Below are 275,735 nucleotides of genomic sequence, written 5' to 3' on the forward strand. Positions count from 1 at the left end.
TCAAGGGGCCAACTGATTGGACCAGATATGGGGAATTTTGGTTGGCAATGGCACCCAGTGTGGCATAAAGGAACATTGCTAGTGCCTTGGGGGTGCAGGCTCCTCCACAGTGGGAACAGTGGGAGCGGGACCTCGATTGGTGTCAGAGGGCGGAAGAGACCATCTATAAAAGTAGGGGATGCCCCAAAAAATGGAAGAAGATCTGGGGGTCTTGGAGACAATACAGGGGTATGGGGGGTGGCCTGGGATATGGGCCTAAATGTGAACGTCCTGTTAGTAGTTAATATTGACCATTCTTTACACTGTACACTGTCTGATTACCTGATGCAATGTAACCAATGGATTGTAATATTAACTGGTATGAGCAATGTTAATAAAAAAAAACTAAACAAAAAAAAGAATAAGGTATCACAGGTTCACAGGTTCTCTCATACCTGGGACCTGTTCTGTGTTGTCTGTTTTTCACTTACATACCGGTCCCGACGAAGCGCCAAAGGATCCTTTAAGGACCACCTGAGAGCGCAAAACATGTTGACCTTGTTTTATGTATGTTATGTATTATAGTATGGTTTATCTACTACAGCACTTATCCTGAGAGCAGCGGTTAGTCAAACCCCCGCCCTCTGTATTTGTTTTCAAGAGGAGCTCCAGGATCCACACCCTTTTAATTTACCACTCGGACCCCTGAATAAACACAGGTTCTGGGTACTGTTTGGTAATTTTAACTCACCCACTCACCTACCTTCCTAGGTCCACACACCCACATGCACAACTGCGGCGTCTCCTTAAAAGAACTCAGCTAAAGAGCCGTCTCGCGAGGCCCATGAGGGACTGCAGCGCCACCCCCAAGAGAAGCAACGCCGATGATGAAGCATGACACTCGCAAGGTTGTGTGAGGGCACTATATTCAAAAGGAGGGATTCCCCCCATCACTATTTTTAGATCCAACCTATCACTTGGCACTTTTTCCACTTACAAACCATAATTTGGTTACCACTTCTCTGAGACTTGAGGAACAGTTACCCATTAGTGTATACACATAACTAAAATGGATGCCACAAACAAAATGGCTTCAGCTTATGCTAACAGTAATTTCTGTGATTTCCACATATAGGGAATGATAAAATTGGCTGAACTCCTCCACTATTTGAGAGTGTAAATGTATTTCCTCACCCGAAGGCTGCCGTAGAGAGATAAAGCCGCAGCAACCGTTTTGGTGCTTAGCCGCTGAGCCAGCATCCTTCCAAATCTATCACTGCTTAAGTCATATTTGTGGCAAAGGCGAAGCAAAGCATGTTCTGCTCTATCAAGGTCCAAACGTTTGAGCAGCAATTGTTGCTTTTCCAGGGATCTCCAAACCCTCTGGGCACCTGTACGCTTGTGTATAGCTTCCAACTCCCCACCTCAAGTTCCAAGATCTGTCGGGCTACTTTACGTTTTTTATTATCAGCTGAGGAAAGTGTCATGAGCTCTCCTCGGATAACCAATTTGAGGGTTTCCCATATGGTTGCCAATGAGATATCCCCATTGTCAAAGTAGAGCAGATATTCAGTAATCTTTGCGCATATGCTCTCTATATTGCTAGGCCAGTGTAGTAGTCCCACTCTTAGCTACCATCTAGCAGGAGTGTACCCAACCTCTTCCGGCTGTACGTGAATGGAAATTAATGCTTGTGAGATAGGGAACGTGGTGCTATAGACGCATTAGTAACCCTGGGCAAAAGCGATTCGGAGACAAGGAACAAGTCTAAACGAGCATAAGTTTTATGGGCTGCGCAGTAATTAGTGAAGTCCCTGAGGGTCGGGTGCTTAAGTCGCCAAACGTCATGCAGACCGCTGTCAGCCAACCACTGTCTAGTGTCCGGTGAGAAGGCACCCCCTGTGTGTGTCGCTGGCTGGACCGATCTAGGTCGTGGTCCATAACCAAGTTCAGGTCACCACCCACGACTAAAGCAGCGTCAGGGGAGGCCAGGCCCTCTGCAATGTGCTTAAATAAAAAAGGCTCCTGGTGCATATTAGGTGCATTTATATATTCATTATAGTTAGCGTAGTGAACCTCCATTGAATCCTAAGTGCTAGAATCTTGCCCTTTGCTTCATAAAACGTGGACAGCACCTTTCCCTCAAACTTCACCCCTAGTAAAATAGCCTCCCCATTCTTCTTCGCTGAGCCGCAGGACCAGAATTGGCGAGGAAATTTACGTGAGTGCATGCGGGTAGCATCTTTAGACAGCAGGTGGGTTTCCTGTAACATGCAAATGTCTCCCTCAGAGTGCTCTAATAAAGACAAAATAGCAGAGCGCTTTACAGGGCGATTCAGGCATCGGACATTAAGACTTACAACTTTAAGATCTTTCCCCATCAGAAACAGAACTTAGTGCGTGTCACTCGGCCTCCAATGACCAGGAGCGCGTAGGGTGGACAGGAGCGAAGAAGGACTGATGAGGAGGGTACAGAGGCATATGTCCCAGCTCGCGGGGACCCACAGAAAACAAACAACCACAATAGGAATAAAAAACATAACCTTTTGTACCCCAGTCCAAAAAATAACAAGAGACACAAGTTCGTCCAGAGATGAAAACCCAATGGGGTCATGACTCTGGCAGCAAACCACGAACCAAAGTACCTGGTGATGCATCAGCTTCGAATGGACAAATCATCAGCAAGAGCCAAGGAGCAGACTCGGGCGTCCCTCCGGCCAGTAATCAGGACTCCCACCCCGGATGAACTGCAGCTGTGTCTCAGGGGGTGCATGGGCACTCCTGAGGTTGAGAAAGAGAGGAGAAGACCGCCTCAAGTTCCCTGGCCATGGTTTCTGTATCCGGCTTCAGATTGGATGCCGGTTTGCCCACTAATTGCCAGCGTGAGGCCCTGCAGACGATACGCTCTTTGGGCCCTTCTTGGTGATCTAGAGTCGAGGGTTTCTCAAGACCTAGTGCACTGAGTGTCTCAGAAAGAAAACAAATCTGTTTTAATTTACCCTGGTGTTTTAAGATGATGCGGAAAGTATGGGCCCAGGAGTATGGAATTGCATTGTCCCGAAGATGGGAGGTGACCACTCTCAATTCCCTCCGCTTGGCCAGAGTGGAGGCTGCAAGGTCGTGAAAAAGCACAGGAGAGTGACCCCGGAACGGAAGAGGGTGCAACTCCTGTACCTTGCGCAGAATTTGTTCCTTAAGCTGGAAATCATGTACACATACTAAGATGTCTGGCGGAGGGGCCTATTCACCTCTGGGCAGACCCAAACGGTGGACCCGGTCCATTTGAGTATCATGAGTGCCCTCCTCCCCTAGCACCTGCTGAAAAAGGGCCAGGACTTAAGATCTGAGGTTGTCTTGTTCTGCCTTCCAGGGCATAGCTCGAATCCTTATGTTATTCCTCTGAGTACGATTCTCAAGATCTTCGGTGTGGGCCTGCAGATCCAAATGTTGTTCCTGAAGCTGGATCATGTCTTGTTGCAGCTGGTGGAGCTCATCGTCACGTCCGAGCTCATGCCCTTCAAGGGTGGCCGCGCGTTCTCCTACTTCATCTAGATCACAGCAGACTTCCTTAAGATCAGCGGCAAGCTGGCCCTTCAAGTCCAGGATATCTTCTTTAATAGCCGCAAACAGTTCCATCATAAAGGCTTTCTTGGCTGGGCTATCTCCTCCCTCAACTGCCTCTAGTTGCTTCGCGTCCCCACTAGCGGAGCTTGCTGCATCAGTTTGTTTAAGAAGTAAGTCTTTAAGGGACTTTTCTTTCCTGACACGAGCAGAAGACATGGTGCTATGCCAGGCCAGTCTATGCTTCTGTTGAGAGACCACTGCAGTGGGGCCTAGTAGAGCCTATAGATCACTGTAATTAGCGTCACTACTGGGCACTCCAAATCGCAAACTCACTTGCTTTGAGGCAGGCGTATGCTAAGGCCACGATTTCCTGATATGTGGCAGTGCCGTAGGGCTGTCGCAGTCGTTGCCACGCTGGGCACGGCAAACATCATAATTCCTCACGATAGGGGCAGGAGTGTATCGAGGCCCTGCTCCGGTCTAGTGTATCACTTCACTGATTCCAAGCCACCCTTTCACCTGGTCAAGATGTGATCACTCCACAGGGGGGACTAGATGCCAGTCCGTGGTCTGGATCGGCCTCCTGCTGCTGATGGCCACAACTACGTCACTGGCTGCTCCACGAGTCATCAAAAGAGGAACCACGGGTCCGAGGCTCCCACAGCCCCCAGTACGCTATGATTGCCTTATCGCTCATGTGCCCCCAGGCGACGATCAACAGCGTGGCATCTCGGGACCCTGTACAAGAACTGGAAGCTCCGCTGGGAAGGCGCAGTCACGAAAAACAGGGTCCGCAAGATCGCCGCTCAAGGCAGCAGCTGCGTCATAGGCCGCTCACGGTTGCAAACCGGTCCTGGACGGTGCAGAGTGGCAGAGCTCTGCTGTTGTGTGCTCTAGTCAGGCCCGGGGGGACGGGATGCACAAGTCGCGCTGGAGTCTGCTGACGATCCGTCGTCCCCCGTGTGCGCACCTCCGGACTGGTCCTGCTTCAGTCAGCAGCAAACGGGGCCAGTTAGGGCAATCGGGGTGGCAAAGGGTCCCACTTTAGCTCTGCGGAGCTCCCTACCAATCTCCTCTTCCCTCGGAATAAATTTGCAGGCCGGGAATAGGCAGAAAACAAGGCAAATGAAAGGCGAGGACGGAGGGACAGAATACTACGTCCTACCGAGCCGCCATCTTGGTCACGCCCCACCATTACGAGCTTTAAGCCAGTGAAATTGTCAATAACCGTGGGAATTGATGTTTGTGCACAAACTACTGCAGGTTTCTCTAATTCCTGGCACAATTCTGAATACACTTTCACCGTTTTTTAACAGGTAAAATCTCTGTAGGGAAAACAACTCAGGATGTGTGTTTCTTGTGCAATCATCCTGGCATTTGGCTCTTGACTTTACTTAACAGTGTGAATCTGGATTTCTTACATTTTTGTAATGAGCACCCAGTCTAAATGAATATTGCCCAAGTGAACAGAAATGGTCTACAACCCTTCATGCAAGAGAAAATATGGATTTCCTAAAGTTTAAAAGCAGGTACATAAAAGCATCTGCTCCCTTTGCTAACACACTTAGATTTGAAGATGCGCAGGGGTCTGTGGTTTATTCAGATTAGAGCTGTGCTCTAATTACAGTCTCTCTGTATAACACCACTTCACTTTATACTGTCGCTCTGCAGAACTGTATCCATCCATGAAATATCCCAGAAGCATGATTGGAATCTGGAAACATGTTATTTGCCCAGGCGTCAGAACTTTGGGTCATACTTGGAGCTGCATCTAACGTTTCCAATGGCCACACAAATATACATTTGCCTGGCTATTTCCTGGTTTTGTAAATGTATTTTTATTTTGAGCATCATGAGCATAAGGCTATCCGGTTTCCAGAGCCGAAGTAAATGTGATGTCAAATACTTACACACATGACCATGGTATGTGGTGCCTGGGAATGTTAATAACAGCAAAAAGTAGGACAAGCCTGTCAATCTAGGCAAAGAAAAATATTATTGTGGGCATGTTTGCTTCCAAGCTGCAAAAAAAGCCCCTTCGAAAGCTGTGAGCGGATGTGCATCCTCTACTTGTGAGACCAGAGCCATATCAAAAATATTATGATGGACTGAAATTGAAAAATGCATAAGATAAAGAGGTTGATATCTCAGAGGAACAGAAGGTCTCCCTTTCTGACAGTGATTACCAGTCAGGACAAATTAGGTCTGTATTATGTTGGAAAACAGGTTTGGAGAAAAATTTAGAATCTGACCCCCAATGAGGGTAGGACATCAGCTACAGTGTCAACAGAGCCTTCAGTGGCTCAATATGCGTCTTTCAAGAGTGAAATCCTCACTGTGATTGTGAAAGTTGTGTTGTTGAAAAGGTTGTTGACAATGTGCATGGTCAGTTTGTGCATATGTGTAATACTTTGTACTGCCTGACCGTGTACACATTCAGAGGCAGGAAGGGCTGGCAGCATGCAGGGAGTATCACCTCAGCTTGGAAAGAGGCTTTATGTCTTTGATGGACACGTTCTATGAAAACCCACAAGTTCAGTCAAGGAAGCTACATATGTCATGAAGCAAGTTGTGCAGCCATCCATTTTGAAGTCACTGAGTATAAGTTCCTTGTGGTCCAGAGCATCCTTCTAGGCAATCCTGATGTATCGCTACTGCATCCGGGATCTTGTTGCCAGAATGTTGACATTTTGCAGATTGTTGTCCTTGAAAGCCGATGAAAGACTGAAGGGGAAAAAGAAAAGGATTCTAGAAAACTATTGTATTTAAGGATTTGCACGTATATGTGCAAACACTATTTCAGGAGTCGTCCTCTGTGAGTTATGGACTATGATATTGCGCATCTTGTTATTTCTATGTGGGGATCAAAAAAGATCCTCATCTTGTCACTGACTTTGATAACTTTTCTTTTGATATTTATATGGTCTTGCGATATAGACATTGGGGGCCTTATTTATGAAGGTCTTGCGCCGCCGGTGCGCCACTTTTTCCCATTTTAAAAGTGGCGCACCGGCGGCGCAAGGCCTTCATAAATAAGGCCCTGGGTGGGGAAGCTGTACACGTTATTATGTTTCAGATTATGAACCTGTTGCTTTGAGCATAATTGATTCATGGAAGTTTGTTATTAAAACATAGAAGGTAGTTTTGGTGAGAAAGGAATAAAATGTCTCTATACTCATCACATTAATGTAATAGATGAAAATGTGGTTTCAGATGTAGGAAGACATAGCCTTATCAACCCTTAGAGAGTTGGAGATGCAGAGATTGTTTAAAGGTATATCATATTAAAAACCAGATGCTGTAGCACCATGGCTTTTAACTTGGGGTCCTGCAACACCCATCCAGAGGTTCTACGGCTGTTCATAAAATTAAATGATAGCAGATTAATAAAGTATATATGTATACATAAAAAGCGTAACTGAAAGTTTTGCAGCGTGAATCCTTTTCTGGATTCACATGCTGTGCATTATTCCGCCATCTAGTGGTTGGGTCCGGAATTGTCTTTGTGTTTTTTTATCTTCTTGTTTTGGTCACTGTCAGCCCCCATTTGGTGCCAGGTACATCCCCTGTGTGACGTCAGATGGTATCCTGCAGGTCAACGTGCGTGGTGGCCATCTTCAGAGTCTTTTTTCTGCCATTGGGTCTGGAAGCAAGACGGGAAGCTCTGAGGAAAGTTTTCGATTCCCCCCAAAAACCTCAAAAAAGAACATTGCAGAGAAATATCATCGATCATCGATGTTGTAACCAGAGGCAGGAGCAGACCTTCGGATGAACACCAGAGGACCACTCCGGTCCACAAATGGTGAGATAAAGGTTATGGAGAACACCCCCTTCAGTTTCTGCCCCAAGGGCCACAAGTACGCTCAAGGTGACCCACACGACGTAAGCAACCTTTACCTGCCCGAAGAACATCAGGACAAGGACTGTGTGGCCTGCGCAGAATTCCTGCTGAAGACGCTGAGGACATGCCAAAATGAAAGACAAGCCCATTACGCCACAATGTCGCAGACAACAAAGAAAACTTCCATGAGAGACCTGGGTTTCTCTAGCGGCGAGGAAGAACATGGAGCACCAGCGGAGTGGACGCACGAGGGATCGGATGTCGAGGTCCTACAAGCGGACTCCGAAAAAATCCACGCAGAGAAGAAGGCGAGGGATCAGAAAGAGAAGACGGAGAAGGTAAGACACCATTAAGATCTCTCGGAAATGAAGGGCCATGAACATAAGGCGCACAAGGCAGCCCTGACGCCGAGCAAAAAGGCGATAGAGGGTCAGCCGCGATTAAGGCAACCCCACGGAGCCCAACTAAAGGTTACGGAGGAGGGAAATACTCTGAAAACGACGGAGCCAAGGGTCAACACCTAACCCACAAAAAAGGGCACAATACCGCCGAAGACTAATGTCGGATCGGATGTCGAGATCCTACAAGCGGACTCCGAAAAAATCCACGCAGAGAAGAAGGCGAGGGATCAGAAAGAGGAGACGGAGGAAGTAAGACACCATTAAGATCTGTCGGAAATGAAGGGCCATGAACATAAGGCGCACAAGGCAGCCCTGACGCCGAGCAAAAAGGCGATAGAGGGTCAGCCGCGATTAAGGCAACCCCACGGAGCCCAACTAAAGGTTACGGAGGAGGGAAATACTCTGAAAACGACGGTGCCAAGGGTCAACACCTAACCCACAAAAAAGGGCACAATACCGCCGAAGTCTAATGTCGATTATCGGGAAGAAACGAAAATCTCCAGCCTCCGACACCAAGAGGGCCCTCGAGGTAGAAAGGAAAAGGAAAAGACTTAAGGAGGAAATGGCAATGCTCAAACGAAAGAAGAGGTGTTTCGACGCCTCACCGAAGGACTTTCGAATCCCAAAGACAACTGCTGCCGAACCAGAGAACGTCGCCGCCAAAGAGGCAGAAGACGCCGAGGGAGAAGAGGAAGGTATCCTTGACTCACCTCCAACTCCTGAGCCTAGAGTCGAAGAACCTGAAGAATACGGAGACAGACCCGAAGAAGAGGAAAACTCCAAAACTTTCGAGGATATGAAGAATGGAAACTTGCAGCAGTAAAGCCACTGCAGAAAAAACAATTACCAGACCATACAACTCTGACAAATCTGCGACCCATCTCCCGGCTTCCTATTTTCTGCAAACTAACTGAAAAATCTGTGAATAAGCCGCTCACTGCATTCTTGGAAGCTAAAAACATCTGGCACCCTAACCAAGCGGGTTTTAGGGCTCAGCACTCGACGGAGTCAGCCCTAATCTTCACCTCCGAAACACTAAGAGCCGCAAAGGACCAGGGAAAGAAAGCAGTCCTGGTACTCCTGGACCTGTCCGCGGCGTTCGATACGGTCTCCCACACTATCTTGGTGGACCGTCTAGCCGCGGCAGGAATATGTGCTCGGCTGGCTGAAAAGTTTTCTAGCAAATAGGCGACAAGTGGTCACCCTAGGTCATTTCAGGTCAGAAGAAAAACGACTCAGCTCAGGAGTGCCCCAGGGCTCCTGCCTGAGCCCGACACTCTTCAATATATATATGGCCACTCAGATTGCTCTCATATCATCCTTCAATATAAATACCATCTCGTATGCGGATGATTCGCAGCTCATCCTGTTAATGGAGGATGATACCTGTGAGGCTGAAATGAAGCTTAAAAACTGCCTCAAAGCCACATTCCAATGGATGAACATGAACCACCTCAAATGCAACTCTGGGAAAACTGAGATCTTACCATTTGGAAAAGGGAATATGTTCAACCCCACGTTATGATGGCCGGAGGACGCCATCGTCCCTCCAAACACTGCTCTTTCAGTCCGAAACTTAGGGATCAGATTTGATTCCTCTCTGAACTTTAAACAACAAGCAGTGGCCGTAGCAGGAACCTTCTTTGGCATCATAAAGGGGCTCAGAAAATTCTTATACCATTCCCGGCACGAGAAATGGTTGCAGTAGCACTTATAACATCACGCCTTGACTACTGCAACAGCCTATATGCAGGGACAAATAGGACGGTCTGCCATAAACTGCAAATGGTGCAACATGCAGCGGCAAGACTGGTGCTGGGATGGAACAGGAGGACGTCAGCCACAACAGCAATGGACATCTTACATTGGCTGCCAATCCACAAACGAGTTCTTTTTAAAATCTTCCTAATCACCTTTAGGGCCTTCCATGGAAACGGACCTAGCTACATTCAGAGTATGTTCCTACACTACACTCCTTCGCGTTGTCTGAGATCCCAAAAAGCCAACCTCCTCACCATCCCCAAATTCAGACTGAAAACGAGAGGAGGAAAGGCCTTGGCAGTTTTGGGCTTCAAAGCTTGGAACATACTCCCGACACCCCTCCGTTAAGTTACTACAGAAACAGCCTTCAGTAAGACCCTTAAAACTTGGATATACTATCCGATACCCATTTCAAAAGCCTAATCTGAATATGCTGCCCTCTATTTTAACATCAACAAGGCCCGCTGCCCCCTGCCTTTTCCTCTCTAAAGCGCCAAGATGATCCCTGGAGTGAAGCCCGCGCTACAGAAGACCTGTGGAATGACCTCGACACCAAAAGCCCAGAAGAAGAAATTTGCTAATACCCTTCGAAAGCTTCATCTCCAGATGACATAGCACTCTATAATGACATTGTAAAAAGGGCAGCAAATCAATTTGGTGTACCTTTAGAGGAAGAAAAAGGGGACACATGTTTCTTGCTAGAAACCCTGACACCAGCTACAAAAGGAACACAATACCTTCCTATGCTGCCCGGTATTCTGGAACAAGGCAAAGAAGCCTTCAAGGAACCAGCCTCAAACAAGGGAGTAACCCCAAGAGTAGAGAAGAACTATAAACCCTCCTAAAAGGACCCTAAAGATATTCAGGGAAATACAGTACCTGACTCCATTATTGTCACCACAGCTAGTAGGAGAGCAAATGCAGTATCCAACTCCAGGCCTCCACCAGAAAAAGAAAGTAAGAGGATGGATATGGTGGGGAGAAGGATGGAAAAGGAGGCGGCAACATAATGGCGTATTGCTAACTCAAATGCTCTATTGAATAGATTTGAATAGAAATGCGTGACCCTTAATTGAGTAACGTCCCCTGGTCACAGCCTAAGCCCCATGGTGAGGGTTGTAGTTATTCACAAAAGGTTTCAAAAACGGATTCCAGATATATCAATATCTTTATTTTCATTTAATTTCTCAAAGTTCATTCTTCATGTTAAATCATCCGGACTTCTAAATACATTGATGTTTTGTCCAATGCATTTCGGCTAGGTCATAGCCTTCGTCAGGGACGTGTTCTACAAATTAAATAATCACAATTAGGAATCCATCAGAGGCTACATAAATCATACATTGTCTATGTCTCATTAGGCAACAACATTATGGGGCTCGCATTACCTCATGGTTAAACTAACACATCCAAAAACAAGTGTAAATGAACTCATTGTAAACATATGCAGATGTCCCTTCACCCTCATGTAAGCGATAAACTAAACGTTAGACATTGCAGAATAGTCACGTCATAATCACTTCAAAAAAAGGGGTTTTAGAGCACCACAACTAAACTGTTATGATAGCAAGTTGTCAAACAAATTTGTCATTAACGTTTATAGCAACCAGTGCGTCTAACCAAGAAGCTAAAAAGATTAAACCGCGTTCCAAACCCGGTAGTGCAGGGCTTGGCAACCGCTTACCGGTTCAAGGTAACTCATGTTTCCCAAACGCCATTCCCCAAGAAGATTCTGTCTCCCGACCGAGGTCGGGCGTGTGTGTTAAATCGCAGTGTGGTTCAGCGGGTATCGAAAACGGACTAAGTCTGGAAGGGTTTCATTAAGGCAGCCATGTTACGTTGGGAAGTGAAACATAAACATCGGTTTCTGGCAAAAGGTCGGGCGTGTGTGTTAAATCGCAGTGTGGTTCAGCGGGTATCGAAAACGGACTAAGTCCGGAAGGGTTTCATTAAGGCGGCCATATTACGTTGGGAAGTGAAACATAAACATCGGTTTCTGGCAAAAGATAACCAAATGTGCTGCAATGCGTGATGATTTTAGATGGTATTACTTGCATGGGAAAATGCCTCCATAAAATAAAGACATAAAGGTGAAATCGATATCCTGTCTGAAGTATCAGCCAAAACGTTTCTGATATTACACAGTGACATGAAAAAACGTATGCATTCATGAAAACCTAAAATTATTAATAATAATAATGAAACCATCACAGTGAGGTAACGGGTAAACATTAATGGCAATTAATCGAAATCATGCAAATACTGTTTAGAAAACGAACAGTCATCAAAGATAACAACTGAATTCAGTCCGATTATTCATACCAACTGGTTTCAAGGTTTCCAGTTTGAAAATCCAGAAGTTTTCTCTTTGTAAAAGAGTTTTGTGGTTGTCAACACCTTCTCGTTTTTTCACCACTTCCAGGATAGTGTATCTGAGTTGGCTGATGTTATGTGAAGCTTCGCAAAAATGATTGGCTACTGTCGATTGTGTGTGTCTATTGCGAATGTTTGATTTGTGCTCATTGAGCCTGATCTTTATCTTCCTCTCAGTTTTGCCCACATATCCTTGTCCGCATGGACATTTCAATAGATAGACAACATTCATTGAATCACATGTTGCAGATACCCGTAATTTTATTTTGTATCCTTTGCTGGAGTGAGTGATACTATTTCCTCTAATTATGCAGTTGCAATGACTGCAATTGTGGCAAGGCAATGTTCCATGATAAGTTTCACTGATGTTCTCAGTCTTTGGTTTGATCATGTTACCCAAGTTTATTCCTCTCTGATATGCAAATAAAGGTGGTTCCTTGAAAATATCATTGAATTCTGTCTCTTGAGACAATATTGGCCAATGTCTCATAATGATGCTCTTAAAAGGTTTACTTTTCGTTGTGTATTTTGATACAACCACAATTCTTGTGTTTTCCTTTTTAGTGGCTTGAATCAAAAGGTCTTTTCTGTCTTTCTGTGCACATCTGGATTTGGCATCATCCAATACTTTCTGCGGATACCCTCTCATTTTGAATCTCGTTTCCATCTCCATGATTCTAGTTTCTGCCATTGCCGGTGATGACACAATTCTTTTCACTCTTAACATTTGGGAGTATGGTAAATGTTTTTTCAAAGGATCATTGTGAAAGCTGTTATGATGCAATAAATTATTGCGATCCGTCATTTTGCGATAGATATCTGTTGCCAGAAACCGATGTTTATGTTTCACTTCCCAACGTAACATGGCCGCCTTAATGAAACCCTTCCGGACTTAGTCCATTTTCGATACCCGCTGAACCACACTGCGATTTAACACACATGCCCGACCTCGGTCGGGAGACAGAATCTTCTTGGGGAATGGCGTTTGGGAAACATGAGTTACCTTGAACTGGTAAGCGGTTGCCAAGCCCTGCACTACCGGGTTTGGAACGCGGTTTAATCTTTTTAGCTTCTTGGTTAGACGCACTGGTTGCTATAAACGTTAATGACAAATTTGTTTGACAACTTGCTATCATAACGGTTTAGTTGTGGTGCTCTAAAACCCCTTTTTTGAAGTGATTATGATGTGACTATTCTGCAATGTCTAACGTTTAGTTTATCGCTTACATGAGGGTGAAGGGACATCTGCATATGTTTACAATGAGTTCATTTACACTTGTTTTTGGATGTGTTAGTTTAACCATGAGGTAATGCGAGCCCCATAATGTTGTTGCCTAATGAGACATAGACAATGTATGATTTATGTAGCCTCTGATGGATTCCTAATTGTGATTATTTAATTTGTAGAACACGTCCCTGACGAAGGCTATGACCTAGCCGAAATGCATTGGACAAAACATCAATGTATTTAGAAGTCCGGATGATTTAACATGAAGAATGAACTTTGAGAAATTAAATGAAAATAAAGATATTGATATATCTGGAATCCGTTTTTGAAACCTTTTGTGAATAACTACAACCCTCACCATGGGGCTTAGGCTGTGACCAGGGGACGTTACTCAATTAAGGGTCACGCATTTCTATTGATTACCAGTACCCTGAGGGAGGGTACACCCTGGAGCACGCAACAACTTTTGTAAAAAAGAAAGAATTACAGAGTGCAGGCGTGAAACAATTCTATTGAATAGATTTGGCCACCAACAGTGGAATGAGATTGAGGAGTTTTTGAACAAACTCCCTGAGGCGGACAAGAAGAGGGCAAGAGCTATTGTCCAGGAGGGGAAGAATGTGGCAAACCCATGTCTGAAGTCTGCTTTAGATGCAGCAGATTCTGCTAGTAGGCAGATGTGTGCACCAACCATCCTGAGAAGACATGCCTGTCTCAGGTTTTAAGCAGGAAGAGTTCAAACCTCCATCATTAATAGGCCATTCAATGGAGAAGCACTGTTTGGCAAAGAAGTAGACAAATCCCTTCAACAGATAAAGAAGGGCAATGAAACAGCAAGGGCAATGGGTGCCCCGCAGCAAAGAGGTTCCTTTAAAAGAGGGGGATTCAATTACAGAAAACCCACAGGTAGGGGCACCTTTGGTCAAGGACAACATATGTCACAAGAAACTCAAGGAAGAACCCAACTCAACAAATGGATCAGCCGTGAAGCTATCAAGGTAGGCAACAACAACAGAAGCAGCCCTTTTGAGGAAGAGGCCCATCTTCTAGAGGAAGAGGAAATGGGTCCAATTGACTTAATCACAAGAAAAGACCCCCATAAAAAACCGGTGGGGGAAGAATATCCTTTTTCCACAAACAATGGGAAAGTATCACAGCAGACAATTGGATATTAAATTTGGTAAAGTATGGGTATTGTGTAGAGCTAACAAACATACCCCTGCAAACCCACCAAAAACAAGAACATTCATTTAATCAGAATGAACACTGCTAAAAGCAGAGATCAAGGATCTAAGACTAAAACAGGCAATAGAAAAGGTACCAAGACAAGAATGGTTCTTAGGAAACTACTCACCATATTTCCTAATACCCAAACAGGATCAAAGTCTAGAACCAATAATGGACTTAAGATTCATAAACAAGTTCATACTAACACAACTCTTCAAAATGTGTACCCTCCAAAAGATAATCCCACAAATTAAAAAAACGGATTACATGGCAACAATAGACCTCAAAGACGTCTACTTGCATATCCCAAGGAACAAAAGACACAGAAAGTACCTAAGATTCTTGCACAATGGAACACACTACCAGTTCAAGGTACTTCCTTTCCTTTCCGACACACCTGAGAAAAGAGAGAATCTACGTCTACCCCTATCTAGACGACTGGCTCATAAGGGGACATTCGAAAAAACATGTCATAATCATGTTCATAAGGCGATCCAAACACTACAGACACTGGGTTTCTCAATAAACTACAAAAAATCTTCAACAACACCAGAAAGAGAAAAAACCTTCCTGGGAGCAAGGTTAAATACAGCAAAAGCAAGGGCATACCCTACTTAGGCCAGGATACAAGTGATCCATCAAGAAGCAACCCTCTACCAGAGGGGTCAGTCTCTGACAGTGAGGAAGGTCATGAAACTAATGGGCATGATGGCATCATGCATCCCACTTATCCCTCATGCACGCCTACACATGCGCCCATTCCAAGAATGGCTTACCAACAGCTGGTCTCAAGCCACAGGAAGTTGAGAGGATCTAGTTTTTGTTACACAAAGGGTGCAATCAGGGATACAATGGTGGGCATTCCAACAACATAGCACAGGGGAGACCTTTCAGGAACCCAACTCCATCTGTGACAGTTACCACGGACGCATTCCTCAATGGTTGGGGAGCACAATTCAACCAGCTGAAAGTACATGGTCAATGGAACAGGCAGGAATCCACAAAGCACATCAACTTTTTGGAAATGAAATATGTTTTTCTGGCACTAAAAGCATTCCAAAAACACATTCAGGGGAAAGCCATTGTAATCCGAACAGACAATACAACAAAAATATTCTATCTGAACAAACAGGGAGGGACAAGGGGCCAGATGTAGGTCGGTCGGTAACGGCCGAAAATCGGTATTTTCGGCCGTTACCGACCGGTATTACAGAAATGGTATGTAGGGGCATTATTTTACAGAATTGGTAAATTTACCGATTCGGTAAATTTCCCGATTCTGTAAAATACTGAATCGGTATTTTTACCGATTCGGTAAATCTCAGATGTAGGTGGGACTCTTCTGAGTCCCAAAGGCCCTACAAATTCGGTATTTTAACACCCAATCCAATTGGGTGTTAAAATACCGAATTCAGGTGTGCATGCACTTGTGTGCATGCACACCTAGCCATGTGACAGACAGACATGCCCTTAGGGCATGTCTGTGTGCCACATGGCGCACATGCCTATTTTTGGGGCGCCAGAGGGTGTCAAAGTGACACCCCCTGCACCCTTGCAAAAGTCGGTATTTACCGATTCGGTAATTACCGAATCGGTATTACCCATTCATTCCTATGGCCTTCACAGCCCATAGGAATCAATAGGGAATACCGATTCGATAATTACCGAATCGGTAAATACCGAATTCAAACGATTCGGTATTTCCACATCTGGAAATACCTACATCTCCCCCCTTCATATTTACCGACTATGAAATACCGAATCGGTAAAATTCGGTATTTCAGAGTCGGTAAATATGGTTCACCTACATCTGGTCCAAGGTCCTTTCGCCTGAGCAAACTTGCACAGAAGATCTGGCAATGGGCAAAAACTCACAAAATCAACCTACAGACAGTACATCTACCAGGAGTAGACAACATTACAGCGGACCAGCTGAGCAGACAGAGCAACTGCTCCCACGAATGGGAGTTGAAGCTGAAAACAGTGCATTATCTGTTCACCATCTGGGGAGCACCAGTGATAGACCTGTTTGCAACATTGCAGAACAAAAAATGCCAGTCCTTTGCCTCAATGTTTCCACACCCCCTATCAAGGGGAAATGCACTTTCACTCAACTGATCAGAGACATTTGCTTACGCTTTTCCACCAATACCCCTGTTGCAAAGAGTGTTACAAAAAGCAAAAAACCCTGGAACAAATAGGATTCTCATTGCCCCACAATGGCCAAGACAAACATGGTACTCAACACTCCTAGAACTATCCAGGGGGAGATAATCAAGGCAGAAAAGGACCTGCTAACAATGCAAAAGGGTCAGATCTTTCACCCAGAGCCAGCAATGCTATATCTAGCAGCTTGGCGCCTGAATACATAGAATTTGGGCACCTCAATCTGCCTCTGCGAACCATGGGAATTCTAAAAGAGGTAAGGAAACAGTCAACAAGAAAATTCTATACAGCAAATAGAAACGATATACCACATGGTGCACAGCTAACAAGAAAAACAGTTCAATCAACACGCAAGAAATAGTTATTACGTACCTTACAACCTCGTAGACAGCAACATCAACCACTTAAGCATAAAGGTGCACCTTGCTGTCATAGTAGCATACACAAGAGGAAAATCATGTAAAACCTTTTTTACAAGACCAGTAATCAAAAGGTTTTTAGAAGGAGCAAAAAGAATTGCACCACCAAGAGCATTCCCAGTACCAACATGGAGCTTAAATACAGTACTTTCTCAACTAATGACGAAGCTCTTCAAGACCATGCATACAGCGGACCTCAAACACATTACTCTAAAGACAGCCTTTCTCATTGCTATAACATCACTACGAAGAGTAAGTGAGCTGCAAGCGTTAACAATACAAGAACCCTACTTACAAATCCACAAGGATAAAGTAATCTTAAAAACAATCCCACATTTCTTGCCAAAAGTGGTATCTAAGTATCACTTAAATCAAAACATTCTCCTGCCGGTTTTCTTTAAAAAACCAAAGACAAAAGGAGAGAGAAGCCTCCATTCCCTAAATGTAAGGAGGGCTTTATAGTATTATTTGCAAAAAACAGAACACATCAGGAAAACAAAACATTTTTTGTCACCTACGCACATACCAACACAGGTTCACCTGTCACAAAGGCAACTATTGCAAGATGCATAGTGCAAGCCATCCAATTATGTTATACCAATGCCAAGAAAGAACTAACAATTCAACCAACAGCTCACTCCACTAGAAAGAAAGGAGCAACGCTAGCCTTTATGACCAATGTACCCATTGACTCCATTGCGTTGCGCCAACATGGGCATCACCACACACTTTTACAATATTATTGTGTGGATATACAAAAGAATAAGGAAGCTCAATGAAGCTCAAATCGGACAAAGATGCTTAAACACCTTTTTGCAAGGCCTTCCTTTCGCCACAGCTTCCCAGACACAGGAGAAACCGCTACATAATCTAATGTACAGCATGTGAATCCAGAAAAGGATTCACTCTGCAAAACGAAATGCTTACTTACCAGTAGGAGTAATTTTGCAGCTTGAAGAAATTTCTGGATTCACATGCGACCCACCCGGCGTCCCCTATAAGGAAAACAAACAGGTTGGGAAGCAAATGACTACATCAGTTATTCAATAACCATCTCTAGGATTACACAAAAGAACAGGAACAGGAAAAAAGAAACCGAAGATGGCCACCACGCACATCGAACTTCAGAATACCGTCTGACGTCACACAGGGGACGTACTTGGCACCCAATGGTGGTTGACAGCGACCAAAACAAAAAAAAACAACAAAAAAACAAAGACAATTCCGGACCCAACCACTAAATGGCACACAGCATGTGAATCCAGAAAATTCTTCAAGCTGCAAAACTCCTCCTATTTGTAAGTGACCATTTTGTTTTAAAACGTTCTGTATATGTGAAGAAATTTGAAATTGGAAGCTAAAATTGGTATCATCCTGATTTGTGGGAGCAGTGCAAGTACAACTAATAGAAGATAGTATTGACTATTGGTGGCCTCAAGTAAAGCAGCAATGACACCCACTGACAACAACAGAGCATGCATTAGTAGCAAAAAAGACACTGATATGCTAGAATATAGCATTTCTGTTGGAAGGTGGATTATAACTACTAGCAATAAGGCCACAAATGCAATATAAGGTCCAGACAAGGTCTTAATACATTATTCTCTTGCTCAACCCTTGGTAGCTGGCAACGAGCAGGCAGGCTTAACTTAGGAGACGGGTGTGTGAAGCATATAAAAACACCAATACCTTAAATAAGTAAGACACAACACACAATAAAAGTACACAACCAATTTATAAAAATAAGAAATATTTTTATGATTAAAATGGCACCAAAACGACATAAATCCAATTTAGGGACCCATAGATATGAATTTTTAAAGACTAAACACTTTCTAGTTCTTAAAAACATATAGCATCAACTTGGGACATCTTGTCGTACTGGACCGGGACTAAGTCAAAGTTGCAGGCTAACCGTGATGGAGCCCAGGTCGGATACACTAACTGGAGGTCCCGGTCAAACTTTTCTGGAAATGTTTCTCTCGACATCGAGCTTGCCTCACCAGCACACCAGATGTGCAGCAGCTTCGTCAGCTTGGTTCAGGGGGAGCCCCAGATTAACTTCTGAGTCAGCTTGACTGTCAACATCGGGTTGGTCACCTTATGGAGCTTTTTACAAAAGTTACTCCAAACTTCTCGAACTTCTTCCTGAAGTTCCTCTTGAGGGTTCAAAGTGTCCAAATAACAAATCTGAGGGTCTAGAAGAGCTGAAATGGTCCTTGGAAGTTTGGGACTACAATTCCCACAATACACCTGACCAAATCCGTTAAGGTCCTCTGGATGCACTCCAGGCTGAAAACATCTTGGGGTAGATTGTGCAGGTGAGCTCTGTTAAACTGTATCTTTCAGGGAGTCCACTCCTTAATCATATTTGAAGCACAGGAAAGTCCTCAGGGCTGTAGTTCCCATTGTGCAGCAGGAGCAGTCCTTCAGAGTGCAATCCTCTAGGGTGAAATCCAGGGTTCCAGCAAGGCAGTCCTTCTCATTGTAGTTTTAGTCAGCAGATCTGAGTTGCTATGCAGCTCTCACATATTTATCCAATGTTCTGGGGCATCAAGTAGGGGGGCACCCCTGACCAATGGTGTACAAGGTGCCACCCAAAAGCATGACAGCTTCGTTCAAAGTATGGCATATTCTTGTCCCACAAAGCACTGAACTTTAAAATTCAAGATAGAGAATTTCTCGCCTTGGGAATTGGTTAAGCCAACCCACTGGTCTGCAGGCTGCCTGGAAAGGGAGTGTTAAGGGAAATGCCGTAACACTCCCTTTCTAGACATTCTGCAAATTCCATTCCTGGGGCTGCCATCTGGCTGGGGGTACAGGAAGAGGGGTAGGCCAGGCTGGCATTTCTTACTGCCCTGCTCTCTTTTGAAGCCCAGTTTGATTTACCCAGCCCCCTTCCTGGCCTGTTCTCAGTAGCTGCAGAGCTCCCCCACCAGATAACCTCTGGCTCTGTGCATGCCACTTATCACCACATCAAAGCAGTTTGGCTAAAACTGTAAGGGATGGCCAATCAGAAGAGGCTGATAGAAGGCTGGATTTTGGCTCACAAAAACGAAAGTTCTATAACTTATTTTCTGAATCAGTTATGATACATTGAACAGTGGCAAATTGTCGGATTTATCATTACCAATCTTTCAAGTCCTTGAAATATTATTTTAGCTCACTCAGTAAATAATTACACTTTATTACAGTATTCCAATGTTAGCCTATGGAGCTAAAAGTGCTACAATAGGGAAAACAGAATTGTTAGTTTTTCACTCACCAGGGCATATAAACCATCTTTTAAAATGTCCCTGCTTATTTTTGCACGTCACCCTACCCTGGGGGCGCCTAGGGTAGACCTTAGGGGGTGACTTGTATGTAAAAAAATAAGGTAGTTTAATAGTTTGGAAGTACGTTTAAATCCAACATCGAATTTGCATGGAATTTCAATTTAAAAGTAGCTTGCAAAGCAGGACTGACTTTTAAAATAACAGCAGGGAACATAGCAGTGCACACTTAAGTGTCACAAAGCTGGTGAGCCTCTAAACCTACATGCCCTACCATATACTAGAGACGTACAGGTAGGCTTTTGGTGTAAAATATAATTACACCTGGGAGGGGGCGTGGCTTGACCAGCTGCAAGATGGCCGCAATTTTAAGGGGGCTCTGCCAACAGAGCCGATAATCCTTAACAATCCTGTGGATATTTGTCACGCTGCCCTTGAGCAATACACCACATCTCTTTACCACACTCTGGGGGCGCTGACTGCTTTTGCTTTGGGCCCTCTGCAACACCGCATTCCTGAGATCCGCCGCCAGGCCTGAAGTGGACTTTGAGCCTACCTGTTGCCGCGAGGCTGGCGCCCCATCAGGGTCGAGACGGCGCTGCCTCACTGCCGTCCTGCCTGCACGTCCTCCCTGGTGCCGGAGTGCTGCTCGGATTGACTGGCTGCCTGTTTCCACTATATCCGGTGAGTGGCGATACTGCGGAGGAGGCTCGTGGCAGAGTCGGGTGCACGCTCGACGTACCGCCGTGCCCGGGCCCTTGCTAATCGGGGCGCCATCTTCCCACTCCAGGTGCCCGCTGTAATTGCTCGCCCTGCCTGGGCCCCGCGACATGGGCGGCGTGCCCCCGCATCTCCCTGCTGCTAGTCGTCCCGCTGGTGCGGACTCCTGGCGCTCACCGTCATTCCCGCGGGGACTTAGGGCTACACTGCTGCCTCCCACTCAAGCATCTCTGCTGCCCAGCACATCACCCCTTTGACGCAGCTGACACAATGCCGGCCTGGCCTGGAGACCTATTTCTGTCGCCACACCTCCATCCTGCCATCACTGTTCGGTCCTCTTGCCCTCCATCTTTCCCTCGAGAGGCGGCCTCCACACCGGACTGGAGCCCCTTGGCGGACCGCTCTCGGGGGCACATTGCTGCTCTTCACTGCCCATCACCTGGAAGCTACGCCCTGAATGATGAGCTGCGGTGAGTGGTTGGCCTGGTCCTGGTTCTCTCACTGACTGCCTACAATACAGCAACAAGCATTTGCAATGCAATAGGTCTCGCATTAGGAAAGTTTGAAGTATTGGTATTGTAAAAGACAAATTTGTTATTTATGTTTTGGTTTTGAAAATCGCGAAATTAATGGCTTTGTCATTTGCAATGCCAATACTTGTAACTTTCGCAAACGTGACACCTATAGCATTTGTAATGCAATATGTGTTGTATTTACATGACTTAGATGTATTAATATTACTAATAACAATGGCTTTTATTTTTTTTAATAATAAATACTTAAATAAAAGTTATTTTAATTTATAATGGCAATAGTTGTAAATAACTTTTGGGAAGATTATGTTCAGTGTATTTTATTGTGATGAAAATCCAAGAACAGAAGTGAAATATTAACATCGTTTGTGACGTTTGTAATAAAGCTTGAAACATTGAGAGAACATATTAGAACCAGTTGTTGTTGAATGGTTGCACAGAGTGATGCTGTGGTGTTGAGTGATGCTGTGGCCTTTAGTGGTGCTGAGTGATGCTGTGGCATTCAGTGGTGCTGAGTGATGCTGTGGCATTCAGTGGTGCTGAGTGATGCTGTGACATTCAGTGGTGCTGAGTGATGCTGTGGCATTCAGTGGTGCTGTGGCGTTGAGTGGTGCTGAGTGATGCTGTAGCGTTGAGTGATGCTGTGGGGTTGAGTGATGCTGTGGCATTGAGGGATGTGGTGCGCTGAGTGGTGCTGTGTCGTTGAGTGGTGTTGTGGCATTGAGTGGTGCTGTGGCGTTGAGGGGTGCTGAGTGATTATGTGGCGCTGAGTGATGCTGTGGCGCTGAGTGATGCAGTGGCATTGAGTGATGCTGTGGCATTGAGTGGTGCTGTGGCGTTGAGTGGTTCTGTGGTGTTGAGTGGTGCTGTGGTGTTGAGTGGTTCTGTGGCGTTGAGTGGTGCTGTGGCGTTGAGTGGTGCTGAGTGATGCTGTGGCGTTGAGTGATGCTGTGCCATTGAGTGATGCTGTGGCAGAGTAATGCTGTGGCATTGAGTAATGCTGTGGCGTTGAGGGATGCTGTGCGCTGAGTGGTGCTGTGGCATGGAGTGGTGCTGTGGCATTGAGTGGTGCTGTGGCATTCAGTGGTGCTGTGGCATTCAGTGGTGCTGAGTGATTCTGTGGCGCTGAGTGATGCTGTTGCATCGAGTGATGCTGTGGCGTTGAGCAATGCTGTGGAGTTGCGGGATGTTGTTGCGTTGAGGGATGCTGTGCGCTGAGTGGTGCTGTGGCATTGAATGGTGCTGTGGCATTGAGTGGTGCTGTGGCGTTGAGGGGTTGTGTTGGAGGGTGGAGTTGGAGGGTGGAGTTGGAAGGATGATTTGGAGGGTGGAGTTTGAGTTGGAGGGTGGAGTTGGATGGTGGAGGGTGGATTTGGAGGGTGGATTTTGAATTGGATGGTATAGTTTGATGGTGTAGTTTGATGGTGTAGTTGGATGGTGTAGTTGGATGGTGTAGTTGGAGGGTGGAGATGGAGGGTGGAGTTGGAGGGTGGAGTTGGAGTGTGTATTTGGAGGGTGGCGTTGGAGGGTGGTGTTGGAGGGTGGAGTTGGAGGGTGGATTTGGAAGGTGGAGTTGTATTTTGAGGGTGGAGTTGGAGTCCGTAGTTGTATTTTGCGGGTGGATTTGGAGGCTGGAGTTGTAGTTGGAGGGTGGATTTGTAGGGTGTATTTGGATATTGGAGTTGGAGGGTGGAGTTGGATGGTGTTTTTGGAGGGTGGATTTGTAGTTGGAGGAAGGAGTTGGAGTGTGGATTTAGAGTGTTGAGTTGGAGGGTGTAGTTGGATGGTGGAGTTAGAGAGTGTAATCGGAGGTTGTATTTGGAGGGTGTAGTAGTGCTTGGATGGTGGATTTTGAGGGTTGAGTTGGAGGGAAGAGTGGTGGGCGGGAAGAGTGATGGTGCTAAAGTATGGGCGCTAGAGTGTGGGCGCTAGAGTGTGGGTGCTAGAGTGGTGGATAGGGTGGTGGTGGCGCATAGAGTGGTGGTGCATAGAGTGGTAGAGTGTTGATGGAGAGAGTGGTAGAGTGGTGGCGGTAGAAGGCTGTACTATGTGCACTCTAACCAAAACAAATAGGTTAAGGAGGCTGTGTGGGGGGACTACTGTTGTGCTAGTTATTTACAGACCTCTGCCTGGTGAGGAGTGAGGACCCCCCTGTTTACTGTATTCAGCTTTGGGACGGAGGAGAAGGATAGACGTATGTGAAAGGAAGATGGGGAGATTGCATGAAGAGAGAGTTAGGTGGGGTAAAGGGGCATAGAGAGGGTTAGGGGGTGAAGAAATGGTGGGTGATGAGATGGTATAACGGAAAAGGGAGAAAGCGGAATGAGCAGCAAGGTGAGACACTGATACAACCATTGTGGTGAGAAAGAAAACAAGTATGTTCTATGACAAGACTCACACTTTCAGGAAATCCCTGTTGTGCTAGGGAATACGATGTAGATATGAGAAATGCAGATGAAACCCCAACGAGCCATGTGTGACAGCAAGGCATTGATACATGATGTTGAACACTGTCCTTTGCAAAGCCATAGGAAAGCTGTGAATGAGTTTGCTGGCAACATTCTCAGATCTACATGAACAAACAGGGTGGGCTGGGGAAACTAAACGCACAAAGTGCTTGAAGTAAATAAAATGAATCAGGTGCCGCTAAGCATACATTACAAGACCATTGTTTGAAACGTGGTTACCCCCAAAAATATAAACATGTGAAAAAATTGCAGCATCCGAAGTACTTGATTACACTGAAGCGAAAGCTAAATGAGACTGACCTGCAGCATGTAGGGGGCCAGCTCAGGCGTGTTTGGTGAAAAGTGCTTGTAATGAAATAAAATAAATACATCGCATAAATGTGTTTTGCAATGAAAGCACGTTCAGCCACAAAGAAACATCCAGCCGTGGGTGCGAGCAGCACTGCACTGCAGAGCTGCGGTCGGACTGAGCACCATGATTCTGGGCAACTCGCTTAATCTCCCGTGCCTATTGGCCTCAGCCCAGTTGTGTGTTTGTTTCAAGTGTCTGCTTTCCACCTCCTGTCAACGGCTGGCACAAAATGATGGGGGGGGGTGGGGAGTATTTGAAGGGGAAGACATGAGGGTGGAGCGAAATGAAGAAGTAAGAGGAGCGAGAAAAATACGGGAATTTTAAAATCAGCCATAGGAAAGCTGTGAATGAGTTTGCTGGCAACATTCTCAGATCGACATGAAGAAACAGGGTGGGGTGGGGTGGGGAAACTAAGCGCACAAAGTGCTTGAAGTAAATAAAATGAATCAGGTGCCGCTATTAATACATTAAAAGACCATTGTTTGAAACGTGGTTACCCCCAAAAACATAAACATGTGCATAAATTGCAGCATCCGAAGTACTTGATTATACTGAAGCGCAAGCTAAATGAGACTGACCGGCAGCATGTAGGGGGCCGGCTCAGGCGTGTTTGGTGAAAAGTGCTTGTAATGAAATAAAATAAATACATCGCATGAATGAGTTTTGCAATGAAAGCGTGTTCAGCCACAAAGAAACATCCAGCCGTGGGTGCGAGCATCACTGCACTGCAGAGCTGCGGTCGGATTGAGCACCATGATTCTGTGCAAATCGCTTAATCTCCTGTGGCTATTGGCCTCAGCCCAGTTGTGTGTTTGTTTCAAGTGTCTGCTTTCCACCTTCTGTCAACGGCTGGCACAGAATGATGGGGGGGGGGAGTATTTGAAGGGGAAGACATGAGGGGGGAGCGAAATGTAGCAGTAAGAGGAGCGAGAAAAATACGGGAATTTTAAAAGCAGCCATAGGAAAGCTGCGAATGAGTTTGCTGGCAACATTCTCAGATCATGAACAAACAGGTGGGGTGGGGAAACTAAACGCAAAAAGTGCTTGAAGTAAATAAAATGAGTCAGATGCCGCTAAGCATACATTAAAAGACCATTGTTTGAAATGTGGTTACAGCCTGTTGGGGGGGCGGGGGAGCCAGCGAGTGGGAGGGAGGGAAGGAGCATATGGGAATGGGGTGTGAGTGAGGGGGAGCAGAAGCCTTTTATGTGATGTGCGAGGCCAAGCGCGCCCTGGAGCAGCGTCACGCTTGAAAAGTTAACATGCATTAAGCCTTTGATGTGGTGTGCTAGGCCAAGCGCGCGCTAGAGAAGCGTCATGCTTGAAAAGTTAACATGCATTGTAGGAAATCCGGCTGGTTCAAGAGACTTTGGTTCAGATGTATAAGGTTTCGAGTAATTAAAATTACTCGACCTAAAAAGGGGTTTTCTCCTGAGAGAGGCGTGGAAATTGACGCCTGCTGGTTAAGAGCACAGCTGAGTCAACAACACATGGCTATTTCTGGTCCCAAGCCACACAACAAAACTGCTGGGTTAACTAGATTTTAAGTTAGTGCAAACCTGTTATAAAGGTGTGCATTAAAGACTGCTGATTTTAAAAGCTAGAAAAAACTGTTTCATTATTTTGGATAACCGAGAAAAGATTGAAAGTAGGGATTTTCTTTCTTTTTTTTGGTGAAAAACCTTTATTGTAGCATTCAATAAAAATACAAGCATGGGCCTACAACCGCAGGGGCGGGCCGCTAACAAAATTAAGACCGCCTATACCACAGTACAACACAGCTCATCAGCCAACAACCCGGAGGTCCGGCGGCGATTCAGGATAAAACTTGTATTAGAATGCACAACTGAGTCCCAGGATGAGACAGAGGTTCCATTTTATATTATTTAAGAAAGGATCAGGTGCCATACAATCAAATAGAAGAATACGGGGGACAGGGCAAGAGACAGGATATGCACGTAATAACCGTTATAATGGAACATTGGCGCCAAAGCATATGGATCGGTGCGAACAACAATACAATATACATTCAATGTTGAGCGCCAGTTCTCAGGGCCTGCCCACCCGGGAATCAGGATATCATAAAAAGCATGAGCACTAAATATAAGTACACAATAAGAATCCGAATGATTCGTCAGCCATACTGATCCTTTAAGGATGAGAAAGGGAAGGAAGAAAAACGCCATAGAAATAAAAAAAGGCAAAATAAAAAACCCCTTTCCAGCCCACCACCCTGCACCCCTTCAAATGGCTGCAGCCTAACCCCACTAGCAGCGTGCCTGTCGCCCCTAATAACTAAAACCCTAAAAGTAGGAAAAAGAATGGAGGAGGGCTTATCCGTTTGGGCTCCCAGCCCCTTTAGTCCCCCCGCCAGAATTAGACACCCCCTATCACTAAAATACCAACGTATGACAACACTTATAGAAGAAATTAGGGGGCACCGAGACACATCGCCCAGCCTCTTAGATCAAACAGTTGCAGGTCGAACACCCGTAAAAGCCACTCCAACCCATCCCGACCTAGTTGATCTTAACCTTGGCCCTTACGAACCAGCACACGACCCCCCCCAGCGAGACCCAAAGGCACACAAAGGAGTAGTGAAGGAGAAGGGAGTCATCAAGAATCAATCTCTGGCGACTCGTAGGCAGTGAGTCCACAAGAACTTCAGACGCAGGAGAACTCTCCCTCCTAGATGGACAGTCCCAATGTATCTTGCCCAGCAGTCGTAAAGTCACCAAGAAAGGAGAAGATGACCACAAAATGAATGGAAAGTCATAAACAAAAGTCTTAGGGAGGGGAACGCCTTTCGATACCTCCAAAGTCGATAGTGGTGGAAGGTTCAGCAATACACTGACAACCTCGGGAACACCGTCCTCCAGGGCACCATCCGATGGTTTCAATACTTGCTTCCTCACGGGGTTCTCGCACGGAGTCAAAATGGCCGCGGTTTGAATGGCTTGCAGATTGCTGTTCCAACAGTAAGGCTGGGTCCGGTTCCACCAGGAGCATCTCAGATAGGCGCGTGTCCAATTTGCTCAATAAGACATCCACATGTGAATGAAACGCCCAAATGTCTGCCAGTATTGACCTCAGCGATGGCTCAAGCACCGTTCAATCCATAGTCTCACGCCCGACACCAATCACAATCACCTACCCGGGTGAATCTGGCATCTTCGGGGGGGACAAACAGGATCACGAGCGTGCAGATGCGGAGGGTGACCAGTCTTTATTCGCAGCCATGGTCAACCCGGTTAAGACTGCAGGCCAGAGACCCCGACCCACCGAACCCCGGTGGGCCCAGTACCGGGTCCGCCAGACGGGGACCCCCACCCGCAGCCAACAGCAAGCAGAATCACTCCTCCATCGATGCTGAGCGATAGAAACGATCGCCGCCAAATTTGAGCGTATACAAAGCCTCCACTCCGATTGACCGGACCCAGCCTGAGACTCCCGGCCGATGTTGTTACACTGCAGCCCGGCTGTGAAAGTACTCGAGGCCCCGGCTTCGCCGCTGGAGTAGGCCGCAATCTTCAACTCGATGGAACTTCGTCAAACCAGCTGATAAAAGTTTCCGGATTTCACCATCAGAGTGCGGAACAGTTCATGCACACAGAGGTTAGGCGTAAAATCAGGATAATGTACAGGATATTGTGGCGGGATACAGAGGTCGTTGGAGCCGGGAGCCTAGGCAGCCATCTTGTTTGCTGACGTAGCTCCTCCTCCGTGATTTTCTTTCTTAATGCCTTTTTACATAAGTACATTTGTGGTTCTGATGTCAAATAATTACTGCCTTTTAAAAGTGACGGAGACTTTTCATATTATATCTATACTATCTGACGCTGCCATTACCTGCGAAGTTGGTGCTCCTGGTTCGTTCTTTTTTGGTGGACAGTGGAGGACTACTGAGCTCCATACATCCAGCTCCCTGCACTTGGGCCGGTCTCTCCCCGCCGCCACAAGCCTCCTGAAACCTGGCGCGGCCGCTGTGTGGGGGGGACTACAGGTCCCAGCAGCCTTAGCGGCAGGAAGCCGCCAACGCCCTGACCGCGCCCGGAGGCGCTCATAACCAGCGGGGGCCCTTGACAGAGCGGGGATACTATCTGACGCTGCCATTACCTGCGAAGTTGGTGCTCCTGGTTCGTTCTTTTTTAGTGGACAGTAGAGGACTACTGAGCTCCATACATCCAGCTCCCTGCACTCGGGCCGGTCTCCCCCCGCCGCAGCAAGCCTCCTGACATCTGGCATGGCCGCTGTGTGGGGGGAATACAGTTCCCAGCAGCCTTAGCGGCAGGAAGCGGCCGACGCCCTGACCGCCCCCGGAGGCGCTCTTAACCAGCGGGGGCCCTTGACAGAGTGGGGATACTATCTGACGCTGCCATTACCTGCGAAGTTGGTGCTCCTGGTTCGTTCTTTTTTGGTGGACAGTGGAGGACTACTGAGCTCCATACATCCAGCTCCCTGCACTCGGGCCGGTCTCCCCCCGCTGCCGCAAGCCTCCTGACACCTGGCGTGGCCGCTGTGTGGGGGGGACTACAGGTCCCAGCAGCCTTAGCGGCAGGAAGCCGCCGACACCCAGACCGCGCCCGGAGGCGCTCATTACCAGCGGGGGCCCTTGACAGAGCGGGGATACTATCTGACGCTGCCATTACCTGCGAAGTTGGTGCTCCTGGTTCGTGTTTTTTTGGTGGACAGTGGAGGACTACTGAGCTCCATACATCCAGCTCCCTGCACTCGGGCCGGTCTCCCCCGCCGCCGCAAGCCTCCTGACACCTGGCGTGGCCACTGTGTGGGGGGGACTACAGATCCCAGCAGCCTTAGCGGCAGGAAGCCGCCCACGCCCTGACCGCGCCCGGAGGCGCTAATAACCAGCGGGGGCCCTCGCATCACGCGAGGGCGGCGCCGGGAGAAGCCCGGGACAAGGGCGGGACCGTTTGTGGCCGTTAGTGGCCGGGCTGGGCCACCCCTCTTGGGTCTATTGTCCTGTGCCTAAGTTCCTATATAGGTAGCCTTATGTTCTTGTTATCTGCTACCTACATGTTTGTGAGCTACAACTGATTAAGGGCTGAAGGAGTATAAGAATATTTGTTGGAAGAACAATATTTCTACAGGGTTGTTTACCCTGTTATAATTAGGGCCTTGGCAAGTGCCACACCCACATTTAGTACTTAGCTCTTAATCTTTAACAAGATTGTTTAAGAATGGGAAGGCGTAACACCTCGAGATTTGTCCCTGCACCTAAGCAAAAAGCAGCCGCTAATCCTCAGCTTCCTAGCTTAATGGCGATAGATCGCATGCTGCAAAAGACAATTGGTGTAGTGGCTAATGCAATAGAAAGTACAGAACGTCGTTTGTCACTGCCTGTGGGTTTTCTTCCTCCCTTGCCCCCCTCTAATATATCAATTTTACCACCAATTCCCAAGATTCAATCTTGGCACCCTCCTTTGCTTCTCTTCCAGGTATCCGCCAGGTTAAGCCAGCGCAGGCTTTATCTCCCGAAACTAGTAATGTACCCTGCGTGACACCACCTTTATGCCCACATGATAGGTTGTCACAGACTCCGATTACCCCCTTATCCCAGCTAGAAGACTCTAAAAATAGCGAGAGGTCAATAACTTCGATCTCAATTTCTGAGGGAGACCAAAGCGTAAATAGCCCATGTGTAACTACCAGAGGCCAGCTAGCTAGGCTTAGGTCTGAACTCGCTTCTAGAGAAAACCCTCTTGCCCAAAAGACCAAGGGAAGTCCAGGTGACATCAGGAAAAAGAAACAGAAATGTGTTGAAAGGAATAAAGAACAACAGGATACGAATATTAGTAGCCATGTATCTGATTCTGTAACCACCTTAGCCAAAACCGGAGGCCCAATACCTGCTGAACTTTTCCTGCAAAGACTGGAGGCCCTACTGGAGAAACCCTCTGCTCAAACCAACAGCGGACTTCTAATACTAACATTGCTCCGCTGCCTGGTGAAAGTTTTAACCTAGAAAGCTCACCAAGTCCCCCCACAGATATTCCTCTCATTGCCCATATCGAGCAGATCATGAAGTCCCTTATATTGGCGGTCCTTGAGAGGGTAAAGGCTCTTTCCAAAAGGCTTCATAGCTTTGAACAAAGGACCCTTGATAACTTCTTTTCCGTAAAGGCACTAATTAAGCTGCATTCAATAAATAGCCTTGCCGAACAGAAGTTGCAAGATCCGCCGCAGGCATGTAATGCTGCTTCTCCAAAACAAAAAAGTCCCCTAGGGATAACGGGTAACAAAAATCCCCCAGTATCAACTACAAAAAAGGGGAGCAAAATAAGTAAACATCTGACAACAAAAAGGGATAAGGGACCCAGAGATAGGGAACCCTCCCAACCCCAAGCAGACAAAAATGTCCCCAGTAATGTAGCAGTTATAGAAGGTGAGAGTGGTAGTACCATTGTATCCACGCAGACTCATAAAGACAAAAATACTCCCAGTAAAGCAGCAAATGAGAGAATAAACTCGGCCCAGAAATCGGGTGAAACAGACAGCGAACGGTCTAGTATTCCCCATATTGACTTGCCTCCTGCAAGTATGCCCTATGCAGTTGTTTTAGCAGGAGTTCCTCGGCTACTGCCTGGTAAAGCAGAATCATATTCTGAACTCAAAAACAAGACTACATATTGGCTAAATAACAACAGGCCTTTGCCGAGACAAATAGATGGAAAGGTTCTGTTCGCCAGAAGAGTTAGCTGGGTGGGTACAAGAGCTAAGGATGTCCCAGGCGACTGTATCCTAAGTTAACTTTCGGGATACGCGTGCCATAAACTTCATTTGCAATCATTATCATGAGCCCGACAATAGTGGAATAAGAGCACTTGGTTTGGGGCATTTTTATCCACAACAAGTGCCCCAGACCCAATGGCAGAACCATGGACATCACTCCTGGGGAACGTTTCTGATGATTACTTTACCCATCCCATTTTAAAACCACCCCTTAGTTCGATGTGTCAGAACATAGGCCCTAGTTCTTATCGGCCATGGTGGGGCTGTTGACGCGATGGTTATAAACCTACTAGAAAACTGCCTGTTGTCTCTGTAGTTCCTATGAGCTGCAGTGCGAATAGTTATGAGGAAAAGGGGTCTCCCTGTCCTCATGAATCATCTACTGCTCCCTCCTCTGGTTCACTGCACATGATTGTACCTGGAGGTCTAAGTCCGACTGCCTCTAGCGCACTGGTAGGGGTGGAGGGCGTAGCAAAGGAGTCTGGTTCCGAGTCAAGTCCCGGTACGCAGCAACCCCCAGCCGAGCAAAATTGTCAGCTGGAATATAGCGGGAATTTCCCTAAACGTAGAAGTACCTGAGTGGAACACCTTCATCGAGTCTTTTGTAATATGCATCTTCCAGGAGACATGGTGTTTGGAACCACGATATAAGGTCGGTTATACGACCTATTTTGTTCCTGCTATTGCCTCCCCCTTAGGGAGGGGTCGTCCATCTGGCGGCCTGCTTGCTTGGGTTAATATTTCACTGGGTTGGCAGATCACACATATAGTAACCAAGTCTCCTGACCTACAGAGGCTTTCAGTGAAAGGGCCCCTTAGAGGGCAGTCCATGGAGATCTTTAATATTTATGTTAGAGGCCCCAATGGGGGCCTGTCTTCACCGACTCTAGGGGCCCTCGAGGATGAACTTAGAACATGTAGTCCCAATGTCTACTTTTTGCTTGCCGGTGACTTTAATTGCTTTTATGAGCCCCTGGCAGCAGATGATATCTTGGGTACCATAGACGAGGATACCAGGAGAGGTATTCCACCTTTAACTGTAGCACCCATTAAGCGGTGGTCCCAACGAGCGGTACAATTAAATGCCCTCACATTTGAGTATGGGCTAAGGGCAGCAAATGGGAGAACAGTCTCTGACCCCTGCGGTGCTCACACGTTCAACAGGGTTGGCCATTCGTCCAGAATTGATTACATTCTGCTGAACTTTAAGCTTTGGGCCTACCTGTTGGACATGGTAGTTTTACCATCTATGGACAGCGACCACAATCCACTCATTCTGTCCCTGTCTCCCATATGGAAAATAGATAAAGTTCCTCAGGCGCCTCATGTGTCGAGGCTGACAGGCGAAGTCTGTCCCTCGAATGGCGGGAGACGCCTGAAATGGGACAAGGTTGTCATCGATGAGGGGAAGGTATTAGAAATAGGGTCAATTTTGTCCAAAACTTTAATTAGGCTGAAGTCCACTAGTATGAATACCCAGGAGGCATCTTCTCTCTTTTGCCACACTATCAAAACCTTAGGAGATCTCTTTATTATAGCCAGTCGAGATGGCAAAGTAGGGGAACGGGGTCGTCCCAAGGGTAATCCAGGATGGTATTCTTAGACTTGTTGGAGAGCAAAAAGGGAATTAATCAATGCAGTCAAAACAAAGGAAATCGGGTTGATTAGTGTTGCAGGAAGAGGTATAGGGCTGCTATTAGTGAGGCCAAGAAGGGGTGGGAAAATCAGTTTTGGTGTGATCTGAAAGCGGCTAGTCTAGGGAGGGATTCTAGGGGCTTTTGGGACTTAGTGAGATCAAGGAACAGGACCTCTGACTTACTTATCACATGTAATATTCCTGAGGTATCATGGTTTGAGCACTTCTCCCGCCTTTATATTACCACTGTGAAAGATGGGTTGGGCCCCTTTTCTCTACCACCATTAGGCACCCCAGGGCTGAGGGAGGGTTTAGCATTTACTGTTAAAGAAGTGGAGAATGCCATCAAATCTCTTGTACCTAATAAAGCTGCAGTACCAGATGGTATACCTGGAGATCTGCTTCGCCTTAACTTGTCAGATTGGGGGATTCTTATTGCATTATTGCTTAGTGCAACCTATTATGGTGCCACACTCCCAGAATCCTGGATGGGTGCTGAGGTCGTCCCAATCTTTAAAAAAGGGGGACGGGACGACCCAGCAAACTACCGGCCCATAAGTTTAATTGATTCATTGCAAAAAGTCGCAAGGAAGGTAGTCCTTGGGAGGGTGCTCCAGTGGGCAGAAGAAAATAGGATTCTGTCTGACTTCCAAGCAGGCTTTAGGTCGGGCACCGGGACCATTGAGAAGTCGTTTCGACTGCTGATGTTATATTGGAAGGTGGTTGTACTGGGCAAAGGCAGTCTGTATCTCGCGTTCATCGATTTGCGGACTGCCTTTGACCTAGTGCCCCGGGGGCGTCTATGGGGGTATTGTTTGATTTGGGAATGCCTCCATATTTACTGTCCCTAATAATGAAGCTCCACACTGAAAATTTTGCACAGGTCAGGTGGGGCAACCAGGGCCAAAAGACCGCTCGAATAACAGTAAATAGAGGTGTCCGCCAGGGGTGCGTCCTTGCCCCCACTCTGTTCTCATTATATGTGAACGGAGTGGTGGAGCATCTTTTAAAAAATCCTGAGGAACTTTGCGCGTATCTGAGATGGCCGTGTGAGCACAGGGCTCCCGAGAACCTCGCCGCCTCCCGCATATATCCTGAATGGTATCCTGATTACGAAGACGGGTTATTGGATATGAAACTCAGCTGATAGATTAGCTGCTTTCAAAAATTGATTCGGACTTCGGGAACCGCTACTACGACAACCTGAACTTTTGAGGCCCACCCCATGGCGACGCCTGGGGCTCGAGTCGTTGAGACGCCCAGGCAGTAGTTGAACAACAACGGCCCGCGGGGCTCTGCTCATTGCCTTGGAGTTAACTTTCGGTTTCGCTTTTGGGTCTTTGGCCTTATCCTATCTCAAGATCGATCTGTCTGCCCGAGGTCTAGCCAAACTCTGTGAATCCACTGTGTGCCAACGGTCGCAAGTGTCTGTGTGCTGAGCTACAGCTGCTGGCGCCTGCTTTTGAAGACTCTGGTGGGTTGACCGCGAAGGGCCATTTTCACCAGGTCTCACAGGCCCCTCGGGGGCACATTGCCCAACATGGCGGGCAGGCCCAACAACAAGAAGCGAAAAACCAAGACGCCTCTTCGGGGGGGAACCCTTCAAACAAATGTTATGGATCGATATACCCATCCCAAGTGGTCCCCCGGTGGTACGAATAGGACCCTGGAAGAGGCAAAGGAAGACCCGGCTGCGTCGATCGAGTTGACTCTACAGGATGTCATGGGCGCCATTGCTGGTATTAAGACTTCCATTGGCCAGCAATATGAGGCTCTCGCCCTTAAGATCGACACCGTAGCCATTGACGTCAATTTGATTAGAGCGGACTTATCAAAGACTAATGAGAAGGTCAAATCCTTAGATCTGAAGACCTCCAGCCTCACGACCGACGTGTCCGACTTACAGACGGAGGTCGGAAATCTGCGATCCTCCAATGATCTCATGGCTCGTCGACTGGAGGATTTTGAAAATAGGGCCAGACGCAATAATGTACGTATTATTGGGGTCCCCGAAAAATCGAAAAATCCCGCTGCAGATCTCCATGTGGAGGATCTCATCCTAAATTACCTCGCCCCCAAAGGCCTAAGTAAATTCTTGGCTGTGGAGCGTGCGCACCGAGTGCCGGGTGAGAAGCCAAAGCCGGGTGCCCCTCCGAGGCAGATTATCAACAGAATTTTCAACTTTAGAGACAGAGACGCTATCCTGCAGGCATCGCGGGTGGGCAGCCCCGTGAACTTTGAAAACACAACGGTGAGCTTCTACCCGGACTTTACCCAGTTCGTTCAGAGGCAGAGGATGGGGTCTCAGGGGGTGAAGCGACTGTTGAGAGACATGGACTTGAAATATGCGAAGCTATTTCCAACCAGGCTCCGTGTCGAATATGAGGATCGGACGTTTTTCTTTGATCGTCCCGAGAGAGTGAGTGACTGGCTGGATACATTACCAATGCGGAGCGATCGAACAGAACACTCGGGTGGAGCAGAGGGTGGCGTGCCAGAGCAAGAATGACAATGTGGTTCCTGATTTCCGAACAATTAACATACCATACAGCTCGGTTTGATGTCTTTCATACTTATGTGATTTATGGTGGCACACCCGAGGGTGGCGGGGGGAGTGGGACTCTCCTCCTCTGGGTTTCTTTTTGTAGACTAGTTTAATGTTAGGGCGACAGGCACACTGCAAGTTGGGGTGGCTTTTGAGTCTAACGCAGGGGTGCAGGGTGGGGGGTATTGTAACGGGTCCATGTTGGGGGGTGGAGGGGGGAGTTTGGGTATGTTTCATTTTTTCTCAAGGCAACGTATTGTTTTATTCTTGGATCTGGGTACTGTGTTCGCCATGGGGTGGATTCTGCATCCATTTCCGGGATGGGGGGTAGTGGGTTGAAACTACTGTGTTGGAATGTCAATGGGTTGGGGGATAGGATAAAGTGGGAGTAGTGTTGCAACTGCTGAGACGCCTCTCCCCTGATGTTGTGTTGTTGCAGGAGATGCACCTGATTGGAAACACTTGTCACGCCATGAATCGGCGAGGATATCGTCTTGCAGTACACTCTGGGTTCACTACTGGTTCTAGGGGCGAGGGCATCCTAGTCAAGAACTCTCTCCCCTTGGAAATAGACAACATGATCCTTGATGACAGGGGGCGCTGGGCTGCTCTCACAGGGAGGTGGGAGGGGAGGACTGTCTCGCTGATTTCTGTATATGTCCCGCCTGGTCTACAGACCTTGACTTTTGCTGATCTTGGGCGTGTGGTACTGGCGCTTCCGGATGGTATCCTGGTGATGGGCGGAGATTTCAACTCGTTTGTCTCCTGTAGTATAGATCGCTACCCCCCTAGAGACCTCACTAGGTCACAGTCTTGGTTAAGTGGGTTTTTGGAGACACTGGGTTTGGTAGATTGTTGGAGGTTGATGCATCCGGGACAGGTACAATACACCTTCCACTCTGGGGCCCACGGCAGTCTCTCTAGACTTGACTATGTTTTGATGCCGGCGGTGCAGGCCTCCTCTGTCAGGGAGATTAGGCATCTGGCCCGGGGTATATCAGATCACTCCCCACTGTGGCTCCAGATCGGCACTAGTATGGGTGTCGAGGGACGGGTTGCCCCGATCAGTCCCTGGTATCTTCGCAACCCCAAAACTCGTGCTGAGTTGATTAAGTCCCTGGATCAGTACTTTGCTGAGAACGAGAGGTCCGTGTCCTCTTCTGTGTCACTGTGGGAGGCATTTAAGACGGTCAACCGAGGAAAGGCATTATTGTTAATCGCTGGTGCAAAGAAAAGTAAAAATGAGGAGGTGGTCCGTTTAGAGACTGAAATACCTGAGCTAGAAAGGGATTTGGAACCAGGTGTGACTCGTAACATGCTTCGTGCCCTCAGCCTCAAACAACTGGATTATAGGGCCCTGGTGATGGATGCCACTAAAGTCATGAGTAGAGAGCAGCAGGGCAGACTGTATGATGTGGGAGATAAGGCAGGGAAACTGATTGCTTGGCTGGATAAAAAGGAGAGGGTGAGTCGTGTGGTTCCTGTGATTGAGAAACTTGATGGAGTGCGTGTGACTGATCCGACTGAGATTGTAGAGTGTTTCGCGGAACATTCCCGAAATGTGTATTCCCCAGTCTCCGATAGCCCGGAGGAAGACTCCCACCTGTTGCTGCGTGACATTGCATTGCCTCGCCTGTCGGATTCAGATGGGGATCTAATGGACGCTGCATTCTCAGCTGACGAGGTGGCCCTCGCTATTCGCTATGTGCGCTCGGGGAAAGCTATGGGCCCTAATGGTCTTCCCATCGAACTCTACAAGTTGCGTCCTGACAAAATGGCGCCGTATCACCTTGATATGTTTCTAGAGTCGCGAGACATCGGCTCCCTTCCTCGTGATCAGCGTCTTGCTACCATTGTGGTGATTCATAAGGAGGGAAAACCGAGGGATCGCAGTGCGTCCTACAGGCCCATTTTGCTCTTAAACGCCGAACCAAAGATTCTCGCTAAGTTGCTGGCAAACCGCTTGATAAAAGTAATTAGTGACTTGATTCACCCGGATCAGTCCGGTTTCATCCCACACCGCAATACAGCACTTAACCTGAGGCGCTTGCACGGTGTTCTCGCAAGGGCGGCGTCGCTGCGTGAGCTGGCCATTTTGACTTCCTTGGACGCTACGATGGCCTTTGATACGGTGGAGTGGCTGTACCTCTGGGCCGCTCTTGTGAAATTTGGTTTCGGTCCTGGTTTCATTGGCTGGGTGAAACTTTTGTATGAGGACCCATTGGCGCAGGTGGTAGTGAATGGTCGGGTGTCTAAGCCTTTTGTGCTTGGGAGGGGTACGCGGCAGGGCTATCTGTTGTCCCCACTTCTTTTCGCCCTTGCCCTGGAGCCTCTGGCTGCCTGGCTGCGATGGGAGCCTTCGATGAAGGGTATTCAGTGGACCCCGGAATTCGAGGATTGCATATCGCTCTATGCAGATGACATTTTGTTGTACCTCACGTCCCTTCGTAAGTCGTTGAATGTATTGTTTGATGTGCTCACCTCGTTTGGAAGGAACTCCGGCCTTGTGATCAATTGGACCAAGTCCTGTGTGTATGTGCTTTCGGGTGATACCCCCCCTTTACCGCGCGGACGTCCCATCCAGGTGTCGCAGACGGGATTTAAGTACTTGGGGATTTTTATAACTTTAGATGCCGTGGCTCGTTACGATCGTAATCTGCTCCCTCCTCTTCAGAGGTTAAAATCTGACGTTGCGGGCTGGCTCAGGCTACCGCTTTCACCACTTGGGCGCGCAGCTCTTTTTAAAATGATGTCCTTAACGCGATTTCTATACGCGCTCCAGAATACGTTTGATGTTATTCCGGCGAGTTATTTTCGGGAGGTGGAGAGTCTGCAGAGACGATTGATCTGGGATGGACGCTCGTGTATTGCCCTCGCCAAGCTTGATCTTCCCTGGTATGACGGAGGTATAGCACTTCCAGATATCAGGCGATATTATTGGGCCTCTCAGTTGGGAGCGATTAACCATGGAATGTATGGACCAGCCTCTTACCCTGCATTTGAGATGGATAAGTACTTGTTACCGGGTGGGGGCTATAACAGGGCCCTTTATTCCAGCACAGCTCGAAGGGTACTCTCGGGACCCACCAAGATAGCGGTACGAGTGTGGCATGATGCGAATGCGGCAACGGGATGGAGGGATCGACTGACCCGTGCGACTCCGCTTTACGCGTCTGAAAGACTGGGTTGCCTGTGGAAGACGAAAGGATTTGAAAAGTGGGATATGATTGGTATTAGTAGGGTGAGTGATCTGTGGGTCAAGGGTAAAATCAAGACCTTCGAGGCACTGAAGGTAGAGTATGAGCTGAGTGATAGGGAATTCTTCCGTTATGCACAGATTACCTACGCATTGAGTTGATTTTCCTGAGGGTACCCACATCCCCGAATCCTCCCCACTAGAAGATCGGGTGCTTGACGGCTACGTGCCCGACAGCACTATTTCTTTGATATATAAGAAATTGATTAATAACCGAACTGATCTGTTGGTGCGGCTCAGGGAGGTATGGACCAGCGACGGTTTAGAGTTGGATGACGAGGACTGGCAGTCGGCGCTATCCTCGCCTAAGGAGGTCGCGATTCCGGCCGTCTCCGACTCGTTCAACTTAAAATCCTACATCGGATATATGTCACTGGCCCGCGCTTGATTCATATGGGTTACTCAGTGGATGGGTTATGTAAGCGTGGTTGTGGACTGGTTGGAACCTTCCTCCATATAATTTGGGAGTGTCCGGAGGTGGTGGTGTTCTGGAACCGTGTACATGCTGTGATGGAAAGAGTCACGGGTGGCATTATTGCCCGAAGCTAGGCATTGCCTGTTGAATGTCTGGGAACCGAATCACTATGAAGTGGCACAGATGCAGTGGGCGACCCTTGGGAATATGATTGCTAAGAGAGACATCGCGCAGTTGTGGGGTTCCCAGCGGCCGCCCACGGTTTTGGCATGGAAGGAGAACATGGACTGGTGTACGTTCAGGGAGAAGACTGTGTATATGGCACGGAGTAGACCCAGGAAATGGAATAAAATTTGGAGCCAGTGGAAGGCCTACCGTGGAAATGTATGCACGCCTCCATTCGTGGAGACCCCAGAGGTTCCCCCTTCCCCCTAATCTGGCATTCCAAGTCTTGTGTAGCTTTTATGATCACTGATTTTGTTTCCTCACTGCCCCCCCCCCTTGCAGCAATGATGTTTGTATTATACTGTACTGCAGTTGCCCTCCTCCTTGAACACATGTCCAAATGTATTGTCTTATTGCCTTATGTTTACTTTCTTTTTCTTTAATAAAATAAAAATTATAACAAAAAAAAAAAATCCTGCTGACGCACCTTCCTTGGCGGGGAGGAGAATACCCACTTTATTATTTGCAGATGACACCCTTTTGATTTCTAAATCCCTGGTTGGTCTGCAGAGCCTCCTAGACAGCTTCCAATCTTTTTGTGAGACTAGGGGCCTAAAGATCAATACTGAAAAAACAAAATATTTTGTTCTGACCCTCCAAAAAAACTTGGGCGGCCGCCAGTACTGAATATCATAACCATAGAAAGAGTTAAGGAGTTTGACTACTTAGGTATACGCCTCTCTGACACCATGAGATGGAACAGTCATATCCAAAAAATGCTATTAAGTCACAAAAGGGTGGTGGGGGCTCTACTTAAGGAACAGAGATTATCCACTTTTAAACCTATTGCCCCGTTGTTAGATATTTATATGGCAAGAGGCGTTAGTGCGGCACTATACTGGGCAGAGCTCTGTGGAGCACAGAATGTAGATCAGCTATCCTGTTCAAAAAATAAATTCTTGAAGGACTTGATGTGTCTCCCCAATAGTACCCCTACTCTCCCACTGCTCCTGGACATGGGCTGTCGTTCCATTAAAGACCAGGCCAGACTGAGACCCCTTCTTCTCTGGGCCCGCATTTGGAGGGTCCCTGAACTTGACAGCCATGCAGAGGGGCTGAAGGAAATACTATCTATGTCTGGCTGGTCAAAAATAAGGTGGTTAATGGGTGTAAAGCACTTGCTAGGTGAGTTGGGTCTTGGAAAGGCCTGGCAGTCCAGGTGCGCCCCTCCCAAGTCAGCTCTAAAAATAGTGTACTGGAATTGGGTAACGAGTAGGAGAAACATTGATCCCAATTTATGTAAATCCGTCAGAGAATTTTTAATAGTGAAGGATGTAGCCCTCCGGGAACCCTATCTTGACATTATTTTAATACCTAGAGATAGGGCTTTATATTTTAAATTCAGAATAGGCATTCTCCCCGTGGGAGAACTGACTGCACGCTGGAAGATCCCAGCACAAACGGTATCTTCCCGCCCTTTTTGTCCTTCTAGGATTGAGTCGGTGCCCACCTTTTCTTTGAATGCCCCGCCTATAAAGCTCCGTGCACTAGGTGGTTAAAACCCTTGTGCAAAATTTTGGGCACCAGACATTATAGTGTGGCTTTGAGAATTTTGAAGTCTGATACACGGCCCCTATTTGTCTGTGGTATAGCAAAGTTCTTAGCATGGGCATGGATGATTAGGTCAAAAAGGCTAATGTATATTGTTTAATCTAGGTCATTTTGTTAGACCATTTTATGTAATTTATTGCCGCCATTTGTATTGTATTTAGTATGATTGTATTTTATGGCTAGGCTTTTATCTTTTTATCCCTACTGTAATGTATATGTACTGCTTTTTAAGATATTTTTCTATCGAAATAAAGCCAATTTGACTGACTGACTGATATTTCAAGTAAAGCCTCTGTGCTTAGGGTTATAAATTAATGTGTTTAAAGGTGAAAGGGGAGGAATGAGGCTTGCTTTTCATATGTGGAACCATCAAAAGGGTTGGTGATCCTTATAAAAATAAAAAAGGGAATTTTGACTATATGGAAAAAATGTTTATTAAAGATAAATGCACTAAAAATCGTTTTTGATCTCTATAATGTCTAATAATCATACTGTGAACTCCTAGCATCAAAGTTGAATTTAACAGCGTTTTACCGCAATGGGGGAGGGGTAATAATAATGAAATGTCACTTTACCCAGGCGTACAAAACTCTTTTTTATAAGTGTGTACCGTATACATTTCTGATCCCCCATCCCAGGGATATCTAGAGGACACCCTGGGGGTCCCTAATACGCCAAAACATTGCAGGTTATTCATTTTTAAGTGCCCCTAGCATCAAAGTCGAATTTGGGAAAAATGTACTTTTTAAAAGCAGTTCTGCCACTCAGGGCAGTTTTCAAACTAATCTCAGGCTTCAGTAAATCACACATAAAAGAACAAAACATACAGCTGACCTCTATACTGCTAGACAGCACACCACACACTGCACACAAATGAAAATAAGTATGAAGAACATCAGCAGAAGTTATTATCCTACCTTTACATTATTGGCAAAAACAGAGTCACTTTGAATTGGAAAAACCGCATGGAAAAGCCTTGCACAAAATAGGACAGCTGGTAAGGGTTAGAGGTCGAATTCCGCATTTAGCAGCCTACCAGGGCTAAGAGCAAGGTTTGCTTTGACACTTCGACCTCTGAAAAATTCTGAAAGAAGAGATGACAGCGCAAGGAGAGAAAGAGAAGCTTTGCTTACTATTTTTATTTTGGCAAAAGCAAGTTTTTGAACAGAAGGAAAGATAGTAGTGTATGTGGGCCCTGTGTATAGCATAGCTCTGCCATGTATATATAAATATTGGTTTTAGCTTAAAGATTACTGTGCAAGGGCTGAGATAAGGAGGAAATGGGATTTAGTTTGCATTCATGTGCTCTCATGTTACACTAGTACAATTGCTAAAGGTATTGGTAGTTGGTTATTAATGTTTTCTAGCTAGCTCAATGTGCTATTTACCTCCTACAAGTTTGTTTGTGCCCAGTTGCCAAAAATAGGGGTAGATAGTGTCGACAGAAGGTAAACCTGTTTCAGGTTTCCTACTGTCGAAATGGGGGAAGAAGGTTAGCTCCTCTGCAAATTAAGGGTAGGCAAATGTATGTTTTCTCTCTCTTTTTCTCACTCTCTTTTGAGCCTGCCTAAGCTGTCTAGGAAACAGCCATGAGACATTTAATTGGCTATTCAGTAATACTGTTTTAAAATTGTTAGCATTAATAAAATTAATAAATAAATATGCCATGTTACTGCCCATCCTGTCTTTTGAAATTATGAAAGGACGAGTAGTCTAGGTTACTGTTCCCTTATTTGACCTTTAAGGGGAACTATATGTTATTCTCATTCTACATACAAATTTGCAAGAGCATTGTTAGTTTATTATTAATTAGTCTGTGTAAATAAGCTGACAGCCTTCATTAGAGCAGGTGAATAGGGCTTTCAAAATGATGTTGCATAGTCTGGATCGTGAAAAGTAGAAATGCAGGAAAGAGCCCATGTGATCCTCAGCAAACTTTTTTTTAAAGAAAATATTGTTTTATAGGAGTTTGTTTGTCACAACATGTTCTGCTGGAGAAATGTATGTACCCACTATGTTGAAGTGTTTTTTAAAGTTCTTTATGTAATAAGAATCCCTGTTAAATTAGCGGTTTTAGATTTTCCTTCTGCACCTATAACATGAAAGCATGGTCCTAAGCGTACAATGTAGGTGCTTTTATGAAAGAAAAATAATTTTAGAAGTGTCTGCAGTCCTGTACAAGTAATGCAAGGTTTATGAGTAAAATGTGGAACATTTCCTCTTTTCTTGAGGTTCTTCAGATGAATAATATATGAATACACAAATGTAAGGATTTAGAGTATGTCTGTATTGTTTTTCTCTTTTTCTCAGAATTTAGTAAATTAACACAGACTTCCTTAGCTGCTTCAAATAGTGTAATAAGTCTAGGTTTTTTTTACTCTCAGATAGATTAAGTGGTTCTTGGGTGCCTTGCTAATATCTGGGCGGCCCCAAGACTAGGAGGTATTCTGAGACTATCCTCTCTGTTGATAGATTACTTGTATGCCTTGTCTAAAGACTTTTTGTTCTGCCCACCAATAGATATTTTCTGCCTTACAACCATTGCCAGAGGGGCCGGACATCAGATCCAGCCTGGGGAGTAGCACCAGTCCAGCTTGAAGCCAATGTGAAGGGCACCAGCACAGGCATTGCTGGCAACTAGGACCTCAGTGAAGGCGGAAGCACTGGGAAGTGAAGTGTGTACCCCTGCCACTGTCTTGGGCAAAAGACGGGGTCACAAATCAGAAAGGAGAAGTTGTGGATCCAGTTTTTGATGCCCAGCTGAGAGTCACAGACCGACAAGGACGGCAAGGAGGCTTTGCTTGAGGTGACCCCTTTTGAAACGAGGGTTGCTTCAGAGATTCCAGCATCAGGACTCTGAGCCCTGGTCCCAAAGTGAATGCAAGTTTGCACCTTTGTTTGTTGATCAAGAGGTGCCTGAGCATACTGGGTACAATCTGTGGCCCCAACAAAAGAGCAGTGCGCCAGCGGAGCAATACAGGAGTTAGGGAAGGACTTGAGTTCAGGGTACAAGTGCTGTGCCCTTGGTGCTTGTTAGATCAAAGTGAAACTGGTGCACTGCCTGAGACACTGGACAGGATAGTTGAGGGTATTTGCCCCCGAAGGTGATTGCCCTATCCTGAAAGAAAGATCTTTTCTTCTCAAACTGAGCCGTGATTTTCTTTTCGTGAGTTGCGAGTAGTGCAGCTCCACCGTTGGAACAACAAGAGCCTGCCTGTGAAGCTCAAACGGACACAGGGAGAAGACTCCCCTCTGGCTGGTTGTACAGCGGCTTCAATTTCCCAAGGACTTATTTTTGTTAGTAATGTACCCTTTCAGTCGTCCCATTTTTGAGGAGGAGCAGCCCTTTGCGGCTCCTCGTCCTAATTCCTATGGCCCTGGGTGGTCCTCCTGGTCCCCTGGAGCCAAGATTGTTTTTGTAATAATATGTCTGACTGCTTTAATATTTGCATTTGGAATAATGTTTATTCCGCAAGAGAAACTTTCTTCTGAACAGTTAACAAATGTTACTTTGCCCTTTTCTTGAGTATATTAATTGATACTCAAGCCCTCATAAAAAGAACATTGGAAAGGTCTATTGAAGATGTTTTTTTTACATAGAATTGGACTAGATGGTTCTGGGATTTGCTTTCTGCTTGGGGTTAAAAAATATTGATAATTCTGTTTGTAATAATAGTCATTACTCTTTCCTGCTATCTGTATGACCCAATGCTCTGTTCCCTTTGTACTCCTGCTTATACCTTATATATACCCGCTTAATGAAATGTTTAGAATGAAAAATGGCCACCTAGCAATGGATAGGATATTGATGAATTTATGAGAATAAATGTGCAGAATATTTTTTATGTTCCTTCTAGATCATAGCGGATGTCTTCAGCTAAGGCTAAAAAGGCCGTCTGTGGAAACTAGATGCAATGGCTGTTAGCCTCAGCTGAAGCCATTTTGTTTTGTGGCAGCCATTTTAGTTAGAGAGAATGTGTGATATGGATATCACTAAGGACGCGTCATTTAACGTGAAACACAAGGGGTTTCTTCACTCGTTCAACGTTGCTTGTTTTAGGCCCCTGGCGAAGGGTTATTCTTTTAACCCGAAATGCATGAAGTAATGCAATTTATCTGCTTATGTTTGGAAATGAATTCCTACAAACATCTTTGACGAGCATAATGATTTAACAAAGAATAAAAATACATGATGAGTACAATAATGACAAGACTGGTTTAATTTTGACAATCAAGCAACGTTGAACGAGTGAAGAAACCCCTTGTGTTTCACGTTGAATGACGCGTCCTTAGTGATATCCATATCACACATTCTCTCTATGATTTAAGGCACTGCCAGGCACAGTGCGTCAAGGATTGCGCCTCACGAACTTTCTGAAATTTTGGATTCAACTTAAGGAGAGCACGGAGACATCAGCAAACTAGCCATTTTAGTTAGCCATGTGCTTTCTCCCTCTTCCAGAGCCTAGCACATGCTCAGAAAGACCTAGCTGATAGAATGCACTTGCTCCTAGTGTAGAACTGTCAGGCTATTCTTACTGATGTGTTCAGTTTAGTCCCTCCTCCCACTCTGTTGACTAAGCAATTCTTCTGCATCCATTTATATATCTGTGTGCACACTTGTACTGCCTGCGTTTGAGTCTTCATGCTAACTCAGCAATAAACTGGCCATAAAAGGCCCCTGTTCTCTGTACTCCTTTGACTGTCTCATACAGTGGCCTGAGGGTACAGTATGACGCAGTCTCCCTCATGTGAGGTTATTAAATACGTTTTTTTATATTGCAGCTTCCGTGCCAATCTCTTCTTTGTTGGTTTAAAGATCAGTGAACCCCTTAAAAAGGTTTTTATTTCTTCAATACCTAACGTAAGGAGGACAAATAAATTGAAGAGCAGGCCAAACTCTCAACAGACACTGCCAGACCATGTGCTGCTGCCTATTTGCATGCCATTATTAGTCTCTATGACCCATTCAACCAAGTGCCACATTTACCTTTCCCTGCCTCATTTGTCTGCTCCACTGCCCCCTTAGTGCTCTCAGATTATATAGCTTGAATCTCTATACGGTCTGTTTTCAATAGAAATATCCCAAGGGTCTTTATATCATGCCGCACGGAGCAGAGGGGAGGCACAAAAATCTTGGGGAGACCCACCTACAAAAATACCACCACATGCTCCTGGTTGTACCTTTAAATACCATAACCGCAGTAGGAGTGTATGGTACCTCCCTTGTGGTTGGTTATGGAACTGTCACATACCTGTTATCCCCAAAGCCCCCCCTGTTGCCCCTATCCTTTTGAGGTGCACCCCATAAAGGAGGAGGGGAGCAATAAAAACTCTATGGGAAGCCCCCCAGAAGTCATGTCATTCTATGCACCCCGTAGCACTTCATAATGTACATCCAAACCCCTTTAAATAGTACTCCCCCAAATTTTACTGCCCCCTCCCAATCAGAGAGTGTAGGGGTTGCATTAAAATACATTTTGGGGTTGTTCATCATAACGCCCATCGTATTTAATCACCCCATCTGTGGGTAAGGCAGCCACTTCATGACTGCCCACATTTGGCCCCACTCTGACCCCACCTTTCTCCCCTCAACCATCAACCCACAACTTCACCCACCCAGGCCCTCCTCCTACACTTCTTCTCTATGTCCTTAATCTGTGCCCCCCACCCACTACACCCCATCTACCCTCCACCTCACCTGTTCCCCTTCTTTTACCTGTCACTATACCCACCCTTGCACTCACACCACCCATGTTACTTACCAACCATTCTGCAATCCACCAGTTGCCAGGCATGTCTCCACTCTTACACAACACACAGGTTTTACTTGCCAAGTGGCCATGTAGGCCCATCTGGAGCTCACCTCTGCTGCACTACTATCAGTCACTTCGTGCCAATCCCGGTATTTGATCCTTGGTTACCTGGATAGAAGTCAGTAACTTTTCCACTAGACCACACTGGTTTCCATGTCAGTAGCCTATCAAATCATCCCTATAACATGGTCATCCATTTAATGTGCAATGGAAGCCACAAGCACTGACACCAGGGCCTGTATGTGGCTCATAATTACTACTGCAATAGTCTAGACCTGCAAGGAGTTATAGCTCAACCGTAAGTGTTATGCCTCTGGTGTCACAGGCTCTCACAAGGCAAGGGTTCGAATCCTGCCAATGATGTCAAATTATCCTGGGATTGTAAATGTTCATGCTGTGCTTTTATTTTTATTTGCTAAGTTAATTTTCACTTGGAAAAACAAAGGAGAAAAGTGGCCACTCTTTTTGGCACTCAAACCTAAAAATTACACATCTTTTCCCTAATGACCTTCCACCAACCTCCCTTTTTCTCAAGTAGGTGCAATAGGGACAATGCCTTATCTTCCCTTATAAATGTTTTCATTCTTTGTCCTTTAAATTCTGCGTACTGTAGAGCACAAATGTGGCCTCGGTGTATAAATGAGCACAAGAATGCAAGGAAGGTACTACACAGATAGTAAAATAGGTTGGATGGTGGTTATTTTTCGGTTTGGTTTGAGACGATCTCTCCAATCAGGTCTTTGATGCATGTGATGTTGGCTAGGATAAAGGTCAAGTAGGAGCTCTGGCTAATGAATTGAAGGGTAAAGTTTGAGCCTAATTAATCTCCCTTTATTAGGTGCAATAAGAAGTTAGAAAGGTTGTTTTCTAGAAGAGGCAGAGGAGTAGAGTCAGACCTTTGCTTCAGGAGGTCTGAATCATGCCTGCTGCAGCAGGTGAAGGGATGGAGCTTCACAGCACATCACAGCACAGCACAGCACAGCACAGCACAGCACAGAGCAGGGCTGGGCTGGGCTGGGCTGGGCTGGGCTGGGCTTTGGCTGGCTGGCACTGGGCTGGCTCTGAAGCTTTAAACACTGCCTTCCTTCCTTTGAAGGAAGCCCACGAGCCCTTGAACGCCCATGTTCTGTATAGAGGAGGACTGCAGGCAAATTGGGACCTTGCTACATTAGGGTGACGGCTCCATGTGCAACCTTCGAGTGGCAAAATCGAGAGCTTAAGATAGGCAGGCTGCTTTTGAATTAGGCTGAAGACCATTTATTGGAGGTGGTATCACAGCGCAAGCCGGTGACTGTCTCAGAAGAAAGTAAGCATGGGAGGACTTAATTTGCATAGGAAAGCCCTCTTCTCAGTCCCATCATTATGCTGCAGTTGCCGTGTAGCGTTACGAGAGGGCAGCAGTACGAACATAAGAGCACACCAAGGCTTCTCTTGAGCTTGCTCACATACCTCTTGTTCATGTTCGTCTTGTAGGGCCCGTGGAGTGGAGGACTGCGATGACTCAGTGATTACGTAATGAGGTATGGCTGGCATGTATTTGTGGTGTAGGGGGAATGTTTGGAAGGAAAACAGCCAGACGAAAGTGTCAAAGCATACGTGTTTGCTGAGTGATTGAGTGAGTTTGTCACCTGGCTCTTTGAAGGGACATGTGAGAGAGGAACATGCAGCTCCATAGTCCTCAGATGTGAGAGGAAGCACAGATAAATATTTCCCTCAAATAAAAACACTTACACCACCTAAAAGCTGACAAGACCGATATGATGCTGTGCAGGTGTAAGGATTTGCAATCTTTGGTGCATAAATATGCATGGTTAGCTGGGTTTTTCCCAGAATGTCAGTAGCGCACCTTTTAGGATTATTCCTAGGCCAGAAATATCAGGCACTCCTTTGGGGTATGAGGCCAAGAAAACGTTTGGGAAGCTTGCTCCAGTCATCTGCAGGATAGAAAAACACTGGGGACAAGTTACAGAGGGAGTCAGACTGTACAACATTTGGTCACGTTCAATAGAAATCCTCTGCAGGGACTTTTGACCACCCCTCACTGTGGGACCTGGATGCCCATACCTCTGTCTCTCTGACACCTTTTTTGACCTCTGGATACCACCGAATAATTATCCTCAAATGTTCCCTCTGGGTACCTCAGCTTTGGTATTGCACCAACACCGTTTCAATTCTTTGAGTGACCACACACACCCTTCCTTTGTGCCCTCCATTTACATTCCGTCAGTAACCCAGGTGCTTCTGTCACTATTCAGTCGCAAGTGACCGGTTGGATGCACATTGCGCTGGTGTACACTTACCACTCTGTACAGCCCCTCTCAGCACAGACAGACTACACTCCTTTAAATCATATATACATGTTCCACCTAACAGTAAATGCCTGGCCTTACCTCTGTGGATCATACCCAACGTAAGGAGGACAAATAAATTGAAGTCGTGCCAAATTCTCAACAGACACTGCCAGACCATGCGCTGCTGCCTATTTGCATGCCACGATTAGTCTCTATGACCCATTCAACCAATTGCCACATTTACCCCTTCCCTGCCTCATTCGTCTGCTCCACTGCCCCCTTGGTGCTCTCAGATTTCATAGCGGGAATCTCTATACCATCTGTTTTCAATAGAAATATCCCAAGGGTCCCTAGATCATGCTGCACGGAGCAGAGGGGAGGCAGATAAATCTTGGGGAGCCCCGCCTGCAAAAATACCAACACATGCTCCTTGTTGTACCTTTCAATACCATAACCGCAGTAGGATTGTATGGTGCCCCCCTTGTGGTTGATAATGGGACTGTCACATACTTGTTAGCCCCAAAGCCCCCCTGTTGCCCCTGTCCTTTTGGGGTGCACCCCATAACGGAGGAGGGGAGCAATAAAAACTATGGAAAGCACCCCAAACAAATTTCCCAGAAGTCATGTCATTCTATGCACCCCATCGCACTTCATAATGTACCCCCAAACCCCGTTTAATAGTACCCCCCCCCCCCCCCAAATTTGACTTCCCCCCGCAATCAGAGAGTGTAGGGGGTGCAGTAAAATACATATTGGGGTTGTTCACCATAATGCCCATCCTATGTTATCACCCCATCTGTGGGCAAGGCAACCACTGCATGACTGCCCACATTTGGCCCAACTCTGACACCTCCTCTCTCCCCCGATTTTCCTCAACCTCCTCATCCATTACCCCACGACACCACCCACCCTCCTACACCTCTTCTCTATGTCCTTAATCTGTGCCCCCACCCACTACACTCCATCTACCCCCACCACAAATGTTCCCCTTCTTTTACCTGTCACTGTTCCCGCCCCTTGCACTCAAAGCACCCATGTTAACTTACCGACCACTCTGCACTGCAATCCACCAGTTGCCAGGCATGTCTGCACTCTTACACAGCACACAGGTTTTACTTACTACTTGGCCATGTAGACCCATCTGGAACTTACCTCTGCTGCGCCACCATCAGTCACCTTGCGCCGATCCTGGGTTTTGAAACCTGGTTACCTGGAGGAAAGTCAGTAACTTACCCACTAGACCATACTGGTTCCCATGTCAGTAGCCTATCAAATCATCCCTATAACATGGTTATCCGTTTACTGTGCAATGGAAGCCACAAGCACTGACACCAGGGCCTGTATGTGGCTCATAGTTACTACTGCAATACTCTAGACCGGCAAGGAGCTATAGATCAATGGTAAGTGTTGTACCTCTGGTATCACAGGCTCTCACAAGGCAAGGGTTTGGGTCCTGTCAAAGTATCCTGAGATTGTAAATGTTCATGCTGTGCTTTTATTTTCATTTGCTAAGTTAATTTTCACTTGGAAAAACAAAGGAGAAAAGTATCCACTCTTTTTGGCATGCGAACACAAAAATTGCACATCTTTTCCCTAATGACCTTCCACCAACCTCCCTTTTTCTCAAGTAGGTGCAATAGGGACAATGCCTTATCTTCCCTTATAAATGTGTTCATTCTTTGTCCTTTAAATTCGGCGTACTGTAGAGCACAAATGTGGCCTCTGGTGTATAAATGAGCACAAGAATGCAAGAAAGGTGCTACACAGATAGTAAAATAGGTTGGATGGTGGTTATTTTTCATTTTGGTGTGGGATGATCTCTCCAATCAGGTCTGCATGTGATGTTACTACCATGGTCTCCCAAATAACACTTTCCTCCTCTAGCCCTTCTTTATCCTATTAAATCCAGCTAACAAATTCACATGTCCAACACTCGAATGAACTTATATTTCCCTATACAAGTCAATGTTGGGTCCTAGAGTAGCGTGCTTCTCAACGAAAATCACTTTAACGCCTCGTCAGGGGTAGTAAGTGCTTTCTAAGTACAATTACGTTCCTGTTCAAAGTGCGCTTTTCAGCAATGCTGAAAACTTACTGCTCAAGCCCCCTACTTTCAAAAAGGAAAGATTTATGCCAATACGGCTAGAATTTGGAACCCGCTTCCTTCAATCATCCAAACCACCGCCTCTAGCCGGACATTCAAAACAGATCTTAAATCGCTTCTCTTCTAAAGACACTTCCAGGAATAATTCAACCCTTTTTCATGACCCTCAAGCCATTTGGCATTCACTTAAGCTCAACGTTGTAAATATGTATTCTATACCTGTATTAACTTAATTTTGCCACCTTATCTTCTTTTTTACTTTTTTAATTATCCTGCTTGTATTTGTAACTTGCTACTGTATAAATGTCCTTATGTAACGTACTTGGTTCTATTGTAAAGCGCTCTGACACCTTTGGTTAAAGTCTGCGCTATATAAAACTGCATTAAATAAATAAATACCCTTGAATGTTGTTTTTTCACCTATGAAATACGATACACGAGTCAAAGTTCTTCCAAGGCAGACACAAAAAAGCCCATCTGGGCATAGATGATCTATTAATGTCACCGTCCACGGACACCGTTCATTGGTGAGGCAAAACGTCGGTTGTCGCACAACAAAGTCCCGAGCCTTCCTCCGCAGTTACAGCACCACTGAAATAAAATCCAGAACGGCGCTCTGTTCACTTTGGACGAGAGTAGCGTTTGGTTTCTCTCTGTTACACAGCGCGCCAGTGAGTGACCAGGACCCGCGATGTCATTTGACGCATTGTGACACGAGTTGACTTACACCCATCCTCAGAGAGACGCAATCAGACCGCAACATCACCAGGGCGCATGCGCATAGGGCGGAGAGGCTGTGCTGCACAGCCCCTTTAAAAGGCGGGGCTTTTGCAGGGGTTCCGCGGCTTCTGATGTACCTGTAGTAGCCGCGGCTGGGGAATCTGGGAGAGCGTCATGACATCAAAGTGACGTGCCGGTGTGCGGCCTTCGCTGCTCGGAGCGAAGAAGGGTGAGTTCGAACGGGGTGAGACTAGTGCCTAGACGCAAATATTCTGCTGCTTGGAGGCGCAGTGTAATTATTGCGAGGGCGGAGATTAAAACTGTGTATTTCGTTTGGCAAGGAAAAATATAGTTTTTCCAATAGCAGAGAAGAGGTGGTCAGTGCTAGAAATAGGGAAATAATTATTCCGGGGTCCTACAATTCGGAGGTGGAGGCGTGACATCAGCTAGTGGTCGGAATCATGAGAGAAATGTGACAGGCAACTCGTATGCGTATAATATATTTTTTAATATTGAGGCAAAGAATTTCGCAGCTGGGCAAGTGTTAATGTAATTGTGATCAGACTTACTTTTCTCTAACAGGCTGCGTTTTAAAGTAACGTGAGGTTTTGCAGAAAACTTTGATAGCTGTGATGGTCAGTGCACTTACTCGGGATCTTATGATGTCATCTTGTTCACAGTGTTAGCTCATAAAATAACATTGAGAGTTCATGTGCCCACCGTCAAACGCAACATGTATCAGCCAGATCACAGATTTATATTTTAAATAGTTAGGTCAAGAGGTTATTCCTTGCACTGCAAAATCCTGGTATGATCTGTAGGTCACGTGGTTCAATGCTTGTATTATAGCTTAGTGAGTTATAAACTGGCATCAAGGAACTGCATGCAAATTGTAAAGCATAAGTTTAGCATTATACTCCTTTTCCCTCCTTTTTTTAAATTATAATTTTGCTAAACAAGTTACTTTGGGTATAGATGTATACATGGTTATTACCTCAGTTGCACATATAGACAGATGCTTCTCACATGCTTAGAGTGCATGCATATCTCTGACATACAAATCTTAGAAAACTCAAAAGCCTGCCCTTAAATCAGAGCTTATCACTTGCGAAGTGATAAGCTTATTACCTTTGTTTCTTGGCATCAAGGTGTTAAGCTCCAGCTATAGCTCCCAGTCAGGAGGAGATTCCGAACAGGAGGCGTGCCCATGGCACTGTCAGGGGTGTATTTGTTTTGGGCCCAGCTGGCACAGACATTTAGAGACTTCTGTCACTCCCTGAATGTTGATCAGTTGATTTCAAAGCACACAAAGTGCCAGCGCTGCTGTGTGTGTCCCGTTGCACCAGGGAAAGTCAACACATTTCACTGTGGCTGGCCCGGGTCCCAGGTCTGGCTCAATAATAGCTGAAAGATCAAGGATCCAGATGGATCTCCATTATTTCCAGCACTAATAGCAGCTAGGGTTGGATCTTTTTTCTGTGCATGAGCAAAAAGAGAAGGGCTAATTGCACACATGGCAAAGGGGTTTAATGACTGTGTATGTGAAACAAAATTGCTACTAAATAGCTCATCATTTGGGGATGTATGACATTACAGCGCATGCCTTTACCACGCATGCTGTTACAACGCAAGTATTACAACGCAAACCTTTACAACGCATTACACTTGGGGGTGCTGGATAGTGAATAGTTTAATTTACTATTCCAACTCCAGTCCCCGTGGACACTAGGGAAGGTGTTGGATAGTAAATTAAAACTATTCCCTATCCTAGAGTGCCCCCCAGTGTAATGCGTTGTAAAGGTTTTCGTTGTAATACTTGCGTTGTAACAGCACTGCGTGGTAAAAGTTTCGTTGTAAAGGATGTTTCCCATCATTTGGTTTATGTAAATTGCATGTGTTCTCACTGTCACTGTTTGCTCACCACAATGCTTTTAAGCTTTAAGTTCCAAGACAAGCAAAGAACACAGTTCTCATCTATCACATGTGACACGAAAATGCTTCGTTTATGAAGCTCTTTGCAATACAACAACCTTCAGATGAAGCACTTCCTCATAGTATATCACGTTCTCTGTCCAATAGCATGCAGTTGCCTCTGTAAGAAGCGCTATACAAATACAATTACAATGACTCTAACTCTCAAAGTGAGGTAGATGGATGGAGCCTTATACATTTAAAGTATGGGAGCTAATTACCTACAAAAAGCTTTAATTGCCCATCCCGAGGTGGAGTACGACTAACTTCTGTAGAAGTAACATGTATTGCATGGAAGACGATGTACACTGTACCACAGGGCTGCGGCTAATTAGGGACATTTGCAGAAAGGGAGGCGCTCATTTTGGAGCAGATTTGTAATTAATTAGCTGGGATGCAGATGTTAAACAGAAGGTTTAGCACCTTGTCCTCACAAGTGGGGAAAAGGCAAGGGGACTTAGAATGAAGAGAGATTGCCGGCAAGTGCATGCATTTCCCTCACCCTCAAGGAATGGGGAGAATCGATTGTTTGAGGGTTTCTTGGTTCTGGGCTCACGACCTCCGAGGCAACAGGGTGAAACAGTGACTTGTATAGCACTTACAAAGGAGGAAGTGGGCGCAGGCCTGGCTATACACATTGCATGAATACAATACTTCTATAACCACTGTGCTGAGAGAAAGAAAGAAAGGGTAAGTAAGTGCGCAATTGATAACTGTGTACAGTGTTGCGGGGCTATTTCAATCATGGACATTTGTATAGCGCGCTACTCACCCGGAAGGGTCTCAAGGCGCTGGGGGGGAGGGGTCCGCTACTGCTCGAAGAGCCAGGTCTTGAGGAGCTTCCTGAAGGAGAGATGGTCCTGGGTCAGCCGGAGGTGGATCGGGAGGGAGTTCCATGTCTTGGCTGCCAGGTAGGAGAAGGATCTTCCCCCGGCGGTGGCTCTGCGGATGCGTGGTACGGCGGCAAGGGCGAGAGAGCTTGATCGTAGCTGGCGGGTGGGCGCGTAGAAGGTCAGGCGGTTGTTGAGGTACTTGGGGCCCCGGTCGTGGAGGGCCTTGTGTGCGTGGGTGAGGAGCCTGAACGTGATCCTCTTGCTGTCGCGAAGCCAGTGCAGGTCTCTCAGGTGGCCGAAGATGTGGCTGTGTCGGGGTATGTCCAGGACGAGTCGTGCGGAGGCGTTCTGAATGCGCTGGAGTCTTTTCTGAAGTTTGGCTGTGGTTCTAGCGCAGAGGGTGTTTCCGTAGTCCAGTCGGCTGGTGACGAGTGCCTGGGTGATCGTCTTCCTGGTTTCGGGTGGGATCCATCTGAAGATCTTACGGAGCATGCGCAGGGTGTTGAATCATGATGAAGAGACGGCGTTGACTTGTCTGGTCATTGAGAGGGAGGAGTCCAGGATGAAACCCAGGTTGCGTGCGTGGTCCGTTGGTTTGGGAGTGGTGCCCAGGGTAGGGGGCCACCAGGAGTCGTCCCAGGCGGAGGGTGATGATCCCAGGATGATGATTTCCGTCTTGTCTGAGTTCAGTTTCAGGCGGCTGTTCTTCATCCATTCGACGACGTCTTTCATCCCTTCGTGTAGGCTGGTTCTGGCGGTGGCGGGGTCATTGGTGAGGGAGAGGATTAGCTGGGTGTCGTCGGCGTAGGAGATGATGTTGAGGTTGTGTTTGCGTGCGATGGCTGCGAGAGGGCTCATGTAGACGTTGAACAGGGTTGGGCTGAGAGATGATCCTTGTGGTACGCCGCAGATGACTTCGGTGGCCTCGGATCTGAAAGGGGGAGGCGGACTCTTTGGGTTCTTCCAGCGAGGAACGAGCTGATCCACCCCAGTGCCTTCTCTTGGATTCCGATGTTGCGGAGGCGCTGTACTAGGGTGCGGTGGCTGACAGTGTTGAATGCTGTGGAGAGGTCCAGGAGGATGAGGGCCGCTGTTTCCCCATTGTCGAGCAGGGATCTGATGTCGCCTGGCTGCGATGAGGGCGGTCTTGGTGCTGTGGTTGGCTCGGAAACCGGACTGCGAGGGGTCGAGGGATCCGTTAGTCTCGAGAAAGGCGGCGAGCTGTCTGTTGACGGTCTTCTCGATGACTTTGGCAGGAAAAGGGAGGAGCGAGATGGGGTGGTAGTTCTTGAGGTCGGTGGGGTCCGCTGTTGGTTTCTTCAGGAGGGCGCTGAGTTTGGCGTGCTTCCAGATCTCCGGGAAGCTGGCGGTGTTGAAGGAGGTGTTGATGATGTCCCGGAGATGGGGTGCGATGATGGAGTCGGCCTTGTTGAAGACTTGGTGGGGCAGGGGTCGGTTGGCGATCCGGAGTGGATGGTGTTCATCGTGCGGGTGGTGTCTTCGGTGCTGACCGGGGTCCAGGCGCAGAGGGTGGTGGTGGGGGGTGTTGGGTCGGTGGTTGGGTGTGTGGTTGGTGCGCCAAAGCTGTTGTGTATATCGGCGATCTTGCAGTGGAAGAACGAGGCGAGTGAGTCGCAGAGGTCTTGCGAGTAAGTGATGTCGTTGTTTCCGGCGCTGGGGTTGGAGAACTCTTTGACGATGCTGAAGAGTTCCTTGCTGTTGTGGGCGTTGTTGTCCAGTCGTTCTTTGAATGCTGTCTTCTTGGTGGTGCGGATCAGCTGGTGGTGTTAGCGGGTGGCGTGCTTGAGAGGCGTCATGTTATCCGTGGTCTGGTCGGGGACTTTCTTGCTGCCGGGTCGCTGGGAGGGTTCTTCAGTTGTGCGAGGTCATCTGTGCAGTTGGTGAGCCACTGTGTGAGGTTGCTGGCTGCTTCGTTGGGGTCCGTTGTGCTGGCGGGAGGGTTCTGGCGGAGGGAGGTGGTGAGCTGTTCGGCGGTGATCTTGTTCCAGCTCCTGCGAGGAATCTGTTGCGGGTGGTGGTGGGTCGTGGTTCTTTTGAAGCTGAAGTGGATGCAGCTGTGGTCAGTCCAATGGAGTCCGGTGGAGTGACTGAAGGAGATATGCTTGCTGGAGGAGAAGACTGGGTCAAGCGTGTGGCCGGCGTAGTGGGTGGGGGTGTTTACCAGTTGCTTGAGTCCGAGGTTAGCGAGGTTGTCTAGCAGGGTGGTGGTGTTGCTGTCCTTGTTGTTCTCCAGGTGGAAGTTGAGGTCCCCTAGGAGGATGTAGTCCGCGGAGGGGAGGGTGTGCGGGCTGATGAAGTCGGCGATGTCCTCGCTGAATTGGGTGCGTGGTCCCGGGGGTCTGTAGATGAGGGTGCCTCTGAGGGTGGACTTGGGGTCGGTGTGTATCTGGAAGTGGAGGTGTTGGGCAGTGGTGAGGGTGTCGTCGGAGTTGGTCGTGATGCGGATGGTGTTCCTGTGGACGATGGCGATGCCTCCTCCAGTCTGGTTGACGCGGTCCTTCCGGGTGATCTTGTATCCGTCCGGGATGGCTATGGCGATGTCAGGTGCTGAGGAGGCGTTCATCCAGGTTTCTGTGAGGAAGGCGACGTCTGGTAATGTTGTGTCGAGGAGGTTCCAGAGTTCGACGGCGTGTCTGTGGACTGAGTGGGTGTTGAGCAGGATGCACTTGAGGTGGTTGCTGCTGGTGCTCGGCTTGTCGGGTGCGGTGCAGGTCCGGAGGCAGGTGTATTTGCAGGCTTGGCAGGCGAAGGGTCTGTGGGTGCGTTTCGGGGTGGCTCGGTAGCAGGCGGGGGATTGGCAGGCGTTGAGTGCATAGAGGGTGGCGGCGTCGTAGGTTCGTCGTGTAGTGTGGCGTCGTCGGGGGCCAGGGGTTCTGGCGCTGGGCGCGGTCCAGGCGCGGACGGGCGTAGACGGGCTTGTCTTCAGCGCGCAATCGGCGCGCCCGCTGCACGTGCTCGCTGCGCGTACGAGTGCACTCCGCCATAAATGGCGAAGTGGGAGGGAGGAGCAGCTGGGAGGCGGGAGCGGGGCGGCGAATGGGAAGGGAAACAGAAGCAAAAGGGGCCGGGCCGCAGGGGAGCAGCGGCGGGGAGCGGGGAGAAGGGCGGGAAACGGGGCAGGGGCAGGACACAGTAACAGCGCAAACAAGGAGAGAAACAGCACAGAAACAAACTAAAGAGGCAGGAAACAAAATACAGAGGCACAATACAGAAATACTGAGGCAGAATACAAAAATCTAAAGGACCAGGAACTCAGCTGCAGAGCAGCGGCGAAACTCGGCAGAAGCGGGGGCAGCCTGGACTCACTCACGGGGAGTGTGCGCGGTGCGTGGAGCAACCGTCCCAGAACAGGGTCAGGATTCAGTTCGCTCCTACGTTGGTGTGGGCTCTAATGCAATTTCCTGACATGCATTTTGGGCATTTGATGAAAATAGTGGCTTCTTATGAGGCTAGACAAAGTTGTTGGACTTGAGTGATCCTTGCCGTGGCAGATGAAATAAGGGGAAACTGCTGCACATGAGGTACTAATAATGGTGCATCAAGCTTGGCCGTACCCCCCAAAACGGCAGCCTGGGGGAATTGAATGACCAGAGACTGTAAGGTTGGCAACAGTAGAATATAGCTAATAAATACATCTTTGTCCTAAGAGCAGACAGTAATCCAGAAGTAATGTACAGATACAGAAGAACAATCTGAAAAGCAGTGACCCTCCAAATAATGCGGTGGGTAAGTACATCAGTCTATCACTTGGATAACCTGGCTCCCTAGCCCCACACCCTCCAAGGGTACTAAGGCAATATGTTCCCTCTGACCTCCTTGGCGAATCAGAACTAAACTGCAAAGTTCGTGCAGTCTTTGCATGCTAGGCAGATGGATGCAACGCAGATTTTCAAGGCCACGTGCACAGTGGTACACACTCAGTGAGGATGGGTGTGGGCTCCGAGCTTTCCAGCTGGAATGATGCAGTGGTTGTTATCGTGTTTGAGTCCCTGGGAGGGCTGTCTGCACCAGGCAGTCTTTAGACACGGTAGGGCTCAAAGCTTACAGAGGATCAGAACAAGAGCAGTTTAACCTCTGGTTGAATGACTGAAATTGCATGCAAAGCAGTCTACTGGGTTTTTAATGCTATCCTCCCTAAGGTGACAGCCACTAGGTAAAGCTTACTTTATTCAGGATCTAGTTATATGGGCATATGCAAGCTGTTGTATGTTGCAGGTAAGACTGTAGGGACTTGCTGTTTTAACTTGTTGAGGTTTTGCCCTATCCTCCTTTTCACCATGTCTTTCTCTCTTGCTAGGTGGCGCAGGGATTTGGCAGACTGGATTGCTGTACCTTTATTTCGCGCTGTCAGCATTTTCCCCATCGGGGACGATGGTGCTGGGTTCAGTGTCCCAGACACACAGAAAGACTCCAAGCATGCCGAGCTTGGCCTCTGGCTCTAGCCAAGAGGCGGTGGGGAAGAAAAGGCCAGAGCAGTGTGGACCTCGACTGCATAGCTCTCTTGCCCCCACACCCTCCTTGCGCTCCACCTCCTCTTCTGCACCTCCCAACAGAACAAAAACACCAGTTAAGGCCAACTGCACAAAATCACAATCGATGAAGTCCGAGGTCTGGAAGCCCCCAGGTTGTCCTGGGTACATGGGACACTGCACATGGATGCGCCGCAGTGAGAGCTCCTGCACTGTCAACACAAGCAGCAGTGGTGGAGGCGGCAGTGGGCGGATGTGTACTGCCACCTCTGTTCCACATATCTCTAAATCCAACAGTCGGGAGGTTTGCAATAGCGCGAAGAGCCCTTGCCTTTTGGTGGCCTTGAGACCAACGAATGTGGACCAGGAGAAGGACAAATTCTTCCAATCTAACTACACTTATAATCCTCAATTTCAGTATCAAGAACCAATCCCAACTGGAGTACTGGCAAAGTACAGCCATGCAACAGAGAAGTTCATAATTCAGGTAATGATGCTGGGTTCCTCCCAGCTGACTGTACACAAGGAATAGTTTAACCGTGTATTTTGAGGGGTTAGTCTGCAGAATAATGCACTTTAACTCCGCTATGAAGAAACTCACGGGTACTCCTTTGTCTGCTTCAAGTGAACAGTATTCACCTCCCTCCTCATTCAGTGTGTGATTACATCAGTTTACTTTCAGGTGGTAGGTCTTGGCCAAGCAGGACTTCTGATCATGACCAGAAATACCAGTTCTAGCTCTCATGTTTTGTAGTAGGGTGTGCTGGATGGGTTAAAAGGTATTTCTAAAAGAGAATGGCCTCCGTTTTTGGGTCTTCGGATGGCTAAGCCTTGTACAGGAGGCCTGCTCATAGATTTGGAATTCGGTTTGGAGACCTTGATTGTGTGGTGCCATATTTTTGGGAAGTGGGAGACCTTCTCCGGGTGGTTTTGAGAGCCTGTGTCTTATGGGTTTTACTTGCATTTGGCTGCTCTCCGAACCCTCCTTTCATTTAGCTGAAGTGGTCTTGTGCCACTAAAAAAGGAGCAGCTCTATGAGTGCAGTATCACACCAGTATTCAGTGTGTTGATGCAGGCATGTTGTTTTTGCTAGTCGATGCTGAGTCCATGGGGTTGAGCACTGTTGTGAGTGACTGATCTTTGTGGGGAAGGTGGTACTTGGGAAATAAAAATCGTAGTATCTCAGTGTATATATATATATATATATATATATATATTCAAAAGAAAGTTGCCCACATTTAGAGAAGCCACTCACAGGAAGGTTGAACTGCTTTTAATGGAGCAGGCTGCAGAATGTTGTACAAAAGGTATGACCCCAGAGTTCAAAGAGCCTGACGCGTTTCGTGCGGGAATCGCACTTCATCAGAGGCATCAATCATTTCCTGCTCCCGACTGTATCTTATTTATGTGGCTGGGACCACGTGCACAAAGGGCGTAGGCGCGCCCCAGGCATTGTGGTCAAAGTAGTCCTTGTTAGTTGTACTTCAGTGAGTTGCTCGCAGCAGGAGAAATGGATCCAAATGTAAAATCCCAAGTGGGCTGGGGAACACTTTAAGACGTGACATCGTGCTCCGTGTTACCTCTCCATTTGCCCTTCCTGTCCCTTAGTGCGCCTCCTCATCAGACGAGGCGCGGGTCCACATCAGAATGGCCGGGCTTCTCTCCGACCGAGGCTGGCCGCTTAATATTCAAAAGAAAGTTGCCCACATTTAGAGAAGCCACTCACAGGAAGGTTGAACTGCTTTTAATGGAGCAGGCTGCAGAATGTTGTACAAAAGGTATGACCCCAGAGTTCAAAGAGCCTGACGCGTTTCGTGCGGGAATCGCACTTCATCAGAGGCATCAATCATTTCCTGCTCCCGACTGTATCTTATTTATGTGGCTGGGACCACGTGCACAAAGGGCGTAGGCGCGCCCCAGGCATTGTGGTCAAAGTAGTCCTTGTTAGTTGTACTTCAGTGAGTTGCTCGCAGCAGGAGAAATGGATCCAAATGTAAAATCCCAAGTGGGCTGGGGAACACTTTAAGACGTGACATCGTGCTCCGTGTTACCTCTCCATTTGCCCTTCCTGTCCCTTAGTGCGCCTCCTCATCAGACGAGGCGCGGGTCCACATCAGAATGGCCGGGCTTCTCTCCGACCGAGGCTGGCCGCTTAATATTCAAAAGAAAGTTGCCCACATTTAGAGAAGCCACTCACAGGAAGGTTGAACTGCTTTTAATGGAGCAGGCTGCAGAATGTTGTACAAAAGGTATGACCCCAGAGTTCAAAGAGCCTGACGCGTTTCGTGCGGGAATCGCACTTCATCAGAGGCATCAATCATTTCCTGCTCCCGACTGTATCTTATTTATGTGGCTGGGACCACGTGCACAAAGGGCGTAGGCGCGCCCCAGGCATTGTGGTCAAAGTAGTCCTTGTTAGTTGTACTTCAGTGAGTTGCTCGCAGCAGGAGAAATGGATCCAAATGTAAAATCCCAAGTGGGCTGGGGAACACTTTAAGACGTGACATCGTGCTCCGTGTTACCTCTCCATTTGCCCTTCCTGTCCCTTAGTGCGCCTCCTCATCAGACGAGGCGCGGGTCCACATCAGAATGGCCGGGCTTCTCTCCGACCGAGGCTGGCCGCTTAATATTCAAAAGAAAGTTGCCCACATTTAGAGAAGCCACTCACAGGAAGGTTGAACTGCTTTTAATGGAGCAGGCTGCAGAATGTTGTACAAAAGGTATGACCCCAGAGTTCAAAGAGCCTGACGCGTTTCGTGCGGGAATCGCACTTCATCAGAGGCATCAATCATTTCCTGCTCCCGACTGTATCTTATTTATGTGGCTGGGACCACGTGCACAAAGGGCGTAGGCGCGCCCCAGGCATTGTGGTCAAAGTAGTCCTTGTTAGTTGTACTTCAGTGAGTTGCTCGCAGCAGGAGAAATGGATCCAAATGTAAAATCCCAAGTGGGCTGGGGAACACTTTAAGACGTGACATCGTGCTCCGTGTTACCTCTCCATTTGCCCTTCCTGTCCCTTAGTGCGCCTCCTCATCAGACGAGGCGCGGGTCCACATCAGAATGGCCGGGCTTCTCTCCGACCGAGGCTGGCCGCTTAATATTCAAAAGAAAGTTGCCCACATTTAGAGAAGCCACTCACAGGAAGGTTGAACTGCTTTTAATGGAGCAGGCTGCAGAATGTTGTACAAAAGGTATGACCCCAGAGTTCAAAGAGCCTGACGCGTTTCGTGCGGGAATCGCACTTCATCAGAGGCATCAATCATTTCCTGCTCCCGACTGTATCTTATTTATGTGGCTGGATCCAAATGTAAAATCCCAAGTGGGCTGGGGAACACTTTAAGACGCCCTTTGTGCACGTGGACTCTGGGGTCATACCTTTTGTACAACATTCTGCAGCCTGCTCCATTAAAAGCAGTTCAACCTTCCTGTGAGTGGCTTCTCTAAATGTGGGCAACTTTCTTTTGAATATTAAGCGGCCAGCCTCGGTCGGAGAGAAGCCCGGCCATTCTGATGTGGACCCGCGCCTCGTCTGATTAGGAGGCGCACTAAGGGACAGGAAGGGCAAATGGAGAGGTAACACGGAGCACGATGTCATGTCTTAAAGTGTTCCCCAGCCCACTTGGGATTTTACATTTGGATCCATTTCTCCTGCTGCGAGCAACTCACTGAAGTTCAACTAACAAGGACTACTTTGACCACAATGCCTGGGGCGCGCCTACGCCCTTTGTGCACGTGGTCCCAGCCACATAAATAAGATACAGTCGGGAGCAGGAAATGATTGATGCCTCTGATGAAGTGCGATTCCCGCACGAAACGCGTCAGGCTCTTTGAACTCTGGGGTCATACCTTTTGTACAACATTCTGCAGCCTGCTCCATTAAAAGCAGTTCAACCTTCCTGTGAGTGGCTTCTCTAAATGTGGGCAACTTTCTTTTGAATATTAAGCGGCCAGCCTCGGTCGGAGAGAAGCCCGGCCATTCTGATGTGGACCCGCGCCTCGTCTGATGAGGAGGCGCACTAAGGGACAGGAAGGGCAAATGGAGAGGTAACACGGAGCACGATGTCATGTCTTAAAGTGTTCCCCAGCCCACTTGGGATTTTACATTTGGATCCATTTCTCCTGCTGCGAGCAACTCACTGAAGTTCAACTAACAAGGACTACTTTGACCACAATGCCTGGGGCGCGCCTACCCCCTTTGTGCACGTGGTCCCAGCCACATAAATAAGATACAGTCGGGAGCAGGAAATGATTGATGCCTCTGATGAAGTGCGATTCCCGCACGAAACGCGTCAGGCTCTTTGAACTCTGGGGTCATACCTTTTGTACAACATTCTGCAGCCTGCTCCATTAAAAGCAGTTCAACCTTCCTGTGAGTGGCTTCTCTAAATGTGGGCAACTTTCTTTTGAATATTAAGCGGCCAGCCTCGGTCGGAGAGAAGCCCGGCCATTCTGATGTGGACCCGCGCCTCGTCTGATGAGGAGGCGCACTAAGGGACAGGAAGGGCAAATGGAGAGGTAACACGGAGCACGATGTCATGTCTTAAAGTGTTCCCCAGCCCACTTGGGATTTTACATTTGGATCCATTTCTCCTGCTGCGAGCAACTCACTGAAGTTCAACTAACAAGGACTACTTTGACCACAATGCCTGGGGCGCGCCTACGCCCTTTGTGCACGTGGTCCCAGCCACATAAATAAGATACAGTCGGGAGCAGGAAATGATTGATGCCTCTGATGAAGTGCGATTCCCGCACGAAACGCGTCAGGCTCTTTGAACTCTGGGGTCATACCTTTTGTACAACATTCTGCAGCCTGCTCCATTAAAAGCAGTTCAACCTTCCTGTGAGTGGCTTCTCTAAATGTGGGCAACTTTCTTTTGAATATATATATATATATATATATATATAAGAGATTGAATGATGTGGGGCACAGCATCATAATTAGGATTAAATGTAGAGAAAAAGAATCACATTTCTAGCACCTGCTTCCTTCATCACCAACCTGTCCGTAGCCCTAACAGGGCTCGAGTCATGGGTAGATGCCATTTATAAACTATTTTTCAGAGGGTAGACAGTCTACCCTGCCAAGCGGTTGGGCCCCACTGAGATATGCTGAAGTCGTCCCGGCACACCTTCAGCAGCACCTGCACTTTGTCTGCTTTTGTTCTGAGCAAAACATGCAGGCGGGTAAGGGGCTTATCAGATTCCTTCTTCGCCCATAACTAAAGCCAAAGTTCACAGGCCATCAGGCCTCTTTTTGTTGGAGTATCCTGGCTGGGAGCTATCAGTAGCCTCATACCTAGAAACAGTGGAGGGAAAACGAAGACTCGCATCTTATCACTGCACAGGTACTTCACAGAGAAATGCTTTTGACTTTGCATATCTCTTACATACAGGGAGTGAACAAACACTGTAAGAATGTCAGATGTGTTGGTCTCCCCAATAGTTACACAAAAACAATTTAAATAGCACTATTTTGTTTTATTTCTTTTAGAGCACTTTAGCACTACTCATCCCAGTGCAGGATGTCAGAGCACTTTACATCACACGTACAGAGTATTTATTGACAATAAATCATGTGTGTGCATCAATATAAAGGATGTGTAACATAAGACAGTGAGGGTTACAAGGTGTAGGAGGCACATGGCCTTCATAACTCACTGTGCTGTATTAGAAGGATTAAAATTTTAGCTGCAAGTAACAAAAGGGTCTCTTTCTTAAAAGCAGTAACCCTCTTGCCAATTTACATAAAATAAAAATCTGTCATCTGCTTGTTACAAAATGTGCTTTGCAGGAAACATTTTAATCCTCTATGCTACTTTGATTCCAAAATACAACTAGGCAAAACACAGATCTCCAGCAAGTACGTTAGCCTCCAGAGTTATTTTACCATTATTATTCTCTGACATTTAGCTGGCACACAAAGCTCTTGCATAATAGCACGAAATACACAGTGGACCCGGGGGGGTCCAAACCTTGTTCTAAGAAAGTGGTAGTGGTATAAGAACCATGACTCGAATCAAGACCATGTCGAGAGGACGTAGAAGTGCTGGGAAACCAAGTAACCACCCAAGATGAGTGACTAGGAGCCCCATGGAGATTGTGTGCAGTGTGGAAACACAACCTCGTTCTCTGTACAAATTAATGTGTAAGTCGCGGTTGCAATTAAAACAAGCATTTACAATGCAACGGTTTCGCCTTTGGAGAAGTTCGAGCTATTGGCATTGTAAATGACAAAATTTGTATTTCTGTGTTGGTTTTGAAAACAGATAAATAAATGGCATTGTCATTTACATTGCCAATAGTTTAACCTCTTGCAAATGTGAGAACTATTGTACCCTACGAACGAGCTCAGCAGACAGCAATTACTACCACACACACACACCCAGACCCAGCCCCACACACCCAGAGCCAGCCACACCCAAAGCCCCCCCCACACACACACTGGAGCAGTCACACACACACACACACACTGGAGCAGTCACACACACACACACACACACTGGAGCAGTCACACACACTGGAGCAGTCACACACCCACACACACACACACTGGAGCAGTCACACACACACACACACACACACACTGGAGCAGTCACACACACACACACACACACTGGAGCAGTCACATATACACACACACACACAAGCACACACAAGCACACACACACACTCTGGAGCAGTCACATACACACACACACACACACACACACTCTGGAGCAGTCACACACACACACACACACCCAGGAGCAGTCACACACACACACACCCAGGAGCAGTCACACACACACACCCAGGAGCAGTCACACACACACACAGGCGAAACATAAAAACCTCCCGCCCACGCTCATTACTTGATAAACAGTGCCCTCAACTCAACCATACCCGACATGGGTGACCAAAGCCTATAACCACCAGCTATTCACAAGGTTTAGGTTACATTTTTAATACAATGAATCAGCTTCCCCAAGGGCTAATCTGCTCATGGTTCACTAAGCCGCAGTGAGAGCAAAAAAGACAGCCCAGTGTCCACAATTCACCTGGCCAAGAAAGATTTGTAATAATTCTTAAAATATTTAAAATGTAACCAACTGAGGCCGGATAAGCTAGACCTCCTGATGCTAAAGGGTGTTTGTGCTTGCCTATGTAAAGGCAGCTTTCTAAGCAGTGCAATTAAGCTCCTGGAAACCCCTCGAAGTGATGAGCGCGCTATAAAAATGCTGAATGATTGAAGCTCTGGGAGGCGTGGAATTAATCTTGCCACAAGCCCGAGACAGATCTGATAAATGAAGACATCGCTACCTGCTTATAGCCTTCTCCTCAGTTATAACCCACAGACCTCTGCGAGTTGGGGCCTTTAAATAGGCGTCACTTCCTTGTTCTGAAGACAGAGCAGAGTACATGGTAGAGACCCACCCCGCCCCGGACTCAGCTCTCAGGACAGATTTCTGTGCTGAGGGCACCCTCCCTCCCCCCCCCCTGTGGCTCGCACACGCCCCCGCTATTTAAAACAAGGCCCTCGGGCTGGCAGCAGGGGGCCCTCGGAGGGGCTGGCAGCAGGTGCTCCTGGCTTCACAAGAACAGCAGACCTCCAGAGATCCAGGCGCTGAGGGGTGGGACGACCACCGCAAACTCAAGGAGAAACTCTACAAGAGACTGGAGCTAAATGAAACCACACTGATCACAAAATACAGACAGACACCTCTGCAAACCGTTACCAACAGCTCTCCGAAGCGATGTGCCAGTCGACACCCACCTGTGACAAAGTGTCAAGCAGAAAACACACAGCGGGGCCTACAAGCTCCGAGCGATCACGGAGTGACGAGGCTGGAGCCCGGTGCCCTCCACTCTGACAGCCAGAGAAGGGCAAGAGTCCAGTAAAAGCCCCCACCCCCCCCCCATCATGGGTGAAAGCCGAGGCCCCCCAGCAGCACCAGTCCGAATAACCACCCACCCCGGGAGCCAAGAACCACCTTTTTCGTCGAGCGCAGTGTGTTTCCTGCCACCGGATGGGGTTGAATGATGTGGTCTCCTAGATCTGTTTCAAGCGTGTGAACGATGCACGATGCGTAGCTTTAGGCATTTTCTAAACGGTGCTTTCGTGTTTTGCACGGCGCTGTAGATTTCGGTATTTTCTGCACGGTGCTGTGGTTTTAGGGTATGTGCACGCTGTTGTAGTTTAAGTTTTGTGCACGGTGCTGTAGTTTTAGCTTTTTTTGCACGGTGCTGACATATTAGTTTTTTTCACGGCGCAGAAGTTTTAGGCAGTTCTACACACGGCGCTGTAGTTTCTTAAAGGGGCTGGAAAGTATTATATTTTCCGTGATGCATTTACTCCCCACCCACCCACGCCGCCCCCGCAGGGCGCTCTGCAGCTCAAAGGGAGGGAGAGGGTTGGGGGCGCACGAGGCCCCCGACGGATCCTCTCCCCCTCCCCTGATCCCACCCCAAGTGCCCCGTCATCAACGCCGCCAGCCGCCACTCACGGGGGGGGAGGGGGGGAGGGAGCAAGAGCTGCGGACGGCCCGGTGACACACACCACACCCCCCCCCCCCGCCCCCCCCGCAGCACAGACGGAGCCCTCACCTGGGAGCGCGCGGAGCAGGACAAAAGCTTCAACTTTCTGGGTCGGCGCCGTCTGCACCTGGCGCGGGCGGGGCCGGAGCCCCTCCTCCCGCGGGGCACCCTGGGAGCTGTAGTCCGTGGCAGCGCCCGCCCTCCCGCTGTAAGCAGACACCGGGGGCCGGTGACTCACGGCCCAGGCGGCCCTGGCAGCGGCCCCGGGCGCACAGCCTGCTGGGACTTGTAGTTCCACCCACGGTCCGCCCGCTGCAGAACCCCCCTCTATTGGTCCGTGTCCCTTGGGGGTATAGGTACTTTCCCACTTGGCTAATCCGGCATAGTGGGAGGGGCTCAGGAATCATGCCGACCCCACAATCACGGCCCTGCTTGTTCGCTTTATGTGAAAGCCACACCGGAGACGTGCTGTGCAGACAGCTTCTAAAAGCAGCACTTTTCTCTCTGACCTCACCACGCCTTCTCAAGTGGGTGGGGAAGGATGGGAGCGAGGGCACGAGACGGGGCAGGCAAGGTAGGACATGAGAGAGAGGGACAGGGAAGCAAGAGAGGCGGGAGAAGCGAAGAGGTCCCGGGCCGCGCTGTGATTGGCTGACGTCACGGGGGTGTCCCGGGCCGGCAGCCAATCACAGCGCGGCCCGGGACAAAGGGGCGGGGCTTAAAAAAAGCCAGAGAAACGCCCCCGAATCGCGTTTTCTCTGAGAAAGCGTGATAGACAGCCTCTGTCTTCCAATGGCTAGCCTCCATTTATGGAGCTAGCCAATTGGAAACCGAGGCTGTCCTAACCTCACTACTGAAAACAAAAGATTTCGACTGGGAGGGGCTTCGCCCCTCGCCAAAAGTCGAAACCTAAAAATTAAGGACACTTTCCAGTGAACCATGAAGAAACCCTGTCGAAGACAGAAGGTTGGAGAGCCACCCCACCCGTGGATTCCATAGTACTCACGTTACCTACACCAGGGAAGCCAGGTGCATAGGTGTGAACTGGTGTCGGAAACCGCCGCCATTTTCAGGGGAGGACTTAAGGAAAATGCCGCTGCTGGAGAAGGAGAAAGTATCTGGTGGAATCCGAAGGTGGATTCAGGATCAGAAGTACCTTCAAGCAGAGGGGACAGTCTGTCACTCAGGAGTGACCAAGAGAACTTGAAAACGAATGCTGACGATGTCGGGAGTTACAGGGGAGTTGACAGTGACCTTGACTGTGCAGCTGTGAGGACTAGGCGACGCTGAGGAAAACCAGGAGCCATGCACAAGCTGTCCCACGTCGGATGTCGAGATTTGAGAAGTCGGTGTCCGTTGGAAGCACCAACAAGCCTTGGCAACTGCAAACAATGTAAAAGTCAAAGAAGGTGCAATGTCTGGACCAGCAAGGTTATGGAGACTCACCACAAGCAGAGGACTCAGGGCAGGCACAAGCAAAAAGGACCCACAGGCCGGGGGAACTGGAGTTGCAAGAGGATCTTGAGCAGCTCACCAAAAGATGCAGGCCACAGTGCAAACGATGCGATGTGGACAAAGACTTTGGTCAGTGGAGATACTTGCGTTGGGGCTACTTGGAGCCCGGAGATCTTGGTGGAAGGAAGCCAACAAGCCTTTGCAATGGCAAGTTGACGTGGTGCACAGGGGTTTGGCTCCTGCGGCTCCAACGAGGGATACTGGCCTCAAATTTGGTGAGAGGGCAGAGCAGGCCTGGAGAGCTGTGGAGAACCACCACATGTATTGTTGAACCTTTCAGAGTCAGTAGGAGCTCAGGATCAGCAGACCGGTCAGCTTAATTGCAGTGCCTGCAGATGCAAGGAAGTGACTCCTTCACTTCAATGGAGATTCCTTCTGGTGTCTTGGATGCCCACAGGCCTTGGAAGGTTCCTGTATGGTGCACAGGCACGAACGATGCAGTAGACTGATAGGGGGATGAAGTCGAGCCCAAACGAAGTTCAGCGAAGTCCAAAGTGCCCAGACTGTAGAAGTTGGAGTGGTGTCTGAATTGAATCTTGTCCCAAGACGAATCTAGGGACCCACCCTCGGGTAAGCCCTTAAGTGCCCTAAGGAGAGATTTTTAACAATTCAGGGGACCCTCCCAGGGGAAGGTTGGGACTGGGGGGAGGTTACTCCCATGTCCTTTGTCCAGTTTCACGGCAGAGCAGGAGCCAACGGCTCCCAGAGCTGGTTTGAACTGGAGTATGCATGGAGGCACCAAATGTGCCTCTCATGCAGACTGAGTGGCACTGGGAAGCGCACCCACCCGGCCCCAATGCACTAAATGTAAATCCTGTCTGGGAGGTGGTAACACCTCCCTGTGACAGGACACCTAGTGTTCTGCCTTCCCCTGCTTGAGCTTGGCTCCGCAGCAGGAGGGCAGAATTGTTTCTCTGTTCGGCAGCAGCCTTGTTGTGCTGCCTGGGTTTAGAAGACTGGCACCAGGAGCACTGAGAGCCTAACGGAGGCCCATTCCAGTGCTTGAAATCATACCTCGCACAGTGTAGAGGTATGATTCCAACACGTTTGGTACCAAACATGATAGGATTAGTTTCCTACAACAATCGAAATTGCACCCAATTAAGCAGGACCAATTTACTGCCACCTTTCTCCTTATTGCCAATTTCTTTGTAGCAGATAAAAAAAAGTTGAGGCCCAGATTTTGCGTCTGGTCTCTCACTATTTTGGCACAACCCCAAAGCAAAATCTAATTTGTTAAATATTGTAACATGTTCAAATGAACTCATTATAGACTTGTTAAACCTAAGTGGGGGTCTTAAGATCGGATGTCACTTCCTGTAGGGTCAAGGGCTGTGATGCCACTTCCTATGATTCCACATGCGATGTCACACTTGGTGATGTCACTTACTGTGATGTCACGTGCAGGGATGTCCAGCACCGTAATGTCACACCCATTCTGCCTATCCTGGTGAGCCGCCCCCCTTCTTTTTTCAGGTCCTGAGCCCTGGTAACTCAACATTTTCAATTACGGCATGTTTCTTAGTAGACTGAAATTTGATATGCAATTGTGATCAGAACTGTAGTCTCGGTGCAATTGTCATATTTTCAAAAAGAATGTTGTTTTATCACATTTAAATGTATAATATGTATTATGGAATGATTCAATGCGTCTTTATCATCTGCTGTTTGAGTTTTCAAAAGTATTGTGTGACTGAAATAAATGGAGGGATTCATTATTGTTGTATTATTTTAGGATAGGAAGTTTATATGGTTTCTTTTTTAATGAAATCTATAAGAAAATAGAAATGAGAATTAAGTATTGTAATTGTTTTCTTTGAGAAGTCCCGTTGAACATTTAACTTGACCGCATCAAATTGTGAGTGCTGACCTAAGATCAGAAAGTGGGTCTCTGCAGATCCAACCTGGAAACCTGAAATGAAAGAATTACCCATGGCAAAAGACATACAACTGAAAAGGGACACCGAGCATGCTATTTGTGGGCTTCAATAATGGACAAATTGACATTTCTGTAAAAGAAGAAAAGGAAATTTTGTATTCACTGATTACTGGTCATGTTCACTCCTGACTGTAGTGATGCTTCTTTGAACATTCCAGGGCTAATGTTTAACAATGTTGCAAATGAAATCTGAAAGTTGCAAATAGACCATTTATGAAGCTGAAAGTTGAAGCCTGGTTCTCTTCCTCATCTGTTAAATTAGTTCTTGATTTGCTAAAACAATTACTGAGTTGCAGTATCGTGAGCTGAGAAAAATTGAAAATATTTCTCTGTAAGCATGGAAACATGAGGCATGCTATCTTAATTCCTAATATTAATAGAGCTTTCAATATGTTTTGATATAAATTGTCTATCATTGAACGATCTCCACAAATTTTATTGGTGCCAAATATTTTTCTTGTTATGTTAGTTAAAATGGTGTGAAAAAGATAGGTGTTCCATTCTTGGGAGATTAATGCAGAGGTGAGGTTGAGCTTGTCTCAGATGTCACCAAATCTCTCCAGAGCTAGAGATGACTATTGCTCTCTAATGAACAGAGCACATTGGTTGGGTGGATGGGGTTTGTATTGCAATGCTCAAAGTGTTGGGTATGTGTATTCTTTGTATAGTAAATAAATGTAAATCCGTATTTGTAAAGCGCAAACTACTCACCCTTACGGGTCTCAAGGCTCTGGGGGCCGTTATGGAAATTAAGTGAGCTATTGCCCAGAATCACATGGTGTTGAGCTGAACTGCCCCAGGAGCCGGAGATCGAACCGTGAAACCTGTGCCCCGAAGTCAGTTGCCCTGGCCGCTGCACCACACCTCTCCACAAGGTGTTCAAAAGGGAGTAGAGTGGTACCCAGGCCCATAGGCATGCATACAGTCAGCCAGAGACATGAAGAGGCAGCTGGGCACTTTGGGAGCAGAAGTGTACTGTTATGGCATTGTGATATAATTTTCTTTAAAAAAGGGCTTCCTCAACTCTTTTCTAAATTACAGCAGCGTTGAGCTGATTCTGATGGATACAAGGATGTTCTAGATTCCGGGCACATAGAGGGAAAAGTCCAGCTGCAATCTTAGGCCTCGCCTACCAGGCAGCGCAAGCTTACTGTTTGCAAAAAGACCTATTGTCCGTTAATAGCCCACCCATTGCTTACCATTGGTTGCCCTTATTGTCTGTTTGTTTGCTTGCTTTGTATTTGTTAGCTTGTGTGGGGTTTCCTTCCTCTTTTTGATTCTCTGGAGCTTAGTCTCTACTTGTGTACTTGCACTGCTTACTTTTCATGCACTACAGTTTTTTTTTAAGCACTCATTGACAGTGCATGTGTTTTTCAGCTGTCTTCCTTGTGTACTTCTCTTCCACCGTCCGCTGTTCTGTGTTATTCTCTCACGACCTGCGTGCCTCTCCCCAGCCCCTTCCATGTTGCTCTCACACTTTCGTGCTTCCCCCAAATTGCTGCTGGCCCGTCTGCCTTAAAAGGTCTTTTTCTCTACTTCTATTTTATTTAGTGATCCATCTTGGTTCAGTAAATAAAAGAAAAACAATTGGCACAGGCGTCATAGTTTTTTTTTAAAAAGCTTTTCACCATCCTGCACAGTATTTCAATTTTCTACTGTTCTACAACATGGCTAAATGCATTTTGTAAAGACAATAGGTCCAAAGGTGAGGCCTATTGTTTTTTTTCTAGTGCTTGTTTTTTGATTTTACAATTCTTAGTTTACAGTCTATTTGTGTACTGGTTACAGGTGTGCTGAGAGACACCTGGAAAGGTGAGATTGTCTGCAAGATAAGCAGAAAGGCTGTTTGTGGTTGCTTTGTAAATGGTCCAGCCAGTGATAAAGATGGTGCGGGCTGGCAAGCGGAGCTAATCGAGCTCCATCAGGATAGGAATAATGTGATCATATTTCTTCAGACCCTGGAGGAGACTTGCTGCAGCTTGTAGGATTCTGGTCAGAGGTGGCGAACCAGGAGTCCGAGAGGTTATGGGGTAGGGCGTTCCCACCATCCAGATGCAAGGGCTTTAACTGCAGTTCTAAAGTTGCTTCCCGGAAGAAACTGTGCTGTTTTCTTTAGAAGAGAGCTGGTACCAGGCAGTCGTTTTTTGGCAACCTTGAGGGTAAGTGATGTCCAGGGTAAATTAAAGTGATTTGCCATTCAATGAAAGTTGGGTTCAAAGCCAATAAGGGTCATGTCGTGGCATTGAGCCTGGTGTGTATCATTTCTTTCTTGCCTGTTCTTGGCAAATAACTAGAAATCTGTCTTGGTGGGATTGAGCTTCAAGTGGGTGCTAAGCGCCCAGATATGGATGAGGTGCAAGCAGGTTTTGAGGTGTTGGATGTTTGTAATGGAGGAGACCTTCAAGGAGAGGTGTGGGTGGATTTTGATGCTGTTACCTTAGAGTAGAGCACCGGGGGCTTCATGTAAAGGTTGAAGATGAACGGGGAGAGTATGGAACCCAGGGGGACTTTGAACGTGATAGGGATCTTTTGGTACCAGGAGGTGCCCATGTGAACTAACGACGTAACTGTTTGAGCTCACAGAAAAGTGAACATACTTTCTATCATTGTTTTGTGGTGTTTCCACCCATTATGCAGTATGACGGAGGCTGAATTCCGCAAACAACTGAAGACCTGGTGGTTCTAATTTGGCTAAGGAGTGCTGCTGGGAATGGCCTGGTTACGTCCTCTAGTGCTGGGAAACCCTATGTGGGTAGCAATGTGCTATCTGAACATAAAATAGAAATTGTTTGTTTGTTCTTAGTTCCTGTGATCACACCTTGTGGATGTAACACAAGTCATTATATGTACTAATTGCTTATTTTGGTTGAGTCACAGTTATTTATATATTTATATGTATATTCAAAAAAACAAAGGTTAAAATAACCTTATAGTTAGGTGTTGAAATGAGTTAAAAGCTAACTCATAAAAAGAAAAAAAAGACTTACTCAGTTTTATTTCCGCGAGCTAACTATAAGCTGCACCCCTGCATGCACTGCTTTTGACCTCACATATTACATCACTTATGACATGTTTAATGATTTCATTGATGACATCGCTGAAGGCATCTCAAATGACACAGCTTATGACATCATCCAATAGGTGTGAGTGTTTGCTATACTCTTATCACACTGAAAAGTATTCACTAAGCTTTATCTGCATCAGTTTTTCTATATCTTTGGTACTGCTAATAAGTGAACATTTTCAGCAACATGCTTGGCCTCCCAAAGAGGCTCGGGTGTTTGGAGAGTGTGGCGCTTCTGTTAAGAGTGCTGCACAGATCCAAGATTGTGTGCACTACGGTTTTTGCCACCTAATGCGGTTGGTGGTGTGACGGGGTTTCAAATTATAGTTAGGTTCCTGAACTATAACTGGCTAATTTCAGTGCTTATTGGTTTTTATGCATTAGTCTGTAACTCATTTGGACACCTAACTTTAATGTTACTTTAACCTTACGTTTTATTAATGAATTTCTAGGACTTCTTGAACATATTCAGTCAGCACCTTCACCCATTTGCTACGGCAGGTGGTGGGTGGGGGAGGGAGTTGGCACAGGCCAACTCACTGCTGGTGGCCAACCCTCCACAGCCAACTTGCTGCCCCTACTCCCCTCCTGCCTGCCCTCCGATTTCCTCCTGCATATCCTTGCCCCTACTTCCTGCTCTCTGTGGCCAGCTTGCTGACCCTGCCCCCCCCCCCCCCCCCTTGGTACAATGTGCTTTTCCTGCCCACCGTTATTATATTGCTGCCCCTGCGCCCACTGTCACCTTGTTCCTAAAGCCGGGTCTGGTGGCTCAGTGCACTGTGTCCACTGCAGGGGCCTGTGTTGCAACTCGAAGTCTGTTTCAAATCCCGGCGGGTCCAATCAGCCTTTCATCCATCTGAGGTTGATCAAATATGTACCATTGAGTTTAGTAACAATAAAACATCTGTTATTCAGTGCCAAGATGCCTATGGGTGAACGTGCCCTTTACAAATGCACACGTTATGTTATATTCTCCCGCCCCAGCCTGCCAGCTCTCCGTACACAGCTTAATGCCTATGCCAACCTGCCCTATGTGTTCAGATTGCTGCCACCGTCTCCTGCCCCTCCTCCCTACCCTTCAATTTCTCGATTATTGCCCCTGCTCTCCCCCTTTCGCCCCCCATGGTCCGTTGTGCTGCTCATGTAGGCCTTTCCTCCATGTTCAACCTGCTACCACTGCCTCCCTGCTCTAAGTTTTAATGCATTGTTGCATTTACAATAATTTCCATGGTGCTTACTACCCCTTGTGTGGGGTACTGAAGCGCTTGCCTAGATGGGTAGCGTGTTACACTGTTTAGGGTTTGTGGTTGGAAGGATTTTTGATCCTATGTGGGAAGTGTTTCCAAGTTGTGTGTGATGACCACTGAGGTGCGATTATCATGTTATGGGACACGGCTCATAGCAGTGTGATGGATCATAAAGTGTGTGCGATAGAAATGCAGTTTTATGGTTCTCTGTATACTGGTAGGTTTGAATTGCTCTGCAGGTCCATTTTGTTATAATTCATATGATCTTGTCTGCTTAATCTGGTTACTACACTAGTTGTGTCAGACCCTGTGTCCTGACCCTTCCCTCTTGCCCTGTGTGGTCTTTGGTGCTGCACTGGTTCTCCCTTTTACCCTCTGTGTTTATCTTGCTGCCCCTACCCCTTCCTCCTACCAGCCCTCTGTTGTCAAGAGTCCATTCACCTGACCCCCTTCCCACCTGCCTTCCATTGTCCATGTCCCTATCCCCTCCCTTCTGCCCTTCATCCTGTGTTGTGCTTCCACTGTCCCTCGTGCCTGCCCTTCATGATCAGTTTGCTGCTTTTGCCCCTGCCCTCTATTGTCCATTTGTGTTCACCTGGCCCCTCCCTCCTACCCTACATGGTCTGTTCTGCTGCTGCACAGCCCGACTGCCCTGCGTGGTCAGCTTGCTGCCCTTGTCTCCCTCCCCCGGCCTCTGTTGTCTGTTTGCATGCTCGTTTTCTCCTGCATGCTCTCCATTGCCCATTGTATTGCCATTGCCATTGTCAACGCCCTTCCCACCTGCACTGCATGTTATGTTGTGCTGACATTGCCCCTCCCACCAGCTCTCCGTGTTCAGCCTGCTGCCCCTATTGCCTTCCCTCTGCCCTCCATAGTCAGTCTTGTTGTCACTGCCGTTCCCTCCTGCCCTCCATGGTCAGCAGTGCAGCCACTTCCCTTCCCGCTTCTCTTTTTATAAATGTATTTTTTTTATTTATATCCCAGAGAGTTACTGCTTACAAACATGTTTCATTTCAACAATATATAACCATAATATAGAGAATATATTAACTTCATTTATATAACAAGCATTTGCAATGCAATAGGTCTCGCATTAGGAAAGTTTGAGCTATTGGTATTGTACATGACAATTTTTTTATTTATGTGTTGGTTTTGAAAATAGCGAAATGAATAGCTTTGTCATTTACAATGCCAATAGTTTTAACTTTCGCAAATGTGACACCTATAGCATTTGTAATGATGTGGTGGTGTCTGTGAGTGATGTGGTGGTGTCTGTGAGTGATGTGGTGGTGTCCCAGAGTGATGTGGTGGTGTGGTGGTGTCCGAGTGATGTGGAGGTGTCCCAGAGTGATGTGGTGGTGTGGTGGTGTTTGTGAGTGATGTGGTGGTGTCTGTGAGTGATGTGGTGGTGTCATTGAGTCATATGGTGGTGCCCCAGAGTGATGTGGTGGTGTTCCGTGAGTGATGTGGTGGTGTTCCGTGAGTGATGTGGTGGTGTCCCAGAGTGATGTGGTGGTGTGGTGGTGTCTGAGTGATGTGGTGGTGTGGTGGTGTCTGAGTGATGTGGTGGTGTTTGTGAGTGATGTGGTGGTGTTCCGTGAGTGATGTGGTAACAAAGTCCTTAATAGTGCTCCTTTTATATAACTCAGAGGGATGAAAAGCTGAAGGAACCTTCCACTTTATGAACCCGGATCCACACAATTTAAACATAGACCGACATCTGCTGTGGATGTATTAGTCAATGAGTAACCAGACCAGCTCTGCAATTTATATTTGAAATGGTCAAACGCTGTCATTAACTATCTGCTCTTCTTTTATTTGCTAAAGAGAATACTAGAATGCCCAGTTTTTTTTGTAGCTTTATACAGCGCGAAGTCGGCATGAAAGTATTGGAGCGCCGTACATGAGCGCCAGATACATTACACAAAGACACATTCATTTTTTGGTAGGCACAGGGGGATTAAGTGATTTGCCCAGAATCAAATGAATATGTCAATAGGGCAAGCAGGGCGATTCTGTATACCAAGTCAGCTCTAAAGAGTGTTCTGACCACTCTCAGACTTCCTGACCTGTGATAGAATTGGGTGGGGGAGGGTGAGAAGCCGAGCAAGACGAACGGTGGGTGTACAGGGAGGAGGGTGGCGCCTGAAAGATTGCATTTGAGCTCCCTGGCCAAGAGCCTCTCCTACTTTGACTAGTCTTTGAAATTTACTCAATACAGTATTGTGCTGTACGCTTGCCATGCTTGGTGTGCAGAGGGAACGAGCAGGTGAGGGATGCTCCAGTCTTCAGTCTCATGCATCTTGGAAGCCAAACCAAGCTGTTCTCGTCATTTTGATGGGGTTCTTACATAACTGACATAAAAAGGAAGAGAGGAAATTCTGTGATGTGTGGGAACAGTGCAAGGTTTTATTACCGGCCTGCAGCGAATTCGACGAACACCTACTTTAATTCAGCAATACCCTTAACGTGAATGCGTATCCAACAGTTGCTAGCGATTGGTTATCCGGACCTGAAAGAAACTCAACAAATATTCCATAACCCACTGACATCCCCCACCAGATTAGCCTGAAATGAGTGATTGCCCGGGAAACAGTTGCTGACGGACGGGCCTGTACCGAGCTCTGACCACAAGTATTTGTCAAATGGAGCCCTGAGTGACCATTATATAGTATTATGACCCATTTACGAGTTAGAGATCTGGAATGGGGAATAACAGGAGGTCTGCAGTATTACAGGGATATTTGTTAAATTTTTCAGTACTTTAGCCCTGTACCTTCCAGGAAGTTCACTTGTTCTGCGTAGGTGAAACCAGTAACGCAGGTGGCCTTGCGATATTATCGGGTAACTTGGTAATACCACATCATACAAGTCATCATGCAGAGAGGTATTATCGGCATGCAGCGCTCATGTGTCACTCAGTACTACTTGCAGTGCGGCGCTATATCTATAATAATAAACAATGTATGACAAGGTAGCCTCGAATAAATACATCACACTTTAGGATAAGCTATTAGGGTAACACATGTTTGCCCAGTCTATAGATAACGCATTGGAGGTAAACAGAGACCCTCACAATAAAAAGAGAAAGCGTGCCGCCTTCTGTTGTGGAAGGACACGCATGGGTGGGGACTGCAGGTGGAGGGAGGGAGTATTTGGACCGGACTAACAGGGCACCTGCTGACATGGCCTGCATCCCGGCTGAGCCTTCCCGCTCCTATCCTCTTACAAATAAAAGAAAAGAAAAATACAAGCCACCTTTCGTGATGTCACTTCCTGTTGTGACGTCAGCGTCTCCCCACTTCTTTTTTTAGGACTTGTGCCCTGTGGAGAAGGAAACACACAAGGAGAGGAAGGCAAGCCATCACACAGAAGCAAGTGAACGAGACTCCCAATAAAATCAACCAATAGGAAGCAATGTGCAGGCTCCAGGCCGAATGTAAGTTTTTAGTATGGTCCACTTGTGGCGTTCATTTCCAGATGTCTAAAAGCTGTCATTGAAATCCTAATAATAATATTGTCCATGCTCGGCCCCCGTAGACTCCTCATGTCTGAAACCGACTCACGCATCCATGACGTCACCCACAGGTGGTTAGCCAAAGTGGAAGCGTGACAATCCCAGGAGCATCTGGCGAACGTGAGCTCATCCAATCATGTTGGACGAGTCCCTCGAGCGCGTGCTGAGACAGACGTCACAGGGGGCTGACTCACGAGCGGCACGAGGTCGTGTTGGTGAAACTTCTCTTTGACACTGCTGACCACAGTGCAATGAATTCTAAAAGAGTTCGTGCTTTTATTATTTGTTTTGAAAATCGTTTATACCGGTGGGTTTTTAACGTGGTGTAAAACAAGATTATAGTTTTATTTAAAATCCTATATTGAAAACCAAATAAAAAAAAAACAACGTACACAGTTCAGTGCTGTACGCGCGCGACGCGATCCGATTCTTTGAACAGGAGCGGCGGTGAAAGATGATCTGAATCTGGTCAGAGGGACCTTGCGGCCCGCATCTGCCTACCGTAAGGTTCAGCCTCTAAGTGACGTCAGGCGGGCACACGCACTTAGGCGCAGTGTTCTTGGCGGCTTCTCCGGCTCCGCTTGCTAATGGCGTACAAGAGGCGATGGATGGCACTGGAGCCCCTGGCCGCGTCGCCCCCGCCCGCACGCCGTAGCATCACTGGAGCCCCTGGCCGCATCGTCCCTGCCCGCCCATCCATCCATTGGGAGCCGGGCAGAAGGAGCCCACAAGAAAACAGGGATTCCATCAAGAAAAGAGCCCGGTAAGGTAAGGGGGGGCGGGAGCGTGTGTGTATGCAGTGTGTGTGTGTGTGTGTGTGTGTGTGCGCGTGTGTGTATGTGATGGCAGGGATGGGTTCTCTGTATGTATGGGTGCGTGCGTGCATGGGCGCTCGTTTGTGTGTCTCTGTGTATGCGCATGCGTGTGTGGTGTTGGAGATTCCGAGGCAGGAGATGGGCACGGCGCCGTGCGCGCCCACGAGGTGAAATCTGCGCTCGTGCCCCTCTCGTGTCTACATTCCCAGAAACGGGTGACAATAGTTGTCGAGCAGACAGCAATCAATGCTTCGCATTGATTGCATGTCTAGGCTCGACATAAAAGGATATTCATAATCGTATTCAGCATATAAATTCAGAATACAAAAAGCAGCGGAGAATAAAAGATAACTATCTTCCCAGTTTGCTTAGTCTTATGACATCGTAAAACAAGGAGCCGGCCAAACCCTTTGATATAAGGCACATAATACAACCCCCAAAAACATGAGAGTACTGAAACCTGGACTGTGGTAAAAAAAAAAAAGGGGAAAGCCCCCAAGCTACACCTTCCCTCCGCTAGTAGTCGGGGGCAAGGCAGTTCTTAAAGCCTAGACCACCAGTCAACCAATTAGTCAAGGGAGACCATATCTTTCCACGCCACTTTTTAGCCCGGCTACACCTTACAGGTATGTAGGGCTCTTTCTTGGTTATATAGACCCATTAATTGTCCCAACCATGCCTGGAACGTAGGGGGATCTGGGTCTTTCCATCTTGTTGCTTTGAATAACTGAGCTACTGCAACCAAAATAAAAAAAAAGTTTATCTGAGTTGAATCCTGTTCACCACAATTATCGTACCCAAAAAGCATTGTGAGTGGGCTAATACGCACCTCTCTCCCAAACAACAAATTCTGCCTAAAAGTTTCCATACCTTTCTACAGAGGTTATAATTTTTCACAGCCATAAAACATGTGAACCACTTCAGCTGGGCCCTACCCGCACCTAGGGCACTTATTGAAATCTCCTCTGCCCCCAACGAATAACTTCGCTGGGGTAAATTATAAGTTGAAGAACGCCTCGTAGTGCTGGACCCTCAAATTAGATGAAAGAAAGATCTTCATTCCTAATTCGATTGACATGAATAAAGCCATGTCTCCTTCCCCTTACTTCCTGGCCCATTTAGCCTTGTCCTTCTCAAGGTTGTCTGGTATTATATCCAGTAGAATGTTATAAATGTCTTATCCTCCAAATAGACCGAGGTGTTACATCTGACAGGGGAATTTTTCCGGGGAAAATAGTCCTAAATTGGTTAAAAAAACATTCCTTTGCCCGTAGATATTCCCCCTGATTTGGCATATGGTAGCTTCCTAAGGGTTTACCCTAATCCCAAGATATGTAGTAGTATCAGTCCTCCGAGTGTCTGGAAAAAAGATGTTCTCAGTGCAGACGATATGTGTTTTCTCCCTGTTCAATAAATACCCTGACTTCTTCCCATATTCCCCTGCGCATGTTTCAACCTCAGTCATCCCACTCCCAGGGTCAGAAGTCACTATAGCGATACTGTCCGCGTATGCCAAAACCTTCATATAATAGCCATTCATTTGAGCTGGCTTTATCACCGTACTTTACAGTATTTGTTAGATAAATGGGTCGATATAAAAGGCAAATCGAATTGGCTTGTCCCTCTAGCCACCTCTATTCTTCCAGAGTCTTTACCAATCATTTGGAGTCTGGCATACTGGTTAGAATACATTGCCCTGATAGCAGTAATTAAATTTGGACCAAACTCCTTTTGCTCCAAAATTCTACATAAATTCCTCCATGACACTCAGGCAAATTCTTTTTCCACATTGAGGAGGAATATAGCCACCCAGCCGCCAGTTACTTCTGTAATATCAAATAGGGATAAAGTAGCCTAACATGATCAGTAGTTATCCTACCAGGTATGAATCCATGTTGCCGTGGTGTGACAAGATGAGCTACGATCCTCCTGGGCGCCAGGATTTTAGAGTAGAGCTTTGCATCAGAGTTTATTAGGCAAATTGGTCGGTATGAAGCTGGATTATCTGGAGGTTTCCTTTCTTTGGAAAAATGACAATGTCCATGCCTGGCCAAGATTGAGGGGGCAACCCATCCTGCTGTACTCTTAGAAATAGAGCTAACAGAAGCGTAGCTAATTCTGGCTGTAGTGCCTTGTACAATTCAAGAGGAATTTTCTCATGGCCTGCCACCTTTCCTGACGCCAACAGATGCAGTGCATTTATGGCTTCCTCTGATTGTCCTGATTAACTGCTGGATCGACCCTTCCTGAGGCTCCCCCCCCACCCCCCCCCCCCACTAATGGGACGTTAGACATCCTTGTAATATAATTCTCTATGGATTCCTCAAATACTCAAAGAATGTCATTAGGATAAGTTACTAGTAACCCATCTTTCCTTTTAATTATCGCAATATTATTCCTAGCTACCTTCTGCCTTATGCGTAATGCTAAGAGTCTCACCGACGACTCTCCATATTCATATCTTTCATTCTTACATGCTTGAAACCCTTCTGTGATCCTCCAGGGCTCGGAGGGTGGGGGGTGGGACCAGGGAGGGCAGGGGTGAGGAGAGGGGTTTGTGGTGGGGGTTCTAGGGGAGGGAGGATGCATACTAGGAAAAAAACAGAGAGAGAGCAAGAAAGATTTTCTGAATGTTGGAGATTAATTATGCGGAGAATAAGTAGAATGGTACTTCCATGGATATTAAATGGGTAAAATATCTATGTTCGGTAAATGTAAGAGGTTTGAATGATGAGGATAAGTGGTTGAGGGTAGGAGAGATACTAAGATCTGTGGGTCCTGATATACTATGTCAACAAAAAACACCTATTCCATGGGGCAAGAGGGAGTTGCGGACAATCGGAGGATATACTTTATTGGCATGTTCGCCTCAGTGCTCTACCATCATAACAATATTGGGCCTGCAGAGCATAAACTGGTGGATAAGTGAGGCGGGTGGACAATGGTTGAACTCGCTGTAGAGTTGATGGTCTGCACCATTTACTGCTCAAAACCGGATGATCCAAAGGTATCGGAAGGGCTGGAGGTGAAACTGGCATCCTAGCCAGATCCACTGATAATTTGTGGGTATTTAAATACACACCAAGGCTGAGTCAAGTGAATAAATATCAGGGATGAAAACCCCAAGTTCATAGATCCCTGGCTTCACTTATGGCCAGTCATCGTTTGGTGGATGTGTGGTGTCAAGAAAGCTTCTGATCCAAGGCATACGTATTTTTCTTGCCCATACAAAAAAATGTCAGATTTGCCTATTTACTGGTTTCTACAGGAATATTGGATAAAGTAGGAATTAAGAAATTGCCACGGCTTTTGTCAGACCATAATCCCCTGGTATTGGACATTGTAGTCCAGGGGAGCTTTAAGGGTTAGGCCAAATGGACTTATGATAGGAATTTATGTTCTAATAATGTATTTATTGAGCACATGAGGAGTTGAATTGATGCAAACAGGTATAGAGCTTTGTAAAGTGGGGTCTGGGATGATTTCATAGCAGGATTGAGGGGAGAGATTATCAGTTTTGAGGCACAGAGCAGGAAGCCGCAAGAGATTGAGATCAGGGGGCTGTTAGAAAGGTTAGCAACACTGGAGTAAAATCATACAGAGGATAAGGCAGGGGGAGGAAGAAGCACAAATATTGCTAGAAATTGTTAATGGTAAAAGCTGAGTTAAAGTTACCCTTCCTGCCTACCCTGTGTGATCAGCTTGTTGCCCCTTGCCCCCTCTGCCCTGCACTGCATTCTCCTGGCATGGCCGGTCTCCTCCCTACTGCCTTCCATTGTCCCTAGTGCTGCCAGTGACCCTCCCGTCTGCCCTGTGTGGTTATCCTGCTGCCATTGCTTCTCTTCCCTGCCCTCGGTTGTCCATGTGCATTCCCCTTCACCCACCTTCAAGGCTCCCCATGATCTGTTGTGCTACTGCTGACTCCATCACCTGTTCTGCATTGTCAGCTAGTTGCTCCTTCCCCCATCACCCCACACCTTTATTGTCCGTGTGCGTGCCCCTGCCCCCTTCTCTTGCCCTCCGTGAGCCGCTGTGCTTCTACTGCCTCCCCTTATGCCCTTTGTGGTCTATTGTGCTACCACTACCCTGCTCCCTGCTCTGGTTCAATGATGACCTTAAGAAATCCAAGAAACTCTGTCGCTCCCTTGAAAAAACTTGGAAAAAAGACCCAAACACTATCACCCAAGCCACCTTCAAGAACGCCACCCGCAAACACCACCAACTAATCCGGACAGCCAAGAAATCAGCTCTCAAAGACCGACTAGACAACAACGCCCACAACAGTAAGGAACTTTTCAACATCATCAAAGAATTCACCAACCCCACCGCCAGCACCAACGACATCATCCCCTCTCAAGTCCTCTACGACTCCCTTGCCTCATTCTTCCATGACAGAATCGCCGACATTCATAGCAGCTTTGACAACCAACCCGTAAACCAGTCAACCCCTTTCACCTCCGAACCTGTACCCCCTCCGAATAACCTTTTCGACTGGAACCCAATCACCACAGAAGACACCATTCGCCTGATGAACTCCATCCACTCAGGATCCCCTACAGACCCATGCCCCCATCACATCTTCAGCAAAGCAGACTCCATCATCGCACCCCATCTCCGAGACGTCATCAACTGCTCCCTCAACTCCGCCACATTCCCAGAAAGCTGGAAACACGCCGAACTCAGCGCCCTTCTGAAGAAACCCACAGCTGACCCCACCGAACTCAAAAACTACAGCCCCATCTCGCTCCTCCCATTCCCTGCCAAAGTCATTGAGAAAGCTGTCAACAATCAGCTTGCCGCCTTCCTCGAAACCAACAAATCACTCGACTCCTCACAGTCTGGCTTCCGAGCCAAACACAGCACCGAGACCGCCCTCATCGCAGCAACAGACGACATTCGAACTCTACTGGACAATGGAGACACAGTCACCCTCATCCTCCTCGACCTCTCCGCAGCCTTCGACACAGTCTGTCATAGCACCCTAATACAACGCCTCAGCAACATCGGAATTCAAGGAAAAGCATTGGACTGGATCATCTCGTTCCTCGCTGGAAGGAAACCCAGAGAGTCCGCCTCCCCCCTTTTAAGTCAAGGCCACCGAAGTCATCTGCGGCGTTCCACAAGGATCTTCTCTCAGCCCTACCCTCTTCAATGTCTACATGAGCCCCCTCGCAACCATCGCACGTCAACACAACCTCAACATTATCTCCTACGCTGATGACACTCAGATGATCCTCTCACTCACCAAAGACCCAATCACCGCCAAAACCAACCTACATGAAGGGATGAAAAGAAGTAGCCGAGTGGATGAAGTACAGCCGTCTGAAACGAACTCGGACAAAACGGAAGTCCTCATCTTAGGTACTTCCCTTCCGCCTGGGATGACTCCTGGTGGCCAACGGCCCTAGGAAAAGCTCCCATACCGACGGACCATGCACGGAACCTGGGCATCATCCTGGACTCCTCTCTCTCGATGACCAGACAAGTCAACGCTGTCTCATCATCATGCTTCAACATCTTACGCATGCTCAAAAAAACATTTCGCTGGATCCCCACCGAAACAAGAAAAACGGTCACACCACGCACTAGTTACAGCCTCTGACGGACACGTTGGACTACGAAACACCCTTTATGCCGGCACCACCGCAAAATTGCTGAAAAAAACTCCAACGCATTCAAAACGCCTCAGCCAGACTCATACTTGACATCCCCCCGCACAGACCACATTTCCGGTCACCTGAAAGACCTTCACTTGCTCCCCGTCAACAAAAGGATAACGTTCCGTCTCCTCACCCACGCACACAAAGCCCTCTATGAACTTGGGACCTGACAGCCTCAACCGCGCGCCTTTCCTTCTACACTCCCACCCGCCAACTGCGTTCGTCCAACCAAGCCCTCGCCGCTGTTCCGCGCATCCACAAAGCCACCATGGGGGGAAGATCCTTCTCCTACTTAGCGGCCAAAACCTGAAATTCCCCTTCCCATCCACCTCCGCCTTACCCAAAACCACCTAGCCTTCAGAAAACAGCTTAAAACCTGGATATTCGATAAGGTAAACCCCCCCCCCCCCCCCCCCCCCCCCCCCCCCCCCCCCCCCCCCCCCCCCCCCCCCCCCCCCCCAAGCGCCTTGAGACCCTCTGGGTATGTAGTGTGCTATATAAATTTTGACTTGACTTGACTTGACTTGATTGATGCCCCCCACCACATACCTCTTGCTCTGTTGTGATGTCCCTGCCCCTCCATCCTGCCCTTCATGGTTTGGTGTACTACTACAGTCTCTCTCGCCTGTCGTGCCTGGTTGGCTTCCTCACTGTGCCTACCCTCCCACTGCCCTCCATGGTTTGATGTTTTGCCACTGCCCCTCTCACCTCTCCTCCATGGTCCGTTGTGCTACTACCACCCCTCCCGCCTTGGTCAGTTTGCTGCCTCTGCATACACCCCCATTGTCTGGATCTGCGCCATTGCAACCTCCTTTCCCACAGTGTTCTGATGAACAACTAGAATGCTATTATTCTGTACTAATGACAAAATGGTGGCACACAGAGCGCCATCTCGATGGGATCAAAACTGTAAAATCTAAAGCATTTTCTTTATAAATGAACAACATAAGGGGGAAATTATTGTTAGTACTTTACCGGGCTAAAATGAGGACACATGTTCTGAGTTCTCAATTAGGAACAAAGGGCTTTTAAACGTATCCAGCTGATCATATGACTATTTGTTGCAAAAGTTACGTAGGTATTTTGCGCACTTCTATCTTTGGCAATTATTGGGCTCTCTTTTCTCTGCCAGTTATCTTGGGAGACGTTTTTTATCAACCTCCCTCCTTTCTTCATTTAAAGCAGTATCCTCTGTAGGAAAGGCTTTCAGTTGTACAGCTTTGATTCCATCAAGATGGTGTCCAGGTGTGTCACGCTTGTGTCATAAATACAGTTAACACTCCAGTTAACTTAATTCATTAATTTCCAGTCATTAATTTAACGTTTAAAAAGGATAAGTACTTTAATATACATACAAATACATCTTGAAGATAAAATAAATGCACACAATGAAAACCAGGTTTCTCTTGCCACTTCAGTATTAGAGAGCTATGGAAAGATTGAACCACACTATGTCCGGTGCCACATGATGGTATCTCTTTGTGAACTGTTTGACAAATGCAATAGGAATCGGTTTTATATTGTGAACTCAATGTAAATGTAAGACCTCTCTCTTCTGTATTTGTGAGAGGGTTACCCAATGCAGCACCCCTTCCTACAATATTTATGGGGTTCTGCATAAAAATTTCTGTCAGTAATGAGCAATGGAACTACTTCGTAGGTGTGGCTAACACATAATCAGCCTAATTAAATGTCCACAAAGATGCTTAACAAAAGGGAGGAGATAAAGTATCTCTATATACTGTTTTTTTTAATTAATTTTTTTAAGACATTTTGTTATTGATTTGAAAATTTAGGGCAAATACATTCATCAGATATTCACAAATGGCTGGGCCCCCTCCCCCCCCCCCCCGACATTACCGTTCTGTTACTCCGAAACATCCTCTGCTTCAAATTCTGGCGGGTCACAGATATAGCCTCTAAATTTTTTCCATGCGCCCCATACCTTCTCCCATTTGCGAGGACAACCACAATGGATAAAAAACGCCTTTTCGGCCACCATTGCCTCAACCATATCCTTGCACCATTTCTGGAATGTAGGCAGTACCTCCGATCCCCACAACATCGCAATGTTACGCTTCGCTACCGTCATACCTAACATAGCCCAGTCTTGCTCTTGGTGATTGAGGTCATTCGGTTCCCACACATTCAATAGGCAGCGCCTTAGTTCTGGCAGGATCGAGATTTCTATTGTCTGAGATATGGTGCGCATTATCTTGGCCCAATACGCCGCAATGTGTGGACAGTCCCATATAGTGTGGTAAAATGTACCTTCCTCCCCACATTTCCGTAAACAATATTGGTGTTGGGCTTTTCCAATTACATAGAGTGATGTTCTCGTGTGGTATGTGCGGTGTAGCACTTTGAGTTGGACCAGTCTGAGTCTTGAGGGTATGGCCGTTTCACGTGGCGAAGACAGTGCTTCCTGCCACTCCGACTCTTCAAAGTCGCCCACATCCCCGGACCAGGTTTGCCTCAACTTGGACGTCGGGTCTGGCAAGTTATTGACTAGTTTACGGTATGCAAACGACGTCGCCCTGCCCGTCATGTGTTCTGTCAGGAGTCTATCCTCCAATGGGGTGGACTCTGGTAAGGAAGTGCCCGGTGCTGTGACTGCCTGAAGCGCGTTCCGGACTTGAAGATACCTAAACTTCTCTGTCTGCGCCATGTCATATTGAGCTTGCAAGTGTGTGAATTCGACCACCGCACCCTTTTTCCAAAGAACACCCACTACGGAAATACCAATATTGTCCCAATTTTGAAACCCTTTAATATACTGTTTTTAAACTTTTTGTGATTACATGAGCTCAGGCAGACATCTAAAACTGGCTGTACCTAGTACTAAACAATCTAAAGAGCAATAATTTAGGAATCATATACAAACAAGCATTTGCAATGCAATAGGTCTCGCATTTACGCAAGTTTGAGCTATTGAAAGTGCAAATGATAATGCCTTTTTATTTTGGTTTTCTTTTAAAACATAAATAAAAGGCATGATCATTTACTATGCCAATAGCTTAAAGTCGCGTAAATGCGAGACCTATTGCATTGCAAATGCTTGTTTGCTTTGGGGTTCACGCTGTATCTAATGATAAGCTGAAGAAAGATATACCTAAATTGTGATGGCCCATGGAAACACCTTGCTCCATATTTTACAGTAATGCAAACTTTGTTGCTGTATTATACTTTCAAAAAGCCGATAACAACATATATAAAACACATTATTTGTCAAATACATATTGAACATTCCAAACAATTAGGTGAAGGCAACAACCTCTTATCTGTAAACTAAACTGGATTTCGACCAGCATATTTTGCTACAACAGCATACTTTTAACTCTGCTGGCCAATAAAGAGCTGCGAAATAACAAGACACTTTATGTATGCTGAATTGATTACATCACAGCATTTTAAAAGGAAACCACAATCACCTATGGGGGAAGCTTTCAAGCAAGAGGTTACAACTTATAATAGATATGTACAAAGAGACCTGGGCAAGAATCGAACGTTTTAACAAGCTTCTGTAGCAACTGTACAGTAAAGCTAAGGCTATGTTAATTTAAAGGGGTGTAAATGGATGAATAAAGATACGACAAAAGGATTTTAAAATGCAAGATGGAATGTATAGATGGTGAGCATGCAGCACCCCCACCTCCAGCGCTTTGAAGGCCGGGGTAGGCGCAGCTCCCCCACCTCCAGCGCCGTGGATGAGATTGAGGGGCGGGCTGGGGATGGGCCAGGGGAGGGCCACTGTCCCTGGGGAGTGAGAGGCTGCAGGAGGAGTGAGTGGGATGAAGTGACAGAGGAGGCTGGCTGAGGATGTGGGAGGAGAGAGCATTCCTCGTCTGGACTGGGGAACAGCCGGGACCTGCGGAGGCCCCAGAGACACACAACGCAGCAGGCTGGCATACACACGTCACCACACCTTGCAGACACGCGGACTCGTGCTTACACACACACACTGACACTCGCACACAACTTGCACACATGCTGACACACACACACACACACACCATAACTTTTGCACACACTGACTCGTACTTACATAACTTACAGACACACACACAACGTGAGAAAAACCAAAGGGGATGATGGACTGAGCGTTGACAATACAAACACTCACCCCCAGTCAACTGATCTGGGTTTAATCCATCACCGTTCTTTAGCTCACTCCGCCACCACAGTTCACACATGGCCATATGCAAATCAGTCTGACCCTGTGCCTCATGGGAACAGTCCAGCCCGAACTGCCAAGCCATGTCTTCCCTGGACCTGAACCAAGCTTCCCAGGACCGGTTTCTGGCATTACAGACGTCTTCAGCCGTGCTTCCTTGAATCCAGTGGCAAAGTGAGCAAGGGACTCACGTCTGAGCATACCCTCCAACTTAGGGCGAACAAAGAAAAACCAAAGGTGATGATGGACGGAGTGTTGACAATACAAACACTCACCCCCAGTCAACTGATTTGGGTTTAATCCATCACCGTTATTTAGCTCACTCCGCCACCCCAGTTCAGACATGGCCATATGCAAATCAGTCTCACCCTGTGCCTCATGGGAACAGTCCAGCCCGAACTGCCAAGCCATGTCTTCCCTGGACCGGAACCAAGCTTCCCAGGACCGGTTTCTGGCATTACAGCTGTCTTCAGCCGGGCTTGCTTGAATCCAGTGGCAAAGTGAGCAAGGGACTCACGTCTGAGCATACCCTGGCAACTTAAAGCGAACAAAGAAAAACCAAAGGGGATGATGGACGGAGCGTTGACAATACAAACACTCACCCCCAGTCAACTGATCTGGGTTTAATCCATCACCGTTCTTTAGCTCACTCCGCCACCCCAGTTCAGACATGGCCATATGCAATTCAGTCTGACCCTGTGCCTCATAGGAACAGTCCAGCCCGAACTGCCAAGCCAAGTCTTCCCTGGACCGGAACCAAGCTTCCCAGGACCGGTTTCTGGCATTACAGCTGTCTTCAGCCGGGCTTGCTTGAATCCAGTGGCAAAGTGAGCAAGGGACTCACGTCTGAGCATACCCTGCCAACTTAGGGCGAACAAAGAAAAACCAAAGGGGATGATGGACGGAGCATTGACAATACAAACACTCACCCCAGTCAACTGATCTGGGTTTAATCCATCACCTTTCTTTAGCTCACTCCGCCACCCCAGTTCAGACATGGGCATATGCAAATCAGTCTGACCCTGTGCCTCATGGGAACAGTCCAGCCCGAACTGCCAAGCCATGTCTTCCCTGGACCGGAACCAAGCTTCCCAGGACCGGTTTCTGGCATTACAGCCGTCTTCAGCCAGGCTTGCTTGAATCCAGTGGCAAAGTGAGCAAGGGACTCACGTCTGAGCATACCCTGCCAACTTAGGGCGAACAAAGAAAAACCAAAGGGGATGATGGACTGAGCGTTGACAATACAAACACTCACCCCCAGTCAACTGATTTGGGTTTAATCCATCACCGTTCTTTAGCTCACTCCGCCACCCCAGTTCAGACATGGCCATATGGGTTTCTGGCATTACAGCCGTCTTCAGCCAGGCTTGCTTGAATCCAGTGGCAAAGTGAGCAAGGGACTCACGTCTGAGCATACCCTGCCAACTTAAAGCGAACAAAGAAAAACCAAAGGGGATGATGGACGGAGCGTTGACAATAGAAACACTCACCCACAGTCAACTGATCTGGGTTTAATCCATCACCGTTCTTTAGCTCACTCCCCCACCCCAGTTCAGACATGGCCATATGCACATCAGTCTGACCCTGTGCCTCATAGGAACAGTCCAGCCCGAACTGCCAAGCCAAGTCTTCCCTGGGCCGGAACCAAGCTTCCCAGGACCGGTTTCTGGCATTACAGCTGTCTTCAGCCGGGCTTGCTTGAATCCAGTGGCAAAGTGAGCAAGGGACTCACGTCTGAGCATACCCTGCCAACTTAGGGCGAACAAAGAAAAACCAAAAGGGATGATGGACGGAGCGTTGACAATACAAACACTCACCCCCAGTCAACTGATTTGGGTTTAATCCATCACCGTTCTTTAGCTCACTCCGCCACCCCAGTTCAGACATGGCCATATGCACATCAGTCTGACCCTGTGCCTCATGGGAACAGTCCAGCCCGAACTGCCAAGCCATGTCTTCCCTGGACCTGAACCAAGCTTCCCAGGACCGGTTTCTGGCATTACAGACGTCTTCAGCCGTGCTTCCTTGAATCCAGTGGCAAAGTGAGCAAGGGACTCACGTCTGAGCATACCCTCCAACTTAGGGCGAACAAAGAAAAACCAAAGGTGATGATGGACGGAGTGTTGACAATACAAACACACACCCCCAGTCAACTGATTTGGGTTTAATCCATCACCGTTCTTTAGCTTACTCCGCCACCCCAGTTCAGACATGGCCATATGCAAATCAGTCTCACCCTGTGCCTCATGGGAACAGTCCAGCCCGAACTGCCAAGCCATGTCTTCCCTGGACCGGAACCAAGCTTCCCAGGACCGGTTTCTGACATTACAGCCGTCTTCAGCCAGGCTTGCTTAAATCCAGTGGCAAAGTGAGCAAGGGACTCACGTCTGAGCATACCCTGCCAACTTAAAGCGAACAAAGAAAAACCAAAGGGGATGATGGACGGAGCGTTGACAATACAAACACTCACCCCCAGTCAACTGATCTGGGTTTAATCCATCACCGTTCTTTAGCTCACTCCGCCACCCCAGTTCAGACATGGCCATATGCAATTCAGTCTGACCCTGTGCCTCATAGGAACAGTCCAGCCCGAACTGCCAAGCCAAGTCTTCCCTGGACCGGAACCAAGCTTCCCAGGACCGGTTTCTGGCATTACAGCTGTCTTCAGCCGGGCTTGCTTGAATCCAGTGGCAAAGTGAGCAAGGGACTCACGTCTGAGCATACCCTGCCAACTTAAAGCGAACAAAGAAAAACCAAAGGGGATGATGGACGGAGCTTTGACAATACAAACACTCACCCCCAGTCAACTGATCTGGGTTTAATCCATCACCGTTCTTTAGCTCACTCCGCCACCCCAGTTCAGACATGGCCATATGCAATTCAGTCTGACCCTGTGCCTCATAGGAACAGTCCAGCCCGAACTGCCAAGCCAAGTCTTCCCTGGACCGGAACCAAGCTTCCCAGGACCGGTTTCTGGCATTACAGCTGTCTTCAGCCGGGCTTGCTTGAATCCAGTGGCAAAGTGAGCAAGGGACTCACGTCTGAGCATACCCTGCCAACTTAGGGCGAATAAAGAAAAACCAAAGGGGATGATGGACGGAGCATTGACAATACAAACACTCACCCCAGTCAACTGATCTGGGTTTAATCCATCACCTTTCTTTAGCTCACTCCGCCACCCCAGTTCAGACATGGCCATATGCAAATCAGTCTGACCCTGTGCCTCATGGGAACAGTCCAGCCCGAACTGCCAAGCCATGTCTTCCCTGGACCGGAACCAAGCTTCCCAGGACCGGTTTCTGGCATTACAGCCGTCTTCAGCCAGGCTTGCTTGAATCCAGTGGCAAAGTGAGCAAGGGACTCACGTCTGAGCATACCCTGCCAACTTAAAGCGAACAAAGAAAAACCAAAGGCGATGATGGACGGAGCGTTGACAATAGAAACACTTACCCCCAGTCAACTGATCTGGGTTTAATCCATCACCGTTCTTTAGCTCACTCCGCCACCCCAGTTCAGACATGGCCATATGCAAATCAGTCTGACCCTGTGCCTCATGGGAACAGTCCAGCCCGAACTGCCAAGCCATGTCTTCCCTGGACCGGAACCAAGCTTCCCAGGACCGGTTTCTGGCATTACAGCCGTCTTCAGCCAGGCTTGCTTGAATCCAGTGGCAAAGTGAGCAAGGGACTCACGTCTGAGCATACCCTGCCAACTTAAAGCGAACAAAGAAAAACCAAAGGCGATGATGGACGGAGCGTTGACAATAGAAACACTTACCCCCAGTCAACTGATCTGGGTTTAATCCATCACCGTTCTTTAGCTCACTCCGCCACCCCAGTTCAGACATGGCCATATGCACATCAGTCTGACCCTGTGCCTCATAGGAACAGTCCAGCCCGAACTGCCAAGCCAAGTCTTCCCTGGACCGGAACCAAGCTTCCCAGGACCGGTTTCTGGCATTACAGCTGTCTTCAGCCGGGCTTGCTTGAATCCAGTGGCAAAGTGAGCAAGGGACTCACGTCTGAGCATACCCTGCTAACTTAGGGCGAACAAAGAAAAACCAAAGGGGATGATGGACGGAGCGTTAACAATACAAACACTCACCCCCAGTCAACTGATCTGGGTTTAATCCATCACCTTTCTTTAGCTCACTCCGCCACCCCAGTTCAGACATGGCCATATGCAAATCAGTCTGACCCTGTGCCTCATGGGAACAGTCCAGCCCGAACTGCCAAAGCATGTCTTCCCTGGACCGGAACCAAGCTTCCCAGGACCAGTTTCTGGCATTACAGCCGTCTTCAGCCGGGCTTGCTTGAATCCAGTGCCACACACAACTTGCACACAGGCAACACTCACACCCAACACTTAAAGATACACTGACACACTCGTGCATATACCCATACCTGCACATAAGATGACTTATGTTCGCACATACACACACACCAACATACTCATTCACGCACCCACAACTTCACACACACTGACTCATGCTTGCACATACGCTGACACACCTACATTTTGCACACACACACACGGACTCATTTTTCTACATACACACAGACACACCTACAGCTTGGCACAGCCAGGGCTCTCACACGCTGCTCCGTGCACACACACTCTCAGGCAGGCGCGCACACGCACAGCCAGGCTTTGCACACACATGACACTCACACCGGCAACTGCATCCCAACAACTGGTCTCTCAAACTGACACATTCAAACACGCAGACGCCCCGGAGGGCACTCACTCACAACCGGGCATAGTAAGCCACATCCAAGCACACTGACCGACCAAAGACTTGCACCGGCATACCACAGACTCCATACCTATCGCAGACCCCTCCAGACACACCGACCGATCACAGACCCATCTAGACACATTGCTGTGCCACAAACTCACCGAAACACACCAACCTACCACAGACCCCTCCAGACACACCACCTACCACAGACCCATATACACACACACTGCCGTGCCACAGACTCACCAACCTACCAAAGACTCACCCAGACACACCGACCCACAAACCCATACAGACGTCACCCCTACAATCACTACATGCAGTCAGTCACCCAGGCACGCCGTAGCCGAATCCACTTGCATAGTTCACAAACCCACACCAACAATGACACAAAAACACACCTCTTGTGAGTGCACTGCTCCATGGATGGACAGACTCACAGACCTGCATGTGTGACCCTAGCTTGAGCTCACCAGCATGCATGCCCACTGACTGCCCTCATGCACACACTAACGGGAGCACAGTGTCCTCTTACATAGCTGCACACACTATGCTTGCAGTCAGTCTATCCCTGCCACCAGATGCAGGCGCAGTGGAAAGCGCCTGGGGCCCTAGAAACCCCTACTTACACTTTCGACACTGGGTCAGCCAGTTGCTGGTGAGCGGAATACAGATCTCCTGCAGGGGGTCTGAATGAGCTCCCCAGCCCGGTGGGACTTCCTCGCAGCTGCCTGGTGAAGCTCCTCTCTGCTGCTAGCACCTGGGACTGCCTCTTGGCGCCTGTGCTAGTTGGTGCTAGAGAGTCTGTTGGCGCTTGGGCAGTGCTCACTGGCCCTCGCTCTGGCTTCTCAGCTCCTGTCGCTGTCTCTCGGTGACACTCCCAAATAAGTGGAGAGGACCGGCCCTAGATGTTGGTTCTCCCTGCACTGGACCCGGCTGCAGGTTCTGTTTGGAAGCCTTTGGTGTCTGAGGGCACGCAGATGCTTGTAGGGACTTGCCACAGTTCCCTGGATCATTGAGGTGGGGGGTGGTTGTAGTTCACTGGGTCTGTTTGACCCCGAATGATGCTGTATCCTCGCCTGCTGATTGACGTGATCTTTGGAATCTCAGATGTTTTCCTGTTCTTGGTGCCTGTGCTATTGCTGTGCGAATGGAAAACTAAGAAAACACAGAGGAGCGGGTGGAGGGAGCGAGGCGAACGCCCACTGCTGTGCGTGCTGGCCACCGGTGGGAATAGGAGGAGCAAAGACGGGACATGCGCCCGCCTTTGCCCAATTGCGTGCATTATTTTTATCGAAAAAAAACGCGCTAAACCCAATGGCAGCCAGCAAAAAACCTGATCACAAGCACAAGTGTGTGAGCAGCTTTTAGAACCCTCTAAAAAAGGGCTCTCGCTGCACCTGCAGTGCTCCGCACTGCAACGCAGGCGCGAGCCCTAAAAAGGACAGGTGAGGTTGAAACAGATTTTTTTTCAGAGGGCTTGGTGTAGTTTTCTGTGAGCTGCGGGGGTACAAAATATTTCCAGAACTTTTTAGAATACTGTACTTTTTAGTGGGATTGCAAATATTTTGAAGCTTATTCAGGGAGGTTTGATCTGTTTGCAAAATACTGGATGGAGTATGTGAGGTGTAGTAACTTCGGTCCTTTCAGTGATATCACAGAAGGAACTATACCGCAGCATACAGGGTAGATGATTGCTATCGAAGACCTTCGTATCATTTGAGCCCTTCTTATTTTCTCAATGCTCCCAAATATCTCTTTTGGCCTTCTCTTCTGCTACAGCTCTTTATAACGTCATGGCACATCTTTCCTGTCACCTGACAATACTTCTTGTTGCATCCCTGCTCACATCCCATCACTGCTCACTACTCCGATCACTAGGGTGTTTCTATAAAAAGGCAAATAAACCGTATGCTACCCTGTAAGTGGTTGGTAGTGACTTGAACCACTTATTTCATGATGTGTCCATCATCCAATGATGTACATGTGAGGCAGCAAGTGAATAAGACCAAGACCTACTTTAAGTGAAGGAGGGGCTGATCAGCCATCCTGTTGTTCACTACTGTGGCTGCTTCAGCAGACCAACACATCCCTGAGAGAGCAACTCCAATATTCATTACAAAGTGCTGGGCAAACTGTCCTGAGGACTGGGTGCTTAGTCAAGTAAGAGCCTGTTGGGTCAAGATGCATGATCCAAGTATGGTTTCTTACATTTACAGTAATGCATAACCTGTCCGTGGTCATTAATCTTCATTACTTTCTTTGCGATGCCAACAGTGCGTATTACTGCAAGGGATCTGTATTTCCCATATATCGCATGGCCAGTACTGATCATACAATAAGGCCATTAGTGATTGTTATTACTTGAGCCCACACTTGCCCATTAAGTCTGGGGTCATTACTTCTCATCACTGTGTGAAACCAGTACTGGTCATCACATTTGTCATTTCTCCGAATGTCTGGGATCATGTTGCTTATTCCAGGCAGTCACTGTGCCAGAGTGCAATACTGCTCATTCCATTCTGGCCTCATATTGTTCATTGTGTGAAATACACTGCTCATTACTCTCTGGGCTCAGTGAAGGTATTCTGTTTACCTCTTCAATATGAGTCCCTACAGATGATACTTCAGGTGAAGTGGATTTTCAAAGACCTTTTCTCTGCATAATCATCCCATGTATGTCAAAGGATGGTGATGGCTTTTCTGATTAGATTTGATCAGAGTTGATTAGTCTGATCATTTGTTAATCCCTGTTCTCATCTGTTCACAGCAACCTCCCATAATCTGAAAACTGTCCTTCAGGCATATTTCAGGTAATTCTAGAAGAATATTTAACAATACTCAGTTCAGCAGTGATATACATGACTTCTTTACAACTGTCTCAGTTTCTGAGAAAATAGTTTACAAGATTGCTCATCTTAAACTTAAGAAATAACTGCTGGGATTTTAAAGCTTTTCATCAATCCTGGTCTTGTGGGGTTTGTCTGGGTTCACTGTGAAGAATATGCTCAAAACTTAAATCCAGCAGGTTGAGGAGGGACGTATTCACCGGTCGCAGAGCTCCCACTGAAACAGCAAGTCAGCACTTCACAGCAAACACAGCTTTCTAAATTAATATAAACCCTCTCGGAGGTTCAATGTGTACAGATTGGGTGTTATGTGACTATCAATCCGTAATATTTACAACAAGGGGTGGTGAGGGACAGAGTCTCTGAATTAAGCAGAAAACTCTCACCCAGTCAAGAGATCAGGGCTAGATCCAACACCGTTTTTTAGCTCACTGCACCATCCCAGTTTCAGAACCTGGCTGTATGCAAATTAGTCTGTTCCTGTCCCAGTGCATGATGGGAACAGGGCAAACCAAACTACAAAAGCCAATTCTTACACTGGGAAGGAAACAAGCTCCCGGGGACCGGTTTCTGGCATTACAGCCGTCTTCGGCCCGGTTTGCTTGAATCCTGATGGTGCAATGAGCAAGGGACTCACATCTGAGTATACCCTTCCACGCTTAGGGTGGACAAAAATATTTACAACAAGGGGTGGTGAGGGACAGAGTCTCTGAATTAAGCAGAAAACTCTCACCCAGTCAAGAGATCAGGGCTAGATCCAACACCGTTTTTTAGCTCACTGCACCATCCCAGTGGCTTGTCTCCTTTCTGGTAAAGAATTGGCTTGGTAGTTTAGTCTGCCCTGTTCCCATGATGCACTGGGCCAGGGACAGACTGATTTGCATATAGCCAGGTTCTGAGCTGGGATGGGGCAGTGAGATAAATAACGGTGATGGATCAAGCCCTGATCTTTGGACTGGGTAAGAGTGGTCTGCTCAATTCAGACACTCTGTTCATCACCACCCCCTTCTGTAAATCGATTTTGGCCACTATAGGTGTGGCAGGGTATACTCAGACATGAGTCCCTTTCTCACTGCTCCATCAGGATTCAAGCAAGCCGGGCCGAAGAGGCTGAAATGCCAGAAACCGGTCCCCGGTAGCTTGTCTCCTTTCTGGTAAAGAATTGGCTTGGTAGTTTAGTCTGCCCTGTTCCCATGATGCACTGGGCCAGGGACAGACTGATTTGCATATAGCCAGGTTCTGAGCTGGGATGGGGCAGTGAGATAAATAACGGTGATGGATCAAGCCCTGATCTTTGGACTGGGTAAGAGTGGTCTGCTCAATTCAGACACTCTGTTCATCACCACCCCCTTCTGTAAATCGATTTTGGCCACTATAGGTGTGGCAGGGTATACTCAGACATGAGTCCCTTTCTCACTGCTCCATCAGGATTCAAGCAAGCCGGGCCGAAGAGGCTGAAATGCCAGAAACCGGTCCCCGGTAGCTTGTCTCCTTTCTGGTAAAGAATTGGCTTGGTAGTTTAGTCTGCCCTGTTCCCATGATGCACTGGGCCAGGGACAGACTGATTTGCATATAGCCAGGTTCTGAGCTGGGATGGGGCAGTGAGATAAATAACGGTGATGGATCAAGCCCTGATCTTTGGACTGGGTAAGAGTGGTCTGCTCAATTCAGACACTCTGTTCATCACCACCCCCTTCTGTAAATCGATTTTGGCCACTATAGGTGTGGCAGGGTATACTCAGACATGAGTCCCTTTCTCACTGCTCCATCAGGATTCAAGCAAGCCGGGCCGAAGAGGCTGAAATGCCAGAAACCGGTCCCCGGTAGCTTGTCTCCTTTCTGGTAAAGAATTGGCTTGGTAGTTTAGTCTGCCCTGTTCCCATGATGCACTGGGCCAGGGACAGACTGATTTGCATATAGCCAGGTTCTGAGCTGGGATGGGGCAGTGAGATAAATAACGTTGATGGATCAAGCCCTGATCTTTGGACTGGGTAAGAGTGGTCTGCTCAATTCAGACACTCTGTTCATCACCACCCCCTTCTGTAAATCGATTTTGGCCACTATAGGTGTGGCAGGGTATACTCAGACATGAGTCCCTTTCTCACTGCTCCATCAGGATTCAAGCAAGCCGGGCCGAAGAGGCTGAAATGCCAGAAACCGGTCCCCGGTAGCTTGTCTCCTTTCTGGTAAAGAATTGGCTTGGTAGTTTAGTCTGCCCTGTTCCCATGATGCACTGGGCCAGGGACAGACTGATTTGCATATAGCCAGGTTCTGAGCTGGGATGGGGCAGTGAGATAAATAACGGTGATGGATCAAGCCCTGATCTTTGGACTGGGTAAGAGTGATCTGCTCAATTCAGACACTCTGTTCATCACCACCCCCTTCTGTAAATCGATTTTGGCCACTATAGGTGTGGCAGGGTATACTCAGACATGAGTCCCTTTCTCACTGCTCCATCAGGATTCAAGCAAGCCGGGCCGAAGAGGCTGAAATGCCAGAAACCGGTCCCCGGTAGCTTGTCTCCTTTCTGGTAAAGAATTGGCTTGGTAGTTTAGTCTGCCCTGTTCCCATGATGCACTGGGCCAGGGACAGACTGATTTGCATATAGCCAGGTTCTGAGCTGGGATGGGGCAGTGAGATAAATAACGGTGATGGATCAAGCCCTGATCTTTGGACTGGGTAAGAGTGGTCTGCTCAATTCAGACACTCTGTTCATCACCACCCCCTTCTGTATATCAATCCGTAAGGCAAGTGTTAAAGCCTCCCTCACCCATGCCTAATGACCAGCGTTACATTAGCTTCTACATCTGGGCTAGGTGATAAACTTTCTAGTTGTTCCCTTAATACCTTCCGATTCGCCAAAAGGGGGTGCTCTTCTAAGCCTGTGTCAATTCCCCCTTGGTCAAAGTAACTGGCAGTTAGTTGTACTGCATAATTGCACAGTTATGTGATATTTAAAATGTTTTGAGCTCACGAACCCCGGAGGTGTCTTGGCGCTGGGAAAGAGGTAAGCCCGGAAAATTTCTAATTCTAAAATAGCCAAGTTTTAAGACCCTTTCTGAAAGAGGTCAGTGAGCTAGCATTTCTGATATCAATTGGAAGCATGTTCCATAGCTTTGCTGTACCATAGGAGATACTTTGGCCTCCCCAACATGTCGTTCGAATGCTTGGAACCCTCATAAGTTTAAGGTCCATGTAGCGTAGCTGTCTGACCGGATGGTACCAAGAACATTTTTTTTCTAAGAAACACTGGTTCGGTATTGTTCAAGGCCTTGTAAGCTAAGCATAAAGTCTTGAAATTAATAAGACGTGCCACCGGAAGCCAGTGGAGTCTACAAATTCCCTTCGCCAGGGACATTCAGCATTAGTCTTGCGGCAGCGTTTTGTACCATCTGTAGTTTTTTAAGGCACTGTTTCTGCATATTCAGGTAGTCCGTTGCGGTAATCTAACTTAGACTGCACAAACACGGTCACTACTGTTCTTTGGGAGTCGACGGGAATATAAGGTACGATCTTCTTCAATTTCTTGATCAGGAAATGGGAGGTGGACCCAATAGCATTGTGCTGCTGAGAATTGCTGCAATTAACACCCCCAGATTTTTTGCCTTAGGAACTGGTTTTGGCAGTTTCGCCATTTCTGCCGGCCACCAAAGGTTGTCCCAACTGGGTTACATATTCCCAAAGGTCACCACTTCGATTTTTTTCTCAGAGTTTAATTTGAGACAGTGCTTTCCTATCCATCTGTTTATTTCCATCATACTGTTTTGAAACTGCAAGGATGGGGAGACTTGATCTTTATATGCTGCCACCACAATCTGGGTGTCATTGGTGTATGAGGTGAGACTAAAGCCGAAGTCTTGGATCAACGGGGCGAGTTCTGATACGTAAACGTTAAAAAGTGTTGGGCTAAGTGACAAGGGCATAGGGTGTTGAATTAAACTGGCCCAATATCACGGTTTGTCTTCTGTCCTTCAGAAAGGCGGATACCCAGGCAAGTGCCAGGCCCTTAACCCCTAACGTTTCCAGCTGCCGTTGCAGTAGGTTGTGATCCAAAGTGTCAAAGCCACCAACCGATCAAGGAGGATGATGGCGGCAGTGCCCCCTACGTCCATCACACTCCTGATCTCTTCAGTGGCCCTGAGTAGTGCTGTTTCTGTGCTATGTTCTGGTCGAAACCCAAATTGGGAGGGATCAAGTACGTCATTTTCCTGTTTGAACTGAGCTAGCTGTTTGTTCATAATTTTCTCCACCATCTTGCCTGGGAGCGGCAGCCTGGCTATTGGACGATAGTTGTTGGGATTGGAGTTATCCAGTGGCAATATTGTTGTGTCCTTCCAAGGAGCCGTAAAAATACCACACTTGAACATACTATTAAAAATTTCTGTGAGTAGTGGGCTCACCTCCTTTGCTATTTCAGGAATGCAGGTGGGCATGGATCCCATGGGGTTCCAGATTTAGTATATTTGATGTGTTTTTCCACTAGTTCAGTAGTAACCTGTGAGAAGCAGTGACAAATCTTACCACTGTGGTCTGCACAAGGTAATAACTCATTAATAGCTCGAGCAGAAATGACTTTAAAAGAGTCATAGATGTCTCACTTCATTTCTGAAAGTCTTTGCAAAGACCTCACAAAAACTGTCATTGTGCTTGGTGCATTGTTTCTTAGGTAGAGAGGAAAGCTTCTCTACTACCCCAAACAGTTCTTTAGACAAATTCTTGGCTTTCTCATTCTGCCTGGAAAAGCAGGCCTTTTTGCTACAATCAACAAGGTTTTGTATTGAATTAAGCAGATTTGTAGATGTTTTTGTCTGCGATATCATATTTAGTTCTCCAGCATCTTTCAAGTCTGCAACATTTTTGTTTTTCCTGACGTAGGGCCTCGGTAAACCAGGGCGGCCGATGGAGAATTACGGTTCCCTAAATTTTACAGGTGGGTACTGTAGCCCTGATGGCCTCATTTAGCCAAATCCTATATATTTGCGAACTGCTAGGTCTGGGGACATATTAAGAAGTGGTTGCGACCTATTCAATTGACAGGGAAGCAAGTCTTTATCAACCTTGTTCCAGGCATTATATATTAATGAGTGAGATTTAATCAACCCTTCCTTCTGGACTTTGGGGATACTATAGTCTAGTATGATTAGGGAGTGATCTGACCACGTAAGAGGATGAATCTTGTTTACTATTAGGCCAGATGTAGATGCAGATGTAAAGATACCATTAAATGTGTGTCCTGGCTTGTGTGTGGGCTTTAAGCACCATCTGAGAAAAGCCTAGTGTCCCTAGGGACTCTAGGAGGGAGATAGTATCCTTATCCCCTCGATCTTCTAGGTATATATTGAAATCGCCAAGAATAGTGAACTCATTAGTGGAGAGAATGGGCTCCATGAGAGCATCTAGGTTGTTAGTAAACGTGCTTCTGGCGCCAGGGGGATGATAGAGTAGTATGCCCCTAAAGATGTTTTTAGCATTTATTTCTAAGGCGAAGTAAAGAGCTTCGTAGTAAGGGGTGGGAGCTGGGGCAAAAGTCGTTACGAACTTTTCCCTGTATATAACCGCCACTCCGCCTCCCCTCTTAGTAGGCCTATCTACCCTAAAAGATAGAAATCCCTGAGGTGCTGCTGTCACAAAGTCTGGATCAGAGGCTGAGTTAGCCCATGTTTCCGTGAGAAACAAAACATCTAGCTCATATGCCTATATAGTGTCTGCTATTTCATACTTTTGTTTGGCAAGTGGCAAGGGATCTAACATAGATGAGACCATTGCACTTCTATCAGAGCTGGGGAGTCTAAATGCTTTGCCTTCAAATTATTTCTATTGGTTTGAAGTGCCTTTGCCATCTGTTGCGGCGGGAGCGAGAAACCACATACACGTGTTCCCCATGTGCATGATCTTTATTCAAATTAAAGATACAGCAGTTCACTTTGGACTGTGCTAGCTCTTGAGTTCCTTACTTATGTAGCTCACTGGATTAATATTTAATGGACCAGAACTTCGCCGACCGGAAGCAAGCAGGAGCGAGGTATGTGCAATGGTGCAAAGAGCAGTGCAAGGAGTTCAGCGTATGTAACAGTAATTATAACTGAGTAAAGCAAGTAAAAAATGCTACAATGCTTAATGTTAAAATGCTTAAAATAGTAAAAATCCCCCTAAAAAATATCTATATTCAGCTTGAACAAATAAAAGCCTCTTTGCTGATATAAACGCGCTATCGCGGTCACGAGCAGGGCTTACCGAAGTAATTCACCCAGTCTTCTGGTTGTAAATTAACCATTATATCATTGTGAATAAGGATGTTTCTCACTTCTGTTGCCCTCTTGCCTTTTACCCCTACAATCTTTTACCAGCTCAACACATGGGCTTTACCAACCTGTTTTAGGGCACAACCATCCTATTTTATTCTGCCACTCCATCTGTTTTTTCTCTCCATTGTGACTAAAGTATGGCCTCTGACTTCTTGCAAAGGACTGGATGCCTTTGCCACCACACTATTTCCTTTTTTCTGGGGACCAAACATCTTATAAACATTTGCACTTTTATAATTTTCACCAGGGAAGAGAAGTGGAGGAGGGCATAGTCGTACAGGCTCCTGGTCGTCCCCCCCCCCCCCCCCCCCGAACCAAGGACCCCCAAGCAATCTATCGGACATCAAATATGCATCTTAACAAGGGAGTCTTCAACACTGCCCAGCCTTATTATAGCATTAGTTTAGCAAATCCCTTGCCCATCGATACTTGAGTCAAACCCAGTCTTTCGATCTCATCCTTGCCCCTTCCGATCAGACACATGAGTCCCCACCTGATAAACCACCTCTTCCACAAGACAGTCCGAGTGCGAAGAAACTATCATAGAACTCAATGCAAAACAAGATAGTAGAACGAAAGTGTTGTGAACATCATCAGGTCCAGAGACTCCATTCCCCGTTATGAACTCCCAGCGTTGATTCGTCCGCCATCTTAGCGGCTCCGATACATAGGGAAGTGACGCAGTGTCATTCCGATAACAGTTCTCATCAAAAGTTTCTAGAGTGGGAACATCAATTAGCCCTCCCATGGTCGGCAACGATCGTAGGTTTAACAATCCATTGGTGGCATTGAACTTGTGTTCGTCTTCCAAAACACTAGTCAAAGGCTCCGATACCTCACACAATGGGGGATCTACTTCCTTTATCAGAGTGGCCATATTGGGTGTCTCGGTTGTCGCTGTTTCTTGTGGTGGAGTAGGGTCCGGTCCAAATCGTAGCATCTCAACCAAGCGCTCCATCGTCGCCTGAATGCAGTTTTCAACGTACACCTGAAGTGACTCAATGGCCGCCAACACCATTCGCAGGGACGGGCCACTCGCAGTCCGTTCAGCCACTCTTCGATCGGTGTCAATCATGATCGCTTCCCCCCGCGGCTCGATCCCTCAGAGGGGAACGGGCGAATAGATAACGGTCGACTGCAGAGGGAGATTTATGTATTGTTTCTATGGTATCCTGGGGCTGCCACCGCAGGCAGAGAACCAAACCCAGCGAACACCAGCGGGCCAGTTACCGGGTCACCGGGCAGGGCCCCCGTCCACAACTGCTAGCTTTAGGCTGTCACCTCCTCCGACCTTCACCAAGGCAGCCCGCCGCTGTCCACATCAATTCGAAGAGGCGAAAGAAAAAAATTTCTTTGTCCACACCGGTAGACCGGACCCAATCACACCACCACAGCCGATGTTGTTGAACTGAAACCCGGATGGGCCAGTACTCGAGACCCCGGCTTCCGGGCAGATCTAGGCTGCAAACTTCCACTCGTCATATCTTCGTCAGCCGAGCAAGTAGAGATCTAGGGATAGCACCATTAATCTCACGTCAGGTTCATACACATTGTGGCGGGGCGCAAAGACTGGATAATTGACAGGATATTCCGGCAGAGCCGGGAGCTTACGCAGCCATCTTGGTTGCTTGCGTAGCTCCTTCCTTGATAATACATTTTTATTATCCGACAATAGCAAGTCAGCTGGTAAACCCATCCTCACAGTATATTTTGGGGTGAGCAGCATGGTGTAAATAAAATCAGGTGCATTTCAATGAACATTGCACTATTTTATACTACTCGGTGTTTCTAGTACAGGAAAATCTCTTCCCAATAAACCTCTCCCCTAAGATACACAACACACGCTTTGTAAACAGTTGTAACAATATTAGTCCTTCACATGGGCTGCCTGGTGTATTACACAATCCCATCTGTCACAAAATCTAACGAGAACAGCTTTTTTGTCTCACTGGTGCTTATAGGTAAGGCATCTATTTAAAATTCAACAAGCAACCGCTTGAAGAGGCCAGACGCCTAGGTGCAAAGGCATAATACATTCTTGTATGATTTCTTTGTTGTGTAAAATTTTCTTTTTGAAAGGCGAGCTGTTTTTTTAGAACAGATAAATGTTTCTTTCAAGTCGTTAACATTTTTTTGATCTTTTTGGCTGGAGAATGCCAGCCCCACCGCTTCCTACAACCCTCACAGAAATGTACGTAAACATAGTGCAGGCATTCCACGCAGTAGCAGGCACATCACACCTGGAGGCCCTTTACAGGCCTGGGAGGCACGCCAAGAAAACAGAGCTAACAGTTCATTAAATTTTCCTTTAAACTTTTTCTCCAAGGCTACCAAGTCTCAGCTGATTGGGATTCAGTTTCCATTTAGCTGGGCAATGGTTATATAGCCAAAGCACGACATATAACTGTCTTATTCACATTGATTGTGAAAAGCAAGGAAAAAGCACTAAGAAAACGGGGGGGAAAGAAGAAAGAAGTGCAAAAGGAGGGAAAAGCAAGGAGAAAGCACTCGGAAATTGAGCAAGGGATGGAGAAGAAAACAGTGAAAAGGGAGGGGAAAGGCAAAGAGAAAGCACTCAGAAAACAGGAAGGAGAAAGGAGGGAAAAGCAAGGGAAAGTCTACCGGGCTGCTATGAATACCATGGCAATAAGCACTGGGAAACCCTCCAGGTAGCTATGCGCTATACAGGAACTCCATAATAATAGTAATATACAGCTTCTTACACTGCTTTGGACTCGATCCTGCACAAGTTGGATAACTAGTATAATTAACTGAGGATCGTTCGGCAGGGTTAAGTCTACTTGGACTGGCAATATTGTAATATTTCATTCCAAAATGCCAACCACTATCTTGGGTGTAGCCCATATGGACCAATGAGGGTCCAGACAAGTATGTACTGTGAAGGATTTTTAGTTGGACCAATCGGAGTCTGGAGGAGATGGCAACATCACATGGAGATGCCACTGCAGCCCGCCACGCCTCATCATCCAACCCTGCTACATTGTGGTCCCATTTACTTCTCAGGCGGATCAGGGGATCGGGCATGTTGTTAATGAGATTCTTGTATATGAGAGATACAGCCTTTTCAGGCAAATCGCCATCTAGTATCCTGTCCTCCAGCGGAGAGGACTCTGGGAGGACAGCACCTTTTGGGAGAACTGCAAGCAAGGCGTGCCTGATTTGGAGATACCGGAATTGTTCAGAATTGGCCATTTTGTAATCTTGCTGTAGTCGGGAAAATGGTATGACCTCGCCCAATTTCCAAAGGTCCCCAATTCTGGAGATTCCAATGATATCCAATTTGTCAAAACCCTGGGAACGTGACAGCCAACCCAGCTGATCACCATGCCAGTGCGGCGTGGCTCGGGTGAGCTTACCCTCCCAACCCAGTCTTCTAGTAGCGTCTTTCCATACCTACACGGCATGTTTGGTCGGGCTGGACAGGACGGGTTTCAGAGATTTTCTGTACAGCGCCCCCTCTAAACCAGCCCCGGGAGGAGCCCTAAAAAGCACTGAAAAAAACATAGGTTTCAGAGACGTTATAGTTAGTTAGACATTTCACTCGTACAAAACCATAGAAATTCCGCTGTTCTAGTAAGTTGAGCTAACTATAACTCGCACCCCGGCAATACACAGCACATATTTACATCATTCATGACATGGTCAGTGACATCACTGATGACATGTCAAATGATATCACTGATGACATCATCCACGTGAAAATCTGCTGCACCTCCTCACAGTCTAATATAACCTTTGATACATCCACTGTAAAATACCAACTACCATTTTTGAAACCATCGACACACCAATACCAGTAACTACATAAGCACTCACTGATTCCTAGGTCTACACACACATCCACTCATACAATCACTCATACAGTCACTCATCAATACAACACTATCATGTGCACTCATACACCTATACAGACACTCACACAGCGCCAATCATTCATGGAGTTACTCGCACACCTAGTCAGTCAAGTAAAGAATCAATCACACTTCCATTTACTTACCTATAGAGTTATACACACAACAGATCACTTATTCAAACAGAAACAAACTCATAATTACTCTCTTATACAATCACTGATACAAGTAAACACTCATCGATACAGCCACTCTCACAATCACTGACTCTCACATATAGTCATTTATATACTCCAACTCTCACAAACACTGTCTTTTACATATGTAGTTACTTGGACATGTACCACTGAGACATCCATTCACTCAGTAACACACCCATACACACACTGATCCACCCATACAGCTGATTCCACATGCACTATTGAACCCACACAGCCAGTGAATCAATCACTCAAACATGTATGCACAGAGTCACACACCTCCCACGCACCCACACACACACTCGGGCACCCATACAAATACTCCTGCTACCAATCAATAACCCATAAATACACTCATGTAGCTACTAACCAACCAAGGAGCAGCTTATACAATAGCAGACAGACTGATACAGACATTCACACAGTTTAATCACTAACCCATGCATTCAATAAGAGACATGTAATAACTCACTTAAACAGTCAGTGACGCACCTACTAAATCATCCATCCAAACACTTATACACCCACTCGTTCTTCAGTACACCTTGGCATATATATAATACATTTTTAAACTTTATAGAAACACACAGTCACTGGATGATGTCATCAGTTATGTCATTTGAGATGTCATCAGTGATGTCACTGACCATGTAATGAATGATGTAATATGTGACGTCATCAGCAGTGCATTGCGGGGCGCGAGTTATAGTTTGCTCAACTAACAATAACGGCGGAATTTCTACGTTTTTGTACGAGTGAAATGTCCAACTAACTATAACGTCCCTGAAACCTATGTTTTTTTTCAGTGAATATATATATATATATATAATTTCTTTTTACACACTGTTTCAATTGATTGTGAGACTAGTAGAATGTAAAAAGTGACATAAGTGGGTATCTGGTGTCCTTAAGGTGCATTTTGTTGCGCTGGGCCATTTACTGTACTACACTTTTTGTAGATCATTTGTCATGTGTTGGTGTCTCTAGGGCAGTGTGAGTGAAGTCAGTCTGTTTCATAGGTAGAATTTTGATATCATAGATTTTCAGTCTGCTTCTTAACATGTACGCAATGGTTCTTACCATTTTGACTTCTGTGGACCCCCATTTATTCATTACTAGAGTCCAGGCCCCCCCACTAAACCATTATTGGAACTCTGGGACCCCCACTGAGTCTGTATTGGAATCCTGAGATTGCGTATAAGCAATTTTGATGACTTGAAAAGCAAAACAATCCGCAAAAATCACCCATATTATATTTTCTGTTCAATACACTTGGTATTCCCAAATGATTCATTGGAGCAATACAACTTTTATTTTTAGCCTCCAATTTCAAATTCCTTCACATTTATAGAACATTTAAGATTTTTACACTTTACTTCTCTATTTATGTACACTTTAGCATGCTATTAATATTATTTAATTTTCTAAGCATGAGTATGCGTTGCGGTCTCCCAGGGTTCCCTGGGCCGCAGGTTGGAAAACCACTGATTCTGGCGCATTGTTCATGAAACGTGATAATTACTTTCACATTCAGACCTTTATTGTGTTAATATTTAACTTGATATAAAAAGACCTCACAGTGATTGCACATGGTCATCGCTATGGAAACTATGACCTGATATAGTCCCATGTGAAATAGTAAGCTAATCTTTTTTTTTTTTATTACCTTTATTGTGGCGGAGTGTGTGGTGCAAGTGGTAACAGATCAGTTTACATTCATGCGAAGTACTTTGTGTATGAAATCTGGAGCATTCTGTCTCTTCCACTGCTTGTCACTAAGTCTGACCTCTCTGCTTTGTCCACACAGGCTATCCGTATCCTACATGCAGTCCTTGAAAAATATGGAACTTATGAAAGTTTTGAAGTCGCCACGGGAGGGACCGGGCTGAGCAAGTGTCAGATCTGGACCAATATTAGGAAGTACATGTTGAAGGAGGGCTGTACTGGCGAGGTATGGCCTTTTACTTCCTCTGTGCCTTCAAAATGTCCTCTAGTGGGAATGGAGTTCCTTCTCCATCGATTTGGTTAGTCATTGGCCTGTTGAAGGCAGGGTGAGTTCACTTCCCTTGTCCCATCTGCCCTCTTTACCGCTTATTTTGCAAGGTGTTTTGTAGCTAAGCTCTCATTTGTCGTTCAATGTTTGCTGCCTCTTATGTTTATGATACATTTTGTTGCAGGGTTCGTGAAGACTTCTGACTTTACAGATGATTTGTATTTGTGCTTATGGTGCTCAGTAGGAACTGGACAAAAGATGCTAACTCTTGCTGCTGTGTGGCTCCTCAAAGCTAAAATTTGCTTTTCGTCTTCCCAGGAAGCATTCTTTTAAGCGACCACTATACTGATTTCCTTCCCTGGAAGGCTCTCTTCATTCTCTGAGTCTCTCTTCTCATAAATTCTTAATTTTGCTGTGACAGCACAAAAAGGGAGTGGTTGCTTGTTCAGGAGTACCATGACTGGTGTCTTTGGGACATATCCTCATTGTCACCCTTTCATACTCTCTTCTGCAGTGGCTTATACTTGTGGCTGCTTATTCTTTTTCCTTCTATCTTCCTCTCAACCGTGCTGCTGCTTTTCTCTGTCTTTATGGTTGTAGGCTGTACCTTTAACCTTTGTCGCTACTTCTTACTCATTGCTGGTGATGGGATGTGTACTTATTTTCTGCCTTACTTTTCTTCCTTTGGCAGATTGTGGTGCAGCTCACAGAGGATCTTCTCTCCCAGGCTGTGATGATGGTTGAGAACAGCCGTCCCACCTTGACCATTAACCTGTCGGGCGCTCGCCAGTACTGGCTGGAAGGGATGCTGCGCCATGAGATAGGTCAGAAGCTATTCAGCACGTATTGGTGGAAGGGTGATGCTAGGGAAGAGGTGGAGGGGATGCTTTAACTGATGGTAGATGAAATCCTGCCATGCAAGGAGGCCAGCTCATAGGCAGTGGTATCTGTGCCGTAATGCGGAATGATAGCCCGCATTACATAATGTGCAGAGGGCACATTAAGATTCCTGCCATGTCTAATCTGACAAAAAGCAAGAGTGCTACTGGGTCAGGCCACCCCACAAATATGAAAAGACTTTTTAGCTGATAATGATTCCCTTAGGGGTGAGGGGTACTCTCTGCCTTTAGGGGGGATGTATGACGTTACAACGCATACTTTTACATCGCATACCATTACAACGCGATTTTTACAACGCAGGATCCTTTACAACGCATGCCTTTACAACGCATGTCATTACATAGCAGATGCTATTACAACGCATGCCATTACAACTTAAGTATAGGTAAGTATATCTTTTTTTAAAAAATTGTAATTAATTTAATTTAATTAATTTAATTTAATTAATTTAATTTATTTAAAGTCGTTTTTTTTTAAACTGAACCCTTAAAATACCCCTGTACCCCATAACCCAAACCTAGCCCTGAACCCTAAAAATACCCCTGTACCCCATAACCCAAACCTAGCCCTGAACCCTAAAAATACCCCTGTACCCCAAAACCCAAACCTAGCCCTGAACCCTAAAAATACCCCTGTACCCCAAAACCCAAACCTAGCCCTGAACCCTAAAAATACCCTTGTACCCCATAACCCAAACCTAGCCCTGAACCCTAAAATACCCCTGTAACCCAAAACCCAAACCTAGCCCTGAACCCTAAAAATACCCCTGTACCCCATAACCCAAACCTAGCCCTGAACCCTAAAAATACCCCTGTACCCCATAACCCAAACCTAGCACTGAACCCTAAAAATACCCCGGTACCCCATAACCCAAACCTAGCCCTGAACCCTAAAAATACCCCTGTACCCCATAACCCAAACCTAGCCCTTAACCCTAAAAATACCCCTGTAACCCATAACCCAAACCTAGCCCTTAACCCTAAAATTACCCCTGTACCCCATAACCCAAACCTAGCCCTGAACCCTAAAAATACCCCTGTACCCCATAACCCAAACCTAGCCCTGAACCCTAAAAATACCCCTGTACCCCATAACCCAAACCTAGCCCTGAACCCTAAAAATACCCAAACACCCAAAACATATACCTCAGTACCCCAAAACATATACTCTTATACTCATACTTATTTTTTTAATTTACTTAAATTAATATATTTAATTTATTTTATAAAAATACATAAATTATTATATGTATTTATTTTTAATATTAATTAAATTAATTAAATAATGTTTTAAAAAAATTATATACTTACCTATACTTACGTTGTAATGGCATGCGTTGTAATAGCATCTGCTATGTAATGTCATGCGTTGTAAAGGCATGCATTGTAATGGATCCTGCGTTGTAAAAGTTGTGATGTAATGGTAGTGCGTTGTAAAAGTTGCGTTGTAACGGCTGTTTCCCTTAGGGGGCTGTTGTCCCTACTTGTAGGCCCATGATAAATGAAAGGAGATAGAATTGGTTTTTTTAGGTCATATTTTGTCATGTAAGGTAGGGGGCATGGAAAAGATGGTTCAACCAGTGCTTCTTTTTGTACTGCAAGCTTGCAGAAATGGGAATCCTACTAAAAATGCTCCGTTCTTTCAGCAACATGTGGACTCCAATCCCTTCATTTGCATCAAGCAGCACATTTCCCCATCAGTCATAGGCAGAGTTAACTTTGCAATTCAGTCAGATTAAGTATTAGAGTAGTGAGGTTGAGCCTCTTTTAGGTGGGTGCTTGACCAGTATTGTCTTCCCTGACCTTCTGACCAGCCTGGTCTGTTACCCTATAATTTCCTGCATAAGTTATACCTCTTCTTGCATAGATGACACCAAAAGTGAAGCTTACCAATAATCTAACTTTACAGTTCAGACACTACTTTATTTTGTAGCGGTGGGTGAACTTCATTTATAGATACAAACCTCAAACTGACTTCTGCCACAAAGACCTAGGTCCATGAAACAATACAGTGAATTACTGGATGGTTTGGGCCCAAAGAAAACTGCTCCCTGTAGTTGTCCCACGTGTACATATGTTTGCAATGGGCAATGAAACTCTCTTATCCCTAACACGGATGTATGACGTTACAACGCATGCTTTTACCACGCATGCCTTTACAACGCATAGTGCTTTGGGGCGCTGGATAGTGAATAGTTTAATTTACTATTCCAACTCCAGTCCCCGTGGATAGTAGGGAAGGTGTTGGATAGTAAATTAAACCTATTCCCTATCCTAGAGCGCCCCCCAGCGCAATACGTTGTAATGGTTTGTGTTGTAAAATTTGCTTCGTAATGGTAGTGCGTTGTAAAAGTTTTGTTGTAAAGGTTGTTTACCCCCTAACACAGACCCTTTAAAACACATTTGCTAATGCTGGGTATAGAAACATAAAAACCCCAGCTTCTTGATAATGTCGGACCACTCATCTTGGACTTTGATCAATTGACAGAAATTTCCTTCACTCAATTCAGTGGCTGCTAGAATCCTAACACCATGTTTTCGGGAGATTTTTTTTAATAAGGATTGGGAAAACATCAATGCTAAATAAAACTTCAGGCTAACCATGATCTCATTACAACAATGCATACTGTTCTTTAACTACGTTGGGAATGACTTTTGTAGCTGATAATGATCCTAAAAAACAATTTAGTATGAAAGCTCATTTAGACCATTGCTTTGACCTGCTTGCATATCTTTTTTCACAGTCCACAGCACAATCTCTATTCACTATAGAGTATCAAGTAGTCAGGAATCCAGTATAGAGTCGTCTAGGTTCTGGCCGCCTAAGGCAATTTAGTGTGACTGATTTCTATCAAAATGCCCAAATCACTTGAATGAACCTAAATAAGGCACATGTTTAGTCCCTGTATTTGTGAAAGGAAAGTCAAATATCTCTGGTACACAGAAATTCTGTTATAAAAAAAAAAAAACTGTGCCTTCTTGGAGAAACTATGGTTTATGACAAAGCACATCTGGCCGCTCTACATTCTCTAGAAAATACATCTGTAATAAGTAAATTATCTAAACAAACACAAACTGGGAATGGCAGAAACTGTAAAGCCCTCGCTGTACTAAATAGTGCAGTGGTATGGCCATCTGATATGAGTGCACCGTCTTTTCTAGAGAAAGCTCAGTGACAACTGGAGAAAAAGGTACCCCAATATCTATTCTGCATTATGATCAATATGACAACTACCGCTTCCATCTTCCCGACCATATCTCTTGGTGTACTCTTCTCCTTCCTTAACAACATGAAATCTGCTCACTATTTCACACCCCTGTTTTTCTCAAGTCTGAAAATATTTAGCCACTGGGTCCAATTGAGTTTACTTTTGTAAAACCATCCCACAAACCAGTGCCTTCCATAGTACTTCATAAATAGTCGGGCACACTGCTGATTAACAGATTTCCCTTAAACCCTGCAAACCCACATAATATCAGCCCCTTAAACTTTCCTTGAATTGGCAAATGAAAATGAGTGCATGTGAGAAATTGGATTATTATTTGCAGTGGGTGACTATCCCCCTCATGGAATAATCACAACCATTGTCAGGGTGAACCCTCAATGTCACTAAATTAAAACTTCGTTCTATCCCTGGTAGCTTTGACATAGAGCAGACAAGCTTAACTTGGTGCAATGTGTAAAGTGTTTACGCAGAACCAAATCAGTAATAAGTCAGATTGAACAACAAGATAAATTCCAAGCCGAAATTAGAGAAAGAGTAAGATTGAATAATCAAAACACCAAAAATTGAAGAAGAAAAAAAGGGCACCTGGAGGTATGATTTTTATTGTAATATTTAAGTCGGAATAGCATCTAGAAGCCTAAGACCGGGACCTAGGTGCAATTCAATTTTAGGCAGGCCATGATGGAGTGGTGGTCGAATACACCAACCAGGTTCATCCAAGTCAAATATTTTACCTTCTGACTAAGTCCTTTAGGTCCCAATCCACCACATGAGGGCACTTTTAAAGCCCCCCCCAACCCCTCCCTGGATGCCAGGTGAGGCTCTTAGAGGGAGATTCATAGGGTGTTGAGCAGAAGCCAACAGCAGCGTCCAGTCCAGTTCCAGTTGCCACTGTTCAGCTGAGCAGTTGAAGGAAAGGCCTCTTGTAGCTCATTTTATCCCTGTAAATTGAACCAGGGAGTCAGCCTTATGACCCTTGGAGCCCAGTTCTGTGTCCTGGGTACAGGATGGAGCATGTCCAGTCCTTCTGAGCTCCTCTGAGGTCATAGACAGTAGGTCCAGTCCTCTTCTGTTCATCCGGTCCAGCAGTGTTCTGAAGTGGTGCCTGGAGATGTCACATTTATGCCAAGCACAAGCTAGTGGATGGAAATTGAGTTCTGGGCACGCCCCAAGCAATAAAGTAACAGTCCCCAAGGACAACAACACTACCCACTTTGGGCATTTTCAAGATGGCGAAAGCCTTCCGCCAAACTAAACTTGAGCTCTGAGTTCTGTGTGTGTGGGGAGTATACTATGGCAATTCTAGTGTCTTCCCACATCTTTCAACAAAAAATCAGTTTGAAGCAGCTGTACCCTCAATAAAGTAGATAGATGTCTTGTAAAAAAAATAGCAGGATTTTCCAGCAACTTGACTTTGGATACACAAGAATTGTATTGGCATCCTGTTCTTGTCCTTTCAAGTGCGACCCAGTGTTATATGTAAACCCAGTAGACCTACCAAGCATGATTTGACATTCTAGCTGGATTTGACACTGCAGTGCATGTTCTAACCACACCAAATACTGCATGCCGCACTAGCCTTCCAAGAAACAGTGAACAGCAAAAAACACATGGGATGGATAGCTCTTAAATACATAATTCTGTTTTACTCTGTCTCTTTAAGCTGCTTGGCATATAATACAGCCAAGCTAGTGATACCCCAGGAATTATCGCAATTTAAGACAACCCCAAGACTAGAACGGGGCCAGCCTAATTAGGTATTTAGGGAGTGACAAACAATTGACGTAAGTCTGGCTATGTCGTCATATACTGTCATTCATTTTGGGATACCCCCATGATGAATTCATCCTGCCGGCCTCTTCTGAAATGCTTGTCGATTTTCAAGAACCCGTCTATTAAGACTGCCCAAGCCTATAGGATACTTGTAATGAAGCAGCAAGGCTGACAGTGAGAGCTAGTGTGTGCACATATAGTGCAGCCCCCCCGAAGAGCTGTCCTGTCTCTCTTGGTAGGAGAGGTACCTCCTGAAGCCACTCTGCATGGTGACTCAATGTACCCCTGTGACAAGAAGTGGCACATTTTAAAATGGCTAGCACATGATGCTGACAATCTATTGTCTAGACGGAAATGGTGAGCCTGAGGAAGTGCTCAGTAAATTAAGTCTGAAATTGGAACGGTCAACCAGCCCACAATACACCCCAGCTTGCCAAGGCTCCCAGGCAACAATGTGTAATCGTTACTATGGGCCACATTTAGTAAAGTTATTTGCATTGGCCAGAATTAGCGCGGCTAACTTACAATAGCGAAGCAATAATTTGTGTTACATAAGTGTGCATTAGAACTCACAATTGTAATTGCAAATCTCAATAAGTATGTGTTTGTGTGTGTGTGTACATTCAGACAGGGGAGGAAGAAGAGGAGGTAGGGAAGCAATGGTTTTTAAAAAGATATATAACTAAGAGTTTTAAGCTGAAGGGGATTATAGGAGCAGAAACCCTGGGCTTTATCGTATCCACTGATGGACAGCATTACCTTTCTATCGCCCCCCAGGATATGCAGGAGATTGTCTCATCCCTTAATCAAGTTTTAGCCCCTAAATGCATCTCTTACGCCAGCTTCACCATGCTTGGTGATTTCAATATTCTCTTAGAGTTGGCAGAGGAGCCTTTAAATATGTGTTTAATGGAAGCTTTAGCCTACTTTAATTTAGTGAAAGCCCCTATGGGGCCCAGCCATATAGCTGGCCATACCATTGATGGCATATTCTTTAATGCAACACTAAAAGGGGGGTCTCGCTATCCAGTACCATAGTCTGATCACTTCCTTCTGCCTTTTTCGTGGATGTTTGATTGTCTAAAATAGCCCCGCCCTGTACTGCCACAATATGAAAACAGATATTGGAGTAGGGTACCCCCGGATTAGTTAAAGAGCACCCTTCTGGACTCTAAACCCGAGATCCTGGACTCCGTTCGAGAAGGCGACAGGGCGATCATCTCATGGCTCAGGAGGGTGGCTGATCTTGTAGCCCCCACTTCGGCCTCAAGAAAGGCTACAAAGACTGTCAGCCCGCTGGTTCACGAAGGTATTAGCTAATGAAAGAGCAGCGTGCAAAAAACTAGAAAGAGTGTGGCGGCACGTGTATCTAGACCCTGATAAAGTCACTTATAAATTGGCCCTGAAATCTTAGAATAAAAACCTTAAGAGGACTTGCAGCACCTTCTAATCCCATTGAATTAATGAGGCTGAGAATGATGGGAGGGAGATTTTCAAAATAATAACTAACTTTACTGATCCTAAAGTTACGTCCCCTCCACTGAAACCTATTCAGTCCCTATGCTCCCGATTGAGTGACTGTTTTGAAGAGAAAATCCTCAGAATCCAGACTAACTTGTTGGGGGACAATAACATTCCGGTAGGATTGCAGTTAGAAGAACCATCGGGTCGATCACAGCACCCATTACTGGCTACTTTTCTGGTGCCATCTGTGGAGGACGTGAATGCCTCTTTTTTGAATTGCAGATCAGGGTCCCCAATCGATCCGATACCCCCCACATATTAAAGTCAATCTCGGACATTATTGCTCCGGTGTACCAGAAGCTATTTGCTAGCTCCCTCGACACAGGTGTAATACCTCACGACTGGAAAAGAGCTAGGGTGATTCCCTTATTAAAAAAAGGCTAATGTTGGTCCTGAATGCCTAGCAAATTTCAGGCCAGTCTCGTTGCTGCCAGCAGCATCAAAAGTGCACGAGAAATCGGTAAATCGGAAACTCACCGCCTTTTTAACTGAAAATAACTTACTTCACACCTCTCATTTGGGGTTCAGAGCCCTCCACAGCACCGAGACCACACTATTCGAGGTCTCAGAGTCCATTAAGTTCAACCTGGTCTCGGCCTCAATATGGCACTTGTGCTGTTGGACCTGTCAGCAACATTGGATACCGTGGATCACAACTTCTTGCTGCACAGGTTAAAACACCTGGGGGTAACAGGGTCTGTGCTGAGTTGACTAGGCTCTTTCATTGAAGGTCGCGAGCAGGTGGTATGGATGAAACCATATGCTTCGGGAGGTAAAGAGCTGAAATTGGGGTGCCACAAGGTTCCTCTCCTAGCCCCACACGGTTTAATATTTATATGTCTCCTTTGTCATATTTGGTTGATTCCTATAATCCCAATATTATCTTTTATGCTGATGATACTCAACTCTTGCTCGCATATGATTGAGAGCCTGCGAGGGCAGCCTTTGCCAATTGTCTGGCGGCACTACAAGATTGGCTGAAGATCAGTAGACTGCAGTGAAACTCTGATGAGACGGAAGTCTTATTATTTGGGCAGGATCCCCTTCCTGGATGGGTTGGGACCTGACCCGACAGTCTTCCCCCGCCGCCCACTTCTGTGGCGGTGGCCAGCAATCTGGGTGTGCTGTTATATATCAAGAAGGAGGGAGCGCAATAAGATCCAGCTCCTATAAGATAATCAAGATCACAGGGGTATGCTGTTCCTAGTAAGTACTGATTTGTCTGCTTAGGTCCGTCAAGTTCCACAGAGTCTGCAGGGAGCATTACTCTGTTTGTAAGAACAAATACCCTCACACACCTAGATGAGTGTCAGGCTTCATCATTCAGATTACGTTTTTATGGTCCTGAAGAAAAGCCGCTAAATCATTCACATAACTAAATTAGGTATGAAACATTTCAGCCTTCAGCTACCTTAGATAATCACTTCTAATAGGTGGCACCACATATTTTAACATAGGCAGCAGGACTCCATGTATATAATATTTCTATAAAGTACCCCTGTCCTATTTTTATCCCACTCTTTCACATATTTACTTAAAATACACCAATCTACTATTTTACCTCCACTTCACCATACAGCTTATAAAAAGATCTTCGGTAAAGAGCCCCCATTGAGGGTGCCCGTCTGGCATTGCAGGCCGGCCCGAAGTGGAGCAAAAGCCCAATAATGAAGCATGACACCTATCTAGGTGTGCGAGGGCATTTGTTCCTACAGATAATGCTTCCTACAGACTCTGTGGAACTTAACTGACCTAAGCAGACAAATCTGTACTAAATAGGAACTGCATTCTCCTGTGATCTTGGTGTGCTGTTTGATACCAAGCTTTCATTTGGAGCACAGGTGTCAACAGTGGTGAAATCCTGTTTTTGGATTTTTCGCATGCTGGAGTTACTCACTTGCTTGCCCACGAGGCCCAAATCACAGTGGTTAGAGCCCTGATATTACCCAGATTGGACTTCGCTAATGTCCTGTACCTTGGCCTCACGGAATATCTGGTCCAGCGTTTACAGGTCATGCAGAATATGGCAGTCCGCCTATTATACAAAGTTCCGAATTACACTGCAGTGTCTTATTTTCAGGGCAAGATTATCTGACTGCTAGTTCATCAGCAAATTAGGTATAAAGCACCGACTCTAACATAGCAACCCTCCACAATAGGGTACCTAAATGACCGCTTTGAGGCATACTATCCTGGGAGGCTGTTGCGCTCTAGCTCTGCGGGTCTTATTCTGACTCCTCGCTTTCTGAAATAGCAGAGGCAGGGCCGGACTGGCCAAGCAGGCACCTGTGTGCTGCACGGGTGGGGGCTGGTTTTGGGCCGCTGGGGCCAAAAAACGTTTTTTATTTCAGGGACTTTATTTGCAGTATAGCTGCAAAATCGGCCCTGTACCAAAATCGGCCGAAAACCAAACTACCAGATTATTTTAGACGGATTCCTGGAGAAGCTAAATTAAAAAAAGAGTTGAAAACATTCTTATTCAGACTATAATGGGGAGTATGTGCAACGATCTCAGGTCTATTCACCTTATGCATGCCTTTTGCATGCCTAAAAGCACTGGGACACTCCTTGGAGTAGCCATGCTCTATTGAAATGCCTCGCTCATTCAATCAATACACACATTTCAAATGATTGTGTCGCTAAGGGAAGATCTGTGCTCCCCCTCTCCCTGGCTTAGCGGCTAGAGCAGCCAACTTTGAAGCTGGGGAACCAGATTCGAGCCTGGCAGGAGGCTCAAACATAGTGTGCTTCTGGGAAAATCACGTAATCTCCCTGTGACTAAAGAAATGAATGTGCCTGTCTGTAATGCATCCAGTACTCAGTTAAAGTGCTCTGATACCTTTGGGTCGACTTTGCGCTATATAAAACTGCAACGACAACTAAAAAGTCGCTAAGAAACGCACCTCTGCTGTCGTGAAATTATTGAATGGTTAACACTTGGTGAAAACCGGTCCCAAAAGTAGTGCCACAGTAGACGCGGTGAATCTGTCTCCATGTTCGTCCTTTCTCTGGTCCTTTGTTGTCTTCATCCCTGTTGTGTGTTTTTTGTTTACAGTCATTTCAATGCCTTTTACTCCACACTCCTAGGTGGGATCACTCTCCAAACTCGGGGAATAATTGTTTCCTCTGCATCTGCCCTTTTCATATTCCTTGGCACCTTTTGTCTCAAGCTGACCAATTGAATTGCGGAGGAGGGTTCCGGTTCGAGAATTTAAGTTGCAGCAATGTGATACACAGCACAATAGCTCAGTTGGTATTAGTTTTGCATTTTCTTGTTGCAGTCGTTCTTCTGCGCTTCTTGGCTTTTGGGGGCTTCCCTTTGCCTTTTACTCCCATTCCTGTATCCCATTACGCACTTCTGTTATTGTTTCCTGGTTTCCATGCAGAGCTGCTGAACAACAGTTGTCTGCAGATTTGACAGAAACCATCTTGAATGTAGAACTAAAGTAAAAATGCTACTGCGCCATTTCCCCCTTTGCGGTATAGCCAGCAAATTTTGCCTCCACTGGTGAATATGTTAGATGCCTTGGGAAACCTTGAGGGAGTTTTCATAGTTGTTTTGAAGCTTCAGGTGGAGTTGGGTGTTATCTGCATACATCGGGTACCCAGACTTGTAGGAATCCAGGTGGTTTGCTGAGGGGGCCATATGAATGTTAATATACAGTGGGAGATGAGGCACAACCTTGAGGAATACCACAATGGATCTCGAGTGTTCTAGAAAGCAATGGGCCTAGTTTTACTTGATGCGTGCAGTTTTGTGGGAAGAAGAAAGACCACACCAGAGCGTATAGTGCCAATGCATGCTGAGGTTGCCGCCCATTTTTACATGGTGGTCAATGGTGAAGGCGGCAGATATTTCACAAAAGAGAAGACCCCACTGAGTTCCAGGGAACAGGGTATTGTCGACAATTTAAGTCAAAGGGAAATCCCTGGACTACATACACTTTTCTCCAGACTCTTATCTCTCATGCACATCGGTCCCTAAAACAATACAATTTTCATTATGTATCAAGCCCACACAAAAATATGACGTTTACACTCTTCGTGTTTTATTAAGATATTTTTTCTTACGTTAAAATTCAGATCACTGTCTGAAAGACATCGTTAAGAACATATACAGTGTTATCAAATTTGAACAAATTAATTACAATGTTACACAAAAATATACAATATTAAAAAGACAGAAAGATATAAAAATTATAACCATTCAGTTACCATAATTTCAAAGTGCATAATAAATCACAAAAAAACAACCCCCCCAACCTGTAGGTGAAAAGTATTCCCTTCTACTGTATTATCCTGACCCAATAACCTAATTTTCCTTTTTCTTTTTCTCTTTCTCTTTCCATGTTATTTCACAGTCTCTCTCTAGTTAGTTGTGAATTTCTTTCCCTGCTGTCCCTTCCTTTTAGGGCCATTGCCCAGTTTCACATATACTACCTCTGTCGAATGTCCCTTGATTGTTGAGGCTTTTCTGTACAACCCCATATCTGTATATTCACGCACTCCCGGAGGAATATTCTTTTCTGGTTACTCTCCATTGGGCTCTTTATGCATTTCTTTTTCTTTTGCAGGAACTCATTACCTCCGCGGGGTGAACAACGCCCGGCAGCCTTGGCATACGTCAGACGGGCGCAGGCAGTATGGGCTGAAGCCTGCGAACCCAACGGAGGAAGGCCTTGCCAGCCTGCACAGTGTCCTGTTCCGCAAGAACCCCTTCCTGTGGCGCGCGGCCCTGCTGTACTACACTGTGTGCCGCGCGGCCCACCTGCCCTTCTGCCAGCTCTTCCGAGACCTGCAGCAGTTCGTCGCAGACCCCAAGGTGCGCTGGGAGTACTGCGTGCGCGCCAAAAGAGGACAGACGGACACCTCACAGTCGGGTAAGAAAGGCAAAACAAAGACACTGCTGCATATAGGTGGTTATATGAGCTGCGTGCAGTCTGTGTTCTTGCTCACTCACTCATTGTTGAAGAGGAGGAGGAAGTAGGAATTGAATGAATGAGTCAGTTTAGAGGGGCGGTTCCTCTTGCTTTGAGTTTCAAAGAGCATTACTGCTACAGAAGGTGCCATATCCCCACTGCTATTCATACATATTCAGGGTGGAATTAGTCTCCATGTCCCTTTTAACCCCTCACCCTTCTAATTCTGCATATAAGACATTCTATTTATAGTACAGTTAAATGTCTGCCTCTTCTCTTGAGCAGCTGGGAATATACATATTGTTTAAATAAGTTCACTTTTGCAAACATTTTCCTGAACAGCAAAAAAGGACACAAATGCTAGACTTATTCTGAAACACTGCTAATTACTCTGAGTACATTCAGTTCCATACCTTATTTTTTAGGTCTCGCGCATGCACTACTCGCTCTGGCGAGATATATTGTAGATGAGGAGTTTTCAAAAGGGTACTTGAAGCCCCGCCCCGCCCCTCATTTTCATTGGATGTCGTCGCCGTTTATGGCAAACTGTGGGCTTCTTTGTTACCGCCCTTTTGCCTTTTGGGGCGGCCCATCCGGACTGGGTCCTTTGCTTCACGGCTGTCGTGAAGCTTTTTCTTATCTAAAGTAGGCCTGTTATCTAAACAAGCCACGAAGCAAAGGATCCAGTCCAGATGGGATGTCCCAAAAGGAGGAAGGGCTGTTAGGTCTCACCTAGCTTTGCAGCGCACATGCGCTGCTCGCTCTGACGAGATATATTGTAGATGAGGAGTTTTCAGAAGGGGACTTGAAGCCCCGCTCCTCATTTTCATTTGATGGCGTAATCGTTTATGGCCTTCCATTGAAAATGTAGCTTCTTTGCTACCGCCCTTTCCCCTTTTGGGACAGCCCATCCGGACTGGATCGTTTGCTTCACAGCTGTCGTGAAGCAATTTCTTATCTAAAGTAGGCGTGTTATCTAAACAAGCCATGAAGCAAATCATCCAGTTCGGATGGGCTGTCCCAAAAGGAGGAAGGGCTGCAGGCAGGCACAATCTAGCCTTTTTGCCCATCAGATGGGTGTGCTTCCTATCCCTTTGTACAGCACTTCAGAAGGTCCGAATATTAACCCTTTAAAATTGAATATCTTCTCTTGTTGCTGCCCCCTTTTTTGCTTGTCCCAAATGGAAGGTAGGCGCTTGGTTTTCTAGGCAGCCAAAAATCCGGTGGGCCTTCCCCCTCCATTTCTTCCAGTTCACTAACTCTACACTCCTGTTGAATGACAGCACTGTTGCTGCTCATCGAAAATAGAACGCTGCGGCCTGGTTCCGGTGGAGACGCAGCTGAGAGGAGAGCGGCGGTCTCAGGAGTCTGGGCTTGTCCCAGCCCCTGCTGGTGGGTGCTTTGAGTGATTGTCCCCGTGGGCTGACTCTGAAGCAGAAGGCAGCTGTGCCCCCGTGGACTGGGTTAGGAACCTACGAGCAGCCTACAGGGGTTGCGCGGTCCTTCCTGGCTTCTATCCTGCTGACCGGATCCCCGGATCCTCGCTCCGCATGGTGTGGTTGACAGCACCACTTATCTGCTCCTCATACGTCTTTACTTTACACGCCCACGATCTAATGCTCAGGCTTTCCAAGTCCCAGAGAGCCCTTCTTCAGATGGAATGCAATGTTCAACACAATGCTACTTTAAAACATATGGACTTACATACACACAAACTATTAATACACTTTGACTTGTTACACTCGAAGGCAAGAGGCAAGTCACAGACGCTGGTGTGTGGGTGGCCTGGGAGTTCGGGCTTTTGGTTTTGATTTATTTCTTTGCAGAACAAATGACTAGATAATTCATGTAGCTATTTCAGAATAACTAAACAATCTATCCTTCCTTGTGAACTAAGGGAGTATAGCTTTTGGAAACGCAAGAAAAGCTTTACTAGAATCATGCGGGGTGATGTGCCTCGAAATCTAACCTTCCTACGAGCAGGAGTTTTCAGTCAGGCGTCAGCATGACTTTTCAAATAGTTAACGGGAATCCTGACAACTCTCTTCCTATGTATATTTCAGACTGGAATATAAGGGGTCTTGGGCACTTGCGTTCTCATTCCAGCGGCAATAACGCAAGACACACACACAGCAGCTTTCGTGACAATAAGGCACGTGAACGGTTAATGTACAGGTGGGGGTTCATTGAGGATCAACCCCCTTCATAATTATTTATTAATATATACATTAAATCCCTTGTCCTCAGGCTCGGCTGGATTGCGCACTGGTGGGCACCAACCGTGAGGTGGTGGGTTTGGCCATTTGAGTTCCCTGTGCATATGAACAGAGTGTGTATGTAATTCAATCCATTTTGTCTAAAATTATTTTCTTATAAATTCGTAACCCATACAAAGGGTGAAAGTAAGAAAGCTGGGGTTGTTCTATTGACTCCGAGTGAATGCAATATTATTTGTTTGAAGTAGTAACAATCTTGGACTTGGTGCAATATAAGTTTGAAACAGAGGAATGTGAGCCATAGGACCCACCAATATAGCGTGTTTTTCTGTGCACTTCCTTATCCATCTACTCTGGTCCCTCCCGATGTGGATGGGAGCCAGTGGAAAGGGAGTGGGTACGAGGGTGGAGCTTTTGAAACCAGTGGTGCGAACACAACCACTCTTTGGTCGTCAGACTGTTTGGCAATGTAGGAGCCAAAGTAGGGGACGTCCTTGCGTAAGATTAAAGTTGGGGGTGAGCTATCGAGTGTGCTACAGGAAGATTTGTAGGACCCCAGAATGAGTGGCTTGGTCAGCGTTATTGACACGGCCAGACTTTAGAGGGACGCCACTATTGCTCCAATGGGGCAGATAGCACCTGTTCCCTGGCACAATGGGAGGGGTTATGAACAGCATGTATGAAGGGGAGTGTACCAGCTCAATGGCCGCTTGATAGAAACAGCGTTGGGAGCTGGTCTGAGACAAGGGGTCACGTTGGGACTTGGTGCTAATGCAAACCAATGTGGAGCATTAGATTTGATTCTGCCTCAATGGTCGGATCGCCACAGTGAGAACTTGCAATAAGGCCAAAAGTATTTTCTGCAGGAAGTATCCGCCATATCTACTATTCAAACAATCAAAGACTCTTTATGAGATCCCATTGTCATAGAAGTAAGCAACCCATGTAAGGGAATGTTCAAATGTTAATAGTTACCCCTAGGAATAATTCCATCTCATTCCTTTAGCACAACGTACTCCCTGTAAATAATTATTTATAGGTGGTGCGATTATTAATATCAGCTGTGGGAAGCCTGAGGAATCGGAGATAGAGTATCCCTATGTCAAGCAAGGACTTTTTACTGTGAGAGGTGTAGGCCCCTTTTCTCTGGATATGCTGCATGATCCAGAGAGGGTATCCTATGAAAAGGAAATATCCCTTTGTACATGTGGTTGATGATTGGGAATACATGGATGCATTATATTGCTCTATAGGAAACATTCCAAGAACCAGTGGAAGGTTATACCTCTGGGTGTACATACAGACGGTGGAGTTTTAGGTTGTGAAGGAATTCGAATTGGAATACCATTTTTACATGATATTGTGCTGAGTTGATGGGGAAAATGGTGTCCTTGCCCAGAAGGGAGTGACATGAATGAAAGGGTGGGCCCAAACGTACTCTCCATGGGCCCTTCCTGGGTAGGAATGGACCCAGCCTCTGGAACCCTTTGGATAAACAAACACTACCCTTAAACTTTTAGCCCCAGCCCAGTCCCCTACTGTGGAGTGGCTGTCTAGAGAATAAGGGGTGCATTCCCGTTTGAGTACCACCAAGGATGACTATGCACAAAGTTTTGTTTACACTGTGATACTCTTTCTTTGTTTTAATTTTCTGTTATGTGTATGCTTTTTGTAGATATTGAATGAATTATCTGATTATTGGGGGAGACTTACACCTAATTACACTGTCCTAAAGCAGGTGAATGAATTCTTTCCTAACTTGCCAAAATGTGTCAACAAATTTATTACACAGTATCCGTTAACAAGGGACTATGGATGAAGAACATCTACTTCATTGGGACTTGTTTTTGACAGATATAATGGATCAGCATACACAATAGATATGAGTTCTGTTTTGTAGGGTGCTACCATTAGTTTCTTAACCTTTTAATCCTTTTTTGTACATTTGTGGGTCCTATGTTGAGCCCTATTGTCGTATTGTAGGCGGGTTTAAGCAGTGAATTGCTTTTTATATTTATGTGATATGTAATTGTTTTTACTGTAGTGGGACATGACATTCTAATATGCTCTGTGTTGATATGATGTAATTGTGGGTGCATATATATGACATTTAAACTTTGTATAACCTAACCTTGAGAGTACTTGTTGAGGGAAAGAGGATCTATAGTGCATATGGGAACGACTTAGTTGAGTGCTGTGAGTGATTGAGAAATCATTGCTTAGTGAGACAGTTTCTCGAAGGGGAGCCTTTCCCCACTGATTTTGTTGTACCTTGTCCCCTTGGTGTGAGGGGCCCCTAATTTTTTTTTATTGATAGCTAGCATCAGTGACCGAGACGTATAACTTTAGGGGGCATATTCTCAAGGATTTAGCGCTGAGTTAACAGCACTTTACGCAGCCAAAGTAGCAATAAATTTATCGCCCCATTCACAAGCTGGTGCTAACAGCCCATATCACTAGTTTAACTGTGATGGCAGATGCAAAAAACATCTCCACAGATGAGCCCCGCAACTATCGCTAATGAGATGCAGAGTAGGCGTTCCCGTGGAAGAAGCCGCAACAACACCACTCCGCAACATTCTCAATGACCAGCCAGATCGGCGATAAGATCCCAAAACAGGCGATAAGGGGCATCAGCAGCAGGAAATTAACACCTGCTCTGACCTTGTAGAAAGTCGGACGACAGCCTGCACCACAAAAGGGAGCCCAGCCCAGAGCCACACCTGAAGGGCAACAGATGCCATGGAGCCTCTGATCATGCAGGCCGACACCCAAGAGGGTCACAGCACCCACAACCCCTAGGACCCCACCCCCCTACCCCCCGGATCCACCCCCGGACCAGCACTGAGGCAGCGTAGTGAAGTCGACGTCAATCGGTTTCCGAGTGCGGAAACCGATTGACGTCGACTTCACTACTCAGGCTCAACACGGCCTCAGCTCCCCAGAATTTGTATACTCAACAAGTTCTTCACCTACAGATCGGCAACGGCAACCCGATCGGTGCCGCCCGTTCTAACTTTAAAAACCACCCGATTAGGACCGGGTTGGAATTATCACCGGTTCACCGACCCCGCCCTTGATTATTTATATCAGCCCTGAAGAGTCACAGCCATATGTAGTGACGAAACACGTGTCGGCTTGATTTGTATTTACAGTGATTCCCAGGTGAGGAACACTGTGGGTGAATAAAACCTTTGAAAACTATACTCTTTGTCCGGTCTATCCCTACTATCACTACTCTAAGACAAACCAGTCTATAGATACATAGAGTGTGCTCTGGCCTTTCTGCCTAACTCTCTGGTTGAACTTTGGTGGTGTCTGAGTCTATGGACTGGAGTTGTCTTCATCCTCTTGTAGCTAGTACAGACAAGCTGGTAATAACGAGGCTGTAGCATTCCACTCCTCAATTTGCCGCTTCTGGATGACTTCTGCCCTCTGCATCATGCCCTAGAGGACACCTTCCACCGTCCCCCGCAGCCCTCCACCACATTCCCCTTGGACATAGATGAGGACCCGCTCAGTCCGCGTGGGCCCTACCTCAGTGCACCGCAAGTCACCATCCAGTGGTGGGGTGCCTGTGCCGGCAGCTGTGCATCCTAGGCCACTAACTCTGTGCAGCTCAAGTCAGGTACCCTGTCTTCTGAGATATTGGATGGCCTCTGAGATGATGGTCTTGGGGTCTTCTACGCCATGTGCACGTGGCCCGGCACCGTCCGCTGCCTCCGGCCTCAACTGCGGTCCACCAGGGCTCACACATCAAATCGAGTCCTGACCGGCCTGGACTTCGCATCACCGCAGGAAGCACACGCCATCACCGCCAGGACCACCTCCAAACACCAACTGCCAGAGTCGAAACAGTCATACTAGCAGACAAACGGAGTTGCTCACACCTATCGTGGATGCCTTCATCTGCCTGATACCCTGCTCAGCACTCCAGATGCCACTAACTCAGTGCACCGCAACCCATGGACCGTTACTGAATGAGTTTTGTGCTGTGGAGAGGTTACGCTGCAGTGTCACCTGAGGCAATGTTGGAGTCCTGGGACGATGATGAGGAAGATGATGCAGGTGTAACACACCCCACTGCAGCTGGATCAGGTATCTCCTGAAGGGACACAATCCTAGACATTTCTTCACATGAGTGCACACAGTTTCCTGCTATGTTAGATGTGATTGACCTGTTTCGGAGCCAGTTGTGTCCTCTGTTCTGCAGTGTCGATGTTGCACTTTGTACCACATTGTCGTGGCATGAGCTGTGATTCCTATGTGTGTGTGCTGCAGTGTGCCACGGAGATCAGGGGCATGATCCAGGGTCATTGTGGTTGCGCAGTGTGCTGCACATCATTGTGCATGTGTGCCATTGTGCCCATCTCCCCCCGTCCCCCTAGTCCCTGGTCGTTACACACCCTGTTAATGTTGTGTCAGGTCCTAACAAGCTGTGTCCATACTCCCAACTCCTTTCACCATCTCCACACTGATGACTGTGGCCTCCATTTCCTCTGGCTCCTCCTGTGGCGCAGGACTCCCACCTCCTGTTGCTGCCTTCCTGTTGGCAGCGGGTTTGTGCTTGGTTTGGCTTTTCACATCATGCCAGCGCCTCTTGGCCTCCTCCATTACCCTCCTCGAAATTCTGACTGCATTCACGTTGGTCTACATATGGGTCGGTTGAAGATAGTGTTCTGTCACCTCTGTGACGCTGATCTGGTTTTGCTGTGGACTGCACCCCGTCTTCCTCTACTGTTTGGCCTTTCCCGACCTGAGGTTCCTTGCTGGTGGTCTGTGGGGCTTGTAGGGTTCGCGTTCGCCTCTGCACTCGGCCCGGGTGCATCCATGGTGCTACGTACTTCGAATTGTTGTTGGTGTGTTATTTTTATTGCTTTTATAGTGCATTTTCCCGCATGATCCGATGGATTTGCAAGCCTGTGATTTTCGCAGCTTTTTGTATCGCGAATGCCCTCATTGCAACTTTGTTTGCATTCGTGTTTTGCATTTTTGCGGCGTCGCGTTGATTTTATCGCAGACATTTGATGCGTTGTCGTGGGCCTATCGCATGGTACCTCTGTGTTGTGAATACCGAGTTAACGTAGCGTTATTTTTCCGCGATAGAGAGTTGCGTTAAGCTGATTTTGTGGTACTTATCACACGTTCTTGAGAATATCTCCCTCAGTGCGGTAAAGTCAACAACTCTTCTTCAGGAATGTGACTGGTAAGTGCTTTCAGGAGTGCAGCCTACTCCGAGATGCTTATCTGCGACTCAGAATGAATAATGGCTGCTGTGAGCTAGGCCTCTTCACTGTGTTTGTTTACGTCTTTTCTCAGCTGGCTGTGATCAGTTAATTAAGTGGAGTTTCATGCTGTTGAGGGCCCGTGCCTTAATAAAATGTTCAGACCGCTCCCAAACTCACACCTTTGATGACTTAAAAGTAATTATACATGAAATGTTCTGCAAGAACCGGGCGCCACCCGTACAAAAAAACAGTAACAGCGATGAGCATTTATTTGGCACGCTAAAGACATTTACTGTGATGTCCATATTTTGAATTCATCTAATATGTCTTAGGGAGCGTCGAAAAATATCTTAGTGGAGAAACGCTAGCTGTTGAGGGTTAATCGTGCTAGGTTGATTTGTGTGTTACAATGTAAAGCACTACTACCAAGGAAGGAACCGACATTCAACCGCTTGCTCGCAAGGTATCTTGTATGTTAAACATTCTGCAAACTGCTATTTGATCTTCTCCATTCTAATAGACTGTATACCTCTCTTGTGCTCCAAAGTGGCCAGTCGATGGCGTATTAGCGATATACTGATATGTAAATAAATGTGAATGCATCCTTCAAGTCTTGTGGCTGAATCATGGAGGGATCGCGTAACATTTCTTTTTTTCCGAGATGATTAAAGAGGGCCATTGAGTGGCTTTGTGTGCAATAACAGGGTTTAATAATCTTTTAACAAAATATTGTATCTCGTATTCGGTTATTTTATAAACGACCAACATCAAGCACTTGAAACCGCCACTTCAAGCACTTGAACATTTGTGTTCAATAACTACGCAAGCTCAGACCAGAAAGTAAGTCGGTTAGAAAATCAGTGACCTCGCAGCCTCGAAGTGCCACATTATCTTATTATTAGTTTTATTTGTTCTATTGTATGCACATATTTTTTTTTAGGTCTCGGCTAGAAACGCGCGAAGCGCATTCTCGCCAGAGAACTATAGCGATCGTTTCAGCCGACAAAATCCGACAAAATGAGACAGGAGCTGTGCACGCGCGCAACATTGTGAATGGGAGAGGGAGTGAAAAGAGCTGGCCGTGCGCAGATTTGGTCACGCGCACGCTCACGGCGCCAGCATCTCCGCCACGCGCCACAGCCCCATGATGCGCGCTTCCCATATATGCTTGGGGCTGACGTCACGTGAGTATTGCATGCTCTCTTTGCTTTCGGCTCGGGCCCCGGGGCGGGGGACGGTGTGTGGTGATGTTACTGGTGGAGCCTGCGGCGCGACTGGAGAGGAGCGGAGGTCGGGAGGAGGACTCGTGAGGTGAGTGCAGTGTGCAGCTAGCACGTTGTTGCCCCGGGAGCGCTGTGCCGCTTCCCTGGCTGCTAGACTGGGTGCGCCTGGAGCCGCCGCTGCCGGAGGGCGAACAGCCGCAGCCAGCTGTCGCTTTCCGGCTCTTGGACTTCCCGACCCTGTTGATACACCCCCCGCCGGCGGAGGATGAGGACAGGCCGCCCCCCTCGGGCCTCCTCTTCCCCTTTGGCATGGGCAAGTCGTGCCTGTTCCGTAGAGACGCCCGGGTTCTACTGGGACACCTCAGCCGATGCCCGCTCTACGCCATGCTCTTAGACCTGCGCGACACGGCCTCCGCTGCGGCTCTGCCCCGCCTGCTCGGCAGCTGTCCCCTTTCCCTGGCTGCGGTCGCTCGGGCCTCCTGGCGGCGCCCCTCGGGGCCTCCACGCCCAGTGCTCGCGCCCACCGCGGGTTGCACCCGCTGCACGACCTGCTGGGGCGCCCGGTGGGGGAGATCTCCTTAGGATACCGCCTAATGATCTTGGGGGGGGGGGCGGTCTGCTGCGTTACATCAGCCCCGCCACCCCGCAGGAGAAGGCCGGGGAGCCGCCTGCCCTGACCGAGCCAAGGCCTCCCGTCGAATCCTCGCCCCAGTACCCGGTGTCGGAGCAGGACCCTTACTACAATACCAAATCCAGGTCTATGATTCAGCCCGAAGACCCCGTGGTCCCAGCTGTTGCTAAGGAGAAGAGGGAGGCTGTGTCGGTGCCAGCTCCTCCGGAGAGCAGGTCTATAGAACCCAACAGCGAGTCGGATGGGGGGACTCCTCGGAAGAACCACACCGCCTTAGCATTTACTCAGACTGAGCCAAAGCGTTGCGCCCGAGAAGCTCCCGACAGACAGGAACTGGAGATCGAAGCCAATATCTTCTGCCCGCCCCCGATGTACTACACCAATCTACCTACAGAACAGCCCCCAGTCCGAAGCCTGCGACGAGAAGATCTCCCGCATGGCGAGCTGTCATCTGAGGACGAGATAAGTGTACACAGACCAGTCCAAGAACCCCCAAAGACCAAACCTAGCCAAAGAACAGCAGCAGCGGCGGGTGTCTCCGACATTGCGAGCAAGCTTCTCTAGATGTGCAGGATGTATACAGTGTTGGAAATATAAATATAAAAGCACAGCTACTCACTACCCCAGACTGCCCGTTTGCTACAGAGAAGCGGAGGTACTGAGTCCAATTAAAAGAACCGAACCTCTGCTGGGAAGTGCTGATTCTCATCCTTGCAAGTTAGAGGGGTGCAGGTACAGTGCTCGAGGGTACCGGCCCATTCAAAGCATGGGGTTATACCCCCAGTGGCAAAGCCATGTACAATCTGGTAACCTTTGTGTCAACGCCAGGGATGCAAATACCACGTTATTTACCCACCTGACAGGAATAGGAGCGCTTCATTACAGAGTACGGACGATGCTCCGAGTGACTGCATAACAACGGCGTGTCACTTGTGTGTCTTATTGCTGTGTGGGTTACCAGCAGTTGCAAACAAAACAGGTGATGGACAGAATGTGGATCAATGTCACACATTCACCCCAGTCCAAAGATCTGGGCCCAAATCCATCGTTTTTTTGCACTCCACACCCCCCTGGGTTAGACAATGGCGATATGCAAATCAGCTCTGACCCTGTGCCCCATGGGAACAGTCCAGTCCGAACTACAAAAGCCATGTCCTTCCCAGAACGGAATCAAGCATCCAAGGACCGGACCGGTTTCGAGGTAACACCTCTCATCAGCCCGGCTAGCTTGACTCCAGTGGTGTGGAGTGCCTGGGACCCACGTCTGAGCATCCCCAGCGCACTTATGGCGGCAATTGCAAACAAAACAGGTGATGGTCAGAATGTGGATCAATGTCACACATTCACCCCAGTCCAAAGATCTGGGCCCAAATCCATCGTTTTTTTGCACTCCACACCACCCTGGGTTAGACAATGGCGATATGCAAATCAGCTCTGACCCTGTGCCCCATGGGAACAGTCCAGTCCGAACTACAAAAGCCATGTCCTTCCCAGAACGGAATCAAGCATCCGAGGACCGGACCGGTTTCGAGGTAACACCTCTCATCAGCCCAGCTAGCTTGACTCCAAGTGGTGTGGAGTGCCTGGGACCCACGTCTGAGCATCCCCAGCGCACTTATGGCAGCAATTGCAAACAAAACAGGTGATGGACAGAATGTGGATCAATGTCACACATTCACCCCAGTCCAAAGATCTGGGCCCAAATCCATCGTTTTTTTGCACTCCACACCACCCTGGGTTAGACAATGGCGATATGCAAATCAGCTCTGACCCTGTGCCCCATGGGAACAGTCCAGTCCGAACTACAAAAGCCATGTCCTTCCCAGAACGGAATCAAGCATCCGAGGACCGGACCGGTTTCGAGGTAACACCTCTCATCAGCCCGGCTAGCTTGACTCCAGTGGTGTGGAGTGCCTGGGACCCACGTCTGAGCATCCCCAGTGCACTTATGGCAGCAATTGCAAACAAAACAGGTGATGGACAGAATGTGGATCAATGTCACACATTCACCCCAGTCCAAAGATCTGGGCCCAAATCCATCGTTTTTTTGCACTCCACACCACCCTGTGTTAGACAATGGCGATATGCAAATCAGCTCTGACCCTGTGCCCCATGGGAACAGTCCAGTCCGAACTACAAAAGCCATGTCCTTCCCAGAACGGAATCAAGCATCCGAGGACCGGACCGGTTTCGAGGTAACACCTCTCATCAGCCCGGCTAGCTTGACTCCAGTGGTGTGGAGTGCCTGGGACCCACGTCTGAGCATCCCCAGCGCACTTATGGCGGCGATTGCAAACAAAACAGGTGATGGACAGAATGTGGATCAATGTCACACATTCACCCCAGTCCAAAGATCTGGGCCCAAATCCATCGTTTTTGTTGCACTCCACACCACCCTGGGTTAGACAATGGCGATATGCAAATCTGCTCTGACTCTGTGCCCCATGGGAACAGTCCAGTCCGAACTACAAAAGCCATGTCCTTCCCAGAACGGAATCAAGCATACCAGCAGTGTCATTGTTGGTGGGTGTATTGATGAGTTTGGAAATTGTAGAAGTTATGTAAAAAAAATGTGATTAGACTGAAAAAATATTTGTCCGTTAAAATTTCATAACAGTTTAATCGAGCAAGTTGTGGGTGTTATCTATATTGTGTGTATGCAGTTGGGTCTTTTTTTTTCTTTTTTCCTCATTCATAAATAAGCGTTGAGAGGTGATGTAGGCGTTGCAGGTTGAGTGGTGCTGTACGCGGTGGGGATTGAGTGGTGCTGTAAGCGGTGGGGATTGAGTGGTGCTGTAGTCGTTGCTGGTTGAGTGGTGCTGTAGTCGTTGCTAGTTGAGTGGTGCTGTCGTTGCTGGTTGAGTGATGCTGTAGTCGTTGCTGGTTGAGTGGTCATGTAGGCGTTGCGGGTTGAGGGGTGATATAGGCGTTGCGGGTTGAGGGGTGATATAGGCGTTGCAGGTTGAGTGGTGCTGTACGCGGTGGGGATTGAGTGGTGCTGTATGCGGTGGGGATTGAGTGGTGATGTAGGCGTTGGGGATTGAGTGGTGATGTAGGCGTTGAGCGGTGCTGTAGGCGTTGGGAGTTGAGCGGTGCTGTACGTGGTGGGTATTGAATGGTGATGTCGGCGTTTGGGGTTGAGTGGTGCTGTAGGCGGTGCACGTTTTCAGCAGGCACACTCCTCCAGCCGTCAGTGCACACTTTCACTGGGCACACACCACTATCCGGCATTGCACGCTTCACCAGACATACACACCACCAGTTGTCAGTGCACGCTTTCACCGGGCACAAACACCACCAGCCATCAGTGCACGCTTTCACCAGGCACACACACACACCACCAGCCGTCAGTGCACGCTTCCACTAGGCACACACACCACCAGCCGTCAGTGCACGCTTCCACCAGGCACACATGCCACCAGTTGGCAGTGCATACTTCCACCAGGAACACACACCACCAGCCATCAGTGCACAATTTCTACAGGCACACACACCATCAGTGCTCACATCATTTGTTATCTCATCCACAATTAACTATTGTAGCAATCGCAGTATGACGCACTTTACTTTTTTTTTTAAACTTTTTATTTTGCAGTATATCAGTTGAGAATAGAAAGGGGGGTGGTAGACAGTAAGAGGGGAAACAGAAAGGAAAAAAGAGAGATAGGCGACATAACGCCACGAAACCCCACACAGGGGGCGCAAAAAAGGGGAGGGGCTCATCCAAAGAGGAAGGGCGATATGGCTCCATAGTCCGCAGGCAATAAAGACTCTAGTCCAGTATAGGCACCCTCAGATCGAGAGGGCCGCCCAAACTCCGCTCATGGCCCAGTAGTCCTCCCAAGGCATAGCTAGTCGCAGCGAGAGAGAAGGAAGTAAGAAGAACACAAGACAATCACCCCAACTATCCCCCACCCTCGTCCCTCCCCAACATCACCCTCCCCCCAGTGGCGGCGACCAGTAAACATAGCAAACAATACAGACATTCTGGAGATCAAATTTGGAAGAGATGGAGAGATCGCAGCGTTGACGGGCATACAGCCGAGGGCAAACCTCGGGACAGAAATCTCACAAGCGAGCCCCAATTGTACATAAAGTTCTTAAAGTTCCCCAGGAAGATGTCAGAGAGGCGTTCCATGCTCAACAGACGCCACAGTCGGGCATGCCACAAGGAAATAGCCGGGGTAGATGGGGACTTCCACGCTGCCGCCAGAGTCACCTTGGCCGCACCCAAACACAACCACATAACACGCTTATCCGCCCTGGTCTGGTGTTCAAGCAGTGGATCCCTAAGCCCTAATAGGACAAAGTCCATGGAGTTCGGGATCGGGTAACCCAAGATGTCTCTAATGTGGGACAGAATCTCAGCCCAGAACGGCTGGATGGTGGGGCAATCCCACCATATATGCCTAAAGTCTCCCAGCATCCCACAGCCCCGCCAACACCTGTCCGAGGTAGCCGGGAATATGCGGTGCAATTTGGAGGGGTACATGTACCAATCAAAGATGAGTTTCATATGTGCTTCTCTGAGGTCAGTAGAGTGATTGTGCGTTGTCACGTCTCTCCATAGGGCCCGCCATTCGGTAGCAGAAATGTCCCTCCCCAGTGTGGATTCCCAATGGTCTTGATACCGAGGTCGTGGTGACACGGCAGAGTCTAATAACAGTTTGTACAGGAAAGAAATCGTACCCCTCATGGTAGAAGTGTGAAGAAGGAAGGACTCAAATTGTGACAAGGGTCTGGTGGCCGCGTCTACTACGGCAGGCGACGTCGCCCAATGCAGGAGTTGGAGATGCCTAAAACGTTCTGTCGGGAGGACATCATAGTCCCTCATACAGTTGTGGAAAGTGAGGGGTTCGATGCCATGGAACAAGTGGGTGAGGGCTCTACAGCCCCCCTCCCTCCAAGCGTCAAAGGGACCCTCCGCCAGGGCCGGGGGAAAAGCCGGATTGAAGTGAATCGGGGTGAATGGGGACGGGAACGTGGTCCAACGGTCGTCACCGCTCACCGTGTCCCACACCTTCAGCACCGTACTCGTGGGGGTGCTAATGTAAGCATTCTTGGGGCGGTCTGCCTTAGGCTTCCAGGCCAGATCCCAGATGGAGCGGCCCGCAACGCTACGATCCATGTGGAGCCAATGCTTTTCCGACTTCTGTTGGGACCACTCCACGATGACCCTCAGTTGGGCAGCTTTGTAATACAAATGCATGTCCGGGAAGCCAACCCCCCCTTCTAAGCGTGGGCGCCTCAGGACGTAGAATGGAAGCCGTGCTCGGCCGCCCTGCCAGACATATCGTAGCATCATGGTCTTCAATCGGCGAAAGTAATCTAGCCCTATCGGAATAGGCAAAGCCTGAAATAAATACAATAGTTTGGGAAGGAGCACCATTTTAAGGGCGTGGATCCTGCCCAGCCACGAGATGAATTTAGGCTTCCAACGGTCCAGCTCAGTTCTTACGGAGGATAACATCGGAGGGAAGTTAGCGTGGAACAGGGCATTCACGGTGGAAGTCAACCGCACGCCCAAGTATAACAAGGACTCCGTCGCCCAAGCTAGCGGAGTGAGCTGCCTGGTCATGTGCACCTCCCCCGCCGAGAGGGTCAGGTTTAGGATGTAGGATTTATCGAAATTAACCTTGAAACCCGCCACTTCCTCGTAGGCAGAGAGCACTGAGTGGACATGTGGTAGTGACAGTGCCGGCTCCCTGATAGACAGCAAGACATCATCTGCAAAGAGCGAGATCTTGTGCTGCTCGCCCGTAAAGGGAAGTCCTAGAATCCTCTCATTATCTCGCACCGCTAACGCTAATGGCTCAATACTAAGAGCAAAGAGAAGGGGTGAGAGGGGGCAGCCCTGGCGCGTCCCTCGGGAGTGGCGAAAATTCGCGGATCTATGGCCATTGACCAGCACACGGGATGTGGGCCCACTGTAATTAGCCTCAATCATCTTCACGAAAGAAGGCGAGAAACCGAAGGCCAGTAGAGTCTGGTGCAAAAACCCCCAGTCGACGCGGTCGAAAGCTTTCTCCGCGTCGAGCCCTACTAGCACCGCGGGTATGCGGAAACGCTCCGCCTTTTCGATGAGGTGTATGACGCGGCGTAGGTTATCAGGGGCCTGTCTGCCTTTAATAAATCCTGATTGATCAGGATGGATCAGGGCAGGCATCAGGTCTTGCAGCCTACCCGCCAAGATAGAGGAATACAGTTTGGCGTCCAGATTGAGAAGTGCTATCGGGCGGTAGGATGTACAAAGGGTAGGATCCTTCCCCGGTTTGGGAATAACACTGATCAACGCCTCAGCCATAGAGTCCGTGGTCCTGCCATCAACCGCCATTGCGTTGAAGAGGGAGACCAGGTAGTCGCATACTTCAGAAGCAAACGTTTTGTAGAAGAGGGCCGTGTAGCCGTCAGGCCCGGGGGCCTTGTGCAGCTTCAGGCCTTTAATGGCATCCAAGACTTCCTCCCGAGTGATGGGGGAGGATAGTGACTCGTTCCATTCCCTAGAAACCTTCGGGAGAGACAGGCCCTCCAGGAATCTGGATTGTGCGCCGGGATCGAGAGCGTCACTCGAGTAGAGCGCCGCATAAAAGCGCCCGAATATAGCCGCTTTGTCCGCGTCTCTATGCTGAACAGAGCCTGCTTGATCGCGAATACCCCCGATATAGTCCTTCTCGCGTTTGTCCCGGAGTTGCCGGGCAAGATGGCGCCAGATCTTGTTACCCTGGGAGTAGGAGGTACGTCTAAGTCGCAAAAGAGTGAATTCCGCTCTGTTATTATAATGGGCCCTCAGCTTCCCTCGGACCGCCGTCAGGGGGCGAAGGGTCACCCTGGAGGGGTTCGCCTTGTGGGCCTGCTCCAAAGTAGCCAATTCCAATTCCAGAGCCTCCCTCTCTTCGCGCCTTAGCTTATTCAGGTTTGCGTTGAGGGCGAGGCACGTGCCCCGTAAGGAGGCCTTGCACGCGTCCCACGTGTTATACACCGACGTGTCTGAGGGCGGGTTAAGGAGAAAAAAATCATCAATTGCCTTGCGCAGGGCCTTACACGATACCTCATCTCGCACCAGTGCTGCCGGGAAATACCACTTGCGCCAACCATCCCCCCCGGTGGCCCAGTGCAGTCCCAGAACCACAAGGCTATGATCCGATAGCGAGAGTGGAAAAATACTAGCTAATTGTACGTCCCCTCGAAGGGCCTGACTCAGCAAGATATAATCAATGCGGGAGTACGAGTGGTGTACGTTGGAAAAAAAGGTGTAATCTCTGGTCTGTGTGTGAAGAAAGCGCCAACTGTCAATCAGCCCCAGGTCTCCCAACTGCCGTTTAGTTTCGTCTGAGAAGACGCCAGTGTCTGCCCTGCGGCCCCCAGAGCTATCCAGACCCCTGTCCCATACCATATTGAAATCGCCTAGTAAAAGTAAATGACCCTCCACAAAGTCCCCCATCTTGTCCAACAGATCCTGCAGAAAGCTATTCTGTCCCGCATTAGGGGCATACAATACTGCAAAAGTACACAGGCGGCCCCGCAACAGTCCCTTCACCAGTAGCCAACGGCCGTCCCTATCCACACTTACACCCATGGGCTGAAAATGCAGGGAAGCCCGAAAGAGTAGAGCCACCCCCCTGTGCTTCGTGGCTGCAGAGGCCCTGTAGATAAGGGGGAACTGCCGATGTCGAAGCCTCAACTCATCCTTCCTAGCCAGGTGGGTCTCCTGGAGGGCCACTACATCCAGATGGTGATCTATGATGTACTTCCAGAGTTTCTGCCTCTTCTGCGGAGAGTTAAGGCCCTTCACATTCCAAGTTCCTATGCTGACAGGCATAAGGGATTACACAGATTCCACACCATGCTCACAGCCAAACAGCCACGGTGCCCGCACCAGACCCGCACACGCTCCACAAACCAAGCCCAGAGAAGAGAAACAAACACGGGGACTCTAGGGAAGAACCCCAGCCACAACCAACCCAGAAGGCCCGCCCGGTCACTCCGCAAGTCCCGTGAGGCATCCACAGTCCTAAGGTACACAAGGGTCAGCGAAGGCAGATCCCCAAACCATACATAAACCACAAAAGAAAATATCGGCAAAGGTCCTCTCAACACACACTCGTCACACAACGCCGCCGCCACTCCCCGAACTCCCTTCCCCAACCCAGAACACCCCGCTATGACACCCATATTCAGAGCGCCAACAATCCCACCCCTTACCCCCCCAAGAACAAAGAATAACAAAATGCAACTCAATGCACTGAACCTGAACCACGCAGTCTTCAGTTCCAGCAGGTCATGGTTCAAAAGGTCCCCGCTGGTCTGGAGTTGGGGCAGGGGTGTCCACCTGGGGACCCCCAGGTCCAAAATCCGGGGTGTCTTCTCCAAAAGTACCTTAGTACCCCGAGGACCTCAGGCCAAGAGCCTCTCCGACGCCACTCCACAAGATCGGGGTCATGCTGCACCAGAGCTCATCTGGGAATCCGTCATGGTGGCGGAGGCCACCGAAGCCACCGCGGCCCCTCTCTCCTGCTCACTAGTCGCCGAATCCGGCCGCCGCCGCTCCGGGGATGGGCCCACCCTGTGCCATGAGGAAGAGCGACGCCTTCTCCGGAACGGAGATCCCCGCGCCTCCTGCGACGGCTCCGTGTCCTCAATACCCAGAAGATCCTTCGCCTCCCGCAGGGAATTGATCTGTCGCAGCCGATTCTCCCATCTAAAGATGATCCGGAAAGGATGGCCCCAGGAGTAGGATATTCCGCGCCCCCGGAGAAAGGCGGTCACAGGACGGAAGTCCCTTCGTTTCTGCAGGGTCGTCGCCGCCAGGTCCTGGTAAAGCTGGCGGGCAGCAGTCCAGGTGGTCCGCTTCTTCAGAAACTGCGCCAGCAAGTCGCAAGACCTTCGCTCTCCCTGGTGCCTTCGGCGGGGCTTCCCTCGGGGGGGTGCACCACAATTGCAATGGCAGGTCACTCCACAATGTCCACCAGCAGGGCCAACTGGAGAATCGAAGCCCCTTCACTACTGCGGGCCAGCCACCCGCGTTATATGGCTCTCCTTGCGTTATGCCGGCGTGTGTAAGACCACGCGCCGGCCCTCCAGCCACTCGTATTCCCCCGGCCTAAGTACGGAAGGCCCCAGCGTGGCGGGTGTCCCTGGGTAGGTAGTGGGTCTCGCTACCCTGCAGCTCTGCCTTCCTTCCCCCGCCGGTATGCACACCAGTCCGCTGCTTTCCGAGGGGGGGGGCTGCTTGCTCTGCCCCCGCTCGGCCTGTGTCACAACGCCTGTTGCCGGCGCTTCAGGGGCTGCTCTCCAGCTCGTCGCCGGTTCCTCCGCCAGTTCCCAGCAGCGTCCAGTCCCCGGCGCGGCCCGCCAATGCTCCTCTAAGCGCCTCTTCGCAAGCGCCCCTCGGCTGGCGCGGTCCGCATCTCGCCTCACCCGCTCATCGCGACACAGCCCGCGCCGATGTCGCGCCAGGGCCCAGGATCGCTCGCCTCCTCCGGCCTCCAGGTCACGCGAGGCCGCCGCTTCACAGGTCTCAGCTCGGCTCCCTCCAAACGGCTCCTGCCGGTCACCCCTCGCCGAGGCGACGACACCGGGACACGCCGCCAGCAAACGGCAGCCTCCGCCGATCGAGCAGCTCAGGCAGGACGCCTCAGGACCCCGCTGTAAGTTGCTGTGCAGGATCGGCGTCGGAGAGGCTCGAGAAAGCGTCCTACTCCGACGCCATCTTGGCCACGCCCCCCGCACTTTGCTTTTAAACATATTCATCTAAAGCGCAGCATGCCCCCATTGCTACAAAATAAATACTCTTTTTTGCCTACAATTTATAGACTTTTGTTGCAGTTGGTGTTGCAATATTAAGCCATGCCAATAGCTCAAACTTAATTAACCTGAGACCTATTGCATTGTAAATGCTTGTTTATTGCTGTGGTGAACACGCACATTTGACATATGAGGTAAAATGGGACAGCTTATGATGTTCGTTATAGGGCGCACTCAAATCTATCTAATGGTACACGAACAGGGAAGGTTTCTCCCGGCTCGCCCACAACTCACTACTTCCTCGTGTCACCTTAGCAAGACACGCCCCCCTCCTAAATATGCGACTGTACACATTTCACATTACAAACTGCATCTTTCACTATGTTTACGTTTGCACTGAGAGGCTTGTCACTGACTAAGCCAATAGGTAGCTCATTATTTTCACGATGATGATCTGCATTTTCAGCTTGGTGTAGCTGCAGGGATAATTACTCCTGCACAATTGGTATCTCGTGCTCACCCCTTACATAAAACACACCCTGTAAATAGTGTATTGTGAGCTCAGTGCAGCCAGACACTGCCTGTAAACAATGTGCTATTCATAGGGTGCTCTTAATGCGGTCAGGCTTAGGCTACAAGCACTGGAATAGTGCACCCTGACACACATACACTAAAAAACATTGTGTAGTAGTTGTATAGCAGTTCAATCCCTGGCGACACAGCACCCTAGATAATGTGCTGCATGGCTACACACTTATAAGGTCCAAAAGGCGAGACCTATTGGCTATGTCAATGCTTGTTATGCCTTTACTATAGCAACAATGGGAGAGGATTTCCATGGATTTTGTGACTGAGCTACCATCTCTTGGTGGTTATAACACTCTTCTGATAGTGGTGAATTACCCGATTAAACTGGTGCATTTTATTCTGGTCAAGGCATATCCAGTGCTTACAAATTAGCATCACTGTTTTTAAACAATGTGTTCTAAGTTCATTCTATTAACTAGCCCTGTTTCAGGTCGAAATTACAATTCATTTAATTTTGGAAGGCATTTTTTAATTTTTTAGGAGTTTCTGTTTAACTATCGACACAGCACCCACAAACAGATGGGCAGTCTGAACGTGTCAATCAATGGAACAGTATTTGCTATGTCATCTACTCCAATTTGGAGGTTCTTAGTTGGATTGCATTGATATTGTTGAGTTTGTGTATACTAATGCTAAATACACATCTACTGGATTTCCCCATTCTTTGCTTTCATGGGTAATGATCTCCATTCTTTGCCAACTATCTTCCCTTCAGATCCATCTTGCCTAGAGGCACATGAACTTTGGAATCTGATTTGGAGGACGTTACACTGTGCACAACAAAATCTTAAAACTGCACATGAGGGATGTGAAATTTTGTGCCGATGAACATGAATGTCTTGCTTCCATTAATCTTCCTGGAGATTGAGTGTGGCTTTCTTTATATCACTTGACTTTATAAGGAGCCATAAAGTTTAAGTCCCAGTTTATTGGTCCTTCTGTAATCAAAAAGTTGATAGGCTTCTCTGCAGGAGGTTTTAATCCTCTACACGTATCCATTTAGTCTATCATTTTGTGTTTCTGGTCAAGAAAGCCCCATCCTATGGTTACAACAATTAGGTTTACCTCACTGGAATCTGTTAAGTGAGAAAAAAGTAATGAGATTGTAAAAAATGTCGATTCTGGTTTGTGGAAGGGCCAGGTGTGGTATCCTGTGGACCTCTGTGAACTTGGGTTTGCGGAACGCTCCTAGCTGCCAACGTTCACTCTCATTATGTGGAATGTTGATTTGATCGTACTTATCCTCACAACGATTGGCTTAGGGAATAACTATAATCAGTAATGCTGGTACTGTAAGGACAGTGCCTCAAAGGAGTTTGTGCCCTTTGCCTTTTCTACCTAAGACTATATCTGAGACACTCTACTCTTCCCCAAAGACTTAGTCTCCGATGTCATTTGTGGTCTATGATTTCTTCGGGCTCAGCTGGTCTCTCTGTGGTGGCTGCTGCCGGTCGCCGATGATCAGGAAGAGAAAGCGCTGTGGTTTCATACACACTGTGTACATGTATGAAGTTAGAGGTTGGGTAAGGATATGTTCTGAGTTGTGGTGACAGTGAGTTCTGAAAGTTCTTGTGAGAGCTGGTGACCATCTTGCGTTTCATGAAATATCAGTATTTACACGAGATTTTGCAGCTATCTTGGGAAGGGCCCTTGCATAATAAGAGAATTCAAGGAAGCACCTGTTTAGAGTCATTAAGATTTTGTGGTTAACATTTTGTGTGCCCCATTACTGATTACTGCATAGTTTTCAGATTCATCCTACTGTAACCTGACCTTTTCCATCAATTGCTGGGTAAATCTAATCACATGGCCATCTTAACCGTATGTTAATGCAGCTTCCTATCAAGTAGGATTTGCATAAATCGTATACACGAGTGATTACCATGTGGATAATATTCTTAAAAAAACAGAGGTGATAAAAGAGCTCTCTACTATTGTTCCCTAATCTCCTCCCTTTGCATTTTGATGCAGTTCGTAATCTGAGTCTATCTTGCTGCTGTTGCACTCAGGTGAGGGTAGTGAGGTTTTACATCCTGCCCCCGTGTAGGAATCGGAGCTCTGACAAAAGCACAGCATTTTGTTTTGGATCAAACTCTGCATAAAGTTCTGCTATGCCCCTGTCAAGAAAGATCCTCAGGAGGGCATTCATGCTCCTTCTACTAGGACCATGGTTGCTTCCATGACTTTTCTGGTGCTCCCCTGTTGCAGAAATCTGCTGTGTGGTCCTTGCGTACTTTTGACAGCCCTATTGCCTTACGTCTCTCATAAATGCAGCGACGGGTACTTTTCATGGTGAATTGCTACCACTTAGTCCCATCTCTAGGAAGGTACTGCTCTGGGACTCCTTCCTAAAATGAGTATTCTACAGGAAGATGTATCCATCAGAAAGAAAAGTTACTGAGCTTGGGTAACAATAGCTCTGGTGTATACAAATTCTTCCAGCAGATTCACAACTGCCTTCAGTCCTCCCTGATGAGCTAGTGCTATGAATAATTAGATCCCAAGGTAGCCACACTTGTTGTGTCCTATATGTGCCACAATTGTGGCTCTCTCATACATTTTGATACAGACACAAGCGTGCTGGTCGGCGCCTAATAAACTCCTTGTCACATCCCTAGGCAGAGCTGTGGTAGGAGTATGTGTGGTGCTGCCTGGCTGAGATGGAGTTGATTCTAGGGGAAAAAGTGTTTTGGGACCAGTCTGAAGCCAGGAAGGAGCATTCGTACAGTGCGAAGTCTGTTGGAGGATCATGTATCTAGCAGAAATATACTTACTGAAGGTAAGTAACGTGTTCTTTCTGCATTTCTAATTATGACTTTTTTGCTGTCTAAGTAAGCATGTTCCATAGACATAGGCCACAAGAGCAGTTTTTGAGAACTCACCTGAAGGACAAAGTACTATGATGAGAACAACAGTTCGCACACTGACTTTCAAGGGGGAGCTTAATTGGCCTGGTACGTTAAAGGTACAAATGAAAACATTACAGTGAAGGTTAGTACTGGGTCCATAAATAGAGACAGAGTTGGCTTTTCAGTACTAGGTATGTAGTGAGCTAATGATTCTGCACTAAGTGTGAATGTAGGTGTAACCTTGCAAAGTGTGAGAAATGTAGGTGAGGAACTATGGCTTTAGGTAAGCATGGAGAGTGGAAAGTGAGAGATCACTACGCTGCACACAAGTGGAAATGAGAGTAGATACAGCCTGAATGTTAGCGGAGATGGGAGGAGTGGTTGGCTGGTGTCCGTGCAGAGGAAGGATTTGCAGAGCCAAGTGTGCAAGAAGCCAGGAGCAAAATGATTACTCATGCCAAATGTGACTGAATATGTTTACATTGTGAGTGTCTCTTTCCAAAATTCCAGGTTGTTTCAGTAAAGACCAGGTGTACATGGATGGGATTCTACGTCTCCTGCGACACAGACGAACTATTGACTTCCAAATGCTGGTGGCACTGGGAAAGGTAACTGACTTTATAGCAACCTTAACCCTAATAACAACCAGTTAAGCTCCATGATTCATCTCATCTACCCCCGCCCCGCCACCCCCATCCCCCCCCCCGCCCCCCCCCCCCGCCCCCCGAATTTTGTGTTTTTTTTATCATTCTCTGCGACTGTCTTCCGATTATAGGTCCCTGTAATGGAACTGCGATTTTTATATATAATGACCCAGTAGAAATCTGGATACTGTACTGCTTCCACACATTCTTACCCCCAAAGGGACACCTCAATATTACCAAAATCTCTATCCTATCCAATGCAGAAGGTCAGATCAGTAATGGAACATGTTTTCTTGTCATACCATCCACTGGATTGTATCATATTGTATTGTAATTGCATTGCATTTATATAGCGCATTTTACCCCTGACGAGGCATTGCAGGTCTTTTTCGGCGACTAGCACGCCACTCCAGAACCCATAAAGGACTAGTGGTGAATAGTATAGTGAAATATGAAAGTCATTTGAGCGGTGAATATGTTACTGTTATTTGGACTGAGAAGTATAGTGGAGGGATAAGAGGGAAAGGGTTTGCATTTATATAGTGCTTGCTACTCCTGATGAGGTGTTGAAGCGCTTTTCAATGAGCAGCACCTTGCTCCGGAACCCAAACAGGATTAGTGGGAATTAGTATAGGGTTATAGGCAATTAATTTGAGTGTTGGACATGTTAGTCTAATATTTGGATTGAAAAAGAATAGTGGAGAATATTTTTTTTCTCGCAATTTATATCCGTAGGAGGGGGCTTGGGATGAGTGAGGGGGAAGTGAAGGGGTGTTAGTATAGGGAAATCTGAAATTAATTTGAGTGGTGGCCATGTTAGTCTGGTATTTGGTGCGAGCCGAGCCGCTTGTGTGTGCACTCTTCTCCTGTTCTGAATGCACCTTGGTGTATTATTTATCCCGGGCAAAAGAAAAGCTTTAGTACTCACAATATTTTTGTAGAACAAATTCTCCCTTTAAACACTGCCTCTCCCTTTGGTACAATTCAATAGTACACTTTCTTACTTCAACAACTTATATGTTCCAAGTGACATCTCTGTACTGCATCAGACCCTATGATGACCGCTCCTGAACCTTTATTACATCATACCACCTCCTGATTGATGATATGTTCCTCACTCCTGTTCTAGGGTTTTGTGGCAACATACTCCTTTTATCAGCTCAAAGTCAAAGTATATCAACTAAAGAGACCTTATGAGAATTTGATTAGTGAAATATTGAATTCCAAACATATATGCACTCTAACCTGGATTAGAGAACATTTCGTCTTTCTAACTTTGTTTAACCCCTTCACTGCGGCGGCAATTCCGCCGCAGCGCTAGGGGGGGGCCCGAGCGGCGCTCGCATGCTCGTGACGGAGCCGCTCTGTCACGAGCCGCGGTTGCGCTGTGCTCATGACGGAGCGGTTCCGTCATGGCCCCGCCCGCATAATAGAACGCGCAGGCGCGAAATCAGCGCCGCGCAGGCGCGGCGGCAGGGCCATGACGGAACCGCTCTATCATGAGCACTGCTCAGCCGATGCTCATGATGGAGGAGCTCCGTCATGAGCGTACAAGGGGTTAAAACATTTAAGGGAAGCTTTTTGGATGTTCATTATATATATATATATATATATATTTTTTTTTTTTTACCCAATTTCTTCACACTGAAGAAAACCGCGCACCAAGGATTCAGCAATATTTGTTTTTATTCTTCCAGTAGCAGTACAAATTTCCACACCCAACAATGTTCAAGGAACATGATACTGATAATCATTAAGTATGCCAGAAAAGAAATTGAAGAGTTACATGTAGTGATCGGAGACATTGAAAAGCTTATATTGGACCTCAAACAAGAAGATGAAAGTAAACAACTGAGAAAGGAAATGGAAAAAAATCTAGATAAACATGAGCATGAAGTAGAATTACGCAAACAGAGGAAATTCAAACGAGACGAGGTAGACTATGAAACTGGAGCAATACTTACATTTGCTAGGAGATTTGATGTATTAAAACAACAATTGGGAAAAATAGGACCAAATGTAAACATTAGTTTTGGCACAAGCGACTCTGAGTCTGACCTGAGTGAGGAAGAGAGATCAAGTAGACCTGGAAAGCCCTCTTTTTTAGAGGAAATGAAGCTCCTGTACATCGATCAAAGGAGACCAAGGTCCAGAGGAAGGGGACGTGGCCGAAGAAGAGGCTCGCGGTCAACTTCAAAAGGAAACGAAAAACCCGAAGAGGAAAAGGAACAATCAAAGGGATATCCACTGCGGAATAGTATGCGGAAGTAACCAATCCCAAACCGATAAACCAATATAAAAGGCATAGACAGAATCTGATAATCAACCTTTCAGATCACATATTGACGATTGATGAACGTAGAGTTTTGAATAAAGGACTCACTTTCTTTCCAGAGCAACATCATGACCATGTTGAGACGCGAATAGAGATCTACAAATTTGTAAGAAAATTAAAATTGGCTAAGTTTTTCAACAAATCTCCTAATATCGCCAGCAGACAGAACGAATCATTAACAAGGAACCTTGCTATTGAAGATCTACCAATCTTGAGAACAGTGATGAATCTGGCAGGAAACACTGATGAGGAAATGGCTACGGACTCTCAAGTTCTAGAGGAATTGATGATAAACACAAATGTAACACAGTCCACTGGATTCAAAGCTAAATCGAAATTTTGTCCTATACTGAGTCATGGAAACAGGATAGGTACCTTTCATGAATTGGTAGTAACTGATTTAGAAACAATGAGGAAAATAATCAATCAAAAGAAAACTTGAAGAAATCAGAAAGACAAGCACTATCAAGTTTAATGGACAACACCAATCTAATAATAAAACCGGCAGACAAGAGGGGCAATATTGTCCTTCTGAATAGAAAAGACTACATCATGGAAGCACGGAGACAATTGGACGATAAGAAAAATTACATTAAGTTACCGACAAATCCAATTAACAATCTAACTCTTGATCTTGAATTCAGAATCAGAAAGTGGCATCAAGATGGCCTAATATCGGAAGATGAAACAGCATTCCTAAGAAATGAAAGTCCAGTTTTGCCTACGATGTACTTTCTTCCAAAAGTACATAAGACTCTAATAAATCCCCCAGGGAGGCCTATCATTTAAAGCTGCAATGCCCTCTATGAAAATGTCTCCACCTATGTGGACTCTTTCTTGAATCCTATTGTCATGAACTTAAGTTCCTACATACAAGATACAGGCGACTTTTTAAGAATCCTATCTTATATGGGCTGGCAAGATGGTTTTTTTCTTGCCACTATCGATGTGGTATCACTATACACATCAATAAGCCACAATGTAGGAATGAATGCCATCAGTTACTTTTTAAAGCAACTTAATGTACACCAACTAAAACATTCGAGGATGTTAGAAGAAATGATATCATTGTGCCTAAGGAACAATGTGTTCATTTTTGATAACCAAATCTACACGCAGATCTGTGGTTGTGCCATGGGAGTGTCATTCTCTCCAAGCTATGCCAACCTTACCATGGGTTGGTGGGAAAAACACATAGCTTGGAGAGAAGACAATGAGGAGTTCACTGCCAAAACTGAACTGTGGTTGCGATTTATCGACGACCTGTTTCTTATTTGGAGCGGAAGCAAAAGTGAATTTGAGAACTATATGACTATCCTGAACACGAACGAGGAAGGATTACAGTTCACTTATAACATCAGCAACAAGGAAGTTCAGTTTTAAGACATCATGGTCTACATTGAGCACAATCAGATGAAAAAAAAGTATTTCGAAAACCAACTGCAACAAACTATCTTGCATGGGCAAAGTTTTCATCCGAAACAACTCAAAAGAAGCATTCCTTATAGCGAATTTATAAGAATGAAACGCAATTGCTCCAATGAAGACATGATGGAAAAGACTTTCCATGAAACTGAACAAAGATTCCTACAAAGAGGATATAACATCCAGGATGTAAAAATAGGGCAGGAAAAAGCTCGAACTTGCCCAGAATAATTACATTACAGAAAAAAGACAAAGACTGAAGACAATAAAATCAGACTGATCCTAACCTATAGCAAAGAGAATTATCAGATTGTGACAATCCTGAAAAAATACTGGCATGGCCTACAAAAGGACCCGGACTTGAAAAACAGAATCGGTGAAACACCGGCCGTTTCATAGAGGAAAGCTCCTTCATTAAAGGACAAACTGGTCAAGAGTCACATGACATCACAAAGAAAAACAGACTGGTTAACGGTTAAAAACAAAGGATTTGTGTATTGCAACAAATGTAAAGCCTGCAAAATAGGGAACAATACTCGGATGATAAAGGACTTTTTGGGAAAACCTTTTTCAATCATGGAGAAAATAACATGACATATGTCATTGAATGCTACTGTGGACTCCGTTACATAGGGAGCACGATCTGTCCCTTAAAGAAACGTATCCTAGTGCATCTAAGAGCGATTCATAACAATGATCTGAATTACGCCATTGCCAAACATCTCAAAAACCACACAGAGAAATCATGGAAGGATATCAGATACTTTGGATTAGTGACCATCCCAAAAAACGAAAGAGGGGGCGACAGGACTCTCAAACTACGGAGACTCGAATCGAAAATGATCGTGAGATTTAAAACGAAAATTCCCCATGGTTTAAACGCTGATGAGGACCTAAATGTACATTTGGGCTAACTAAATTGATCACAAGGTGGATAGCAATAACCAACATCAATATCATATTTTTTCGGGCACTAAGCCATTACTGCGCATAACGTGAACTGAACAATGCCGAGAGATACTAATCAACAGGCATTAAATAAACCCAACAAACAACAAAGAAACAAAAAAAGAAAACTATAGCAACACCAACGACACTGAGATACAAAAATGCTACAGAAAACATCATGATTGAGACATCAAGAATAAAGCTCCATAACTCGAAATCATCACAGCTGGCGGTTTTTGACACTCAATCAAAATAATAATGATACCCGAGAACTTTCGCCATTGAAACCAAATCTGAAAAACAAACCCGCTAATGGTGAAATAAAGAAACTGAACTACAAGTACCATAATGCCTCCTAATAAGCTAACATGGGGAACTATAAATTGTAACACAAAGAAAGGACTCGCATGCCGTGAGCAAGACCCGTAGGGGTTGAAACGCGTTGGTGGTGGTTGGGTGTGGAAATTTGCACTGCTACTGGAAGAATAAAAACAAATATTGCTGAATCCTTGGTGTGCGGTTTTCTTCAGTGTGAAGAAGAAATTGGGTAAAAAATATTTGCGAGGACTGGCCTGTCCTCTCAACCTGCACCCGCTGTGAGACAGCGCGCTCTCCCTGAGGCCAAGTGGTGGAAAGATAGATATATATATATATATACATATATATATATATATATATATATATATATATATATATATATATATATATATACTAGCAGCCCGCCCCAGCGTTGCCTGGGGCAAAAGGGGGCTGGGGGCAGCATTTCAGGCTTGCGTGCACTCCCGCCCCGGCCCCCGCCCGCCACGACATTGTCTGTGTCCCGGACAATGTTGTGGCGGGCGGGGGCCGGGGCGGGTGTGCACGCAAGCCTGAAATGCTGCACCCAGACCCTGAGCCTTACCGCAGTTGTTCCCGGCCAACCTCCCGCACCGGCTCCCTCCCGTCCCGTGTCCCAGAGCCTTACCTGAGCCGCCGCTCCTCACTTCACCGCCGCTCCTCCTCGTCATCACGTACATTGTGGCCAGCGCTACGTCGTGGCCGTCAGCCTCGCGGCCGGCGCTACTTTCAGGGCACTACTTTTTTTTTTAATTATATTTTTGGTTTAAAGTATTTTATTAAGGTATAAAAAACATGGGGAAGGGAATAGGAGGTCAAGCGAACATACAGTACAAAAAGCGAGATGTTGCAGCGGTTCAGAAGGAAAGTAGGGAGACAGGAAGCCCCAGAGGGTAACAAGGCATAAGTCTTAAGGCAATAAGGCATCGCGAATGACCCCCCAGGAGACCCCCTTTCTCTTAGCAAGGCCGAGCTGAAATAGCGTCCCGCAACACAGTAAAAAAAAAACACACCATCCCTCCAGCCCCCCGACCCCGGAAAATTAGGAGAAAGAGAAGCAAAGGAAGAAAAGGAAGAAAACAATACCCCAACAACCCCGTCCGAAGGTCAGCATTAGAAGCATATAACCCCACCCCCCACACCCCGCCCCAAACCCCTGACCCCGCACATTCACTCCGCTGGAGCCGCCGGCGGCGTCAGCCTAAGAAGTCGCAGGTACCGTGGGCATGTGAGCTCGCGGAATTCCGTGGATAGCAGTGCCAAAAAGGGGTGCCAGAGTTCTTCAAACTGGTCAACATTCCTAGCCACCGTCAGCGACATCTTCTCCATGCCCAGTACCTGCCAGAGCCTGTGTAACCAACCAGTGACAGAGGGGGCAGTGGGGGTACGCCAGAGTACCAGGATGTTTTGAACCGCGGAGCTTAGCGCAATCGCAATCTGCCTACCCCTGCGGGACTTCAGCGGGTACATCAGGTCATTGGGGAGGCCTAGCAAGACATACGCAGGGAAGCGCGGGAGCTCAATCTCAAAATGCCTGTCCACCTCATCCAAGACCTCTTTCCAATAGGCCGACAGCACCGGGCACTCCCAGAGAATGTGCGTGAGGGTACCCTCCTGTCCGCAGCCGCGCCAGCAACCTCTATCGCCGATTTTGCGCATCTCGTAAAGCCGCTCCGGGGTGTAATACCAATAGGTGGACACCTTAGTAAAGGTCTCCGTCAGCCCAGTGTGGTACGCCGAGTGCCTCGCCCGATACGCAATCCTGTCCCACTCTTGGTGGCTCAAGGTCCTGCCCAATTCCCTGTGCCAGCGCTCCCTCCCTGGGTTATGGTAATGAAACGGCGGGGGTTGGAGAAACTTGTACAAGTCGGTGATAAGCTTGGCATCCGAGGTCCGGGTAACCAGCCAACGCTCATAGGGCGTAATCGAGCGGGCAGCGACGTCGCGCACTGGGGGTTGTAGAGCCCAGTGGCGGACTTGCATATAACGCAGTCTGTCCCCCTCCGTCAGGCCAAACTCCTGTCGGAGCTGCTGGAAGGGGAGTACGCCCTCCGGCCCGTAGATCTGGAAAAGCGCCCTGCAGCCCGCGCTCACCCAGTGGGAAAAGGCTCCCGGTTCCAGGCCCGGAGTGAAGTCCGGATTGCCAGCAATGGGGGTGAACGGCGATGGAAAAGTGGTGAGCTCGCGAAGCTCGCACACCGCGTCCCACGCTCTCAGCGGAACCCGGGTGATAAAAGAGGCGTAGAGGTTTGGCGGGCGGTGAGTGCGCCGCAGGAACGGGACTTCCTGGAGCGTACGGCCCGCAACTGCCTGGTCTTGAAAGAGCCAGTGCTTGTCCGATTCCCACCGGCTCCACTCCACCAGATACCGAAGTTGTGCCGCCTGGAAGTACTTCCGGAGGTCCGGGACCCCGAGACCCCCGCCTCCGGGGCAAGCATGGAGAGGACCCGCTTCATCCGAGGCTTACGGCCCTGCCACACAAAGCGGGAGATGTCTGCCTGCGCCTGTCGTATCCAACCTACAGGGGGCTGGAGAGGTAGGGCGCGAAAAAGATACAGGATCTGAGGCAGTATCGTCATCTTCACCGCTGCGATACGGCCCAGCCACGAGAGCAGGCCCTTGTTGCATCGGCCGAGTTCCTCTTTGATCTTTTTGCCCAGAGAGGAATAGTTAGCAGCGACCATTGCAGGCAGGGAAGGCGCAAGCAAAATCCCCAGGTAAGGCACCGTGGAGGAGGACCATTGCAGAGGAAAAAGACGCTGGAGGTCCCGCCTGGTGTCAACAGAGAGGGACACGTCCAGGGCGGCCGACTTAGACATATTCATTTTGAAGCCTGCCACACGGGCAAAGGAATTCAGTTCCCGGACGCAGGCAGGGAGCGACCGCCTAGGGTCATCTAGGGTCAGCAAGACATCGTCCGCATACAGGCTGACAGTATGCGTGTATTGCCCCATCCTCACTCCGATAGCGTCCGGGTTATCGCGAATCCTCTGGGCAAACGGCTCCATATAGAGGGCAAACAGGAGCGGTGAAAGGGGGCAACCCTGTCTCGTGCCACGCTCAATGGCAAAGCTGCCGGAGCTGTGTCCGTTTACACGCACCGATGCTGACGGTCTCTTATAGCAATTAAAGATCATAGTGCGGAACTTCTCGCCGATCCCCAGTTTCCCAAGAACCAGCTCGAGGTACGGCCAATGAACCCTATCAAAGGCCTTCTCCGCGTCTACTGATAGCAGCATCCGCTCCCCCGGGACGCGTGAGGCCTTTTCTAGCACGTGCGTCACCCTCTTGGTGTTGTCGACCGTCTGCCTACCGGGTACAAAGCCGGTCTGGTCCGCCTCCACCAAACCTGGTAGATGTAGACCCAGTCTGGCCGCCAAGATCCCCGTGTACAGCTTGAGGTCCACATTTAGAAGCGAGATGGGCCGATACGAGCCGCATAGAGTCCGGTCTTTTCCCGGTTTCGGGATAACCGACACGGTCGCCGAAAGAAGGTCTGGCGGGATGGCTCCCGGTTCGGAGAAGGAGTTGAATAAACGAGCCAGGAGAGGCGCGACAGTGGGACAGAAGGTCCTGTAAAACAAGGCCGTATAGCCGTCCGGGCCCGGGGCCTTGCCGTGTTTCAGCCGTGCAATAGCGGAGATGACTTCCTCCACGTGAATATCCCTCTCCAGGTGGGTCGCCTGGGCGGGGTCCAAGGCCGGGAGGGTCACTGATTCCAGATAGGCCTCAGCCTCTCCCGGTGGGGAGGGCTCTGCAGCGTACAGCACCTCGTAAAAGGCACGGAAGGAGTCCGCCACCTCCGCGTCACCGGAAACCGGGACCCCATCTGCTCCCACTAGCTCCTTCACGACGTTGCGTTGCTGCGCAGCCCTGAGCCGGTGGGCCAGGAGCTTACCGCACCTATCTCCGCCGGTGTAAAAGGCATGTTTCAGGCGCAACGCCGCATACTCCGCCCGGTCCAGGTCCAACGCAGAGAGAAGTTTCCGCGCCGCCTTCAGCTGCCTCCAAACACGAGGCGCCCCCGTCCGGCGGTGAACTTGCTCAAGTTCCCTGACCTGCGCCGTTAATTCCTCCCTCTTGCGTTGACGCTCCTTGTTCTCCGCCGAGGAGATGGAGATAAACTCCCCTCTGATGACCGCTTTCAGAGCTGCCCACTGCGTTGCCAGGGACGTATCGGGGTTGCTGTTGTGGATCAGGTACTCTTGAATAACCTCCTCCACTCGCTTCACCACCGATTTCTTATGGAGAAGCGTGTCCCGAAGCCGCCACATCCCTCTGGAGGGGGGGGCCGCCGGCCAGGCAAAAACTCCGGAAACCGGCGCATGGTCGGACAGGGACAAAACCCCGATGTCAGCCGCCGTGGCGGCGAAGCGGAGCGGGCCACTCACCAAGAGGTAATCCAACCGCGAGTAAGTGCGGTGTGCGTGGGAGAAGTATGAGTAGTCCCTATCGGCGGGGTGCATGATGCGCCAGAGATCATGCAGATCCATCTCTGCGATCTGGTCCTGTACCGCTCTAGAAAGCTCCCCCGTCTGCGGAAAGCGCTGGGCCGACCTATCTAAGGTGGAGTCAAAGACCATGTTCAGGTCTCCCCCCAAGATGACGTGGCGGTCGGCGAGGCAGTAACGTCTACCAACACAGATTCCAGGAAGCGATCCTGGTGGTCATTTGGGCTGTATACGGAACCAACCGTAAAGGCAACACCCCCCAAACGCATGCGATACACTAGGAGCCTCCCCTTCTGCTCGGCATGTTTATATAGCACCTCACCTCGGAAGGAGCTGGCTAGAAGAATGGCCACCCCTGCGGTTTTAGTCGCCGCCGAGGAAAAGAGTTGCGTGGGAAACTTGGCAGAGCGCAGCCTATGGCAATCTTTAGAGAGTAAATGGGTTTCCTGCAGGAGGCAGATATCCGCCTGCGACCCTTCTAGCAGGGAAAGAATTGCCCTACGCTTCACAGGGTTGTTCAGACCCTTAACATTAAGGGTCACTACTTTCAGGGGCGGCATCACTCCCAGGGAAGCAAAGCGCTGTGCAGCAAGCTCGGGATCAGTGGAAGGGGCGCGCGGGGCAGGGGCGCAGGGAAGGCCAGAATCGGCTCGCATATGCTCGGACAGTATCGGACGGGACCCCCCCAACACCAAACCAGCTACGAAACCCCCCCAAAACCAACCCATGGCAACCAGCCAAAACCAAAAACAAGAAAAAACACCCCATAGTCTCAGTCCAGCCCAAATGGGCGAGTCTGCAGAAAACAGTCAAGTGGACGTTCAGCCACACACCTCCAACCTCACCCCTCCAACCCCCAGCCCCAACCCAGCATCGAAGAAGCTAAGAGTCTCTCCCCCCGGAGAAAAGTTAGGCCGTCTGGGCCACGCCATTAGATTCAGGCAAGTTCCTGGCCGCAGTCCTCAGGGCCTCCGCCATATCCGCCCTGATGGTAGGGGAGTCAGGGCGACTCGCTGGTGCTGACGATTGGCGCCTCCTCGATCTCCGTCGGCCTCGCCGCTCGGGGCGCCTCCATGCGGGTGTCGCCCCTTCTTCCTCTGTAGCTGTGAGTCCCAGCACCCCACAGACATCTTGTAAGGAGCGCAGCTGATGTAGCACCCCATTCCATCGGAAAATAAGACGGAAGGGGTGACCCCAGGAGTAGTTCGTCTCATGCTCTCGCAGAAAGTCTGTAGCAATGCGGAAAGACCTGCGCTTCTGCAGTGTGATGGCGGACAGGTCTTGATAGAGCGCCACTGGTCGTTCTCGGAAGGACAGCGGCTGCTTCCTGCGGGCCTCTGTCATAATGCGCTCCTTCAGGGGAAAATCCGGCAGGAATGCCAGGATATCAGGTGGGGGTGCCGATGATTGGCGCTGGCGGCCCACTCTGTGTGCTCTGTCTATGCGGATCGGGAAGTCCGCTCCTTCTCCCAAGATGTCGCGGAACAGGTCCTGCAAATAGGCCACTAGGTCCGCACCCTCATCCGCGGACGGAACGCCCCGCACCCGGATATTATTCCGCCTGGATCTGTTCTCGAGGTCCTCCGAGTGGGCCTGGAGCTCGACACACTGCTCCCGTAGGCGGAGGACGTCCTGCTGGAGATGAACTATCTCCTCGTCGCGGCGCTGGGCCGCCGTTTCCACCGTGTCGACTCGTTCGCCCAGGCCTTCGATTTCTCTCCGCACTTCACGGACCTCTCCCGCCACCTCGGTCTTGAGAGTCTGAAATTCCTCTTTGAGGGAGCTGAATAAGTCCTCCATGAAGGACCTCGTGACAGGCGGTTCGCCCCCGGTGGCGTCCGTTGAGGCTCGGGAGGACCCCGGGGATGGCTGCGCCCTGTCGCGTAGTTGCTGGGCCCTGCCGAGCATGTCCGGCAAAGTGCGATCTCCCCGTGTTGCGCCTCGTCTTCCGGCCATCCTGGCCTCCGCGGTAGTCGAGGCCCAGAGCCGGCCGTTGTAGACGCGCCCAGGCGCTCGTGGGCACCAGATGCGGAGTCCTCACCGAGGACAAGGGTAGTGCGTCACAGGCGACAAAATGGCGGCCCGGGTCCGGGCGAGACGACCACCGGGCCAGGCAGGGCGGTCAGCAATGTCCGAGTCGGAGGCCTTCAGCCGTGTGCCCCCAGGGAGGACAGCAGATGTGTAGGTGCCAAGAGAAACCCAGGTGCCCGTATGACCAGGGCGCGGGCGAGGGTCACCAGCATTAGTTCGACAAAGACAAGATGGTGGGAGGGTAGAACCCAGGATGCCAGCCCAGACCAGCCAGTCTATGGGCGACCCTCAAATGGCCACGGGTCGGGGAAGTGCGAACCCAATGTCTCCCAGTATCATCGGCCAAGACGCCCGGCCCAGGCTCCGCTCAGACTTCACCGTTCCACTCCTCCAGGCTCGGGGTCCGCAAGGCGTCACACTCCGATACCCATGGCGGGGGAGTAGATCGTCGTCGCAGGGCAGGGGTCTGTCGTCTAGCGATGGTCCCGACCACCAGGGCGCCGGTCAGGAAGCCTCCACACTCCGCGAAGTCCGTCGAGTCCGTCCCCCGGGATCTCCAGCTTTCAGCACTCGACTCCGTCGAGGCGCGCGGACAGCGCCGCAGTATGCTCCGCCTCCAGGCCCTTCTCCTCGGGGCGACCCAGGCTCCCTTTCTCGGTTCGATCGTTGAACAAACTTTTAGGGGACTTCCCCCGGGGCAACAGAAGTCAAAGTGGTATCAAAACGTGCCCCAAGAACTCCGGCACAGTTCTCTCGCCCGCAGTGCGACCGCGGGGGGAGAGAAGCGCAGGAATCGGGGCTCGAGCTGAGCCGGGCCGGAGGAGCTACGGGAGGAAGCGTCCGCTCACCCCGCCATCTTGGCCACGCCCCCCTAATTATATTTTTAAATGTCCTTTTTTTTTGTTTTTCTATAGCCTATGTCCATCTGCACACCCTGAGGATTACAACAATGTATTGGGTGTGTGGATTGGCGCTGTGGTTCCTGAGTTTACCTTGCCAAAAGGTTTGTGTTCTCTCTTTATAATAGTAGTATAGATATATATATATATATATATTACCTACTGGCGGTCGCCAGTAGGTATATATAGTTAGGATTTTTTCTCTATGGGATTTTTGAAAATTCTATGTCTAATAACTTTGGCGTTTGTGGACGGAATTGGCTGAAATTTTCAGGAAAATGGAACATTTTGTTTCTGAGCAGCCCCTGAAAATTTGGGGGGGTTTCGTCAAGGGGGGGCCGAGAAAAAAGGGGGGTCCCAAAATGCGTTTTTCCCATGTTAATTTCCATAGGGCGGTTGGACTCACTTTTAGCCCGAACGGCTGAATGGATTTGCACGAAACTTGGCAAAATTGTAGGGACTGTTAGCCCGATGTGCCTTTGCTAGGTCTCAATCTATGTGCTCCAGTGGATTTTGATAAATTAACGTTCAAAAAAAGATATATATCTGTGACAGCGCTCCGGTTAGCGCCCCGGTTCGCGTACCTGACGCGTAACGGAACTTCGCGAAGCGAAGCTGATTGGCTCTCCGGTGTCTGTCAACATTCTAAACAGTCCGGAGCGGCCGCCATCTTGTCTCTCGGTAGGATCGAGAGACAAGATGTGGTGAAAAACAAAAGGGGAAATGAAGGAAAGGGGGCAAGGTAGACCCCTCCTGACCCCCTAGGATTGATGAGGGGGATATTAAAGTGCCCCGCGGGGCAAAAAAAAAAAGAATAATTTTTTTGCGATTTTTCGCCGTAGAGGCGCGTCCCGGTACGCGAACCGGGCAGCTCACCGGGCAGCTAACCGGCAGCGTAACGGGAGTCTGAGGAGAAGGTGATTGGCTGTCAACATTGTAAACAGTCCGGAGCGCCCGCCATCTTGTCTCTCGGTAGGTTCGAGAGACAAGATGTGGGAAAAAAGAAAAGGGGAAATGAAGGAAAGGGGGCAAGGTAGACCCCTCCTGACCCCCTAGGATTGATGAGGGGGATATTAAAGTGCCCCGCGGGGCAAAAAAAAAAAGAATAATTTTTTTGCGATTTTTCGCCGTAGAGGCGCGTCCCGGTACGCGAACCGGGCAGCTCACCGGGCAGCTAACCGGGCAGCTAACCGGCAGCGTAACGGGAGTATGAGGAGAAGCAGATTGGCTGTCAACATTGTAAACAGTCCGGAGCGCCCGCCATCTTGTCTCTCGGTAGGATCGAGAGACAAGATGTGGGAAAAAACGAAGGGGGAAATGAAGGAAAGGGGGCAAGGTAAACCCCTCCTGACCCCCTAGGATTGATGAGGGGGATATTAAAGTCCCCCGCGGGGCAAAAAATTAAAAAATAAAATTTTTCGCGGTAGAGGCGCTTCCCGGTACGCGAACCGGGCAGCTAACCGGCAGCGTAACGGGAGTCCGCCATCTTGTGTTTTTGGAGCGTCCGGTTCGCGTACCGGGTAGCGTCCCGGTAAGCGTAACAAGGGGAAAACCAAGAGAAACAGTAAAAAAAAATTAAGGGAATAGATTTCCAGCAAACTTGACAAAATTGTGGGGACTGTTTGTTTGATGTGCCTTTGCAAGGCATCAAGATATGTGCACGTGTGGATTTTGTCTAATTAAGGTTAAAAAAATATATATCTGTAAGCGTGCTCCGGCGCGCTTATGTTACGGGTTTTGTTTGCGCTGCAGAGCCGATACGTCACGGTTATGCGACGCATCATGAGGCGTCTCACGTGGCTACGTGATGCGTCACGTAATAAAGAATATATTTTACAGCTATAGATATTAGCTTTTAAAAAACCAATGAAATTCACTGAAAAAACCATAGGTTATAGACCATATATAGTTAGGAATTTGAATTTACAAAACCTTGAAAATTCACTGAAAAAACCATAGGTTAGAGACCATATATAGTTAGCTGGACATTTTATTGACATAAAACCAATGAAATTCCATATATTGTTAGTTGCACTAACTATATATCACGCACCCGCAATCCACTGCTGATGATGTCACATATTACATCATTCATGACATGGTCAGTCAGTGACATCACTGATGACATCACTGATGACATCTCAAATGACATCACTGATGACATCATCTAGTGTCTGTGTGTTTTTTTAAAGTTTAAATATGTTTTACATATTGAAGAATGAGTGGATGTATGGAAGACTGAGTGTGTGTGTGGCTGGCTGGGAGGTGTGTGACTCTGTGCATATCAATGTGTACTTGTATCAGTGATTGTATAAGAGAGTAAGTATGTGTTAGTATATGTGTGAAAAAATATGGTGTTCTGTGTTTAACTGTATAGATGAGGTAATCGAAGTGTGATTGATTCTTTACAGGACTGACTAGGTGTGTGAGTAACTCCATGGATGAGTGGCAGTGTGTGAGTGTCTACATAGGTGTATGAGTGCATATGATAGTGTTGTAATAATGAGTGACTGTATGTATGAGTGATTGTATGGGTGAATGAGTGAATGTGTGTGTAGACGTAGGAATCAGTGAGTGCGTATGTAGTAACTGGTATTGGTGTGTCATAATGTCATCAGTGATGTCATTTGAGATAGTGTCTGTGTGTTTTTGTAAAGTTTAAATATGTTTTACATATTGAAGAATGAGTGGATGTATGGAAGACTGAGTGTGTGTGTGGCTGGCTGGGAGGTGTGTGACTCTGTGCATATCAATGTGTACTTGTATCAGTGATTGTATAAGAGCGTAAGTATGTGTTAGTATATGTGTGAAAAAGTATGGTGTTCTGTGTTTAACTGTATAGATGAGGAAATCGAAGTGTGATTGATTCTTTACAGGACTGACTAGGTGGGTGAGTAACTCCATGGATGAGTGGCAGTGTGTGAGTGTCTGCATAGGTGTATGAGTGCATATGATAGTGTTGTAATAATGAGTGACTGTATGTTTGAGTGATTGAATGGGTGAATGAGTGAATGTGTGTGTAGACGTAGGAATCAGTGAGTGCGTATGTAGTAACTGGTATTGGTGTGTCATGATGTCATCAGTGATGTCATTTGAGATGTCATCAGTGATGTCATCAGTGATGTCACTGACCATGTCATGAATGATGTAATATGTGACATCATCAGCAGTGGATTGCGGGTGCACGATATATAGTTAGTGCAACTAACTATATATGGAATTTCATTGGTTTTATGTCAATAAAATGTCCAGCTAACTATATATGGTCTCTAACCTATGGTTTTTTCAGTGAATATATATATATATATATATATATATATATATATGCAAACCATCAAATCGGCACAGCAATAATATCTTTTTTATAATGGTTTACACCAGTTCCACCCACCAGCACCTATAAGCTAGCCTCAGGCTGTAGAAAATCGCTTCTAATTGCCACTTTTGTGCTATTCTAAAGCAGTCCTATTTATAAGTTTGCACTGATGAACTCCGTTGTTAGTTCAGGTTTTAGCTTCTTGTTGGGGTTTGGAGCAACCCAGCATTCCCTGTTGCAAGTAAAGTCGCAGTGGCCCCAAAGACTGCTTGGCCAGAGTTCCAACAAGCATTTACAATGCAACGGTCTCGCCTTTGCAAAAGTAAGAGCTATTGGCATTGTAAATGACAAACTTTATTTATGTGTTGGTCTTGAAAACAGATAAATAAATGGCATTGTCATTTACAATGCCAATAGCTTAATCTCTCGCAAATGCGACACCTATTGCATTTGCGCACACACACACACACACACACACACACACACACACACACACACATAGCCCCACACACACACAGAGCCACAAAAACACACAGAGCCACACACACACACACTCACACACACACACAGAGCCACACACACAGAGCCACACACACAGTGCCACACACACAAACACACACACACACACACACAGCCACACACACACACACAGAGCCACACACACATACACTGAGCCACACACACATACACATATCATAATTCCAAGAGCCAATGTAGTAAAATAAGTACTTGTGAAGAAGCATCCACACATACATAAATGGTGTTACATTGTGTCTCTCAGCTCCTCCTGGTCTGCCCTAGTGTGATGTTTGGCATATTTTATATTCCCTGTGCGTTAGATTGTCTGCCAGCGCTGGCAGAGTGTATGCCAGTAGTGAACACAATTAGCGTGCCTGTTTCTGTGCCCAGAAAGGGTGGTTTGTGGTTTCCTCACAGTGCTAGCGTCTCCTCTCACTCATAACATCCAAAACCTCGGCTGAACGGCCTGTCTCGTGAGGTGGACGACAACTCGAGGCTCAGACTTTTTGAGGGGACTTTTCATGTTGTCAATGTTATTATTATTATTATTATTTTGAAGCTTATAAAGCGCACGGCTACCCCCAACGGGGGTGACCCGGCGCTGCGGACAACAAGCCACAAGAGGGATCAAACGCAGCTAAAGATTAAAAAACAGCCAGGTTTTCAGTTTACTCCCTAACAGTGGTTCCGATGTAATGAGCCGAAGGCCCAGTGGTAGGCTGTTCCAGAGTTTTGCTGTCACCACAGCAAAGGCTCTACCTCCCGTTCTAGAACGGCGAAAGCGAGGGGTGCAGATAAGTCGGAGATGATTGGATCTGAGAGCTCGGGTAAAGTGGACAGGTTTAAGCCTATTTCTCAGGTAGACCGGGCCAAGGCCATTAAGGACCCTGAAGACAAAGACCAACGCTTTGAATTGAACGCGACAGGTCACTGGCAGCCAGTGTAGCTTCACCAGGAATGGAGTGATAGAATGGCGATAAGGTTGTTACAAATCAGCCTGGCAGCAGCGTTCTGCACAATCTGCAGCCGCTTGATCTGGTAAGCTGGAGCTCCTACGTACAAACTGTTAGAATAATCAAGATGAGAAGTGATTAAGACGTGTATAACAGTCCTACGAGAATCAAGAGGGAGAAAAGGGAAAATTTTCCTGATCATGCGGAGTTTACCAAAACAGGCTGCGGTGACTTTGTTAATTTGGGTTTTGCAAGACAAAGCGTTGTCAAATTGGAAACCCAAATTACGAGCTGCTTTAACTGGAACCGGTGGGGGTTTTAACTCCAAAGGCCACAATATTAAAGGGGGAAGTGGACAACTTTGATTGAAGAATAAGATCTCTGTCTTATCCGTATTAAGTTTGAGATTGTTGGTAGTCATCCAAGAGGAGATGTTAATAAGGCAGCGTCGAAAGTTGGTCGAGCTGCCGTCAGAGTGATCTCTAAAACACGAGTTGAGTGTCATCAGCATAAGAGATCACTCTGACCCCCCAGGATTCAACCACTTCCGCCAGGGGAGTGAGGTAGATATTATAAAACAGAGGGCTAAGTGCGGAGCCCTGCGGTACACCGTAAAGCAGAGGTTTCTCTTTGGAGACAAAAAGCCGGAGAAAGACCTGCTGAATTCTACCCGTCAGAAAAGATCCAACCCAAGCCAGAGGGGTACCCCCAATACCGATATTGCACAATCAATCCAATAGGATGTCATGAGAAACGGTATTGAAAGCCTCGGACAGGTCGAGGAGGACCAACATGGCCTCCTCGCCGGCATCCATGCACTCCCGAATGGACTCAGACACCTCAAGCAGTGCGGACTCTGTGCTAAAGCCTGGTCTAAAACCGATCTGGAAGTCATGAAGAAGTTGTTTGATTTCAAGATAATCGGCTAATTGCACCTGCACCATTTTCTCAAGGATTTTAGCTGGCTTCGGGAGGAGCGCTATAGGCCGATAGTTGCTGAACAGTGACTGGTCAGCATCTGCCTTCTGGAGGATTGGAATCAGCATAGCCTGCTTCCATGCGGAGGGGAACTGACCTGAGAGTAGTGAGGTATTCCAAATAGAAAGAAGCGGGCTGAATACCATGGGGGCAAGGCTGACTAACACCTGTGCTGGGGCCGGGTCAAGAGGGGACCCAGATTTGCACAGGCGTAACAGTCGGAGCAGACTCCATGGTTAGATTTCTAAATGAGACAAACATCTCCTCTTGAACGGCTTTAGGGTCAGGCAAAGGAGGAGCACAGTCCTGATTGAATGTGGACGAGATGTTAATGATTTTATCATGAAAAAAGTCAGAGAGACCATCACGAAGGGTCTGACTAGGGGCAATCGGGCAGGCCAAAGCTGGGGGGTTAGAACATTCCTTATTGATGTTATATAATGACATATATGCAAAGCAGACCCTCCAAAGCACGTCTCCAGAGAGGGGCAGGCAGCGCCTCGCCTCACCCCTTCGTAGAGGGGAAGGCAGTGCGCAATTACAGCAGGCACGTGTCAAAATTGTGGTTGTAATATCCAATGGTATTGGGTTCTTAGGGTGCTCCCTGAGAGGCCTAAGTCACCAATGCATTTCAGGTTTTAAATTTGCTCTCTAGCATTTTACTCATAGTCACAATACCATCAGAATGCAAATTTGAAATCAAAACTGGGTGAGTTCCAACACCCAACATGGGTCTACTTGAGAGCTCAGATACAGAAAGGGAGCAACATGAAGAATATGAAGTCACAGGAGAATTGGACAACGAGAATGAAAATCAAGAAGAGAAATGTGGAAGGAAGGCATTGAGTGGGAACCAGACAGCTGATGGGCCTGCCACAAATGCATAAGCTGGCCAACAAGGGTACACAGTGTGAGGCTGGTACAATAGATTGACATAGCACAAACAACTGACAAGGAGAAAATGCAAAAGAAAAGTAGGGCATATTGAGAATTTATGCAGAAGGTGAGGGCTACTCTGAATCTGTAAAAGACTGATGAAAGGGTTATGTATGTTGGTTCGTGAGTTAATGAGATTACTGGAAAAATAATAGACTACTTAGGATGGACATAAGTTTGCAAAGAGAACAAGAACACAAAGCCTAGTAGCGAGGAGGAAGAGAAGGGGGTGGTGTTGGATGGATTGAAAGTGAGGACACATTAATAACAAGCATTTGCAATGCAATAGGTCTCGCAATTGTGAAAGTTTGAGCTATTGGCATTGTAAATGGCAATGCCTTTTATTTACGTGTTGGTTTTTAAAACATAAATGAAAGGCATTGCCATTTACAATGCCAATAGCTTAAACTCTCGCAAATGCGAGACCTATTGCATTGCAAATGCTTGTGTTGATCAGCCTCCACGTTTGCATTCAAGGGCACACTTTTTCATGCATAGAGCCCCTCACCCAAGCTGCTAGTGTACTTAGAAGCTGTAAATCTTAATAAAAACTAGCGTATCCATCTTACAATCTTTAACTTTGAATCCACTTACTCGTACATCTATTGATCATGTCTTGACCACTTGTTGGAAGACTTGCAGAACAACAGAGTGAATGACTAACTTGAAATTCTGAAGGGACAGAGCTCGTGATAAGTCGATAACGTGACTATAATCATCAATGCAAGTCATTCAGACCATGGAATACTGCCAACCGGCCCAATCTTGGCACACAATATGACACATCCCTCTCTCATCTTCTTAGTTGGGCATAATTCTGCTTTGCCAAGATCGATAGATTCCTTTGCCTCTCCTATATAGCGCCTACATATAGAGCAGACCTAAGAACATTCACACGACAATGACATTTTAAAGAAGCCACCGCATATAAGTACAAAGAATTATCTTGCATGAAAGGAACTCACAACAACCTTGTGATGTTTACCCCCAGCCTCCAAGACGCTGCAAACCAAACAAATCGGATCCAAGGTTTTCGGGGACAGATGCAACCCATCCACAACAGTTGTAAAATGGCTCTACATTTGCTCCCGGAGACAAAGGCAGTGACCGTGAGCCCTAAAACCGACCTCCAATGGGAAATGCCCAGAAGGATAAATGGCCACTCGGGCCCCTCGTAGTAAAATGAGTAAACCTGCACCCTCAAAAACTCAAATGAACAGGTACACAGTTACTTGTTTTGATAATTCTGAGCTTGGAACACTGCACCAGCGGCAGGCACACTCGTGGAAACCTCTGCCACACAGATAATTGTACACAGCGCACGAGTAAGCACTAGGCAAACGGAGGCACATGTATTTTTTTCTTTTCCCCATAGGGAAAGATGTATCCCCCATGTTGAAACCCTTTCCTCTACATCTCCTTCAAGTTTGCCAGCGTATACAACTTTGTCAGCGCTGACAAACTTACAAGGCTAAGCTCACCTTCTTATGCCCACTCCGAACCTTTGCAGGGTGGTTACTACTGTGTGATTCTAGACACTTGTGGTCAGAATTACAAACCATTTAGGTCTGTCGGGAATCCTGTGAATTTCTGCGAAAGACAGAACTCATTGCATTTTAATGCGATAAAGTATTCTTATGCTCTTAGAATGCCTTTATGAATCTAGCTCAGTCTTATGTATGAAGTTGCAATGTGCAGGTTGTCACTGTAAAAGAACATGTTTAAGGCTCTTGTGAACGGGTGTGAGTGTTTAAAATGTATTCCCGCCCTGACGAATGGCACATGAAACCCGAAATGCATTGGAGATTTGTGTAAATGGCATAATGCATAAAGGAGTGTGCGTCTTGAAATCAATAGATTCTGAAATTTTACAGTGAAATTTCACATTAAGCGTATAAATGAAAGTATTTAACATGCTGCTCTAGTTAAATAAGAGGACGTTTTGAGAAATTAAATGAAAGACCAAACACAGTTATCATCAATTAATTGAACCAAATGTCAGCAAGTGTGTTATTTTGGCAAACAATTCTCAAGCAGGATTGGCTTTCATTGGCAGCGAACACTGGACTAACTCCACGCTGTGGAATTAGTTACTAATCTGTGTTCAAATACTGTACCCCACGACAGAGGGCACACCAATGCTGCACGTCAGATATACACTGACTTGGATTAGTGTATTTATACAATTATATATCATCATTGAGTGCGACTAATATTAAAAACTCACCGCCGCAGCCCGGCTTGAACAGGAAGCCAGGCAACCTGTGTTGGGACGGGGGCGGGGCCGCAAAAAGACAGGAAGCAGACGGGAGCCTACCCCACGCTCCTGTGCTGAAGCGCTCCTGTGCCCGTCAGCCGGAAGATTTGCGTGTCAGCTAGCGGGGCTCCCATGCACGTGGAGTGCCCCGCCTGCTGCTGAGGATGACCCGCTGCCTGCCGAGGGAGAGAGGGACACACGAAAAGAACCCGGTGAGTGGGGTGTGAGGAGGGGGAATGTGTGCGCGCGCACGTGTGTGCGAGTGTGTCTGTGTGTGTGTTTGTGTGCCTGCGTGTGTGCCTGTGTGCGCGCGTCTGTGTGTGCGCGTGTGTCTGTGTGTGTGTGTATATGTATGCATGCATGCATGCGTGCATGTGTAAAAAGAGCCGATGACTGGTGGGGGGGTGGAAAGTGAAAGTAACCAGCGCGCGTGTGTTTCAGTCTGTGTGGTGGCTGGCTGTGTGCGCACGGGAGCATGGGCACGGTGCCGTGCGCGCCCACGAGGAGGAATCTGAGACAGCGAGGCGCGTGGGCGATCGCTGTCTCACATTCCCCCAGACACGCCAACAAAAGGTCCATCGCTACGCTCGACCTAAAAAAGACCGAGAGGGCTGATGATAGCTCATATGAACATTTTCTGAGCGAGATTGTAGTGGAAGGTTTGAAAAGATTATGGATAATAAGAATTATTGAATATTATAGACTGTGTAGTACTCGGATTGGTAGTTGTTTCTTGTACTGGGAGCTTTTTTTAGAAAGATTAATGTGAAAGGGGGAATGGGCCAGAGCTGGTATTTATTGGACTTCTTTGAAGGGATGTGGGGGCTGCTAGGAGAGAGTCTGAAGAGTAATAGTTAATGAGTAAGCATTTAAACAGACGATGGCTAATGAAAAGTTTGAATGGTAGGAGTTTAATGATGGTCTGGGGTTAGAGGGGTTATAGGCAGATTGACTCTTATGGTGACTTAAGAAAGTAAGCGGGTAACATTTAGAGGGGAATAAAGGATGACTAATAAAGGGTAACATTTAGAGGGGAATAAAGGATAGATGTGGACTGAAAGGGTGCAGCTGGAGACACAAGGAGTAGGTGGCTGATGGTCTGAAAATATGACGGCGAATAGGGGAGTGGTTTAAAAGAAATGAGGCTTGTGGGTTCAGCAGGCTTAAATGGTGGATGGGAAGGGCATGAACGGGAGGCCGCCCGGGGGGAGGGAGTCGCTGTTCCCACCGGAGGTGGGGCCGAGTCATCTTCCGTCGCTGTGTTTGAGACTTACCGCACGGTCCGCGGCAGCAGCCGCAGCCTCCTCATTTGGCGATGGCGACCCGATCTTGCTGCAGGTAGCTGCCAGCAGAGCGAGCGGTGACTGCTGAGTGTCCTACCTACAGTGGGTGGGTTCAAAAAGAGAAAGTGGGTGGCCGTTAGTGCGGAGCTCACACAGGAAGTACAGCTTGTCTCTTACACAACATCAACATGTACAAACGGGTGACCCCTGCACATATCGCAGGCCGCGCCGCCCCCGCAGGCCCGGGATATGTACTTCGTACTGAGCATACCGCACGCGGTGCGGTGGGCTCAGCGCCGGGCCATGGCTGCCGCGGGAGGGGCTCAGCACCGGGCCACGGTGCGGGTCACGGGCTGCGGGTCCAGCAGATCCGGGTGGGGTTTTTCCCCTTATTTTTTTGATTGACGGTGCGGGAAAACACAAAATGTGGGGCTTGCAGCCCTCTGACGGTGGGGTCGGGGGGCTCCTCTGCGTGGGATCCCGGGGCTCACTTTCGCGAGATGTGGGGGATGCTGGCACCGGAGAGGTAGGCGGGCTCTCGCAGGCTTCCTTCCTCTTTGTAGGAGATTCGGGCGGTGGGAGCTGCGGTTTGCTTTTCTCTGAATCATGAAAGAAGTTTCTCTTTTAGCCCCGCCCCTTTCAGACTGGGTACCCCGACTTCCTGCTGTGGTAAAAGGTTCCTTATCTTCTTTATGGGGCCATCTGGAGCCATAAAGAAGATAAGAAACCTTTTACTTCAGCAGTAAGTCAAGGAGCCCAGTCTGAAAAGGACGGGGCTTAAAGAGAAAGAAGAACGTCACTAGGACCTCTTCTCCAATGGCTGGCCACCGTTTAGGACGCCAGTCAATGGAGAAGAGGGGTGGGGCTTAACCCTCGCTAGTGAAGTACACTCGAAAACATAAAATCTTGCGAGCTCGACTGCGCATGTGCTCAGTACGCCACGCGCGACCTAAAAAGGTATTGGCTGATTAGTTGCAGCAGGCCGCATCCCGTAGACAATAATACATTGTGGGTGTTGTGTCTCTCATCCTAATCATTGCAGTTCTAGGTTTGCCAACAATAGTAATAGAATGGTGAGTTTCCGAATCCTTGCCAGCACATAGTTTAGCAACACAGTTTGGAGGGGGGGGCGAGGGGGGGGGGGGGGGGTTGGGGAGGGTAGGTAGGTTAAACTGTCCCCAAAAATTCAAAATCACTGTGCATTGCCAAACCAAGTGGAGAACCGTACTGCTGGGTGTGTCATTCTACTGCAATTAATATCCACATTAGTTTTGTTTGGCAAATAGTATAGCCAGTTTAAAAAACTAAATTTAATCAGTTTATATCTGAAATTCATTGATGCGGAATTTGTCTGTGCACTTCATTAGAAGTCCTCTTATATTTCAGGTGCTGTATTAGCCTGATTCTCTTTCAAGTAATCTGAGGACAGGGTTAGGTTGCTACTGGGATTTTCTTACAAACTAAAGAATGTCATCTGCGTACATAGATAAAACAATCGGTAGGGAATGAGATGCCTCTGGTTGAATTAAACTTGTGTTGTCAGTACACTAATGGCTCTATTGCATTTCATTTCATAAAACTTCATTTCGGCACACAAGGCCATAAAAGCATCCTAGGGTTTTCCGTACATGGGGGCCCAATGCAATGGTGATTATTGGGATTATTGATTTTATGGACAACGATTTTACCATATATCCATAAGTAAGGGTTTTCAGGAGGGGTCCAAGGATGGTAGTTAATACATAGATGGTTGCCTCTTCCCAAGATCGTATCTTGAAGAATCTGGTCGAGCGACCTTTATTTGGCGTTCTCTGATATTTATGATACATAAGAAAACATATTTGACTGTGAAAGAGACACACATTGAAAATAGTTTTGATAAAGGTGGTGCCCACAGAGCAATTCACCGAAACGCGTCAATGCAATCACTCGAAGTTAAATTCAAGGAACTACTTTGTCAGCACGTGTTTATTTGACTTTGACCTAGTTGCAAAGATTCTAATGAATTAACATCCTGATGAGTCAGGTCAACATTACAGGGTTTGGTCTCTTGTTATGTTTATTATGTATATTTTGCATATGTTTTTATTAAGTAGGACATGATTTACTGTATACATTGTATTAATAATTTTTAGTGTTTTTATCATATATCAAAAATACATTTATATTTTGAGCTAATTATGTTTTGAGATGACTTCATGACTAAGAGGTATTTGCATTTATAACCATTGGATGTTCTCTGTGATGACTGTGAGTAGAATAATGTGGTAAAGTGTGAATGAGCGAACCTATTGGTGTGTTTTTGAGTTACTCCAAGGGATTTACGAATTTCACTGTTACTGGTACCCTCTCCCTTGGATAGTTGGGCCATTCCCTATTCTTTTTATACTATGTCTGTGTAGGAAAGAATCCTGCAGGATTTCTCGGTATGGTTCAGATCCTTTACATTTCGCAACCTTAACATAGGTTTGTGTCAGATTGTGCAAGTGTGTGTAGTAAACATGCAGCAGCTGTGCTACAGCTGTATGTAGGTGGTGTGTATAATTTAGGTAAGCAGTGCCAGATGTAATTCTTCTCTCTCTTGTATAGCAGAAACCTATAACCCCCCCCCCCCCCCCCCTTCCTCAACACCCATATTGGTCACCGCAATTTTCTGGGCAGAAATGTCAAATATTCCCAAAATCTTGGAATTCCCAGCTTTCCCTTGAGGCCTTACTTATTGATGCATGATAACGTCCAACCACTTGTAACCAATCTATATGTTAGTACTAGTACCATGTCCATATAGTAGAGAATTGATACAGTGCCTTTTCATATGTACCTTTATATATCAAAACAATATTATAAAGGGCTCACAAGCATGTTCAGGCCCTAAACACTCCCAATCATGTCTTGTGCTGTAACAGCTAATTTGTTGAAATTACTGTCCCTTCTGCTTGTCAGGTCTGTCCAGTCTCTTCTTCAATGAGATTTTATTTCCATTTGTCTCTTTACCTCTCACAAGAGTTTTTTGATGATTTTAGTGGCATCACTTTGGTTGATGAATATGTGGGAGTTTCCCTTGTTGGTGAACTTTCGCTTTGCCTAATTTACTTCTGGTGTTTATCACATTAATTTTGCTTTCAGGGAAGATTATCTCCCTTCTTTGCACTGTTATTTGAAATCTTGAAACTGGAGATCCCCTTTTTAGGTCGCGGCTGGGTGTGAGCGCGCAAAGCACTACTCGCTGTGCGAGAGATATTGGTATAAAAAAATTGTCAAGCGGACTCTAAGCTCCGCCCCTCTTTTCCATTGGGTAGCGTCAGCATTAATGTTAAACACTGGCTTCCCAATGGAAAGGAGTGTTTTTGGGTGTCACCCTGTCCGTTTTTCGGACAGCCCCTCCGGAAACCATGGCCTGGTTTGCGACTATTGTGAAGACTTTTCTTATCTTCTTGTTTATTTTAACAAGCAGATATGAAAATTCTTCACCACAGCTGTGAAGCAGGCACGGAGCTGAGAGGCGCACGGAGTCACGGGGAGGACAGGGGGATAGCGGCAGAGTCTGTGTTTTTCTGCCGAGGCAGCCAGATGAAATCTGTGTGCTGTTCCACTAGCTTGCACTTTATTTATATGCTAGCACAGAGGTACGATGGTTATAAAGATATGTGGGAACATCCAGAGTTTGATGCTGTTCTTTTTTCCAGTGTACACTTGGTCATTCTCTTGACCAGAGCTCATTGCTGTCTGTCTCCGTGCTTTTGGTTCTAAACTCTCCCCCACACCCTGGCTCTGTCTCCTCTCTGCCTCGCTGCCCCTCTACCCCACCCCCTCTGTAATCCCTGCGCCTGTGCTGGCTTGTAATTCGAGCACTGGGGTTGGGGGTGTAGGGCACACAGCACCTGACGGTGCTACTGAAGCCCAGACAGCGTGACTAAAATCATAAACCATCACAACACTCAATTATCACCTTAAAACAAGTGAGTTCATGAGCTTAAGTGCTACATATCATAAGTCTGTTATTTGTCTCCCTAAGAGTAATAATTTAAAGTTGGGTGCGAATTTGTTGAACACATTGGGCCCCCAAACGCTTACGTAAAACATTTAGTGCTTTTACAATCATGAAGACAAATAAGAGGATGGCAACCTGACTCCTAACAGAATGTCAAATATTCAGCAGTAAGTGGAGCGGCCCCATGCTGCAAAGCTCAGCAAAACTATAGAAAATGGTACTCTTATATTGAAGATGGGTTTGACTGTCCGAGATGTAGGGCTTGCAGGTAGTCCACATTGGGAGCTAACGCTTACTCATTGTACTGAGAGGATAATACATTATATGGATTGGTGTTTCTTCTGTTTTTATAAAAAATCTCTATCCCTATTTTTTAGGTCTCACCTGACGAAAGCAGCATATGTGCTGCTCTCGCCAGAGAGGACCTTTTGGAATCAATTCTCCCCAACGCTTGCATGCATGCTTCTGCATGGACAAAGATGGCTGCTCTCGCCATCTGCCCATAGCAGACAGCATGGCCATGTCCCTACGGACTGTGGCCAGTCCTACGCCATCTTGCGATACTTTTGTTATCATAGCAACGAAAAAGTGATCGCTTTCACTGCCACTTGTTATTGCGATGCCTTCGTTGTCATAGCAACGAAAAAGCGATCGCTTTCACTGCTGCTTGTTACTTGGAGCGGCACTTTACAGAGAACATTTCAGTACTGTACTGAAAGGTCCTGAAATGCTGGTGTTGTACCTGTGTGGGTGCGGTTGGCGCCACATTCCAACAATGTAGCCACAATCACGTTTTGGTCAAAGGCGCTCGTCTGGGTTACAACTGAGGGACCCAGGGTTCAAAATAAGCAATGTATTTATTCATTCGATCCGATCTCCTCAAAGGAGTCTCTATGTACGAATCAGAGGCCAGAGCAGACGAGGGGTTAGAGACAGTCGCAGGAGAGCAGATGTGCTACAGCGTCATTAGGGATCTGAACTCCCAACCATGGAGGTCCGAGGCAGAAGAATACCAGCGAGTGTGAGAACCAAGTGCAAACACACATCCGCCTAGACTTGAATATTGTGTGTCTCAAAGCGCAATAAGAACGTTCATTATCTCAGACTCATACCACAACACACTGGTGCTTTATGAAGAGACTGTGGATCAAACAGCCAGCGCAACAAACAGCTTCAGGAAAAACTTTATTCCCCAGTGATAGGAGCGAGTAAGTGAAAAACCGAGAATCATGTCATGCATCTGGATGAGGCACAATGACGAGTGGGTTATACCTGGGCCTTTTAAAGATTGGCTAGTGTATGATCAACTAGCCAGCCTCAACTCCCCTTCCGTGTCTTTCCCTCGCTCATTTTGTTTCTACAGAAGCAGGTTCATGTCATTGTCTTCCATTTTACGCATTTAACAGAAACTCACTGAAATGGTGGTCATCACAACTAAGAATAGGAGAGAGCTCGCGCTTCAGAACAAATGCATAATAAAAATAATAATTACGAAGAGTGAAAATAGAAATGATCAACAATGTTTCCCCAGTGCAAGGTGGCTTGTCTATGAGGTGTCCCTTTGCTGCCCCCCATATCTGCCCAGGATCTGCCTGCTTAAAAGTCGCCGAATCTTCTGTACAATTGGGGCGTAGGTCTTCCCCAGCCGCTTCCTGCCTTTGCTCCCCTCCCGGGAGTTCACCTTTTGGCACGCTTACCTGTGCACCCACGCTCTACTATGGGGGGTTGTGTAGACTCTTGATGCAGGTCCCATCTCCGGCCTGCCTTGTCCCTCTCCCACAGTCCCGAGGTCCTCCACCCAGTTGTGGCTCGGCCACTTAAGGAGCGATTCTTGGGGCTGCCTTCACATTTACAAGGCAAGTTACGGGGCACTTTATAAACCTGGTTAGCATTCCACTACCTTCCCTCTTCCCAGCATGCAGAATTTCTCCTAGTTTTAACCACTTTGAACGGCCTTTGAAACCTGGATTAACATTTTATGTGGCAATTAGGTTTCCTAATTCTTATTATATCTCCTGGATTGACATCAAGATTAACAATAAAGAATTTGTAATCGTGGTGTCTTTTATACTGGCTCAACAGGATTCTTTTTTTTTTTTTTTTTTTTTTTATTTATTTTTCAAAATTTTCTCCCCATTTTACAGTATTTTCCATTCCATTATAGCACAAAACAACAAAAAAGGGAATTCAAAGTCATGAACTCATATTCATACAATACTTTTTTCAAACAAAAACATTAACAGCAGAATTACTAAAAATCGTAACTTTAGTCTTTGCTTTTCATCTCTGCTTTTCTCCCTGTCTACTTTTCCACTGGTCTAATGGTTGCCAAATTCTATCTCCCAATGCTCTCGCTCTCCTGCCCTTCCTTTCATAAATGGCTTTCTCCAGGTTATATATTGAAATCAATCTAGCTATCCATATTTGAAATGTTGGCGGGACCCTGTCAAGCCACGCCCTTGCGATTCCAATTCTATAAACCGCAGCTATCATAAACATGAATTCAATATGGCGAACCTCTGTTCCTCCCGACACCCCTAATATTATCATATCATCTGACAATTTGCTCTTAACTCCCAAAGAATTCTCCAAAAAATTTTCTATTGCTATTTTTAACGTATGTAATTGCGGGCATTGGGCGAACATGTGAACAATATCCGCCTCATTTGAATCACAACGCGGGCAGGTGATTCCTGTGTTTCCCCCCCCATTGTGCAATTCTGGCTGGCGTGTGATATAATGTATATAGTGTCTTGTAATGTTGTGATTGGAGTGTCGCAGCGCAAAGAACTGTCTGCCCTAAATCCAGCGAAATCTGAAAATCCTCTGCTGTCACTCCCACCTTTGCCGCCCATTTATTAGCATATTTTTCTCTGTCATCCAATTTTAGTATATACAGTTCTGCATACAGCTGCCGGATTGTACAATGGTCCGCCTTCTCCAAATAGTCCATGATTCTACTGTGTTCAAACCCTATTGGTCCACCTATTTTAGTTATCAAATAACTTCTTATCTGTAGATATTTAAAAAAGTTGTTCCCCATTATCCCGTGTTTTGATTGTAAGTCCTGAAATTGTCTAAACACCCCCTCTGTGTCCAGTAGATCCCCTATCTTCCTGATCCCCTTATTCTCCCATACCTTCATGATTGCGTCTCTAAATATATCTCCTGGAAGTGAGTGATTACCATATAGGCGTGTATAGTAATTATATCTTCCAATGCCAAGCTTTTTTGCTACCGCTTTCCAAACGTTGAATGCTGCTCGCAGGGTCTTAAACTTAGTGTGCTTAAAGTAATTAAAATCAATTGTTTTCAATAGGCCATTCTCGGCTTCCTCTCCCATTAATACTCTATATACATTAATGTGCCTTACTCTGCCCTCTTGATTCTCTTTTCCTCCCCCACCTAATAATCCTTGTGTATATTGCAAAACTGCGGCCCAGTAGTAAAGTCTAAAGTCTGGGGCCCCCCAGCCTCCTTTCGTTCTCGGAAGTACCATATATCTGTATGCCCTTCTTGTCTTCCCGTGAGCCCATATCAATCTGTTGAGTATTGCTTCCAGTTTCCTAAACCAAGCCTGATCAAAGAATATGGGGATCGCTCTAAAAAGATATAAAAACTTCGGAAAAGTGATCATTTTAATGACGTTTATCCTACCCATTAATGTTAAATGTAAATTATGGATTCTTTCGGTATTTCTTTTTACTTTATCTAGTAATGGATTCATATTCAGTCCTACTAGACTATCTAAGTCCGTAGTCACCTTTATCCCTAGATATGTGGCTGCAGTGACTATTCTAGTATCTTGATATATTGTAAACTTATTCTGTACAATCTGGGTTTTGCCTTTATTAATCGAGTAGCCTGCTATTATCCCAAAATTAGAGGCCTCTTCCTCTACTTCCATTATAGATCTCCCTGGGCTTGGTGTTACAATAGCCACGTCATCCGCATATGCAAATAACTTAAATTCCACACCATGGAGCATAACCGGGTATATATTGACATTCCTTGCTAATTTCCTTAAGAAAGGGTCCAAGTATAGAGCAAATAGCAAGGGGGAAGCAGGGCAACCCTGTCTCGTCCCTCGTCTAATCTGTACTGCCTTTGTATAATTCCTATTTATTCTGACTCTTGCTGTTGGGTTTTCGTACAAGGCCTGAATTGCCTTAATATAACCCTCACCTATTCCGAACCACTTCATTACCCTCCACAGGTAATCCCACGAGACCCTGTCAAAGGCCTTCTCAGCATCAAGAAATATCGCCGCGACAGGGTCTCGTGACACCTCGGCTGCATCCAAAATCGTGATCATTTGTCTGATGTGCTGTGTCGTGCCTTTCCCGGGTATGAAGCCATGCTGTATATTGATAACTAACCGTTCTATAACCTTACTCAACCTTTGAGCTAATGTTTTGGAGAAGATTTTTGTATCTGCGTTTAATAGGGTGATTGGTCTGTAAGAGCCTGGCTCTAAAGGTGTCTTGTCTTTCTTTAAAATCACTATTATATCGGCACCTGCCCATGACTGTGGTACCATTCGTCCTGTCTGTGCCTGTCTAAAGGTCTCTAGCATGTCCCCCCCCAGTTTATCCCAAAATGTCTTGTAAAATTCGGCCGGTATTTGGTCTGGGCCAGTAGCTTTTCCCGCTGGGAGTTTGTTCACAGCCTCCCTCACTTCCTGTAGTGTTATTGGGAGATCTAATTCTGCTTTGGCTTCTGGGTCTAATGTTTCGCGTTGTATCCCTGCCAAATATGCGGTTATTTTCTCTTCTGTATTACTTATGTTTGAGTCATACAGGTTATCAAAAAAGCTCTTAAAAACCTCCTGTATTTTTTCTGGTGTAGTTACCTTGTTGCCCAAATTATCATTAATTTCATTTATATCCCCTTTTGATAAATTTTGTCGGGTACGTATTGCTAACAGATGTCCTACTCTTTCACTAAATTCATAACACTTTTCTTTCTTCATCAAGTAATTCCCGGCAGCCTTCTGTGCCAAAGTTAGCGCTGCTTCTGCTTTATTCAGTTCTATATCTAGTAATATTTCCTCTATAGGGTCTCGCTTACATATAGCCCTGATTAATCTCTCTTCTAAAATCTCCAACTCCCTCAACTTATTTTCCAACCTGATTTTCTCCTTCTTAGATCTCTGTAGTAGATTTTGAAAATCGACAAAGAAGGAACAATGCTCGACTTCTTGGTCTTGAGGAAGGAATCGAGGGGCAGGATCCAAGAGGATATGTTGTTAATCTTTTGAAAGAGGCCTTTCCAGATTCCCAATGGCAATGGGAGCTAGAAGTACAGCGTGCACATAGGTATCCACTGGTAGCTCGTAAGAGTAGAGATGGCAGTCAGGATAATCTACCGAGAGCCATGCTAATTTTTTGCGGGAACTTCTTGGCAAGGCAGGAAATAATAGAAAATGCTAGACCGGATTCTAAAAAAACCGCCAAAGGAGTGACCTTCTTTGCTCGACCGGATTTCTGCCATGTGACTGTAGAGAGGCGGTGGCGGATGAGGCAGATGATTACACCCTTCCAGCAACAAGGAGCAGAGGCCTTTCTGTTGTTTCCTGCTAAGCTAAAGATTATTACTAGTGGACGAACCAGGTTTTTCACCTCCGAAGTAAAGGCTGGGGAGTTTCTAACAGAACTTACTGAGATAAATAAGGGAAGAAAGAAATAGTCTGAGAAAACAAGATAGCAAAGGGCGTATCAATGATAAGATAGATAAGATGGAGTTGATGCATAGGGAGGCAGAACAGCAAAAATGGAAGATGGGAATGGGGAAGGAACAAGAGGAAGGAGAGGGGGGCGACTATACACCATACAGCAGCCACACATAGGTCATGTGTGACCTATTTGCCTGTGAAAGGGGGGGTGGGAGACACGTGGGAGGGGGGGTAGTCCAGGGAGGGAAGGGGGGGAGAGGGAGGGGGATAGGGGGGGAGGCCGAAAATTGGAGAAAAATGGCACAAAAAATCAAAGAAGGAAACATAAGAAAGAGTGCAAAGTATACAATGCTAAGAAGGTCACTAAGATTGCGAAGAGGTAGATCGAAATACAAGGGGACTTACGAAAGGGGGAGAGCGAAGAAAGCGTAAATGGCAGCAAGAATTATTTCTATAAATGTGAGTGGTCTGAATAACGGAGACAAAAGACAAAAAGTGGCTGCCCTCCTAAGAATGCTTAGAGCAGAGATAATCTGTCTGCAAGAGACACATATTGTGGGAAAGGAAAAATTCCTGTTGGAACAAATGGGGTTTGATATCCTGGCATATACAAAACAAGACACTAAAACAAGAGGGGTCGCTATACTAGCTAAAAAGGGGGCTGTTAAACTTAAGAGGGGAAAAAAGAAGACCAAGACGGAAGATGGGTAATTGTAGAGGTAGAATCACAGGCTGGCAACTACACGGTAGTATCAGTTTATGCCTCAAATGATGACGAACCAGGGATCTTTGAGTTTTTAGATGTGGAATTGGCCCTATGGTCAGAACCAGTAATATTTTGTGGAGATTTCAACATCAATGGCCTTAATGAAGGGAGTATGTCAAATAGAATAGGTTATGCTGGGCGAAAGAAAAAAACATTTAAGGCCATATATAATATGGCGGCACACAATGCATTAGTGGATGTTTGGGCAGAAAAGAATCCAAGGGGTACAGGGAGTACGTTTTATTCTGCCCCCCATAAGATGGTAACAAGAATAGATTATTTTTTTATCTCAAGCTCAATAATTAATGATGCTAAACTAGAAAGGCTGCCCAGGGTAGTTTCAGACCACAATCCATTAGTGTTAACCATTCCAGCGCTCAGTAACATAGCGGCAAAATACAGCAAATGGTCATTTGAGAGAGCACTTTTAAAGGAGCCTGAATATATTAGTCATATGAGGGGGTGGATACCACAATTTTGGGAGGTCAATAGGAACACAGCAAAGAGCAATATGGTGTGGGATGCATTCAAGGCCGGTGTGAGGGGGGAAACATTAAGCTATACACTGGCTCAACAGGATTCTGTTTTGGAATTGATATTCCTACGAATGTTGTCACCGTCTTCACACATCTTCTAAAACTTCTGCATTCATGATGGACACAATGACGACTGGGAACACATGTCCCTCATTGAAAAAATTGTGTTATATTGGTGACAGAATGCAGAGTGTTTCTATGAACCCGTCATGGACCTCAATGCTATTGGTGATAGACCACTGTATACACTAAAATAAAATGTATTCTTATAGCCATGCATTATCATATGGATGGTGCAAGGCACTTTGTTTGTGAAAAGTCTCACAATACTTACGAAAAGCTTTCAAGTTGAAAGACTTCAAATCCTTCCGACTACAATAACCGGCAAAAATGCAATCACGGAGGAAGTATTGGCCTCTTCTACAAACTTCCATTCAAACCACCTTGTGTAATATACAACTTGATATCTAATTTTTGGTTTAAATCGAGTGAAAGGACCTAACTAGTCAACACCAAAGGTATGTCAGAGTAACATAGGAAACTATAGGCACTAGTGATGTTATGTTATGTTATGTTACATCTGCTTATATAGCGCGGCGGCTGCCCCAGCGAAGGGGCGTCCCGGCGCTGGACTAGACAGGAGCGAGCACAACATACAGACAGGCTATCAGGTCAACTTAGCAAAACAGGTGGGTCTTTAATGCCTTTCTGAAGGCAAGAAGGTCATTTATACTTCGGATCCACAGTGGTAGTGCGTTCCATAGTTTGGCAGCCATGTATTGAAAGGAACGTCCTCCAGTGCGGGCGAGTCTGACACGGGGAATCATGACCAGATTTTGTCCTTCTGATCTGAGAGCTCTATTCGGAGTGTACTGCGTTATGAGATGACATAGCATGGGAGGTGAGGATTTTTTTAGAATCTTAAAGGCCAAGCACAGGGCCTTGAAATTAATTCTCTTTTCCACCGGTAACCAGTGCAGTTTTACCAAGGTCTTGGTTACAGACTCGAACCGGGGAAGCCCTGTTAGGGCCCGCGCTGCCGCGTTTTGGACACGCTGCTGACGTTTTTTTCCGCTTGATTGGCTCCCAGGAGTAAGGAGTTATCATAGTCTAAGCGGGAAAAGATTGTGGCTTGGATAATTACCTGACGTGTAGAAGGGTCGAAAAAGTTTAATATAGGTCGTAGGTTGCGTAGGATACCAAAGCTTGTGGCAGCTACTTTTTTGTGTGGCCAACAAAACTCAAGGTTGAGTCGAACCACACCCCCAAGTTTATTACCTCTGCTTTGGGGTCAGGGGGGGGCCAAGAGTATCAGGCCACCAGTCCTTTCCCCAAGCTTCAGCATTTTTTCCTACTATTAACACCTCCGTTTTGTCAGCGTTAAGTTGTAAATAATTGGCCGTCAGCCACTCAGTTACTGCAGTGAGGTCATGCTTGAAATTCAGTGCTCCTGCTCCGTTGTCATCACTCAATGTTACCACCAGCTGAGTATCGTCAGCGTATGACACGATGGAAAGGTCCCACCTCTTGGCGACCTCAGCTAGTGGTTGGACATATAGATTAAAGAGTGTCGGGCTGAGCGCTGAGCCCTGAGGTACTCCCTGCATTATGTTACACTTTTTAGAGACAAATGGGGGGGTAGCTACCTGAAAAGATCTGTCTGACAAAAATGCTTTAAACCAGGCAAAGCTGTGCTCTTCACCCCTGCTGCCTCCAGTCTGTACAGAAGCACCTCGTGGGAGACCGTATCAAAGGCAGCGCTGAGGTCGAGCAGGATCAGCGCTGCCGTTTGACCGGAATCTCTGATGGATCTGAGATGTTCTGTAACACTAAGAAGTGCCGTCTCCGTGCTGTGATCTGCACGGAAACCATGCTGGGAGGCGTCCAAGATGTTATTGGCATAGAGGTGTGCCGTAAGGATGGTGTTTACGTAGGACTCAGTGATCTTGGCAGGCCATGGTAGCAGAGATATGGGCCTATAGTTTTCAGGTTTTGTCGGATCTAAATTTTTTTTTTTGATTATGTGATTCACCCATGCCTGCTTCCATTTTATGGGGATTTTTGATGTTGTCAATGATGTATTAATAATGCCTCTTAGTGGTTCAAGTACTGTGGTATCTGCTTTCCTGAATTGCTCAGGCTTTAGGGGGTCGAGGGGAGAACCTGATTTGACTTTTTGACAGAATCTGTCAAAGACCTCCTGACTTAGCTCCGGGATGTTAGTAAGTTCAGATATAATTTCTGTTTTAGAAGGGCTGAGCATGGGCTTTGCGGGAAATACATTATAGATTTTTTCAATTTTTTTCCACAAAAAACAAAGCCAGTTTATCGCAGAACATCTGTGATGCAGAGATGTTAACTTCTGCTTTTTTAGTGCTCAGATCTTTCAGGATTTTAAAAATGATTTTGGAGGGATTAGAACTTACATTGATTTCATTGGCATAGAAAGTTGCACGGGTTTTACAGACCTGCCTGTGATACTTTTTCTGAATTGTATTATATTGAGCTTTTAGGTCGGGGTCGTATCGTTTCCTCCATTTACGTTCGGCTATTTTACAGCTTTTTTTCAGGGCTAATAGCTCTTCGTCAAACCAAGGGCTTGACTCCTTAGCGCGTGCTTGAATCCAGGAAGTAGGAATCAATATATCCAGGGCCTGAGTTATCCAATTACAATAATTTTCGTAACATAGGTTAGTGTCGTCAGAGTGGGATAACGGGAGTTTTTTTAGCAGATTGGCAAAGTCTTCTAACCGTAGTTTCCTCCAGGGCCTCTTATACATCTTGTGTATTGGCCTGGGCTGAGATTTAGCCTGGTTGGGGATGGACATAATAGTTAGCCTATGATCCGTCCATGTCATAGGTATAGGCAAGGACACCATAGCTTCTTCTATGTTAGTAAAAATGGGGTCTAGGAGATGGCCTCCAGTGTGCGTTGCTCCCTGGACCATCTGTCTAAGTTGAAACCCTGCTAAGTCTGGAAGCAGATTAGTTATTTTTGTCTCATTGCTGCAGTCAAAGTGTATGTTCAGGTCTCCGAGAATATTGAAATTCGCTGTTCCGGCTGCCAATGAACAGACTGTCTCTAATAGTGCTTTTACAAAGTTGCTTTCACTTCCCGGCGGTCTGTAAATTAGAATGCCTGAGAAGGATAGGTGCGGGTTTATTTTGATGATGCTTCATGATACTTAAGGAATTATCCGCAGACATACAAACATAACATCCTTGTACAAGAATGTAAACTTCGGACTCCATTCTAGGCCACCAAAACATCTGATGCAACCTCTACCTGATCAATATTTTCCCAATGTGTCCTGCATGTGCAAGAAGCAGAAGTTTGTGTCTTAACACTGAAGGAGGAACAGGCATAGAATTACACACCAATTCATCTTCCACAGATGATTCCACTCAGATATAAATATATGTTGGCCCTCACTGGCCAAATAATAGAAACAAACAGCAAACTTTCTCTGGGGTAAGTGTTTCACACAAAGAATAGCCAAAAGATAAATACCAACAACTCAAAACCAGCTCTTCCATTTTTTTCCTGGATTTCCCTAGGACTCCATATGCATAGACAGAGCACTGATATCTTGGTCACCTTCTATATCATGGCAGTAAGAAAATGTACAAATATAATACAGATAATATAAGGGAAGAAAATAAAAGCTTTTATACAATCCCAAAACACGTGACATATAATACACACCATAAAAGTATCGTAGTAGACCACCGACACAATATTGTTGACTAAGAAAAATAAATTGATGTGAAGAGTAAATATCACTTTCAACATACCTTTGAGTTCTTTGCGTGCATAACAGCCTATATGTGTGAGCATCACAGATTATGGATCATTTGTGAAGGCTTCCAACGCACTTTCAATGAGTACACATCCCAGACAATTTCAAATACTGGTGTTACTTATTCTGCAGTATAGATTTCACATGCAGCTTGCAATCTAAGCTATGATGGTTAACCCGCATAAGCACCTCAACTTAATTTTGTAAGCAACGCGCTTTGTTCATGAAATGTGTGTCATCACCGATTACTCTTGGGCAATATTCTCAATGTAGAAATTTGCATGCACATAGTGGTTAATGTACTTGTGCATCGCAGGTTTGAAACTGCAACACACTTAACTCTAAAGTTTGATGCATATCACAGATTACAATAATTAAAATAACAAACGTGGATAACCACACCAGTTAGTTCAGACAAAATGACACCTGAAAACCAAAATGAGACTTGGTGTCAGACAGGAGACAAACTCCAAATTCCAATCCAACAATTTACTAACTTTCCAGCATGCTCTTTCTGGTGGATACACTCACCACAGATTCTTCACCTTCAGACTGGTTCTGGAAGATTTCATAGTAGTGTTTCCACATGTCGATAGGTGACGCTGTGTGGCCTTATGGTGGCTTTGTTCCGCCGAGGAAGTGACAGAGCAGAACCACATATATACTCCCCCCCCACCCCCCCCCCTGTGCTCAGCGACATGAGTTTCTTGCCTGAGTCTTTCCACCAACAAACACGAAGCACAAAATAATTGGGGAAACCAATGTGCAGATCTCTAGATTGGGACGTTTCTTTGTATTTGTTAAAAGAGGCCGCTCCACTGAACAGAGAAGTAGGTCAGCGAGGAATCCACTGTTAAAGTATCAACCAGAAACAGCATTCTCAATAGTATGTAACTTCCTCTGATGGATACTTCTAATTGAAGATTCCCCACCGTCACAACAGATACCAAAGCAGTTCCTCCCTAATGGGAGGGTCTGTGGAGTGGATTCAGAACAGAAAGTCCTACAGTTCTGAACAGACAAAAAGCACTTTATGTTGGAACTGGCTGTCAAGGCAGTACTACTTGGTGAACGTGTTCATGGATGTCCACTTCGCAGCCCGACAGAGGCCCCGAACAGGCACTCCACATGCCAACGAAGCAGTAACATCCTTGGTCATTATAGAATAAACCCCTAGTCCTTCTGGAGTCTCCTTAATGGACAGTGCATAGCGGTCTTAATGCAAAGTCATTTTCTACACCACCTTAACGCTCTTTTCCTTAAAGAACCATTCAAAACAAGCATAAAAAAATGCAATAGGTCTCGCCTTTCATTAAGTTAAAGCCATTTGCTATGCTATACAATACCATTAGCAAAGCAAATGGCTTTAACTTAATCAAAGGCGAGACCTATTGCATTTTCAATGCTTGTTTTTTCTAGTTGCCCGTTCTTTATGTGGTGAACGTGTTTACTGCCAGGCACAAACCCAGATGTGACCGGCAGCCACTCTCAGTTGTTTGTTCTGAATTTATTTGCTGTCAACCTATTTGCTTTTTTTCCCCCTTATTTTCATTTGGTAGGCACGGGTAGATTAAGTAATTTGCCCAGAATCACAGGATGTGGAGTCGACCCCTTGGCTCGAACCTTTGTTTCCCAACTCCAAAGTCGGCAGTCTTGCAGTGAGACCACTTCCTCCCCCTAAGTCTTTCTTCGATGTCTGTTTTGAATTTTCAGTATCTTTAACAGGTGCAAAAGTAAACGCAGTCTTGCTCGTCACACGAGGACTTACAAGCAGTTGTATTTGTGGTATACAGTGCTACCAGCTGTTGAAGGAGGGGAGATCTGAAACCAGCCACCTGGTGAATAATATTCACAATTATTGAGTTGCTGGCCTCTCGCGTGTGCTAGGTCCCCCGGGCAATATATTAAAGCACACTCCGACATAGGATGAATAGTGCTTTACTGGCCACGAGGCAAAAGCCCTCGGGCTTATTTATTAAATCTGCTGTGACATCTCCACAGCAACCATTATTGTTAGCAATGGCCCAAGTAAACATCCCCGTAGGCAAGTGTTTCAATGCCCCCCATAGGGGTAGTGCGCACTATCCAAACGCTGCAATACAGTACCATGAGAATATTAAGCACAAATCTTGCTTTCGGACATGGGTTGATCCCTTAAAGGAGGGAGGGGGGGGGGGGGGGGGGGGGTCTGTATGGTTGGGCTGCCCAGTGATTTTGATCGAGTTCATTTTATACTGGGGCTAGGGGCTCTGAACTTTGAGAATGACGCCTGTATGTGTAATTGTTTGAGTTAGTCTATAAAGCAAATAAAAATAATGTTTCAAAAAGGGCTTCCTGATGGTGTCCGTGGTCATTAAAAATTCACAAGTTTGAGATATAAGGTGCCACTCTAGCAGTATTTGCTCTCTGGATAAATGCTGGCTAACATATATGCAAAGTCATACATTTTCCCAGGTAGAAGCACCAGTAGCTCATGCATTCCAAGAGACTGCAGTATAGTTGCCCCGCCGTGCGGCTAGAACATGCCCTTTTGCCAGATGACCGTTATGCCCCTATTTCACGAACACTTCCTCTGGTAGTTGTCCTTTCTCTGTGTCTATAAAGTGTACGTGCTTTGCATGCGGTAAAGAACGCCCAGCGCAGACGATTACGTCATTTACTTGATTTGCATACGCCCGTGATGCTCTGCGTTTTTCATAAAGTGAAACGGCACCATTTTTCTGCAGCAGAATTTTTCGTTACTCCTTCAAAGGGACCTTCTTGTGGAAAGTAACAAAGACGATGAGTTTAATTTACAAGTAGCCGATAGCACCCTAACTTTCAAATCTTTTTATATTTAGCCTTTATATACCAGCGTGCTCTACTCGTGTTTTGTGCTCGCTTCGGCAGCACATATACTAAAATTGGAACGATACAGAGAAGATTAGCATGGCCCCTGCGCAAGGATGACACGCAAATTCGTGAAGCGTTCCATATTTTGCCTTTTGATAATCTTTTATCTACAATGGAAACCCAGTATACATTCTTATTTATTAGTACTTCAATTTATTTACATTTTTTAAAGTGTATTTAATTATATTGGAATCGACGTGTTACTGTAAAACGATTTTTTTTTCGACACAACTGATGTACTGTGTGTTTCGATAATCCAAAATTTATATTCGCTACATCAATGTCAGTCTAAGACCAATCACAACGCTGATGTAAGGCAGTGTTATGATTGGCCAGGTGATTCTGGTATGTGGCCTTCTGTTGTGGCGTGGAGAAAACGACAGAAGAGGCGGCAGCCAGCGGCACCCAGGTAAGTTTATTTTATTTTGTGTTCCCCCTCTTCCCTTACCCCACCACCCCGTTTAGTAGCAGCTCCTACTGTGTCCACGGGCAGACATCAAACACAAATTTTACTGCAGGGAGCTGGAAAAGGTATAACTATTTATCCATCTCTAGAACCGATATTCAAGGGAACTAGAAGGAATTATGTTTTTGCAAATTAGTGATGCTCGCTGCAATCCTGCTATTTCTACTACTGAATACCCACTGCTGGCTTTAACGTTGTGGGTACACACAGCCGTTTAGATACTTGTGGCAACAATGACTTATGCACCACCAAAAACACGGCAACCAGATACATAACGCCCATAGCCTTGGGATGTGGCACGCTAATTCAATTGCGCCGGCCACGCACTGTAATGATGTACTTTCTTCCCCCAATAACTCTCGGAGTCAGGTCTCTGCAATACTCTGTTTATTCAAGTCGTATCATACAAGGAGCGCCAAGCATGTCCTCTGCCCAGCCAGCTCGCGCGCTAATGCCACGCTGCGCACGCCGCCTCCCTACGTCACCGCACGTCACGTGGCTACGTGACGTGCAACGTTAGAGCGCTCACTACATATCTCCCCTTTTTCCCAACAAACTATATGTACAAGTCCTGACTCATGTCGTAGTCTCTGAACCTCGCAGGTTGAACCACCGCCCTGCCCCTTCTCGTCAGTCTTACCGGGGATGTGGCAGTTGTCGCTTCATTTTCATTACCACTTCCTAGCGCAGCCGCGCTAGGCTCACTCCGGCTCCTATCCTCTTCAATCAGCTGCTCCCCACTCGCTCCTTGGTCCTCTTGCCTTGTCTCACCAATGTCTAGATCCTCTCCCCCATACTCACAGGGGTTGTCGCTGCTGTTCTCACAATCTCCATCATTTCTGTTGCCTCTCCAGCAGAGTATTTTGTTGCACCTGGCCATGCGGTCCTGCGACCACACGTTACCGTCGCTCAGCAAGGCCGCCCTGCCTTTGACTTCCACCACCTGCAGGGGCTTGCTGTACTTGCTTTCTCCCTTTTTCTGCAATGTGGCCAGTCTTACTCTCACCCATTCTCCTTTTTCTAAAGCGGCGTCCTTTACATTCCTCCGCGCGTCATAGTGTTTGGTGTACACCGCTTGGGCTCTCTCCAGATTGGCCTGCACCACCGCCGGTGACCACTCGCTCTTGATGACTCTTTCTTTCCATATTCTGTTGTCCTGAGTGAAAGGCTCACGGCCTCTGAGAATCTGGAAGGGACTATAGCCGGTGTTCGTGGGTGTTATCCTATACGCCCATACCATGTGCCAAATCTCTGCTTCCCAGTCTTTGTTGTCTGAGATCGCTGCTTGTATCGAACCCATCACTACTCTATTGAAACGTTCCACCAGGCCATTTCCCGCAGGATGGTATATGGATGTGTGTTTTGCCATGATGCCATTTCTCCGCATGAACTGGGACCATTTTTCAGAACGGAATTGGGGCCCATTGTCACTGAGAACACACTTTGGGATGCCCTCTCTCACAAAAGTTTCAGCCATGAAGCTCACTATCATCTCCGTGTCCATGGTTTCTTCAATCCTCAATTCCGGCCATTTGGAATATCGATCCACCATTACACAGATGTACTTCTGTATTCCTTGTGCATTTAGTACTGGACCCAAAATGTCTATGGACAGTTCCTCCCACGGATTCTTGGGAGGATCACATTTTCCTAGGGCCGGGCGCAACGGTTTGAGTGTTTTGTCCGCGCCCTGGCACCTCGGGCATTCCCTAACGTGTCTTTCCGCTCTTATGTCCATTCCCGGCCACCAATAATTCTGCTTGGCCCTTAGTTTCAACTTCCCCGCTCCCAGGTGGCCTTCGTGCAACATGTCCATCAACAGGGGAATCATCTTTGCCGGAGGTATGACTCTCTCTCCTCTGTATACGAAGATGCCTTGGTCATCAATTGATAGTTCCTCTCTAACTTCGAAGTATGGAATGAGGCCTCGCCCTGTCTTGTTTTTGTCTGGCCAACCCCTTACTATATGGGCTTTCACTTCTTCCAGGACGGGGTCTTCATCATACGCTAGTTTCCATTCCTGCCTGCTTATGGTCGTTTCTTGGTCTTCGGTGAGTGCGACCCACTCTTCCGCCGCCTCGCTGCGTTCTGTGCTGGGCTCCATTGCTGCCGCCCTGCTCAGGTAATCAGCCACTTTGTTCTTATTCCCTGGGATATGTTCCACATCGTATCGAAACTCCATTAGTTTGAGTGACATTTTTGAGATCCTCGGCGTTGCGTCTACATGTCCACTGGATGTGAGTACCTTGAGCAGTGGCTTGTGGTCAGTCCTCAACCGGAACCTGGTGCCCCACAGAAATTGCCGGAACCGAGACATGGCCCACACTACCGCCAACATTTCTTTTTCGACCACGCTGTACTTTTTCTCGGTGTCGTTCAGGGTGCGGGACGCAAAGCATATGGTTTCCACTCTACCTTGGCCGCGGTCTTGCATGAGGACTGCTCCCAGTCCTTTGTCGCTGGCGTCCGTTGTGAGTATTGTACTTCCTTGGGGGTCGAATCCTTGTAGTGGAACAGCCCCTGCCACCTCTCTTTTTACCTGCTCAAATTCTTGCTGGGCTTCTTCCGACCACCGGAATTCGCTGTTTTCTCTTGTTAGCAGTCTCATATGATGGGTCTTCGAGGCGAAGTGTTCTATGAACTTCCCGTAGTACTCTGCCATCCCCAGGAATGATCGGACCTCCTCCTTGCTGGCCGGTGGGGGTGCGTCGCAGATCGCTTTCACATTTTCCCTTTTGGGGGTTACTCCTCGTGCACTTATCTCTTGGCCCAAGTACGTCACCTTTTCCATTCCTATGCGGCACTTAGCCCATTCTGCCGTGAGGCCCTTCCTTTCCAGGATTCCCAATACCACATCCAGTTTCTTGTCATGGTCGGCTCTGTCACAACCCATCACCAAGATATCGTCGCATGCGGCGGAATTGATAGCACCCGAAGGGGGTTATGAACGAGGTCAATCTGCGGCTCTCCGGGTGTAATGCAATCTGGTGATAAGCCGATGTTAAGTCTATGGTGGAGTACCACTGAACGCCCCTCGTGCTGGCCAACATCTCCTCTATCCGGGGGAGGGGGAACTTCTCTACCACTATGTTCTTGTTCAACTCACGCAGGTCAACGCATAGACGGACCTTGCCATTGGGTTTCTTCACCACCACCAATGGCGCCAACCATTCAGCGCAGGTAATCGGCTCGATGATCCCTCTTTTCTCTAGCTGCCGTAGCTCCTCCTTTACGTAGTCCCTCACAGCCAACAGGATGTTTCTCACCTTGTGGGCCACCGGTACTGCTCCTTCTCTGAGTATGATCTTGTGCGCGAATCTGTCGAGCTTTACTACTGTGCCCCCAAAGACCTTTGGGAACTCCTTCTTCCATCTGGCCGTGTCCAGCCCTTCTTCTTGCTCCGTCAGTAGTATTTGCTCCTTGCCACCTGGATCCAACTTGATCCCCAAGTCTCCTTGGTCGAGCCACCCCAGGACAGAAGGGCCTTTCTCGGAGACGTACAGCTTGCACCTGGCAGACCTGCCCCTGAACTCGAAGTTCAGCTTCCTGCATCCGGCCATGGGGATTCGGTCTCCATTGTATGTAACGGGACGTATGTCCAGCCTATCCAATTCGGGGCCCAGTTGTGGAGCAAATTTCTCCTCCCATACGTTTCTCGGAATTATGGTGTAAGGTGATCTTGTGTCTGCCACTACTTGGATTTCCACACCTCCTATCATCATGTCCATGATTGGCTTCATCGTTCTCCTTCCGTCGGCGCCTCGGACAGGGTCATCCACGCTCAAGATCTCGTCGTAGATGCAGAGGACCGTGACCACCTCTTCTTCAGCCACCTCGTCTGGCTCCTCCGCTTCTTGGCCCACGTACTTCACTGCGTTCTTGGAAGCCTTCTTCCTGCACACTTTTTCGTAATGGCCGACAATTCTGCAAAACATGCATTTGGCGCGAAGCGCGGGGCACTTCCGGTCGTGCGCCTCGTGCGCCCAACTTCCGCACCTGTAGCAAGACCGTTTGTTACTTCCGGCCGGTTTGCCGGAGGGGCCTGGGTTGCTTTGCCATTTGCTCGGGCCCTTTTCTGGCGGTTTCCGCGCTTGGTGTTCTTTGTGGTGCTCTTCATTGTCCACTTTGTTCACTACACCGCTGGGCACACTCTCTTTCTTCGTGGCCGCTGCACACCTTTGCGCCAGTTCGGCTCTCTTGACTATCACAAGCACGTCCTTGAGCGAGGTGTCTCCTGCAGCCCATAGCTTGTCCTGTATGTTCGTGCACGTGGTGTGCATCACCACTTGGTCTTTTATAAATTCACTTTCCCAGTTGGCGTACTTGCATGAGGACGCCAGTTTCCTCAGCGCTGCCACATACTCTTCCACGGTTTCCCCTGGTAGTTGTTTCCTTTGTTGGAAGTTAAACCTGTCCACTGAGACACATACCGATGGTTTGAAGTGTTCCTCCAGGTCTTCCATTGCGTGTGCGTACACATCGTCATCATCCGCCTCTCTCTTCTTAGGAACCAAGCTTTTGTAGATCCTCAGGCCTTCCGGGCCCAGGTTTAGCAGCAGGATGCGTTTCTTTCTCGGTGGCTTGAATTTCTCCTCACTTTCGTCTTCCAGTACTTCTATGAAATTGTCTATGTACTCTTTCCAGTCCTCCCATTTCATGAGCGGTTCCCCTGGTCTGGGAAGGAACTGGACTGGTGCTATCGCGAACCCCGCTTGCGCGCTCATCTTCTCGCCCTTGGATGTGGGCGGCGCACTTTCCAGGCTTCTCGGGCTCCCTGGCGCGCTGTTTTCTTACTCCTCACTGAGTAAGGGTGGAGGGCTGCTCCTTTCAGCCCCTTCCCGCTCAGGTGGGGTAGCCAGTGCGGTTACCTGTGGGCCTTGATCGTGACTGGCTTCCTGCTTTAGTTGTGTCGCAGTTCCCAACAGGTTGCTCGCTGCGCGCCTGCGGTGCTCTGTTCCGCGTGCTATTGGCTGCGTTGCGCTCCTTGTGGTGCCCGGTCAGGGTGTGGTCGCTGTGCGTTCCCTCGGGCCCTCCTTGCTCTCTGCTCCGCGACTCCGCTCCGTTCCGCCGTTCTTCGCGTAGTCCGCGTCGTGGGGGTCGTGGGTCGCTTATCCCACCCTCGTCGCCACTATAATGATGTACTTTCTTCCCCCAATAACTCTCGGAGTCAGGTCTCTTCAATACTCTGTTTATTCAAGTCGTATCATACAAGGAGCGCCAAGCATGTCCTCTGCCCAGCCAGCTCGCGCGCTAATGCCACGCTGCGCACGCCGCCTCCCTACGTCACCGCACGTCACGTGGCTACGTGACGTGCAACGTTAGAGCGCTCACTACACGCACCAGCTCGCATTCTTTTATGATCAACTTTTATAATGATTTAGGATCAGGAATTATTTCCAATTATTAAGTATGCTTTCCTTTCTATATCGTTTTCAAAAAGTAGCTACATGAGGCATCGCTAGTTTAGATTTTCTCCATTTTATGATTTAAACAGAAGCAATTCCATCACTTTGCACACAGGAATTCTCACAAATATTTACAGCTATACTATATTGGGTAGGTACCAACTCAATACATGCAAAATGACCTTAAGATCCAGCGTTTCTAAAGAAAAATCCGATGTATATTTGTAACCTTACACTGGTGCTACACACTGCTGTATGTCCTGTGCCCATTACATGCAGCTAATTGATTAAAAGATATACGAGAATGTGTTCAACTCCTGAATAAACACCGGTGGTATGTTAGTATACAAAGATTAACATAGACCACCTGGTACACAGGCCTGGAGCAAACAGATGCATGTACACTGATTCATATGGGAAGGACCAGGAGCTCTGGTCTGATCAGTGGTGGCCTGAACATCTGAAACCTGCCCCGTTACCGAAGGAGTCTGTAAAGAACCTGGGCGTTTGGTTCGACTCCGGATTAACATTTGAGAAGCAGACAAGAGCTGTTGCTGCTGTCTGTTTTGGGCTCCTGAGAGGACTGAGACCTTTGCTTGGTCTCTTTCCGCCTAGAGTACGCCAAACCATCATGCAAGCCTCCATTCTTGCGAGGCTTGACTATGGCAATGTTTTATATCTAGGTGCTAATAAGGCAAGTACCAAACGCCTTCAGAGGGTCCAAAACGCGGCAGCACGCATGCTAGTGGCACTCCCAAGATCTCAATCAGTTGCACGAGTGCTTTTGAAACTGCATTGGCTGCCAATCAAAGCCCGTATTCAGTTTAAGGTGCTGTGTACTGCGCACAAAATCCTGAGACATCAAGCCCCCATTAGGCTATTAGGCCTGTTGAAGCCCTACTTGCCCAGGCACGTTTTGCGCTCCGCACACCACGGTTTGGTTTGTGTCCCTCGAGTGAGGAAAGCAAGGGCTAGGGGTCGCTCGTTTGGCTTCATGGCGGCCAAACTTTGGAATTCCCTTCCACTTAGCATTAGAGCCATCCCCAATCTTCTGGCATTTCGGAAATCGCTAAAAACATGGTTGTTCCCCACTCTTTAATACTCTTTAATATGTTGTACTTGTAAGTCTCCCTGTTTCTCCCTGCCGGTTTCTGGTTGCGCTGGGACGCCTCGTCGCTGGGACAGCCATGCGCATTACAAATAAAAATAAATAAATAAATAAATAGAGGCTACTGATCACACCGAACTGGGTACAAAATGTTGAATACAAATTGCTGGCAATTTGCAGTAGGTCACACATTGTTGGGTATATACTTTGTGGCAAACGCTTAGAGGTTCACACTGATGGGCACACACTGCCATATGTACCCACTGCAGGGCGGGCATTGCTCATGTGCAGGGTTGCGTCCGTGCTGCTAGTGAACAAGACTTATTGCATACTGTAGGATATATTATTTTAGTATATATGGCTGGTACTCACTCCTGAGACTGCCCTCTGAGCTGCACAGTTTTGCGATTGGCTCCCGAGTACAAACAGTATTTCAGGTTTATATTCCTTAGTCTAGATTTGAAAGATTGAGACTTCAGTCTGAACGCAGGAGACCTAAATTCCTATCCTGGCATCTCCACCGCACCACAATGTGTGAACCTGGGCAAGGGAGTTTATCCGAGACTCGGTTCTCTGATCTGCAGTATCTTCCAAACAGTAATCCATGAGAAAGGAGCTAACTAATGGCATGAGACATACATAAAATCACTTGTACACTGAATATTCACAGTATTTTGGGCAAGACTTACCTAGTAACCTACACTCCTAGCCTCCGTAACCTGAACAGTGACCTGATCCATTTCCAATAGAAAGGACGCCACACTAAGACGGACCTCTTTGCGTTTCTGACAAGGCAGGCAACAGCTCAGTTTGGGTCCCACTCTGGTGTTTTGTCTCGGTCTCCAAGTCCAATGAGTTTCATTAATATTCTCATGGAAGAAAATTGCGGGTGCCGCTGAACTCCATGACCAGATGCAATGGCAGAGAGGCCTACCTTCCTCTCCTGAGCCAATCCAGACGTCGCTTCCTTGCTTTTTATGTTATCAAACAGCATGAAAGCAGCTCCAGAATTGCCTGGAGCAGGCACACCCAGTGCTCCTTAGGAGACGGGGGGGGGGCTTGCATTTGCAACCCCCATGGCTCACTAACATTGTACATAGGATAAGCCTCAAGTGCGCATGTTGGGTTAGAAGCAGAGAGGCCCCTGCCCAACCCGACGTGCGCTTAACTTCAAACCAAGCCAGCTTTGAAGCACCACCATGCCTGCCCGCCCAGCGCTCTCACTCATTCTGATAGGCACTGTGACCTGCCCTGAAAGGAAAACATTGCATGCAACACCCGGCCGGTAAAACAACCATAAACTAAATCAATCTTAGACTGATTTACTACTGGAGCCGAGGAGGCAACACATGCAGTGGGATGACGCTCCAGTGCCCCAATAGGGCAGCCGCCCCTGTATAGGACTAGAAGGGGCACCCTGGGGTGGTTTCTGCATCAGTGATCTGTGTGCATTCTCATTGACAAATGTCAGAGAAGTGATCTCTGCCAGACAATTCAATTAGCAAATCTTCTATGAAGACCTGTGCAGCCCATCGCAGCCATTTCTAAAACTATGGCAATGCATATATTACTGCAGTGGGATCTTGTCTCAGGTCCTCTTTTTTTACCTTAATTAATGCAAGCCCCTTATCCATGCGTAGTAGGGTCTCTTTGGATGCGTTGCTCTGTCTTCCAGGTCTGAAATTCTTTGTTCCGCAAGGCCTATTCTGCTCACATGCTTGCCTAGTCTTTCTAAAGGTCACGGAATCCGTTTTGTTGCTTTGTTGTCGATTGTTCTAAGACTCTTTTATTTAGAGAAGAATAGCCTTCAGCTAGTTATCTGTGAAATTCTGCTCCATAGCCTCATCTTCTTTCTGGTGCTGAATCAGGGCATTCTGATAGAGATATCTAGCCACATATTCCTCACATTTTGAATATTCCCCAGGCTTCGGACTGGATCCGAAACTTTTCAGCAGTACCAATGCGTTCTGGATGGTGTTGCCTTGCGGCCCGCACTGATGTCGTTCTGCTCTAGAAATGAACTGAGGGGCCAACTTAGGCACCATGCCCGCATGCTGATGTCATTTCCATGCTTTCTGCTCCATCAGACCCAGATCCGGAGCTCATCTTCCTAAGAAATTTGCCTCGTAATCACCAAGTTTTTCCAGTGTTCATGGGATGTCTTCCCCGTAAAACTACAGACCTGTAGGGGCTGTCAGAAACAAATGTCTGTGACAGATCCCCATCAGATGGGCCTGTGTGCCAGGGGTTGAGACACTACTCCAAGGCTGAGGAAACTGTATGCCGATGAACTTGAAGGCCATAACATTTCCACAAGGGAGACCCAAGGATCACTGAGTACCTGGGCTAATAACTATAATTAAAAAAAAACACTGGTCCCTAGTAACAATACTTTAGATGTAAAGAACGAAATGGTGAATGCAATTTATTCTAAGGAGTTTATGAAAAAGAGCACATATTTCGGTCTGGCAGAGATATATAGATGACATCTTCATGATTTGGGAGGGCGACCCTCAAAACTGTGATGCCCATACATTCACTATGCAATCTCATCAATCAGAAATCTCTTTCCTGGATCTTTCTGTCTCTGTTGAAAACGAGCATCTTTGCGCCACCCTTTTTCGGTTGCCCAAGGAGGGTGACACACTCCTGGCATATAATAGTCACCATCCAGGCTCACTAAGGGACTCGCTACCATATAGTCAATTCTAAAGATTAAGATGGAAGTGCCAACACAAGAGTGATTTCTTCAGGGCGGTAGAGATCCTAACGCACAAGTTACTTAAATGTGGCTATCCCAAATGCTTGATTTGATGCTTTGCTAAGAGAGCATGGTGCGGCCCATGTAAGACTCTAATAACCCCTCATGCAAAATTTTAAAATACTTTCTCCCTGTTAGACCTAGGGTATCCTAGACTACATAGGGTAGCCTGGCACAGTAGAGGAAACAGCTAAACTCTCAAGCGTTGGTTAAGTGCTTACAGTCCCACCCACAGTAACCCAATGATTGACCACTAAAAATAAAAGACGCTACACCAATTTAGAAAAATACTAGTACCTTTTATAAAAATTCTCTTTTGTTCTCTTCTTTGGTAAAAACAGTACACATTTAAGTCAGCATCAATTCATATAAATTTCATAGTCTTCAACACTTCTCTCACTTTAGCAAGGCTAAATCACAGGTACATTTCAATTGAGGTAACTTATTATCCGTTCCACAGTATGCTTCTCCAATTAATTATTACAGAAAGGAAAATTCACATTACAGGTTCAATGCGCTACTTCTTATAATCCTGGCATGTACATTACCCCTCTCCTCTCAGCTTCCAGAGCAGCTCAACAGGTTTCTACCCCCAGCAGCGCTCCTCACAGTTCAGGCAGCCAGCTAGATGGCTAGAAGAGATAAGGCAAATTAATGGTGCTGCCCTATGTCTAATCTATGGCTACACCTTTCTGATGGAAACTGTCGCTAGGCAAAGGACTAACTGGAAGGGTGGTTGCGACTGTGCCCTGTTTGTTACTGGCACCCTATGGCCCAACTTGCAATACTACTTTGCCAGGCACAGGAGCTTAACGCTTTGTTTCCCCTGTTCGCTGCTTTTCCCCCTTCCGTTATTGAACTTGGTATTATCAATGCCAATGTATTGAGAGGTTCAGAGGCCAAGTTTCTCGTATTCTAATCCCCGGCAGCTCCTCAGTTAAACAGTTAGTTCTTTTAATGTGGCCGCTTCCGTGTTCCTGGCCAACCGGCGCTGCCGCCTCCCGCTCTCCCCTTGTTCCCTGCTTACTTTTTCTGTGAGGCGATCCGTCCGGAGTTACCCCCGCGCTCGGTGGTCTTCTCCCAGCGCTGACGGCGGGGCCTCGGTAGAGTCGGCGTCGGGGTGGGAGGAACGGGAAGGCTTACTGCCGGTCGGGACGCTCCTCCGGCGGGACCGTGGCGGCCCTTCTGCCTCCTTCCGGATCACCACAGGGCGAAGCTCCGCCTCGGCACACCTCCTCTGACGCGCTGGGTCCTTCCTCCGGGCTCCGGACTCCGCCTCGGCGCACCTCCTCTGACGCGTCGGGTACTTCCTCCTGGCTCCAGACTCCGCCTCGGGCGCACCTCCCACGACGATTCCTCCCGTTCACACACGGGTCAGCTGGGCACTTCACACGCGTGTGGGACAGGCTTGGTGACGGCGTTTCACACAGGTAAGAGCCTCCGCCGATTTCACCGCCTGTCTCCACTGTGTGAGAGCTGGTCTTGAGGGTGGGAATAGGACTGTTGTTACTCTTCAGAAAGTCGGCACAGCTCTAGTCCGACGTCCACCTGATCTGCCCACAGCCTTCAGGGCAGATGTACAGGTCGCTCAAAAGGGGTCGCGTTGTCGCAATTTACGAGGGTCTTCTCACAACACGACCCCGTGCTCTACAATCTAGTCACAAAGTCTCTGGTCACACTTTATGGATGATGTGACAGTGGGGTTTGGTCAGCCTGAAAGGGGGCACTTCCCAATAACGCGACAGCCGGCCCACAGGTCGATCTGGTCACCACTGGTGCGCAATCCTCCTCCACAAGTCGCCTCTCTCCTCACTGGTCACTCCTGAGACTGCACAAAATGGCTGCTGGTCACTGACCTTTTATAGTGTGGCCTGAGACCTCTGGAAGCCACTAGATGTTTCTGGAACCTTCCCCATGTTAACCTATGGGTCTGTGCTCCTGGAATGTCCGTTATGGCAGTTGGTGGACACCATTTTAGGTTCATGAAGGTCCCTAGATTTCCCAGGAGCTAAACTAGGCCTCACAGATTATGAAGGGAAATGGCGTCATAGTCAAGGAACACCTAGCCCCCTGACAGCACTGAAAAATCCTGGTGGATATATAAAAATAAAAATAGAAACACTGGGAGGCTAAGGGGGACAAAAATAAATAATGTTGGTTAGAGTACCCCCAGATGCAGACAGGTCTAACACGTGTCTCCCCCAGCTGAAAGTGGGGAGAGCTACCCAATCCCTTGGGAGTTCTCATCACTAAGGCGGAAATACCTGGATAGACCGTCTGCGTTGGCATGGTCCGATCCAGGCCGATGTTCCACCCGAAAGTCCATTCCCTGTAGGGAGATGGACCACCTTAACAACTTGGGATTCTCCCCCTTCATTTGCATTAGCCACCGAAGGGGGCGGTGGTCAGTCTGAACCAGGAAGTGCGAGCCAAACAGGTATGGCCGCAGCTTCTTCAGAGCCCAAACCACCGCAAAGGCTTCTCGCTCAATGGTACTCCACCTCCGTTCCCTGGGGAGTAGTCTCCTAGACAGGAAAACTACGGGTTGATCCAAGCCCTCATCATTTAGCTGCGATAACACTGCCCCAATGCCATGTTCTGACGCATCTGTTTGGACAATGAATTCTCTAGCAAAATCAGGGGCTTTGAGTATTGGAGCGGTACACAATGCTTGCTTCAAGGTCATGAAGGCTCGCTGGCAAGCCTCCGTCCAGACTACCCGTCGGGGTTGTTTCTTGGAAGTAAGTTCAGTGAGGGGTGCCACAATGGTGCCATACCCCTTCACAAAGCGACGATAGTATCCAGTGAGGCCCAGGAAGGCTCGGACCTCAGTTTGAGTCTTGGGGGGCTCCCAGGCTATGATAGCCTCAATCTTTGCCTGGAGGGGCTGCACCGACCCTCTGCCCACCAAGTGGCCTAGGTACACCACCGACCCCTGCCCGATCTGACACTTGCTGGCCTTGATTGTCAAGCCAGCCTGTTGCAGGGCATGAAGAACAGCTTGCAAGTGTTGCAAATGGTCCTCCCAGCTGCTACTGAAGACAGCAATGTCGTCCAGGTAAGCAGCAGAAAAAGCTTCCATACCAGAAAGGACCTTGTTCACCAGCCGCTGAAAAGTGGCAGGGGCGTTCTTGAGCCCAAAGGGCATCACACAGAACTGGTAGTGTCCCTGAGGTGTAGAGAAGGCTGACCTTTCCTTCGCCCCCTCAGTAAGGGAAATCTGCCAGTACCCTGAAGTTAGGTCAAAGGTACTTAAGTATTGGGCAGCTCCCAGCCGGTCAATAAGTTCATCCGCCCTAGGGATGGGATGAGCATCTGTCTTGGTTACTGAATTTAGTCCTCGGTAGTCCACACAGAATCTCAATTCAGGTGTGGTGCCCGGCGGGGCAGCTTTCGGTACCAAAACCACCGGACTAGACCAAGGGCTACTAGAAGGTTCAATCACTCCTAGCTCCAGCATCTTAGCGACTTCACTTTTGATGCTGGCCTTCACCTTGTCCGACAGCCGGTAGATCTTAGACTTCACAGGTGGGCTGTCTCCTGTGTCCACGTCATGGGTACACAGGTGGGTCCTACCCGGGACAAGGGAGAACAGAGAAGAAAATTGCTCCAGGATCTGGCGGCAATCTCTCTGCTGTTCAGGAGTCAGGGATGGTGAGAGAATCACTCCCTCCACCGACCCATCCTTTTCTTGGGACGAGAGAAGATCAGGGAGAGGTTCGCTTTCCTCTTCCTCTGCTCCATCGGTCACCATCATTAAGACAACCTCGGGCCTCTCATGATGTGGCTTGAGGCGATTGGCATGCAGCACCCTGTGGGGCTGTCTTGGGGTCTTAAGATCCACCAAGTAGGTGGATTTACCCTTTTTCTCCAATACCTCAAAGGGGCCTGTCCAACGGTCCTGGAGGGCATTAAGCTCTCCAGGTTCCATCACCCACACTTTTTGTCCAGGCTCCAGTTCCACTGGGTGAGCGTTGTGGTCATACCACTCCTTCATCACTGCTTGGCTGGCCTCCAAGTTGTCAGAAGCTTGCTTCCACAACTTAGCCATTTTGCTCCGGAAAGCCAGCATGTAACTCACCACGTCCGGGGGAAGCTTCCTGGGAGTCTTTTCCCATCCGTCTTTCACCAGGCTGAGAGGACCCCGTACAGGGTGCCCGTACAAAAGTTCGAAGGGGCTGAAACCCACTCCCTTCTGTGGCACTTCCCTGTAGGAAAACAAGAGACAGGGTAGGAGGACGTCCCATTTCCTCCGCAGGCTCTCAGGCAGACTTCTTATCATGCCTTTCAAGGTTTTATTAATCCTTTCCACAAGACCATTGGTTTGTGGGTGGTAAGGGGTGGTAAACCGATAGGTAACACCGCACTCCTTCCACATAGCCCGCATATATGCTGAAAGAAAGTTAGTCCCCCCTGTCGGACACAACCTCCTTGGGAAAACCCACTCGGGTGAAGATCCCCATCAGGGCCCTTGCCACTGCGGGTGCAGTGATGGTCCTCAGAGGTATTGCCTCTGGGTACCGGGTGGCATGATCCACTAAAACCAGGATGAAGCAGTGACCAGCTGAAGTTGGTGGATCCAATGGCCCTACAATGTCGATGCCCACCCTCTCAAAGGGGGTGCTAACGACAGGTAGTGGTTCCAGGGGGGCTTTTGGCTTCACCCCTGTTTTCCCACTGGCTTGGCAAGACACACACGTCCGACAATATGTATCAGACGCCACTTTCATTCGAGGCCAGTAAAAGTGGGGGACAAGCCGGGCAAAGGTCTAGTCCTGTCCTAGGTGTCCTGCCAATGGTATCTCATGAGCCAGTTCCAAAAGAAAGGCTCTAAAGCATTGAGGGACCACCAAGGCCCTGGATGAACCATGTCCAGGTGCCTTGGGCTCACTGTAGAGGAGTCCATCCTCCCAGTAAATCTGGTAGCTCCCTACTATGTTTCCTGCTGCCTGGGCTTTGGCCTGTTGCAGCAGCCCCTCAAGAGTAGGACACTCCTTCTGAGCTTTGCAGAACTCTTCCCGGGAAGGACCTCCCTCCACATGCCATTCCGTAGGGATGGGTAGGTTCTCCAAGGAAGCAACATTCTCCCCTGTGGACTCCAGATCCACCTCCGCAGGTGGCCTGTCTGTCTCACGAGGCGGAGATGCCGAGGCAGGGTCCTCCGGCCTCCTGTCCTTCTCTTCTCTGGCAGCCGGCTGGGCCATTGTTCCAGGCTCCAGCTTAAGTGAACTCCCCCTTCGGGCAGTCGCGGACCTTGTGCTGACACAGGTCCAGTCAGGGGGTCCCAGCATCTCAGAGTGAGTCTGGTACTCCACCCTCCTCCAAGCATTGTGCTCCATATCATTTCCTAACAGGCAGTCAACAGGCACGGCAGGGCTTACGGCAACTCGAAGTGGACCTGCAACCCCTCCCCACTCAAAGGGAACCTCGGCCACCGGATAGTGGCCCAATCTGCCGTCAGCCATCACGGCGGGATGGAGTACATCTGGGATGACCTGCTCTGGAGACACCAGTTGACTCCTTACCATAGTCATACTGGCTCCTGTGTCTCTCAGAGCCTCCCCTCTACGGTCGTTGATGGTGACCCACTGCTCATACTTGATAGTATTAGAGGGCAGTTGGGTCTTTGGCACCATCTCCTTATCTCCCAGGGACACTAAAGTGACACCCGCCCGCTCCCCTCCGTTACCCAAAGGCATCTCCTCCCCGAGCACTACACTAGTTATTCCCGGGGCTTTTCCTCCAGTGGGAGAGGGTGGTCTTTTTGGGCATCTCACATCTCCTTTATAGTGTCCCACACCACCACACTCAAAACAATGAACAACCCTTGGCTGCTGGCTCTGGCCAGGATTAGGGTTGCGAGGGGGGTTACTCTTAGGGATGAATCCTCTGCCCCTTCCTTGTGAAGTATTTTGTGGACCTTTTGAGAACTCCCTCTTATTATCCCCGCCCTCTTTCTTCTGGGGGGCGCCCTGTCCAGACTTCTGGGAATCCCCTCCAGTCCCCTTTGATGACACCCGGGTACTAACCCAGATGTCCGCCTCCTCAGCAAGCTTCCTGGGGCTGGTCAGCTTGCTGTCCACCAGATGCTGTTGCAGCTCGGGAAGACATTTCTCGAGTAGGTGTTCCTTGAGTATGAGGTCATATAAACCTTCATAGTCCCCTACCTCGCTGCCTTTCACCCAACCCTCCAAGGCCTTCCTGGCGTAATCCAAAAAGTCCACCCAATTCTGCGTGCCTAGTTTGTGGCTACCCCGGAACTTCTGCCTATACTTCTCAGGGGTTAGCCCAAACTTCCTTATCAGCGCCACCTTCATAGCAGGGTAGTAGGTTTGCTCACGCTGCTCCAGGGCCAATAAGGTATCCCTGTCAGCAGGTGGCATATATTTATATAACCCACCCCCCCAGTGGGCTTCCAAGATCCCATGGGCCCTCAATGAGACCTCATAGGCGGCTAGCCATTTTGCAATATCATCACTTGGTACGTAGCTAGCCATGACATCTTTGGGTAAGTAGGGTCTGGGTTCTCTGATGTTTGCCTTGGTATCGCTGCCACCATTATCAGAATTGGGAGACCTTAGGTTTAGAGCTTGTAGGTCCATTTCTTTAATGGTTCTCTCATGAGCTAACCTCTTGTCCTCCCTCTCCATATCCATCCTGGCTAGTTCTAACTTCATCCTCCTCTCCTCCCTCCTATCCTCTAGCTCAGCGTCGGTCAAACCCCTCTCCGAGACGCTGCTGCCCACCCTGGAAGGTGTCCTGGGACCTGTAAGAAGATTCCCCCTCCCGCTTGGTACAGCGTTGCGGCCTCAAGGACAGTGTCCCTGTCACTCCCCTCTGGGTCTATTTCCTCCCCGGAATGAGCCTCCACCCATGCCCGGATGCTGGTCAGCAGCTCACCTTTCCTGGCGCCTTTCTTAAAAAATACACCTTGCTGCTGACACCAGTCCTTTAGTTGGGTCACGGTATAGTTTTCCAGCTCTTCCACATTTACCTCCATTCCCACTTAGAGAATAAACTTTTACACAGGAGAAAACCAAAAAGTGACCTGGGGTCAACCTCCACCCACCACCAGAAGTAAATTTAGAAAAAACAAAATTCAGATTAGGAGGGCCGCAGGGAGAAAACTCCAGGTGTAGTCCCGTGGTAAGCACTGCGTTACTACTAAGTGGGTGTAAGCACAAATCCGTAATCCCACCGCTGAAACACCAATTATGTTAGACCTAGGGTATCCTAGACTACATAGGGTAGCCTGGCACAGTAGAGGAAACAGCTAAACTCTCAAGCGTTGGTTAAGTGCTTACAGTCCCACCCACAGTAACCCAATGATTGACCACTAAAAATAAAAGACGCTACACCAATTTAGAAAAATACTAGTACCTTTTATAAAAATTCTCTTTTGTTCTCTTCTTTGGTAAAAACAGTACACATTTAAGTCAGCATCAATTCATATAAATTTCATAGTCTTCAACACTTCTCTCACTTTAGCAAGGCTAAATCACAGGTACATTTCAATTGAGGTAACTTAGTATCCGTTCCACAGTATGCTTCTCCAATTAATTATTACAGAAAGGAAAATTCACATTACAGGTTCAATGCGCTACTTCTTATAATCCTGGCATGTACATTACCCCTCTCCTCTCAGCTTCCAGAGCAGCTCAACAGGTTTCTACCCCCAGCAGCGCTCCTCACAGTTCAGGCAGCCAGCTAGATGGCTAGAAGAGATAAGGCAAATTAATGGTGCTGCCCTATGTCTAATCTATGGCTACACCTTTCTGGTGGAAACTGTCGCTAGGCAAAGGACTAACTGGAAGGGTGGTTGCGACTGTGCCCTGTTTGTTACTGGCACCCTATGGCCCAACTTGCAATTCTACTTTGCCAGGCACAGGAGCTTAACGCTTTGTTTCCCCTGTTCGCTGCTTTTCCCCCTTCCATTATTGAACTTAGTATTATCAATGCCAATGTATTGAGAGGTTCAGAGGCCAAGTTTCTCGTATTCTAATCCCCGGCAGCTCCTCAGTTAAACAGTTAGTTCTTTTAATGTGGCCGCTTCCGTGTTCCTGGCCAACCGGCGCTGCCGCCTCCCGCTCTCCCCTTGTTCCCTGCTTACTTTTTCTGTGAGGCGATCCGTCCGGAGTTACCCCCGCGCTCGGTGGTCTTCTCCCAGCGCTGACGGCGGGGCCTCGGTAGAGTCGGCGTCGGGGTGGGAGGAACGAGAAGGCTTACTGCCGGTCGGGACGCTCCTCCGGCGGGACCGTGGCGGCGCTTCTGCCTCCTTCCGGATCACCACAGGGCGAAGCTCCGCCTCGGCACACCTCCTCTGACGCGCTGGGTCCTTCCTCCGGGCTCCGGACTCCGCCTCGGCGCACCTCCTCTGACGCGTCGGGTACTTCCTCCTGGCTCCGGACTTCGCCTCGGGCGCACCTCCCACGACGATTCCTCCCGTTCACACACGGGTCAGCTGGGCACTTCACACGCATGTGGGACAGGCTTGGTGACGGCGTTTCACGCAGGTAAGAGCCTCCGCCGATTTCACCGACTGTCTCCACTGTGTGAGAGCTGGTCTTGAGGTTGGGAATAGGACTGTTGTTACTCCTCAGAAAGTCGGCACAGCTCTAGTCCGACGTCCACCTGATCTGCCCACAGCCTTCAGGGCAGATGTACAGGTCGCTCAAAAGGGGTCGCAATTTACGAGGGTCTTCTCACAACACGACCCGGTGCTCTACAATCTAGTCACAAAGTCTCTGGTCACACTTTATGGATGATGTGACAGTGGGGTTTGGTCAGCCTGAAAGGGGGCACTTCCCAATAACGCGACAGCCGGCCCACAGGTCGATCTGGTCACCACTGGTGCGCAATCCTCCTCCACAAGTCGCCTCTCTCCTCACTGGTCACTCCTGAGACTGCACAAAATGGCTGCTGGTCACTGACCTTTTATAGTGTGGCCTGAGACCTCTGGAAGCCACTAGATGTTTCTGGAACCTTCCCCATGTTAACCTATGGGTCTGTGCTCCTGGAATGTCCGTTATGGCAGTTGGTGGACACCATTTTAGGTTCATGAAGGTCCCTAGATTTCCCAGAAGCTAAACTAGGCCTCACAGATTATGAAGGGAAATGGCGTCATAGTCAAGGAACACCTAGCCCCCTGACAGCACTGAAAAATCCTGGTGGATATATAAAAATAAAAATAGAAACACTGGGAGGCTAAGGGGGACAAAAATAAATAATGTTGGTTAGAGTACCCCCAGATGCAGACAGGTCTAACACTCCCCAAGTTCAAACTTCATCTCCCAAAGCATTAAAAACACCGGCATATTTTAGCAGTTGAAAACCTTGCATTTGAGCCATCTATATTTACTTACAAGTGGGAATAAACGTAAAAGGCCATCTGGTGTGTGCAAGTATCCATTACTGAGTGTTTCCCCCTGCCCCTTAAAAGGGCACTACAAATGCAGACAATATAGTGTGTCCTTTGTGCAATGAGATGAAGGAATTTGCACATCATAATTTCAATACATCATTGAGATTTTTCTCACATTGCAACACTGCCCATGTAATATATGCATGGCATTCTATGTCCTTGTAACCTTCTGTACATTGTCCAAACCACACAGAAAATAACGATTTGCTTATGCCAGCGTAGAAGTCGCATCAGATGCAAGGTACACACTGCCCATTGTGAGGATAACTTAGGGTGGCAAGGGATATGCGGCAGTTCCACCCCTGAGAGAGGAGGCGGCATCAAATCCCTATTAAAAAAGGAGGAATTGCGTTGCATTCTTTGTTTGGACGCTATATGCACAGGTTTAAATCGTCAGGAAGATTGGATAGCCTTGATTAAAAAAAAAAAATCTCCTCATGCAGAAACTATATGGACTCTAAAATATTGTTACCTATGCCCACTTTTCCTCCCTTTTTTATCCCTGGGCCTAGTCTGTCTTCAGTTTCTTCGTTTTCAGTTCTTGGTCCTTCTTCACTTTCTATTGTCTACAATAACCAGCATGATGCTCTCTTACACTCCCATTTGAGGACTTGTTGTCCTGAAAGGACTCCATGCTGACAGTCAGCGCTACCAGTGCTTGTCCATTTTTGGGCTGATTCGAGCTCAGTGAAGAAATCTGGCACTCAACCTTGAGAATCAGACCACACATGTGCTTCCCACTGCGGACTAATTGGAGCTCCCTGTGGGTATCCAGCATATTTCCAGCTCATGTCAGTGCCTCTTATACTACTGCACACTCTCTCCTTAACCAGTTTTACCAATTTCGAGGGTTTTAAGCAGCAACTCTTTCTATTTCATTTTTATTTAGGCCAATCCTGCCTACCCTGTTCCTGAGGCTTGTCACCATGAATCTCCCTACTTTAGCAACTGCATCACCTTTTATAATGTAAGTGCAGTCTCAGGAGTATTGCCTATGCTTTGTACTGGCTCTTTTCTTTTTCTTAGCCTCCCTCTGATCAACCTTCCTATATTATTGTTTCAATGCGCTCACAGGGTCATTCTTTCCCTCTGAGTCCAGATGAGCCCATCATTTTTAGTGGGATCGAAACGCCGTCGATTTTAGAAATGCGGACCATGTATGATTGTTGAGAACTTGCTGTAACAGGCTGTGCTGTTCATGTGTATATTGACACACCTGTTGATCGCTATTTATCACTTGTGTATCACCTTTAAAGAGAGCACGTTTATTTTGCACCGATAGTCACTGCACCTCTATGTGTGTTGAAATTGTTTTTTCATAAAGTAGTTTGAATAATTGTTATCCACCATTTGGTTCATTACATTCAAAGTATTGTTGCTAGGGCCAGTGTTCTTTTGTTATAATTAGGGAATGCAAGGCAAACTCTAAGTTGCCAAGCATAGGAAGACTTCAGGACAGGGCTGTTCCATGTCCTGCTCCACATCCAAGGTACATTCCTGGACTTAGTGTAGTCACTCAAGAACTTGGTCTTTGCCGTGCTACAAGTCCTCAGATAAGCATAAAGACAAGAAGCGGGATTCCAGTAACTCGCATGACTCTCATTTACCTGAACAGGCGCGGGCTTGGCGCCAATCTCGTGGATCTCACTCATGAAGTCTGATGACTTCGAAGCGATACCTCAGCTGGTCCTGGGCCATCCAGAGTTTCTGGGGCCTTCAGCAACACTGTATCAGATCAGAAAGTACAGCGCATTCATGCTCTGGCTCATCGGATCCCTGCCGGCTCCCTCTGGTGCACCTTTGGGTTCCAAGGAGCTGAGAGGCCTCCCACATGGGATACGTCCTGTGGGTTCACCCTCGGTACCAGCTGGATCCTCCACACTTACCTTGCCTCCGGCACTTTTTCCATTTCTGCTACCAGCACCATAACCCATATTGGATCTATTGATGTGAACTTCACCTTCTGAAGAAGTGGCCGGTCCAAATTTGATCGACATTGCACCAAAATCCTCCCGAAGCAACCCCCCCAACCTATCCAACCCCTACAGGGAACCCAACAGTTATGCGGTAGAGGCCATGGTGCCCACTGCCCCCGCGGCCAAGGCCAGCGGGACTCCATGCTGCCAAGACTCTTTATTCTGCCCTTGCTGGAACACAGACCTGGTGAGAGGCAGAATCCACTGACTCGTACCGGGCTGGCAAGTGTCCACGTTAGACGTGTGGATTCTACATATTGCTCAGATAGGCTACGTCTTGCCCTTTCTCTCTTCTCTGCCACAACTTCCCTCTCCCCTCAGCGACTGACAGAGGACCATCTCCATTTTGGGGCAGGATGTCCAAGCCTTTTTGGCCAAAGGGAGCAAGACCACTGACTCATTGTCAGTGAAATTGCTCTCCCACCCTCGCAGCTCCACCATTAAGTGAGGTGCCCCTGCCCCTGCACTCTTGAGTGTTAGTGATCGAGGCCCTCCTCCACCCGCAGGTTTCCCTGCGCCTCATCCCTGGTGGTCCAGTGGACCTCTGTCTCCTTTCTCTCACTCTGCTCCTTCACTCGTTTTTCTACCCTTTCTATCTTTCACCCTTCTGCACCTTTCTGCATCTCTGCTCTTTTGTGCCTTATTTCTACCCATTTTCCCTTTCTCTCCCTCTGCTCCTTCACTCGTTTTCACTCGTTTTTCTACCCTTTCCATCTTTCACCTTTCTGCCCTTTTCTGCATCTCTGCTCTTTTGTGCCTTATTTCTGCTTATTTTCCCTTTTTTCTTTATCCCTTCTTTCCTCCCTTTACCTTTCCCCGCCACTGCTGCCCCCGCGGCCCCTCCCCCCCAGCGCGACCGACCCAATCCAGCTCCTCTCTCCTACTTAATGGCGGCCACTGGTGCACCGAACGCGCGTCAAAGGCAAGCACGTCTGCACCCGTCTGCGACCCGTCCGCGACCAGCACCAGGAACCCTGGACCTCCGCCCCGCCAACGCTACGACCCAGCAGCACTCCACTCACTCAACCCAGGCTGCAACAACTGCAAGCTAGCATCACCAGCCGACACCCATGGACCCTTCAGCTGTCACCGCTGCTGGCACACCTGCAGCACCGCCAAGAACACGGATCCAGCACAACCCGCCCACAAGAACACAACCGAACCGAAGACCCTGCAATGCATCCTCCTCAACGTCCGATCTCTCCACAAACACGCCACAGAAATATGGGACCTCCTCGACAGCACCACCCCGGACGTAGCATTCTTCACCGAAACCTGGACCAACGCCACCTCAGGACCGGACATCGCCATCGCCATCCCCCAAGGATACAAGATCTACAGGAAGGACCGCCCCACCCACCCAGGAGGAGGAATCGCCATCGTCCACAAATCCAGCCTCCGCCTGAGCACACTCCCTGAGGAGTCCACAGAACTGATGGAACACCTTCACTTCAAGATACTGGCCAGCCCCACAGCCGCCCTCCGAGGAACCCTCATCTACCGACCCCCTGGACCCCGCGGACCCTTCGCCAACTCCATCACGGACATTATCTCCCCGCAGGCCATCGCATCCACCAACTACACCCTGATGGGAGACCTCAACTTCCACCTCGACAATCAACTGGACCCCAACACCACATGCCTCCTGGACAACCACCACAACATTGGACTCTGCCAGATCAAGACAGAGCCTACACACTCAGCATGACACACCCTCGACCCCCTCTTCACTACAGGAAACTCCATCACCTTCAGCCACACCACCGAACTCCCATGGACCGACCATCGTTGCGTCCACTTCACCTTCAGAACACCCACCATCCACAGACACCAGCACCTGCTTCCACAAAGAAACTGGACCAAAATCACTGACGACCAGCTCATCTCCTCACTCAACAACTCCACCCCAACTATCTCGGAAAACGACGACCCCAACACCGCAACCCGAACCCTGCATAGATGGATCTCGGACAGCACCAACACCATAGCCCCCCTCAAGAAAAACAACAATACCCGTGCCAAGAAAGCCAGATGGTTTACCACCGAACTTCGAGAGTCCAGGCGCACATGCCGCCGCCTCCAAAAGGCCTGGAGAAACACCAAATCCACAGAAGCCCACAACAACTTCAGAGCCGCCACCAACGCTCACCATCAACTCATCAGAGAAACGAGGAAAAAAGCGATTGAAGACAGAATCTTCACCCACGCACACAACAGCAAGGAACTCTTCAGCATCATCAAGGAGTTCGCCCAACCCACCAGCGAGTCTACCGACATCCCTCCCTCACAAGACCTCTGCGACAAACTCAGCACCTTTTTCCACCACAAAATCAAGAGCATCTACGACAACTTCGACGAAGACAACCAACACACTGAACCCTCACCAACCACCCCCGACACCCGGAAACCAGCGATTGATGACTGGACAGCCCTCACCACCAAAGACACACTGAAGACAATGAAGTCAATTCACTCAGGGGCCCCCACGGACCCCTGCCCCCACCACATCTTCAACAGAGCCGCTGACACCATCGCACCCATGCTCTACCACACCATCAACCGCTCCCTGGCGACCGCCTCGTTCCCCGACGATTGGAAACACGCCGAGGTCCACCCCCTCCTGAAGAAACCCTCAGCGGACCCCACCGACCTCAAAAACTACAGACCCATCTCCCTGCTCCCTTTCCCAGCGAAAGTCATTGAGAAAGCCATCAACAGCCAACTCGCCACATTCATTGAAGAATACAACATCCTCGACTCCTCCCAATCCGGCTTCAGAAAAAACCACAGTACGGAAACCGCCCTCCTCGCCGCAACAGACGACATCCGCACCCTACTGGACAAAGGAGAAACAGTAGCCCTCATCCTCCTAGACCTATCAGCGGCGTTCGCCACAGTCTCCCACCACACCCTAATACGCAGACTCTACGACGCAGGAATCCAGGAAAAGGCCCTTGACTGGATCTGCTCCTTCCTCTCCGGCAGGACGCAACGGGTCAGACTCCCCCCTTTCCTCTCAGACCCCACACCTACCACCTGCGGAGTCCCCCAGGGCTCCTCCCTCAGCCCGACGCTCTTCAACGTCTACATGGCTCCACTTGCCCCCATCGTCAGAACCTACAGACTCAACATCGTGTCATACGCAGACGACACCCAGCTCATCCTCTCCCTATCCAACGAGCCCAACACCGCCAGACGCAACTTTCGAGAAGGCATGGAAGCCATCGCCAAATGGATGAAAAACAGCTGCCTACAACTAAACACCAACAAAACAGAAGTACTCATCATGGGCCCAAACCCCGACGCCTGGAGCGACACCTGGTGGCCCACCGCCCTCGGAAACCCGCCAACCCCCACAGACCACGCATGCAACCTGGGAATCATCCTGGACTCCGAGCTCAAAATGGACCGCCAGATCAACTCTGTCTCATCTTCCTGCTTCCACTCCCTCCGCCTCCTTCGTAAGACCTTCAAATGGATCCCCCTCAAACACCGAAAGACAGTCACTCACGCCCTGGTCACCAGCAGACTCGACTACGGCAACGCACTCTACGCCGGAATAAACAAAAACCTCATCTGCAAGCTACAGAACATCCAGAACGCCGCCGCAAGACTGGTCCTCAACCTGCCAAAACACTGCCCCATCTCCCAGCACCTGCGCACACTCCACTGGCTCCCCGTTGAGGCGAGAATCACCTTTAAGATGCTCACCCACGCGCACAAGGCCCTCCACGGCACCGGACCAGCATACCTGAACAGCCGGCTCAAATTCCACGCACCCCAAAGGACCCTACGATCAGCCCAGCTCTCCTACGCCGAGGTCCCCTGCACCAGAAAGACCAGATCGGGAGGCCGCTCCTTCTCCTTCCTCGCGGCCAAAGCATGGAACGCCCTTCCGCTCCACCTCAGACAGACAACATCGCTCCCCATCTTCGCAAGAAACCTCAAAACCTGGCTCTTCGACAGATCCCCTCCTTCCCTCCTTGATGGAATGGAACCTGCACCCCCCCCCCCAACCCTAGCGCCTTGAGACCCTTATGGGTGAGTAGTTGCGCTTTAACAAACTCCTGATTGATTGATTGAAAGGGCCTGTTAGGCGGGTGTTGGTGCCAGAAGTAGGGCGTGGTTGTTCTACCATCTACTTTCTGGTGCCTAAGAAGGACGGAGGACTTCTGCCTGTTCTAGGCGTGCACCCTCTCAACGCCTTCCACAGGAAGGAGATATTCAAAATGCTCTCCCTGCCCAGGTCTTGTCTGCCCTCAACCCTGGAGACTGGATGGTAGCATTGGACCTGCAAAATGCCTATTTTCATATACCTGTTCTGCCAGCCCATTGGCACTACTTGCAGTTCATGGTGAGAGAGGAGCATTTTCAGTTGGCTGTGCTCCCCTTTGGTCTCACAAGCACCCCATGGGTGTTCACAAGCGTGATGGTGGTGGCAGCCCACCATTGGAGGTCAGGGGTGTGTCAGTCTTCCCATACCTCAACAACTGGCTGTTGGAGGCAGGCTCGCCCCAGCCAGTTGTCCACCACCTCCAGACTACAGCTAACCTCCTGTTATATTGGGGGTTCACTATCATGCCGAAGTCACACTTGACACCTTCTCAGATGCTCCCCTTCATCTGAACAATTCTGGAAACTGTTAGGTTTTGAGCCTTTCCCCAGGAAAGAGAGTCTGATTATGATCCAGATCTTTCAGGCTCAATCCTGGATTTCGCTGAGGTTAACTCTGAGGCTGCTGGGACTCATGACCTCTGCATCCTGGCTGGTTGAGCATGCCAGGTGACATATATAGGCTATAAGTGGGATCTGAAGTGCCAGTGGGCCCAACATCAAGGGCTCTCTACAACCATATTCAGATTTTGGGGAACTGTGAAAGATCTGCAATAGTGGTTACAGCACAGCAATTTGGCCAGTGGCAGACCCCTATCCCTTCCGCACCCAGAGCTGACAGTGTTGACTGATGCATCCTTTCTGGGTTGGGGAAGCCATCTAGAAAGAGTGGAGATCAGAAGCCTCTGATCTGTGACTAAGGCACGGTTCCACATCGCCCTTCTGCAGCTGAGGTCCATCTGCTTGGCGTTGAAGCCTCCCTTCCGTCCATCAAGGGGAGGCTGGTACAGGTGTTTGCGGACAACACCATTGCCATGTGGCACTGCAACAAACAGGGTGAGGTGAAGTCACAGACCCAGGGCCAGGAGGTCTTGAGCCTCTGGAAATGGTTGGACCACCACAGAATTTTCCTGGTGGTGAATGATCTCATGGGTTCATTGAATAACAGGGTGGACAAGCACAGCCGTCGATGGCTGGTGGATCATGAATTGCAGCTATACCTGGAGATGGTGCATGGTCTCTTCCGCCAATAGGGAAAGCCTTGGTTCAATCCATTTGCCACTGCTGAGAACGGGCAATGCCATTGTTTCAGTGTGATGGCGTTTCCAAGGTGTCTATCGCTCTGCCACACGTTCTGTCACCAGTGAAACTCAGTACTCCTGTATGTCTTTCCTCTGATACCACTAGTGACTCGAGTTCCAAGAAGACCAGGACAGACTGGTCAGAGTCATACTAGTGGCTCTGGATTGGACATAGAAAGTATGGTATTCAGAACTCATGGGCTTGAGCACATGTCCTCCGATTGGGGTGCCCCACCAGGAGCACCTGCTGGTGCAGCAACAGGGCAGGCCTCTGCAACAGTCCTTTACAATCTCCACCTTTATGTATGGAGATTAAAGGCTCCAGCTGCACAACTTTGATCTTCCATAGGACGTGTCTGATGTTGTTTGGCAGCCAGTCATCCCTTGGCAAAAACTGTATACACCTGTTATTGGGAAAATGTGTGGCTTGGTGCGGTACTCGATAGATTTCCTCCAGGTAAGGCAATCTAACATTTGGTTATTTATTTTATCCCTATACCGGCAAGGCCCTGCTTTGGGCACAGTTAAGGGTTATCGTTTGGCCTTCGTATGGTTGCCATATCAGCCTTCATTGTTTAAGTCACTGGTTGTAATGTGATTTTTGAAAGAGCTGCAACACGTTTCCCCTTTCTCCTTTTGTCATGCCTCAATGGGACCTTAACCCAGTTCTGACTAAAAAGTTGGGACGTCGGTCAAACCATCACCCTGCCGGCGTTCGAAGTTCCGCCCGCCCATTCAAAGAGGAGGAGAGACTTCATTGCATGCACCCCTAAAGAGTGCTGAGCTACATAGATGGTACGAAAGGCTATTGGGTGGACAATCAGCTCTTTGTGGGATTTCTGGACCAAATTAAAGGCAAGGCAGTGCAGAAGTGAACCATCTCTGGCTGGATCATGCTCTGCATTCAGATCTGATACACATTGGCAAAACATCAGCCTTCAGAAGGACAGTGTGCTCATTCTGCTAAGGCCAAAGCTTCTACCACTGTGTTGGCTAACAGTGTTCTGACCTAGACATTTGCAAAGCAGCAACATGGGCATCCCGCCACATGCTCACAAAGTATTATTGCCTGGACATCCAGGTTCGTCGAGAGGTGCACTTTGCCTGCCCTGTCTTGCAGGACTTTCTGGTTTGAGTACATTCACACACACACTTCTGAATAAGTATATCTTCAGAATGGGAGGAATCTGCAGCTTAAAGTCCATATCAAAACAACAAGTGGATTACCTTTGGTTACGCTCTTGCTAGTAAAAACTCGATCTAGCCTCAGATTCCTCACTGACCCTTCTGTGCTCTCCGGTCTGATCGGACTATATCCACGAATAAGATCCCAGGTCTAGCAATCTGCACACTGTCTACCCAATGTGCTTTTGGGGGTCCGCATCTGAGTGCCCAGACAGTCTCAAAAGCAACTGATATCAGCGCGCAGGAGTGGCACTTATACAGGCCATGCACATCCTCTCCTAAGCAGAATGGTGTCAGTGTGGAGCCGCAATCTTCCGGCGTGCTGAGCTACTGCTGAAAAGTTTTCAGATCCAGTCTGACACCTGGGGAATATTTAACAGGTAAGGAATCTGCGGCCAGAGTCTGTACCAGAAATAGTGTTCCTAAAGGTAAGTACATTGGTATTTTCTCCTGCTTTAGAGTGTGCCCTATTTATAATGATTAATTTACTTTTTTTCTTGTCCGCTTTCCCCATGGTTCAAGCTACTTCGCGGGGTAGGACTCCACGTCACTAGTGGTGTGTTTTGGAGGATGGAGAATCTCCATGCAATCAATGAGGGAGGCAAAGAGGAAGCCCTTAGATTTAGATGAGCCTTTCTAAATGTCAAATATTTGGCGATGAGCGAATCTGATATTTGTTGGTCTGTTAAGCAGCTTCCTTCTTAACCTGCATGTTTCTGTTCACCGTGGCCGCACCACGCTGGCGAGACTTAGAGATCACGCTTCAATTACAATTCAGGTTGTGTCTTATGTTAAATTGGTTGCAATATCAATATGTGAAGCTCGTAGCCTCACATGAAGTGAAGATATTAGAAAGGGAAGCCTATCTTGTCCCACATCCCTGTCCCAAATCATAACTATATGTCTTTAGTGGCTCCTCTGCTTTATCTTCCAATGCGCCCTGAACTTTTCCCTTAACTTGCAAGGATGGAATCTTGCTTATCCCATAAGTACGAGCAAGGCCCAAAAAATTTCACTGTTGAGGCAGTGGCAGTTCCTTTTTGCTTTGGCTGATCTAGTACTTTAGCAGCCTCTGGGACCCTGACCTCAATCAGTCTTTAGCTAGTAGAATTGTAAAGCTTGTCATCTTAGCTCTCAGTTCTCCAATGTTGTCTTATTACCCCACAGGTGAAGAGGAAGAGCCTCTTATGAATCGGATCTAGCCCATAGCCTCCTATTTCAAAATTGTGGTTGGGCTACTCCCTAATCATCAATTGTCTGCTCCTTGCTGGTTACTGGAGAGCTATCCCCTCCTCCTCTACACTATTTTGGATCACTTCTGTGTCCAAGCGCCCGATTACGCAGTTGGGCCGACTTTTATCCGTCCGACACTGTTAAGGTTTGGAACCGTCCGACCTCAGGTTGGTGTTTCAGACCGCATCAGTACGATGCGACCGCCCATAGGGTGGTCACAAACATCCATTTTGCAATGAACGCTTGTGCAGCGGGCTGAAAAGGCCCGCAGCAAAAGCTTCCATTGAAAAATAGATGTTTGTGAACATCCCTGCACCATGTGGTGCCTGCCTCATGGTGCAGGGATGTTTAGGGGGGGAAGCGGGCCCCCCAGGCCCCATTGTGGAGGGCCAGGGTGGAAAATGGCCATGCTAGGGGCCCCCAATGTCACTTTCCGACAGCCTTTCCATGTCGGAAAGGCCGACATGGAATGGCTGTTGGAAACCGACATAATCCTGACGGCCGAACCGCCGTCATTAAGGGATTATGCTTTCTTTCCGACTCACCGATGGGCTTCTTAAGCCCATCAGAACCATGTCAGAATCCCCCTGCAGGTTTAACTCCGATTGCAGTCATCCTAATACGGCGGTCGGACTGTAAACCCACCATGTCGGATCTAAACAGTATGCAGCCTCAGTAGTTCCCTGACACTTCATCTCCTGTGGCGCTCAAGATGGTCGCAGTGTCCCACACAGTGGATCGGTGTTCCTGGCATGTTCATGCATAAGGACGCTGGTTGAACTGCAATGCACTAGCTTCACTCTGCTGTCTCCAGAATAATCTTGGCATAGTGGTGCATAGGAAGGATGGGTTTGAGTGGATTAACGAGGTGGCCATTTTGGTTAACACACAAACCACACCCCCATTAGGGTGCCATTTTAACATTCAAAACATTTTAGTAATAAGTGGACCAAGTCTGGGCAGTAGCCATAGAATGGCCCAGTAGTACCATCAACAGTCTAATAATGCTAACTGTCCCTCTCGAGGAAAAATATTGGGTTTCAATTGCAAGTGCTAGGAGGGGGAATTAGATAATTAATGGGCATGGTAAATTCCACACCATTTTTAATACCAATCCCTTTAGCAAGGAGGGGTTTGTGCAGAGGCCGGAAATATCTGGCCCACTTTTAATGAGAGCCTAAGCCCTTTACATGCCCGGCAAGCTTTCTTCATTTTTTAAGTAAATATGGTGAGTTAAGTTGTAACATATTTAAAGAAATTGAACCTGAAGCGACACAAAGTTTTGCTAAAATAGGTATGAAAACGCCAGAAGCACTACCATGCTAACGAAGTTCTGTGGTGTCCATGCCGATCAAAGAGGATCGTATATATGCCAGCTTTTCAGTATATCCACGTAAAATATGTGTACATTCTTTTAATCTGAATAGAACTCATTTATATGAGCATAGATTATCCTTAATATCTGACATGGCTCAAGCCTCCCCTGGACACACGTTGGATGCCTACATGGGAATGGAGAAGGTGTCCATCTTTCCAGGCCCAATAGTAGACTTAACCCTGGCAATAGAAGGGTTAGATCTCCTTCCAGGGAATCTAACTAGTCTAATGCCTCTAGGGGATCTCAAAGGGGAATGACTTCCCCCCAGAGAAAGGAACATGAGGCTAGGATGAGAGCTGTCCAACTCCAGATAGAGAAGGAAGAGATATCCCTGGCCCAAGCTAAACTTCCTATGCACACATCACGTCAGGCCCCTCCCCTCCCTTCACCACTGTGTAAATGCGCCATGCCACCATTCTAAGTTGAGAGATTAAGTCCCCTTCAATCCTAAGGGTCCCTAGGTTCAAACTAGCCCACTAGGTACCTCCAGTAAGCGCCACAGAGCTGCATTGCATAGAGGTGTAAAAAGGGGAGTGGAATCTGAGCACCTGTCTACAACGCTGCTCCCTGGCGCATACTGGTGATACCTGTTGGGCTATTAGGCCCTCCGGGACCCTCTGTATTCAAAGAGAATTCAACTAAAAACGCTCCACTGGGCGCGTTTGCACAGTGGTGAAGGAAGGGGGTGTGGCCTAAGGTGATATGTCTGCAAGCACACCCTGTGCGCGTTTTAAGTTAGATAATTAATTCCTCCTCAATCCTGTGGGTCCCTGCGGGCCAACTAGCCCACAAGGTCCCACCAGTAGGCGCCAGGAGGCTGCATTGCAGAGAGGTGTTCAGAGGCCACGCCCCTTTTTACAACACTCTGCAACGCAGCTCCGTGGTACTTCTAGAGGTATCTGGTGGGCTAGTTGGCCCCCAGGGACCCTCAGTATTGACAAGGAATTAATTCCCCAACTTAAACTGCGGCACAGGGCGTGTTTGCACACATGTGAACTCGGGTCCCGCTCCCTCCCTTCACCACTGTGCAAACATGCCTCAATCAATCAATCAATCAATCAATCATGACACTTGTATAGCGCGCTACTCACCCGGAAGGGTCTCAAGGCGCTGGGGGGGAGGGGTATGTTACTGCTCGAAAAGCCAGGTCTTGAGTTGCTTCGTGAAGGAGAGATGGTCCTGGGTTAGCTGGAGGTGGATGGGGAGGGAGTTCCATGTCTTGGCTGCCAGGTAGGAGAAGGATCTTCCACCGGCGGTGGCTCTGCGGATGCGTGGAACGGCGGCGAGGGCGAGGTTGGTCGACCGTAGCTGGCGGGTGGGCGTGTAGAAGGTCAGGCGGTTGTTGAGGTACTTGGGGCCCAGGTCGTGGAGAGCCTTGTGTGCGTGGGTGAGGAGTCTGAACGTGATCCTCTTGCTGACGGGGAGCCAGAGCAGGTCTCTCAGGTGGCCGGAGATGTGGTTGTGTCGGGGGATGTCCAGGGCGAGTCGTGCGGAGGCGTTCTGGATGCGTTGGAGTCTTTTCTAAAGTTTGGCTGTGGTTCCGGCGTAGAGGGTGTTTCCGTAGTCCAGTCGGCTGGTGACGAGCACCTGGATGACCGTCTTCCTGGTTTCGGTGGGGATCCAGCGGAAGATCTTTCGGAGCATGCGCAGGGTGTTGAAGCACGATGATGAGACGGCGTTGACTTGTCGGGTCATCAAGAGGGAGGAGTCCAGGATGAAACCCAGGTTACGTGCGTGGTCCGTTGGCTTGGGAGTGGTGCCCAGGGCAGGGGGCCACCATGAGTCGTCCCAGGCGGAGGGAGATGATCCTAGGATGAGAACGTCCGTCTTGTCTGAGTTCAGTTTCAGACGGCTGTCCTTCATCCACTCGGCGAAATCTTTCATCCCTTCGTGTAGGCTGGCTCTGGCAGTGGCTGGGTCTTTGGTGAGGGAGAGGATCAGCTGTGTGTCGTCGCGTAGGAGAGGATGTTGAAGTTGTGTTTGTGTGCGATGGCTGCGAGGGGGCTTGTGTAGACGTTGAAGAGGGTGGGGCTGAGTGATGATCCCTGTGGTATGCCGCAGATGACTTTGGTGGCCTTGGATCTGAACGGGGGAGGCGGACTCTCTGGGTTCTTCCAGCGAGGAACGAGATGATCCACTCCAGTGCCTTCTCTTGGATTCCGATGTTGCTGAGGCGTTGCACTAGGGTGCGGTGGCAGACAGTGTTGAACGCTGCGGAGAGGTCCAGGAGGATGAGGGCCGCTGTTTTCCCGTTGTCGAGCAGGGATCTGATGTCGTCAGTGGCTGCGATGAGGGCGGTCTTGGTGCTGTGGTTGGCGCGGAAGCCGGATTGCGAGTGGTCGAGGGATCCGTTCGTCTCAAGGAAGGCGGCAAGCTGTCTGTTGACGGTCTTCTCGATGACTTTGGAAGGAAAAGGGAGGAGCGAGATGGGGCGGAAGTTCTTGAGGTTGGTGGGGTCCGCTGTTGATTTCTTCAGGAGGGCACTGAGCTCAGCGTGCTTCCAGCTTCCCGGGAAGGTGGCGGTGTTGAAGGAGGCGTTGATGATGTCCCGAAGTTGGGGTGCGATGATGGAGTCTGCCTTGTTGAAGACGTGGTGGGGGCAGGGGTCGGTTGGGGATCCGGAGTGGATGGTGTTCATCGTGTGGGTGGTGTCTTCAATGCTGACCGGGGTCCAGGCGCAGAGGGTGGTGGTGGGGGGCATAGGTTCGGTGGTTGGGTGCGTGGTTGTTGCGCCGAAGCTGTTGTGTATTTCGGCGATCTTGCGGTGGAAGAACGAGGCGAGAGAGACGCAGAGGTCTTGCGAGGGAGTGATGTCGTTGTTTCCGGCGCTGGGGTTGGAGAGCACTTTGACGATGGTGAAGAGTTCCTTGCTGTTGTGGGCGTTGTTGTCCAGTCGTTCTTTGAATGCTGTCTTCTTTGTGGGTCGGATCTTTTGGTGGTGTTTGCAGGTGGCGTGCTTGAGGGCAGTCATGTTGTCTGTGGTCTGGCTGTTGCGCCAGGCTTTCTCAAGGGTGCGGCAGTTCTTCCTGGAGTTCTTAAGTTCGTCGGTGAACCCGGAGGCTTTCTTGCTGCTGTGTCTGCTGGGAGGGGTCTTCAGTGGTGCGAGGTCGTCTGCACAGTTGGTGATCCACTGTGTGAGGCTGCTGGCTGCTTCGTTGGGGTCTGTTGTGCGGGCGGGAGGGTTCTGGCTGAGGGAGGTGGTGAGCTGGTCGGTGGTGATTTTATTCCAGTTCCTGCGAGGAGCCTGTTGCGGGTGGTGGTGGGTCGTGGTTTTTCTGAAGCTGAAGTGGACGCAGCTGTGGTCAGTCCAATGAAGTCCGGTGGAGTGGCCGAAGGAGATGTACTTGCTGGAGGAGAAGACGGGGTCCAGCGTGTGGCCAGCGTAGTGGGTGGGGGTGTTCACCAGTTGCTTGAGACCGAGGTTGGCGAGGTTGTCCAGCAGGGTGGTGGTGTTGCTGTCCTGGTTGTTCTCCAGGTGGAAGTTGAGGTCCCCGAGGAGGATGTAGTCAGCGGAGGGGAGGGCGTGCGGGCTGATGAAGTCTGTGATGTCTTCGTTGAATTGTGTGCGTGGTTCCGGGGGTCTGTAGATGAGGGTGCCTCTGAGTGTGGTCTTGGGGTCGGTGTGTATCTGGAAGTGGAGGTGTTCGGCGGCGGTGAAGGTGTCGTCGGAACTGGTCGTGATGCGGATGGTGTTCTTGTGTATGATGGCAATGCCTCCTCCAGTCTGGTTGACGCGGTCCCTCCGGGTGATTTTGTATCCGTCTGGGATGGCGATGGTGATGTCGGACGCTAAGGAGGCGTTCATTCAGGTTTCCGTGAGGAAGGCGACGTCTGGTGATGTTGTGTCGAGCGTTTTAAGTTGGGGAATTAAGTCCCTTTGAATCCTGGGGGTCCCTGGGTTCCAACTAGCCCACCAGATACCTCCAGTAAGCACCACAAGGCTGTGTTGCAGAGAGGTGTAAAAAGGGGCGTGGCCTGGAGCACCTCTCTGCAATGCAGACCAGTGTGGCTTACTGGAGGTACCTGGTGGGCTAGTTGGCCCCCAGGGACCCCTAGTATTGGAGGGGAATTAATTCCCCAATTTAAAATGCACCACAGGGTGCGTTTGCAGAGTGAATTTCTGAGGGGGCGGGGCCTAGGGACGATCGCATCTTTAAAAAAAAAAAAAATAATTAAAGGGGGGCTGCGTGGCCCCCCTTTCCTTTTCCTTTTTTTGGGTCCTGGGGACCCCATCCCCCAGGGCCTGACCCCTAAATCTAAATGTATTCATTTTGTTATGGGAAGGGGGCCGCGTCGCTCCCCTCCCGTGGCCAATTCCGGGCCCCAGGGACCCCATCCCCCGGGGCATGGCCAATTAATATTTTTTTTATGGAGGGGGGCTGCCTAGCTCCCTTCTGAGGCCACTTCAAGGCCCCGGTGACCCCATCCCCCGGGGCCGGCCTTTTTTTTTTTTTTTTTGTTTAATAGATTTTTATTGAAGTTTACAAGAAATAGTACAGTAGAATACAGGTACACATTTCGGCCTTTTAAAAAAAAAAAAAAAAAAAAAAAAAAACGTCCCCAATCCCCCTACGGTCCCGCTGGATCCCCTCCTTCTGCGGAAGCCGGCATTGCTTTTCCATATAAGGAGCAGCTAACAATCTGCTCCCTATATGGAAAAGCAATCTGCTTTGCTTCATTGAAGCAAGAGCAGGTTTCTCTGCTCTCGCTTTAATGAAGCTAAGCAGTTTGCAATGGCAGGTTGGGAGCCGCGAGGCTCCCGCCCTGCCATTGAAAACAGCAGTGACCTGGGGTGGGCACCCCGGGACACTGCAGGAGCTGGCCCTGGGGGGTAGCGGCCCCCAGGGCCATCGAGGGCTCCAGGAGGGCCCCCTCCCACATTTTTTAGAAGCCCCGGGGGTGGTGGTCCCCGGGGCTGGGGGGGCCTCAAAGCCCCCCACCCAATTTTCCTAAACCCCTGGGGGTGGCAGTCCCCGGGGCTGGGGGTCTGAGAACCCCCCACCCATTTCAAAATAGCCCCGTGAGTGGCGGTCCCTAGGCTGCGGGGGGCCACGTGAGCCCCCTGCATACATTAAAATTGAGCCCCGGGGGTGGCGGTCCCCGGGGCCGGGGGGTGGCCTGAGAGCCCCCCACCCATTTTGAAGAAGTCCCGGGTCAACTTAGAACCCCGGGGGTTGTCGGTCCTCAGGGTAGTATGGGGGGGATTGGGACCCCCCCACACTTTTTCTGTTAATAATGCCCCCGGGATTTGCACCCCCCCCGGGGGCAAATTAAAACATTTTGTGCTGGATACCTCGTTTCTTTTTTTTTTTTATTGCTAGGATGCGGAGATCCTACGCGCATCCCGCGATTTAGAAAAAAAAAGTCTTTGGGGGCCCCCTGAGCAGGCCTAGGGTGTCAGGGTGTGTCTACCCTGCCCCTTTTTTGCGTTTTTCGGCGTTTGTTTTTGGTTTCTGCCAACACTTCCTGATTTTGACAGTTGTCAGCCAATTAGCATTACTATTCAGAATAGAGCAGAGGTGGGTCCATCGTTTGGGTACAGATGTGAATGGTCTCAATGACTCCATCCTGTGGGCAACTTTAGCTAGGACTTAATAAATAAATATTAGCATCAACACATTCCCCTCGCACTATTACTGAATAGTTACATAGTGCCAGGGCACAACCTTTGATGCAGTGTTTGCTTCCCCTTAGTCTCTTCCCACATTAGGACCCTGTGAGATCTGAGCACTAGACACTACATGCGCTACCCGTTGGAGCCCTGAGTATTCTTACTAGGATTACCAGGGACACACAACCTCCGATCCTCTGGATTGATATTTAACTACCTCGATATCTGGGGCGTGTTTCCTTTAGAGCTTGTTCCATTCGACAGCAACATTTCTTGCTCAAATACAACAATTGTTTGTTCACTAACAACAATTTCAAAAGTTGCTTTGGCCCATTTACTCCTGGCCTTTATCTTTCTTTTTTTATCTCTCACGACACTGTATTCCAATATTAAAGGCTATAATACATAGCCTTGCCTCACCTCAGCCACGCCTACTCTGCCGAACACGCAGGTGCGAACCGGCCGATTCTCCCGTTCACGTGACCATGGTTGCAATGGCGTCCGGAAGTTTGTATTTAAGCGGATTAATTTACGCGACAGACCGCTCCGGCTTCTCGCTACCACCGTGACGGGGTAGGTGTACAGGCGGCTTCTGGCCTGCAGATTGGTAAGTGCATTGTGCTGCGTGTTACTGCTGGCTGAATGTCCTCCCAGCGGCTCACAGCCACTCAACTGTTGCCGACCTACCGGGATGGGGGTAGGCTTGATTGACGTATTGCATCACGCCACTACTTGTTGCCGAACAGTCAACTGGCCTCACTACTTAACTTGGGACGCGCTTTAGGCTGCATAATGCTTGGACCTTGGAATATCAGGGCATGAGATCACAAAGACTCGTGCCTTGGCAGCTGGCCATGAACTTGCAGATTGTTGTAGTGCTACCTTGTACATTAGCCTGGACTTAGATGATGTGTTTGCAACAGCATTTGCATATGTTTGGAAATTTCCACTTTGGTCTACGGGCCATTGAGTCTTTCGGGCACATAGACTCCCTACCCATCATTAATCATGTGTGGGGGGCTGTTGTTGCATTGTCGTTGGCTGTGGGTTATTCACCCCTGCCAAATGGCTGAGTACTGTACCTTTTCTCTATTTTCTTTTAGGGTGCCTATTCTTGAGGTGCTCCACACGGGAGAAGACCGTTGAAGCTTTAAACCTTTCCTTAGTATGTTGGGACTCAGTTTCCGTTGGAATTCTCCTTGCATTATTCTGTATATATTCGTTGTAGTTTTTATTGACTCACCCTTTGTTGTATTTAATTACACCCATGTTATGGCAGGGTCAGTAGACACACTCACCCGTGCCAGTTGAACCGTGATGATATGTTACAGGTTGACAATGCACTCTACAGTAATCCTTCTGTATCTCTCCTTCATCTTTTTGTCATCCTACTCCAGGTCCCACTAAGAAGTGGCAGGACTCTCTGCCTGCCCCTCAGTATCCTGTGAAGTAGGTAAATTTGCCTACCACAGCGTGTAGTTAGTTATTTACTGTTTAGGTCCTGATGAATTGCACTGTATCTATACAAACCCATAGCATGAACGATGTTGACCAATAAGTAGAGCGTACTCTCCTGGATCCTTACACCAGGTAGTAATCTCTCCTCACGGCTTTTAATAAGGGAGATAGCCACACCATTAAAGTCACATAGTGGACTACCTAACCTTTTTTAACCATCACTACTTACCGACATCTACACTTCCCCTAGGGCCCTCAAACCCACATCACTAACTGGCAGGGACAAAAGATCTCTGATAAAGAGCCCCTTTATGGGTGCCCGTCAGACATTGCACCGCCAGTTTGACGAGGAGCAAAACCCAGATGATGAAGCATGACACCTAGCTTGCTGGGTGTGTGAGTTTTAGTTCCGAAAGAGAGAATTCCCCTCCCTTCATTCCATTTTTTGGGGCCTGTTCCCATTACCCGGTTCATCACCCTTAAATCACCTTGGGGAACAGCGTACTTTTCATTGTTTACATAGTCTCAGGGCATGTACACTGGACCCCGGTAAAAATAGCCCTACTTGTCCCTCTCTTTGTTTACTAGTAGCTTAGCACTTTCATTATAAAGGCAATACCTATTGGCTTTGCCAATGATAGTTATAAATTGCTATTGCTGGTTAGCAATAAATCCCTTTCCCGGTTTCCACAGCTTTTTATCCCCTTCAGCATTCATTTTCTTCCTTCATCATAGTCATTCTTCTTCCCTACTTTTTAGGTCTCGCCCTGGAATTTGCATCCGAAGGATGCGTCCAGGGTCGGAGACTTATAGCGAGCTGACACGGGGGAATGAGGGACAAAAAACTGTCACGCGCTTCTCCCCGGCTGGATTCAGCTGCTTGCACGCGCACCAACATTCACGCATGCGCACAACTGCTACACGCATACACAGCACTCACGCATGCGCACATACACATCCATACACGGGCACACATACCCCCGTCGCCGCCGCACCTACACACAGAGACCCCCCATCTATGGCCCAGGAAGCGGCGAAGCGCCAGCGTGGCTCTCCCCGGAGCAGCGGGAGAGCCGCTCATTTAATATGCGGCGCAGCCCATAATGCCTTGCAGGCACAGGCATACACACAGACACACACACAGACAGACGCGCAGACAGACGCACGCACACACACACACAGTCACAAAGACACACACCGCGCCCCCCACTATGGCCCACTTACCGCATCAGCGGCCTCAGCTGCCACCGGTCCTCTGGCCATCCACTCCGTGGGCGCGGGCTTCTCGTAAAGACGGAAGTCCCGCCCCACGACAGCCGTGAGCGTGCACATCCCAAAACAGGAAGTTCGGGAGTGTGCACGCTCACGGCTTCTTGTTTCTTTTACTAGTGAGTCGGAGATACTACACCACGATAAACAGTATGAACCGTTTTACTCTTCATTCGTTGCCCTGTCCACGCATTACATCACTACAGTATGCGGCCAGAGTAAGTCCTGTTCTCTTAGCTTTGGGTTTATGTTCTTCAGTGGTGGGCTGGGGCACATCATGATTACCGTTTTGCTCTGCCATTTTAGATGTTTGCTTGTTGTAATTGCGTGCGCACGTCTCAGTGCCGCCGAGCGCGAGGAGTATGTTTTTCGAGCTGAAGGGAGCAGGCAATTTTGTGGGCACTCCAGGCGTAGCAGGCATATAATATTGGCCGGAGGGAGCTTTAATATAATCATGGCGCCATCAGCCGCGGGCTCTTTCCGACCCGGTCTGCCACGTGCTTCTTAGCTGTTATTGAGGAGAAAATTCAATATTTTTCTGCGGCCGACGGAAGGGAGTCGGTGACACAGGAGCCGCCAGGACAGACAGTCTGTTAGTGGGCGGCCCCGCCCGGAACTCTCTGGCCAGGCCAAAGCCCTTCGTGCCAGGATCGTCTCTCTGTCCCCGAGGAAACCCGCTCAGGCAAAACAGCAGTGCAGTAGGGGTCAATCCAACCCTCAATGCACTATTAGCAACAGGACGCTCAGCCTGTGTCTCGGCCCGCGCCCATGACTGTTCCCACCTTCAGCAGGGCCGACGCGTTCTCCGGGCCGTTCCTCCATCGCAGTCTGATCTGCACTGGTGATGCATTAGTGCAGTTTGGGCCTGTTCTCCTTCCCACCTCTCAGTGTCAACGGTGCCGTCCTCAGCTGCCGCCGTCTGTCCCCTCACCACTGCGAGGTCCTAGCCTGCCAGTCTGATCCTCCCCCTTTCAAGCAAGGTCTCAGAAAGGGGCTCTCCGGCTCACGAACTCTAGAAGTTGGTCCTCTCCTATTCCGTGCTCCCACCTCATCTCAGCCAGCTCTTCGGATCAGTGGCAGGTCTATCTTTCCCCCGAGTCTTCATCGCCTGCGGTTGCAGCCATCTAAATATGCGGCTGCACGCCTCCCTTGGAGTTGTAATATAAGCCTGTGGCCTCTGTTTTGAAAAAGTGTGGGCATCGTCTAAGTCCCTCACACAGTGGGGCTGCTTGCGAGTTAATCAGGGCCCCCAGGACTGTCTCATTTCTGCAGCATGGCACTGGGTGGGGATCGGCAAGAGTCAGTAACAGGACAGTGCCCAGGCCTGGGCGACCATCACTGGAGGAAGGCAGTGGGGGCAAACTAATTCCCACGGCCCCCGCCTGCCTGCAATTAGTGGAGCACCATAAAGTTCAAGGGCAGATTTGGTAAACAGTGTTATGAGAGCCCGACAACCAATCTGCTACCTCAAACTCTGAAGTTGTCCAGGGGGTCGTCTTCATGCACAGTGGGAGGACAGTGCCAAGGCCTGCGCGACTATCACTGGAGGAGGGCCGGGGGTCAAACTCTAATTGCTACGGCCTCCCGCGGTGGCTGGCGGCCCGAGCATGCCTGCAGTTTATGGAGCGCCAAAAAGTGCAAGGACAGATTTAGTTAACAATGTTATGAGAGCCCGACAACCAATCTGCTACCTCTGAAGTTGTCCAGGGGATCGTCATAATGCACTTGACGTATGCCTCACCTAGATGATGGTAAGACAATTTTTTAATAAGCAGTTGATATTGTGACGTGGATACTGTGATGATATTAATATGTTCCCCTCGTCTTCATTGCTTAATTTTGCTGATGAGAAAATGTCACTCATAGATGTTGAAATGTCACTCATAATTACACTGAAATTATGAAAATGTCACACATAGCAATCTCAAACTTTGGCAGCTATGGCTACTGTACACCTACCTGTTCACAAGCCACCATATTGCAGTGCTGATGTGTTTTAAAATGAAGTTAAAGTGCAATCTTGATTTGTAATGGAAGCATCTGATAACTTGCTGTGGGGGAATTAATGGGAATTACTACGGTCAATGTTTCTGATTTTACTGCATAGGCTGCATACAGTACATGTATGTTCCCCCATCATTTTGCTTGCAGTAACATTTAAATTGCTCAATATTCGAAAGGAAAATGATGCCTTATTCTCACAGCAAACTGGATATTGTTGGATGTTTGTGTCCCTGGTGCGGATTTAAAAAGTGTAAATGTGTCAGATGCCAGAATCCTACCAACTCTGTTTTGAATCCAATGAGTGCACTTTAGCTGTGGCCCTTCGTTTAAGTCTTTCCCCCATATGTTGCTAGCACATAGTGGAAAAATCAGGCGGGCGTCTTCATGGGTCTTTTTAAAATAGTTTGCTTGGCAAAGTTCAAGGAAGAGGTTGTGAAAATGAATTTTGCATTTTTTTCCTTAAAATTTCCCTACTCATGTCATGCCAACCAGGACAGTTTGCCCATTACCAGACTTCCTCATGTCATGCCAACCAGGACAGTTTGCCCATTACCAGACTTATTGTGATATGCAGAGACAGTAGCGTAGGAAGGTGCAGGCTGCCCCCGGGGTCATCACTGTGTGTGAATAATTACAGATGTGAGGTTGTGCATGAGGTGCATCATCAGAGCTGTGTGAATAATAACAGCTGTGAGCCCCGTGCTGAGGTGCATCATCAGAGCTGTGTGAATAATAACTGTGTCAGCCTTGTGCGTGAGGTGCATCATCAGAGCTGTGTGAATAATAACAGCTTTAAGCCCATGCCAAGCATGCATCATCAGAGCTGTGTGAATAATAACAGCTGTGAGCCCGTGCCAGAGGTGCATCATCAGAGCTGTGTGAATAATAACAGCTGTGAGTCCGTGCCTGAGGCGCGTCGTTAGAGCTGTGTGAATAATAACTGTCAGCCCCGTGCGTGAGGTGCATCATCAGAGCTGTGTGAATAATCACAGCTGTGAACCCGTGCGTGAGGTGCATCATCAGAGCTGTGTGAATAATAACTGTCAGCCCCGTGCCTGAGGTGCATCATCAGAGCTGTTTTTATCACTGCCATTTCCACTTGGAAGTACAGAGGACTATCTATCTCTGTGCCATTTCAACTTGATGAGAAAATGACAACTGGATGAATGAAAATGCTTGAATTAACTGAATTACTGAAAACGACATTTTGGCACACTCAATACCATCCTTTTTAGGTCTCGCCTGGAAATTCGCATCCGAAGGATGCGTCCAGGCTGGAGACTTATAGCGAGCTGACACGGGGGAATGACGGACAAAAAACTGTCACGCGCTTCTCCCCGGCTGGATTCAGCTGCTTGCACGCGCACCAACATTCACGCATGCGCACATCACAGCCATACGCATACACAGCACTCACGCATGCGCACATACACACGCATACACAGGCACACCCCCCGTCGCCGCCGCCGCACCTACACGCTGGTCGCTGGTGGCTTTTAATCAGGATTACCTAGAAATAAAACTCACAACATAGGACGAGTTGTCATGCTACGCTTCTGTACTTCAAATGCTTCTCTTTCAGCCCGTGCCACCCTATTCCACCCTCCTCACCTCCTCTCCACCAGAATCGGACTCGGGCTCCTCGGGCACATCTTCCTCCTCTCCAATGGTTCCGATCAGATCCAGATCTGCGAGCCGCGGCATCCTGCAACCACAGTTTCCGCTCTCTTCACCTCCTGCCACTTCTCTAACCCTGGCTCTGTGCGACACGTGAGAATCTCAACAACGGAACTGGGTGTTATGTTGAAAGTGCTCCGACCGGAAGTAGTCGCCCTTGCGAGATAGGAAGTTTAATCCCTTTACATAACAGCCATGTTGGGTATGGCCTTGCGCATGCGCAACAGCATCTCGGCAGATTCAAGCCCCCACCGGCGTAAAATGTACTCGAGTTGTGTTATATGTGAAATGCTAACATTACTAAATACGTTAGCTTGCCTAGTAGTGAAGTACCTCTGGCCCTTTCCGTCCTTTATGCTAGCTATTGTAATTTTATTTATATAGCTTTTACTACTCCTTATAACGATAGGCGCTAGTATGCAAAGATAACAGTGAATCGAGAACCCAAGTGTGTTTGTTTTCTCTGTTTGCAACCTGTCTCCCCTGCTCTCGCTAGCTGGCAGAGTTGTTGCTACTATTCTCAAATAAAAAATACCGGCCCTCTGCTCATATTTTAAAGAGTCTACAAAGACATTACGATTAAATTGAATTTATAGCAGAAAAAGTCTGTATTGATTTTTAACTTGACCTTTCTGTCTTTGTTTACTTGAATTATCAGTAAGGTATAACTTTGGGAATCACTGGGTGTTGAGCGTGGTTGCCAGACTTGAACCTCCTTCAGTTTTCAGACCCCCCCCCCCCCCCCACCCCATCCGTTTGCAAATAGAATGTACATATAAAAATTATTTAGGCACATCATTAAAATGTTTAACTTTTCTACAAGAAATATTGTATATGTACTTTTTTATGCAAAGAAAATGTAAATACTGCATAAATGACTTTTCTACAACACATATTTTATATGTACTTTTTTATGCAAAGAAAATTAAAATAGCGCATAAATAAAAATAAAAACATTGCCATTTACAGTACTATTGCTCAAACTTAAATAATGCGAGACCTATTGCATTGCAAATGCTTGTTTTCAAATGTGTTTATGATGGGACGAACCCCTAATTTCAAATCTTCACCCACTTGAAAAATTACTATATAGCCCTGCTTTCAAATGTGCTTCTTTTTTCCATTTTTATGAGGGCCACATTTAGTATTTTCACATTCCCTTTTATCCCTTACCCAAATTCCCCCCACTAAGTGTGTCTTGTTACCCTTCTTTTTCTTGGATATAAAGTGTTTGCTCTAGGGTCTACATTTATTTTTCTTGCTCGATTTTTGGGCATTTTTAGAATTAATTAATATTATATAACTGTTCTTGTATTTAGTTTTTTTTGTTTATTTTCAACCACGCTGCTTTGAATAATAATAAAAAATATAGGTGATTTGTAGAGAGCATGGTTACTCCTTTCGGAGTGTCCCCGCGCTGAGGATTCTTTCTCTAGCTACAGAGGCCTAAACACGCACTATCAACAGGCACTAGATTTGTCTAAGAAAACAGGTTTTGAGTTTTTACTGAAGCTAGTTCTGAATATTCCTGTCATAAAGCTAGAGCCAAAGTGTCCCACATTTTAGAATCCAGAAGGCTGATGGAACACCCTCCCATCCATGCTGTCTTTACAGGGGGTATCTCAATAAGCGAGGCCCCTGCCAACCTAAGACGACTTCTGGGTTGATAAGGTTTCACACGTGATGCCAAATATGAGGGTCCTTTCCTGTGCAGAATTTTATGACAAAAACACATAGCTTTAAAAACCACGGTCTTGCACACAGGGAGTCAATAAAGTTTGTCAATGGTAGATCCCATGGATGAGTGCCTAGGGAGTTTGAGTAGGAGATGCGCTGCCGCATTCTGAATCCTCCGAAACTTTCTCAGTCTACTCTGTGAGGTTCCAAGATCTAACAAATTACAGTAGTCCAGCCTAGATATAACTAGTGCCTGGACCATTGATTTGTTAGCCGCTTCAGAGAGAAGGCCCAATATTTTGTTTAATGTTTTTAAAATTCCAAAACATTTTCCTGCTAAACTGGAGACCTGGCTGTAAAGTGATAGATTAGCGTCGAACCAAATGCCAAGGTTTTTCACTTGTGGCGTAGGAGTCGGCTTTGGTCCAAGAATGTCTGGCCACCATGCAGTGGACCAGATAGATGGTTGCTTCTCCTAGGACCAGTACCTCGGTTTTTCCAGCATTAAGCTTAAGACGGCTTTAGTCCATCAATTCCACCAGCCTATCCAGGCAGGATCAGAGCAGAGCTGCATTGGCTCCCTCCTTCTGAAATAGAGTAATAATAAGCTGCATGTCATCGGCGTGTGACATCATGTTAAAGCCATGATGCTGGATGACGTCTGCTAGGTGGCACATGTAAAGATTGAACAGTGAAGGGCTCTGTGCTGAGCCCTTTGGCACCCCCTGGCCTCCATTTGCATTTCTACTAAATTGTTTTGGATGGCATGCAAGAACAGTGAAGATTCCCTCAATGTGAAACTTCCTCATTATGGAGACATTGCCTTAGTAATTGTCCTCTTTTAAAAGAGGAGAAGGTCAAGGTGTTTGGTCAGTAGAGTTGAAGCCAGTGCTTTAAAAGGTGCACTCCCACTACTTCAAAGTCATAACATTTCAAGTCCCTACATTACAGCTAAGATTTTTTTATAAATTGGGAGTCATTACATCACAGGAGTCATTAGAGGTAAGTCAATTAAAGTATTGATAGCTAACATATTTTCAAGTTCTTGCGATTTTGAGTATATTTTAAATGTCTTTTTTTTTTACCACTGCTGAGCCCAAATTGGTGGCAGGTTGGAGCTATTAAAAGTTTCCAAATTATCAGGAGTTACTGTGATAAATTGACAGTAGTTTTGATTTCATGCAACAAAATATTTTGCACAGTATTAGCTCAAAAGAATGCCTGTGTGTTTCAACCATGCTGTCCGATGCTGAAAAAACACGCGGTAATGAAATACACCACACTTTTGATGAAAATAGAAGTAATTCAAGTATGTGTCTTTGCTAATTGTGATAAATCTCTTCAGTTATTTTGAGGAAATTGGTGTTTAAGCATGTTCAGGTTGGGTTTGAAAGTGTTAAATGGTTATCTGGACTATTAGCCCAAGGCAGAGGCATACAAAATATGTTTTGCTGCCGCTCTTTCGATCAGCTGGCTCCGGCCTTATGGAATTCGCTCCCTCCTACACTACGGCTGGAACCGAGCTATATAACATTCCGAAAAGGCATCAAAACCTGGTTATTCAGTCAGTGAGCCCTTACCAGATTCTACAGTCTAGCGTCCCTTCCTATTTGAGTGCAGATTCAGGGCGCCGGGAAACCCTCTGGGTAGCTGTTGCGCCTTACAAATTCAACACATTAAAATAAATATATACTGTCATAAAAAATAAAGAAAGGTGATTGGACAAGGGAGATTTATCTTCCATCATCATTTTTGTTCCGTAGACTCTCTAATCTGAAGGACGCAACTTGAGGAGAAATATTACGGTTGACCTGACAGGACTGGGGGACTGGTTCCCCACATCCTGAAAAATAACAATGAAGAAGTCATAACCATGCAGTGGGAACATCCTCTGACCCCTTAGCTCAAGTGGTGGGCCCAAGAGAGACCACAACCCCTCCCGGGTACAAAATGAAAGTTGTTTTTACTGCTGGGTATGCAGCCACACAAACCCTTATCAAGATTTGGTTAACCTAGGGCAAGAGGCATTGGCGCCTTGGTGGACCTCCCACAGGGCTCAACAAGAGTCTGCAAATTCAGTATGGTAGATGTCTATTAACTTCAAAATTTCATTCTGCTTCGGCGTTGGCACTCCTACAAGTCCTCTACTCTGAATTTAGATACTGACTTTGGTGCAGGTTTTTCAAATGGAGCCAAGTTATTAAGGATCCAAATATCAGATTTCTTATTGCATGAGGTATGAATCTTAATTATGACCACAAGGTTCTCCTTGACCTTAATGCATGTATTGGTGGAACTTCTGCAAAATATAAAGATAACACAGACAGGAATAGACGAAAGGAATGTTGAAGCTAAAAGCTTGATTGGCCAAATAGAGGGTAAAAATGGAAGTTTGGATCTAGGCTTGAAGCTACGAGAGGCGATTACAGTTTAACTGTAAGTTGGTGATAGAGTGAGTTCTGTGATGTGGTTGTAAGAGAGTAAAGAACTATATGAGCGAGCGCAGCACACCTGAGGGTCATGGGATAAAGGAACAGCATGGCTATACAATGGGTACCTTCCAAGTAGAAATGGTGAGTGGTCACCTTATGAAGCCCAGAATTCGGTTGCTATTCAAGTCAAGGGAGATAGGGAGGTCCAACATTTATTGCTGGCTTGACAGCAAGTTGACTTGGGAGCCTGTCTTGAGCAAAGTCCATCAAAAGGTAAAGATCTTGTTCAGTTACTCTCGGATCATAATGTGTGCATACTGGAGCGCTATAAAGAAATTCATTTGCAGCAAAAAATATGTGCTCCCTCTTTTGTATGCATAGAGAAAGTAAATGCCATTGTAACCCTTTGTATGGATTGTCCTTGACGGCCTTTCATCTGCCGCTGTTCCTATTAGCGTCATTTGGCTTTCTTATTCACTTATTCTTTGAAATATCTTTCAAATTATCTAGAATGGTTGAAACTGACTATCTATGGTGGATGTAAGGATCATTTTGCTCAGTCTCTCTTTTTCGCTTTCCAGGTATCATATGAAGATGTCGATCGTCTGAAGAAATTTGCAGTGCTGGATAATCCACGGATTCCCCATTTCCTGCGGGATCAGGAGCGGTACCAGCAGCAGCTGGACTACATCATCGAAGTAAATCAGCTGAATGATGAAGAGCTGATCTCTCTGCTCCCAAAATGACAAGCCAGGTGATCCCTCACACCTCGACTTCTGCCGAAACCAAGATCCATCACACTGTTCACTCCAAATGCCGGCGCTCCTGTCATCTCACCCATTGAATTTTTCCATCACTGCAGAGTACTGGACGATATAAGTCACCTGCATCGTTTATCCCTGCTGCTGTCAGATCGCCGGCGGTCTGTAATAGTAAAAAGTCTCCAAATAATCAGGAGTTACTGTAACATTTATTTCTTCCTGGTATGGAAGGGATCAAAATTATCCATTCTGTACTGACCTTTTTATCTACCTCCTGGACAATCAGAATAGTCAACTCTGGTTGTGACTGATCATGCCGTAAAAAAATACAAAGAACAAGTATGATCTCACCAGACATGCGAGGAAACTCTTTGAGCTGAGCAATTCGAACTGAAATCCCCGGAGGCCTGCCTTAATTGTACAGTGATCTAACAAACCCTAACCAATGTGAAACATGCCACTTTGCCTGGTTAGTCCTTGTATACAACCTTGTGTATCAGATTAGAGAACACAGTTTTGACCAATCATGATAGGAAATTCTAGACTGTCCAGTTAGGCTTCAACATTTCATTAGCAAATCAAAGTAAGAATTGAAAAATCTGAGAGACATAATGGACCCCATCTAGCGAATGTTTAAATGTGTACTCAAGGACTTGTTTAGATGAAGCTGTGTAAACTAAATCTACCCAAAGTACATCAGCAATGGGAGGAGAGGGTGAACGATGAAACCAAAAGGTCTTTTCTTGGTAAGGAGGTTGATAATGGTACAGATTTTCACTGAGACTTAGCCCAAGTCCGTTGAATTACAAAGTGGCTGTCTCATTTTGACCTGCAGCCTGTTCTGATAACTTACAGCCGTTTTTGGGATGAAGGGAGTAATGTTGTATTTTGTGCCAAAAGATTTTGCCTCTTTACCATACATCGGTTTGTGAGTAAGACAGTGCGCTTTGAAAGTGATGACGAGGGTATTGACAAGTCTTCACTGGAGTTGTAATTGTAAAAGAATTTATATAGTGCATGGCTTCCCGGAGGCCTCCCAGCGCTTACAGTGGAAAACGGGGGGATGTAGTTCAGTTTGGAAAGAGGAATGGTTTCAGGGCTCTTCGAAAGGAGAACTGGTTGGATTCTATGCGGAGGTGAAGGGGAAGGGAGTTCCAGAGTCTGGCAGCGTTAAATGAGAAGGATCGACCTCCGCTTCTTGCCTTCCTAATTCTAGGAATAATGGCCAAATTCTGGGTTTTGGAGCAAAGGGATCTCTTAGGCTCATATGGCTGAATAATGCCCTGGAGAATAGAGGGCCCGGTTTTAAACATAGACTTATGAACGATACACAAGGCTTTGAACTTAAATCACTCCACTGGCTGCCAGTGCAGGAGAGAGTTAAGGGCAGGTTTAGCCGAATGATGGTTGGGAATGCCCAAAAGAAGTCTTGCTGCCCAATTTTGAGTTGTCTGTAATTTAGCGATAGTAGCAACAGGGGAACCCAAATAAAGGGCATTCACATAATCCAATCTGGATAACACCAGCGCTTGGACCATTATTTTTCTGGCCTGGACAGGGAGGAAGAGAAGTATTTTCCGGATCATTTTAAGGATCCAGTAACATGAGGTGGATGCCTTCCGGGCCTGGGATTTAAATGTAAGTTCATGGTCCATCCACACGCCCTGACTGCAGAGTCTGGTAATTGGAATCTGGACTCTTGTTTCCAGTTACCAATTTGACCAAGATAGTAGGCATCACACGAAAGTAGGAGATTTGGTGCTTTGTCAGGTTGAGTTACTGCAAATTCATGTAATTAAGGCTAGAGTTGAGGTTTCTACCTACTAATATATATGGTTATCCGGAGGAAGTATAGCCTTTTAGGTGGTGGAATATGCTCACTACATATCCTCAAACACAAAAGGTGATGGGAGGAATGCTTGCTTTTGTCTAATCTCCGACAATCACTCGGGGGTAGGATTCCAACCCCTTGTTGTTTTGCCCACCTTGCCACATCAGTTTGGACCAGCTATATGCAAATCAGCCTTGACCTTGCTCCAATTGGAACAGTCAAGCCTGAACTGCAAGGCTAGGTTCTCCCTGAACATGGATATGGCTGAATAGATTTTACTGGTGATACTTAAAAATCTGTTAAAAATGCTGAATAACAGCTCTTTGAAAAATACTCTAAAATGTAGATGCAGTTGAGTTACTACTGTTGGCTAGTCAACATGTTATTGCATTGACGTTTCAACCCAGTGTGTAATTTAAGACATTGTCTTCATCAGACAGTAGAGGATTAGAGGAGTTCCTCTGTTTGTCGGAGTCTGTAGGATTCAACCTCAGTGCACATTGAAGAACAAATACAAACAAGAACCACTGATGGTCAGTGAGAGCAGATGTGCAAACATCTCTCACGCAGTACAATAGATAATCCATTGGTTTGGTTCTGGGGTTGGGAGGTTGCTTCCTCTTGTCCTGATGAAGGGCCTGCATTAAATTACACAGACTAAACATCAGCGCAATAACGTGTTGACTAGCAAAACACTTTAGTGATTGAACTGTACCCAAAATAATGACTCTTTTTAAAGCAGCTGTTGTACTGCAATAGTCTGCATGATAATGAATTGTTCATTTTTTTAATAATCACCAGCGCACTATATTCACCTGTCACTTACCATTTTCACTGTGCCTTTAATTGGAGCACCTGCTCCTAATGTTTTTTTCCTCATCATGACCATACAGCTATTAAAGTACTGTTTAATCATACACAGTTGTTTGGCCATAGAATCCTGTGCATAACACTTCTTCCAAAGTAATTGTTGTTTCCTCTTAATTGTGTACCCTGAGTCCCAGGGATTCTGGGTTGCCCGCAATATTTAGACACTTCCTGATGTTGGGGTTTTCAGTCAACCTGCCAAAGCCACTCCAGACACATTCACAGAGGCTCTCCTCTTCGGAGCCATCCTGGATATGGTGCACTTTTCGCACTTTCCTCTGGACCAGGGAGTCTAGGAGATTTGGGCTAAGATCCTGATGTTTCAAACTCCATCCTAGGTCTCGGGAGGAAAGCTTTGAGGCTTATTAACCTGCTTGCTGACCATGCCTAATGGTATATATGGATTGTGCAGTAGGATCTCAAGTCCCACTGTAGAACCTGCCTATGCAGAGGGGTCCCAATATCAGAGGAACCTGTTGGAATTCCATCCATGTATTGGAGGAGACTGAAAAAGATCTGCAGTGGCGACTGCTCAACCACAAAGGAACAAGCAGCAGACCCCACTCCCTGCCCAAAGCAGACTTGATGGTGGTGACGGAGGCATCACTATTGGATTGTGGAGGTCTTCTGGTAGAGGTGGGGAACAGGGGATTCTGGGCTTCTACAGAGTTCCGCCTCCACATAAATCTGTTGGTGCTGCGGGCAAATCATTCGATTCACAAGAGCAGACTGGCTCAGACGACGGCACCTAGCAGATCACAAATGGTGGTAACGCCTGGAGGTGGTGCCCAGCGTATTTCAGCAATGAGGAGAACACTGCCTTGATCTCTTCGCCTCTGCTGAGAAAGCACAGTGTCAACACTTTTACATGTTGGGAGTTCCCAAGAATGAATGCTCTACCTATGAGATGAGATGCAATGGAGCACAGGACTCTTGTAAGCCTGGTGCAGCTGCCTCTTCTGCCCCGATTTCTGAAGATCAGTAATGACTGGACCCAAGTTGTCCTTGTGGCTCTGGATTGGGCTACAAGAGTGCAGTGCCCGGTACTCTAGAGCCTGAGCATCTGTCCCCAAATCAGGCTGGCACTTCAGGAGGATCTCCAGTCGCCACAGCAAAGCAGAATCTTAGACTCAGGCCTATGAAGTCTGCATGCATGGAGATTGAGCGGTGGTAGTTGATCTCTTTAAGCCTTCCTATTGAAGTTGTTAATGTGATCCTGGTATCCAATCGTCAGTTCACAAAATTAGTGTATGCTGGATGCTCGGATACAATTGTGGCTTGGTGCATTATCCTCCAGACAGGCCAAAAGGTTGGATGTATTGCTGTTTGTTTTGTATTTGGTACAGTCAATCACTGACGGTGTCCGAAAGACGGCGGGAGCACTCTCCGGGACCTGGACTTGCTACTCTAATTTATTGCTGGACTTCAAGCCTTAGTCCACACAAGACTAACAAACCTCTATGTGATATAAAGATTGGAGCTGAAATACTAGTCCTTTTTAAGAATAATTCGCCACCTTTGATTTGGCTGACGTTGGAATACATCATACCCAACGGGACTTACCTGCCTTTAGATTATTATTATATGGGACCGTACACGGACACATTCAAGCTGTGATGACGAAACTACCATAGAATCGTTTGCCCTGAGGAAGTCATTGGGTGATTTGTCCCCAAGACGAAACACGTGTCGGCTGTTTGGCTACATTGGATGATACCAACTACACAGGATCATCTCTCAGAATCTGTTACTCTGAATTTGAGCATAAAGAAAATAAAGAACTTATTCTTTGAATGACACATTCTGGAGGATTCTTTATGGACTGAAAATATGAAAATAAGTGATCTTTGATACTGTACTTGATTGCTCGGGGACAAAGTGTTGTTGTCAGCTAGGACTTGCAGTTGGCACTGTTAAAGGTTATTTTCCAGCCTTTTTGACGTTTGCCGTGCAAACAATCCTTGTTCAAATCACCCAATATTATGCCTGTTCTAAAAAGTTTGCAATACACGTTTCTGCAAAACCCCTTCATGATGCCACAGTGGGACTTGAAGTCGGTCCTCCCTTTTTCTCGTGTACCTCTTTCGAGCCAGTGCAGTGTCCATTGCGCCTCCTCACATCGAAAATATTTTTCTGGTTGCGATAACATCAGCACATGGTAGGAGTGAGCGTAAAGCTCGCTCGTTCCAGCCTTCCTATATCACCTTTTTTCTGGACAAACTTGTGTTACGGACTCGAACAGCATTCCTACTAAAGGTGGCGGGGACTCCTTTTCACATCAGACAAGTTGTCACTTTTCTGACCTTTTTTGTGCTGCCGCATCCCTCAAAAGAGGAAAAGAGATGTAACCCCTTTGACCCCCAAGAGAGCGCTAAACTTTTAGATCAATTGTACCAAAGAACATTGGGTAGACAGCTCTTTGTGGGGTTAACTGGTGGTTCGTTTCTGAATCGCCTTGCTGTTCTTTTCATCTGCCGATGGATAGTTCTCTCTATTAAGATCTGCTAGGCAATGGCTAAGAAGCAGACTCGGGAAGGCCGAGGCTCATTCCACCAAAGCTAAGCCATCTACCACCACATAATCCTGGATATCTGTCAGGCTGCTAATTGGGCTTCAGTGCACATGTTCCCCAAGCACTACTCCTGTGACAGCTAGGTCCGACAGAAAGGGTATATTGCCCATTCTGTCCTGCGAGACTTTTTGATCGGAGGCATTCCATGGACCCATCACTTTGGGAGGTACTGATTTGGTATCTGTTCACTAGATGAAGAATCTGTGGTTAGACATAGCAAGTTACCTATGGTAACACTGTTTTTGGTGGATGCTATAAGTGCAGATTCCTCACCACCCTCCCACCTCTTCATTCTATGGGATGGTCTCCCTTTTCATCTAAAAAGTTCCCAATTTAGGAATCTGCACACTGGTTGTTCCAATATGTTGAGCTCTGCATCTGAGAGTTGGATAAACTTATTAACAAAACTAATGTCAGCGCTCATGGATGGGCCATATATGCAGCTCCGTTCGTCACTTCCGGAGCAGAACAACAGTGGTGCGGTGCCACACAGCACGCCTACTAAGTGCAGAAGCACTACTTTTTGAATTTTCGGATCCAGTCTAGCACTTGGAGATATTCACAAGGTGAGGAACCTGCAGTTAGATATGGTATCCACCAGAAAGAGGGTTACCAAAGGTAAGTAACATATTTTTAGGCACCAGTTGGTTTCCCTCAAGCCATATAACAAACTTCCTGTTAATTAAGGCTATTAATACTTGCCCGCAGTACCTTCTTGCCAACTTATTAGCAACTTTGTAACACACTTTATCTGCCTTGCTAAAGACAATATGTACAATAATCTTTAGAAGCCTTGCAAAACAACACTGTTATATTTTTCTTGGGGCCTGTGATACTCCCTGTTCTTTCAGTGACCTTATGTCGGCCCTGTGGCAGACTCCTGGATGGAAACACACTAGGTCCTCAAGACTTGGCACTTTGAATGATCCCAACGGAGCTGCACCCCCCTCGCGCACAGCGCCTAATGGGTGAGTAGTGTGCTTTCAAAACACGGATTGATTGATTGATTCTACTGATCCTGATGAGCACTGGACATACTGGCAGCCCTACAACAAACCCTACAGGTGCATGAGGTGCAGACGTGAGGGCGGTTTGAAGACTCTATACATCTCTGCAAGGGATCTTATCAGGGATTTCCCTTTGAGCGTAAAACGGCATTTCTTATCACGGTTGAACTAATTCCCGTTGTACACAAATTGGTGGCGTACGGAAAGACGAGCCACTAGGAACTTTTTTTGGACTGCGTTCTCTAGGCGCTGCCATTGACAATAGACACAGCGAGCGAGATACAGCTACAATCGGATGCATAGTATAGCGTTCGGAAACGGGCAAACTAGTCAGAAGTCTATTGATGGATTAAGAACTAATAGAAAGGTTGCCAGTTTATTGGGCGACTGCAGGATCTTGAAAGCATTTGCCGTGCATGTATATATACTTCTGAACTGATCCTATTAGGAGATTCTACTTTTGGCATCTCCATAAGACGTGGCTACGAGAACATTCAGGTTACAAACGTCTGGACTGCGGACATAAAATGACCTTGAAAAAGTCTATGTTTAGACGAAGCACATATTGGCAAAATCCTTGCTGGGAATACTGAAAAAAAATAAAACCAACAAGAGGAACAACGATTCTGTGGACTATTTGTGACTAGCTATAATTGGAGAAAGGCTATTGGCCTACCTAGAACTTATTCCTGGAAAATGAATGATGTTTGTTGTATAATTTGTGTTGGTTACACTTGTCCATTACCTCCTTTTGTACCACTTTGTTCGCCATAAGTTGGCAGGGTATGCTCAGATGTGAGTCCCTTGCCCACTTTGCCACTGGATTCAAGCAAGCCGGGCTGAAGAAGGCTGAAATGCCAGAAACCGGTCCTCGGAAGCTTGTTTCCGGTCCAGGGAAGGCATGGCTTGGCAGTTCGGGCTGGACTGTTCCCATGAGGCACAGGGCCAGACTGATTTGCATATGGCCATGTCTGAACTGGGGTGGCAGAGTGGGCTAAAGAACAGTGATGGATTAAACCCAGATCTGTTGACTGGGTGTGAGTGTTTGATTGGTTCAGATGCTCCGTCCATCACCACCCCCTTGTGTACACTTGTCCATTACACTTTGGATATCTATACCGTTGCTTGTGAGTGCTGAACTAAGCTCCTTTTTCTAGCCTGCCCTGGCTTTATTTATGCATGGCAGTGCTTAGTTTGTCAAAAATATTAAAGGCCTCAGTTATGAAAAGTGTTGCATCGCTGCTGGAAAACAGCGATGCAACACTTTTCATAAAGCCATCCTTGCGACACCACAGATATGCCGTATTTACTGTTGGCTGCTCCATGTTGCAAGTATTTACAGATCTGTACCTTTAGGCGCAAAAATGGCACATTGAGGGAGTGTGTATGAACACAGACGCAATTCCAGCAATGTGTCATTTCACATGGGGCAAGCCCCATGTGAAAGGCACTACGTCACCCCTTAAGCCAGCTTCAAGCAGGCCTAAGGATTGGACGCCCTGACGCCGTAGAAGTGTTTCCGTGAAATTCTCCGAGATTTCACTACGTCACTTCTGTGTGGCTTTCATGCATCGGAACACCCACACTGCATACATTATACCTATTGCAGGTATAATGTAGAGCAGGGGTTTACAAAGTGAAGCATCTGACTAGATGCGTCACTTTGTAAATATGGCACAGCGTAGTAAATTTTTTATACCGATGCAGCATCACAAAAAGTGATACAACGGCTGCATAAGGGCCTCATAAATAAGGCCCTCCTAGTCAGGGTAGTTCTCAGAATGCCGCTGCATGGTGCACCTCCGATTGCCCCTGGCAGCGCTGCCAATGACATTGCTAAAATAACTACTAACCATAGCACTCCCACAAATGTGACAATTCAGACTGTTCCAAGCCACCCAAAGTTATAAGAATGGTGTGGGTGGCAGGTATTATTCATTTTTTATGTATATTGAAGTATTAAACACTGTTGTGCCTATCTCAAAATTAGACAGCGGACCCATGTGGTGAACTGACATTATTGCCGCTATTGAGAATCAAATGTCGGTGCCCAGCACTGGACACCACTGCCTCAAGTTAAACTCAGACACAAGGTTTCTGTGGTGCCGATATACCAAACAAATCTCCAATCTCTCCATCAAACTCCCCCAGAAAACTATTCCCTTAGTACTGGAATAGGCTTTCGCTCCAGTCCTTAGACAGACTGTTTCCCAGCACTCAACATGCTTATGAAAAGACCTCTGCCATAATGGTAACAGTCTCTTTTTCAGCATTGACTGCCAGTCACTTATTTTTTTTTTACTTGTCTCAACGTCTGTATCAAGCAGTCTAATATTCCTGTGGCTGGCAGTGCTTAGGCATTCTGGGGATCTTATCAACTTAGGTAAATCTGTCTCTGCCTGGTCTCTGTCAATAGTTCCAGGCCCTACAGCCCACACTCTTCCAAAATTGAAACAAACCTTCCCAACATCTGCAAAGACCCCAATACGGCTATTGTCTCACTTAGGGACGCACAGTATTCTTGTCTGTGTTCCCTGATCAAGTTCTAACTTACCAAAAAGTTATCAGGCCTTCTGAGGTAACTGACCAAAAGTGAGACTATACTTCTTGGGTATAAGGCTTCAAGGGAGTAAGACCCAAGGCATGGTTTCAAGCTATTCCATAAACTTTGGGGTCCCCCCCTCCCAAATCCTTTGGAACCTCAAACTGTTTTCCTTTACTTCCTGCACTTGTCATGAGAGGGTCTCCGCAATATTTGGCCTCTTGTTGGTGGGAAAAGTTTTTATTTATTGCAAATATGCATACAATAAAATGAAAGATAAAAAAAACTACTGGAAGTTTGTTTTTTATCAGTTTTAAGAGAGAGTGGTGTATGACAGATACCAAAGGAGACACGATGGAATGTGTATTATCTGAGAAACATTTACTACCCTTAAGATGGAGAGGAGGTTACCATGCAAGAGGCTGGTCCCAGGATCCACGTCTATCCATTGCCTCGGGGTATCGTGTCCATATCCGCCATTTCCAATCAGTCATTTTCATTGAATAAACATAATAATTCTAAATATTACTCCGCTCTAAACATGTTTCACCAATAATACATTGATGTTCTGCCATCCCTTTTATAAATACAAATACTTGATTGCCAAAATGCTGTGGGCAGCCTGGCCTACCTTATGTATTAAAGTCTCTAAAGTGTGATAGAAAGACCGGTGTGGCTCACCGGTTAGAGGAGGCAGTCCCTGATGCAGAGGTCCGACCCGGGACCAGGATTCAATCCCCGACGCGGCAGGGCCTTGAGCTCAAAATGTCCACGGACTCGATAATTCGCGCCTCGGTGCCTACTCGAATCGTGGGTTCACACTCTGCAACTCTGGGCAATAGCTTGCTTAATCTCCACTACGGCCCCACCGCGATGGGATGCCTGGTCTTCACCTTGGGGTAATCTCGCAGGGAAAGGCCAGAACGGGTTCCCAAAGCAAGCGCCTTGAGACCTTACGGTGAAAGGCGCTATATAAGAATGTATGATTTACGATTACAGACCTGTTCGTGTCATTGCTCGCCCCGTGCAGCTCCACCACTAAGTGCTGCCCCCTGAGGTCCTGCCTGCGCCTCATCCCTGGTGGTCCAGTGGGAGAGCACTCTGCTCTTCTGCTGATCTGCCTCTCTTTGACCCTTTCCTTTTGTGCCCTCTCTGACTCTTTCCTTCTTTTTGCTCTTCTGTCACTTTTCACTTCTCACTCTTTCCTTCGTTTTCCTCCCGCTGCTACTGCCCCCACGACCCCTACCCCCTCCAGTGCGTCCTTCACGCCCCCGCCTCCCAGCTGACCAGCCCTCCTCTTGATCCCCACTTAATGGCAGCCGCTGTGTGGCAAAAAGAGCAAAACCAATGACCTGGTCTGTGTGTATGCTTTCTCCCTGTGTCGCACCATCACCAAGTGCTGCTTCCTGAGCTCTCTGTTTGCAGGATGTTTTTAAGGCCCTCCTTAACCGGCAGGCTCCTGCCTGCGCCTCTCTCCTGGTGGTCCAGTGGGAGAGCACGTTCCTCTTCTGCTGTTCTGCCTCTTTCCTTTTGTGCCCTCTTTTTCTCCTTTCTTCATTTTGGCCTTCTGACACTTTTCACTTTTTTACTTCTCACTCTTTCCTTCATTTTCCTCCCGCTGCTACTGCCCCTACCCCCTATAGTGTGTCCTTCCCGCCTCCCAGCTGGCCTGCCCTTCTCCCGATCTCTACTTAATGGCGGCCGCTGTGGGGCCGCACCCAAGGCGCATCAACTGCAAGCCCGACCGCGTCCATCACCAGGGACTCTGGTCCTCTGACCCACCACTGCTATAACTCCAGCACCCTCCACGATCTCAACCCTGGATGCAACAACTGCCAGCTCTCTATGCCAAACAACACCCGCGGCCCTTTCTGCTGTCTACCCTGCCGCCGCACCTTCACCCACCTCTGTACCCCACGAGCATCTCCGAACCTACCGGACATCACCGCTCACAAACCACTCGGCTGCATCCTCCTCAATGTATGTTCTCTACACAAGCACGCCATAGAAATCTGGGACCTTCTCAACATCTACTCGCCTGATGTCACCTTCCTCACAGAAACCTGGACCAACGCCAACTCTTCAACCGACATGGTCACCGTCATTCGTGATGTATACAAGATGTTGCACAAGGACCGTCCCATCCTTCCAGGAGGTGGCATCGCGGTCGTTCAAAAAGCACCCTCTGCATGACCACCCTCCCGTACAACACAACGACCCTCATGGAGCACCTCCACTTCCATATCCAGACCAACACCAAAATGACTCTCCACAGAAACCTCATCTACAGGCCGCCCGGCTTGCGCTCCCTTTACCGATGCCATCACCGGCCTCATCGCACCCCACGCCCTTGCATCCATAGACTACATCCTACTCGGAGACCTAAACTTCCACCTGGAGAACCACAATGCCTCAAACACTGCCTCCCTCCAAGAGAACCTCGCCAACATTGGACTGAAACCACTAGTCACCGCCCCCACGCACACAGCAGGACACACTCGACCCAGTCTTCAGAGGAAGCAGCGTCTCCTGCAGCCACACCACAAAACTCCTCTGGACAGATCACGACTGCATCCACTTCTCCTTCAAAAACCCCACCATACACAAGCACGTCTACCGCCTCCCTGGCAGAAGCTGGAACAAAGTCACTGAAGACCAGCTTGCCTCTACCCTTGTTAGTACCCCACCACCGACTACATCAGATGCAAACACCGCAGCAGGCAACCTCCACCGCTGGATCACGAACAGCATCGTCACTCGCCCCCCTCAAGGAAGCCACCAGAATACACATCAAGAAAACAAGCTGTTTCACCCCTGCACTCCAAGAATCCAGACGCTCCTGCAGACTACTCAAAAAGAAATTGAGGAACAATAAAACCCCAGAAACACGTGCTGCATACAAAGCAGCCACCACTGCACACCACCAATTCATCAAATCCATAAGGAAGAAATCCCTCCAAGATAAAATCCTCACTAACCCACACTACACCAAAGAACTCTTCTCCGTCATCAAATAATTTGCCAAACTCTGCAGCGAAACAACAAACATCCCATCCTCCCAAGACCTCTGCAACAGACTAAGCACCTTCTTCCACCACAAGATTAAGGAGATCTACGATGACCAAGACCACCTCACTGCTCCAGCTCCCCCTCATGCGACTCAACACAACAGATCCTGCTCAAATAGATCCTGCCCACGACAGAGAACATCTTGAAGACCATGAAAAGCATCCACTCCGGAGCACCCTCAGACCCCTGCCCATACCACATCTTCCACAGAGCTGCCTCTGCCATCACACTCGAACTACGTCAGACAATCAACTGCTCCTTCAAGACCACCACCTTCCCTGACGACTACAAACACGCTGAAGTCAACTGGCTCCTATTGAAACCCTCCGCAGACCAGACAGACTCAAGAACTTCAGGCCCATCTCTTTTCTACCCTTCGCAGCAAAGTCATCGAAAAGGGTGTCAACACCCAGCTAGCAAACTTCATTGAAGTGAACGATGTCCTGGACATCTCCTAATCCGGGTACTGAAGCAATCACAGCACTGAAACCGCCCTACTCGTTGCCACTGAGGACATCCACTCCCTCCTCGACCAGGGAGAAATGGCAGCTAATCTTCCTGGACCTCTCGGCTTTATTCAAGACCATCTCCCACAGCACCGTAGCCACCAAGCTCCATAACACCGGTATCCGCGGCAAGGCCGTCGACTGAATCCGCTCCTTCCTCACCGGCAGAACTCAGTGGGTCAGACTCCCTCCCTACTTTACGGAACTGACAAAGACCAATTGTGGAGTGCCCCAGGGCTCCTCCCTCAGCCCCACCCTCTTCAACGTCTACATGAGCCTCCTCGCAACCATAGTCCGGAACCACAGGCCCAACATAGTCTCATACGTCAATGACATCCGGCTGATCCTCTTCCTCACCAATGAACCCAACATCACCAGAGACAACTTCCAAGAAGGTATGAAACCGTCACCACCTGGATGAAGAACAGCTGCCTGAAATTCAGCTCAGAAAAGACAGAAGTTTTCATCCTTGTCTCCACCCCCTCCACATGGAATGACTCCTTGTGGCCCTTTAACCTCGGAAATACCCCCCATCCCAACGGACCACGCATAAAACCTCAACATATTAGACTCATCGCTTACAATGGATGGATGACGTTACAACGCATGCCTTTGCAACGCATTTTTTACAGCGCAACATCAATTACAACGCATTCCATTACAACGCATGCCATTACAATGAATTTTTTAAAACTACCTTTACAACGCATACCATTACAACGCATACTACCTTTACAATTTGTGGAGAAGTGTGGCTCAGGGGTTAGAGGCGGCAGACCCGGAATCTGAGATCGGCCCTGGACCAGGGTTATCTCACAGGTTCCCTAAGCAAGCGCCGGGAAACCCACTGCGGGTAGCTGTGCGCTATATAAGCTCAAATACATTTACAATGCATACCATTACAACGCTGTGAGAAGTTGGCCTGGTATATGATGTTCACTATTCTAGTGAGCACCTTGCACCAGTCCAAACAATCCTTATGGTGATGGTTGTAAAGTCAACCTTATAGACCAGCTATCCTAGGGGTAGCATGGACAAAGCAGACTTAGGCTAAACTCAAGAGGGCATGTGCAGCCAGCTATTTTACCATATGCAATTCCTTTAATACCAAATGAAAGGACACCACACAGGTTATATATTCAAAATATATATGTGTTTATTTCTAAATCAATCCCCTGAACTCTTTCTGAGCACAGAAGCACAAGCGCATAACAAGTAACTTAATATAACATACAAAAGTTGCACAAATATGGATAGGGCCGGGTGGCCCGCTAAACCATATACTTAAAAAATGGTATAAGAACCACGTCACGAACAATGGTAAGGCCTAGGGCCTTGGGAATCGCTGAGGCTACACTGGGCTAACAATAGTTAGGGAGCAGGAGGCCCACGGGATGCGTGTGCAGTGTCTAAAGGCACACGTGTGCACACATAGAAGTCAATGGGTGCATAAAGTTAGAAAGTTAAAGTTTGGGAGTCTTCCGACTGGACTAGAAGCTAACCACTTGAAACTAGGACACTAGGAGAGTTACTCTTTACAGGAGAACCGCAGTACTCGCGTTACCTAACCCACAGGAAGCGGGTGCATAGGTCCCAAAGTGTTTCGGGTTTCGTCGTGGAGTTCTATGGAGCCTTGGAGAAAAGATGCTGCAGGCGGCCAGGAGAAAAGAGTCCGGGTGGATCCAAGGGTGGATCAAAGATGTAGAGGACCTGAAAGCAGACGGGACAGAGTCTGGGTCACTAGCCAGTGACCAGGAAGGAACCAGCAAGGAACAAGGCGATGTCGCGAAGCAATCAGGTGCTGATGGGAAGCTTGTCTCTGCAGCCACGTGGACCAGGAGGCGTCGTCGACGACCAGGAGTCAGGCACGGACTGTCCCACGAAGGCTCTCGCTGTCTGCAGTGTCGGCTTCAGGATTGGAGTCAACAAGCCTTGGCAAAGGCAACCCACGCAGGATACGAAGTAGGCTTCTTACTCGGACCAGCAAGGTCTAAGGGGCTGCTTCTTTTGAGGGAAGCAAGGGCCAGTCTGGATCAACCAGACCAGCGGTGTAAATTCAAAGGATTGTCGCCAAGATGGCCACTAGCCAACGGGCAAGTGACCGGGCAGACGCGTCGAGCAGGAAAATGCAAAAGGGCCCCACGCAGAACTCGTGGAGGGTGCAGGGCTGATCTTTGGTGCAGATGCTGCTCGGGCTGGGGCTTCTCAATCCCCAATGCACAGCTTCGAGGAGGACTCGGGCTGCACAGTTAGCAGGTCGCAGACTTTTCAAGATGGCCAGTCCCACATCTCTTGTCGCCTCCACGGGTCTCAGCTTTGCAGGGACTGTGGATCGGGCTGTTGGATGTCTGGGAATCTGGTTCTTGTCAGGCTCTGTGCTCAGGCTCCGGCGGGAGGCAGCGACAAAGCAAGCCGTTGATCGCTGGATGGTGCCTGCTTGTGCAGGGTGGTCACTCCTTGACCACAAGGGAGATTCTTCAGTCGTCTTCTTCAAGTAGATCGTCGAAGGTCCAGAGTTTCGTTTCAGAGTTTCAGTCTGGATTAATCTAAAGTCTTGGGACTCAGCTCCTACATATATACCAAACTTAGGGGCTGGATTACCTTCTAGGTCCCTCCTATGGGTGGGACATGGGACGGGGTGGTTACACCCCTTTCCCTTTGTCCAGTTTCGCGCCAGAGCTGGGGCTGGAGTGCCCCAGCACCGGTTTGAACTGGCCCATGCATGGGACACCTTGTGTGCCCCAGGCAGTGTCTCAATCCTTTCAGCCCTCCCTGTTCCAATACACAAAATCCTGTCTGGGGTGATGCTAGCACCTCCCAAGGCAGGAAACCTATTGTCCAAGCCTCCCTCGCTGGAAGGACTCCCAGCAGCAGGAGGACAGACTTGTGTCTGTGGCAGCAGCATCCATTTTGTGATGCTGAGGCTCTGGTTAACTTTAACCGGGAATAGTAGGAGCAACATGTCTTCTCCCTGTAGAAGGGTGGAATGCTACCCCCGTCGCCAGGACTGGCGAGGGGGTAGTATTTCAAATCATATGACACCTTACTCGGAATGTTTTGATAAAGCCAAACCAGAGTTAGCATTTAACCGCGAGGTTCATAATGCACTTAAGAGTATATGATATGGCAATATCCTAGAACAGCTATAAGGACATGGCTCCGAAAGCTGCAGACAGGCTCAGCTCATGCTAGAGCACCCTCTCACATAAAACCAAGCATTCTGTCTCCAGGATTGTTAAGGCCTTCCATAGGAGTGACTTATAGGTGTATATGTGTCTAGATATAAGGTTAGATATAGATATACTATATCTAAGCAAGGGGGGATTACACGACCTTGCCCCAGCTGAGTGATCAGCCAGTTGTGATGATGTGAATGGCCAGCCAGGGGTGGCATAATACATGCTGCAGCCCCTGGTATGACTTGGATGCACCTATGCCCTGGGTACCTATAGTACACTGTACAGGGACTCATAAGGTGACCCAGTATCCAATTGGTAATGCACCTAAAGTGCATTGTACTGAATTTAGAGAGAGAGCAGCTGGGCTGTGGGTCTGATTAGCAGGCCCACAGCCACATTAAGTCGAAAACCAGTGAAGCAAAAAGCAAAAAGTGGGGTGACCATAGGAAAGCAGACCCTACTCTCCTACACAACCCCCCCCCCCCAATCGCAGGGACATTAGACTAACCTTGACCAGTTGTGTCTTCATGTTCTAAGTGGAAGTACCTGGAGAGACCATCTACATTGCCATGGTCAGTCCCTGGTTTGTGCTCCACTGTAAAGTCCATCCCCTGTAGGGAAATGGACCACCTGAGCAGCTTGGGGTTTTCTCCCTTTATCTGATTTAGCCACAAGAGGGGCTTATGGTCGGTCTGAATCTTGAAGTGAGTGCCAAATAAGTATGGTCTCAACTTCTTCAGAGCCCACACCACAGCAAAGGCCTCCCTTTCAATGGCTGACCAACGTTTTTCTCTAGGGGTCAGCCTTCTGCTAATAAAAGCAATGGGCTGGTCTTGACCATCTACATTAAGTTGTGAAAGCACAGCTCCCACCCCCAACTCAGAAGCATCTGTTTGGACAATAAACTCTTTGGAGTAGTCAGGACTCTTTGAGATAGGTGCAGAGCACATGGCCTTCTTCAGGTCATCAAATGCCTTTTGACAGCTTACTGTCCACTGGACCTTCTTTGGCATCTTCTTGGAAGTCAAGTCATTAAGAGGAGTCACAATGGACCGATAGTTCTTAACAAACTTTCTGTAGTACCCAGACAGGCCCAAGAAAGCTCTGACCCGTGTCTGGGTGGTTGGAGGAGCCCAGTCCTTGATGGTCTGGATCTTACTCTCTAGTGGTTGAACCTGACCCCCACCTACAAGGTGGCCCAGGTACACAACCTTACTCTGTCCTATCTGGCACTTTGTTGCCTTGATAGTTAGGCCTGCCTTTTGCAGGGCCTCCAAAACCTTCTTCAGGTGGATCAGGTGATCCTCCCAGGTGGAGCTGAAGACAGCAATATCATCTAGATAAGCTGCACAAAAGTCATCCAACCCAGTGAGGACTTGGTTCACCAACCTTTGGAAAGTGGCAGGTGCATTCTACAAGCCAAAGGGCATTACCACAAATTGATAATGACCTCCTGGGGTTGAGAAAGCAGTTTTGGCCTTGGACTCCTCAACTAACCTGATTTGCCAATAGCCAGCTGTCAAATCAAATGTGCTCATAAACTTGACAGAAGCCAATCTGTCAATGACCTCATCTGCCCTTGAAGTGAGCATCTGTCCTAGTGACAGCATTGAGACCCCTGTAGTCCACACAGAACCTCATCTCTCTCTTACCATCTTGGCTGTGAGGTTTTGGTACAAGGACTACTGGGCTGGCCCATGGGCTCTCTGATGGCTCAATTACTCCCAGTTCCAGCATTTTCTGCACCTCAGTCTTTATACAGTCCCCGGCATGGTCAGGTTGCCTGTAGATCTTATTCTTCACAGGCAGACTGTCACCAGTGTCCACCTCATGGGTGCATCAGTTAGTCTGACTAGGTGTTAGTGAAAACATATGTCTAAAAGACTGTAGAACTTGTCTGCAGTCCTGTTGCTGCTGGCCAGTGAGGCTGCCAGCTAAGGCCACACCATCAACTGAACCATCATCAGGGTTCTGAGATAACAGGTCTGGGAGAGGGTCACTCTCTTCCTCCTGCCCCTCATCTGTAGCCATGAGCAAGCCCATGTCTGCCCTGTCAACATATGCTTTAAGTCTGTTGACATGGAGCACCCTGTGGGGGCTCCTGGGAGTGCCTAGGTCCACCAAGTAGGTAACCTCTCCCTTTTTCTCAACAATGGTGTGGGGACCAGACCATTTGCCCTGGAGTGCTGCTGGGGCCACTGGCTCCAACACCCACACCTTCTGTCCAGGCTGGTACTCAGTCAGCACAGCCTTTTGGTCATGCCAAGCTTTTTGAAGTTCTTGGCTAGCCTCAAGGTTTTTAGAAGCATTCTTCATATACTCAGCCATCCTGGAGCGGAGAACAAGTACATAGTCCACTATGTCTTGTTTAGGTTTTTTGAGAGGTAACTCCCATCCTTCCTTCACTAGACATAGGGGTCCCCTTACAGGATGTCCAAACAAAAGTTCAAAAGGGCTGTAGCCAACCCCCTTCTGTGGGACCTCTCTGTAAGCAAACAGAAGGCAGGGTAGAAGGATGTCCCATCTTCGCCTAAGCTTTTCAGGTAAACCCTTGATCATACCCTTTAAGGTCTTGTTGAATCTTTCAACAAGCCCATTGACTGTGGATGGTAGGGAGTGGTGAATTTGTAATTTACACCACACTCTTTCCACATTACAGTAAAATATCCTGACATGAAGTTTGCACCCCTGTCGGATACTACCTCCTTTGGAAAGCCCACTCTTGAGAATACTCACAGGAGGGCTCTTGCCACAACAGGAGCTGTTGTGGTCCTTAGGGAATAGCCTCTGGATACCTGGTGGCATGATCCACTACCACCAGTATAAATCTGTGCCCAGATGCTGTTTGGGGATCCATTGGTCCACAATGTCTATCCCAACTCTCTCAAAGGGTACCCCGACCCCCACAGGTAGTGGTATCAAGGGGGCCTTTGTGGTGCCACCTGCTTTGCCACTGGCTTGGCAGGTTAAACAGGAGCGAGAAAACTCCTTAGTATCTTCTGACATATGGGGCCAGTGAAAGTGAGGGACAAGCCTGTCCCAAGTCTTGTTCTGGCCCAAGTGTCCTGCTAGAGGAATATCATGGGCTAAGGTAAGAAGGAAAGGACTGAGGTATAACTAACCTCCTGGAAGCACCAGGCTTGGGGTCTCTAGCCTCAGAATAAAGGAGTCCTTCATCCCAGTAAACTTCGTGGGTACCTGTAGCATTCCCAGCAGCCTCAGAAGCAGCTTGCTGTCTGAGGGGTTCAAGAGAGGAACAGTCTAACTGTGCCTGCCTCAAGTCTGCCCTTGAGGGTCCCCCTGTCCCAAGAAACTCAACCTGGTCAGGTTCAAGCTCTTCTGGGACAGTTCCCTCAGAGGTCTCAAAATCAGCTTCCTGTGAAGGCTGATCTTTACTTGTAGGCAGGGGGAAAGCACTGCCTTGACCCTACTGCTCTTTCTCTTGGGAGGCACTTGGTCCATAGTTTCAGGATCCAAGGCCTGTTCAGTGAGGCACTTTTTGGCCTGTGACCTGGTCACAGCAAGGACATGTGATGATATACCCAACATCTCAGCATGAGTCATGTACTCCACTTCTGACCATTGTGAGGATTCAAGGTCATTGCCCAACAGACATTCAACGGGGAGATCTGCACTTACCACAACTCTTTTGAGGCCAGTTACCCCTCCCCAGGAGAAATTAACAACTGCCACACTATGTGTTGTGGTGACATTGCTGGCATTGGTCACCAGGTAATTATCACCCAGTACAACCTGTCCAGGGTCCACAAAGTTAGGTGTCACCATTGTGACACTGGCACATGTGTCCCTATATGCTTCAGCCACTTTATTATTTATCAAAGGTGTCTCTATGTACTTGCCCAGAGTACTGGGGCTCACAGTAGAGGACATAGCCATGTCCACATCACAGACTAGAACAGCCTGAGTTGGTATTTTGACTAGGCCAGAATCCATCTCAGTTCCCAGGGTTAACCCTACTACTCCCTTGGGTTGAGAACTACCACTACCAGCTGAACTAGGGGGTGCAGTTGCCTTAGGGGCAGCAGTGGTAGGGGCTGCATCTTTCTTGGTGCAGTCACTGGTCCAGTGATGAGTGGATTTACATACATTACCCCAAGTTTTCCTTTGGCCATCTTTCTTCTTCTTCTTGGAAGTTTGGGACCCCCCTCATTGGTCTTTTGGGGCCCTGTAGAAGACTTCTGGTCCAGTAGTATCATCTGAAGTGGGTAGGGCCTCATCTGCATTCCCTGTAGGTTCTGCACCTGAGGCTTTTAGAGCTTCAGACTCATCTAAGAGATCTAGGAGCTGCTGAAGTGTAGGGTTAGACCCTTGCTTCAGCCTTCTTGTGGTACACAAGTGTCTCAGTTCCTTTCTGCTTAACCCTGGTTCTGGCCCACTTATCTGCCCTCTTTCCCAATTTTTGGGGAGAGGTCAGTCAGGCACGGACTGTCCCACGCAGGCTCTCGCTATCTGCGGTGTCGGCTTCAGGATTGGAATCAACAAGCCTTGGCAAAGGCAACCCAAGCAGGATACGAAGTAGGCTTCTTACTCAGACCAGAAAGGTCTGAGGGGCTGCTTCTTTTGAGGGAAGCAGGGGCTAGTCTGGAGCAACCAGACCAGCAGTGTAAATTCAAAGGATCATCGCCAAGATAGCCACTAGCCAACGGGCAAGTGACCGGACAGACGCGTCGAGCAGGAAAATGCAAAAGGGCCCCACGCAGAACTCGTGGAGGGTGCAGGGCTGATCTTTGGTGCAGATGCTGTTCGGGGCTGGGGCGTCTCAATCCCCAATGCACAGCTTCGAGAAGGCCTCGGGGGCTGCACAGTTAGCAGGTCGCAGACTTTTCAAGATGGCCGGTCCCATGTCTCTCGTCGACTCCACGGGTCTCAGCTTTGCAGAGACTGTGGATCGGGCTGTTGGATGTCTGGGAATCCAGTTCTTGTCAGGCTCTGTGCTCGGGCTCCGGCGGGAGGCAGCGACAAAGCAAGCCGTTGATCGCTGGATGGTGCCTACTTGTGCAGGGTGGTCACTCCTTGACCACAAGAGAGATTCTTCAGTCGTCTTATTCAAGTAGATCGTCGAAGGTCCAGAGTTTCATTTCAGAGTTTCAGTCAGGATTAATCTAAAGTCTTGGGAATCAGCTCCTACCTATATACCAAACTTAGGGGCTGGATTACCTGCTAGGTCCCTCCTATGGGTGGGACCAGGGAAGGGGGTGGTTACACCCCTTTCCCTTTGTCCAGTTTCGCGCCAGAGCTGGGGCTGGAGTGCCCCAGCACCGGTTTGAACTGGCCCATGCATGGGACACCTTGTGTGCCCCAGGCAGTGTCTCAATCCTTTCAGCCCTCCCTGTCCCAATACACAAAATCCTGTCTGGGGTGGTGCTAGCACCTCCCAAGGCAGGAAACCTATTGTCCAAGCCTCCCTCGCTGAAAGGACTCCCAGCAGCAGGAGGTCACACTTGTGTCTGTGGCAGCAGCATCCATTTTGTGATGCTGAGTCTCTGGTTAACTTTAACCGGGAATAGTAGGAACAACATGTCTTCTCCCTCTAGAAGGTTGGAATGCTACCCCCGTCACCAGGACTGGTGAGGGGGTAGTATTCCAAATCGTAGGACACCTTACTCGACATGTTTTGATAAAGCCAAACCAGAGTTAGCATTTAACCGCGAGGTTCATAATGCACTTAAGAGTATATGGTATGGCAATATCCTAGAACAGCTATAAGGACATGGTTCCGAAAGCTGCAGACAGGCTCAGCGCATGCTAGAGCACCCTCTCACATAAAATCAAGCACTCTGCCTCCAAGATTGTTAAGGCCTGTCATAGGACTGACTTATATACTATATTTAAGCAAGGGGTGATTACATGACCTTGCCCCAGCTGAGTGATCCGCCAGTTGTGTCAATGTGAATGGCCAGAGAGGGGTGGCATAATACATGCTGCAGACCCTGGTAGGCCTTGGATGCACCTATGCCTTGGGTACCTATAGTACACTATACAGGGACTCATAAGGTGACCCAGTATCCAATTGGTAATGCACCTAAAGTGCATTGTACTGAATTTAGAGAGAGAGCAGATGGGCTGTGGGTCTGATTAGCAGGCCCACAGCCACATTAAGTCGAAAACCAGTGAAGCAAAAAGCAAAAAGTGGGGTGACCATAGGAAAGCAGACCCTACTCTCCTACAAACGCATATCATTACATTGCATGTATGGTAAGTATTGGATAGTGTAGGGTTAAAAATTACCATTCTAACTCCAGGGGGGTGCAACAGTAGGGTAAGTGTTGGATAGTGTAGGGGTAAAAATTAGTATTCTAACTCCAGGGGGTGCAACAGTAGGGTAAGTGTTGGAAAGTGTAAGGGTACTATGCGTTGTAATGTTATGCGTTGTAATGGTATGCGTTGTGTTGACATGCGTTGTAGTGGTATGTGTTGTAGTGTCATGTGTTGTAATAGTAGTGCATTGTAAAAGTTGCATTGTAAAGGTTGTTTCCCCTTACAATGAACCGCCAGATCAACGCCGTCCCCTCAACCTGCTTCAACACCCTCCACATGCTTTGAAAGACCTTGCAGATGGATTCCAACCGAATCCAGAAAAACGGTCACGCACCAACTCTTTAGCAGCAGAATGCACTACGGCAACACTCTCTAAGCTGGAGTCAATAAGAAACTCCTTCGCAAACCCCAGACTGTCCAGAACTCCATTGCCATACTGATCCTCGACATACCCCGACACAGTCACATCACCCAACACCTCCGCAATCTCCACTGGCTTCCAGTCGAAAGAAAAATAACATTCAAACTCCTCACACTTGCATACAAGGCCCTTCACAACACCGAGCCTGCATACCTGAACAGCCGCTCTCCTTCCACGCGCCCAAGACACCTCCCATCAGCCCAGCCCTCCCTGGCCACCATCTCACGCATCAACAAGACTACAACATGAGGAAAGTTCTTCTCCTACCTCGCAGCCAAAGCCTGGAACACCCCCCCCCCCCCCACACACACACCTTTGTCAATCTCCCACATTGCCCCAGCTCAGGAAGGACCTCAAGACCTGGCTTTTCATGTGACCCCAGCCCTCAGAGCCGCCCCCAGCTCCTTGAGACCCTCAAAGGTGAGTAGTTGCACTTTACCAACTCTTATTGATTAATTATTGATACTTTATCAAAAAGGGAGCAGGCAGGGGGGACTGTGAAGGTTATTTGGAACGCCTCTCTCTTTGACAACTGCTTCCACTTGGGCATGATCGACAAAAGATGTTACTGATGACCCATTAGAGAAAAGCTCAGCAGCTACTTCTTTTTTCTCTATTAAAGCACAAACCATTTCACCAAATTGCTCCTCTTGTCGAGTACCTGCGCCCCACACCCCTAGAACAATTCAGCCCCCTCCTTGGTGATTCTCTTCTACCCCCCAGTTTGAAGACCTCTGCTCTACAGCAGCATTGATGTTGCCCTAAATGCCATGACATTTGCAAGTTTCAAATCCACATTGACCCAGTTTATAGCTAAGACATTGCTAAATATCCTTATATTCAAATCACCATTGCTTCATCTGCCCTTACCCCAACATGTTGAACACTATTTCCATAACAGTGTTAATGTAGCCCCAGAATGCAGAGCTGCATTGAAACGCACTATTTGCCTGAGGTAATTGAAATTTTTATGGTCGGGTATGTCCCCTAACGTGTACCCCAACGTCTCCATGTACGAGTTTAAAGTGCATGTAACTTCCCTCCGCAACCGAATCCGAAGACGCAAATACATTTGCGTCCAACGTTAACATGTCATCTATCAGATCCACCATGAATGGATTGATAATTCAGTTCCTAACTATGCCTTGCCAACGTCTTTACATGGTGCACTTTCACGTTTTTCCTGGCTCTGCAGAGCTAGGCCCTGATTTCTGCCTTCGAACCACTTTTGTCTCCGTCTTTGAAAGCCGCAACGTGGAGATGCATCCCTGACCTCTGCCTTACTTCCTGCCAAGCGAAGCGGTGCTTGGCTCGGCCTGGCCTGCCTGCCAAAACAGTATTTTGCCTTCGAGTTATCAGCATAGCCAGCTTAGCCTCCTCGAAAACACATTCCAGTCTAGTGAAATAGGTAAACAGTCCCGGTTGCAGAGCAAAGGGCCAAGCCTCCCTGTCTCCCTCATGTAATTCATAGCTCCTGTTACCATGGTAGGCCCATGGCCCCGCGCATTGCACTTAGACACATATGCATTTAGTATAGAATAGCCTCTGCCCGAGAGACCTTTTACTTCAGATTAAACATACCCCAAATACAAGATATCAGACATGCTACAGGAACAGGTCGGTCTGACATGCCAGACGTCTGTCTCTTCTACTAGTGCTAAAAGTCAGACCCTCAGCTTTCTCCAGATACACGTCAATCACACGTCATTCCAGCTGCGCGCGCACCCAGGGTATAGGTTTTAGCTGACTCTGCAGAATCTTCTATGCAACCACCCACTTATGACACTTTTCTGTGACGTTTCCAGCACACACCTCCGTGCACGCCTTTGTACACGCCTTTTTGCTACGCACATGTGTTCTTATCATATTCTTTTCACTTGTCACGCCTACTGTATTCATTGCTATTGCACAGTTTTACTATATAGGTCATGTACTGTTAATAAATCGTTGACATCTTTTTGCCATCATTGCATATACCCCCGAACCCTTGTATTGATGGAATTGATTTCCATGGCTCGAACCATCCTGAATTAAAGCCCGTATGACTCAGACACCCCGGACTCTGCCTCTCATTTGATTGAGCTATTCTTTTACTTGTCAGTAATTATACAGTAAAAATTGACCGGTAAATTATATTTACCACATAATTTGGTGCCCGAATAGGGACCCCTCCCCCACCCCACGCGCCGGCGATGCGTCGCAGGCCTTGCCCCCTGCCACAGCCGTGACGGACTCCTATGCGCATCTGCAGGTTTTCCTGTATCTCCCTCAGGCCTACGGAGGTGACGGAGACTGCGATCGACATCCAGACGAGGCGGTGAGGAGTGCGGAGGATCCCGACCAGAGCCCAGCCGAGAGAACAGTGTCCGAGGTGTCCAGAGGCCCACCTGTCCGAAGCGTCGAGGCGCCTGCGTAGTGCGCAGCAGCAGTGACGTCGTAGCGGTCCAGTCCAGTCAAGTTTCCGAGGCCTTCCGTTCCGTGCTTCCCGGTGAGTACCGTTGCTGGGGACGCATCAAGACGGGTGCATTGATTTGTATCCGGTCAAGACGGGTTTGGGTACACAGATCCGGTCTGCACTGTTTTAGCAGTGTATCTGTACTGTTTAGCAGTGCATCTAGTAGGTCAGTTATTCAGTGGTTCAGATTTGTTTTCGTTATAGAATTCGGTAATAGTCAGTATCTGTTCGAAATGTTTTAATGTGTTTAATGTCGTGGTATGAGTGATTGTTTGCATTTCTTTACTGTGTTCATTGTGTTCACGTCCAGAGTTAGGTAGCGATGCCTTTGTTCTCGAAATTACGACAGATAGGAACTAGGAAAGGGATACTTGAGGAAGCAGTTCCCATCCCACCTAGGGACACTCTAGGACATTTTCTGTACCATAAGCACGGCTTAGATGCCATACTGTACTTAGACTTATGGGTGGACTATACGAAAGACTTGGCAGAAAATCAGAGATGGCCCGTTACAGGGACATGGGATGCCGAGTGCATCATGAGAGTAGAAGAAGCGTTATGGGAAAAGAAAGCCAGACAATCACAGAAAGATGCCATTGAATTGTGGCGTAAGGAATCGCATAGACGGACTGAGAAAGCGCTCAGAAAAGCAGAGTAGAGAGGATTCCGAAAAAGCTAAAGAAAAAGAACTACTAGAAGAAGGACAGCGAGTCAGAATCGAACAGCATGAGAAACAGAGTAATGCCCTTATAACAGGACTGTATCCAGTTCTGGCCGAGGGCCTGCCCAAGGCGACCCCGGAAGTACCAAATGATTTGCCCCCTCCATTGGTTCCGACCAAAGTACGTCATAAGCAGCAGATATTTTCCTTTCTTCCTATTTAGATGGTGGATTATTTTTCGAGCACATTAGATCCAGTAGCCCAGGCCTTGCCTGCGTGCTTAAAATCAGTTGCAGCAACAGCTCTAGCAATCGGACAAAGTGATTCCATTGTATTGGGACATCAGTTGACAGTACAGGTTCCACACTCTGTGGAAGTTCTCCTAAACAGAACACAGACCCAACACTTGACTATAGCACGACTGACAGGTTATGAATTGACATTATTCCAACCACACATAGAAATCCGACGTTGCAATACACTGAATCCTGCTACACTTTTACCATCAAGCACAACAGATCCTACTCCACATGACTGCGTGGAGGTCATTGATACAATCACGAAGCCCAGACAAGACTTGACAGATATTGCATTATCCGATCCAGACCTGACACTTTAGGTGGATGGTTCATGTATGAGAACAAGTACAGGAGAGCTAGTGGCCGCATATGCAGTGACTACTGAAACTGAAGTCGTAGAAACACATCGCATTGACACCCTGTCAGCCCAAGCAGCGGAGCTCATTGCTCTGACCCAAGCCTGTATACGAGCCAAGAACCTTAAAGTAAACATATACACAGATTCACGTTATGCATTTGGAGTCGTACACGACTTCGGTGTCCTCTGGCAAGAAAGAGGTTTCCTGACCTCTCACGGAGCCCAAATCCAGCATGGTCCCCTCATTCAAGCTCTGTTAGAAGCAATACATTTGCCTACAGCCATAGCCATCATGAAGTGCAAAGCACATACAAAAGTCACAGATACAATTCCCCAGGGTAACGATTTTGCAGATCGAACAGCAAAACATACAGCACAGACTCATACTCATACGACTGATATGACAAAAACTGACGTATCATCACTGACACATTGCATGACAGTTAGGGACCCCACACAAGATGTCATTGACATACAGACACATGCTACTCCAGACGAAATCAAGAAATGGGCTAAACAAGGAGGGGTCCAGACTGAACAGGGATGGATGACGAGGGGAAAGACCACATGGTTTCTCCCCGACTCTATGGTCCAAGTTATCATCAACACTGCACATAGTCCAGCACATTTAGGAGAGAAAGCCATGTTAGACAGTTTACAGAACCTCTGGTTTAACAAACATTTACGAGCAGCAGCCAAACAGAAAGTGCGTACCTGCATGATCTGTTGTCAGTTCAATCCAGGAAAAGGTATTCCCGTGGAGCAAGGTGGATTTCATCCTCCCGACCATACTTTTGAAGTCCTCCAGATGGATTATATTCAGATGGATATTTGGATATTTGGATATTTGGATAGGTATTTCTAGAGCGCAGACGTTCGCTCCGGAGGGAGCATCTTGGCGCTGTGAAACCTGGGACCAGATCACAGGGAGGGAAGTGGGGGGCTAAATGGCTGCTTTAGTCCAATCATCAGAGAGATTAAAAATCCACGTTTTGAGGTGCTTCCTAAATGGCTTCTCAAGCGTCTGAAGTCTGAGATGCCTTGGCATGCTGTTCCAGGCTCTAATAGCCAGGGTACTGAGTGTTTTTCCCCCTTTAGACTTCAGGTTGAATTTAGAGGGGGTCATGAGGTTTTCTTGTGAGGATCTGAGAGTGCGGCCCGGGGTGTAGTGGGGAAGCGTCTCGACAAGTAGGAAGGACCGGATTTGTTGAAGGCTCGGAAGGCTAAAATTAGAATTTTAAAGAGTATTCTCTTGTGCAAGGGGAGCCAATGTAAGGATTTAAGAGCAGTGGTGATTGAGGATTTGCGTGGGAGTTTAAGGACAAGACGCGCAGCAGTGTGCAGGACACTTTGGAGTTTCAATCGGGTGGACTTTTTGGTCCCTGCCAGAAGGCCGTTACAGTAGTCCACTCGAGAGAGTATAAGGGCTACCGCAATGGTCTTTCTGGAGTCAAGCGGGAGGAAGTCAAAGAACTTTCTCAAGGACTTTATAATGCCGAAGCATTTACCTGCTACGGTCGCGACGTGGATATCGAAAGAGAGGTCGGAATCAAAAATAACTCCGAGGTTTCTGGCCGATGAAACTGTCTGAGGTGGGGCAGCAGAATTATCAGGCCACCACAGGGCGGGGCAGAAAGATGCATTCTTTCCAATGGGCAAGATCTCGGTTTTATTCGAGTTGCAGCGGAGGTGGTTGGCGTCCATCCATTGAAAGACCGCTGTAAGGCAGCGCTTAAGATTGAGTTCGGCCGTGTTGGAATTATCGTCGAGAGGGATGACAAGCTGCGTATCGTCGGCATAAGACGTGACAGTTATGCCGAACGATTCAATAAGGGTAAGCAGAGGGATGAGATATATATTGAAAAGGAGGGGACTTAGAATGGAGCCCTGGGGGACTCCACAGAAGACCTTTTTCTCTTTCGATTGGAAAGGGCCCAGTGAGACAGTTTGAAACCTGTCGCTGAGGAAGGAACTGATCCAGGCTAGGGCCGAGTTTGTAAAGCCAACGTCCTTAAGTCTGTTAAGCAGAATGGAGTGGGAAATAGTATCGAATGCTGCCGTTAGGTCAAGAAGGATCAGAATAGCCTTTTTCCTTTGATCTTGGAGGATTTTGATGGTATCGGTCAGTTCGATCAGGGCGGTTTCGGTAGAGTGTTTAGACCGGAAACCTGATTGTAGGGGGTGAAGTAGATTGTGGGTATCAAGAAAAGACTTGAGCTCCTTGTGGACTAACTGTTCAGTTATTTTGCCCAGCGAAGGTAGCAGGGTGATGGGACGGAGGTTAGTCAAATCAGAGGGGGGTTTGTTTGCCTTTTTCATAAGAGGTTTAACCACACCTTTTTTCCAAGGGAGGGGAACAGAGCCAGTTGTGAGGGAAAGATTGACTATTTCATTAATGATGGGGTTTATTTCATCAATGATGATGTGGAGGATCTTGGGGGGGCAAGGGTCAGAAGGGGAGCCCGATTTGCATGAAAGGATCGCCTCTCTGGTCTGAGTAAGGGTCACCGGGGTAAAGTGTTTGAGACTGTTTGCAGTCGGGCAAGATTGGTCTAAATCCGAGATTGAGTACACAGGAGGGGGAGGGGGAAAGTTTTTATGAATGGATCTGGTTTTTTCCTCAAAATAGTCGGAAATCTTGTCACACAGCTCTTGGGAAGGGGGGATTTCTGGTTGAAGAGCTTTTGGTTTGGTGAAAGATTTTACTATGGAAAAGAGGGTTTTTTGTTTTTGACTAGCCTCTTTAATGGCGTTTACATAGTAAGTTCTTTTTGCTGATTTAATGGTTGAAAGATAATTTTTCCTCTGTAAAATGTAGTTGTTACGATCGTCATTGTCGTAGATTCTACGCCATTTGCGTTCCGCTTTCCTGCAGAGTAGGTGTGCGGCTGTTAGGTCAGGCGTGTACCAGGGGGCTTTAATTTTTGTTTTCTTGAGGGGATTGTCTTTATTAGATGGACAGATGCAGAGGTTTTAAATATGTTCTCGTAGTTGTATGTGCCCTATCCCGATGGACGGAAGCATATCCCGTCCCAGATTACACTGCTCTGACCACTGCCATGCAGTTGGTTCGTGAATTCTTCCCGCGGTACGGTTTGCCCCGTGTCGTATATTCGGACAATGGTCAGCCATTCTCGTCCGAACTCATGAAGCAGGTTTCCCTTCTATTAGGTTATCAGTGGAAATTCCACTGTGTCCGACATCCCGAGGCAGCAGGTCTCGTGGAGCGACACAATCAGACTCTGAAAACTCGTCTTGCCAAAGTGTGTAAAGAGAAAGGAGTAGACTGGATAGTAGCTTTACCAGTTGCCCTCTTTTATATGCGAATGGTAGCCCATTCTAGGACAGGGCTATCCCCGTATGAGGTGGTCTTCGGTAGGCCTCCTAATATGTGGGGGACGCCTATGCCACGAAAGATTACTGATGTTGATAGTACTATGCTGACAGATTACCTTGCTTCCTTGATGTCTGCACTACAATCATGTCGTTCACAGGTTGCAGCAGCCTTTCCAGACAACACCGAGGTGAAACCGCATGAGCTGGTCCCCGGAGACGTAGTCGTTGTACGCAACTTCGACCGGTCAAGCCCTCTGGAGCCCCGTTGGAAGGATCCGAAGATCGTCTTGTTAACCACCAGGACTGCGGTGAAGCTAGAAGGAAGAAAAAATTGGCTCCACTCGAGTCATGTGAAACGATTTTATGGACTTCCGCCAAAGACTGATTCCCAGCCCTGTCACATTCCAGAGACTGATACTAAACTCCCCCTGGTAGAGAAAACTCCTCAGCAGGAGTACCGTATGAAGTTGAGGTCTAGTAAGTCAGACAGTTTAATTGTTTAAGTCCCCTCCTGGGTGAAGCGGTTAGACAGTTTCTTGACATGTACAAGTTAGACCCCAATAGAGAGAGAGATAGACAGGAGATCAAGAAAAGAAATTATTGTAAAAATCTCCGAAGTCGATGCATCTGCACGTTACTTATTATGTTTTTTATGAGTCTTACGTTAATATGCATCAGTTGGATGTTATATATGTATTTTCCCATTGCACATTCTTTTTCTAATGACACTACAGAACACACGTTTAGTGAATTACCTCCACACGAATTGTCTTATCGACTTGCGCTGCGCAACAATACATTCATCCGTATGTTACACCATTCACACCAGATCAACAATGCTACTAATTGTTGGATATGTGGCCGACTCCCTCCCTATCAGAATTACAAGGGAGCTCTGCCCCTCTTTCCTTACCCGTTTACACATAATGGTTCCTGTGGTGCATGGTTTAGTTTAATATCTTCTTTAGACACTGAATCCAGGGTTTCCCAAGGCAAATGGATATGGGGAAATCTGAACACAGTCATGAACAAAGCATGTTTCCCAGACGAAGAAGGTCTTCCACAAATGACAGGGACCGATCTAGAAAATGAAGTGTATGGATTAGGCAATTTTACCCTTAACCTCATGATTCTAAATGTTCAATCAGAAACTAGTCCAGACTTGCCGTCTATATCAGTTTTACCAGCAAAAGGTGTATTATGCGTCAGAAAGAATGGTTCAGTACACCTAGGCCATAGTGACTGTACTACTGTGGTCGAATTCAGTGATGAAGGCAAGTCTACATTCAAAGCTTCCCGACATTCCTATTTCATTTGTGGTCATACAGCTTATGTACGTTTACCTCTAGATTGGGATGGTACTTGTTTCATTGCATTCCTATTGCCACCAGTTTTTCTAGCCCCACCTGACTATCACAGGAATTCCCGCCTCAATCTTGTTAGACACAAGAGAGATCTCCCAATAGTTGATCAGACTGAAACCGCATGGGAACAATATACAGATTTCAATAAAGGATTCTTTCCCTATTTAGGCACTGTCTCCAATAGTAAACTGATACGCAAATTAACCAGAATTCTCGAAGCAGTAGTGAATGAGACTACTTCCGCTTTGGGCAACTTAACAGAGGAGCAGTCTGCTATGAGACTTGTTGTTCTTCAGAACCGCCTTGTCCTTGACGTCATCCTGGCCGATAGGGGCGGAGCTTGTAGAGTCATCGGATCCAGTTGTTGCGTGTTTATTCCTAATAACGCTCCATCAGTCTATAAGGCCATCACCAGACTTCACGAAATTGCCCATCAGATACATCAGAATCCAGGCTCCTGGACTTGGTCCGGTTGGCTCTGGAGTGTAATAACAGCCTGGGGATGGAAGCTACTGTCATTCCTAGGGATTATATTGGCCATAGTATTCAGTTGTTGTTTATGTCTTCAATGTGGGCCAGCGATTTGCGGCTTGTGCGCCACAGCTTGTATTCCCCGCTCTAGTTCACGTTCCCATTCCCGACTAAAGAAAGAAGAACAGATGATGTTATATGAACAGATAGACGGTCTCATGAATATAGATATATCCTAATGGGTCCGTAGGGGACAAGGAGGGAATGAGGTAATTGAAATTTTTATGGTCAGGTATGTCCCCTAACGTGTACCCCAACGTCTCCATGTACGAGTTTAAAGTGCATGTAACTTCCCTCCGCAACCGAATCCGAAGACGCAAATACATTTGCGTCCAACGTTAACATGTCATCTATCAGATCCACCATGAATGGATTGATAATTCAGTTCCTAACTATGCCTTGCCAACGTCTTTACATGGTGCACTTTCACGTTTTTCCTGGCTCTGCAGAGCTAGGCCCTGATTTCTGCCTTCGAACCACTTTTGTCTCCGTCTTTGAAAGCCGCAACGCGGAGATGCATCCCTGACCTCTGCCTTACTTCCTGCCAAGCGAAGCAGTGCTTGGCTCGGCCTGGCCTGCCTGCCAAAACAGTATTTTGCCTTCGAGTTATCAGCATAGCCAGCTCAGCCTCCTCGAAAACACATTCAGGTCTAGTGAAATAGGTAAACAGTTCCCGGTTGCAGAGCAAAGGGCCAAGCCTCCCTGTCTCCCTCATGTAATTCATAGCTCCTGTTACCATGGTAGGCCCATGGCCCCGCGCATTGCACTTAGACACATATGCATTTAGTATAGAATAGCCTCTGCCCGAGAGACCTTTTACTTCAGATTAAACATACCCCAAATACAAGATATCAGACATGCTACAGGAACAGGTCGGTCTGACATGCCAGACGTCTGTCTCTTCTACTAGTGCTAAAAGTCAGACCCTCAGCTTTCTCCAGATACACGTCAATCACACGTCATTCCAGCTGCGCGCGCACCCAGGGTATAGGTTTTAGCTGACTCTGCAGAATCTTCTATGCAACCACCCACTTATGACACTTTTCTGTGACGTTTCCAGCACACACCTCCGTGCACGCCTTTGTACACGCCTTTTTGCTACGCACATGTGTTCTTATCATATTCTTTTCACTTGTCACGCCTACTGTATTCATTGCTATTGCACAGTTTTACTATACATGTCATGTACTGTTAATAAATCGTTGACATCTTTTTGCCATCATTGCATATACCCCCGAACCCTTGTATTGATGGAATTGATTTCCATGGCTCGAGCCATCCTGAATTAAAGCCCGTATGACTCAGACACCCCGGACTCTGCCTCTCATTTGATTGAGCTATTCTTTTACTTGTCAGTAATTATACGGTAAAAATTGACCGGTAAATTATATTTACCACATGCCCCAGCATGTAGAGAATCATTTAATTCCTGCATATCTCTTGCTTCAATTGTAGTTCATCTCTTTGTTTTTAAATCCACCTCCTTGTCTTCCTCCTCATCTGCCATCATGAAGTGAGAAAGCCTCGCTTCTCATTTGTAATTTATTTCCACCCCTCGCCACAGGGAATTTCTTTTTGAATGTGGTCAAATGATTTTTTACAGCATTAGTATTAAGATATTGACTAAAATGCAGAGGCAGTAAATGAAAATGTATAATATTTCCCAATCCTTGATGATATGTTATGTTGTGTGATGTTAAATATGTCTGAGAACATTCTCCAAACCTCCATGGCATTATAGAAGTAAAAGCAACCATGGATTTAAAAGGAATTAGAAGCAGAAAGTGGGGTTAAAGATTTAACCCCTTCGCTGCGGCGGCTATTCCGCCGCAGCGCTAAGGGGGAGGCGGGGCCGCGCGGCGGTCCCGTGCTCATGACGGAACCGCTCCGTCATGGCCCGCGGGTGAGCTGTGCTTGTGACAGAACGGTTCCGTCACGGCCCCGCCTGCTCTTCAGAACGTCAGCGCAGGCGTGGAATTCGCGCCGCGCAGGCGCGGCGAGCGGGCCGTGACGGAACCGTTCTGTCACCAGTACAGCCCACCAGAGGCTCGTGACGGAACGGTTCCGTCACGAGCATGGGAGGGGTTAAAAAATAAGTGACTGATTTGGGGTTTGGCAGCGAGGGCACTCCATCGCAACGGATAAAATGACTTTTAATGTCACCACCAGGTAAAACCTGGCAGTGAGGGACAGTTAAAAAACTTTTTTAATTGAGCCACACACTATAGGAGAAAGCTTATATATTAATAATGTAGGTAGTTCTTTTACAATAAAGACAGCATTTATAGGTAGGTCGCTGTATATATCCAAAGGATAGAAAAGGAGCCTGCCCTTTTTGGAACTAGAGCCCTCACAAACCCGAATGGGTGTCATGCTTTATTATAGGACTTGCTCCTCGTCAGGCCAGCGCTGCAATGCACGACGGGCACCCTTCAAGCGGCTCTTTAATGGAGATCTTTTTGTTCCCCAGCCGTAATGTGAAGTGCAAGTGTAGGGCCGTGAGGTGTAGTTGTGTGTGTTTGGTGTGTAAAATGCATAAAAAGAATTCAAAAATAGAGTAAGTAGTTATCTAAAACAATTTTAATAGGCGAGTCTAGGGGAGAGCATATACAGGTTGAACAATAACTGGGAGAGCACTGATCCTTGAGGAACTCCATATTTAATCTGTTTTAGCCGAGTTTAATGGTGAGACGGAATATGGAGACCAGGTCATTGACTTTTTTGGGGCTTTTTGTTGCCAGGATTTTTGCAGGACAAATGTCTAACAGTGAGACCACAGGTCTCTTAATTCATATTATGTCAATTACTTTCTTCCTATTTACTTCCGGAACATTTGTCAAGGTATTTCTAAGTTGAGGTAGGAGAATATCATAGCATCCATCAGAACAAATTATTTGCTGCGTATATTGGCACCGTCAGAGTACAAAATGGGTGGTTCAGTAGTATTTATATTCGAAAACATAATTGAGTCAAAAAGTGAAAATAGAATTACATGAATGCAAACAAAGGCAAATAATGACACATTTTCTCCTATCTATCGCTGGGAGGCCTTCAAGGCTACGCCCTTTACAAGACTCATAGAATATGTTATGTTATTATGCATTTGTAACGCGCACGGATACTCAGGAGTATCCCGGCGCGAAAGCCAGTAGTACAGAGAAGGGAGGGTATAGAATGCGGCTGGATGTTAATTAAAAAGCAATGTTTTTAGCTGCTTTTTAAACAGCCTAAGGTCTTGGGTGCTGCGTAATTCATAGGGAAGGGCATTCCAGGCTTTGCCCGCCCTGAATGAGAGGGAGCTACCCCCAGTTCTGACAAGGCTTTAGCGTGGAATAGTGGCGAGGCATTGGCCCGCGGGGCTAGATGTCTGAGGCACATAGAACTCAAAACGTCTCCTGAGGTAGGGGGGCCCATATTTATATAAGGCACCATGGGCAAGAGTAAGTGCCTTGAATAGGACACGCTGACCCACTGGGAGCCAATGCAAGTCTGGGAGGTGTTGCTTTGTACTAGCCCTGCCCGGGACACCCAACAGCACTCTTGCTGCTGCATTCTGGATGGTCTGTAACTTTTTTGGCTGAAATCCTGGGAGGGCAATGTGGGAAGCATTGGCATAATCTAAACATGACAAGATGAGAGCGCGAGTCACCATTTCTTTTGCTGGTCTGGGCAGCAGTAGCAAGAATTTCCTGAGTAATTTCAGTGTGCGGAAGCACACACCAGCCAATTTTTTTATTGGTGGTGAGAATCGGAGGTCCTCGCTGAATCAAACCCCCAGATTCTTCACTGGGCTCCCTGTTGTCTTGGGCATGGGGTAGCCCGTAGGCCAAAGGTCATCCCTGAAGTGCAGAGGGAAAGACCCATAGAGGAGGACCTCGGACTTATCTTCATTACATTTAAGCTTTGCTCCCGCCAACCATTTAAAAACTGCTGCCAGAGAGTTCTTGGCTAAAACAGGGGACAGGTCATTTTCCTTCCACGTGAAGAGGAGCGTGGTATCATCTGCATAAGCTATGATCTTAGCACCCAGCTCCTCCGCCAGATAGATCAATGGTGTAATGTAAACGTTGAAGAGAAGGGCGCTGAGAGTTCAGCCCTGGGGGACTTCCGTTGTCACCTTTCTAGATGCTGAGGAAAACAGGGGCAGCCATACCTGCTGATTTCTATTATCTAGGAAGGATTAAATCCAATCCCATACCAAACCAGATATTCCAATCTTGGAGAGACGGGCCACAAGTTGACAATGCGGCACCGTGTTGAAGGCGGCAGAGAGGTCTAATAAAATCAGAGCTGCTCTGCAGCTTGAATCTAAACATTCCCTAATAGCCTCCGACATTTCAACCAGGGAGGTCTCCATACTATAAGTGGCCCTGAATCCCGACTGGGCTGGGTGTAGGGCACCTGAAGTCTCAACAAACTTGGAGAGTTGTTGGTGTACTGCCTTTTCGCACACCTTCGCCACAGCCGGGAGTAGTGGGATAGGTCGGTAACTGGCTAGTATGGCTGGGTTTAAGGAGGGCTTTTTTAACAGGGGGAGTAGTTTGGCCTGTTTGCAATCCTCAAGCAAACACAGAAACCACTGCTATGTTAATTAAGGATATTGGAAACTACTCTGATCACACCATCAGTCTAGGGGACAAGTTTTGTCCATCTAGTCAAGCTTCGTGGCAGAATAAGTTGGTGGTACCAATTCATCCAGCAAGTCATAAGTTTACTGATAGCTACTTCTACTTCTATTAACAGACTTTTAAAATATTCCCTGGCTCCAGACTGGATCTACAAAGTTATGGAATGGCCCTCCTTCACCAGTAGATGGCATTGGCTACGTCACGGTGTCGGTTACTGCCTGGATATGGGGTCACTGGAGCCACATAGTGTCACACCAGCACCTTGATATCAGTTCCCAATTTTCCGTGCAGTCTTTCTCGGAGCCAGAACTGTTGGACATCACCCAGACCTTCCTGACCTCTCTTTGCAGTCCATCTGTCCAGATCCTGACAGCAACACAACAGCAATGTGGTTTGTGGACAAATCAGGAGGGGTGGTACCTCATCTTTGCTGAAGAGCTCTGAGTCTATGGGCCTGGTCTCAGGTGCTGGATAAGGCTGCTCGCCAACCATCTGGCAGGCTCCTTGAACATGACAGCGGACAGCCTGAGTCAGCGTTATTCTGCAGATCATGAGTGACATCACTACTTGGAAGTGGTTCATGGCATCTTTGTCCTATGGGGCATCCATATGGTACATCTGTTTGCCACTCACGAAAATGTGCATTGCTCATAATCTTGTGCCTCCCAGTTTCTGTTGCAGAGAGTCCTGGGGATGTATTTCAGTTGATGTGGAATTATTTGGTTCACTATGCATTATCCCTGGTTCTCTTTATCCCTCGAGTGTGGAGGAAGCTGAACCAACAATAGACACAAGCCATTCTGGTTGCTCCGGGTTGATGGACGAGGATGTGGTTTACAGACCTTGTGAGACTCTCCTTGTTTCTCCCGCACCAGCTCCCACCCAGAGCAGACTGCTTCTCCGAGGTCTTCATTCGAACCTCCAGAGCCCCCACCTTCATGCCTTGAGATTGAGCAGTGGCAGCCGAGTACTTTTCTTCTGTCGCGAGGGGTAATTGATGTCACCCTGATAGCACATTACCCCTCCACAAAATCGTTTTATGCCAGGTATTGGAACTGTTTTCTCACCTGGCATGCGAATGAGAGTATGGACCCCCTACAGCCCCCAATGGTCGTCTTTCCAATATTTTGAGCTTTGTGCTTTTGTTGGCTCAGCAAGGTTGTGCTACAGGCTCAGTTAAGGGATATGTTACAGCCTTCTCAGCTTTCATTTGCACACATGACCAACCTGCTCCATTTAAGTCCCTTTAAGCTCAGTGTTTCGAATGAGCTGTTTTGTACATGTTTTCTCTTCCCCTTTTATTACACCTCAGTGAGACCCTAACATGGTTCTAATGATCTTGAAGGGGGCTCCATTTGAGTCTGTGAATTGCTACTAGTTGCAGCTTTTCACATTTGAGACTGTGTGTTTGGTGCCCATCATGTCTGTGTGTTAGTAACTGTAAGGGATGTGTGTCCTGTCTCCCTTCACTTGTTTTAATGTAGACAAGCTGGTACTGAGAACAAAAGCAGGTTTCTACAAAGGTGGTCTCTACGAGGAGGAGGCGAGGCTACAAATGCTGGAACCTCATAGGGTGTTCAGTTACTGTTAACAGAACTAAGGATTTGAGATCCAATGACCACATTTTTTGTAGGACACAAAGGCAACAGGAAGTGTGAAGCAGTCCATAAGAGGACCCAACCCCAGTGGATTGTGCTTTGTATTAAAATGTGTTAGGCCCAAGAGCGAACACCCAGAAGGCATCAGTGTTCATTTTACCAGATCATTGGAACTTCTTTAGCTTTGGCCAGGTGGGTGCCCATCACAGGCATTTGCTGTGCAGTGATATGGGCTTCACACATTCACCAAGCATTATTGCTTGGATTCAGAAGAGAGAAAGGATGACTATTTTGTTACTTGAATATTTTAGGACTTTCTGCTGACCATTTCCTCTGATATACTATCAGAGGGGGGGGGGATTGCTGTGGTATCAATTTGCAAGGTGAAGATTTCGCAAGTCGAAGTATCCATCTCAAGATTAAGTTACTTTCCTATGGGAATGATCTTCCTGCAGATTGCTCCACCCATCTCCCAATTTAGTGGCATGGTTATTGTCATCTGAATCTTAAAATTCCAAGTCATATTTTTGCACTGCATATACACTGTCAAATTACAGCTGATCCTGTCACTTCCTCCAATGTCTCTCAAAAACTTTATGTGGAATGGTCAGTGTGTGAGAGTAGCGCTATACAGCTCCTGTCACTTCCTGTCCCAGCAGTAACTGATGGAGCCAATGCTAGTACCAGCGCAGGAGAGGTATTGTAGAATTTTGTGGATCCAGTGTGGTGTCTGAGAATATACTGAAAAGAATCCATAGAAGGACAGCACATACAAACTACTGTACCACTTTCAGGGTAAGCAGAAACCGTCTCACCAATGTGTAATAGCAATGACAGACAAACTATGGCTAAGGTGAAAACTGTCCTGAGTTACCCTGTAAAGTATGTGGATATAAAAGGTAAATCCTTTGTTAATGATGTTAAGAAGATTAATATTACCTCCAGAAGAGCAATTTTACAGATATAAGGGCATACAAAGATGGCAGGGGAACCTCTAGAATCCTTCAAATCAAACACCTCACAAGCATCTAACATATGAAATACCTGTAGCAGCACTCGATTCAAGCGTAGCAGCCGTATAGTCTACAGGAGTGCAGCACATTAAAACAACTCTTATTACCTACAAAGGAGGGGAGGAAGAGTTGCAGCATGTCCTTCCAAAAGTAAGCTGCCAATGTTAAGCCCTCCTTTCTTTCTCCAATGCATACTCTTTAAGCAATCCTGAATAGATGCTACACTATTTTACTATCATGGTGGAGGGTAAACACCTACTTCTAATTCTTAATTTCTTTTTTTAAAGGATCAGGGTGAAAACTTCACAGAAAATTATTTTTATTTTCTAGGAACACCTTGCACATAACACCAAAGTTGGATCCTACTGAAAGTGGACACATTTATTTTTCAAATGATATATCAAAATTATTTTTGAAATTGGGTGTTCAAGTGCAAAAGTGTCAATAGCCAGTAGTCCACCAGTACCCAAAACACATGAAATAGGCTATTTCCCGTCAATGCACATTTTCAAATTATGCATTTGATTCTCAGTTGCAAATTTAATAATAAAAAAAAAATACTAGGACCCTAAATCAAGTACCTTTTGCTTTTTCCGATAGCTTGGTTTTCACTTAGGTTGGCCCAATTTAATATATTTGAACTAGCATTTCCTTAGACAAACGTTGTTTATTTTCACAATACATAGTAACCAAAGTTTTTTTGCCTTTTGTTCAAACCAAGTGCAATGTGTTGGACGTTTCTTCGTCAATTCCATGGGTGCTCCCTTGTGGAGTTCAACTCCTCTGATGTGAGTCTCTATTAGCAAAGTTAGGCTTCATGGATTTCTTCGGGAAAGCCTGTGCCTTATGATCTAATATTTTAAATGTTGAAATCAAGACAATATTCTGTGATATAGTGAGCATGGACAAAGTAACCAGGTAAGTCACTTCAAACAAAATTTATATTAACCTTTGAAATTGTACCTAGAACTGACCTCTAATTCCATCAGTTTTAAAATTGTATTTTAACATATTATGCTAATGTAGTCACATATATATCTTGTAAACTATTGTGGGGGCTTTCCATTATATGACACAATTTGAGTGAATGTGAGAATTTGCAGTAGCCCCTGAACCCGATTACCTAGCCCCATTCCCCACCCACCTCCGAAGTTGCCACTTTGAATCCCAAAGAGAAAGAGGTTCAAATCAGTTACAAAGCCAACTTGGGGTCGATAACTGATCAATGGATTGCAGTCAGAATTGTGGTTGCAAACCATTGATACAAAAGTTATGGACTCATTCCTCTTCCAAATTGTGATCTGCCAATTCTTTTCTGAATTGGAAAATGGGGTTAATATATATGTAACAGGGTTTCTGCTGTTACAAACCCTGGATTTGACCAATTTGGTGTCTGCAGCCTCAAACTCCCTTTGTACATTCGGCCCTTAATTATCAGCGAATAGCTGTAAGGTGTAGAGTGGGCAAGAGAAGCATGGATACATGAATGGTTCAAACACACTGTACAAGGAGGTTAAAAAACAGGACATTAGGGCCCAGAAGCTGGAGCCTCTCCCAGGTGTTGCTAAAGAGGTTAAACGTTGTAATAATTGTTGTGAATCACAACACAAGTTACATTATAAGGGGTCTGCTGAGTAGAAGAGAGTTGGGCTTTGATGTGGAGGTACTTTCTTCTCTCAGTCCTAAGGCGAGTTGGGCTTTGATGTGGAGGTCCTTTCTTCTCTCAGTCCTAAGGCGAGTTGGGCTTTGATGTGGAGGTCCTTTCTTCTTTCAGTCCTAAGGCGAGGTGGGCTTTGTTGTGGAGGTCCTTTCTTCTCTCAGTCCTAAGGCGAGGTGGGCTTTGTTGTGGAGGTCCTTTCTTCCCTCAGTCCTAAGGCGAGTTGGGCTTTGTTGTGGAGGTCCTTTCTTCTTTCAGTCCTAAGGCGAGGTGGGCTTTGTTGTGGAGGTCCTTTCTTCTTTCAGTCCTAAGGCGAGTTAGGGTTTGATGTGGAGGCCCTTTCTTCTTTCAGTCCTAAGGCGAGGTGGGCTTTGTTGTGGAGGTCCTTTCTTCTTTCAGTCCTAAGGCGAGTTAGGGTTTGATGTGGAGGTCCTTTCTTCCCTCAGTCCTAAGGCGAGTTGGGCTTTGTTGTGGAGGTCCTTTCTTCTTTCAGTCCTAAGGCGAGGTGGGCTTTGTTGTGGAGGTCCTTTCTTCTTTCAGTCCTAAGGCGAGTTAGGGTTTGATGTGGAGGTCCTTTCTTCTTTCAGTCCTAAGGCGAGTTAGGGTTTGTTGTGGAGGGCCTTTCTTCTCTTTGTCCTAAGGCGAGTTGGGATTTGATGTGGAGGTCCTTTCTTTTAGTCCTAAGACGAGTTGGGCTTTGATGTGGAGGGCCTTTCTTCTCTTAGTCCTAAGGCGAGTTTGGCTTTGATGTGGAGGGCCTTTCTTCTCTTAGTCCGAAGGTGAGTTGGGCTTTGATGTGGAGGGCCTTTCTTCTCTTAGTCCTATGGCGAGTTGGGCTCTGATGTGGAGGGCCTTTCTTCTCTTAGTCCTAAGGCGAGTAGGGTTTTGTTGTGGAGGTCCTTTCTTCTCTCAGTCCTAAGGCAAGTTGGGCTTTGATGTGGAGGTCCTTTCTCTTAGTCCTAAGGCGAGTTGGGCTTTGTTGTGGAGGTCCTTTCTTCTTTCAGTCCTAAGGCGAGTTGGGCTTTGATGTGGAGGTCCTTTCTTCTTTCAGTCCTAAGGCGGGTTGGGCTTTGATGTGGAGGGCCTTTCTTCTTTCAGTCCTAAGGCGGGTTGGGCTTTGATGTGGAGGGCCTTTCTTCTGTCAGTCTTAAGGCGGGTTGGGTTTTGATGTGGAGGTCCTTTCTTCTTTCAGTCCTAAGGCGAGGTGGGCTTTGTTGTGGAGGTCCTTTCTTCTTTCAGTCCTAAGGCGAGTTAGGGTTTGATGTGGAGGTCCTTTCTTCCCTCAGTCCTAAGGCGAGTTGGGCTTTGTTGTGGAGGTCCTTTCTTCTTTCAGTCCTAAGGCGAGGTGGGCTTTGTTGTGGAGGTCCTTTCTTCTTTCAGTCCTAAGGCGAGTTAGGGTTTGATGTGGAGGTCCTTTCTTCTTTCAGTCCTAAGGCGAGTTAGGGTTTGTTGTGGAGGGCCTTTCTTCTCTTAGTCCTAAGGCGAGTTGGGATTTGATGTGGAGGTCCTTTCTTTTAGTCCTAAGACGAGTTGGGCTTTGATGTGGAGGGCCTTTCTTCTCTTAGTCCTAAGGCGAGTTTGGCTTTGATGTGGAGGGCCTTTCTTCTCTTAGTCCGAAGGTGAGTTGGGCTTTGATGTGGAGGGCCTTTCTTCTCTTAGTCCTATGGCGAGTTGGGCTCTGATGTGGAGGGCCTTTCTTCTCTTAGTCCTAAGGCGAGTAGGGTTTTGTTGTGGAGGTCCTTTCTTCTCTCAGTCCTAAGGCAAGTTGGGCTTTGATGTGGAGGTCCTTTCTCTTAGTCCTAAGGCGAGTTGGGCTTTGTTGTGGAGGTCCTTTCTTCTTTCAGTCCTAAGGCGAGTTGGGCTTTGATGTGGAGGTCCTTTCTTCTTTCAGTCCTAAGGCGGGTTGGGCTTTGATGTGGAGGGCCTTTCTTCTTTCAGTCCTAAGGCGGGTTGGGTTTTGATGTGGAGGTCCTTTCTTCTTTCAGTCCTAAGGCGAGGTGGGCTTTGTTGTGGAGGTCCTTTCTTCTTTCAGTCCTAAGGCGATTTAGGGTTTGATGTGGAGGTCCTTTCTTCCCTCAGTCCTAAGGCGAGTTGGGCTTTGTTGTGGAGGTCCTTTCTTCTTTCAGTCCTAAGGCGAGGTGGGCTTTGTTGTGGAGGTCCTTTCTTCTTTCAGTCCTAAGGCGAGTTAGGGTTTGATGTGGAGGTCCTTTCTTCTTTCAGTCCTAAGGCGAGTTAGGGTTTGTTGTGGAGGGCCTTTCTTCTCTTAGTCCTAAGGCGAGTTGGGATTTGATGTGGAGGTCCTTTCTTTTAGTCCTAAGACGAGTTGGGCTTTGATGTGGAGGGCCTTTCTTCTCTTAGTCCTAAGGCGAGTTTGGCTTTGATGTGGAGGGCCTTTCTTCTCTTAGTCCGAAGGTGAGTTGGGCTTTGATGTGGAGGGCCTTTCTTCTCTTAGTCCTATGGCGAGTTGGGCTCTGATGTGGAGGGCCTTTCTTCTCTTAGTCCTAAGGCGAGTAGGGTTTTGTTGTGGAGGTCCTTTCTTCTCTCAGTCCTAAGGCAAGTTGGGCTTTGATGTGGAGGTCCTTTCTCTTAGTCCTAAGGCGAGTTGGGCTTTGTTGTGGAGGTCCTTTCTTCTTTCAGTCCTAAGGCGAGTTGGGCTTTGATGTGGAGGTCCTTTCTTCTTTCAGTCCTAAGGCGGGTTGGGCTTTGATGTGGAGGGCCTTTCTTCTTTCAGTCCTAAGGCGGGTTGGGCTTTGATGTGGAGGGCCTTTCTTCTGTCAGTCTTAAGGCGGGTTGGGTTTTGATGTGGAGGTCCTTTCTTCTCTTAGTCCTAAGGCGAGTTGGGCCTTGAAGTGAGGTCCTTTCTTCTGTCAGTCCTAAGGCAGGTTGGGCTTTGATGTGTAGGGCTTTTCTTCTCTCAGTCCTAAGGCAAGTTGGGCTTTGTTGTGGAGGTAATTTCTTCTCTCAGTCCTATAGCGAGTTTGGCTTTGATGTGGAGGTCCTTTCTTCTTTTAGTCCTAAGGCGAGTTGGGCTTTGATGTGGAGGTCCTTTCTTATCTCAGTCATAAGGCGGGTTGGGCTTTGAAATGGAGCTCCTTTCTTCTCTCAGTCATAGGCTTGAGTCCTGAACAAAGACTTTCACACAGTCACTGCCCTGAAGATACTTCCCTTGCTTTATTCAGTGCTGCACCAATTGACTTTGCCCTGGAGGTTCCCTTTCCTGGAA

At 47.6% G+C, this 275,735-nt stretch overlaps 1 protein-coding gene, 1 non-coding gene and 1 pseudogene across 2 annotated transcripts; all 3 read left to right on the top strand.

The window, feature by feature from the left end:
- Positions 1–51,727: 51,727 nt before the first annotated feature.
- On the top strand, positions 51,728–232,659 carry MATCAP1 (microtubule associated tyrosine carboxypeptidase 1). The gene is made up of 7 exons (XM_086947776.1): positions 51,728–51,842; positions 58,736–59,394; positions 109,127–109,270; positions 110,004–110,136; positions 121,310–121,615; positions 144,644–144,741; positions 232,160–232,659. The coding sequence occupies exons 2-7, from the start codon at positions 58,810–58,812 to the stop codon at positions 232,322–232,324; spliced, it is 1,431 nt and encodes a 476-aa protein (XP_086803902.1). The 5' UTR covers positions 51,728–51,842; positions 58,736–58,809; the 3' UTR covers positions 232,325–232,659.
- Positions 123,660–131,516, top strand: LOC147673890 (microtubule-associated protein 10-like; annotated as a pseudogene).
- Positions 185,085–185,191, top strand: LOC147673891 (U6 spliceosomal RNA). Its single transcript, XR_015303071.1, has one exon. It is a non-coding gene; the product is annotated as a U6 spliceosomal RNA (small nuclear RNA).
- Positions 232,660–275,735: the final 43,076 nt, after the last annotated feature.

The sequence above is a fragment of the Lissotriton vulgaris genome, chromosome 12 (genome assembly GCF_964263255.1).
Source record: "Lissotriton vulgaris chromosome 12, aLisVul1.2, whole genome shotgun sequence".
In the NCBI taxonomy this organism is placed as follows: domain Eukaryota; kingdom Metazoa; phylum Chordata; class Amphibia; order Caudata; family Salamandridae; genus Lissotriton; species Lissotriton vulgaris.

Bases quoted from the DNA above. Each gene is read 5' to 3' on its own strand.
- MATCAP1 (XM_086947776.1), top strand. From the start codon at position 58,810: ATGGTGCTGGGTTCAGTGTCCCAGACACACAGAAAGACTCCAAGCATG. The intron at 110,137-121,309 runs GTCAGAAGCTAT...TTTCTTTTGCAG, and splicing joins GATGCTGCGCCATGAGATAG to GAACTCATTACCTCCGCGGG. The intron at 121,616-144,643 runs GTAAGAAAGGCA...CCAAAATTCCAG, and splicing joins GACGGACACCTCACAGTCGG to GTTGTTTCAGTAAAGACCAG.